This window comes from Zootermopsis nevadensis, unplaced genomic scaffold (assembly GCF_977971745.1).
Source record: "Zootermopsis nevadensis isolate Lab colony 2312 unplaced genomic scaffold, Znev_1.0 Znev_ptg000020l, whole genome shotgun sequence".
NCBI classification, from domain to species: Eukaryota; Metazoa; Arthropoda; class Insecta; order Blattodea; family Termopsidae; genus Zootermopsis; species Zootermopsis nevadensis.
Window position 1 is genome coordinate 14,104,558 of NW_028259152.1, and position 244,438 is coordinate 14,348,995.

Sequence of the window (244,438 nt, forward strand, 5' to 3'; positions counted from 1 at the left end):
GGAGAAAATTGCCATATGAAAATACCTAGTAGACAGAAGTAAAATATTCCCCACACCACAGAAATCATAAGCACACTTGGACTTGTCTTAGTGAAAAAAACATACAGTCAGATTGATCACGTATTTTTAGACAGAAGACTACAATAAATTATACTTGATAACCCATCTTTTATACTGGCTTCCCTCCCAGAATTCCGGTTTTGTTCCAGGGAAGAAACATTGGTTTCTCCGTACATCGCCTCTCATATTCCTTGTACGTGTTCTACAGATCCAAATATTTTTCTCATCGCTTTGCTCTCAAACACTTTCCATCTGTTTTCTTCTCTGGAGTGGGTGATCAAATTCTACACTCACATAACACAAGTAACTTTTTTATATATTTTAATTTATAGGTGTTTAGATACAACGATTGAAGATAAATAATTCAGATTAAAATTGGATTTCTAGTAACCTCTATTTGAATTTCTACAATATTTTGGTTTCCTAGAAACGAGATGGATATCAGTCAGGTTCTCACAACAGTGATTTCTATTTTAAGTGAGATCGTATGTATACATAACAGCTTCTATGTAATCGAGAAGCATTAGGTCTATATGTCAACGTACTCCATCCCCTGACAGTGTTAATCTGATAAACCCGGCTGTCACTTATTACTAATGATCAAATGATCACAAAAGCGACCACTTCGACAAGACTGCCTCTGCTTTCATTATTGGAGTTTGCATCGGAGAACCTGTCGGAGAGTATTATAATTACGTGGCTAGATTAAAACGTGAGTACGTCCATGTATACAGTGAACATAAAACAAGAAAGTAAGAAAAAATGAAGTGATGACAAAACGCGTTTCGTGGTCACGGATCAGCAGGGGATTAACCATGTGTCGTCTGTCCCTTGCCCAGAGTGCTTTGGGAACAGTGGTTTGTACGTAAGAGTAGTGTACAACACAACATCCCTGCATAATGGCTACTGGTAACAGAATGGGAGATAAACAGAACTCGGAGCTCTCTGTGAATAATTCGTAAGGCAAAAAACATAATTCACTGAATTGTTTTTACAGTTGACTGTAATTTCCTCAACCGGTAGTTCGCGGACTCGAGTCGGTCCGTAAATATATTTTAACAAAAACTGGATTAGTGACTACTGAACAACTGGATGTTTCTTTCATTTCTCTTTAGTGATTTAGAATTTTGTTAAAAATTTTCATACATCTCCAATCTCTTCGTACTGACGTGTTTTATGGAGCGATCAGCTTCTTTGTGAGGAAGAGGGTACAGACATTTAGGGGTCGGTCTGCATCAGTATTAAGAAACAGACAGTGGTGAGGCCGTGTTGCAACCCTGGGTCCATAAACAAATCATGTGTCTGAAAAATTAGATTAGTTTATGTTTAAAGATATTGTCCCGAAATTTGCTACGAGAAGTTGAGGATAATCACAAACATCACGGCGTCCGAACAAAATTTCGTAACAGGTAATTTCCAAATATAATTATATAACGAAACTGTTATAAAATGGCTTATGTTTTGAAAAGATACCAACTGAGCGAACAGAAACATTTCATATAGACTTATTCCAGTACTTTCCATATTTCTGAGGAGCTTTGAAGTTTATACCCTTTAACCTTAGTAACACATTAATAAGATCGAAGCAAACTATTCCCATGGTTTTAGTGGCAGAAACTATAATTACTGGTTTGTCTTTCTTGTCCGGATTTCATCGGGATGGGGCAGATCTAGGATAGCGAGATGTTTGTTATACACGTCTTTTCTAGGGTTTCTTGGTTTAAATTACAACATTTCAGGATACTAGACACATTTCTAAAAAACCTAAATACATTTGAATACATTAAATAATCCAATGTTCATGCTAATATATTCTTATTTAAATCATCAATACAGAAACGTAAATATACATCTTGCCATGTTTGCATTTACTAAGCACGTAAAATATTGTATATATAAATTGTCGGAACACTTATAATCTATCATCGTATCAAATTTAACTTGTCTATTTCCAATGGCTATCATGTTTCGTCTTTCATTCTATAAAACTGTGTTTAAAAATTTGCATATTTTTATAAGATCGATCATTATATTACGTCGACTCTAGTGTTATTCCAATGCAACACGTTTGCATGGCCTCCATTATAGTCTTACTATTGACAAAAAATTAAAACGAACATAGACCGGTGATTTCTGGTGATGACATATACAAACTTATATTCACGAATATTCGCCCGTTGGTTTAGACGACAAATATGGGCATACGGGCGAAATAACTGTGTTTTCTTTGTAAAATAAGGAAAGCGGGTTAATAATTTTCTTCACAATACTCTACTAAATTTGAGGCATTTATTGAAGTTAGTAAAACTTGGTAAGTCATTTTACTTGTTTTTGAACCTTACAAAAAAATAACTCGGCAATGTCAGAGTCTTCCTTAACCTCACAAAAGAAACACTTAAGTCATACCGCTTTAAATACAAGTAAAATATTCCGAATCAATAGAAAACCAATTTTTAAAATCACCTTAGAAATAAACGAGCTTTCAAAAGGCAATATCTTAAGAGAAACTTTAAAGAATAATTTTCCATTAACTTTTCTGTCTAGTGTTAAAACAGAAAGGGAAGAAACGAGAATTGAGAACATATTGGAGTAATAAAAATTTTATCGACCGATTTTTCTCGGCTGATTTCTTGCTACTATTCACTTTAAAGGGAGGGTTTCCTACACACGTGGACGAAAGAATGTACTAAAAGAGTTATGGATGGAAAGGAAGTGCAGTTTAGCACCGAAAGCAAGAGCGTCATAAGAAACATAAGTGATACAAAATTTAAAGCTAAATTTAAAAACTAACATCAACACAGAACAGTGACTGCTGTAAAAAACATTGTTTCGTGCAACTGACATTCACTTCTTTTTCTACTTGAATTATATAAGAAAATAACTTGTTATAAACCGAATGACAATACAGTTTCCTGAATTTATCATGCTTTTGATTTCTTTATAATCGTTCGTTCTTTGCACAATACGCACAGCGAGAACGCATTATGGCTGGTCCGTTAGTTTGTCTAATCGATTCAACTTGAGATACACTTGATGGATTTAGATGAAATTTGATGTAGAGGTTGTGCTATTCTGTTTTTTGAATATCATACGAGCGGTGATAAAAATGACTGATGAGGAAAGTCTTGAGGTATACATTGAAGTACTGAGATCTGTTGGCCAAGGTAGGAAATATCGAACGAGGCAAATTTAATACCTTCAAAACCATATTGAAAAGAACGCATGAAGGGATATTATGCGTACTGCGGTAAGGAATAAGCTTTCCGAGCATATTCGTAAATTACTCTCATGAAGGGATAAAGTTCTAAAAATATAATAAATTAATTAATATTATAAGATCGCTGTTTTCTGGATTGTTGGGCAGCGTAGTATGGCACCACGTTTAAGAAGTTCCTGCTGCCTCCATCATCAAAACGGAGTAATCGCCCTGATGATGGTAGCAACAAGGACCTCTGAACAGTTAGTAAACTTCTACCAGCCTACACGTCATAACAACCCAGAAGACAAACTCAAATTTCACAATTAATATTGACATTGGCAATTACATTTATTTCGTCTATTTTTGCTTACAATCTAGAGTCGGACATGAGTCCCTGGTCTTACTATCTGGTTTCTGGCTATATTTAAATTCACCTTATATTACGAGGCGCGTCCTCAAAGTAAGTTTCCCTGGGGCCGTTTACAGAAACAAAACACAATTTCATGGAAATATTTATTGCAACAGATACAGCAAGTGTCCAGCTATTTTTCAACATATTCGCCACCGGAATTGAGACATTTGTCATACCGTGGGACCAACTTTTGAATACCTGTGTCGTAGAAGTCTGCCGCCTGGGATTGGAACCACTCTGTGACAACCATCTCCGCCTCCCTGTCATTCTCAAAACGCTGACGCTGACCGGACAGGAATTTCTTGAGGTGTAGGAAAAGATGGAAATCACTGGGAGCGAGGTCCGGGCTGTAGGGTGAATGATTAAACACCTCCCAGCTGAACTCCTGCAGGAGACTTGCTGTCCGTCGAGCCGTGTGCGGCCTAGCGTTATCACTGACCGCACTTCACAGTCGGCGGGAGCTGGAATAAGAACCTCCATCTTCAACAGCTGCAACGATGCTACTGTGAGAACGCGGGAAGTTCCGTTAGTGCATGCGCCATGCTACGTCATTGCTCTATCACGTACGCACAGTCGCTTCGCGCAATATAAGGTTTGCTAGCTGTGGGACGAGTGGGAAACTTACTTTGAGGACGCGCCTCGTATATAAACTCTAAACAATCTAATTCTATACTCTTTGCTTCTATTTAACGACTATATCCACTCTCTTCCATTCTTGCTACCCTGCTAATTTGTGTCTGATTCATCATCTTAGCTAGCTTTACTCTTTTCTCTTTGTAGTTGCTTAAATATAATCTAATTTTCTGCCAGGTGTCTTTATTTTTACTTGCAACTATTCTAATTCTATTTTATAGGTAAATACTTGCACATGAATCGTCTACAAATTCATCTGCGATTTCTATAAATGAAATAATAAAACATTGAAGAAAATTACAGAGTGAGAATCATAATTTTTCTCTTCGCCTGACACGCTTATGGTAATTTAATTGAAATAAATTCGACAGATGGGCATGCAACGCAAATTTAAATAAAGTTCTTGAAACTCTATAGCAAAAAACTCTCAAAGGACAAGATCATTTAAATATACAGGTGCAGATGGGATCAAAATATTAAAATTAATCTTAGAGAAAATTGGTTCAATAGTATGAACTTTAATCAGTTTGCCAGGAATATGTGCACATTGTAATGGGTCTTTGTGTCCCATAAAATATATGATTTTTTGTCGGAAGAATAGTTACTAACTGCTGAAGAAAAACCATCGTTATAAAATTAGTTACTTAAGTAGTAATTAATAACGTCGCCTCTAATTATTCGGAATTTTCCTCGCTTTTCTAGATTTTAAAATAAAATATTACATTAACATTTGGACAATTCCCTCGTCGCCAGCTTTTTGCTAAAAATCATGACACACGCCAATATTCACGTAAGAGGTCCACAGATTATGGAATATTGGTTTAAATGGTAGATGTGTAGTCTTGTTTGAATTAACTAGTTTCATGTTTTTGCATCACGTATTTATCTAATCAATAACCTGAGTTAATGTCCATCTGAGAAAGTGAAAAGGAACAGATATTTACTTGTTTCACTGTTGTACTTAGTACGTCGGTCGTAGTGACGTGCTATGGAAACAGTTACACCGATAAAAACAAGACAGTTGAATGGCGAGGCTGGAGAACTCTGTAAATATAACAGACCAATCGAATGACGTAAGTGTGTTGTTATAAAAGTAGTGACAAATGATAAAGTAGGCCCTCTATAAAGTACGGCGTGTACATGGAAATTTGAAGAAGACGCCAATATCCATAAAAATTTCAACAGAAGTGCACAAAGGAATACATTCGACGCTATAAAACACTGAAAAGAAAAACTGCTTCAAAAAATGATCGAATTGTGAATAAGTAGACAAATTAAGTAAATTAAGCGAAAAATAAATTCAGAAAGTTATTTTATTACCGAATTTCAAAACTACCAATGATTCTTGTTTATGATGTACCACGTAGTCTGGTAGAAATTTACCGACGTTTCAGAGATGCTGCTCCACAATCAGGCCCCTTATTATGGAATCAGCAAGCACCACTGAAACTTTTGTAAATTCTATCAGACTACACGGTGCAACATTCCGGAAGGCAGTTGTCTTCATACTTCCCGCCGTGAGAACCTCAAATCTCACCTGCTATCATACTTCTAGTCATATTTAAAATAGTGCTCAGAAAAATATTTTCATCAAAGAGGAACGAAATACGAACGCAGTTTATGGCAATTATCGAAGAATAATTTGGTGATTTATAAACATAAAGGATGCCTAGCATTATTAGGTTAGTGTCTTAGTGTTAACGTTATAATGAGCTTGGAGAGGAATACGCTGTCTTTGCAGAATTTTAAGTGGAAAGCGCCTTGGAAAGTTGTGGCTTGTATGGCCATGGAAATTATAATAAAATTCTGACCTGTATTTATGTATCTGTTTAGTGTAATTGATGTCTTAAGATTCCCAGCTTCTATTTTCCTCTTATCAAATCATTATCTCTCCTTCACCCTTCCATCTGCAACTGCATCCTGGTTATTTTATTCTAATAACTCTTGGTTTTCCTCTGTTCCTCCTTCCTGATAACAGCCACTCAAGCATTTGTTTCGGTCATATGTTGTCCGCCATTCTTTGGACGTATTCGTGCTGTATTGATCGTTTTTAATTTAAATTATCCAAAATATAAGTTTGTAAGTCAATCATTCTTTTCTAATTACATGAAAATTGATTTCTCTTACCTTCATGTTCCGGCTAAGCGTCTTAAAACCCATTTCCACTGACTATTTCTTCTTCTTCTTCTTCTTACACTTCTGAACAATACAAAATAATTTAATATTTTTATTACTTTCCTGTGTAATGATAAATTAATCGTAGACACAAGATTTAAATATCACCCAATGCATCAAACTTCTGCGTTATATGTGTTAAAATGTTGAGTTCGATTTTCAAAGCCCTAGTTAATCTATCATTATAAATAGGGCATCATTTTCCAATAACATATTTCTCAGCATTTGATAGAAATTCCCTGCAGTTATAAAACCTATTACTGGACGTTAAATTTCACAAGCTTACTCTTCGTATGACACCGATAAATCTCGTTAATATTTAACCAAATCCATTGAAATCCATAATAACACATGCAAAACTGCGTATCGTTCATCTAAGTAACTGTTTTTAAATAGGTGACTATTTTGAAAGAAATGGTGTTTATTGAACCATGCCTCGTGGCTCGGAGTGGTCTATCTACCCCATCTTCACGATCTTTGGACGATGCAGGCTTCACTGACCTGAAGAGGCAGTGCGGCAGGAGGTCTGTGTGTGTCCCCAGTGCAGGGTGCATAGCCAGAGAGAGAGAGAGAGGACGAAATTCTCAGCCTGTTGAGGTCAAGGGCTAACTTGTGTTTGGTTCGAGTACGCGAAAAGATAGCTGGTCGTGATTTGGTATTTGTTCGATTGTTTGGTCATTTTCTGTAAGTACTATTTTTATTTATTTGTGTACTTAACACATTTTGCATAATTTGGAACGTGCCCTTTTATATTTGTGTCATGTTCTCTGAGCTACATGCTACAGTTAATATCAGTTTTCTCCATTTAATCACAGTAGTGTACATGTTTTAATATTTCCGTGTTATATAATTATTATTTATTCTCTAATTGGTAATATAGGTTATGTACAAATATTTTCTAATTTCTACTTCATCCTCAATTTCTTTCATTTCTTTTTCGCTAGAAACCGATCCGAAAGTTGGTCTACTCTATTACATGGGAATTTAGAATACTTATTCAAGAAGCCGTATGACTTTAAATGGTCGCCCACCGACCTGAAGACGTGTGGTATCACATCACTTTCTCGTAATATATACTGCATAAAATTAATTTCACAGTGCAAAGGCTTTGATTTATGCATTACTCTAAGGTGTGAATCACGAGTTAACACGGTTCAAGGATGGATGTCTATAGGGCCTGAACAAAGCCCAGCAGCCTGGGATATAAGAAGTAAACCTGAGAGGTAAAGTAAAGTTGTAGAGATATTTGATCAATTTTGCAGTTCTATTAATGAGCTATAATTCTAGCATAAAAGACTTCATTCAGCAAACAATTCGACATGCCTGTATTATGGGTGATTCGTTTTGAATTTCCATGTATTTGTGCCAAAAGTAAGGCTCATAACATAGGATAGCGATAGGCGGCCATATTGCAGCAACAAGACGGAAATATAGTTTGAATATTGAAAATGTGGTTGCGGGGTTGCATTATCTGAGAAGAATTTTCCCCAACTTTTAAGAAAACCACAAAGACTTTAGAAGAATAGCTTAACTCTAATAGTAAGTTATAATTATGCGTTATTTAAACAAAGTGCAAAATCGTGTATCATCACCAAATGCAGCCAAAAGATATCGATGAAATTTGGTACTCAAAATATGCGTTTTTAAAATAGTCAGTATCTAGTCGCACGAGGTAGGAAACCGCGAATAACTCATAAAAATGGGAAATAACTGTTTTTTTAAAAATACGTACGTGTAGCCCAAAATGAGAGAACACTGTGTTACAGACCATGCATGAACATTAACTATAAGCACTGCGTACTAATAGCTAGGCTAACACAGCTCATAATGAGGTTAAAAGCAATTTGGCTTTCAGCGTGCGACTATAAATGTTTGCACACCAGCGTCAATTAATTGTTAATTTCTATAATTATATAACATGCCATTGTTTTAAAGACTGTTTCTGTTCCTCAAGATATGTATACAGGGTTATTCATAATTCCCTGACACATTACAAAAAATCGCTAGACTTCAATGGTGCATTGAATGGTAACATAGGACATGCCGATAAAAAGAGAAACTCTCCAAGTTTATTTTACATACCTCATAAATGCTCTATGCGTTCGCCCTTTGTGACGCGGTAGACTTCAAGCCGACAATCCATTTCCGCCCACACCCGCTGCAGCATGTCACTATCGATTTGTGAGATGGCAGCGATGATTCATCTTCGCAGTTCAAGCAGATCCCGTGGCAGAGGCGGTACAAAGACCTGGTCCTTAAGAAGAAATCACATGGTGTCAGGTCAGGTGATCGGGGTGGCCAACGAATCAGCGCATGGTTATTGAGTGTTTATAAGGAATGTAAAATAAACTTGGAGAGTTTCTCTTTTTATTGGCATGTCCTATGTTACCATCCATTGCACCATTGAAGTCTAGCGACGTTTTGTAATGTGTCAGGGAATTATGAATAACCCTGTATATATATATTATCTGGACGTCCAATATCCATTCCCGATGAGATCAGGCTCTCCGGATAATGTCGCTCATTATTTTCCTAAATTCCTCTGGAAAATGTAAAATGAGAGAGAAAATAATAAAATATTAGCAAAAGTATTTGAGGATGATGATGAACGTATCCTGGTATTCTCTACGAAGCCGTGATATAAACTACGAGAAACATCAGTCCGGGTTTATAAACGAAACTCAAGTCATGCAAGACAGGCACAGGTGCGCTAAATATTAAACAGTGCCGTTCGGTGGTTCACGGTTGTGACATTTTTAGTCAAAATGTTTCTTACGGTTACTATAAAAGACAAACCGCTATTTCTGGCATCGTGACTAGCTCACCACGCAAGACTCACACACAGGAAGTCTTGCAGAATCTGTTTACGCCTGCAGTATTATTTAGATAACACACTTTAAAGTCCTGCTAGAAAAGTTGCCGCAGTAACAAGGCGCCGTAACAAGCAGGCTCTAAAGTTTTTCAGTTGAAAGGAATTCCCCCTTAAACGAAACTGGAAAGTCGTAGACATTCCGAAGGCCACTCCAGTTCAGTTCTTGTTTTTCCTGTGATCGATATTAATATTATCTAAGCTTCTATATCACGGTCTCCTCAACCTATTTCCATTCATCATCTTTCAAATTAGTATTTCATATGAACCTCTTGCTTTATTCTTGGGGCATACCGTCCATGGAAGAATCCGTGTTGTACCGCCCCAAAATATGTGGAACGAGTGCACATGTAATCCTCAATTCGTGTTTAACTCCCATCTTTGGGTATTTCTTTTCAGATGTCTGCTGTCTTTGTTATTTCTTCGGAGTGAACATTTAGCATTTTCATATTTTAAACGGATATTAATATTTGTATATTAGTGTGCAATGCCAAAGATTAAAAGACAATTTCTACCCACACACAAGCCAGCAGACATAATCAATGTGAGATTTGAGGTTTTTACTGCGTTGAAGATATCAGTGCTAAATCTTCTGGGTTGTGACGCCATGTGGACTTTTATATGTAGTTATCAACGTTTCGGAAAACATACCTCCTCCATATTGAGACCTGATGATAGAGGTAGTACATTTCTCCGAAACGTTGGTATTAACCTGCAGGTTCGCACAGCGTTGTAACGCAGAAGGCCAATATGGATTTTTTATTTATTTAGTGTTCTGTCTGACGACAGGTCCATATGAACAGGATCCTTCATCCTTTTCTCGGACTGGGACCTGTTCATATACGTTCTTGGCAGATGATCCAGAAGTGGTTTGCCATTGCCTTCTTCTGTGTGTGTGAATGAAGTAATTGTTGGGATGCCACGGAGAAACCGGGGAAGCCCCCGGAGGAAAACTCCGTGTTGCCTAGACCACGGCCTTGCCCAACACAAGTTATAAATTCGGGCACCGCCAGGAATCGAACCCGAGACCCCAGGATTACAAGGCCAGCGTTCTAACCGCTAGACCACCGTGACCTCGTGGATACAGAACAATATTACAGAGGCAGGTCTATTTCTCAATATGTAAATACACAAAAAAGAAATACGATGGTAAGTTTAGGAATGTAAGTTATTTACGTGCATGCATGTAGTACAAATACACACAACAGACACAGTTATTATGTTAAGATGGAAACACGTCGTTAGGACAGTCAAATAAGGGAGACTACATGAGGCTATGTTTTTTTGCTTATCAATTATTAGACGTTTGAATGCTTTGTGGGCCCAAGTTGCTAACTTTGTTCTACTGACAGTTGGTTGTTTATTCATTTAGTTAGTGTATTAGTAACTTAGTTTGTTGATTAGTTACCCAGTCCCTAAAGAAATAAAGTAGTTTGATAGCTAGTTATTTGGTTACTTCCTTATAGACTTAGTCAACAAATTAATTAATTAGCTGACTGTATAACTGTTTAGTTAGTTCTTTTAGTAATTTAATTCATTCTGCTAATTAGTTAATTAATTACACAGTCAGCTAATCAGTCAGCTAGTCGGTTCCGCCAAAACACTCATTAAGTCCCAAAGTGAGGAATTCTAGGTACGGAAATTTTCCTGCTTTTCACAATAAAAAGCGACAAAAGTTCGTGACTGGAATCAATTACATAGGCACAGCTCGATTGTCCTTTAGTACGTAAGTCTATTAAGTGACAAGAGAGCTCAGGGGTTTGATTAAGCAAGAATCACAGCTGACATAACAAGCAGCCAATGGAATGAAACAAATCTGTGTGTGGATGAAAATAGACGTCAAGCTGCAACCAGCACACTAGCTAAGGTAAACTAGTGAGTGTGTACAATAAAAAGTGCCTAAACATATTGTAACTCATCCCATAAGAATTTTCATATTCATATTAAATATTTATTATCATCATTATTGCCTTATACATCTCTCACGCTTCTTGGTTAAATTTATCAACAGTAAAGATAATTTAGCTTTCAACGCAGCTGCATTAATGATATTAAACATTATTGTTAATTACACGCTTCCTTGTTTTGAAACATCAGGGGGAATGACTGAATCTTGGAATCCTCACGCTGAATAAGTTCGGTCTATGGCGCAGACCGATCCAAGTATATTGGTCTGAATCATTCCGATAATGTCGACTGTTCATGTTTGCATACTATAACTTCAAAAATTTATATTCTTTAGGCTAATATTCTGTCCCAAAAACTCAGGTTCTACTAACCCAGGTTAACAAAGAGTTAGTGCGGGAACAGATCAGAGACTTAAGACGCTAAATAGGCAGTGTGTGTTGTAAATCATGATCGAGTTACTTGCTGTTCGCTGTCTGTATAAAGTGCCTGAAACTGGCGCACGATGTGTTTGTCTGACAGGACGTTTAATTTCCGAAATTGGGTCTACTACTCAAATTTACATCAACGTCAGTTAGTCTATTAACAGTTTGTCCTGAATGTTGACAGGTGATTTTGATCTGTTTTGCTTCAATATAATATCATCTATGCATGAAGCTGATATAGAAAATTTCATTTCATTTTAAAATTAAATCACGTAGAATCTATCTTCTAAAGATCGACATTGTCTGTCACTTTTGATTGCATGAGTGCTGTTCTTGCCATGCTTTAAAAAATAAAAATTAATCCTGACGGTGGCAACTCTGGTAACAAGAAATGCATTGCTATGGTGGTGCATATTGTATGGTCTGGCTTAGTCTTCGTTTGCGGGAGTCGAGTCAGGCAGTCGTTTTTCTTTTTCTTTTGGCAGAAATGTGGCTTCAATAGCAGTGAAGATGGTTTCACATTTAATTTATTTAATAATAAAGTTTTGTAAGTTTCGTTTTCAATGTGATTCGCGAAGATAATGCTGTAATCAACTCTGTTACTGTCTACAACAAAAAAGGTTTATTTCCATCAACACTTCCAGATGATATGCTACCCTGTAAGTAATAAAAGTAAAAGTAAAGTTTGTCCCACTATACGCCATGTAGGCGTTTGGGGTGAGTGGAGGTATAGCTCCTCTCTTCCTTGACCTCGGCACTAGACTGGGGTGAGTGGTCAGCATCACGCCCAGGTCGGTTTTACCCCCGGGAAAGGACCCCCGGTACCCATTGTAGAGGAGGCTGGGTGGGCCCCAAAGCCGGTCTGGAAACAGAGGCTAGAGGAAAAATCCTCTGCCTCCGTCGGGGATCGAACCCCGGTCTTCCAGCCCGTAACTCTGTAAGTAATACAAAATGAATTTCATTAAGGCAAATGACTTGTTTCAAGTATTACACTGTGGAGTTCGTTTGTTAGTTTGTTGGTTTATTAGCCAGCTGGTTAGTCAGTCGGTTAGCCAGCCAGTTAATTAGTTGGTTGGTTAGTTAGTCAGTTATGTCACTTTTGTCCCATCCACTACTTTACACTTCCCTAGCGTAAACTGCTATGTTGATGGAAAGAATTGGGAGCAGTCCATAGCTTGGCACAAAAGGTACCAAGATAGGTCCCTAGAGAAGGGGAGACAGAAGGTGAAGGGGTTAACGAAAGAATAGAGGGCAACTCTATAAAGAAACGAGGGTTGAAATGTGTTGTTCTTTTGTTTTCTTGAAATGCTTATTTTATGACTCTTTTTCAAGTGCTTCTTATAGAACAACTCGGGCGGTGTTGTAATGGCTTCAGTTTGAAAAAAAGGAGCCTGATGTGGTTTACGCATGGAAAACTTCATTGAATGTTGTTACACAGGTAATTCTTTTATTCTGGAGTAGTGCGGCTGTACATGTGAGAAGTTTGTTAACGTTTTACACAGAGAATTGTCTCCTGTGTGTGTGTTTTTCCTTTTTATTTCTGTGTAGATACTGTATATTCATTTGCCCTCCGGGCTTAATGAAAACAAATACTACTACTACTATCCACTATTAGGGAAGGAAACCATGTCATTTTGTATGGGCCTACGTATTTCACAAAATAAGTATAAAGTTGTCCCTGTGCCTAAGCACCTCAAAGTGAAGGCGTGTAAGGTGTCTCGGTCCATAAAACCGGCTATCGTGAAATGTTATTCGTAATTTCCCTCTGTCGCTACAGCCAAATGATATAACGCCATTAAACATGCATTTCCAATTCATCATTCAGAATAATCCTACAATTAGATTTTGCATAACCTAAGCAGTTACAAATGTCTTTAAATGAAAACTCACTTCCGTTCTTATTCCGCTTGTCGTCTAAGTTAAATGGAAAATAAATTTATAGTAGCCGTCATAAAAGTGTACGCTTCAAGGCCGCGGAAGCATTTCACCCACCCAGCCCGCCCGCCCGTCCTTACCGCGCGTCTCGAAGTCGCCATACACCGTTTCTAGCTTTGCTACGCTGCAATTTCTTAGCTATCTTTTTCTCAACGTGCTATGATTTTGCAATTTTGTGACAGCTACTATAGCAATATATTAGGCGAGGTGTCTTCCCACTCATAGATATCAGTGCTAGTACATTCAAAGTGATACGTCTTCGCTCTTATTATATTTTGCAGTGTAATTTTCCCGTACAAATGAACACACAAAGAAATAGCTTGCTGTAAAAGCTGCCTGAAACAAAATTCCAGAAACGTGATGCTTTCTTTTCATACAGGTTTACACATAAAATTTTGCACAACACGAAATCTGTACATGAATCCAAGTCACAAGTCAGAAATGCACTCTACTTATATACATCAAGAATTTCACATTTTAAATAGCCTGTCTCTTTTGTTCAGCATTTTCTTTGTACATTTCTTATTTCTTTTCCCTTCACTCATACCTTCTGTCTTTGTATATTACATTTTTAATTAGTATATTGAAGTAGCATTCTAGTACTTACATATATATATATATATATATATATATATATATATATATAGTCAAAGAGGGCTCTATTATTTGGAATTTGTAAGAAGAATGTCCCTTCTGAGACAAATTCTAGGAAGAAGCGTATAAAACAAAGTCACATGTGCGGAAAACAACTGATGTAATTTATTTATGCAAACAATTTTTCATTTACGTCTTCTTGTTTCCTTTTTTTTTCAGTTTTTACGCATTTGTCTACGTGGTTTCAGTGTACCAGCCTCAAATTTACATTAAGCTTCACTCTATATTCCCAAGACCAAAGTAGTTTTAGTTTTTGACTAATTGTAATATAATATCTTTCTAGGATCCAAAAACCAATCATCCGCTTTTGGAAGTGTCATATCTTTCTTCTTCGCTCTTATATTGCCGCAAAAATACCGACTCTACCCAAAAAGAAGAGATGAAACACACAGAAGATTGTTTTCTATAACGAATCTTATGGGTTTCGGTCGTTATCTCCAGAATTCAATGAGAAAAACGTTTCTGGAAGCGATCAGTGTATAAACTAATGGACTTCCTTCAACGTCTGGACCACATGCGAGTGAAATCATCAACAGTTTTCAGTCTGTTCACGCAGCACTGCATTCTGCTGTTATTCGCCTTTGAAAATATTGATAAAGCAATCAAGCTGAGAACCAGCGGCTTTAATCGAAACTACGTGCTTATTATTGTAACGCAGTGTATTTCTTTCTTTTCTGTTTTTGTATTGTAACAAAAACCTAAGAACACGAATAATGTTAACTGTTAAGACTTTAATTAATTTTGCTCTCTCTAGCTTTCTCTGTCTAATCAAAGGAAGGTAAGTCTACTACAAACAAGTATAATAAGGACAGAAATTGTCAACAGCCAGAGCTAAAGTTAAGTAACAACAATTTTTCATCTTATTAATAAAGTTTACTTTATATACTTGCTTTTCTATAAACATCTTTCCAACAAAAAAATATTTAACTAACATAATTAAGCATCTTTCCAGCTTTTAAAGTTAATAACTTAAATAAATTACATTCATATCATATCACGTACATGTTTCCTTCTATATAAATGTTTCTACAAAACGTGTGAATATTTAAAAATATTTTCTTAGAAGTTGCAAAAAGCCTAAATTAATTACGTTCTCCCACTGAATAGTTAATGGCTACTTATCTGCATCGTTTAATAAACAGGAGAAAAAGACGTACAGAATAATAAATCGATTATAAATATCGTAGACTATTTAATGAGGCAGTTTTAACGTGCATTTGGTATCATTAGTATAGACAGAGAATGCAAATACCAGTTGATGTGACATTCATTAAACTTGAGGTACGATATTCTTCATAGCACTTTAACGGTATTTATTCCTAGAGCTTTCAAAGATATATCTTATTATGGCCAGACGCTTTGCCGTGGTACCATTTTCTTCAACGTTCAGATTCTTGTCAATACAAAACTTGCAGCTCGGACAGAGATGAAAATATGAGTGCTGAGAGAAAAATACGTGTTCTGATATTCACTAAAAATTAAATTAAATCCGTGGCGTAACAGCTCCAGAGAGCCAAAGTCGACTAGCTGGCTGCTGGCCTCACGTTCACATGCCTAAGCAGAGGTGAACGATCATCCAACCAGATACAGGATGACGTGTGGTCAGCACGACGAACCCCCAGCCATTGCTAGTTTTCCTGACCGGATTACGCTACCACAATTTCCTCACGATGCTGGGTTGGCACCGGTCCCATACACTGGTCGAAAATCCCCGAGACTCGAACCAGCGCGCATTCCGTATCGCCGGTCCGTAGCATGATGCCTCAGACCGCGCGGCTACTAAAAGATATAATCTCAGTTATTTATAATTTAGACTTCCATGATTACTAAAATGACATTGTATAAATCTTATTCAAGGATAGCGCAAATTTCTAAAATGCACTTATTAGTTAGTTGTTCAGTGTCTGTCTACGTGTATATCCGTGTGTAAGAATTGGAGATAAGCTGAACGGATTTTCATAAAATTTTGTACTGGGGACTTTTATTAAAATGTGTAAAAAAAATCAGTTTTTATTACAACTGGATAATGAAAGCGGACAATTCTCACAAAGACCTACATGTGTTTGGCAGTTTCTAATCCTTTGAAACTACAATTAGTTCCTCCGGCAGACTGCTGAGCCTAACAGAAAAGAAGCAGACAGCTTCATCTCAGGTCTTGAACTTCACACAAGTTGAAGTACTGCTTTTATTGTCCTAGTTAACTTTCTGGTTTTAATGTTAATTTTACAGTTCTTAGCATCTGAATTCCTTACTAGTTATCTTAAAAACAGCGTTACTAATTGCATTGAGGCGATGGAGGTTATAAACAGATGCTGATCATTTGCAATGCAAATTCATAGCACCAAGATGGAAATGGAATATTAGCTCCGAACTCAATAAACAGAGTTACTCTCTTCTTGCATTCACTTCTCTAAGAAATGCTTCACATTTCAGTTCTGCTCTTTACCTCTGTACCCCTTTTGGCGGCAGTAGGTGGTCCCCGGTTCGACACTCGGCCGGAAGTCCGGAAATCCTGACTGAGGCTTTACATAATTTTCCTCAGTCGTAAATTTACATGAGGTCACGACTGGTTCCTTTTATATACTACTCAGTACATTATTCACAGCACCACATTATTTCATCATTTAACGTTATTGTGATGATGATAATTATGACGAAGGATACAGGCGTACAATTTTTTAAAATCCCTTTTCACAGAAAAGCAACACATTTCTAAGAACCAAGGAACAGGAGGTTATAAGCTCGCTTTTCACAGTCGAAACCCGTTTAATAAATAGATACAGTTAACCGACGAACATACAAATGACCGCTATAAATTAAGATTTAATCTCATGTACAGAATAATAGCGTAGTAGTTATCCGATTATATTTCATTTTTGTTCGTGTCTATTTTCTTGCATAATTATTGTTGTTATTTTAATGACTAAATATGCATTGTTTTCAAGGCTCCAAAGAAGGAGCACGAAGGATAAAATATAAACAACAGAAAATATAATCGATCCTCGATTTTGAAAACGCCTGATCGTAAATAAAGTCATATTATAATGACTTCGCTTCACCTATTTGTCATAGTTTGATCCATTCTTCTACGTAGATAATAAACTTTCTATCATAAACTTAACACATTATTTGTTTATATTAGGGCAAAAAACGAATTCTCATTTGAAATAATTGCTACTACTGTATACCACTTACTCCCTCCCAAACGTTATAAAACACCGAGAACTCCAGGTCACCAGTTGTATTTGCGAAGATTAGTCATTACGTCTGGCTGTTTCCATTGCAAAATCATTTGTTTCCATAGTAATTTTTATTGATGATTCTTCTGCCTTTAGCCAATTCCATGAAGCACAGTCCTTCTCGAGAAGGTAACAGTGTTAAAAAACTGCCAGCCTTTTATAGAAACAAAATGTTAATTATCTTGTTCACAAGAGATCAACATTGATCCATATCCAGAGACAGTTTAATCCACTCCAAGCTCACTCACTTTATTCCTTTAAAGGTGAGGTGATATTGTTGCGTCATATTGTGATGATTATAATTGTTTATTTTAACCGTCTAATCACAATAAAATGTTTTATTAAATATTAAAATATTATTACTATAATTAACATTTAATATTTAAAATATTTAAAATATATATTAAAATGATGCTCTTTATATCGAAATGTTCGATTTAAAATTAGAGCATCATCATTTTCACGACATGTTTCGGTTTTCAATGAACCATCTTCAGGTGTATAATCGATATAAGTTTAAATGTAATATTCTAAATGCAATCCTTCGTCAGATGTCCATTAAATATCGGAAAGTTATTCTCTTCTAGATCAATTGTACTTTGTTATCACATTCAATGTTGTTTCGTAAATGTATGTCGCGTATAGCGTGATCTTGCATCTCTTGAAATTTACTGACTAAAGTTTCGTACACATCTCTCACATACCAATGCGTTCTGTAAGTCCCGCCAGTTCATTATCTGTTATTTTATCATTGCATTAATTTTTGTAAAGAGTACAATTATAAAGTTTCTTATTATTCAACCTTCTCCGTTCTTCTGTTATTTCCTTCATCTCTCTTGGGTCCAAAAATCTTCCTCAGCGTTTTGGTTTTACACATTCAAGACAAAATACAGCGTACAGTGTGTAGGCTATAATTTTTACTTAACGCGAGATACACAGCTTCACATACAGCCTATACATAACAACAGGTCAAACTTTAGTTTCGTGCTTTTACTCTGTAGATTTGTAGATAGGGGACAAGAAGGCAAGTAGAATAATAAATGGTAGCGAATTTTAGTTCATCTAAAATGTATTGGCTTGTTTTGTAGTCTTCTCGTGTGTGTTTTGCTGACTTTGTAATAAATTTATTTTCAGCAACTTTAAGCCTGGATTTGCTTTCATTCTTTATTTCCCGGGTGTTACTACCCCGAAGAAGAGTTGGTAGAAACAGTTGTCAGGATATTATATTTATTAATATTTCTTTCTCTCATTACTGTAATAAACATCTAAGATATCGCAATTAAGGATTGTGACCTGTATAACAGTATTTTATGATTTGAGTTACTCACGACGGTAAAAATTTTCTTCTGGGTGGTACCACTGTGTGTCCTAGTAGGGTGATACCAACATTTCGGGAAAAAATTTCCTTTAATTTTCATGGCCTGTTTTTTTGTTTACATAGAAATTTACAGATAAATTTGTTCATGTTCTTAAGCACTACGCCGTGAATACATGAAATGGAGTAAAGTTTAAACTTCAGCTATTCTTAACCTTGATGCTACTCTGAGAATGGCGTCTAGAATCACGCTCCGGCAGCTTTATCTCGGGGAAAGAGAGTCTTGCACATACTGCATAGAAGACTGAAGAAAAGAGAAATATAAATATAAACATAGTTTCTTTCTCGGACTCTTATTTTGAAGACAGAACACAGCTTACAAGTGTTATAAAGCGAAATGTTCTGAAAACTAATGGGATATGAGAAAGAAAAAGTAAATTTGGAATTTAATATATTAAGCAATGAGAGTGGTAGTTGAACAGGTCACTTACTACTTTAAGGTAATAAAATCAATGACCTCGGGACATGAAAATCAGAGGAGAGACAAGAAATATATACAGAATTTTGACTGAAAATGTTGGTAGGCCGAGAAAAAGACGAGAATATAAAACAACGATGATTTCTTGGGGAACGCGATTGTGATGGTGGAAAGTGAAAATAAATAACTCGGGTTGTAACGAATAGCGGAGTTTGGTATTAAGAGTGTGTGACGTTCCTGTTCATCTGCTAAAGGTTAAAACAGTTAATTAGATACGTTCGGTAACAGCTGGCTGCAATATCGACTGGACTGAGTGAATACCCTTAAAGTACGTCAGACGAAAGATGATATGGATCTGGGTACCACAACTGCATTTTATTCTTCTTCATTAGCAGACAGAGCCTGAAGGGTGTGATGCAGTAATAATGAATGGTTAACAAAGGAGACACAAATAACCTACCCTTAGCTTACAATATAGAGGCCAAGTACTTATAACTGCTTGTTATAGGAGGATTATGTTTCTTATTTGGTTATAGCTTTGTGTTTAGTGGAAAGGGCATAACTCAAATGTAATTTGTATTGACTTAAGCCTGTCTTCCCGAGTACTAAAAATACTGAACACTCCCTGCATCATATCCAAGCTGGAAATAAGGCAAGGTTCAGGCTTTGGAACTGGAAGCTGATAGTCGCTCAGATAGTGAATAAATTGCGTGTTTTATAGGTCCCTAAGGCTTGTTATTGTGTACACCGTATCCTAAGCCAATTCAATCCATTTCACCCATTCATACACTTTCTCTATGATCCATTTCTCCCATCTACTCTTTCCTTAGGTTTTCTGACTGAAATTGTGTCTAACATATGATTAGCATTAATACGTATTTTAATATGTTCGTTTATCGACGCTTACATTATTCAATGACTCTTTGTTAATTCCTGCAGTTGTACCGTGTCCAATGAAATGATCGAAAATTATGAATAGGGAAGAATTCTTAAGAAGGTGATTGTGGTCTATACAAGAATTCGCCTTAACATATTGAATAAAACCACGAATACCTTAGTCATGACACCCCGTAAGGCGTTCTACATTTGAATGGGAAACTTCAAGAATAAGCAGGTAGAGTACAAATCTAAAATTTTACCGCTACACCAGCCAACGTGACCATTTGGTTTTTGCAGTTTACTAAAAGAATGGACGAAGTATGATTCTCCAAACTCAATCATATCTTTAAACACAAGCATTCAAATGCGTTCAATAGATGATGAATACAAATTGTGACCCCTTGTCTCTGTCATAGAATTATATATTTCCAACAAAAATATTTCATTAAACATAGCTAAGCCTGCTGGTGAGAGAAACGCACAAGTCTGGCTTAAATAAATTATATTGTGTATATAATTATGATCAGGACATAGGAAATTGAATAATTCTTAGGCTCTATAGAATCAGTCTTCTAGAAATCAGGGTCTTTGTTCTCGAAAGTCACTGCCTTCTAAGGAAATTAGACATAACTTCATCTGTCATGGCCATAAATTGAATATCGCGAGAGCAAATGAAAGCGGAACTACGTCTCTTGTTTTACGCTGACAAGTACAATGTACGTAATGAATGCAGTTTGTCAAACCGAGCTGCAGGAAACGCCTCATAAATCAGACACACGCACACGTAGGCATTCTAATGCGTGAGGACGCCTCGTTCATAAACGTGACTCTACTCTTCAAGTGGTGCAACCATGCTTTCTCTCGCAACGTGTGTAACATTTCTTGTATTTACCATTATTCTACTACATGTGTCGTCGGAATTATTACCATCCAAATGTTAATCGTCCTGATTGAGAATTTGTTTGTTTGTGTGTATTTGTTTTGGCTGTTTCTTTTATTTTTTAGCCTACATTTATTTTGTAATTGGCCTTTGGACTCTTACGTTAGCACGTACATAAATAAGTAATCAAATTATCATTACCATATCACAAATACTGAGGCCAAATTTGAGTCGCTAACTTCAAGCAAATAACAAACAATGAAGATATTTCAAATCAAGGTGTTAAGGAGAATTTCTTGACACATAAATTACAAATCAAAATAAAAGGAGGAAATTAGTGGACAGAGGGACATTGAATTCGCGTTTTCACTACGATAATTAATTAAAGAATATTGAGTTATCAGAAAATACAGCACGCATGGGTGACAAAAGATCACGAAATAACCACCACTGACAGTGACGAGGAAGTTAGAATAATAATATTAAAATTCTGTTATGAAATAAGATTATCGGATAAAAAATTGGATACAACATGTGAAACTATGAAAACAAGTATTTTGGAACACACGGTAAAATAGTCGATAATAGAAGTATGAAACTATGCAGAACATGGCCCCGATAAGCCTACTAATGGAATATATCCAGTGTGGAGTGAACGGTGAAAACTGTGTAGGTTCCTGGAGAGAAGTGATGGTTATGAAAATCAATGCAATATGGTACAAAAGGAAAAGAAACGTGTGATGAATGAAACAAGAAGCGAAAGAGAAGAAGATAGAATATAATAGAAGCAAGGAATCTTGACATTCATATTAATAATATTTCAGTTAAAGTGTCTCTCTGACATAAGGGGAGGTTTCAAAGTTTTATCTAAGACAGAAGAGATATAAGAAGATCCTTTCCTGAATGGCGAAGACAAAACAGACTGTCAATTCTTTCCTAGTCAGATTTCTGCAATGCCATTTACAGTTTTCTGAAGGAGTAACAGTTATGCAACATTTTTATACCTAATAATTCAATTCAATTCATTATTAAAGTGTCTGCCAACAGCGAGGAGCCAATGACAGGCAAACACTGATAATATACATTCAACTCTCGGTTTACGAACGAGTTCCGTTCCAAGACGTTGTTCGTTATGTTTATCTTGCATTCCTGAGCTTTTTAGATATGTATCGTATACGTTAGCAGCCATTTTAAAGTATTAAAACCATGTACTACACATCGAATGGTCTATAAAATATGTTTTATTGTAATATATATGCGCGTTATGGTTTATCGTCTACGATACGTAACGTACGTCACGCGGCGTGGCGTGTAAACCAACGTTATTTACTGGCTAGATTAGTTTCATTAACCAAGAACAGTTCAGTATAATTATCATATAATAATTTTCTGATAATTATTGTAATAAATACATTTTTAAAAATTTATTTATTTAAATCTTACAATTATTTTCACTATTCGTTTGGCATTTCGTTTTATAAGGAACTCTATCTATTGGCGACTTTAAGAAATTTTGAATGAATTGTGACGTTTGTTATAGCGAATGTTCGTAAACCTGCAGTTGCCTGCATATGGCGCGGCAGTTCACTTACCTTTACATTAGTTAATGTCTTTGCCAATAGAGGGCGTAGCACGTCACTTAGCTTTGAAATTTTCAGTGTTTCTACCCGGGTTATAGGATACCCAAGGACGTAAACGGGTCAGAAAATCTTCGCGGGCCCATTAGTTTATACTTTCCCAACAGATGGCGTGGCAATTCACTTATCTTTACATTAGTTCATGTCTTTGTCAATAGAGGGCGGTGTTGGTCACCTAGCTTTGAGATTTTTCGATGTTTCTATCGGGGTTATACGATACCCAAGGAGGTAAACGGGTCAGAAAATCTTAGCGGGCCCATTAGTTTATACCTTCCCAACAGATGGCGCGGCAATTCACTTATCTTTACATTAGTTCATGTCTTTGTCAATAGAGGGCGGTGTTGGTCACCTAGCTTTGAGATTTTTCGATGTTTCTATCGGGGTTATACGATACCCAAGGAGGTAAACGGGTCAGAAAATCTTCGCGGGCCCATTAGTTTATACCTTCCCAACAGATGGCGTGGCAATTCACTTATCTTTACATTAGTTCATGTCTTTGTCAATAGAGGGCGGTGTTGGTCACCTAGCTTTGAGATTTTTCGATGTTTCTATCGGGGTTATACGATACCCAAGGAGGTGAACGGGTCAGAAAATATTCGCGGGCCCATTAGTTTATACCTTCCCAACAGATGGCGTAGCAATTCACTTATCTTTACATTAGTTCATGTTTTTGCCAATAGAGGGCATAGAAGGTCACCTAGCGTTGAGTTTTCTGTTTCTCTATCTGGGTTATAGGATACCCAAGGAGGTAAACGGGTCAGAAAATCTTCGCGGGCACATTAGTTAACACCTTCCCAATAGATGGCGCGGCAATTCACTTCTCTTTACATTAGTTGATGCCCTCACCAATACAGGGTACGGCAAAGTAAAGTAAAGTTTGTCCCACTATGCGCCATGTAGGCATTTGGGGTGAGTGGAGGTATAGCTCCTCTCTTCCTTGACTTCGGCACTACATGGGGGTGAGTGGTCAGCATCACGCCCCGGCCGGCTTTACCCCCGGGAAAAGACCCCGGTACCCATTGTAGAGGAGGCTGGGTGTGCCCCACAGCCGGTCTGGACGCAGAGGCTAGAGGAAAAATCCTCTGCCCTGTACCATCTTACCGCCGCATGGCGCGTCCTTAGGTTGCGGATAGAGGGACGGCCTCCAGGTAAGGAGGTTAGCTGCGAATATACTGAATAAGCAGTGGCGGATAGCGGTCGAGGGGCTGTTCTCCAGCTTGGGGGTTGTGAGTAAGGCTAACAACCTTTCACCTTAAAAAGAGCTTTGTTACGAACACATTAACTGAGCCTCATATGGAGATCGTGTGGACGGATTCCATGTCAACACAGCAGTTTATAACATAAATTAGTTCATAATATTCAGAAACAGCCACTGTTTAATTCGGACCACTGAATCAGAGCAGGTAAAAGTACGTCAGAATAAATGTACGGATCATTGGATCCCGTCCCCGTTGTACACAACATTGGGCACATTCGTAGTCGCGAGACATTCACAGAGGGGGAGTTGGGTAGTAGTCGGCACATTAATCTCTAACAAGTCGGAAAACTCGGAGATGAGAGAAATTTTACGAAGTACATGACAAGAAAATCAGTTCCGGCGAAGACATGTCCAGGCAACCGGCACTAACACTGCCAATAAATCTTAGCATATCATGCTATAAAATCAAATTGATTTCACTGAATATGGTTTTCTATTCATGGAGCCACGAATTCGATTTTTATGTGATGCAAGTAGTCTGAAACAAAGAGATAATTTATAAATTTTGTACTTCAAATTCTATTTATAATGCACTACTAGGACGGTCAAAGAAAACAAAAGGATTGGACTAAATAAGATACATAAGATAATGTTGTGCTTTGATAATGTTAATTTAATAAGTAGAAACAAATATGTCGTAGACAATCACAGGTACCGGAGTCATCTATTTGGGTCCGGATAGCTGAGGTCGGTGTTTCGACTTGCTGGCTGTTTGACTGAGCAAAATTTCCTGTTAAATCTGCTCTGCGCTAGCATAATACGGCTTACCTGAAGAGATTTGATACAAACGTAAAATTTAAATCGCGGTGCAGTTGAATTTCGGGTTGGAGATTCTATCCCTCCCCCGAAATATGAATCGCTCGCTTGTTATAATCTGTTGTATTTCGAACTCAGCGCTCGGGCATTAGCCTGAACAGACTGAGGAAAGCCTCGGAATTTCTTACTCATAATGTTAGATAAAAACACTAATATAGGAAAAGTGCTATATTATTACAGTAGTCATTATTTATTGCTGCTATTTCAAGCATTTATCTTCACTGCAATTCCAACTGATTTATGTGAAAATTAAATATTAAAATAAAATTTTAAGACACGTCTTCCAATATACAGATATTGGCGTACATTATGCCAGTTCACGCCTACAGTATTTAGTAAAGGTATTCTACTTTGTACAGCTCCTCAGAAGGTCTTATTCCTGAGACGCCTTATACATAGTCTTGTTGAGATTCTACAAGCAAATGCAGATGATATTCCTCGTCGAGAGTGAAAGAGCGACTCTTGGTGAGGAATGTCAACGGAGCAGGCAGAGAGAGTGCGCTGAAGGGACCCGGCTCAGGAAGCAGCATGAGCAATGGCTTCGAGGTGAAGTGTGAACCTCTCAGCAAAACGTGAGATGAAGTATGTGGAGAGAAAGGAGAAAAAAGGAACCAATGTTAAAATGAGAAGATATGTGAGATGAATAAAGTCACAGGTCCACACGAAGAGAACGTCATACCACCGGAAATCCTTTCTACATGTTCCAAATAGACCACATGCGCCATCTGTATCTACAGACGTAGAATTTCACTGTACTATACGCATTAAGAATCCTCGTTCGCTCCGTTTTAACTATTTTTATGCTATGAGTGTGGTATCTCATTTAAAAATACTGGCCTTGATACGCTGGATTTATTTGATGGTTGAGTAGATGGGTGACAGAAACGTGTCTCGCCATGTCTCGAGCTGTTACAGTTAAATTTGTCGATTTTAAACAGGAAAAACTTTGTTACTATGTAAACATGACAGAAGAACATTCTATAAAATCAGAATAAAATAGACTGATCCATATGTAATGAACTCCGATCTTGCTACATGTTACCCTAGAATTATAGAAAAATTTTTAAAAAGATTTCAACAAAATTTTCTACAGCTTTCTTTAAGTTTTTCTGCTAGAAACTTAGGCAGCCCGAACTTCCAAACATCTCTCTGCCTTGTAAATGCATTCCATTTCAAAGCGATCGGGAATTATTTGGGTGGCAGAGTGATATAAGAGGTTTGGGAAATGCTTTCGTGGATTTCCATTTAATATTCACTGATAATTACACTAGACATTGACGCTGACCACTCACCACTATCTAGTGACGAGGTTAAGAATGAGTATTAGCTATAAGGTAGTTATAATTAATTACATTTAGTGACTTCGACGCACTTTAATAACTCACGTAAAATAATTACTATGTATATTACACATAAGTGTCTTCAAATCTGTGAACGAATGAAAAATATAATATATAACATGCAAATACGGCACGAGTTCTTAAAAACAGTTGCCATTAAAATGGACCAAATTAGCGAAGTCAAAATGGATTAACAAAATTTAGTATAAAAACAATCATAACAACGAACTTCTTTTAAAAAATGAAGCAGACCAAATTAATGCGTAACATATATACGAATAATCATTTTTGAATCAAATTGGGCTGCTTACTCTTGACATCAAAGTGGGCAGTTGGGGCTGTGTAATGATCATTTTGAAACCGTTCCACATTAATGAGTTCCACAGACTGGTATAATTAATTTGTAGCTTAAGTGCGTCATGTTTGTGTTGAAACCAAATATATATTTATTATCACAGTCTATACACAAACGTATTTAAAATGTTGTTGTTAAAATTTATATAACACTATAACATCTGTAGTATAAAATATTACAATAAGTTATATTATGTTATATTATGGCGCTTTTATCGTAGTATGGTGTTACATTTATTATGGCGCTTATTATTAATTGTACGACATGTTTCGATGTTTTATGACATCATCTTCAGGTTTTATATCGTCATTGTTATCATTTTAAAACTATTATATATTTCGATGCAATGCAATGCATTTATTGAGAGTCACAGATTGTCATTCATCCGCTAGCAGACGTAGGATACATCACACAACACAAAATCTAAAATGAACGTCTAACTACAGACATGCAGAGTATTATGAAGACAGAAATATCTACAAATATACCTATGAATCAATAAATGCATTGCATCGAAATATATAATAGTTTTAAAATGATAAAAACGACGATATAAAACCTGAAGATGATGTCATAAAACATCGAAACATGTCGTACAATTAATAATAAGCGCCATAATAAATGTAACACCATACTACGATAAAAGCGCCATAATATAACATAATATAACTTATTGTAATATTTTATACTACAGATGTTATAGTGTTATATAAATTTTAACAACAACATTTTAAATACGTTTGTGTATAGACTGTGATAATAAATATATATTTGGTATAATTAAATTAATTAATTGTAAATAATTAATACATTTTCAATTCCAATGCGTGAATAACATTTCTTCACATGAAAGTTTTCACGTTTAAAAATTGTCACCCACCCTCCGTGCCCCAAAATGGAAAACCACGACTTTTCGACTATCCGAGGTCTGTTTACTCAACACACAGTAGATATCCTCCATGCATGTAAGGAGGCCGTCTCTATTCGCAGTCTGAGGATTTGCTCTACCGTGGTGACAAAGAACCCACTTGACATAGAATTGTAAACAATGAAACCGTAATTTGCAGCATATGAATTATGAAGAGCCTCGTTAGCAAGATTAATCAAAATCTAGTTTCATAGAATGAGCTTCACCACGTTCGCGGTAATAAAATAATGATTTATATTAATAATCCCGCTCTTTACAACCACCAACGTAAGGAATTAAGAAATGTGTTAATGACAGCGTGACTTAAGCAGAAATCACAAATTGCTCAAAAGACAGGACAGATATTAGTAATGAAACACTAAATACGATAAGAGTCACACAATGACATGCCAATTAAAAGTCATCACTGATGGGAATCGATAGATTTAACATCAAAAGGGAATTAATTAAAAGTGCTAATTCTAATTTCGCCGTCACAGTGGCCTCGCGGTCTGAGGCGTGGGCCTTGTGCCACTTGGTCACTGGGACCATAGGTTCGAATCCCACTCAAGCCATGGATGTTTATCCGCGATTTTCTGTATTGTGCTGTCCTGTGTACAGGTAGAGGGCTATGCAAATATAAAACAATGTAAATACAATTTAGATTATTCGTCTGACCTTCGGGAATGTAGATCTAAATATTACGATAGTAATTTAAAGGTGGGATTTCAGGTTATCATAGTGGCAGATTGTTGAGGTACATTTTAAGCCTACAGTTTCCATAATCTTACACTAGCTATGTTTTGGAATTAGCTGGGGGCCGCTGAACATGACGTATCATTCTAGAAACACGTAAACACTGTAACATTGGTATTTGTTTTAATATGAACATAAGTCAAAGCAAAATGTTTTTTTCTGGAGATTGGGGCAAAGAAATGTTGTTTGTAAATTTTCCTTCGTGTAAAAGACGGATAATTGCCACGCGTAGTTTATATGGATTAGTTCGTCTGGAATGCTAGTGAAGTAGGCGACAGTCAGCTTAGTTACTTCCAACATTAAAACAGCAAAATCTAATTTTCGTACTTCGAACAGGACTTTTAATGGCCTTCGTGTTTTCCAACGTGGATGGCATTACACACCCCTGATATAGAAGTATTCGGCTCGAATACTGGCCGATTATCAGCTATCCTGATGACAAGGACGTTCATTTTTATTCCGACCGAAGAAATGTCCACACTGAAATATGTCAATATCACCTCTCTTCACATCATAACCCATTCACCATTCAAGACCATCTTCGTAAGTCTTTTTAAGCTATAATTACAGATGGGAAGGTGTCGTTAAATAAACAAAGACACAAACAATTTATCAAGCATTGACTTAAGTTCTAAGTGGTCTCAAAATAGCGCCACGTGTACCTAAACCCACGCACATCAAAGTGATGGAATTGGACTCGCTGTAAATATTTCAATGAAAAATGTCGTCTTTTCCAGGAATTCGAGATATAACTGCTTTCCCTTTTCGCTTAACGATACACTTTGACATCAATACCGGCAATAAAAGTTTAAAAGTAAAAGACATTATAAATAAACAAGGAATTTTTAAAGCTGCTTTCTGATGTCACGTCACGCGGATAACGACAGACCTAAATTGTTTTTAAGAAACAAAAGCTATTTAAATAGAATTAAAGTCTATTTTTTTCCAACTTCTTATAATTTTTAGCCTACTTTCCTATCTTAAACAATAAATTTGAGGTAACATCACTATACTATGGGTGTGTGTCCTGCCTCTGAACTTTTGAAGCAATTTACCGATGTTCTTTAAATTTGATATTGGCTTTATCATGCCATTTTATAAGATATATGAAGTGCGTATTCATATCAAAGAGTATGCTGGTGCCACCCCCTCCCCCTGCTTTCAAAGAAGGAAGTAATATAAATGTGTTAAAGCTTGTTAGTATTTCGAATTTAACTAGTTTTAATACTCTGAATATATAATTTCTTATTCTGTATGCAAAAGTTACGTGTTCAACGTAGGTTTATATGCATCAGAGAGGTGGCACTGGATGTCCATTTAAATACAGTACTACTAGAAAAAAGTTCCTGAACGTTACCCTAATGGAGGCTACCAGAACCTTCTTTAATTTCCTTCAATCTTTAATAACATGACATACGCACGAATTTATGACGTGAGAGTGACGCTAGCGACACATAATATAGGGTCCTATAATTTTAAACGGTAACATCCTTAAATATTTCCAAATGTTTAAGCATTTTTTGTAGAATTTAAGGCCACTGCAAGGCATCAGTGTAATATTTTATATACGTTTCAGTCTTATATTAATAACTGAATTATTAATCCTTCATAACAAATTTAAAGTTACATTTGTTTTTTATTAATGATAGTTCATTTGAAATAAAATTATTGTTACTTAGTCATGACATTATTTTCAGGAAAATTAATTTTGATGCATTTTTGTAGTTTATAATATATTAATACACAACTTCTGTGATATACATGCAATTTACATTAGAATAATATAGCATGCAATTCTTTAATCACTGTAAAAACAGAAAATAAGTAAGTATCAATATGTAAGATATGAGATTAAACTTCCAAAAAGTCAAAACAGATTTTATGTGAAAAGAATTGTGCCAAAGAGGGGAAATCGTCCACGATTCAATAGATTTATTATAATTTTCTTTCTGTTGTTTTATTTTTAATAATAATAAAATGTAAATAAATTTTCGTATATAATAAAAGAGAGACTTGCATTCAATTATCAGTTAACAGGCTATTGTAGCATTATTTCCCTGTGACAACAACGTTTCTTTAGTGCAAAGTCAAAATAACCGTCGACGTAATGAGTATAAATAAAAAATAATTTCTGGTTATATAAAGTTTTGGTGAATTTATAGATTTTATCTTCAACATAGTATCAATTTTAATGAGGTACGCGAATTCATAAAGACAGCATTTGTAATATACGTTTTATTCCAAATTAGAGAATATTTTTATTTTATTTTTTTTAGTATGACAGGCCTACGTCTGTACTCGCATATTTTTGGTGCTAAATTGGGGGTGAATTTCAAAATTTGGAAACCATAACTCAGGTCGTACATCAGTCCACGTTCCTCGAAACAGCCAGTTCAGCTGTAAAAAAATTTCTGAGAACATGATTTGTATCTGCTACATTAACTCAACCTGGGAGTCATATAAAGGTTGTCATGGCAACAGTGGACAAAAGAGTTTACAGACATCTATCTGTAATGTGGACACGCGGGGGAATCAGAGGCTCTATGCATGTCCCTAACAACAATACCTGAATGCTGTTCTTATTAAGCTGCTAATTTGATTATGCTACATACCAATGCATGTTCACTAAACCCAGTTCCACCACATCAATGCGTGGCTTGGGACATAGAGTAGTGTGAGGCCTCATGTCGCGTAGCGTTTACTATTATACGAATACATAAACTAATTAAAGTAGTACTTCAGACTTTATCGTACATTATTTACAAAAAATCCATAAAATAAATCTATTATGGATGCATTGTTCCAGTCCATCTGTACGCGTTATCAAATACATAACTATTGAAATGATATGAACGACATTTGGTATGGATGTCTACAATAAACACTATGTGCTGAATTTAATATTGGTCCATACAGGCCCAGCACGACGTCTAATTCACAATTAGCTTAAAGTACATTGTTTTTTAATGGTTCAGTCTTAAAACACTTGAAATATGACATAATATCTCAAATAAAATTTCTCGTTATTTTCTATGTTGAATGCTTAATTAAATAAAATAATAATATTTTGTTTATTTACACTGTAATTTTAACATGATTATCTTAACAGTTACTTATCTGTAATAAATAAATATCAAGGATAATCTGGCACGCAAAATAATAAAAAATGAATTTTAAATTGTATAACCTATTCGACAACAGCTGTCCACTCTTGTTAACCATAATTTGGAAAGCTCGCCCAGAATACAAAAGTAGAAATTTGTTTTATAAAAATGTACCAAAATTTGAGCTAGCAAACAAGTGGTCATCTACTTCCATTGTAAACGGAGTTATTATTAAACTATTATCATTATCATTATGGATTGTATTGATAGACGTCATTTCTTGGTGTAGGCCTAGAGTTGTAATCCAGTGGTTTCATTGCGAAACATTTTACGTTAAAATGCAAACACGCAACTATTATTATTAATTGTATCAGTTTGGCACTGGAAATTACGTGTGACTAGCGGATATGTGCCAAGTTCTTCTCATGTCATAATTCTTTCAAATCATTAAAAAAATCTACGGATTACTGCAACTGGATACTTATCTTTTAATATTATTTGCTATCTCGACTTTATTAACCGTCTTTGTTTAAAATATATAGACTAGCTATTTCTGATGGACCCAAATTAGTAGGTACTTTCCCTCTCCAATGAAGAAGGAAACATAAACAGTTTCCGAAACGTAGTTTCTTTTAAACAACGACGATGGAAAATGTCTAGATATAAAATTCTACTACTGTCAGAACCCTTCAGAATTGAATTGGATATGTATCTGCTTCCTTCAACTTCATTTCATTTTGGCCTTGTAATCCTGGGGTCTCGGGTTCGATTCCCGGCGGTGCCCGAATTTAAAACTTGTGTTGGGCAAGGCCGTGGTCTAGGCAACACGGAGTTTTCCTCCGGGGGCTTCCCCGGTTTCTCCGTGGCATCCCAACAATTACTCCATTCACACACAGAAGAAGGCAATGGCAAACCACTTCTGGATCATCTGCCAAGAACGTATATGAACAGGTCCCAGTCCGAGAAAAGGATGGAAGGATCCTGTTCATATGGACCTGTCGTCAGACAGAACACTAATAATAATAATAATTCTTTATATTGCGCCATTTGTAAATTCACTATATTATTCTGTTCTTGTACTGTTTTTGTACGTGGCTGTATTGGACAGATCGAAATAAACTGACGTTTAACATCATTAATATAATTATTATTGTTCAGATGGAAGTTACTAGATCGGAATCACGTCCAGTAAAAGGCTACGATATCAAAAATGTGAAACTCTCCCGTTCTGCTACCATTATGTTACCTGTAGTAACAGTATTCCCAGCCATTGCGTGTTACTTTACAATTCAATTTCAGTAACGATTCTCAGAAGTTGTTATACCTTTGCTATAATACAAATTCGCTATTATCACCACAACCATTCTCATTATTGTTATTGCTTAATGTTGGCCTCCATTTTGAAACACTTGCACATTCCCGGGTACAAACACCAGAAGTAACATCGCTGGAGAACAGCATGTTATGAAGGATGGTTTTGAATGCGGTTCTCATTTGTTTGGAGGGTGTTATCCTTCCGACAGGATGCCAGGAGATGTGAAATATTATCCGACTCTCTCGTCCCACAAGATGGTGAGTGGCTATAAACGCCCCGCATTTAGGGAACGTGATAAATGACTCGGAGCTCGGAGACAGTCAGTGGTACCTTCAATAGGGAGTCACTGTCCACTGCAAGTCAGGTGATGGGCCTGCTTGCCTTCTTCGCCTTTTCACTAAATTTCAAGAAATCACCAACCTCAAAGCCTCTTTTTCCACCGCCTTCTACACGCCTTTCTCCTTCTACCTTTCTTTTTCTCTACAAGAAACTTCAAGTACAGCTGCTATAATCCCTACGGTCCATTTTAAGCTGTGAAGAGCTACAGAAAGGAGAAGAACGAGTGTACAAAAAGGGGCAGATCCCGGGTAAGACTCCATCCTTGAAGCCTCTCTTCCGTATTAAATGTGATCGGAGAATTCCTCATTCTTTCCAGTCTAACCCACGACCGCCCTGCTTCTAAATCATGATCAATTTATATTTCATGATTATCTTACATTTGATTCGATACCATATAACATCTCTCGTTCGTTCTACTTCATTAAAAAATATTTTTATGTTAAGAACCAAACATTCTCTCAACACTAGATCTGTTTGCAATATATAAGAATTAAAACCAACGAAATACGGAAAACAGCAAAGAACTGTGTAAGCAATGTCCTCGAAGAGTGATCATTCATTTTTGTTCTCTAATTTCTCCATTTAATTTCTTTCATTAAGATATATAATAAAATTCAGGTCAATACACAAAACTTTATTTAGGTGTTAAATTTTAACATTTAAATTTTAAATTTTAACACCTAAATAAAGTTTTGTGTATTGACCTGAATTTTATTATATATCTTAATCAAAAAACACAAACATGACGCATGTAAACCTTAAACTTAATTTCTTTCATTTATTCATTTTGCTGTCAATAAAGTTATTTAGATTAGTCATTACGTAATTAGTTAACTAACGCCATGAGGCACACACCTTGACAGTCAAGATATGCTCTCTCTTTAATAAACCTTTACATGAGAAAATTCGTGTTTAAAACAGCCCCTACTATACCCTATCCAGAACAATATCCACTCCCTAAAAATATATTTCTAAGATCCCTTTCAACATTATTTCAGGATGTCAGAATAAAATTGACAAAAAATAATCCCATAGGTAGCCCAACACATGTTTCTGGTTTGATACATTAAATCGAAACATTTTCCTCACTGCCCTGTTCTTATACACCATAAGAATATGTTTGTCCCTTAGGATGAGAAGCAGGCAGAAGGTGATATTTCCCATAAGCGCGATGTTAGGTTGGGTTAGGTTAGGTTAGGTTAGGTTAGGTTAGGTTAGGTTAGGTTCCCGAACGACAAAAAAATTAGACAAAAAGCAGGAATCAAGTTTTATTGCCTACAACTAAGTATATTTCACAAAATCTTTCTAAAAATACAGACGCAGGCAACTTTGAGACCTCCTTGTTTGTGCTTTCGTTAGCACGTGTTCGATTTTGTTCTGAAGATTTTGGATAAGCGATTTCGCGTTCGGATTACGATCCAAGAGGTTGGTATAAGCTTCGTATAAACGAAATTACATAATGTAAATCTTCTTAAATCTATGACTGGTTGTACCAACTTAAACACCCGTAAAAAAATAAACAAAATTACAGATACTGCATATTTTACCAGTAAGTTTTGTGTATCAAAAGAACTTAAGTCGCTGTTTCATTTCGTAAACAACTCCTTTAAAGTGTAAATGACATACGAGTTTCGCTTCGAATTTCTTACGGGCAATAGGCTATAAAGCGAAGTTTCTTGCTTAACTCAAAGAAGATGATTCGTCTTCCTTTAAATAAAAGAAAGATAAGAAGGTCACGTGAGTTGGGCCATCTGTTACGTGACTTCTCAGTCATTCTCGGAATTCGTCTCTCACCCGCCAGAACCCCCTTCTTTCACTCTATGTATTTTTCTGTACACCTTAGCCCCAGGTCTATTTATAAGATTTTTCTCTCTGTTCTAGGTCCACCTACACAGACCTAAAGTTATCTCGTCTGGTTTAAATTCTCGACTTTCTGCTATCGTCTTATTCAGAGTATCGTCAGATGAACTTCTCTTAAACAGAAGTAAGAGGTTATACAAAAACACTGATGCTGATACAATGACTGGCCATTTTCAATTCATTTCATCTAAACAATGCATAATATCCAGTTCCCACTTCAAAGCAAACATAGCAAGTCTTACATGTGAAATACGTAAGTTTTAATTTTTTAATATTAAATTCTATACAGTTTTCACCACACCAATGTGGTATCCAAACAATATTAATTTGTAGGGATATACAATCTTCAGACTTTGTGTCTCGATAAATTTACTGATCGTCGGTAAATAAGAGAAATTTTGGGTTCTTAATTATAGGAGAAATATAATATAAATATAATTAATATAAATGTCAAATAAAATAGGTCATGGGTATAGTTTGAGGCACACCAGATAATGCAATATAGGAATAAAATACTTTCCTCCTACGATGCGAAGGAAGGAAGATCTGTCTGTTAAATAGCTTTATAATCACTTACAGTAAAATAAGATATAGTCCAGAATTATTAAGCTTATCCAATGACAGAATATAAGGAATTTTGTCAAAAGCTTGGCTATCATCAAAATACGACATGCTCTGCAGGTAGCAACTAAGTCAGTTACCGCAGGTTATAATTAACAAAATCGTGCTTATTTGGGTGTAGCTTATATTTAAAATTAAATAACTGTTATGTGAAATGATTACAAAAATTTTGGAGAGATAATTTCAAGTTACGATAGGTCTATAATTAACAATTAGAGCCCTGTTGTCTTTCCTAATGACTGTAACTTTTCTGACAATAGGATGAGATTGAAAATGTGATGTAAAATGGGAGTGATAATATTTATGATAATAATAACGATAATAATAATAAATAATATATCAAAGGTAATAAAATTAGGCCCATAATTTTGAATTGCAATTAGGTTTATAATTTTCAATTGTAATATGATGATCTCTGTTTTCTTGATATAATCGTCTTGGTAGTTAGTAAGAGCCTAAGTTTTATTTAACGAAAATGCTTTTTTAGCTCTTAATGCAAAGCTGATTTTGCCCCAAAATTCTTTTTCCCCTGAAATCGTTATACGTCCCTTAGCAGAGGTGTGTCAAACGGGTTGTTTGCTCAGATGATTTAAGTAAAAATTAACTGTGTCCGGTGTCGAATTGTTTCCCAGTTTATACTGCCGTGTTTACAGTGGAGGAAATTTTAATTAATTACATAACCATCCATAAGTCACTATGTGCAACGCGAAATGTTGGCAAAGGGATGATATGTGTTACCTTAATATAAATAAAAGTTATGTGTCAATTACCGCTGGAAATTTATAGAACGCCTAGTTAAACTACAGAGCACTGCTCTGCTGTGAAAATTAGCATATCGCTTTCATTTTTCAAACCACTGGTTTGTTGACATGACAGCGTGCTTTACGTATGGTGCTTCATCATCCTCTGTAAATGAATCACGACCCCTTTCAGTTGATTTCGAGTTGTATGAGTTCCTTTCAAGAACCGTAAAAAATTAATTCGTAATGAGACAAGTAGCTCCAATATTTATGTTTCATCTCCAGAATAATTAAACTGATTTCGACTAAATTTAGTATTAGAAGGTATATATAAAAAGTGATCAATAGTATTATAATCTGCGTTTTATCGGTACAGTGTAACCCCTCACAAGAAATTCAATTCCAAATTCATATATCTCCTCATAAACGGTTCAACATACGAAACATTAGCACAAAAATAAAACAACGAACTCATTAAGATCTACAACTTCCACTTAAAATAGATATTTTACGAGAACCAAGCAACTTATTCCTTTGCCTTTTGAAAAAACAGCATCGTATTTTACCAGATTTAGCACTCATTTCTCTCACAATTTTTGAAATAAGACAAAAGACATTAAGAATTCCATTCGTACAGTATATTCATTAAGTCAATATTAGAATGACTGAAGAATGGAAATTAACCAATATTGTATATGCAAAACTCTTGTTTTCATCTCGGAACTAAAAATCACGGAAAGATTTTAATAAAAATTACGACTCATTTATCTATCAATTGTGGCCCTCTGATTTACGACGCTGTATAGTCTTGTAGATGGTTAAAACTGTTTCGAAAGAGGAAATTATCTTCATCTACATATTAGAAATATGTTTTAGACACAACGCACCACAATTTAGAAGACAACATAGTTCACATTTTACCACCATGAATACTTAAAGTCTCACGTATTCATCTAGTCAAATCCATTTCAAATTATGTGTCATACACAATATATGAAGACGAATTTCTTAGATTTTAACGACACTCCTTCGATCGCAGGGACAGTGAATGGGTTTAGATGGAAATGTTATTATAAAGAGAGAACAGAAAAGTATTTTAAAATAAGCATTATTGTCCTATTTAAAGCGTCTAAGCCGGAATTTTGCTGGAAATACTTACACTCAGAAAAAAACCTAAATCCACGATTATGTTAGTCGTAACGGCCAATATTAAAATTTGGCATCCCACAAAGACCTACGGCATTGACACCTTATCATCAAGGACTGGTCTTCAGACTTTACAAACGCATCTAGGTGCCATCCAGGCGTGGAAACATTACTGGAAATAGTTTTACGAAAGATACTCCCGTAATTCCGAAGGTTCCCATGTCACGTAATCCCGCTACTAGACCTTCTTAAACCCAGTCAACACCCCCATATCTACTTTATTATTATTGATTTTAATATGATCATTCCATTAACATCTAGGTCCTTCAAATAGACTCCTTCAGAGTTAAAATTCTCTTTGGAATCCCCCATCATCCTATCATTGAATTATAGGGGCCAAATATAAATTTCATCATACTTCTGCTGCCATCTATTAGTTCGGATCTGTACTTTGTTCTTATCACGCATTTTTATGACATGCAACTTGAAAATGAAAGTTTTTTGAGTTCCTAAGAGTGATATATAAGTTAAGATTTAAATTAAAAGATCATTAAGTCAGAACAGTAGTGCCAGAATATGAGCTACAGACCACAGAAATATATGTGAGAAGCGTTAGGAGATGAGCTCGATAATAGTTATTCGTTCTAACAAGACAGAAACGCCAAGCATACCGTGACAACCCAGTCACTTGCAAACATCGACTGAAGCGCCAAGATTAGTGAAGCGGAGACACCCAACTGCCTCACGCTTTAGTGTGGTTCACATTACGACTTAACGCAATTTCTGTGGCGTTTGTTACGAGTCAAAACTAGTGTAATTCAAGAGAGAGATTCATGATTTGTAAGAGAGATTAAATCAAGGAAGATGAGATAAACAGGACATGTAGCATGCATGGGTGAAAGGATAGAGGCCCCGAGTCTTATGAATAAATTTTTGGTTTATCATTTCGGTTTTATTCGGTGCTTTGACAAAGAAACACATTTTAAGAAAATAAAAATTCACAAACTGACGTAAATTTCGCTTTTTTCTTTTTGTTTCCTTCTGTAAGTAGATTCCTCTACAAAATGTCTAGGAATTCACTGTTTTAGAACAGATTATGAATCAAAATTTGTCAAAAGATATTGTCCATGATAACTGAAGAATTTGATCTACAGAAACGATAAAACTAGGGATGTACAACGCTGAGGAGGAAATATGAGATTAAAGATTGGCTTCCGTCTTAACAGACTGAACATTTGAGCTTTGTATAGTGAAAGTTGCTTGGATAATCAGCTTAGTGATTAGATTAGTTCGTTAGTCAGTCAGTGAGAAAGCTGGCCGATGAATCGGTCATTTGTGATTAATCTTTTCTTTGGTCCGATGGTTGAATGGTTTTTTCGTTGACTTGCTGGCTTGTGACTAGTAGGATGGGTTGAATGATTGCCTGATTGATTGGTTGTCGGTATTGGTCTTCTAGACTGCAACGCCGTGTGGACTTCCTACGTCTTCAAGACATAAGATTGAGGCAGAAGACTTATACCTACATCTTTCCCGATTTTAGAAACCTCAAATCTCGCTACTGGTTGGCTGACTGTTCGGTTCCTTGGATGATTGGATAACTAAGTGTTACACGGCTAGAATCCTAACTTAGATATAGTGTATTGTGACAGTTATTTTCATTAATTTATTGATTCCAGCTAAGATAATGCAGCCTCCTTCTGGGAAATAGACGCATGTAGAAGGAATAAATATATTTTTGCCATGGTATACTTGTTACGAGGCTCGTCCACAAAGTACGTTTCCCTGGGGCCGTTTACAGAAACAAAACACAATTTCATGGAAATATTTATTGCAACAGATACAGCAAGTGTCCAGCTATTTTTCAACATATTCGCCACCGGAATTGAGACATTTGTCATACCGTGGGACCAACTTTTGAATACCTGTGTCGTAGAAGTCTGTCGCCTGGGATTGGAACCACTGTGTGACAACCATCTCCGCCTCTCTGTCATTCTCAAAACGCTGATGCTGACCGGACAGGAATTTCTTGAGGTGTAGGAAAAGATGGAAATCACTGGGAGCGAGGTCCGGGCTGTAGGGTGGATGATTAAACACCTCCCAGCTGAACTCCTGCAGGAGACTTGCTGTCCGTCGAGCCGTGTGCGGCCTAGCGTTATCACTGACCGCACTTCACAGTCGGCGGGAGCTGGAATAAGAACCTCCATCTTAAACAGCTGCAACGATGCTACTGTGAGAACGCGGGAAGTGCCGTTAGTGCATGCGCCATGCTACGTCATTGCTCTATCACATACGCACAGTCGCTTCGCGCAATATAAGGTTTGCTAGCTGTGGGACGAGTGGGAAACCTACTTTCATACGACTGCTCTAAATGCATGAAATTCTGAATAATATGTTCTGAAAATTATTTTAAACCAATATAATCCTTAAATTTTCTTTCCCTCAGCATTCTCTGATACAAATCAATATTGTTCTGGTATTCCGACGTTTTATAGTCTGAGTTACTGACAGCATCTTTTAATAACCGCGAATAAAGAAATGTTCTACTTGTGTGTAATAGTAAAGTATTTTCTTTTTCTAAAAAGGTAAAGAGAGGGTAGGCCTCAAGATTATAATTTGCCCAGGTTCCACCCCTGCCATACAGCAGTCATGTACGAAACTTATGGCTACGTTACATTACAACGGTTTTAATATGATTGTGTATTGCGCGGAAGTCTCTACTGCAGGAGAGAGAGGAGTGCATTTCCATGTCAACTGCCAGAGACGTAGCAGTTCAACAAACATTTCACACAAGGCCTCCTCTTTTTATATACCTCGAAACAGGTACCAACAACATTACCTGCGTGACATTTGCACTGGTATTAAACTACTCACAAGCGTACATCAAGTCCGGCTAAACCAGGAATGTTTAATTCAGGAGATAGAACTTAATTTGGATTAAATTAGCCAACAGCTTGGACCTATCAAGATAAAGACTTAGAACTGGTTCACATGTCAACGCTGTTAACCGGTTTAGACCGACCAACGTTTTGAAAAACGAAAAATAGAAGTCTTCTGTCTGGTACATTGGAACACAGCTGAACCGCTCAGCCAGCTAGTTGAAGCTTAACGTAGAACAGAAGACTTATCATTTATCGTTTTCTAAGTGTTAGCCGTGCCACGGTGGTCTAGCGGTTAGAAGGCTGGCCTTGTAATCCTGGGGTCTCGGGTTCGATTCCCGGCGGTGCCCGAATTTATAACTTGTGTTGGGCAAGGCCGTGGTCTAAGCAACACGGAGTTTTCCTACGGGGGCTTCCCCGGTTTCTCCGTGGCATCCCAACAATTACTCCATTCACACACAGAAGAAGGCAATGGCAAACCACTTCTGGATCATCTGCCAAGAACGTATATGAACAGGTCCCAGTCCGAGAAAAGGATGGAAGGATCCTGTTCATATGGACCTGTCGTCAGACAGAACACTAAATAATAATAAGATGAGGTGGTCTAGCGGTTAGAAGGCTGGCCTTGTAATCCTGGGGTCTCGGGTTCGATTCCCGGCGGTGCCCGAATTTATAACTTGTGTTGGGCAAGGCCGTGGTCTAGACAACACGGAGTTTTCCTACAGGGGCTTCCCCGGTTTCTCCGTGGCATCCCAACAATTACTCCATTCTCACACAGAAGAAGGCAATGGCAAACCACTTCTGGATCATCTGCCAAGAACGTATATGAACAGGTCCCAGTCCGAGAAAAGGCTGGAAGGATCCTGTTCATATGGACCTGTCGGCAGACAGAACACTACAAATAAAAATAAAAATAAGTGTTAGCCGGGCTAACACGGCTGAAATAAACGTTTCGTACATCGATCCTACAGTGCTGAGCAAACATTAGGCACTTGTAAGATACAGAACATCCTATTTTAATTAATTATACTTCCAAGAACCTATGAGAAATGCTTGTGACTTTTACTGAGCTTGAAATTCTTCATTAAATTTTTTTCCGAGGTATACCAATTCTGGCGCATTTAACTTGGATCCTTGCTACTGGGGCCAGTGAGGTTAGAACTGTCGGTGGTAATTGATTTTTGCGTAGGCGTGGTGTCTGGTGAGTAATGACATCATCAAAGATGATTACCCTACGATATTCCTCGGATAACTTGGGATTACTCACATGGGGAATCCCTAGTTAATGAAAGCGACAAAAGTGGGTTCGTTTTGGGATTCCACACGCCGCTACTTCCGCGGGCAGAATTCCATGTCTATCTTTGTGTAAAGCGTCAATTTTATGACGGTTTGAACAAAACTGGAAACTATGGACAGATTGAAGTAATGTCCCAATATAAAATTTAATTAAAACGAATTTAATGGTTCTCTAGTTATTAAAAGCGGGCAGGGTGAAGAACAGACAGATGGACATGGCGATGTCAGTTGGCGCACGTTTTAACTTTTAGGTGCATAAGCGATAAAAATTTCAGAATATTTAAATCAAGAGTTTGTGTTTGATAAGACTTGTTTCGTCTTGTGAAATGAAATGCCAAATAATGAAGACGTATGAGAGTTTTAAGGTATGATTCCTCACGTTCTTAACCTCGGCACTGTATTAAAGTGAGTGACAGCTTCAACACCAGGCCCCTTACGCACGAAGAATAATTCCGCTGAATCAAATGGGTAGAAATCTGTATGGGCCCCAGAGCTTATCGGTATATGGTAGCTTCCTTTTAAAAGCGTTTAAAACAATATGTACAACATTTAATTGTCCACTTTAAATATTGAATATACAAAATATTACTCTCAAAGCTGTTCAGTCTCAGTGCACTTTAATAAATTACTTCACGTCTGTCTTTCCTTTGATAGGGCAAACAAAAAAGCGACGTTTGTTCTATGAATTAGGCAATTTTACAAACCCCGCGCCATGAATTTTTCAGAGCAAGAATCTAATGGTAATTCACCGAAGCTTCGATAATAAACCGCACTGTTTTATATCCACCAAAATAAAATTGTTTGTAAGTAGGCCATCTGGTAAAAATGTAACTTAAAGTTGTAACAAAAGAAGAGTTATAAACATACAAAGAATATTAATTAGCACATAAAGTATGGAATGTTTCCACAATTAATTAATTTCACGGAATAAGTTTCACTTTAAACATCTAACAGTCACTCCTATGGTCAAAGTATTCTCCACCCTTTACGGAACCCGAAAGTTTATTGCAGTGTTCGTCATAATCTAAAAATAGATCCTACCATGAACAGATAAATTCGGTCTATAACGTCACACTTTACTTCTTTAAGAGTTTTTTTTTTAATAATACTACATTTACTCCCAGATCTTCCCTTCGGATTTATTTTCCTAAATTTTGTATGTATTTCTCACTTCTCCATTGGATATTAAGTATCCTGATCACGCCATCTTCTTGATCTGATCACCCTATTGGTTGCAGACGCAATACGTGGTAAAGACCAAAGATTATTATAGTTTCTACTTCTGTGTATGTCATTCTGTCCATCGTCGTGATTCGTTTTATTTCATAGGGTACAATTAATTTTCGCAGAACTTTGTTATCAAACTTGTTCGTACGAGGTGCGATCGGAAAGTTTCAAGACTGTGTCAATAGAGGGCGAACAGGATGTAGTACGAGCTTCTGCCGCTAAGGGGTGCGGCCTACATTCATAGTGAATCAGTATGCCAGCCGGCATCATCGAATTAGCATTTGTTTCTTAGTTACGGGAGTTTTGGTAGTGCATTACACCGACCCTCCTGCGATTTCGGAATGGCGTGTGCATCAAATTTTGCCAAAGACTCGCCAAAACGGCTACGGAAACCTCTGAAATGCTAAAGCAAGCATTTGGGGAGTCCGCAATGGGTCGTGCACAAACTTTTGTGTGGCATTCACGTTTTAAAAATGGCCGAACCTCTGTCGATGATGACGAGCGTTCTGGACGACCATCTTCGAGCACAACCCCCGAAAATGTTACGAAGATTCGGCAGGCCATTCACGAAGATCGACGTCGTACCATCAACGACTTGTGCGACATTGTTGGGATAGGCTATGGGACCTGTCAGCTGATTCTAAAGGAAGAACTCCACATGCGACGCATCGCAGCCAAGTTTGTGCCAAGGCTCCTGTCTGAGGACCAGAAGCAGAATCGACTTCTCGTTTGTCAGGAGCTCAAAGATCTTGCCGGATCGCCGGATTTAGCTCCGTGTGACTTCTTCCTCTTCCGAAAGATGAAAATTCAAGGGAAGGAGATTTGAGACGATAGAAGAGATTCAGGCAGAATCGCAGATGGTGCTTGACAGGCTGACAAAGAAAGATTTCCAGGGATGCTTCCAGGCTTGGCAGCAGCGCTGGGATCGTTGTGTTCACTCCCAGGGGAACTACTTCGAGGGTGATGGATGAATGTAATACCTGAGATAAGTGTACGGGTTTTTATATGCGCAGTCTGGAAACTTTCCGATCGCACCTCGTATGTCCATGTCATAACTTTTAGAACAAAAAAAATTGTTTGCAATTTGTGCATCTGTCCCGAACGTAAAAAATCATATATGGAAATCATTAAAACAACGAAGAAAGTAATTAGTGTATAAATCGTTTTGAAGAGTAGGTGAGAAAAAATCAATTCTTGGCTAAATAATAAATAACAAAGATTTGTATCCGCTCAGTATTCTATGCTTGTTTAATTGTCTAGTGCAATTCTGTGTACTTTGCAGTAACAGTTAATGTTGGTTCTGGTTTTGATGGACTGATATTATGAAGAGATGATACGTTTTAATTTACATATATACATCGTTATTTCGTCAAATTGGCAGACATGTAAAACCGACCAGAGACCGGCTTGAATGCGTTACTCTAAAGTTTACTGATCTAATTTCACGATAGTTTGAGTTGTCGCTAAACGCAGCGCTAGTGCTCATTTGTTTTCGTCATGTGACAGGTCTCCATCTGCATCATCATCGGAGATCACACTTGCCAACAACGCAGATATTCATGAAATAAAAAGCATAGTCAACACAATAGTCTTGTTAATTAACGACCATGGCCCATAACAAACTGTTCCAAGCGTTTCTGTTTTGCATGATGGAAATTAAAAAACGAATGAAACCGTTCGAGAGATAAAAATTGGACGCGAGCATCGATTTTGGAGTAAGGGCATGTACGTTATGGTCATATACAACCCACGTTATCAGCTCTTGCTGAAACTGTGACGAAATGACGTCAGGAGAGTGGAAACATTGTGAAAAACAAAATGGAAGTTGAGGAAGATAATAGTACAGAGAGAGAGAGAGAGCGAAACTGTTGTAATTAGAACTGGGAGAAGTGATGCGATCGGCAACAACAACAGACAACAATAGTCGATTGTTGAGCGATTTATTCATCACAGATCGAGAATAAGTCCAGTTGGAATTTGTTAATAAATATTTCACCACGCAGAATTAAACTGTGATTAGACCTACACTTTTAAAAATTTGTCATTCGTAATGATGGAACATGAACACTGCGACGTGTCACTGTACATAAACAGAACTGTTAAAATAATTCTAGCAATAATTCATATGAAGTCGCCAAATACATTTTTCATGTATTTACATGAATATGTACAAACTGTTTATATCACTCATGCACGGACGGATTCTGTGATTTCGTAAACAGTATAATCTCGGATCCAGGCGTCCGATGAATGAGTTTCAAACTAAAACAAACATGGATACATGGGTTGATCGATTAATAAGTTGATTTTCATGCCGACGTGCCCTACGTTTCAGCATTATATATTATGATGATCAATATTTGACTAGTCCAGATATGTCGGGCACAAGGCTTCCATTTATATCTCATCCTCTTCAAACATTCACTGTCACGAGTGATAGGGTGTTACTCCTGCAGAGTAAGTCTGTTAACATGACCGACCTACTTTGAACCTTCCCATAAAATACAATTCCAAGAAAAACTGACTTTCCAGCATTCTGTGGAAACCAACCCGGAGCTGCTAGTAAAATATTTAAATTATCTAAACATGCTCGTTAAAAATTAATATATAAATATTTAACTAAATGTGCATTTCAACATTTTAAAATAAAACTAAATATTCATCATTCAATGAGAAGGAACTTGGGGCTATTATGAAGGTGTTTGAACAAGAAAATACACAATAAATTAACAGGGTAAAAATAAACTACATGATTATATCCAAGTTTCGAAATAAATATAAGACACGATAATTATTCAGGAAAGATGATCTCATAACTGATTGATTCGCAAGTTACTTAACGATTGTGATTCAACTGCAGAGGTTTTATAGCATGGAACGTAGTAATTAAACTACTATAAATTGTGAGTAGATAATTATTTAGAAGGTATATGTCAGAGACCTATTCCGGTATTCAATGGGGGGAGATTATGAGAAAAACAAGAGATATCTCACAACACAGTCAATAAACACAGCAGGAATTGAAATTCGTTACCTTCGTTTCAGCTGCAAAAACCTCACAAAAACTTGGCGTAGTCGAATTATTAAATGAAACAACAATTATCAAAAACGAATCCAAAACGTCACCATGAGGCATATAAATTTCAGACAAAATTATGACGTGACGTTTTCATCAGTTATTATTAAAATGTGTTTTTATAAAAGTACTGTGCTTCTAAAATTGGAATTAAGAAAGAGTTGAAAAAAAATTACATACCCTCCGCCGAATACTATTAGCGTAGTTGAATGAGAAATGCATATAAAATTTTTGTCAGAGAACCTCAGTGGAGAAAACCTTTTTGGAATAATAATATAAAAGGAGCTTACTCATGCTCACATTATCTTTCTTTCGTATTACCTGATAAGATCTTTAATTACGAGGACACAATCCTTGGACCACTGTTATTTTTATTATACAAGACCACTCTATGATATTATTGCAGCCGGTTAGTTCAGTCTCTTTAGTGACTGACTATTAACTAAACGGGTTCAATCCCCGACACGTGCTCTGCCATGGACCACATACGTCCTGCAGTTTGCAGGTTGCCGTCCGCATACATAAACAGTGAAAGTATCATATCAGAGACGCACAGTGATATTCTGAAAGCCCTTATCACTCAGACTTGCGTCAGTACATTCAGCAGTGTCTACAGTTCAAAAGACTCGTTGAATGAAAGTCTAATGTTGCTGGTTACCTGCACAGCGCGTTATGATAAACAGCCTCTAAAGCTCTTCCTTCATACATAAATCTTTTTTTTAAACAGTGCCCGAAGGGCTGAAACAGGCTTTAAATATTAGACCGCAAGAGAAACTACGTAGGATGTTTGCCTAGCTACAGCATTTCTCCTCTTACGTAATGCTGTAGGTCTGTCTGTCTGTCCTAATATTCAGTCTCATTTAATCCATATTTATTCTTTCCTTTGTCAATCGTGCTTTTAGATATCCTGCAGTACTGACGTAAACATGACCAACTTATGTACGAGGTGCGATCGGAAAGTTTAAAGACTGCGCCTATGAAAACCCGTACACTTATCTCAGGTATTAAATTCATCCATCATCCTCAAAGTTGTTCCCCTGGGAGTGAACACAACGATCCCAGCGCCGCTGCCAAGCCTGGAAGCATCCCTGGAAATCTTTCTTTGTCAGCCTGTCAAGCACCATCTGCGATTCTGCCTGAATCTCTTCTATCGTCTCAAATCTCCTTCCCTTTAGCTGAATTTTCATCTTTGGGAAGAGGAAGAAGTCACACGGCGAATAAGGAGGGTGCGGGATGACGGCCATGGTGTTTGAGGCCAAAAACTGCCGAACTTTGAGGGCGGTGTGCGCTGGCGCGTTGTCATGATGCGTCGCATGTGGAGTTCTTCCTTTAGAATCAGCTGACAGGTCCCATAGCCTATCCCAACAATGTCGCACAAGTCGTTGATGGTACGACGTCGATCTTCGTGAATGGCCTGCCGAATCTTCGTAACATTTTCGGGCGTTGTGCTCGAAGATGGTCGTCCAGAACGCTCGTCATCATCGACAGAGGTTCGGCCATTTTTAAAACGTGAATGCCACACAGAAGTTTGTGCACGACCCATTGCGGACTCCCCAAATGCTTGCTTTAGCATTTCATAGGTTTCCGTAGCCGCCCTCAACTGTTCGTCTGTACGTAAGAAGTTGGGGTCATGAGTACATCACTTATTTCAGTACTGTCTGTTTTTGCCGCATTTCGACGGAGACGGTATATTTCAAAATGAGTGTCACTGATAAAGGTACAACATCGCGAACACTACGTCCGCCAGCAGACGTTGATCCTAAACCATTTCCATTTATTTTCCAATCCTCACAACCTTCTTCCGTTAAATCTTTCTCATTTCTGACCTCTTGTCACTTTCTATGCTATTCTACACATTAAAATAGTAAGTTTAATGCTTCAGACTCCTAACTACAATGCACAGTTTCCATATCTCTCCGACTAGACTAAATTTCATCCACAGTCGAAGTTCTGCGATAATATTAAATCTTATGGACACCATAATTACAATTTCTCTCTCTAAAAATTATTTATCGAGAGGTTACGTCACGCGATCTGGCAGTTTGACGTGAAAACGCAATCCTATTCTTTTTTTAATGCCGGATCAGAATTCGTCGTGAGGTTATGATGACAGAGGACTGTAAATTTAATGTCCGGGCCAATATACGTGTGATGGAAGTAAACGTCAGGACACTGAGTACTGCTTTGGGCTGTCGCAGCAATAACAAATTCATGTCATGTGAACGCTAAATGACAATCATTCGGCAGAGAAGACATCTGTCATCATACCGCACATGTTCGCCCCTGACAGGAGTTGCTATCATCACACCACACTCAGAAAATGCTTAGCGATTTTATTTCGTATGAATTCCAGACAAGTGTAGAAATAAACAGACATGTATACAGTTATGCTTTGTGTATAAAATCGAATGGGAATCATAACTTTGTCTTTCAATGTTGATGCTGTTGTCAGTAGTGGTAGTTGTAGTTTTTGGCTGTTAGTTCGCTGTCTATCATGGGCTCTATCCTGTTGACAAACGCTCGAATAAAAGAATTGCTTTGTAAAGTAGCAAGTGTTTCTCGAATTTAACCTTTACCTTATTTCATCATGAAAACCATTTCAAAAATCTCTTCGATTACCCTGTTTGAATAAATAATATGAATAATTTTTGTTAACACCCTATGCTTTGTTTTTGGTACCAACCCACGAACTTTTTTTTCTTTCTCCCAGTAACGTTCGTGAGTACTTTCAATTTCTCAGCGAGAACCAGCCCAACTTCCGGTTCCTGTGGTGTAGACCTACAGCAAGGGAAGTAGGCGGCAATATTTGCGCATGCTTCAAGTCACATGATAAGATGACTAATTACCCTTGAGTCAACTATGTCATTATCTAGCTCAGTGTAATTGCAACACTTTCATCATGTTCGTTTGTTAAATTATATTACAACTTGATTACACTCTGCGTCTGTCTTCGTAACGGCAAGAGGCAGTGGCGTGAGATGGGTGTTAATTGAGAAACGTCTGAGTACGTTTTGTACTTTAATCCAGCTTTGAATCGTTAAAGCACTGAATTTTTAGTTCTATTCTAAATAAATCGCAGATATTAAACAATTTGTAAATGTTATGTTAACTTCCTCTTCGCTTTTCGATAGGGTGATGTTATATTTGTAAGTGTTCTTACGTCTCTAGCACAGAATTTCAAAATAAACAATAAATGTGAAAGAAGATTTCCGTCGTCTGGGTTGTTGCGTTGTGTAGTCTGGTCGATGTTAACCAACGTTTCAGAGGTCATACTGCCTCCGTCATCAGAGTATGAAGATTTCCGTCTTCTGGGTTGTTGCGCTGTGTAGTCTGGTCGATGTTAACCAACGTTTCAGAGGTCATACTGCCTCCGTCATCAGGGCGATGAGTATGAAGATTTCTGTCTTCTGGGTTGTTGCGTTGTGTAGTCTGGTCGATGTTAACCAACGTTTCAGAGGTCATACTGCCTCCGTCATCAGAGTATGAAGATTTCCGTCTTCTGGGTTGTTGCGCTGTGTAGTCTGGTCGATGTTAACCAACGTTTCAGAGGTCATACTGCCTCCGTCATCAGGGCGATGAGTATGAAGATTTCTGTCTTCTGGGTTGTTGCGCTGTGTAGTCTGGTCGATGTTAACCAACGTTTCAGAGGTCATACTGCCTCCGTCATCAGGGCGATGAGTATGAAGATTTCTGTCTTCTGGGTTGTTGCGTTGTGTAGTCTGGTCGATGTTAACCAACGTTTCAGAGGTCATACTGCCTCCGTCATCAGAGTATGAAGATTTCCGTCTTCTGGGTTGTTGCGCTGTGTAGTCTGGTCGATGTTTACCAACGTTTCAGAGGTCATACTGCCTCCATCATCAGGGCGATGAGTATGAAGATTTCTGTCTTCTGGGTTGTTGCGCTGTGTAGTCTGGTTTATGGCCACCAACGTTTCAGAGGTCATACTGCCTCCATCATCAGGGCGATGGGTATGAAGATTTCTGTCTTCTGGGTTGTTGTGCTGTGTAGTCTGGTCGATGTTAACCAACGTTTCAGAGGTCATACTGCCTCCATCATCAGAGTGATTCATCCTCTGAAACGTTGGTAAACATCGACCAGACTACACAGCGCAACAACCCAGAAGACAGAAATCTTCAAACTCATCGTCCTGATGATGAAGGCAGTATGACCTTTGAAACGTCGGTTAACATCGACCAGACTACACAGCGCAACAATCCAGAAGACTTAAATCTTCATACTCACCGCTGTGAGAACCTCAAGTCTTACAATAAATATGAAACTTTGTTAGTAGCAAAAACACTTGAGCACTGCCACAGTTATCAAAATTAATTTTGAAAAAAGCCAATTCATCCATGTTTTACTCTAAGCAACGGACAAGCTGTATGTAGTTAAATAAAACAAGTGGTTGTCCACGTGTTTCTTTTATCTTTGTAGTTAATCCGTCAAATATGCATGATCACTACGGAGACAATTATAATTCTGTAATAATAACAAATTTAACTGCAGACAGAGGTAGTAAGTAATACTAATATGTTCAACATGGCGTCATTCACAGAGGTAAAGGGATTAAATTTCATATCGGATTAGAAGCCTTCGTCAACAAACCGAAATATAAAATAGTAGGACAGATCATCTGAACCTGTAGATGTAAACTGTGTCTCGTTTACGATCTGCACCCAGAAAGTGGCTGTCTTTTGGGCGCGCCACTGGACTCGAACTGGCCTAAATGAGAAGACGAAAACGATGTAAAACTTACTGGGTGCAATTAATTTTAGTGTAGTCTCTTAGTGCCGGATTCAACAGAAATCCGTTCAATAGTTTTGCAGATGAATCATATAGAAAACTGAACACAGCCTCCCCCTGTGTTCACTTGTACTTTGTGATGAATCCCCATATAAAAGTCTTGTTATTTTTAACCCTTAGAAGCACAAAGTTTGTCTTAATAATACTTAAGTGTTTAGTTCCTACCCCAAAATATACAACGTGTCTTAATTACGAATATGAATTGTTCAAGGCAATTCAGAGAAATGAAACTTACTAATTCTTAAAATCTTACTAAATTCGCAATTCTTTTTTGAAAAAAAAAATATGCAGACTTATTGAACGTTAAAGCAGATCGGGCATGAAGTCACCACACTGTTGTGCTTTTAAAGCTTTGTGGTAAAGTTTAACTTGCAATCTTCACAAACGTTTGTAAGCAGGAAATATTGTGAGCTGCATAAGCAGAATGTGGATAAAACACATTAGCTGTAAGTAAATCTGCAACCAAATAGAACACTTTATCTCTCTCGCCATCTCGTGAGGCTTTGTGCAGCTAGCGTTTTCTTTAATGAAATTTCGGCATGGAGAGTAAGTAACGACGGTGCTCCATTGAATTAACCCTCTTCAAACGACGAATAACAAATATTTGATGAGCATTTAAACAGGGCGTTCTTTTCCTTACCCCTCCCAGTAGCACAAATTGTTTCTGACCTGAGAGAAGTTACAGCGTGGACCCTAAAGACGGTCATGAATAAAGAGAAAGAAAGAAAGATAGAAGGAAGGAAAGAAAGAAGGAAGGAAAGAAAGAAAGAAAGAAGGAAAGAAAGAAAGAAAGAAGGAAAGAAAGAAAGAAGGAAAGAAAGAAAGAAAGAAAGAAAGAAGGAAAGAAAGAAAGAAAGAAAGAAAGAAAGAAGGAAAGAAAGAAAGAAGGAAAGAAGGAAAGAAAGAAGGAAAGAAGGAAAGAAAGAAGGAAGGAAAGAAAGAAAAATAACAAAAGGACGGAAGAAAGACAAAGAAAATAAAGGAACGATGGTTGGATAAATAGCCAACTTATGTCAGTTCAAGTACCGAAATACACGTATGCGTTCTTTGCAAACGCAGAATTATTAATAATATATTGTCACTTGTCTTGCTTAGACAAATTTAGTTTCAAACTTTAAAAATCACGTAGTCGTAAATCATTCTAAATGAAGTAGTTCAAAAACGATACACAGCTGTGGGGTAGCATAATGCACTCTTACGCACGGGGTCGTCTGATCGAATGCTGGTGAAGTCAACTTTCTTTCATTTCATGTAGCCATCGTGTTGTTATCTTACGTCATAAAAAATAATTATTAAACCAAGTTTTTTATTTTCCAAAAACAAAGTTGTGTATTTTCCGAAAATCTTTTATGAGACATCATTGTAATGCAAGCAGCGATAGTGTCGACCCCAACTGACAAGTTTGTTCGTCCATCATGTTCATTATTACCGATTGTAGAAAATTTGCAAAGTATGATTTTAGGATAGCCCTTAGTTGTACAATACCCATACCAAGTTTCACCCAAATCAGTCCAGCAGTTCTCCAGCACATCGTGCAAATAACGCATAAAACGTGAACCTATTGAGCGAAATTACTGCCGGAGAACCTTAATACGATGACTAGGCGACAGAATGAAGGACTGGGGTTCGACTCCCTGCAAGGTCAAGAATTTGTCCCTTCGTTATCCAGTCCAAACCGGATCTGAGGGACAGCCAAGGGCACAGCACATTCTTTACTCAGAGTTTCAGCAGCCTGAGCATGAATCTGACTGCTCATCTCCATCTAGGGCAGAGGTTAAAAATTCGCGGAGCTCTAACTCCGATCTTAAATATGTCATGTCGTACTTAATCAAACACAATGACACATATTTTTAACGCGTTCCTTAATTAAGCTTAGGGACAACTTCGTCTTACTTCAAGTTGATAATCCGGATGTTTATGAAACGGTTAATGTAGTTTCCTTACGAAATGTAACCACTTTCGAAGATGAGTGCAATACAGAACAAGTTGAAACGTAATGTTACTTAGAGGACTTGAAGTCCAATTGAACACCACACAGATTACATTCTGGTATTACAAATAAATATAAAACTGTGTCCAGAATTATAGTGCATTAGTCAAGCTCATATAATATTTGTTCCAACAAGCAAAATACTTGGCATTTGCTTGAAACTGAAAATATATCTCTGCAGCAATGCGTTACGCGTAACAAGTTTAGTCATTTCTCCTTTAACTTTCGCTACCTAATATCTCATAAATAAAACAAGCCACCCTCAGAGCTTGGAGAGACTTACGATAAAATCCACGTGTTACACTCATAACATTTACTACAATTAGGCATCTTGCGTGTCAGCCTACATTCCTTATTTTATTAGTAAAAGTACAGTCAAGATATTACACAGTTGTGTCTTTTCCCCTAAGAACTTTTAAATCGTAAGACTTGAGGTTCTCACAGCGGTGAGTATGAAGATTTCTGTCTTCTGGGTTGTTGCGCTGTGTAGTCTGGTCGATGCTAACCAACGTTTCAGAGGTCATACTGCCTCCGTCATCAGGGCGATGAGTATGAAGATTTCTGTCTTCTGGGTTGTTGCGCTGTGTAGTCTGGTCGATGTTAACCAACGTTTCAGAGGTCATACTGCCTCCATCATCAGGGCGATGAGTATGAAGATTTCTGTCTTCTGGGTTGTGACGCTGTGTAGTCTGGTCGATGTTTACCAACGTTTCAGAGGTCATACTGCCTCCGTCATCAGGGCGATGATTCACGGAAATCTTCAACTTTTAAATCAATTAACGAATATTTATGATACCTGGTATGAATATTATATTATTACAGACCACTTCACCTTCTTATATGTTAATTTCTTATCAACAATAACTCCAGGATTATGATTTTGTACGTAAACCCTGAGTGAGGATAAAGAATAATCCAGCCAGTGTTTCCGAAACCATAAACTTACCTTCGGGTAAGACTTCTCGTATATAAGTAATTCTGTACGATTTCCACACATCCTTGTCTTATTGTATGCCATCAAATACTGTTTACAAAAGGTATAAACCACTTTATTTGCCTTTGTAATAAAAATATTTAGACAGCTAGTCTAAGTGTCATTTGTTAATCTATAAACTTTCTACATAATCCAAAAATATTGCTTCAGAAATTTGTACGTAGTTCGTACGTAAATTATTATTTATTATTTATTATTGACTGCAAATGGGTTTATACCCGGTGGCAGTGGCCTAGAATAAGATACAAAACAATAAGACACAGCAAAACAATGAGATACATCAACACAATGAGACAGAACAAAACAATAAAAAAGGACACAACAAAAAACAATAAGAGCCAACAAAACAATGAGATACATCAACACAATGAGATATTACCTTTGCTTTTATATTCGCTAACCATCTCATCCACCTCGTTCTATTTTCTTCAAATCTATTTTTCTTCCTTTAACCTATCAGTTTCCCTGATTACCTGCCGTTTCCTATTTATCGGCTTCCCCATTTGTCTCTATATTGATGCACCTCCCCTTTCTAGTCTTGCGTCTTCCTGTAATTGCAATGCCATTTCTTATTCATGGTATCTGCAGTGTTCCTTATAAAGATATTGTCTGTGCCCTGTCAGACCAAGTAATCGTCTCACCGTATTATTTCGTATTTTACAGCGTACGAGAATATATCATGAACAGGCATTGTAATAACATCAATCATAAAAGGAAAAATGAACACAAGTGAAATTGCACCTGATAGTGTACGGTTTTGTTGTAAAATACATGACAGCTTTGCCGTTAGTAGCGGGGAACGTGTTCTTGAGAACGCCCACGAACGTTGAAACTACGATGTTTTGAGTTGAGATCTTGCTGGAGAAACTGGATCGAGGAAATTAAAGACACACGAAACATGGTAATCAATATGCGTAATTAATAATTAATAAACATGAAAGCATCAGTGTTGGTGTTTGTTGGGATAGAGTCGACATTCCTGACTGAAAATATCAGGGTCATCGAAGAAAACAGAAAATATGGATGAGAAGATTTCCAGAAAAAGGGTGTGATCATCTCGCATTTGAATTTCAGGCATCTCTCCATGAAACGATCAACTGCAAAGATATTATCGTCGTCATGGTCATTGCCACGAGCACAGAGAATTAAGTAATTACATTCAGTTACGTTATAGGTCGGGATAATATTCTTTCTCGGCCAGTACAGTTCATTTTACATCATTTGTACACATTTCTGTAGAATCCACGTTGCGATATAAATATCTCGAGAGGCATTTTTTGTTGAAATTTTATAAGTACGTTTTGTATGCATTTCAGGTTTCCCAATCGTTCTACATATCCTTTCATAGCTATAAAAATTCATTAAACAAATTTTATACTAAAAATCTGAGATGGTAAAGTTGCGTCATATTGTGATATAATAAATATATATTATTTAAATCTTGTCCGTCTAATCACAATAAATTCTTATTAAATATTAAAATATTACAATAATTAACATTTAAAATATTTAAAATATTAAATAATGTTCTTTATCGAAATATTCGATTATGATGGTCTAATGTAAATCGAATATTTCGATAAAGAACATCATTTAATATTTTAAATATTTTAAATGTTAATTATTGTAATATTTTAATATTTAATAAGAATTTATTGTGATTAGACGGACAAGATTTAAATAATATATACTAAAAATCTGATTTGACATTTTCTGAATGATACTGACCCCGGAATCGTGAGCCACGAATGCAGCCTTCGTCGACCGAATATCCCATTGGGCAGATGTGCCCTAAACCACAAGATCATCATTGTGGTGCTGAGGTTTTAACGCTCGATTTTAAATTAAAAAGTGCATCGCATCATTGTGTCGACCATTTTACCGTATTGCGGGCAACGTACCAGCAGCATAACAATACAACAATAATCTCAATTATGTGTGGGTCGTCAGACAACAGATTTGCGGACTTGTAAACCAACATGGCGAAACAATGGTCCAATTATCAGTGAGTGCTATATCAATGATAGAACAACCATAGTCGCTTCTATTAAAGTAGATAATTAGTTTAGTGCAAAAATGTATTAAGAACATACTCATGGATGTCGCAAACTTTAGAGCAGGGGACTGTAAATCTTTTTTTCGGTGGGGATAAACAAATGGCCCAGTTATAATTCATATATAAATTAATAATAGAAATAAATGTAAGTAAAGCTGTCTCTCTACACGCCATGTAGGCGTTGTGGGGGAGATGTAGTATAGATCCTGCTCATTCTTAACGTCGGTACAAGATGGAAGTTAGTGATCAGCGTTAATAATAAAAAGACAACATTAAATTATAAACATGCAATTTAATGGAAAAAAGTACTTAAATCATGTCTCCGAGGTTAATCATTAATTTATTTCTTCTTAGCTTTCAGCGTTTAAAGATTACACCTTACAACCTGTTCGAATTCTGAAACTACAATCATTAATGTTCACACTGAGTCTGAAATGAGCAACAGCTGTGACATAACGCGGTGGTAGCATGGCTTAAGACCCAGCCGTAAGCATCTTGTTGTAATGACATCGTAAACTAGTGAGCCCTTGAACGAAAAGCAGTAAACCAGGATGATTAAGCAGAAAAGTAAGATATGTCTAGCTACTGTGTGATTATGCCATTAAAACAAATTTGAATTTGAATCTGCTCTTTTTGTCATTTCTATTTCTCCACTGTTTGCCGCCACTCGAAATAATAGACCAAGCTTTCTTAGTCACTACTGATAACCGAGGTTCATTTCTCGGCAGGGGCAAGAATTTTTCTGAAGATGGCTGTTTTGGGTTATAGTGCCGATTACAAGTTTATAGACACACAAAATCATGTTAAGCACGACGTACATATACAGAAGAACTTCGAATACGATATTAAAATACAATAAAATCTGTAAGAAAACATCATTTGAAATCTGATAAACATCTGACTAAAAGTTGCATTTAAGAGATTATATTTAAGTTTATATAATTTATACACCTGAAGATAGTTCATTTGGAACTGAAACATGTCGTGTAAAAAAAGTGATGATCTAATGTAAATCGAACATTTCGATAGAGAACATCATTTAATATATTTTAAATATTTAAATGTTAATTATAGTAATATTTTAATATTTAATAGGAATTTTATTGTGATTAGACTAACAAGATTTAAACAAATATAAGTTTATAGACGTTTCAGAGGTACTTGCTGCCTTCATCAATAGGGCGATGAGGTGAAAACCCTGTTTATAGAGGCAGCAAGTACCGATGAAATTGCGATAAAATTTCATCAGATCACACGGCGCTACAACCCAGAAGACAGTCATCTTCATACACGCGGCCGTGAGAACCTCAAATCCTATTAAGATTTTTCTCTTCGCCATTGTATCCACGTTAGCTATATGCCCGATATCGACAACTATTTCCCCAGGAACAAAGCAGCCGGATCGTTAAGCTGATAACTCTCACTGTGGGAATAATCGTGTCCTGTACGTTACCTCTACACCCCTTATGCAAATTCTCAGCGCGGTGCTTAGCCACCAGAAAAAACAGTAGCAGAATATCTTGCATGCAAACCTCGCTCACTTTAAATTTCATTCTCACTTAATACATGAATTAATTTTTATCAACAGAAATAGCATATTTCTGTAATATACCACAAAATATGTCAGGACATTATATTAAGTGGCGTTAATGACCCTCCCACTTCAAAAGTACAAAGGTTAGGAAACTTCCAACAGCACCACGATCATACCAAATTTTATTAAAATCGACAAACTGGTTCCTAATCAATTCGTGAGTCGTCTAATAAAGGTTCTATGTCCCCATATGTTCAAACCTTCCATACCATGCAGCGACTCGATGTAAAATTACATATCCAAGAACTATTAACACTGAAGGGTAGTATATTTATAGGCCAAACGCATTTCGACTCCAAGGGGTCATCTTCAGTGGCCAGTTTTAATTTTAATAATATTTTAAAATATTTTTATATCCAATAAAACCGTATTGTTTCATAACTATTTAGCAATAGTATATGGCGCGGCAGTTCACTTATCTTTACATTAGTTCATGACCTCGCCAATATATGGCGCGGCAGTTCACTTATCTTTACATTAGTTAATATCTTTGCCAATAGAGGGCGGAGCAGGTCACCTAGCTTTGAGTTTTTCCGATGTTTCTATCCGGGTTACAGGATACCCAAGGAGGTAAACGGGTCAGAAAATTTTCGCGGGCCCATTAGTTTTGTACCTTCCCAACAGATGGCGCGGCAATTCACTTATTTTTACAATAGTTCATGCCCTTGCTAATATATGGCGCGGCAGTTCACTTATCTTTACATTAGTTCATATCTTTGCCAATAGAGGGTGGAGCAGGTCACCCAGCTTTAAGTTCTTCCGATGTTTCTATCCGGGTTACAGGATACCCAAGGAGGTAAACGGGTCAGAAAATTTTCGCGGGCACATTAGTTTTGTACTTTCCCAACAGATGGCGTGGCAATACATTTATTTTTACAATAGTTCATAACCTCGCCAATATATGGCGCGGCAGTTCACTTATCTTTACATTAGTTCATAACCTCACCAATATATGGCGCGGCAGTTCACTTATCTTTATATTAGTTAATATCTTTGCCAATAGAGGGCGGAGCAGGTCACCTAGCTTTGAGTTTTTTTCGATGTTTCTATCCGGGTTACAGGATACCCAAGGAGGTAAACGGTTCAGAAAATTTTCGCGGGCCCATTAGTTTTGTACCTTCCCAACAGATGGCGTGGCAATACATTTATTTTTACAATAGTTCATAACCTCGCCAATATATGGCGCGGCAGTTCACTTATCTTTACATTAGTTCATATCTTTGCCAATAGAGGGCGGAGCAGGTCACCTAGCTTTGAGTTTTTTCGATGTTTCTATCCGGGTTACAGGATACCCAAGGAGGTAAACGGGCCAGAAAATGTTCGCGGGCCCATTAGTTTTGTACCTTCCCAACAGATGGCGTGGCAATTCACTTTTTTTTACAATAGTTTATGCCCTTGCTAATATATGGCGCGGCAGTTCACTTATCTTTATATAAGTTCATGACCTCGCCAATATATGGCGCGGCAGTTCACTTATCTTTATATTAGTTCATGCCCTCACCAATTCTACTCCTACTTGTATGAAAGTTAGAATTGGTATTTCAACTCTATATTTTATGTATTATTCACTGTGTACCACTGACTGGTTGTTAATGAAGATGACCCCTTTGGTTTCGAAAAGCGTTTGGCCTGAAAAAATATACTACTCTTCAGTGTTAATAGTTGTAAATTAAAGTAAAACGTCCCGCTATATGCCTATGCAGGCACTTGAGCGGAGCGGGGGTATAGTTCCTACTCTTTCTTGACCTCGGCACCAGATGGGGGTGAGTGGTCAGCATCACGCCCCGGCCGTGCTTTACCCCCGGGAAATGACCCGGGTACCCATTGTAGAGGAGGCTGGGTTTAATAGTTGTTAGATACGTAATTTTACATTTTTTACATTCTTCCCATATGTTACACAAGTAGTCCGATACGTTCCAATAGGAATGATAAACGGAAAATAATATGAATGAAAGTGATAGTGACCTATTTAAGTAATATTCTAGCATTTTGTGAAGAGACTAAATACAATAATGATAAATGTCAGTTATGGTAACACGTGTTTAAACAGAGATTCGAACCCGAGTCTCTCTGATTATAACAAGTATATTAACCAATGGATTATGACGATTTGTTTGTCACTTGGTTCGAAACGTATCAGCACAGGTAAACACACACACGGTCGTGATATGATAAGACTACATTTCTTAGACAAGAGAGCAGCAAAATAAATAATTTTACCAATTGCACATTTTTACATAACAAAATTCGGCAGTCTCCATGCCACTTTTGAAATAGGTACTTATTTATATTTCATATATTTTTAGTGCAAAGAAAAAGTTCTCTTTACTGCAGTGGATTGCATTTCTGCTCTTTATTAAAGCCGCCATGTTTTTGCCTCTGAAACATGCAGTGTTCCCCTTCTGTGGTATTAACGGGTTTCGAGCCCGTGTCCCCTATTACACAATAGCATGTTACCCGAAGTGCACTGCGATGTTCAACATGATGTAATCCCCATGACAACGTCGTCAACTCATACCAAACAGAGCCACAACATCTATTATTTATATTACATCAGATGTTGCCATAGAAATTGAACAAAAGCTAAAATTGCTTGAGAGTATACGTGCCTATAGGTCTAAGCTGACTTATACATAAAACAACCAAAGGAAAATATTTTAAATTGTGTGCCGTACAGAGTGTCTCGTTATGAGGGTCTCAACTCTTTTATAGCGCAATACCAAACGTATTACCACACGCCATAATCATAAAAGCTAGATTTCAAGTTAAAATATTCCATAACATAACCCTTTAAAGGAAGAAGGAAAATTGATAACGGAACGTAATTTAAATAGTATTTAATATCCGATTTATACATTCCAGAAAACACCGCGAAAAGTCCATTCATTGAAACGTTAACGTACTACGTACATAATCACAACTGCGACCAGAATACATAAGAGAAAATCATTGTAATAAATAACAACGAAACAAATGCAACACGAAGAAAAATTTATCATTATCATTAAGAATTTCCAAATACCTGTGAACGGTGTTCCTTAGTGATAGACCAAATTTCACACCCAAAGCAAAAGTTGCAGTTGTATTTTTGTATATTTTAATATCTACAAATGTTTATTTATTATATTTATATAATAAATAAACATTCGCGAATATTTGCAGTCATTTAGTATAGAATCATTTATAATAATAAATAATAAATAAACATTTGTAGATATTACATGGGAAAACAAATGATTCTATACTAAATGACTGCAAATATTCGCGAACTTAATCTGATTTTACTTATAAATGTAATTTCTACTTGTTACTGTCATTCTCAAATATTTTAAGTCTGTCACATTATCGAAGGATTTATTTATTATCTTTTATTATTCTGAAATTCTTGCTACTGTATGATGTGCAGCGAACGAAACAAAATTGCGGAACACTGTTACAAGGGGGAGTTTTAGTACGCACGCTGTATGTGGAATCATCTCTTCATACACACAACTGAACATGCTATAAGTATAATAGACTTTCATCTCAGAGAGTATTCAATATGGTATCGCATATTCACAAGTTTTGGAGAAAAAAAATCGAGATGCGTGACGTCATCTTGTGATATTGAATAACGATTTCCTGTTGGGACGAAAATAACAGTGAGACAGATGTTCCTCACGCAAAGACAGTTGGGAATATCCGTAATTTCGCATTAGAAGCAATAAGGTCTGTAGTCAAAAGATTGCCCAATTGCAATTAGGCTAATGTCCAGTTTGACGATTTGCGTGTCGAAAGAAATAGAAATGATACTACAACAAAAACAGCTGCTCTTTGTGAAGCAAAGTCGGGTAAGTACTTTCAGGCTTAGTCACCGCCTGACCAGTGTCTAAGCGCCGTGAACTGAAAAAGAGTATCCCGAAAAATGTCTTAGCTATATCAACTACTTCTTTTTCCTTTGGTTTTTTATGGATGGGCTAGAAACCCATGTAATGCTATATGTTCTATTCTTCGTACAATAGTTCAAATTGGATTCGTATAACCTTTTTCCTCTGGGCATTCTGTCTAGATGGTATGTTCACTGCATAAATTAATTTTATCTCTTGTAGTAAATGAACTGGAGAGCTCTTTTTGGGCAGAGCAATGGACCTGTCGTCAGACAGAACACTAAATAATAATTAAATAATAATAAATAATGTGTTCCGAGAGATTTCAGTACGATCACCAGCCTGAAAGCAATTTGTATTAAACGTATTTCAGGTGGTTTAGCTCAGTCAGTGACTGCGAGATTGATGATGTTTTTCTGGGTTTTGGTGTCCTATAGACTCGCCAAAAACCAGAAGAACTTCATAAATATAGTGACTGGCTAGAAACTGGACAACCGAGGATAGATTTCCGGGAGAAGCATAAATTTCGTCTTCGTAACCCTCTCAAGGTCGCATTGCTGAAATATGTCTTGCGCAAGTATGGGATCCAAGGGCTTCTATTGTTGGGTCACAATGCGGCATCGGACACATCAGTGCAAGAACGGCTTAAGACCACTGTTAGAAGGCACTCTTGAGCAGCTATAGCCTGGGAACACTTCAAAGCAAGAATGACCTGAGATGCGACAATTACCTCGGATCGCATTACTGCAACAACGGCCTACGTTATGTGGCGCGAGGAACACATTTGGGATGTCAGCTTACTCAAAAAAGTACACCTTTCTAATTTTGCAATATTTTCATACAACTAAGCCCGTATTTCACATATGATCTTCGTTCGGTTTTCACAATAATTTTTTTTAAATATTTCTTATTTCTCAAATACGTTGTATATGTCACACCCAAACTCACCTATATATATATATATATATATATATATATATATATATATATATATATATATAGTACTTCCTTCTGTTATAATGGCGAGGCAAATAAAAACAGTGGCTATAAACCATTTTTCCTTTCCAATAATCAATGTTAATTAGAGTTCATTTCCTGATATCAGCCTGTCTACGTGCTACCAGCTACTGATTTAACTGAAGTTGAAAGTGTGAAAATCTCTCACAGATTTGTTGTTTGCACACACGCAAGTATCGGTTTCCCCCTTTCCGTCCTGTTTCTAGCCCGGCTGACCACAAACCGTGGCTGCTGGATTATCTCCGGCAAGACAAATTATCCGTGAGAAATTGAGTGAGCTTCATATATCAGAGCCATCACAGTGCAGAGTTAACGCAGCATCCCATGAAAAGAGAACAAAAATACGTCAAATTAAATAACGCGCTGCATAAAAACACTCGTGCGAGTTTCATGTATCGAGTCTCCTGACTAAAGCAATTTAGTTCTGAAATATTGATTTAGGATTGTTTAGAACAGAACGATCCATACGCGTACACAGACACTCCATAAAGCAGGTTACTATAAATGGTGGTTAAAACACTTTAGAAAAAATACTGCCTTCATTTTTTTTTAATTTAAACACCAGCTGACCCAAGACACATAGGAATGACTCTCTTTCATGAAGATTATTTAATTTTATGGTAAGAAAATAAGTTCTCTGCAGTAAATAAACTCATCGAATTGTTTTAAAATTTATCAAATCATTATTCAGTATGCTATAACTTCTGTTGTGTCTGTAATGTGTATTTTATTTATTAAAAGTTAATGCCATAAAAATGAACCTAAAATATTACAAATTAAAAACGTGCCTTAGGTCTTAAACCAGTTGAACATAGATGTCACAAGTTCGAAACCCGCTAGTAACATACAAATCTATGTCCGAGACTAATGTTGACTGATGAAACAAGTCTTGAGCTGCCTCAATAAGCAGCTGGCGAAGCGTTGTTAAATAGACTAATATAAATAAATAAACAAATGTTGGCAAAAGAAGACTTCTATTTTTGGAGTGTTAGTAAGTTGTTCTCGGTTTAACATCTACAGACCTTTGTTACAAAGAGTATTACATTTACCAGCAGATTTTGTAAAATACGTAAAATGGTATTCAATTATAAATAACATGAAATCTACACACATTTATCACTTTTACCAAGTGACTTCGCGTAATCGTCGGTTATAACGTATAATAACCAGAACAGTCCGCTCTAACGTAATCATAAATTCATTAAACTGTCATAATAAATAAGCAATTTCATTACTTAAATGCAGTTTATTAAAAACTGGCGAAGAATTAGCACTTTCGCTAATACATGTTCACGTGTTTTGTCAAAGGTTAAGATTGCCATGACCAGGGGGCCAATACATTTACATTCTGTCTTCACACCTGAAGACCGAAATATAATCAACGTCTAAAACGTTATGATTTTAACAATACAATCGATTACACGATCGATTAAGTCCAGCATCATAATTATTATATAGGCATACCTCGGAGATATTGCGGGTTAGGTTCCAGACCACCGCAATAAAGCGAGTGACACGAATTTTTTCGTTTCCCAGTGCATTTAAAAGTTATGTTTACACTATACTGTAGTCTATTAAGTGTGCAATAGCGTTATGTCTACAAAAACATTGCGAGAATTACCAAAATGTGACACAGAGACACGAAGTGAGCACGTGCTGTTGGAAAAATGACGCCGATAGACTTTCTCGACGCAGGGTTGCCACAAACCTTCAATTCGTAAAAAAACGCGGAGATTAAATTATGGAAATGCTTGCTACTTCTCAGTTCAAAATATTTTGTCTTCCCGTCTGATTTCTAAGAACCTGAAAATTAAAGTATACAAAACAATAATCTTGCCTGTTGTTTTGTATGGGTGCGAAACATGGTCTCTCACTCAGAGGGAGGAACACAGATTGCAGGTGTTTGAGAATCGGGTGTTGAGGAGGATATTTGGGCCTAGGAGAGAAGACGATGGGGCGTGGATAAAACTGCATAATGACGAGCTTAAAAATATGTTCTCCTCCCCCAGTATTGTCGGGGTGATTAAGTCGAGAAGAATGAGATGGACGGGGCATGTAGCGCGCATGGATGGGACAAGAGGTGTGCACTGGGTATTGGTTGGGAAGCCTGAGGGAAAGAGACCGCTGGGAAGACTTAGACGTAGATGGGAGGATAATGTCAGGCGGGATCTATGGGAGATAGGAGTTGAAGGAGACTGGATTTTGTTGGCCCAGGACAGGGTCCGGTAGAGGGCTTTGGTTAATTCGGTGATGAACCATCGGGTTCGGTAAGCCATCTAGTGAGTTAGTTAGTCTACTAATCTTTACGTTAATTCATGTCTTTGACAATAGAGGGCGGAGCAGGTCGCCTAGCTTTATGTTTTTTTCGGTGTTTCTATCCGGGTTATACGATACCCAAGGAGGTAAACGGGTCAGAAAATATTCGCGGGCAAATTAGTTTATACCTTCCCAACAGATGGTGCGGCAATTCACTTATCTTCACATTAGTTCATGTCTTTGTCAATAGAGGGCGGTGCTGGTCACCTAGATTTGAGATTTTTCGGTGTTTCTATCCGGATTATACGATACCCAAGGAGGTAAACGGGTCAGAAAATATTCGCGGGCAAATTAGTTTATACCTTCCCAACAGATGACGCGGCAATTCACTTAATCCTTTCATTGGTTTACGCCGTTACCAATACGTGGCGCGGCAGTTCACTTAACTGTATTAGTTCATGCACTCGTTAATATATGGCGCGGCAGTTCACTTATCTCTACAATAGTTCAAGTCTTCGCCACTACGTGGTGCGGCAATTCACTTATCTTTACAATAGTTCATGCCCTCGGCAACTCTCGGTTTAGAACGAGTTTCGTTCCAAAGCGTTGTTCTTTATACGTTTGTGTTTGTTATGTGTATCTTGCATTCCTGGGCTTTTACGATACGTATCGTATACGTTAGCAGCCATTCTAAAGCATTAAAACCCTGTACTAAATATCGAATTGTCTATACAATACCTTTATTGTTATATATATGAGTTATGTTTTATCGACTACGATACGTAACGTACGCCACACGGCGAGGTATGTAAACCAAAGTTTTTTTACTGGATAGATTAGTTTTATTAACCACGAACAGTTCAGTATAATTATCATATAATAATTTTCTGATAATATTGTAATAAATACATTTTTTAAAAGTTTATTTATGTAAATCTTACAATTATATTCACCATACGTTTGGCATTTCGTTTTGTAAGAAATTTTGAATGCTGAATACACTTTAGCCAGACGCGTTCAATAGTTGATGGAGCTGACACCAGACTGCAGCACCTAACTGATATCAATAACATCACAAATGACTTACTGCCTCAGTTCGCTGGGGGTGACCTGCTGGGGACCATGAGGTGTATACTTGTCGCCCTTGTTAATTTCTGGCTAATCATCCTAGCGCTTTGTTATTGGCACAGAAAATCAAATGATACAGGGATATCCATATATCTAAACATCTTGCCTGTCCCTACTTCCAAATTCCAAAGTGAAAACAAGTATTTCTGGTCCACACCCCTTTCAATATGCCTCCTGATATTTATATTATCCACATAAATGATCTTAATTTCTCCTCCATTTTATGAGCTTCATTGCAAGGAATGAATAAATTTTCATATTTCACAGGCAGACTATGCATATTACCACATACACGGCAAAACCATAATACAAGGATGAATCCTTTGAAAACTGGCAAACTAGTAATATTTATATTCATCATTAAACGAAGAGCAAATTAAAATAAAGAAATACGTTAACATTTAGTTTCGAATTTATCTTCATACGTATTACACAAACCGCTAAGGACCGAAATACAGACTCCTGTCTTAAAGGGTTGCATCCTGTTGTGTGGGTATCAAAACACAAAATGGAAAACATACCTACAATGTGTAACTAATGTGTAATCACTGAAGTTTTAAAACGTGATATAACAAGGTTATCAATAGGTGAGATCAAAGAGCAACAAATATATAAAAAATAAAAAGTAAAGTAAAGATATTATGGCTAGTATATCATTCAAGGCAATGGATAGAATTAGGCAGTAGATGGGTATTTTCTGTTTACGAAATGGCCAGCCTGATATGTAGCCATTGAAGACATTAGTTGTGAAGGGAGAGTTTGTGAAGTAGCAAACATTCAGGAAATATTATAAAGTAAAGTTGTCTGGGATGTGAATTCTGCCCTAGTGTTTACTGGAATGTGTACTGGAAACAATACTGGGGTAAGTGATTACTGAAAATTTTTATTATTTGTAATTTCTTGGCTGAATGATCAATATAAAGGTGAATGTTTTTAACCTAAAATAAGATATGTGTTCATATTGTATAGTGTAAAACCAGACATGTTTGCTGACTATTTGTACTTATGTTTTATGAATTCCAAGGGCATCTCACAAACAGACAATGCCCATATTGAAATTTACATATTTCTACTACGTAATTTCGTCCTTCACCTTGGATGTTATGCTAGATATAACAACGTTATTACACAGACTACACTTTATAGTTTTTATTACTTTTTCTGCACATAACCTAGTTTTTACCATATTTTAACACTTCAACAACAACGCATTAATTACACGTTGTAAGTATGTGTTCATACCACATATTCCGAACAGTGTATTTTAGTTCTAAAAAGTTTGATGTTTAACACAAGAAGGACCAAACCAGAGGTAACGGCATTTTAACGGGATTTGCCACGCGTCTTTTGCCGGCCAGAACCGGTGCATTCGCGAGGAACGTCCTGCAGCTCACGACCGAATTAACTTTCCGCGTGCCGGTTTTATTTTAATGCATCTTGGTACAACCTCCCCAACCCAAGGGACTTAACGATGAGTTATGCTGTGATAACAAAGTCTCGCTTCCTGTCCATGCTGTTATCTAACACAGTTGACTACTTCTTAATTAATTATGGATTATTGACATCGGCATAGGACGTTTTGGGACACTCGCTGAAGTTAACCTTCTGTAATATCTTTTGTTGCATTCCTGAGTTAATTCTCGAGGCGTCTTAGAGTACGCGGATTGTTCCTATACACATTTTGCTTCAATATCCTCCAACTGTAAAAATCACACACACTCAAAACTAGGGCAAATTGCGGTGGCTAATTAACCTTTTTCCATGGAATGTTGTGATGTGTGATCTGTTACTTTTTCCCTTTGGGAATATTCATGTTGCTTCTCTTCTTCGGTGAGGATTTGAAAGAGGGGTTCCAAAATAATATACAGATATCTTTTCATATAATGCACAAATACAATTTATTTTACAGCATTTTACATGAAATAATTAAATGGCTTAAAAAATTATAGTACTTCAAAACACATGAATATGTTAGGACTGAATTCAACAACTTATATCACATACCACACATTAACATATAATTGCTCCTCAAAGTACATCAATCTGAGATAAATGAAGTTTTATTTTCAATTCCAAGACATTTCAGCTTCTTTCCAATCACAGTTCATAACAAACACCCATCAGCCAAAGTCTACACCAGTATCTAGAAGTTCACGCATAGCGATAATTGCTTTTCGAGGCAGGAGGCTTAAACAGAACAAAAAAGTGTCTTTATTACATTCTATTTTGCAATACAATTAAAAGAGAAGAGAAGGATATGGCTTATTTTCCTTTCTTCTTAAGTTATTCAGTCTTTAACAGCTGTGTTATAGGTTATGTTTGTTGCAGCTGAATACCACTAAACAATTAACCTCAAAGTTTAAGTCTGGTCAGTTGGTAACACTGTTTATATGAGATGGGATAGCTCGGTTAGCACGTCTGAATATGGGATTCTATCCCTGGTAGGGGCAAATGATTTTTCTTCTGGATCCGAGGGCCACCAAACTGGTACTCTGGGGTTAAAATATAACCAGTGCATGAAACTGACCACTCATCCCCATCTACTGCTAAGTCAAGAATTAGTAGGAGCTTACCTCCCTACCCCAAAGCATTTCAATATCTTGTAGTGTGACAGGTTTAATTTTAACACTGTTTCTACCACAAGGATTATATGTGGAATGGAATGAACACATGAGCATAAATAAGTTAGAATGGCGAAGACAGTGTTATCCTGGCATTTGCCTTAAGACTTAGGAAAATCACAAAAATATGTGAGTTTTCTCTACCTTCCATTAATTACAATTATTTATGCAAGATATCTATTAAAAAAACACTGATATGTCTGCCTAACCTTAAAGAAAATGTGAATTAATATTAATGGATTTTCTGAGTTGAGTAACCAAGTCCGATGATAAAATGGAGTTTAAGGCTCTACTTCATTAAGTTGCCTGTGTTTGCTTGTAGGCAAATTCCTAGGGTAAGGGATTAGTTCTGATGTGAAGACCATGTTTATAAGTTAAAGTTTCAATGTCTGTATACTTTTTAATAATTATGTTGTATTCCCACAAATACTCATTAAAATTATACACTTGTATATTATTCAACTACGTACTTCTGTGTGGAACTCAAACCGAGAGCAATTGGAAATGGATACTTAAATATGCAGATTGTGATGTTCAAAAGAGAATGTCTAATTGCTGTTTGTCTGTAAAGTAAACATAGTATAGTAATTTTTTGTTAATAAGCAAGCATTAGTCATCAGTATTATCTTTAACATTGTAACTATTATGTGCGCTCTGTTGGGGAGGCTAGAAGTGTGAGGTAAGCGTGCACGTGCACAAGCCATGCAACTGCAGTAGTGGCTGTTCCTTCTACCGTACACTATCCCACTAATTATAAAATAAAAATACATTATATCGGATGAAATTCAGACATTTAAATAAACTCTTCATGCCAGTAATGTACTACAAATTTATTCTTACAAAAAACAGTCGTTCTTCAAGTCTCGGTTTTGTAAATGAAAACATATCCACAGAGAACGTCAGAAATGGAAGTAAAATCTCATAAGGACCAGCTTCACTCTTACATCTCAATTGTTTATAGAAGGTTAAAATGGGCTGGGCATGTAGCACGCATGGGTGGAGGCAAGGGGTGCATACAGAAGTTTAGCAGGGAAGCCTTGTGGAAAACGACCAATGGACAGACCAAGAAGGATAATGTCAAGATAGATTTTTGGGAAGTGGGCTTTGGGGATGTAAATGGTTGGAGTTTGCTCAGGATCGAGTCCAGCGGGGGAGCTTTGGTGGTGTTGGTGTTGAACCCGCAGGTTCTGCTAACAGGGAGTTAGTTTTAATCGCAGAGGGTCTGATCGAACCTGGATTAAATGGAATATTGAACTTGAATGGTTACCGTCAGGTCAGCCCTATTGAAGATACTCCAGACATTGAACAACATACGATATAGTTCAATCATTATTATAATCATTAAGAGAATCAGTCACTAGTTCGTTTTATATTCAATAGGCTAACACAAAGAATGTGTTACAGTGGAAAAAGCTCATTTGCGAGTAGTTCATTGCCAGACCACAAAAACTGAAGGAACATGTTTTACTAATAACACAAACGTGGTATATCACTCTCATCACCACCACTATCATCATCAAAATACCTTAGCACTGTGGTCCAACTTTTTGGGGGACATAATAACGTATTTCAACACAATGTGACTTCTAGACCATGATTCACCATCGATGTCTTACCTTACTACTTTGCCAACATATAGCAGATAGCCGGGAATGCTAACCTCGACGTAGTCTCTTCTCATTGCATCAATTATCTTCCTGGCTGCTGCTACTGGCTCAATTGTCCCAAAGTAACTGGGAATCCTAAAATAAGGAATACAAATTGCTTTAATTTGTATACGACATCCTTTTTCTGGTGAACGCATCATTGAATTAACCCTCTGAGGACAATGATGATAGCAACGAAGATGACTGTCATCTGGGTTGTTGCGCTGTGTAGTCTGGTAGATGTTAACCAACGTTTCAGAGGTCATACTGCCTCCATCATCAGGGCGATGAGTATGAAGATTTCTGTCTTCTGGGTTGTTGCGCTGTGTAGTCTGGTAGATGTCCACCTACAGACTACACAGCGCGACAACCCAGAAGACAGCAATCTTTAAATTTTACACTATTTATTGATATTTATAGTTTCAAAATTATGTGAATTTTCTCTTACCGCATTTCTAAATGCGAAGTTTTAGGTTTCTTAGTAAACAAATACTGATTGCTGTATATCGATAGAAAAATTTATAAACTCTGGATTTGACAATTTACCTTAGTTGCACATTCGTAGACATTTCATTGTCCACGATGAATGGGTAAATATGAACCAGTGTGAGTTTCACGTCTCCACTGGACCTGTAATTCCTCAGTTCCTCATTCAGGGACTCAGCCAGACCTTGGACTGCAAACTGAGTTGCTGAGAGAGGCACCAGATTGCTGATCCCAGCGAGACCTGCGACAGAAGTAAGCATCACTATGTGTCCATGTTTCTTCTGTTGCATACTGGGCAAGAAGGCTTGCAGTATCTGTGAACATATCGGAGTACACACAGCTACAAAACAGTATTTTGTTTATTATGAACTAGCCTAGTGAGAAAAGAATAATCCTGCAATTCCTTGATGGCCACAGTAACTGCCTATTATTTTATGAACTTAAGTAAAGTAAAGCTGTCCCACTACACGCCATGTAGGCGCTTGGGGGGGAGTGGAGGTATAGCTCCTACTCTTTCTTGACCTCGGCACTAGATGGGGATGAGCGGTCAGCATCACGCCCCGGCCGTGATTTACCCCCGGGAAAGGACCCCGGTACCCATTGGACAGGAGGCTGGGTGGGCCCCAGAGCCGGTCTGGACGCAGAGGCTAGAGGAAAAATCCTCTGCCCCCGTTGGGGATCGAACCCCAGTCTATATTATACTGACTGAGCTATCCTGGCTCATATTTTATGAACTTGGCATCACAATTCCAAAAGTGGATTATACATGAGGTGTGTTTCCAGTTGTGAATAATCCACATACGCCAATAAAATTCCCCTAGAACCCTGACAACACCAGTCTGTACTCTTACAAAGAAGTATGGTAAGATAACTGTCCTTAACCTCACATAAAAATGTTGTGACTCTAGACGTTAAACTTACCGAGAAGCGAGAAGACACTTATTATTGAATCATCCAAAATGTTACAAGACAGAAGTCATTCAACTCAGTCTAAAGTGAGACAAGTCATCAGACTTTAAATTTCATTAGAAGATTGCCAAGATACGGTTCAATAAACTCTGTTGGAAGTGTGAGAAGACTCAAGCCTTAAACTCTCTCAGTTATGTGACAGGACACAAACTTACCCAAAAATGTGACATGACGCCAACATCCAAAGTCTTGCAGACGTCAGGGGCAGGATGCCGAGTACGAACACGTGGACTGGGCAGGTTACAGCAGTTTATGATCACAGTCACATTTCCTACATCTTTCTTTACTCTCTGTGCTGTTTTATGCACCTGTAACAATTAATAACTTATTGTGAGGAATAATATTATTGAATCTTTGGGCAAACCTAATCATCAGCGTTTGAAGGAGGAAAAAGGACAAGAATTATAGTTATATATATATTTAAACAGCTCTGATCCTGGATGGATGAAATAAATGTAGACTCAGAAAAATTGTATAAATGCAAACTATTCTTCTGGAATTACTAAGTACAAGGATGATTCAAACTTGACCCAGAAATTACTGCCTCCGTCATCAGGGCGATGACCTCAGAAACGTTGGCTAACATCGACCAGACTACACGGTGCAACAACCCAGAAGACAGAAATCTTCATACTCCTTTATGATTGTAGCAGACCTTTGTTCATGTCCATGTGGATGTATTCTAACAATTTTAAGGTACATTTTGAATATAGGAGTACACAATTATCAAAATGTAGGGGATTAATTAAGAATTTAGGGAAAACATCAAGGACTTTGATTGGCAAACAGGAACAAAGTCAATTCCTATTAGTTTTCATACCTGCCTTGCTGGGTGCATTTTTAAGATTTATTTGAAAGAAATTTGTAGTGCAGTGCTGTTTCAACACAGTTGTACAACTGTTCATCATCCGCAATCACTTTACATAGACTTTCGGAAAACTGTTCTGCTGCTGCATTGTCACAAGATGCAGATTCGCCTTCTATGTCAGACTTGCCGTCTCCAGAGTCACCCGTCAGACACTTCAATTGTCTCATCCCCACTGAATAGTCCGTTAAACTGATCCGCTTCAGCCCTATTTAATTTTCTATGGAATCCACAGACAAATGTAATTGGTTTTCTTCTTTCATCCAAGTGTGTATTGCACTTTCTAAAATTCATTCTTCTTATTATTATTATTTCATCTATTCACCACTTTATAGAGTATTTACATCCATGTACCCGAGACAGACCTTGCCCCTGACGTACACAGCGCAGCAGCTATTTCCGAAATAAATTTTGTTTTAATACGTGCTACAAGTATTATATAGTTTTAGTGTTAGAAATGACTACATATTTTACGACAGCGTCTTTCGATTGATGTATGAAGGTCCTAAAATGGCAGTTTTCTGAAGTTCCCTGATGCGTTCGCCTGGAATGTTGGCCAAATATTTTCTAAGTGACTTGTAGACAGTTCCAGTTGCTCCCATAATTATTGGAATTATTTTTGCTTTCACTCTCCACATTCGCTGCATTTCAATGAGAAGGTCCTTGTATTTCAAGATCTTCTCCGCTTTCTTCTTAATCCCATTCCTGTCACTAGGTTTTGCTATATCAATTAAGAGACAAGTTCCATTTTTGTTTCAGATTATAATATCTGGTTTGTTGTTGTTATTATTATTATTATTCCTGTAGTGCTACAGGCCTTGAAGTTTGACCTTGGCTTCACTTGTGATCGATGTCTATTCTTCTCTATTTAATTATTCCGTTCTCCATCCCTTTGCCCCCTTATACCTCAGATCTGCCTCCAAATCATCCAACCATCTGAGTCGAGGTCTCCGTCTTCTGGAATTCCATGCTCATAAAATAAGGTAGCTTTTGATTTGCCATTTTTAACTCTTTCCATATATTATTGGTAAATATTTCCAATATTTTGGAAGAACTTCTCCTTCTATGGCTCTCCGGTCCGCATTCGGTCCATGGTCTCCTCAATTCTCCTCTTCCGTTCGGTCTTCTGTTAGGTCCGTCTGTTCGAGGCTTTGATCGAGGTTTTGAAACATCTTTCTTTTTACGGTGCAAGGTTGTTAGCCTTGCGACCAACCCCCAACCTGGAGGACCAGGGTGGAAGAACATACTGTCTCCATATTCATTGTGAAAGTAATAAGGAAAACTCAGAAATGATTTGTATATGAAATTGTTGGCAGAGATCAGACTGTGCGGAGAACATTCACTGCTTTTTCAAGGGCCACAGATGCAAAGAAAGGAGAAAAACAGTTAAAGTAAACTTAATTTATAGGGGGCGGTGGTCCCATCTTGAACTCAGTATCCAGCATTTGGAAACTCGTGTTCCATTCCATTATTCTACTAAGTGAAAAAATGTTTTAAATTCATATAAATTAAGCCGGACTGGAGAATAACATATGTTAAAATAATTATAATTTTCGCAGATCGTCTTTTACTGTACCTGGTCCCTTTTGGTTATGTCACATGTGTATGCATATGCTTTGACAGCGCCATATCCCAATGACTCTGCTTTTATCGCAGTTTCTTCGTTACTACCAGCCTGTATGTCCCAACATATGACAGTCGCTCCTAGAATTGAGAACTGTATGGCCAATTCTCGTCCAATACCACAACCTGCCCCTGCAACCTGAAAAAATACAAATCTCACTTATAGAATAATGAATCCTATCACAAAGGGAAAGTTTCTAGATATTTATAATGGTTCTGTATCTGTAGTAATTGCCGTCAGTGTCATACAGCAAATATTAAAATCTTAAATGAAACTGGCTCTTCGAGCAAAAGGGCAAATTCTCCCCCTGCATAGACAAAGTAATAGAGTATCTAACTTAATTACTTACCAGGACAATCTCTCCTCCTACGGACTTCTGATGAGGTGGAAAGAAGACATGGTAAAATGCTTCTAAAGAAGCCTTTATAATGAGGAAGATAAGAGACAGTACATCGTAAATCAGCACCAGGAGTGAATAGACCCGCAGAAGCATGGCTTCCACAGTTCGATCTGCCACACTATAAAACAAAATTATTTGCTCTAAATTTATTACGTACTATTAACATATTAAGTCTTTTGTGCGGACTCAGCTGAAAGATGTGCTTTGGCAACTCAAGTCTCTAAGAAAACTGTTATCTAGAAGTGTATCGGTGACTTATTTTTTAAATTTCTTCACCTACAGTGACAGATAGTTGTATCATTGCCTTATTTATTCATGGATTAACAATTAAGACACCAAATTAAGGTTACCAAAGGGCAAATTTCATATCTACTAAAAAATACATTATATATTTATTACATTACTAGAGGGTGGCAAGTTATATCTGTTCGTAATAAGTATAATTTGGACAATAAGAATTGTTTTTTCGTATCCAGTACACACCATTCAACGTGACGTGCATTGGTGGTTAGCAGGATTCATGACCCATCAGTACATGGGTTCGAGCGGGACCGCGACATTTAACGCTCCTGCTGTGACCCCCCTTTTTGTGAAATGATGATGAAAGTGGAGTAATTGTTGGGATGCTACGGAGAAACCGGGGAAACCCCGGAGGAAAACTCCGTGATGCCTGGACCATCGCCCTGATGACGGAGGCAGTATGACCTCTGAAACGTTGGTTAAGATCGACCAGACTACACAGCGCAACAACCCAGAAGACAGAAATCTTCATACTCATCGCCCTGATGACGGAGGCAGTATGACCTCTGAAACGTTGGTAAACATCGACCAGACTATACAGCGCAACAACCCAGAAGACAGAAATCTTCATACTAATCGCCCTGATGACGGAGGCAGTAGGACCTCTGAAACATTGGTAAACATCGACCAGACTACACAGCGCAACAACCCAGAAGACAGAAATCTTCAGACTCATCGCCCTGATGATGGAGGCAGTATGACCTCTGAAACGTTGGTAAACATCGACCAGACTACACAGCGCAACAACCAAGAAGACAGAAAACTTCATACTCACCGCCGTGAAAACCTCAAATCTTACATATGCACTACTCGTTGACTCCATCACCATGGTGATGGCAGAAAGCACCTCTGGAATGTTGGTAAAATTCTACCATACTACATCGTGCTACAATTCAAAATACAGACATCTTCATACCCGTGGCTGTGGGAAACTCAAGACAGACCTGAACACTTAGAAGTTCAGGACAATGATAATTGTATTATACTAAAAATGATCTAGGTTATAATAACGCTAATTAGATTAAACTTGCTATAGGACAAAGTTGAGGTGTGGGATTTATATTGCTGGTGTTGAACTTCCAAGTTCTAATGCCTACACATTATTTCTCTGGAACAGGGATCAGCAGCTTACATTTATAACGAGAACTGTGAGCTAGCGTAGCTCAGTCAGTATAGTGACTGGGTTCGATCCCCGACGTGGGAAGAGGATTTTTCCTCTAGTCTCTGCATCCAGACCGGTTCTGTCCTTTCCTGGGGCAAGGTCAAGAATGAGTATGAGCTATCCTGCCTCTCCCCTCAAGCGCCTACATGGTGTATAGTGGGACAGCTTTACTTTACTTTTATTGTACCATACAAATCTACCAAAAATATATGAATTTAAATAATTAGATTATAATTTGGTACTTGCATCTCCTACAACAACTGCCTCAGCAGGAAATATCACGAGACAGCAACAAATCAGGAAATTAAAAACTTTAAAATATAAAAGTCCTTACGATTGTTTCGAAATTATCACGGGACCCCAAAATCCTACCGAAGGCACCAAGGTGCCAGCGGACATGTTAATGTCATGGAAGTGGCAGTATGTGGTAATTAATTACACATAAAACATGTCGCTTATTTTAGCCTGCAATTTATGTAACCCGCCAGTTACGAATAAATAGTTTTATCTACAGTTTACGTGATCTATGATTGTTGCTGCGTATAAGGGTTAAGTTGAGATATGACTACTAAGGAGCGATTAAAGACGAGGGTTTAATTCTGAATTTGAATATGAGAAAATGTAGTAGCAAGAAGGCTTCACAACAAAACGCACTCATACATATTTGTCGCTGTACCGATGTCGCCTAATCGCAATTCTTACAGATTTATCATTCATTGACATCTTTCAGCAACATTCAACTCTGTGTAATGTCCATAGTTTAAACAGCATCGTTGATTTATTTAAGAATCTATAACGTACCTGTTAGATATTTAGTTATTATTATTATTATTATTAAGTGTTCTGTCTTACGACAGGTCCATTGCTCTGCCCAAAAAGAGCTCTCCAGTTGTCCCTATTCTCGGCTTCTCGCTTTAATTCCTGGAACGTCATCTTCTTTCCTTGTTTAAGGTCGTCGGTTAGCTGTATCAATCTTCTTCCTAGTCCTCTCTTTCCTTCAACCTGGCCTTCGATGATATCACTCAGTAACCCATTCCTTCTCATAATATGATTTAGTTACTAAATTTAAAATTTACGTGGTGTTTTTGAAGGTCCCACCAGTTCAATGGACAGAAGAAAAGCATCTTCAAGGTTACCCGGTTACTCAGTTGGAATTTAAATGGGTTCAAATAAAGTTCAGGACAAGCTCGGTTCTGTCTAGTAGAGTTGTTCTTTGAAGGCCGTGCCACTTGGCTCACGCGGTTAGTCGCCGACTAATCACCACAAAGGCCCGAGTTAGTGCCTAGGGCAGTCCATGTGAAATTTCCGGTGGACAAACTGGCATTGGGACAGGTTTCTCGTCATATCATTTTTTGGATCATACAATGCGAGAAGGGCAAAAATGTTCAGTTCTCTCTTTTCGTTTGTTCTTCGAATATAAGTCGATACATATCTCTTATGACGAAGAGATACGCTTATGTGGGTGGCACTCTGTTTCAATACGCGGTCTGTGTTTGAACCGGTTACACAGAGGTTTACAACGAAAACGTTAGAGTCGCTAAATCCTTCCCTTGTTCACAACCTAACAGCGAACAAGGGAAGGTTAAAAGCTTTGGGTTCGGATAAAATAAGGAAGAAAGGTGAAAGTAAAATTCTCATCTTTGTCACTGAAAAACTTGGATGGCAGGAGCTGTTTCTTTAATCTTCTTCAGTGAAATGTAGTACACCCTCGATATAACGGATTAATTGAGTGCCGTGTTTTTAAGAACACCGTTAAACAGATTATAAATATGAGCTGGACACCTGTAATGTACAAGGTGCATTACACACTAATGTAAAGAAATAATTTCGCGCGAATAACTTTGTCCTTTGAATATGAAATTCGTTAAATCCACTGTTAACCGTAATGTAAATAAAACAAGTCCATATGACGTATGCGGTCTGGGAAGTCACGTGATGTACTACTATCAGACAGAAAAATGTTGTGCTTGTTCAAATCTGATGTAAACTTCATTGGTAATACTTTATAACACTGGAAGGTCAGTAATAACAAAACAAATACATGAACAACGATACTACGAACAGAGGAATGTAACAAACATTTGTGAAAAATATCTTTGTACTAAGACCAATGTTCGCCATTCAGGAAGACGTGTTACGCAATATTTGCCTACCAAACCGTCTACGTCACAAGTATTTACACAACTCTCGAGTAGTTTGTCTTCAGCCACTGTTTTTATTCACTATTATAACTTCAAACTATCAATGAAACACGTTTGTGACCCTTAAGGTCGATTCACACATAACAACTTGTCAGTTCTGTATCAGCGTCCTCCATTCTCTGATAAGTTCGAAGCATTGATGACTGCGTTTTCTGTTAAGGGACAGACGTATAAGAATTGATAGACGATGTAGTGGTCTCTAAGGGCCCGGTCCTGGGTTCGGGGCTCTTTCAAACTATGGTAAAATACAAAAACAGAACATTTCAAGTTTTTTCGGGGTCATTCTTTTTTTCGAAAAGCAAAGCAATTCGTAGTTGCGTTCATGTTATGCACGTAACACTATCAGGCACGGGAAACAAATCATACCAACATAATTTTCTCGGGAATTTTCGTAGATGCCCCATCTCAGAAACATTTCGAGATAACATCTTAAAAATTTGGCATCCAATATCTTTATACTGTTCCTCAAACGCTTAAATGACGTCAGATGTTCTTAGGGCGTCGTTAGATAATTCATTCAAGTATTACTGGCTATTATACATTTTAAAAAAAAATCTGTCAATGGTAAGATACTCAGTGCACATTGTAAACACATATTTGAAGATAAAATTCTGGATCCGGCCAAACGCTTCTCTTGCAGAATCGGGTGAAATTCTAACACTTTGGCCCGTGACGACCTCTAGGACGATAAACCCCAAGTCACATGGATATTTCAGACAGTCACAATATGCCCTCAATATTTCGCTGGGAATAGTACAGAGTGACTTCTAAAAGTAAGATACCTGTTGTATGAAAGCAGCGATCCCGTCGTTTGGCAGTGTGTTTCGAGAAAGAAAATATAAATTACTTGTAATAAATAAAAATACTTAAATATAGCATTTATTTCTGAAAGTTGCAGAGGTAATGAATTCCGAGTGGTTTTGGCCTTGTGCTGTGGTAGGCTGTTAGGTAGGGACAGGATAAATGCGCCTCTGGACGGGAGCTTTCTGCTACTGGAAGTTAGTTTACTGGTTTCTCCTTATCTAATACTGTATCGTGAATGAAGCTTTGGTTATTGGTTAAACCCAGCAGCTAGAACAAAGTGGTCGTCGCTAATTTGCGAGGATCAAATGGATATACTCCCCTACTACAGAACCGCGATACAGCATTTTCAATTCTGATTACTCTGCTTTATTTAAGATACATGCAACATCACATCCTCTGTTGAAGGCACATCGCAAAGGGACAAAGCTGTATATTGTGTGATGTATGTGGCGGTGTAAAGCCCACGACTAAAACATTTATTTTGCAAAATTTATAAAGTTGAATGGCTTTGTGGCTGCTGTGGTCGTATACTATAAGCACAGCAGGTTCTTCGTCCGTTTTGTGAAATGTTCGAGCCACACTACGAGTATGAAAAACTCTTCATTTATCCATCCATTTGTTGAGCAATTTCTCATTCAGGCCCTCCCATTTCCAGGAAGTGACTTGTTGTTCTTCTTCTTCTTCTGGGATATTTAACATGGGCGGTACGTAGATCCCAGACCCCTCAGGGCACAACAAACAGTCACCTTCCTGCAGATCCGACCTTTCTGTCTAGATGGAACAACGAAAGGTAAAAATGCCTGTTTCGTCCACATTATAATTTATTATACTTTCTCCATATTTGAGTAGAAAATAAGGACTTCTTCCTTATTTAATACCGTTATTATGTTCATACTAGTTGGTTCCGGCTTTCGCAAGTTAATTCCAGGACTTCGTATTTTATTTGCACTGAAGTTATTTTGGATTCCATTCATTTCTGTCATTTAAAAATCCCACTCGCCGGAGCTCAGTTTGTGTCATACCAAAGGATATTTTAGCTAACAGCAAGACACGACCAGCACCTCCTTTCGCCAGGGTCTCCATCAGCAGTGGTTTCCTGTCTAAACGAGCTTTGCACATTTAGCATCGATTAGTCTCTCAGTGTTGTTATCGCGATTATTGCTACAAGGAAATGCACGAGATATGTCGTCGCACTGTCTGGTTTCGAAGCAATGCTGCTCCATGAAGTGGCGTCATTAACCCTTATACGGTTACCGTAACATACCATTTATCAGCATTACAAGACTGTAAATTCTAAATAATATGCACAGTCATGCATTTTAAGAACACAGTTACTCTTACCGTTCAATCTGACATCTTGAAAAATTAGAAGAAAAACGTCTACAATGAAATATTTCTTCACCTGAAAAGGAACATACAACCTGTCCCACCATAACACTCCACACTAGTAGTATGACATTAACGGAGATGTCAGTGGGGCAGAACACGTTCAGTTCAAACCATTTCAAGGAAGATAAGGGTGGCATCACCTCTTCAATGGTGGTGTAAGAGTCTTTAAGGTCGAAGCAAATCCCGCCAAAAAAAAAGTCCCTACAGCTTCAGACTTCTCAAAGAATTACCTGCACCATAGAGTGAGTGAGTCTGGAAACAAGAATTTACTTGAATTTCTAGTCTGATGAATGTTTAGCCTACGGCCGTGGTTCCAAGGCTGCTGTCGCATCCTCTGTGAAGGAGGCTAGCTTCGATCTTGCGAGAAGAAAGCCAAATCCGCGTTCCTGATTGGCCGAAACAATCCGAGCATCGTCCTGAAAACGAAGTCTTCAGAAACGTTCTCAAAGTTACGTGGTTGTAACGATCCCTACGTGACTTAACGTGGATCCCAGTTACGACACGTCGGCGCCTTGGTTAGGGATTGTCAGGTTCAGTGATAATACGATTTTACAAAATTTAAACGTGCTGAAAACAATTAGTGATAATGAGCGTGACCGGTTATATATCGCTTGCAAATTACTGCCACACGTGAACGATACCGATGGTGAAGGTTACTGTTCACGGAGACACTGGGTTTTGCAATCAAGTTTCGAAACTGCGTTTTAGTACACTGTACATATGTGATAACGAAACCACTCAATTCGGTTACTTCCAACGTTTGCGATACGAAACCAGTATTTTTGAAGTTAGGCTAGTGATGAATGATTTTATTTAATTTCGGCCTAGGAGCATTCAGAATTGAGAATTTGCAAAAATCGCGGGTAGAAATTTGATGTGTTCCATCATGACTACGAGTTTCCAGTCTTTTTTTTTTTTCGTACGACAAATGCAATATTTTAAGATAAATTCATGAGAAGGCAGTGGAAGAAGGCAATTTTTATTAGCTCCTTACAGAAAGAGTAAACACTGTCGTGGTTGGTAACATTATTTTTGTTAACTACATACAAAATTTTACCCAGCAATTTTCTCTTAACGTTAACTCCATATGCTGACGAAATTACAAGAGACGTCAGTGTGGGTTTTGATGTAATAGATCAAATACCAATACTATATTCTGCATTTGTCAGATACTGCAGAAGAATTGTAGTAAACAACAGTATAACACCCACCACGTGAGCTATTTATAGATTTAAAGGAAGACTTTAATTATATGAAACGTAATTAACGAATTCGAATTTCTCATTAAAGTATTTAGGCTAATTAAATATATTTGTTTAAATCTTGTCAGTCTAATCACAATAAAATTTCTATTAAATATTAAAATATTACTATAATTAACATTTAAATATTTAAAATATATTAAAATGATGTTCTCTATCGAAATGTTCGAACATTTCGATAGAGAACATCATGTTCGAACATTTCGATAGAGAACATCATGTTAATATATTTTAAATATTTAAATGTTAATTATAGTAATATTTTAATATTTAATAGAAATTTTATTGTGATTAGACTGACAAGATTTAAACAAATATATATTTATCACAATATGACGCAACTTTATCATTTAATTAAATATGTTTGAAGGGAACTCATAGTTAAGATGTATAACATTGTCTCCCTTGAGGGAACCTTCTCTATAAAGGAAAAGATCTAGCTTGGTTATCTAAACGTTCTACAATTATGTTAGTGTTCCCTAGGTGGATTATTTGTTTTTATTTATATTTCTTCATTTATTTTTCTTTGTGTATAAATTTGTTTCGTTTTTGGGGATTCCCTGTAATTGGCTGTATTATTTAATACTGTACATATATAAATTTAATTAATCTCTTTTTGTAATATTTTTCTTTATTATTTCATTATTATTGTATATTTATGAGTGTTTCCTGTTATTGGCTTCTTGCTGTTGGCAAACACGTAAATAAATTAATTGAATTGAATTGTTCTAATGGTCTGAGATCATTTATAGACATAATTTATAGTCAATTTTTGGAATACAACTTTACGTACGTTCATTAAAATCGAAAACTACTGAATCTGAAAAGCACATATCAGCTTCTGATCTGTGACAATATTAATTTCTTGGGCGAAATGGTAAACAAGTTATAATTTTGAGAAAGAAAACACAAAGGGACACTTAAATTCTATCAAAAATGTTGGTCGAGAAATAAACACAGAGAAATATTTGATAGGTTATTTAGCAATAATGCAACTTAGGTAATATTCAGAAATATCAAGAGTAGTAGAATATAAATTGAAATTAAAAGCGATAATTCTGTGACAGTGCAATATTAAACAAATATCCATACTTCAATTATTAAGAATTAAAAGCGATTTAGGCCAAAATTATCGCAAAAGAGGGTTGAACAAAATCAAACTGACATTACAATTAGGTCTACTCCAACAAAATGTGTACAGATATTAAAAAATTAAAGTGAGATAGACTTATAATATTGTATCGATTTTATTAAAATTTCAATTTGTAAATGTGTTTATTTTAAATGTTTGTGGCAACTGGTCGTCTTTTTTCCAGCTGCGTTTGTGGCACTGAATTTTGTTTCTTTTCTGGTGACCATTGTTTTCAGATCCGTTAACCCTACTCATGTAGTTCGAACAAAAATGAATCAAGTAGCAACTGCATTGAAATGTTATAATTACGAATCATACCATAACAACTTATACTTCTTGACAAAATTACCTCAAATGTTTCTTGACAATGGAATTAACCTACGTGATATGCTCTTACACGTACAGAAATACATCTGAATTAAGACAAATCGCTGGGCAACGGCAGTAGACGTCAGTTTATCACACGTTTAACGATGCTACAGACATGAACTTTAGTTTCGGTAACCGACGTAGTTAACATACGTACCGAACAGATGAGAACCAATGGCTGCTGTTGTCTTTTGTCGTCACAGATGATTACGATGAATCACTACTACGCCCAATCCTTCCTTCATCTAACGACCGAATCACTGCCATATTCGTTTGTACAGTACCATTTGCGACCAGCCTGAACTGCGCATGGCAGAGACGAGCAAACGTTTCTGTAGTAACCTTGGAGTTCACTGCGGTCTATCTAGTCGTGCGAGTAACTGTTGAAGTATATTGTCAATAGATGTCGGTAGTTCCGTGCATCTTCATCAGACATAAAGAGCACATTAGGGTCAAAGGTTCAAAAGGCAGGAGTAGCGAAACAAATTACGTTATTTGTCATTGAAACAATGAAACAATAAATAAACCCGTCCTTCATCTAAAATCATGTCCATTCACGATTGACGATTCACATCCATGTCATAAAAATTAAGAATGAATGCAACTTGGCCTCCACTCGTCTATACTTATATGGTGTGCTGCTGTTGATTTTGTAAATTCACCTTCGAGTGACGTCCAACACTTGTTTCAAGTGTTTTACGACTGGATTGCTTTGCGACAATTTGTCAACACATTCCAAACTTTGTTTAAATCGGACAACAATAACGGACACTTATTAAAACCATCTTGCGTCCTTGCGTGCGTGACATACCTAACCAATTATCCCACCCACATAATAACATAGGGGAATCCCCTATGAATGACATCTCCCAAGGAGACAAGCATCAAAAACAACTCATAGAATACGTATTTCAGTATTCATTCTGAATCAAAAGATCAGAGTGGTGCATCCTCGAAGGATAAGTCATAATGCTTGAATTCAGAATGCGTTGCTAACGTAACCCTGAGATGAGGATACTGTATACCGATCCTTGGTGAATATTAGTGTGTAGCACTGGTGGAATTAGGGTAACCACTACAAATTACTCGTGCACTAGTGGGTTTACAGAATTGTAGCAAAATATGATAGAAAAGTTTAAGCCTACTGACGAGCGGACAGGGAACGACTAAAACCAATTATCACTAATGTCGGCAAGAATTGTGATAGCGTAATTCTCACCTGCCCTCAATGAGTCCACTGCTCATCTCCATTTATCTGTGTATTGCACGCCACTGATTCTAGTGCAGCGGTAGTTTAATATCCCGTTATACCTTGCGGTTCAGGAAACCTGGCACTGAAAATATGTTGTCTTTTGGAGGGTCGGTAAATCTATTTTCGAGACGGCACACGCGTCTACCTAAAATGCATATCCAATGCCTAGCTTATATACTGTACCAAGAGCCATTGCACACTCGTTATTAAAAGTGTATATAATATTTTTCATCCAAAGGGCCACATTACCAAACTGCTCCTGTCTGCAGGCCGCAAAATATATATTTAATTAAGAATAACCACTGTTATTATTACTAGAAACATTATAGAACTTTTGTACAGAAAGTCAAAAGAAATTTTTGAAATAATATCTACTACTGCTACTACTAGATGGCTCACCGAACTCGAAGGTTCATCACCGAATTAACAAAAGCCCTCCACCGTACCCTGTCCTGGGCCAACAAAATCCAGTTTCCTTCAATTCCTATCTCCCATAGATCCCGCCTGAGATTATCCTCCCATCTACGTCTAGGTCTCCCCAGCGGCCTCTTACCCTCAGGCTTACCAACCAATACCCGGTGCACACCTCTTGTCCCATCCATGCGCGCTACATGCCCAGCCCATTTCACTGTTCTCGACTTAATCACCTTGACAATACTAGGGGAGGAGTACAGATTTTTAAGCTCGACATTATGCAGTTTTCTCCATGTCCCATCGTCTTCCCTCTTAGGCCCAAATATCCTCCTCAACACCCTGTTCTCAAACACCTGCAATCTGTGTTCCTCCCTCTGAGTGAGAGACCATGTTTCGCACCCATACAAAACAACAGGCAAGATTACTGTTTTGTATACTTTAATTTTCAGGTTCTTAGAAATCAGACGGAAGACAAAATATTTTGAACTGAGAAGTAGCAAGCATTTCCAGAATTTCCTCATGAGTATCATTTTGATTTGTTATTGTTGTTCCCAGATATTTGAACTTTGTCACACTTTCAAAGGATTTATTAGCCACCCTAAGATAATTCTGCCCTCCTGTCTGCTGACGATGAGATACTAACATGTACTTAGTTTTTTCTGAATTTACTTCTAGCCCCACCTGTCTACTAGCCTCTAGTAAAACTTCTGCGTTCCTCGTAGTTGAAGAGAAATTATATCTGGGGGTACGCGAACAAAAAAGGTTGAATACCACTGATCTACATCACTCACTATGGCTTAATGATGATATAAACTTGTATGCTCTTTGCATAAAGTTAAGTGTCTGTTCACTTTCTTATCTCCAAAAGTGGATCCTGCTAAAATTTGGTATTGAGGAATCAATACCAAAGTTATTGGGTGAAATTAATTCTTATATGCTCTCGTCAGTTATTGTAACTCCTACTTTATATGAAAACCACAAATTTATTAAATTTTAAAAAATATTCCTACAAAAATCCTGGAATGAAGACCATATAAAGAAATACTTTTCTTTGAATTATTTTTTATCGTGAATATTTAAGAACAACACAACAACACTGTGGAGTGGCAAATTGTAGTATTGGTAGTGCAATTAGCTTTGCACTAATGTAGTATTTTGTATCGGTTATAAATGAACATCAGGGTAAAGGAAAATCACAAAAACTCTTCGAAAATATGTTTACTTAATTGGACTGTACCTATTCACTCTTGTTATGTATATTTTTTTATGTATTTCATAACATATGTAATTTTTATAACATATTTAATTAGTGTTACTGATGACTAATTATTAATGTATTCTTACTATAAAGTCAAAACACATGTAATGCCTCATCTTACACTGCACTGTGTATCGGGTTGGAGTGTCATTGATCAAAGGGCTATGACACTACGAACACTTCATGTATCATGACTGAAACCATTACTTCACAAATTTCTTAAACTACCCAGAAATAAAACATCATTTTTCCCAGGCATACCTCGTTTTATTGCGCTTCGCAGATATTGCGTTTTTTTAAAACAAATTGAAGCTTTGTGGCAACCCTGCGTCGAGCAAGTCTATCGGCGCCATTTTTCCAACAGCACGTGCTCACTTCGTGTCTCTGTGTCACATTTTGGTAATTATCGCAATGTTTTTCTAGACATAATGCTATTGCACACTTAATAGACTACAGTATAGTGTAAACATAACTTTTAAATGCAATGGGAAACCAAAAAATTCGTGTGACTCGCTTTATTGCGGTGGTCTGGAACCTAACCCGCAATATCTCCGAGGCATGCCTGTATTCTTTATGCTGTAAATATTAGTGAATATGAAATATATCAAATCTACGTGTTAACCAGATTCTCCTTGATCACATCATAAAATAAATTGCTAGCATTATGCTTTAGGCACTGAGACACACAATCAACAAATTGTTTGGCATGCAAAGGCACGGCCAATCTGAATCGTCAGATGAAGTATTTGTTTAAGAAGAACATATACATTACTGTGAAACCCAAACTTTTGCCCACTTGTCCTTTAATTATTGATCATTCCAGCTAGACCTATCATTCCCTCCGTTGACATACTAAAAAGTACATTAAGGATTCTCGGGGTTTCACGTCTTGATTCCATCGTCGACAACTTCGCCCTGGTAAGATGGAGTAATGGGGGTCAGTTGGACATGGAACAGTTCCTGCCAGATGTCCCTCATATCCCAGGGCATTGTCCTATAACAATAAGGAATACAGACAGCAGAAGATGGCTTACTCTGAAAGTGCCGTATTATTTTTGCCGAAATTAAAATCTACATTTATACCAAAAATGTTTTGGCATAAGGAAAGGACATCAGAAGTTCGAAATCTTTGAAGGTTTCAATACTTTCCATGCCCAATTTAAAACCTAAAGGTTACAACGTAAAAAAACTTCTTTTTGAAGAATATAAATTGATCGTATTACTTTTTGAAAACAGCAGACATTGCCAGCAAAATAGTGCATTACAAATTCTATGCGTTGTTAACCATGGGCAAAGCGAAAATTCTTTACAAGTATTTTTTAAGGCTACATGATAAAATACAAACATCTGTTCTTTATGGAATGTGCTGACGTGAGAAAAAAATGTTTGAAAATTTTCAACAGCAATTTGAATAATGGTAAACCAGCCACAATCCATTCTGTGAAGTACAGTAGACATGTGACCAGGTTAGTAAATTTCAAATTTACTAACATTACTTGTTTATATAAAATAATGTCAAAGAATACATGTTGTAAAACTCTTATGAAACACTTTTAACTTCATAAATAGGAAAGATTTACAGAAATTATAGTACAATTCAGACTGTAAAAAATGTCTAAACACACTTTCTTTCATGAAAAGTTGCAAAACTATGGCAGTATGCTTCTTTTATTTATTCTGGCAGCTACAGTGTGCATATCTCAATGATTTGAATGCTGTTATCATATGCTAAGTGATATTACTGAATCGCGTAACACGATTTCCCTTTGAAAAGTTGGTCATACTTATTACTAATTAAGGACTGGCAAATGGTAATCTTTTTTTATTTTGAGCAGAAGTCATCCATTAGTTCATCTGTTATGAATTTCAGAATGCTAGTTGGCACATCAATTTATTCTGAGAAGCAACTGCATTTCCCTGTACAATTTGTATGAACTGACTATTGCACGTAGTAATAATATTTACCCACCAGTGCCTAAATTTCCATGAAATTTTGTATTGTTCAAATTTACCGACTCCACCCATATAGCAGTTATAACAACCCACTGATTGAGGACAAGATGCGTCTTCCATTATTTATTCTAGAGACAAAGTTTCTTTCTTCTAGACTGTGGATATTGCTGTCAATATGTACAGTCTTTTAGCCACAGTCTATCCATGTATTGACACTGTACTTACTGAGCCACACCAGATTATACTAAAGTAAAATGTTTCAAGGCTTTTTTTTGGAATAATGTACCTGATGACACTTTGACAGAAGGGCAGGTCGCGAGGTACAGTGACTATATTCTTGTTGTGCTGCACTGCACTTATAATGTCCCTCGCCGCACGCTGTGGAGACAGCTCTGGAATCCTGCACACAGACAGCCACAGATAAGCCATCATTTTGACTGGGACCGATTTCAGCATGTAATAAAACTATGTTAGACGTCGCTTCCAAATTTTGCTTCTAAAGTACAAGAAATATTTTATATGAATTTATAAATATGATCGTATCATATATAAGAATAATAAATTTCATATGGCCCTGTTATAATGGTTCGTTATTTATAATTATTAAACACATCAATAAGTATAGATATGTAGGATTTGAGGTTATCACAGCGGTGAGTCGGAAGTTTGCTGTCTTCTGGGTTGTTGGAACGTGTAGTCTGGTAGATTTCCACCCACATTACGTACAGATATTAAATTTTACGTTACTAATTTCTTTTCATTGCCATTCATTATGATATAATGTCATTAGAAACATGATTTGTAGTGATATTTTACTGTTTTAAGTATAACGTATGCGTTTCATTTGCTTTACAACTTTTGTTCGAAACCCTTTTTTCGCCCTGATAAATACTTCTAGAGTTACGCTCGAAATCCCCTCAGAAACGCAAATAACCGAAGTCATCGAGCCGTCTCCGTTCATATGATTTGGATCAAAACGGGAATGTTTCGACAAATTTTAGTAGACCTCAGGATTTCTTTTAAGTTTGACATATCGACAGAAGACACGGCAAAGCCAAAGACACGTTTTACGCCTTCCTTCCGATCACTGTATATTCTTCTTAGAGCAGAAAACCCGACGTTAAAAAGGTTGTGGTGTTTTACCTGAAGTTCTTCAGCTCCAGAAGTTCTGATCCTGTGTCGACAAAATACACGTGGGCACAGGTGAGCTTGATGTCGTGATCGTCTAGACATAACTCCTGGGAGAGCGCCTCCATCAGACCTGGAAGTGAGGGATCAAAGGTCACACGCGTAAAAGCCAAAGGCTGTAGTTAGACCTCGACATTTTGTACAGCTGTGCAATGGAAATGAAGGGCATAACTCAAATGACACTAACGAAATTAAAGTTATAAACGAAGTTTCGGAGGCCCAAATGGGGGGCGGGGGCTCTTTCCTAAGGGTTTAAAACTGTTCGGGCACTAAGGTCATCTCATACCTCCACCGAATGTGAACTAGAATATTCGTATGTGAAACTTCACTTTCATGTTTCGCCTTCCTGGTGCGTTGATACGACCAAATTTATCTTCACAAATAAAATAATTCGAAATATTACCCCGTTTTATTGCCTGCCACTTGTTAAAATTTACAATAAAACATGTTAAATATTACGTAAGTTAAATATTGCGTTCGCCAAATTAGGCACCCATACGTTCCTAATTTCGGGAGGTTTAATTATTTAGAATACATTAATAATTATTAATCATCTTTGACTTTTTTTTTTTGCTGTAACACAATTCTGGTTTTGAAGACAGTCTGCGTCTGCCCATTCGTTGCATATGATATATCGTATCCAGTGTTGACCTTCGTAATCATCAGCGCAATGCAGGCATTCTGCATTTGCGCCAATTCTATGCGTTTCCTGTGAGCTGTTGCCTTCGTTCTTAGCTTAGATTTTGGATCCTTTTCCTACGACTTCTGTCTGTAATTTGTATGGGAAACCAAGGGCAGAGGAATGGGAGACTTCCTCGGACAGTGGACAAGTAACACGATAACCACAAGGTTGTCTGCTGTAGGTTTGACACTGGATATGAAAACCGGTGTCCAGCCAGGCACGTAGCAAGCATAAAGTTAAACCAGGAAGTGTGCCATACATTCGTTCCAGTTTCGTATTTCTTTACAGTAAACATCACTAATACCAGAACGAAATCCCCTGCATGAATCATACACAACACAACGGCGATTTGAGCCCCACGTTCAGCTTTTGTTCCAGACCCATGAGTTTTCTGCGTTTATGCTGTAGTACTGTGATGTGTTCATTGCAGTTTAATGATTTAAATGGGAAGTAATGGAACTTATCCATTGCTATCTCAAAATATAGAAAAATTGTAAAACTGCTTTTGGAGTGAAATACTTTGCTCAAGAAACCTCTCGAACGAGAAACCTTGAGGAATACAGACAGTGAGATGAAGAGTCATAAGTGACGAACGTCTTTCTCCGATGTCTCAGCCTAATATGTCCATCATCAGGGTCGAATATACGATTGAAGTCATTGCACTGCGACAGTCACTTATTAATTTTCCCCACGTTGTCTCAAATAATGATAAGATTATACGCTACAACGTTTTAAGATGTTTTGTCTCTAATTTTAAAAGTTAATAAATTTTCAGCACATCTTGGTGAGTACAGGTTTTTTTCCATTCTGAGCTGTGTGTCTTGTAGTGTATCGAGTATTTGAACCCAATTAAACTATGAATAGTGTGTGTAAGTGCCTGAAATGAATAAAGACGATTCAACATAAGTATACTTTTCATATATTAAATCTTGTCCGTCTAATCACAATAAATTATTATTAAATATTAAAATATTACAATAATTAACATTTAAAATATTAAATGATGTTCTTTATCGAAATATTCGATTTACATTAGAAAAATTAAAAATGATGGTCTAATGTAAATCGAATATTTCGATAAAGAACATCATTTAATATTTTAAATGTTAATTATTGTAATATTTTAATATTTAATAATAATTTATTGTGATTAGACGGACAAGATTTAATATATACTTATTATATCACAATATGACGTAACTTTACCATCTTATACTTTTCATGTCAAAAGTTCAGTAGGCACCATAGGCTAACTTGGTTGGACAGGTTCAAACATGTATTTTTTCCTACAAGTAAAACTAAAACGTTTTTATTAAAGCAAAACTCTTTCACTATGAAGAAATTAACATGTACTAAATATAATCTCATGCCTACGCCGAGTAGTTCCATCAGCTGAGTGAGAACAGAGCACGTTCTTTCACCTGGAGTTTTTTTGTGTTTGTTGCGAAGTGGCTTCACCTCTTCGTCTGTAGTCTCCGTACACTTCCTCAACCTGAACGTGTGGTTGTGCTAATCCTGTCTCGCATTCGGGAGGTACCAGGTTCGAATCTTATCCAGAATACCGGTTATACCAAGATCGTCTACAATTTACATTTTCTTTACTCTGTTGAAGCGAACCCTGGAGTAGTCGTTCTAAATATGATATTATCACGAAATTTTAAAGAATTAAAATGCATAATTCACATCCTTCATAACCATTTGACGATGTTGCCAGTGAAGTTAACAATGCTTTGTTAAACACCCAAGGATTACGGGATTCATGTGTGTTGATCGAGCGTGTTTAAATACGTGCAGTAGTCTGACGTAAGTGTTCTTGAGCACTCGAATACTAATAAGTGCGATCGTGTGGCCTACACTTATGTAAATTTGCAGTACCTGTGGCGGCGGAGTAGGGAACCTTGTTGGACGGTGGAGACACACCCGACGCAGATGAGATGGCCACCACATGGCCGTGGTTTCTCTCCACCATGCCAGGCAGGAAGGCTAGCAGAGTCTGGAATCGGAGTCACTCGTGACTAAACCACTCATTTCTTTCTTAGGATACTAAAGACAGCATGTCTAGCAACTGTAATGTAATATTCTTTGAACATACTGATTTTCTGGATAGATCGAAATTGAAAAAGTAAAACTTTTTGCAATTGACAGATACAAATATCGAAAGCATCTCGTCTTCTGACTATACCAACGCTTTGACTCCACGAAATGACGCATCAAGCCTGAAATGAAGATAATATTTTCACCTGAAACTTCGGTAAACTTCTATCAAACGACACGGCGCAACATCCTAAAATACAGTTATCTTCAAACGGAAAAATATACCAGAATGTACGTCTTGATTCTATTTTAATTGCATTTTAATTGGTTCAATTAAAACACCAACCACTCCAATGTTTCATCATGAGACATTGGTAACTGTCCTTGCTTCTAAACAACGAAAACTTCAATGTTTACATCACTTAACGTGATCAGTGACCTTGTTTAGTGAAAGAAGGGCTCGTGTATAAAAATATTATAACAAAACGGAATGTATTTTGAGATGAGACTACTGGTTTGTTTTGCATCTGGCTAAAATAATTTAAACATCCAAGCTCCGCCCACTTTCATCTCTAGTATACACATAACGAGTGGCATGAGACTAAGATTGTTTCTAAGGCAAAACTTTGTGACTAACACAATTAACGAAAACTTTCTGTGACATGTACAGATAAATATACTTTCTGCAACAAAAATCAAGTTCTAAAGCTTTCTAAGTACAAAACCGGAAGTGATGCAAGCATACAACAGTAAGTTAAGGCAGACAAATGTCGGTCGTGTGCTTTTGTGTCAATACACACTCTGAATTCGCACAAATACTCATTTAAACGGCAAAGGTGTACAGTAATCAACCTTGTGTTTCGAAATGTGCACGCGTAACTTATACCAAACTCATTATGATACCCGATAAAGAATGTAAAATTATTGTTATTCTGTAATGCATTCGCAGTTCACTGACTTTGCCGACGAGCAGAAACTAATCATCGGTATTATCAACCAGAATATAACCGTGTTATTTGCATTGCACTGGCATGGCTGAAAGTGCGAATAAAATAGGCCTCTTTTATTTTCCAATATTTGTTGTCATTGGCGTTGTAATTTAACTGGAATTTTAACGCCAGCTGTACGCTTACGTCACTTTCGGTTTCGGAAGAGCTTAATTTTTGGTGCACATTTTACCTAGGCCTACCCCGTGTCACCGTTCTTGACCTAACAACCCTAATGAAATTTGACAAAGGTACAAATTACAGTCGTGGACCACACAGAATTTGTGATTTTATGATTTAACACAAGATATTTTACATTCTTGCTTCAAGAAGTCGATACGATATGTAGTACTGCATTGTCGTCATAGTCTTTTGCATTCTTTTAAAGAACAACTTAAAACAGGTTATATATTATTTTGAAGAAAGTTATATTTTTTGTGTCCTTGAAACTTTTCTCGTGCCAGATTGTCCGACTTCATTTCCAGCTTGACGAATGAGCTGTAGCTAGACGTCTTTATAAATGAGTCTGTATAAATAAACAGCTTACCCAAAAATGCGACAAAAGATTCACGTTGACAGCATCAACAAACACTTCAGGAGCCTGCACGTGGTTTCCCGCGCTGTTCACTAGGATATCTACGCGACTCAGATCCTTTAGCACCTTTTGAGCTAGTTCAGCTACCTGGTGTCTGTCCGTCACATCGCATGTGTATGCATGCGCCGGTCCCCACCCTGTTTGCGAAGTAGTGATGCCAGTCGCTTCTTGACGGCGTCGATGCTAAAGAAAATAGTATTAAGGTACAGGCAAGATTAGTACAGCAGACGCAGAATAACTCCGAATATGAGTGACCCATTCGAGGGAAGGGACGACTGCAAAGCGATGGTACATGGGAGAAATAACCAAATCCTGCCTCGTGCTATCAAATGTGAAATTATTTCGTTCAGGCTATAGAAGTAGCACGTGAGAGTTGTATGCCTGCATTGCTAATGCATTAAAACAGTGGTATTCAAACTGTTTTGTTCGCGTACCCCCAGATATAATTTCTCTTGAACTTTGTACCCCCAAAGTTGTTGATGTATAATTCGAGTTATACATAGTATATAATCTACATCTAAAATAAATTAAATAAATTACATTACTGATTATTGAGTGTTTATCATAAAATTAAATTTTAAATTTTTTAAATTTCACGTACCCCCTAAGATGTCTTCACGTACCCCAGGTTGAATACCGCTTAAATAGACTACAGTTGTGACGTCATCATCACTCCAAGTTGTTTGTCGATACTAATATTGAAGTCACCGTGTTTCAAAAACTACCGTTCTTAAACTACAAGAATAAAGAATACTTTGTTTGACATTCGGTGGGTTAACAATATGGCGAGTCCTCGTGGTCCGAAGTAATTCTGCATTTCTGAAAACATTTGCCACAGGTGTGAGTTCTGGATGGTAATTCGATGGTGCAGTTCAGTAAACAGTGTGAGCTATGTACTAGAGCAGTGGTATTCAACCATTTTTTGTTCGCGTACCCTCAGATATAATTTCTCTTCCAACTTTGTACTCCCAAAGTTGTTGGTGTATAATTCAAGTTATACATAGTAATAAAATAAATTAAATAAATTACATTACTGATTATTCGGTGTTTATCGTAAAATAATATATTTTTTTTTATATCTTAATTGCGTCATGTTTGTGTTTTATTGATACAATAATTTATTTTCCGTCTATACACAAACTTAAAATAATGTTGTTTAAAATTACTTAAAATTATAACATTCTCAGTAGATACTGTATCTTGTTACATTTTGTATTGACAATACAAAATTCTCAGTAGATACTGTATCTTGTTACATTTTGTATTGACAATACAAAATGTAACAAGATACAGTATCTACTGAGAATGTTATAATTTTAAGTAATTTTAAACAACATTATTTTAAGTTTGTGTATAGACGGAAAATAAATTATTGTATATTTTTTTTAAATTTCACGTATCCCTTAAGATGTGTTCGCGTACCCCCAGATATAATTTCTCTTGAACTTTGTACCCCCAAAGTTGGTGTATAATTCAAGTTATACATAGTATATAATCTACATTTAAAATAAATTACATTACTGATTATTCGGTGTTTATCGTAAAATAATATATATATTTTTTTTTAAATTTCACGTATCCCTTAAGATGTCTTCGCGTACCCCCGGGGGTACGCGTACCCCAGGTTGTTTACCACTTCATTAAAGTTCCATTGGTTCACAAAATATCACCGATCGTGTCAAAATTAAAAGGGTAAAATTGTTTTCAGTAAACGTTTTCATTCTCAGACAGGCTCAATGCCGTATTGTTCCCTTTGTCATTTCCATCTCCCTTTCACTCTTACTGCAACGTGGTTCAAGGTCGGAGCTATTTTGCGTCGAGTTTCTAGCCAGGTGTGTGTACCAGGCAGGTCAGCGCTTCGGTAACGATCTAGTGGCTTGTGTACTAAAGAGTTACCACAGTTCTCCGATTCAAGGCCGCGGTAGGTTGGAGCGTAACCCCGGCAAGTTTTTGACGTTTGACGTAAGAAATTACATGATCACAGCTGTATGCTTGAGTCAGCGTATTCTTTGAGATGTTAGTTGTCCAGCTCGCCACCTGCTTTTAAAGAGGCCGAAAGATCATTACTGTTTACACAGGGCCTGACTTTCTTTTATCCTGAGCAAGTTGGTACAGTCCACCTATTCACGCATTTTTTTCTAAAATCCATTTTTTCTTTCCATCCGTGTCAAAGTCTCACAAGCGATTTCTTTCATGTTGGTATTCCAAAAGGAAAAAAAAGCTACTAATTTTTCTAGTCTCCGAAGCGTTCAGTCTGTCCAAAACCATCTCCTAGTCCTTGATTTAGCATACCTTGAATCATCTTACGAAATAATCAAGTTCATTCTGCTCCCTGTTGGGGAGATGTCAAATGGTCTGATCCTCAGCCTACATAATGACCGTTCATGATAATCTTCCTATCTCATTAGACGCTGATATGCAACATCTGAAACTGAAACGAAGTCGTTAAATACTTCCCTATTCAATCTTTAGTCTGTGTCCGTATTTAGTCTGTCGACATCGGCATTATACGTAGTTAAGAAAATTGCACTCATGAAAGAAACAATGTCAGAGATTCAAAATGAAACATCCCCTCGGATTACTAAACATTGTAACCTTCATTGGTTAGCCCTTGGTTTTATTACTTCGTATGATTCGAATTTTGGCCTTAATGTCGGCGATCCAAATTGAAATTTTTCGTGATTTCTCTTAGTTCTTCTAAAATTGCGGGACACATTTCTTAAAGTAGGTTATTTTCATTTATTACGCCCACATATTCCTTTTCTAAACATCAAAATTGTTTTTGCTCCTAGACATCATAAGTCGAGTTTAATTTCGGTTCGTATGGTCCAATTCAACTTCGATGTTTCATTAAGCTGGATACAAAATCACCTACCAATTTTTAACAAGCGTTTTATTGCATAAAAAGCTGACATGTGAATATGAGAAACCTGATCTAAAACTTTCACTTAAAATATTTTCCCATGTGTTGAATGTTAACGAAATAAAGATAAGATGATTCTGATGCTGTGATATTACCTGCAGTGCAGTACGTTGGTAAAAGTATTATCTGTATATGCAATAAAATCATCTTCAGGTAAAGTTACAAATATGTTTTGTTTTACAATCAATAATATTTACGTATTCCCATAGCAGTTAGCAATTACCAGAGCTGAAGATTCACTAATATTCGTTACGAAATTCATAATCATTTTCTTTTCCTGGCGAAACAGTTGTAAAACTGCTGGTAATGGTATCATTTCGTTTTCGTCATTTACTATAGTACTGAATTTCGAAAACTTGTTTAGCATACAAAAGATTGAACAAATAGTATGTTTCTCAGACTACACGGTGCTGCATCCCAGAAGACAGCTATGTCTAAGAAAGTATTAGCCAGTAAGGACCTCTGAAACGTCGGTAAACTTCTACCAGAATACAGTGCGCCACAACCCAGAAAATAGCCAATATTTTAACACAACAGTTACTTCGTTTTTTAAGTAAGATGTCCCTTTTTCGATATCTCCAATATTCATAATTTGTAATTCATTACAAAAAATGGTTCACTATTAAGTTACAATCTAATTGGTTCATTGGACAAAATTTGACAAATTAATTATATAATAATCATAAATAACCAAGTAATTAAAAATTGTATGTTTTTAGTTAACCATATATGCATGAGTGATGTCAATTATCCGCATACAATTTACACTTCGCTTAAAATCTGCGGTTTGGTATGAGCTTTAAGTAATAAAAAACTTATTTACAGAGTGAGTCTAGAGAATGATGTACTTTACTTACGTGTTTTTATTGTAGGAATTTACAACTCGGTAAAAAACATATTTATTTTAAACTGCAAGTTAATTTATTACACAGTCATAAAAATACTCATTGTAATCTGAGTAAACTATCATTTTCAAATTATAAACCTTTAATACATTGATTTATGATGACGTTTAGGCCTAAGAAAGATCAACTACACAACGGGGAGTATTACGAGGTGCGATCAGAAAGTTTCAAGACTGTGTCAATAGAGGGCGAACCGGATGTAGTACGAGCTTCTGCCGCTAGGGGGTGCGGCCTACATTCATAGTGAATCAGTGTGCCAGCCGGCATCATCGAATTAGCATTTGTTTCTTAGTTACGGGCGTTTTGGTAGTGCATTACACCGACCCTCCTGCGATTTCGGAATGGCGTGTGCATCAAATTTTGCCAAACACTCGCCAAAACGGCTACGGAAACCTATGAAATGCTAAAGCAAGCATTTGGGGAGTCCGCAATGGGTCGTGCACAAACTTTTGTGTGGCATTCACGTTTTAAAAATGGCCGAACCTCTGTCGATGATGACGAGCGTTCTGGACGACCATCTTCGAGCACAATGCCCGAAAATGTTACGAAGATTCGGCAGGCTATTCACGAAGATCGACGTCCTACCATCAACGACTTGTGCGACATTGTTGGGATAGGCTATGGGACCTGTCAGCTGATTCTAAAGGAAGAACTCCACATGCGACGCATCCTGTCTGAGGACCAGAAGCAGAATCGACTTCTCGTTTGTCAGGAGCTCAAAGATCTTGCAAGAACCGACCCCAACTTCCTTTCTAAGCTCCGTGTGACTTCTTCCTCTTCCCAAAGATGAAAATTCAGCTAAAGGGAAGGAGATTTGAGACGATAGAAGAGATTCAGGCAGAATCGCAGATGGTGCTTGACAGGCTGACAAAGAAAGATTTCCAGGGATGCTTCCAGGCTTGGCAGCGGCGCTGGGATCGTTGTGTTCACTCCCAGGGGAACTACTTCGAGGGTGATGGATGAATTTAATACCTGAGATAAGTGTACGGGTTTTTATACGCGCAGTTTTGAAACCATCCGATCGCACCTCGTAACTGGACTCATTGGCGGACTTTTATGTTGACGATGATAATCTTCGGTTCCATGAAAACGAGGAATATATTGAACAGCTTTAGTAACGATACTCACCCGAGTATTGATGGCCTTGGCAGTGAACTCGTTACTTTCTTCATCGATGTCCACGCAGATCACCGTACCTCCTTGTTCCCAGAACTCCAATGCCAACTGTCGGCCTATTCCGTTACCTGCCCCAGTAATCTATTGAACAGATTAAATTAAATATCATACACCATATAAGGTCCTTAGTTATCCTCCTTCTTCATTTAAGGCGTTTTCTTGTCCAACGAATGAAAAATATGGCATTTTAAAACGATCTCACGGAGTATAATAAACATGTTCTTTGATACATCCCCATTAAAATTTAATATCTGACCTCAATGCAGTTGTGTAAAGGAGCTGTTCGTCGTTACAGACGGGTTCCCAGTTTGGAAAGTGAAATAATTTCATTATTGATCTTCTGTCACCGGTCACAAACTCGGGACACTGAAAAAATCGTGAATATGTGTCTGTTACGTCTAAAGACTGAAATTCAGCTGTCAAACCGGTTGTAGTCTAGATTAACTAGGTGTCATAGATAATGTTAAGTAATCGACGTTAAAAGACATTTCGGTCTTTATCCGACTAATGTAAAGATTATTCAGTGGTGCATTGCTAATTTCAGACGTGGTCCGTCACTTTTCTCTGCTCATGCGCAGTCCGATCACTCTAGAATGTGGTTGCTGGCGTCGTCTGTATGAGCCGAAATATTATAATTTTACTCGTCCCATCCCGAGGATAATTTGGCTCGACCTAGCCAGACTCAAATGTTTGACTTGAGATTGTTACCAGTAACCCACCTGAACCCGATGACCTTTCATGCCAGCCCGAATAAAGCCCAACATTTTCGAAATCTTTCCTAATCATTGAAACATTAATATAAGTTTATTTTAGTGTATAAATACCAATAAAATCTGAGATTATATGGGCGTTTGACGAGATGAACACATGTCGGATACCAAGTTTGTATGGAATTTCCTCGAACTATTTCTGGGAGGGGGTAAATCCCCGAGAAAATCAAGACGGTGAGATTTGTTTCAGGAGCCCAAAGAGCATAAGTTAAACTCAACTATAAATGAATTTTCTCTGTGAAGAATGGCCCGAGAAAGCCCAAACAATTCTACAGATTGCTGTCATTTGAAATGTGCCCGAACCTTGTACTGAATTGAACATTATCTGTGTTACTACGCCTAAGTCCGTGCAGACCTCGTCAAAACCGAAGGACGTCTGGTCTCTGTTTGAGAGTTATCTAGATTGTGATTAGCATTTCAAAATGTCTTCTGAGAGTAGGGCGACAAGACAAAAGTTCAGTGAAGTGTTTAATATTTTACTTTCAGTGTGATTGGCCACTTATAAGCATGGCGAAATAAATGAGAAAGTGGAAAATGCAAAACAGGAAAATAAGATGTCTCAGAATATGATTGCTTCAAACATAAAATATAAGTATTTGATCCACACGGCTTACGATTTGTTCCAGTAATAAAATATAGGGCTTACCATGAAGGCATACGAAGATTAGCATATGAGGTTGGATTATGATAAGTATCCTTACCAAACTAGGCCGTAAGAATTCTGAAAATTAAACTAAAGAGTTTCTTGAGTAAACACTGGATAGTGTGAGGTTTAGATGGTCAGATAAATTTCGGGCAAAAGTTCCGAAGTAGTGACTGATTCGCCAGTTAGAGAAATTTTGACCGGTGTTACAAATGAGGAAATAATGACTATAAATACAGTTGAAAAAACCGATCTTTACAGACGTGTAAATCGTCTCGTGTGTAGAGTAAAGTCTGATAAGTGAATATGATGACGGTAAAGGTACAATTTGGCTGCACGCGACAGAGACAAGCGACCGAGACAGGCGACAGAGTTACGAGACCGAGACTGGTCGCTTCATGTCTGCTCTCTGTACAATCGTATGAAGTACAATTATGAGCGCGAGACAAAGACAGGCGTCAGAGACAAGGCACAGGAGACCGCTCTCGGACCAGTAGTGTCTCGCGACGGGCTCAGGCAGCACGTGTGTTGTTGAGTAAAATAATGGCAGAAATTAAATTTACTGGTGACCAAGATGAGCAATTGGTAGAATTAGTATCAGAAAACCGACCACTGACCACCGATAGAAAGATCCTTCTTCACGTCTGGTTTTGAATATTGAACTCATAGGTTTTCTTTGTTTCTTTCGCAACAAATAACACAGCAACACATCATCTTCTTTGAGTAACCTTTTTAGAAGCATTTTTGTACTCGTTTTTCACAGAATATGTGCACGTATGTCTCAACAAAACAAAGAAAACAAACACTTTGCCGCATGTCTCGGTCGTCACCTCAAAAGTGTGTGGCGACAAGCCGTCTCTGTCGCCTGCCTCGGTCGCTTGTCTCTGTCGCGTGCAGCCAAATTGTACCTTAAGGCGAATATTATACGCACTTTATGTATAAAAAATATGTTGCCACAAATAGAAAACTGTGTAGAGAATGCTTAAGTGTTCAAGATACAACCTACCTCAGCCAGATATTATCTGCTACGAACATTGGTGACACTTCCAGAGTTCCTGTACTTAACATGGAGCGATAAAGAGTGCATAGTCGAAACGTATTACGTTATTTCTGTTAAAGACGGACAATTTTATAAATTTCCAAGAGATGCAGACTTCTTTCCCATGTGTTTACAAGAAACCAATTCACTGTTTGCCCTGAAAAATTTCTTTCAAATTTGAAGCGTCAACGGATGAAAAATCACTGTGAAATAGTAAATTCAAAGTCGCCTTCTGGAGGCCAAGGTTATAGAAGATGCACATACGAATCAAAATGTGTGTCGATAAGTGCAAAATGAAATCTTCAAGTGTTCTGTGCAACTCTACATCTCATTTCTCTTTATCTTGCACTAATAAATAATTTATTTGAAAAATATAGCTCCCACTGATTCTTGACCTCGGTATCAGATAGGGGTGAGTGGTCTGCTGGTCGCGCTTTAACCCCATGGAAATAACCCCCGGGGCGCACTGGACAGTTGGTTGGGTAGGACCCAGAGCCGGTCTTGACGCATAGGCTAGAAGTAAAACCTCATATTTCTGCCGGGGTTCGAAACCCGATCGTCCAGTCGATAGTTCATTTTCTCACCAAGTGCAAACTGCAAACAACGATTCAGTTTATCTTGAAACAACAAATTGTTTGCTTTGGCCCTTAATAAACTATTTTTTATTCGAATACATATAAACTGATAACTGAAATATTGTTTTCTTTTAGGTAAGATGTGTCGGTTGTTTTTAAACTCGTGGATGTAATAAGTTTCTATGCTTATGTGCAGGAAAATGTGTCAATTGAAATATTCTTCTTTTAAACAGATTTTTTTTAGTAACTTACAGGCTTATAAATGTCATGATTTTCCATTTTATGAGAAGTAATATGTATCAGTTGTATATTGTTAGATTAGAAGTTCTTTTATTTACCTGGTATAATTTTTTAAAGCCACTCCAGTCTGGCATTAGTCAAGACCATCCAGAAAATGTCCTAATTATGCTTGCTGGAAGAACAAGTCTCGCTCGACATATACCAGGATTTATGCCCTGTGCCAAGCTACGAGGGTGAGTCAAATGAAAACCGTAAAACTGAGATAAAAATTCGAAATATCGCGCCATTGTCCTATAAGTTGGCAGACATGTTACCAATGCTATAAAGAGTATCCTATAGGTGGTAGTATAATGCAGACAAACATAACGCCATCACAGTGCCAGTTTGAAGATGGCTGCTCCACTAGTTATATGCACGAAAGGAGAACAACGTTCTGTAATTCGTTTTTTGATCAGTGAAGAATCTTGAAGAATCATCTTCGACCTGCAGTCAGATCAAAGCGACGTGGACTTTTGACTAGAGGTGTCCTTGACATGACAATGCTCGGCCCCACTCTGCCCGTGCAACAGTTGCAACAATCCAAGACTTGCACTTTGAGTGTCTTCCACATCCGCCAAACTCACCAGACCTAGCCCCAAGTGATTACCACATGTTTGGGCCACTCAAAGAGGCGATGGGAGGAAAGAAGTTCCGTTCTGACGAAGAGATACAGCAGGCGGTGCATGAGTGGTTGCGCAGACAACCACAAGAATTTTTTTCTAGAGGAATCCATACACTTCGTAAACGCTGGAGGGCCTGTATTGAACGAAATGTAGACTGTGTAGAAAAATGATATAGTTGTGTACCGCTTTCACTCAATAAATTAAATTTAAAAAAAAATTTACGGTTTTCATTTGACTCACCCTCGTATTAAGTTTGGTTCCTTGATCGCTAGTAACTACTCCTTACAATTCAAAGTGTTCATCCTAATGTAAATTCAACAAATATACGTCTACCACAAAAATTGGACCTTAGAGCGTCACAATTTCACACCTCCACTTTCTATCTCATTTCAATAATATAACGGTATAATCACCCTGAGAAGGAATCTCACCTGCATCCGATAATTTCGTCAAACTTTAATTATTCGTTCTGTAAATTAGCCAGGACAATAAAACACTAAACAGTTCATAAATAACGTGACCGAAAATTAAAAATTACATCGGCAACCGAAGGATTTCTTACACTAGCCCATGTGACACAGCTCAGAACCTGTACAATAAAATCTACTAGAAAATATCATGAGTAGAATTAAGTTAAACTCGGCGGTTGTGATGACATCTAATGGCGAAGCTAATGGATGACAATGAAAACGCATAATGTATTGCTCGGGGTTATTCTGTGGCAACCACCAAGGCCAAGATGGGATTCAGGGGTCACGAACAGACCGTAGGCGTTGACAAATGTTCTTGACTGTGAACTGAACAAATGGTGTGATTCTCATGAAAGATAAACAATTATAAAGCTGATCGTAGCCAACTAACATCAGGTACTTGTACGTGATTTAAGACAACTTTTTCAATATTTGACAGATCTATGTTTACATTGCCTTATGGTTAACAGATTACACCATGAAGGAGGCAGTGTTTCTGTAATGTCAATAGAAAGCCATGCCAAGGACACTGATTACTGGTTTAGGGAATCAAAATAAGTTTATGGTAAGTTGATGCAAATTATTGGGAAACAGTATTTTAGGCATTGATCTTAATCAGCGTGAAATTGTGTTTCGTACGGGTCATCTGTGGCTTAAGTATTTTAAATATGACAGGTTGGCCATTCCAACTGAATAATGATCGAACAAATTCCTTTAAGCGTTCATTTTCTTTTGCACATTATTTTTAAACACTTTTATTAAGCTGAAAATCACGTTTAACACCTTTTCAAAATAATTGTTCTGTATCCCAGTCGACAGCGTTTTCGAAAGCAGACGGGAAGATAACACGGATTCGAAAATATAAATTATTTTCAAAATTGCTTGTTTACGTTCACTGTTAGAGAAAGTTATTTCTTCATCGTCAGTTATATTGGGTTCATCTGCAACTGAATCTGATCTGTTTCTTATTCTTTTTCATGGTCAGGCGTTGCTGAAAATATTTATCTCAGGTTTCAGTTCTGGACAGCAGTTTACGTCGTGCAGTCAAGTCCATAATCAAATGCATTTTCAACTACTATTAGAAATTCTATTAAATTCTTATAATTATGACGTCACAAACACGACAAATTGTTTGCCAGTACCAACGCCTCTAAAATATATTTCCTTTATTCATATACAATATATTACTGTGAATTTGAAAGTTTTTGTTTGCAGCAGTATACAGAATTATTTCTAATTACTTTAATCAAAAAGACACAACCGATAGACATTAAAATAAGGATTAACATCTGGAATTATGTTAGAAGATAGTGTGGAGCCTTGTGTCTATATCGTGGGACCGGACATGGTTCATAGCAAATATTTGGAGAAATTTATTATTTTAATTACACTATTTCTTATATATGGTAAAACATAAAATGCTCACAAGAATATTTGGATCAATTAGAGAATAAACGAGTTGGGGACTTAGAAAACTACACGGCTAGGAACTTCTAAATTTGTGATTTTGCCAGATATCATTATTAGGATAATCAAATCACGGAGGACGACATTGCAAGCAAGCAAAGAGAATTTGAGAAATGCGAATCTTATTTTAATCAAATATCTTAATGGAACGGGTCATTTGATAGACCTAAGAGTCGATGAATTAAATGCGTCTTAAGTAGAATGTATATCACATCAAATTGCTCAGAAGAGGTTCCAGTGGTGAGCATCGTAGAATAAGCCTCGGTTTTTCAGCTTCTCAAGAACGACTCTGTTCCTTGGAGTTGATTATACCGCATACCTTAAAAGCATTCATTTTATTTTCTGAATGGTTGAGATTAAAAATTGTGTGATTATTTCGAGGACAACAGTCAAGAAAGGTCGATTCCACCTTCGTATACTTCAGGGTTGGTGATTACGTGCATTGGCCACTATAACGGAAGCCAATGACCGCCGGAGGTACTTTAACAAGGTTGCCGTGCGAGCACTGATCACGTTGAATACACCTGCCACTAACCCGTTACCGGGCTTTGTCTGCTATATCGCAAGACAGGCGGTAGGAATTGCGACTTATCAATTTCACAGCCTTGTAGCGTCTGGCCTACGCATTCCGTCCAAATGGTAGGAGCGCTGCCGTCAACATAACTTTCGCCTTGCTAGCGATAACAAATTACTGCGACTGCGAAAACCGCATTACAAACATTCCTGCTAGTGTACTGACCGAGACACTGGCACTCTTAAGTAAATGCCTTATTTGGAATCTACTGTACAGGGTGATTCTAAAGGAACTTTACAAATTTGAAAATGTATAGAAATTTAACCAGGAAGCTTACAGAATCGGTTGAGGTGTCATTTTGTAGTAAAACAGACCAAGTTTGACTCACGTTGTGCTGTAGTACCGAATTCTGTCACCGCGAGCGCAAGCGGCAGTGCATTTCAAAATGGCTACTTTCACAGGTGCGGAGCGCGCTCGCTGTGTGCTTTGGTTTGAAGAAACGAAATCTTCGACAATGGTTCAACAGAATTTTCGCACGCAGTATGACAAGGATCCTCCCAGTAGACCTACAATTTACTCTTGGCACAAGAATTTTGTTGAGACTGGTTGTTCTGTTCGCCATGACAAATCTCCAGGTCGCCCGCGTGTTTCTGATGCAGTCGTGGAACTAGTGAGGGAGAGCTTTGTCCGTAGTCCTGCGAAATCAACGCGACGTGCGTCTCGTGAGACTGGCATTTCACAACCGACCGTTTGGCGCGTGTTACGAAAACGTTTGCACTTAAAACCATTCAGATTTGCCATTGTCCAAGAAATTACTGACGAAGATAAAGTGGCTCGTCTGGAATTCTGTGCATCGGATAGGAGAAGACGAAACATTACTGGACTACATAATCTTTAGTGATGAATCGACATTTCATGTCAGTGGTAAGGTGAACATCTGCAACTGCAGGATTTGGGGCAGCGGAAATCCACGTACATCTCTGGAACATGTTCGTGACAGCCCAAAGGTGAATGTGTTTTGTGCCCTTAGCAAAGTTAAAGTGTACGGCCCGTTCTTTTTCCATGAGAGAACCATCAACGATATCGTGTATCTGGATATGCTCGAAAATTTTCTTATACCACAGTTAGAAGAAGATGACCTAGAAGGACGCATTCACTTCCAGAAAGACGGCACACCACCTCACTACCTCACAGAGGTCCGGGATTTCCTCAATAACCGTTTCCAAGGTTGGTGGATTGGTCGAACAGGGCCGATATAGCATGACCACCTCGTTCTCCAGATTTGACACCTCTCGATTTTTTCTTATGGGGTTTCATTAAAGATCGTGTGTTTGTTCCACCCTTACCTGCCAATCTCAAAGCTCGAATCACCGACGCAGTTGCAGAAGTGACACCGGATATGCTGGATCGTGTTTGGCAAGAAATTGATTTCAGGTGGGATGTCTGCCGTATCACCAATGGCAATCCCATCGAACCAAAATGACCGTTTGAGGTTAACATTGATTTGGTTTGCCACAAAATGACACCTCAACCGATTCTGTAAGCCTTCTGAATAAATTTATATACACTTTCAAATTAGTAAAGTCCTTTTAGAATCACCCTGGATAACTTACAGTTGTCTGCAGACAAGGCCGAAACCATGGTATTTAAAGTACAATATCCGATCAGATCCAAGATAGTGATAAATAACACTATCATACAACAAATTAATACATTTATCGATATTGGATGATGAAACAGAAAAATATCTCATACTAACATCAAAATACAGTAGATTCTGGTTAATTGGGCCATCGGTTAATCGGGGCAGTAATTTATTTTGGACAAATCTCAAAGAACAACCCTTTTTAACTCTTTACGTAGAACTTCGCCTAATTGGGGCAGCCGCTTAATTGGACCAAAGTGTTCTATTCCCGATGTGTCCCAGTTAACCACAATCCACTGTACTCCATTTGACATTACTAGCATCGCCGTAAAATTCACCACAAGCAAAAGTTTACAGACTGCATGACCTTATTAAACTGGCTATGCATTTCCTAGTCACCAAGTCTTCAGTGTCAGATAACTAGAGATCGGTACACACCAAGACGACTTCTCCTACTAAGGACTTGGCAGGACGTGACCACACCAGTTGATATGTGGACTTAATAACGACGATGGCATTCTGCAGCACAGAAGAGACTGTTCCCGTGGCCAGTTGTATTATTTGCAGGCATCTAGCTGCAGCTCCACCACTCACTGCTGTCATGGCCACCCTGCAACAGATGTACGTGACGATTATGGACGACTAGCTAAACCACTAACCTATAGGCTAAACTCCTAACGCAGACTCTTTCTTGAAGAGATTACTCACATGGAATAATTACCTCAGCAGTGATAGAAGTCTATTACTGTACCAATTTAAAAGAAAGGCAGTAAAAATTATTGTAGTAATTATCAATGCATATCACTGTTATCAAATTTATATAATTTTTTTTTCCAACATCCTTCTCTCAAAGGAAAGTCCATACGTAGACGAAATTATTGGGGATCATTTCGACGTAATAGGTCAACTACTGATCAGAGTTCCGTATTCGTCAGATACTAGAGAAAAATGGGAGTACAATGAGACAGTACATCAGCTATCCATAGACTTGAAGAAAGCGTATGATTCAGTCACAAGGAAAGTATTGAGTTTGGTATACCCATGACACTATTTAGGTTTATTAAAATGTGATTAAACGTATAGGTTTCCATTTGTCTGACACGTTTCCTATTCAAAATGGTCTAAAGCAGTGGTATTTAACCTGGGGTACGCGAAGACATCTTAGGGGGTACGTGAAATTTAAAAAGTTGTCAGTGGAACCACGGTTCCGGAGAATTTGACGTAAATACGTCTATACGGAAAGGAAGTTTATATATTGACTTTATTCTAAATATTTCCTTCATACATGCTTTACATTTGAGATAAGTTTGATTAAGACATTGCTTATTTAACTTGAATTAGTTACGCTTAAGATGGGTCTGTGGTAGCTGAATGTAATGAAATGTAATGTAAGGTAAAGGTAAGGTAATGTAATGAAATGTTTTATAGGTAATAACAATGCCGAGTAAACAGATGACGTTTCCTAGGTAACAGAAAACTAAGTGTATATTAATGTCTCGTCACCTAAATGCAGGACAAAATCGTTACATAAATACAGCTTTGAAAACGTGACAAAGTTCAGGTATATGGGACAATTCAATTGCACAATGATGAGCTTCATAGGTTGTATTCCTCGCCAAATATAATTATACTGATTAGGTATGATTAAGTATGAGATGGTTAGTGCATGGGAGAGAACGGAAATGTATACAGAGTTTGGTGGGCAAACCATAAAGAAAGAGACCACTAAGAAGACATAGACGAAAGTGGGAAGATAATATTAAAATTTGTCTTTGAGAAAAAGGATGGGGTGGTATGGACTCGATTCATCTCGCTCAGGATAGGACCAGTAACGGGCTCTCGTGAACATTGTAATGAACCTACGGGTTCCATAAAACTGAATATCTTCAGTGGCTGGGCGACTGTTGGTTTCTCAGGAAGGATTCGTCTCCATGGAGTACTTGAGTGAGTAAGAATGCAAATTGGTTTGTAGAGCTAACGAAGAACACAAATATTTTACGTGTTTCAGGACAGTTGAGAATATTTGGACCGAAGAGACGGGAAGGAGTAAATTGTATCATTAGGAGATTTAAATTTGCTAATTATAGCAAAAAATCTTATTAGTATTATCAAAGCAAGGAGGATGTGATTAGCATGCAGCATTTATGGGAAGACATCAAATGCTAATGTTAATTATCTTCAGTACGTAACTTAGTAGTAAGACGTGCGTGTATGGATTACTCTACTTTTTTGTTTGTAAGGAAACTCAAGGCTTGTTTCACCGTGAAATTTATAATTAACAAACAAAATAAGCCCAAGGACAATTCAGAGAGTAACTGAGAGGTGACCTTCCTCTCTCTTTGGCACAGCTATCTTTATGCAAATTTGTCCACTGCTACAAGCTATGCTCTGTCGTCTTATCTAAAACACTTAGGTAAAACTGCTATTATAATAACGTGTGCTACAAGGTGTGCCGGTATCTTCTCATGGCAACGTATATGGAGATAGCAGTTTTCTACGATGCTGCAATGCTTAAGAACCATATTCTAAATATATTTATTCTTCAGTAGTATCCATAAAAGTAAACCTATATATCCTCATCTGCAATAAACTGTACACTGCTTGTGTCGATCGTCTTGCAGGGTGCTGACACCGTGTAGGCTGTATTACCGGCGTTTCGAAGACATTATATCAATATTCAAGTATCTACAGCTACAAATTGCATTTAAATGTGAAAACAGAAATTTTCAGTGCATAATATACCGCATGTGTGCGGTATTTAAAGAAATGAAATTATAAATTCCCATGAAAACAAGGAAACAACGTGATATAATTTCACACAATCCGTATTAAAATGTTTGATGATTGAAATTTAATACAATTCAGCTGAATTAATAAACACAATATCACTGCGACTATAAAAACACCATACAGATGACGTTATGTTGTAACCTGCTTGTACCAGGCCGTCAGTTGTTCTTCAACAGTCGGAGTACAAGGATGTCTTTTTTGCAAGTGCAACGAGTGTTCACTGTCGAACACTACCTGGCATCCTGTTCTTGCATAACTTGCCAGAATGAGCTTAGGGATACATTTCCCGTTTCTCTTGTGCAAACAATCGACCGTTTCCAGGAAAAATAAGCTGTTAACCGAGTTGCATCAAACAGTCAGTCACTATACTGACAGCTATTCCGTCTCCCCAGCGTGAAAATTGCGTTCCTATCCAACTGAAATTATGGGTATACGAGGTACGATCGGAAAGTTTCAAGACTGCGCCTATAAAAACCCGTACACTTATCTCAGGTATTAAATTCATCCATCACCCTCGAAGTAGTTCCCCTGGGAGTGAACACAACGATCCCAGCGCCGCTGCCAAGCCTGGAAGCATCCCTGGAAATCTTTCTTTGTCAACCTGTCAAGCACCATCTGCGATTCTGCCTGAATCTCTTCTATCGTCTCAAATCTCCTTCCCTTTAGCTGAATTTTCATCTTTGGGAAGAGGAAGAAGTCACACGGAGCTAAATCCGGCGATCCGGCAAGATCTTTGAGCTCCTGACAAACGAGAGGTCGATTCTGCTTCTGGTCCTCAGACAGGAGCCTTGGCACAAACTTGGCTGCGATGCGTCGCATGTGGAGTTCTTCCTTTAGAATCAGCTGACAGGTCCCATAGCCTATCCCAACAATGTCGCACAAGTCGTTGATGGTACGACGTCGATCTTCGTGAATGGCCTGCCGAATCTTCGTAACATTTTCGGGCGTTGTGCTCGAAGATGGTCGTCCAGAACGCTCGTCATCATCGACAGAGGTTCGGTCATTTTTAAAACGTGAATGCCACACAAAAGTTTGTGCACGACCCATTGCGGACTCGCCAAATGCTTGCTTCAGCATTTCATAGGTTTCCGTAGCCGTTTTGGCGAGTCTTTGGCAAAATTTGATGCACACGCCATTCCGAAATCGCAGGAGGGTCGGTGTAATGCACTACCAAAACGCCCGTAACTAAGAAACAAATGCTAATTCGATGATGCCGGCTGGCACACTGATTCACTATGAATGTAGGCCGCACCCCCTAGCGGCAGAAGCTCGTACTACATCCGGTTCGCCCACTATTGACACAGTCTTGAAACTTTCCGATCGCACCTCGTATATCGCTTATAGGTCGAAAATTGATACAGCAATTTGCATCTAACACGGCATGCTTATTCCTTGAGACCAAAACGATTTAGAAACTTCTAAATTCCGAAAACTTCTGAGTTAGAGCCCCATTGACTGTGGTTACCATAACACGAGACGATAACCATAGTCAATGGGGCTCTAACTCAGAAGTTTGGTCAACGTTGTTTGTTTCAAAGATAAATTTTAATAAATTATCCGCTTTCATAATCCGGCGGCCCGCGAGCAGATCCAAAATGTACAATTTGGTCTCAGGTCTTGGAATGTTGAAGAGTCAGAAATACTTCCCTCTTGTCTTATGTGCAGCGAAAGGGAAATTATTTCACGGAAATCCAGACAAAGAAAGAGGCCAGACTCAATGTTCGCCACAGCTTTCATCGTCTTCACGACCACTGTAAAAGGAAGGTCATTTGCACCATTCCTTCTGTGAAACGTCATTTCCGACCTACAGGCGTGCTTCATGTATTTCACCGAAGACTCAATACGCTACGTCATTCGTTGCCTTGGGCCCACCGTCATGTGCCTGGTACATTTGTAAGGGAATCCCCGGGATTTTCTTCGCGTTACAGCGAGACGGTAGAACCTCCTAGCTTCGAACAGTGGTTCCCAGACGACATGATACAGGCAGTGGTAAATGATCAGTGGGAATTTCCGAGGATATTGAAAAGGAACAAATAGTCATTTCTAAAAGGTTCAGACGATGGTGTAATGAATTAGTGATTCTAACAGACTCCACAGAGTACGTTCCCTTTCCCGTCACAATAACCGAAGACACAGTTCTCGAAAAGTTGTGTAATTTTATACCATCAGGCGGCGAAGATCAAAATTCAACCATCCAAGGAACAAAGAATGATCAAAAAATTAAATTAAATATTTGCACGTTTAAATACTTTTATTTTCAACCAAATGGACTTTGGGTCCCGCGCGGTCTGAGGGATCATGCCTCGGACCGGTGATACTGAATGCGCGCTGGTTCGAGTCTTCGGGGGAGAAGACATTTTCTCATGAGCTTTCGACCAGTGTATGGGACCGGTGCCAACCCAGCATCGTGAGGAAATTGTGGTAGCGTAATCCGGTCATGAAAACTAGCAATGGCTGGGGGTTCGTCGTGCTGACCACACGTCATCCTATACCTGGTTGGATGATCGTTCACCTCTGCTTAGGCATGTGAACGTGAGGCCAGCAGTCAAGCTAGTCGGCTTTGGCTCTCAGAGGGCTGTTACGCCAAGGATTAAATGGGCTTTGGAGTACATATAAAGAATATTATGCAATATCAGCAAATGAATCTGAATGAGCTCTTAGAAACTACTAGCTCTTATGTAAACATTATCGTTCGTAATGTTCTCCAATCCTGATACAGACCGAAAACGTTTCAAGTTGCCAGAAATCCCTGTGATGTCAGGTAGGTAAAAATGGGAAGAAAATATAATTTATTCATGGGACGAAGTGGTGCTCGCGGTGTTTTTCCTTAAAAGATGTCAACACCGAGAATTCTGCTTCACACAGTTAAATATATGGGATCGGTACCAGTATTTTAATGACAATGTGACTTACTTCAACAAATTCAGGGTGACTGTTTATCCAGAAGCAGACAAAGATTGTTTCAGTTTTTAAGGAAGCTTCTACTCTCCTGTCCCCTGGCTTCACTTCATTGAGTTATTCTTATTAAATGGGTTTTTTCATTCGTTACCATTCCTTGCATCAACGTTTAGAGAAAACTAAACACTAAAATGCTCTGATAGGAGATAACAAATGACCAGCGACACCCAAGAGTAAGGTATTCGTCTTAAGCAAAAATGGAAGTGGAATTAGATAACATAACGAAATATTTGTTTGGTATTCTTCTGTCCCACATTTCTAATCTTTTCTTGAAGCCTCAAGGCTTGTCATTTTAAGAATAGAAGCCAAACGCCCTTGCAAGGAAATATTTCAGTCATTTAAGACAGAAAAATATTATACTAAAATACGCCAATTTACCAATCGAACCTTTGTCTTCAAACACTTTTGTCCAGTCACGTTTCTTGTCTGTAAGAAAAGGAAACAATTCATGGCAAAGTTCAAACACTCGAATCTTGAAACCTTGCATACCGTGCAGTGTATTGACATATAAAATCTTGCGAGAAAGCCAACGAGTTTGATAAGCTGCTAATGCAGAAACCCCATGTCTTCACAGATCAATGAAAGTAAGTGGGAATTTAGGGCACTAACTGTAGCCGATTCTCAAAGGCTAATTTAATTTGCTTTAATTATTTTTGTTTTACTTCGCAATTATTTTCTTTGCGATTTATTTCTTTCATTTTATAAAGTGAGTAAAGTTTGTCCCGAAAAATCCTCCGCCCCCGTCGGGGATCGAACCCTGGACGGCCGGGGTTCTATCCCCGACCGGAGCAGAGTATTTTTCCTCTAGCCTCTGCGTCCAGACCGGCTCTGGGGCCCACCCAGCCTCCTCTACAATGGGTAGCAGGATCCTTTCCCGGGGGTAAAGCCCGCCGGGGCGTGATGCTGACCACTCACCCCCATCTAGTGCCGAGGTCAAGAAAGAGAGGAGCTATACCTCCACTCACCCCAAGTGCCTGTATGGCACGTAGCGGGACAAACTTTCATTTTATATTTTAGAAATTTTAGAAATTCACCAGAAAGTTCAATACACTTTTGTAATTGTGCGTTACCTTTACGCTCAGTCAAATTTGTTTGGCCTATGTGTGAATTCTCACCTTACAGGGAGGAGAGGAAACTGACCTTTCACTTGCGAGAGATTGATGGTTAATAGCTTATCTTGTCATAAATAAATCGTTTTTAAAGTATTCTTGTATTGTGCTCCAGTTGCATTCTCAACTTCCTTTTGTCAGAAGTACGTTTATAACCTTCGTTACGCGTAATATGGCACAAGGAGACATTGCAGTTTCGAAATTTAATATTTCACACATGTCAGAGAAATCTTATATTTTAAATAAAGCTTACGAGGTCAGTTTGCATGGCCTTTCTAAATGTGGAGACAAATGATTAAATCTGTTAACACATTTCTTGGGTTTCTGTTAAGAGTGAGTAACCAGTCAGGAGCTAGGAAATTCGTAGGCGTTTCGTTCTTATGGCTCAAGGGCACGTGGATCTACTAGTGGAACTTCACAACGTACCTACTTCATCGCTGGTTTTTCGAAACGGAAGTATTTAGAAATTCATCAAATTTAAATAAACTTTGCATTGGTGTCAAACAATGTGAGTGAAGAAATCGAGTACAATCGCCATCTATCATTTATTTACGTCTTCAGGTTACACCAACGAGGTCTTAAGGACCTCCCTGAGAGAATGAGAAGTTCATCATCCTGACCTACTGGCTTTCCTATATCAATCCTTTCTTTCTGGTTTTCCGCTGGCGACCAATTCTTAAAAATTCCTTTGCATAAGCCGGTGATAACAATAAACAGCTCGGGAATAAACACCCAATGACGCAACGCAGACTGCAATCAAACTGATACTTTTCCCCCGTCCATATCTTCTGCCATTTCATCAACTCTCGAGTGCTTGTATTCATGACAGGACGTAATTAAATGTACTACTTGCTGACTCACCCAGCAATTAAAAACAGAAGTCTTTCATGCGGGGCATTATTAATTTTTATCCGATGATTAAAGACTTTTTAACTAACTAACTAACTAGATGGCTTACCGAACCCGAAGGTTCATCACCGAATTAACCAAAGCCCTCCACCGGACCCTGTCCTGGGCCAACAAAATCCAGTCTCCTTCGACTCCTATCTCCCATAGATCCCGCCTGAGATTATCCTCCCATCTACGTCTAGGTCTCCCCAGCGGTCTCTTCCCCTCACGCTTCCCAACCAATACCCAGTGCACACCTCTTGTGCCATCCATGCGCGCTACATGCCCTGCCCATCTCATTCTTCTCTATTTAATCACCCTGACAATATTAGGGGAGGAGTACAGATTTTTAAGCTCATCATTATGCAGTTTTCTCCACGCCCCATCATCTCTGCTAGGCCCAAATATCCTCCTCAACACCCGATTCTCAAACACCTGCAATCTGTGTTCCTCCCTCAGAGTGAGAGACCATGTTTCGCACCCATACAAAACAACAGGCAATATTATTGTTTTATAACGCAATATTAAAAAAGTGTATATTATATTTCACAAAACCCCATAATTTAGGTTTGTGAAATAATCAACTTACCGATTTGGAAACAGTTCTGGCACTACTGAAGAAATAAATAACCGGACGCAAACTACGGGATGTGAAACACTGCCGTAGATGCTGTGATGTAACCACACAGTTCTCGCAGGAGAACGAAAGAACAATAACGGAAAATTACTGCGTTCTCTTAATCTGTTCGGGAATGATGCGTGTCTATTTATCTGCCACGAGAAGAATAAGTTCCTCACATGTTGCAGAAGAAAGAGAACTTGTGTCTCCTCCTGCCCGATTTCACGAAACGCGAGATTTTCTCTGCCAGAAAGGAACAGAACTCTGCTTTCAGCCGTAAATATTTCATGTCATGTGGGAAACGAGATACTTCATTGTGGTCTCTAAACGAAAGACCGTGTAGTACGTTCCTCCACACCCAACACTCAAATTCTTCGATTAATTGTACTCTCAGTGTCTTCTTTGTGTCATAGCGAAGACGCAAATCTGTCCGAATTTCCGTGATCCGCTACTTGTTCTAACGCATTCTAGTCATCACTTAACCCCTCTTTTATACAAAGTCGTGACACCACTAAGCAACTCCATAGCTGAGGACAGCAGAAACGTTCGGAGACATTTTCTCCCTTCACCAGTGACCATTCAAAGAGTCTTAAACAAAGCACGTTTGATCACGGTACTTTTTGTGAAACCAACTTCACGTTCTGATAGACCATGTTGTTGTTGTTGTTGTTGTTGTTATTTATTTATCTAAATTATGTTTCAAGGAAGTTATGGCAAAAAATTAGCGAGGTTATGAATGTTTCAAGTCAGTAAATATAGCAAGTCATTAAATTCTAAAGGGTTTTGATGACTGTAGTTTACACTTAAAATTATTCATTGTCAGGACTATTTCCATCGGCTGTTCGTCTATCTAAGGGACCCATAGAGTAGGTACCTCTCACCTGAAGACGAAGACAGAACTAGCCTCCGTGGTTTTAAAGAACAGACGATTGAAAAAGTCCTGACAATGAATGATTTTAAATAGCAACTTATGTTTATTACAAACTGGTCCTTGCTACATCCGTACAAATTCTACATTTACGTTTATAATTAAGGAACGCTGAACTGTTGCATAATGCTACCTTCGCTACTTTTGAAATAGTTTTCAAATGCATCTCTGATGTCACAAGCCTGTTGTGTGACCTATTATTTGATCGTGGTTTGTTTATATTTATTATATGTTTATATTTTGTGGTGTCGACGACGTGATAGTTGGATCGTAAATAACTTCCATATCAACAATAATATTATATAACTATTAAATCAGCTTTATCTGGTTGTTTCAATACACTTATTGTGTAACCTCCATTTGGCTGTAATTATTATTATTATTTAGTGTTCTGTCTGACGACAGGTCCATATGAACAGGAGCCTTCCATCCTTTTCTCGGACTGGGACCTGTTCATATACGTTCTTGGCAGATGATCCAGAAGTGGTTTGCCATTGCCTTCTTCTGTGTGTGAATGGAGTAATTGTTGGGATGCCACGGAGAAACCGAGGAATCCCCCGGAGGAAAACTCCGTGTTGCCCAGACCACGGCCTTGCCCAACACAAGTTATAAATTCGTGCACCGCCGGGAATCGAACCCGAGACCCCAGGATTACAAGGCCAGCGTTCTAACCGCTAGACCACCGTGGCTTATCCTGTAATTATACCGAATACAAATTCTACTGTTCTCCGTGCTCTGGAAAGTCTGTAATTATAAATCTGTTCTTCCCTTGATAATCTCTTTTTGAACATTTCGGCTTTGAATCCCGCTCAGGTCATGAATGTTGTCTATCCGTATGATTTAATGAGTAGACCAGTGTTTTCCAACCTTTCTTTCCGTGAAGGAATCCGAAAAGTATTTTTTTTTACATCTAGTTGAACCCCTACCTATGAAAACGTTTACAGGATAGAAAAGTTTGATAAAGGATAGCGCAATTCTAAATTACTGCCAAGAAACTTAACTTATAAAGAGTTGTTTTTTGTCAGCTTACAGTGTAAAAAAGTGAATCATTTTTCCTGTCCTATTTCGTATTATGTAATCTTTCTTTTTAATATCAAGAAAATAAAATAAAAATAAATCTTACTTCAAAATTTAAATAATGCTCACATCCATAGTCAATATGATGTTTACTTTCAGTGTGACACTTTTGCTTGTAAATTTTTGTAAAAATGTTGAATTCTTGGCCGAATTTTTTACAAACATTCACAGTTCTACCTCGACAGACAACAGACGATTTTTTTATTTACTTTTAACGTTTGTCAGACATGAGAAAGCTTGTTCACAGAGGCAAGAAGTTTAAAACTGAAGTACGATACTGTTTTCTTATTGTAATCAAAAACACGTCAGTGGACACTTTATTGAATTTTATCTTCAAAGTTCAATGACATTGTAGTTCAGTCAGTTCTTCTTCTTGCAGACTGAGTAAATTTTGTGAAAATTCAACAAAAGGGCTGCTAACAATGTCCTCGATATTAGGAAAATTCGCGGTGATTAAAAATTCTTATTTATTTATTCATTCTACGATTTCTCGCGGAACCCTGGTTGGGAAATGCTGGAGCAGACAGAGGTCCTGCAATGGACAGATCCCTATCCAAGGGACGAAGAGGGAAACGGAGAAACATTGCAGACCAAAAAGAACAGTATTAGTGAAAAATCAAGGAAGAGTAGAAGAATAAGAAGAAGGAAATACAAGAATTTCCCTCTCCCTTGTCCTCTAGATTACGAAGGTAAATTCTGAGATAAAAGGCAACTTTATAATTCTAAGACTGTTCAAGGTTCTGAAGGTAGCGACCAACTGAAGGCACACCATTCAACGCAGTAAAGTAAAGTAAAGTTTGTCCCACTATACGCCATGTAGGCGCTTGGGGTGAGTGGAGGTATAGCTCCTCTCTTGATCTCGGCACTAGATGGGGGTGAGTGGTCAGCATCACGCCCCGGCCGGCTTTACCCCCGGGAAAGGACCCCGGTACCCATTGTAGAGGAGGCTGGGTGGGCCCCAGAGCCGGTCTGGACGCAGAGGCTAGAGGAAAAATCCTCTGCCCCCGTCGGGGATCGAACCCCGGTCGTCCAGCCCGTAGCTAGTCACTATACTGACTGAGCTATCCCGGCTCATAGATTACGAAGGTAAATTCTGAAATAAAAGGCAACTTTATAATTCTAAGACTGTTCAAGGTTCTGAAGGTAGCGACCAACTGAAGGCACACCATTCAACGCAGTACAAAATGAAATATAAATAGGAAACAGCAAAATGGCAGCCATGCAATATTCTGTAAGTTACTTCAGTAACGACAACTGATTAGCACTTTATGAACTGCAGAGGTTATTTAGCGCCGACTCTTATAATAAAATGTTTATTTGGTCGGAATATTGTCGTGCAGTGTTAATAACTTCCTATTGTCGAAACTGTCATACAAATTTGCATAATATATATGGACACACTGACAGCTGCGAAGTGCGCAAATATTAGGATCGAACTTAGGTTTTTTTTAATACAAGAATAATTCATTTACCCTTGGAGAAAATGCGTCAGTATGATGACAACAACCGAAAGAACTCAGTAGTTGCAACTCCCGATGTATGTAATCTAATATACTTCAGACATAAGACAGTATCAAGTATTATTCTTATTTATTCCACAATATAATTATAGTCTAAATGTATTTATGGCGATGAATAACATACAGGAAAGTAAGGAGGTGGCTAATTAAGTAGTACCTGGGGGGGGGGGTTACTGGGGACGACCCGTTCTTCAAGTGCCTGAGGACTGCGGGCCCCAACTTTCCGTTGGCTTGATCTATAGACATTCGGCAGGACTCCTTGGACGAGGGATCGGCCCGTTGCAAGGCCTCTACCAGTATACAGGACATTACAACACAGAAAAACGCGGACAAACATCCATGGCTTGAGTGGGATTCGAACCCACGGTCCCAGCGACCAAGCGGCACAAGGCAATTAAGTAGTAGGCTAATTAAGATGGGATGATATGGACTGGATTTATCTGGCTCAGTATAGGGACCACTGTAAAGAACCTTCGAGTTACATAAAATGTTGAGAATTTCTTTAGTGGCTGAGAGACTGTTGGCTTCCCAAAAAGGACTCGGCTCCATGGAGTAAGGCCTCACTAAGTAGGGGCTATGTGTGAATTTGCGTATGCGTGTATATACGTATATGTACGAATTTAATCAAGCACGCATGTAGCTTACGCACGTATTGATGTAAGCATGATCAATGTATGTATTTATGTAAGGGTGTCTGAAGGTCACATGAATTATATTCATAATCGCTATGATTAATGCTGCCCTTAATAATTCGATTTCTGAAGTGAGAATATTCTATTTTATTATACAAATTCCTTCGACATAGTCTTTAGAATTTTAGTTGAGGTTCTTATGTGTATCATAGGTTTATTTACATTTTATTTAATTACGCTTTCAATAGCTCAGTTTATATTTTCTTCTTCTATGGCTCTCCGGTCCGCATTCGGTCCATGGCCTCCTGAATTCTCCTCTTCCATTCGGTCCATTATGTCCGAGGCTTTGATTGTGGTTTCGAAACATCTTCCTTTTTACGGTGCAAGGTTGTTAGCCTTGCGACGAACCGCTAACCTGGAGGACCAAGGTAAATACCTGTCTTCGTCTGACCTCTCCCCCTCGACCAATCTGGCCCTGGAGGCCCTACCAGTAGCTCTTGGGGTCACTGAGATACTCAAGCCCCACCACCACAAGATGCAGGTACCTTTAAGTGGGGCTCAGTTTATATAGCGTAAGATTATGAGATGGTTAATAATGAATCGTAAAGGATACGTAAGGAAGCGGTTAAGGCCAAATTTAAGGTTTATCCTGGCACATGCCTGGAGAGCCCAGGGAAACCACAAAAATGTTGTCTAGTATATCCGATCTCTGGACTCAGATTTGAACCAGGGACTCCAAACACAAAGCTGGAGTACTACCCACTCGAACGTGCCATGCGGTGTTGGGTGCATCGGAGCTCGAACTTTCCAAACAAATCTAAATGCCGCCTCATATTTATACACGCATTAAATTATATTAAATTAAATTAAGTGGACCTAATCGGTACAGACGGGAAGCAACATCACAAAAACAATAATATGTCTACTTCCATCAGATTGATAGCACGTTAGAGTCTGTTACTGATAGACCCTTTAATTTGTCTGATTACAGAGATTGTTAAACGACGGCTCCAAACAGATCAAGTAACGAAGCTGGGTGGTAGGTGGTAGACGTGGCATAGAATCCTGTACGACGACGTATTAGTCCAGCCAAACCTTTGGAATTCCTAACACATGTACGTTTTAGTTACGTAATTTAAATTCCAACCGCAACAAAATTACATAATTTTCAAGTTGTTAAACATTTTAACGTTACTGAGTAGTCACGTACGTACATCCACAGTATTCACTGAAGGCTAATTTATTTCTGTATTAAACAAACACACCGGATATAATGTATTCTGCCACGAGTCAGATGACACGTATCTTGGTGAATTCTGAGACGTACTTACAGGACCATCGCAAGACTACTGTCATTACAACAACATTAATGTCTGACAGGGTTTTGAACCCGCAATTCGACTTACACCACCGGTATCAACAAGAATATCAAACCGGAACGTTGTGGTGGAGTGGTTAGCACCCCCTGCTTCGGGAGATCCTGGAGTCCGGCTAGCCTAACTGAGGTTTTTCGTGGTTTTCCTTAGTCTCTCCAGGCAACTGCCCGAGATAGTAGCTTACATTAGGACACGACAGCAATCTTCAGACTCGCCGTTGTGAAAACCTCAAATCCTACATCTGTCTGTTCATATTTGCATTAAGTTCCCGACACATGCTACGGCGTTATGGTATCAATATCAATAAACCACTTCAAGATATGCTTTCCTACCGCCCAAAGTAATATTGTAGGCTTAAATAAAAGCAATACCAGAAGCCAAAAGTTGTTTGCTCAACATGGAGCAGATCTCAGGACACTCAAACACACTGGCGCACAACAATTTTATATATAAATAAACATACACAAACAAGCAGCTCGCCAATACGTCGACAGACCTCAAAGCACCTCAGGAACCCGTTCTCTGCCCCTTCAAAACCAGAATCCCCCTCCCGCGAACCAACTTTGGCCGAAAATGGTGAAGACGATACACATCGACCACCGAACAGAGAACACCATGGTGCACTCTGGTGGGAAAATAAGTAAGGTAAAGAACACGTGACAAAGAAAAGTGGGGAAGTACAGATTGACAGCGAAGTAAAAGTCACAGTACACGTGTACACATGCACCTGTCATACGAATGTTGTACTACTAACAAAGTGGTACATAAAACCTCGTAATAATCTGACAGATATTCAGTTGCCAATAAATTTACCATTGGTATTGAACTTGAATATTCATTACCATGTTCAAAATATTCCTCCGCATTCCCTACTTTGAGTCAAAGGAATCCAATTTAATACTATCCCATTAAATTATGCACCGTTTACATGTTACATAAAATACGTATTTCAGTATATTGGAACGTAAAGTAAATTAAAGTTTGTCCCACTATACGCCATGTAGGCGCTTGGGGTGAGTGGAGGTATAGCTCCTCTCTTCCTTGACCCCGGCACTAGATGGGGGTGAGTGGTCAGCATCACGCCCCGGCCGGCTTTACCCCCGGGAAAGGACCCCGGTACCCATTGTAGAGGAGGCTGGGTGGGCCCCAGAGCCGGTCTGGACGCAGAGGCTAGAGGAAAAATCCTCTGCCCCCGTCGGGGATCGAACCCCGGTCGTCCAGCCCGTAGCTAACCACTATACTCACTGAGCTATCCCGGCTCATATATTGGAACGTAAGCTATAAATAATATCTCGTATCTTAAAAGTAATTTATTCAGTTCAAGGATATGAGATACACCATACATGAAGAGATGTGTTTCTTTTACGGTATGAATCAGTGCAGCTACACGCAAATGTTGTCGCCACTCCAGTGGACAGGGTTCAGCAACCGGAACGACTTTCACGCCCACCGGTTTCCATCTACCTATGCTTTGATACAACCTTTGCGTCTGAGAGAAACTTGCTGTGTTGTTGGAATGCCTCCCACGTATAGGACAAAGCTTGTAAAACACTGCGCGGATTTTACGTTCAAAAAATAAGGACAACGTTTGTGGTAATTCTCATTATTTGTCACACAAACTATCTTTGTCTACTCTCAAATTCTCATAATTTTCTTATTTCGTAAAATGGAGCAGAGATGGGTGTTATGCCTCTCCCCCAGCCACATGCAACGTTTATCTCTCACTCAAGACTTGAGTTAACTAGTTTAGAGGCTTAAAATAAAACAGTGCATTTGAAAATTTACAATGCAACTTTTATTGCTTTAATAGATACGAATTTATTAGCTGCATCGTTAAAATTAATGGCTTTGTATCATCGTAATCACTGTTAGAGATGTCGAAAGGGTTTCGAAGTCAGTTTTTCGCAGAAATATATTCCCCAGAAAGGAATTTACTGACTGCTAGAGGTCGCGCGAGTAGTGGTGGCTCCTAAATGCGCGATGTGTAAGCCGAGAGAGGGGAGTTCAGTAGTAGTGGGGGACCGCAGTTGAAGCTGTGGAAAACCCACTACCACACAATACTCTTTATTCAAGTATATGGGGAAAACACGAAATAATAGAAACGAGCTGCATGAAGGAATAAGAACAACTTTGGAAATGATTGATGCTGTTTATTTCGAAAACTGTTAGCTCTGTCCACTTCCAAAGCACTGAATAATGATTTTTGCAGTTGTTTTGTACGGATGTGAAACGTGGTCTTTTACTTCAGTCGAAGAATATAAATTACAAAATTTTGACAAACTTGTTCTCAGATAAATTGTTGGTTCTAAGAAAAATTAAAATACTAAGAAGTTCGGAGAATATTAAGAAAGATGTCAGGGAAATAAGTTATGAAGACAAAAGGTGGATGGAACTGGCTCAGGATTGTGTCCAGTGGCGGACTTCGGTATTCGCGGCAGATAATCATTGGGTTCTGCTACTAAATTGTGGTCTAGCGGTTAGAACGCTGGCCTTGTAATCCTGGGGTCTCGGGTTCGATTCCCGGCGGTGCCCGAATTTATAACTTGTGTTGGGCAAGGCCGTGGTCTAGGCAACACGGAGTTTTCCTCCGGGGGCTTCCCCGGTTTCTCCGTGGCATCCCAACAATTACTCCATTCACACACAGAAGAAGGCAATGGCAAACCACTTCTGGATCATCTGCCAAGAACGTATATGAACAGGTCCCAGTCCGAGGAAAGGATGGAAGGATCCTGTTCATATGGACCTGTCGTCAGACAGAACACTAAATAAATTAATTAATTAATTTGATTATGTTTTTTTTGAATCGTACTTAATTCAACTCTAATAAGAAATATTTACACAGGAATTCATAGAACATAAACAGCAGTACGATCAATACACTTGTTTGGGAAAGATGAAGAAATATTATATTTATATGAAGTTGATGTTAGTGAATGCACTCTTTCTGCAATTATTTTTCACCCAAAATTGATGCTGCTCCAACTTGAAATTCTGTTCTATCACTTTACTAACGGTACATGAATTCTGCTGTTTAAGACATTCTGTAGATTCATCGAAAAGTCACACAACCCATTCCTGACGCAAGTTCTATTTATCAAAAAATTTATTGAATTGAAATTAGAACACGAAAACAATGTTGTGTTACGTGTTTGAAATGTCCCCCGCGTACATGAAACTGTCACGTAATGTAAAACTTCTTTTGTAGGACCATAGAATTTTTTATAAATGTGTTATCGTCTGCTTTGTGCTATAATTAGTGGACTGGCACTAACCAGAATAAAACTTTTCCGACGACTAGATGCTTATACTAAACATAATGAAAGCCGTTACGTACGTCGTTATGTGTACTTTGTGCAAGAAACGAACCAATTGAACATAGGGCCAGTAATTTGCAGGACCGTTGTGTTTGGTGTCATTGACACATTTTTCTTAAAATATGTTCGCACTTTCAGTCTAGGTTTATCAGTGCCAGTACATAACCATACTATAATTGTCTTATAAATTATAGTTGATTACATCTATTAATTATCTCATTTCTTGGATGCCTGGGAATGAAAAAGGGCATATGTCACAAAAACAAAACTTTTGGTTAAGAATAAAAAATTGTTTATAAAGTTTAAGAGCGTTAAAAGATCGAGAAACATTCATTTTTAAACTGAAATTAGCAAGGCTGACACGTGTTTGTTTTATTAACATGGCGTTTTTATCTGCTGATAGCCCAAATGACGTAATTGTAGTCTTTAACATTTTTCCTGTAAACGAGATTTAGAGGAAAGAGATGTCTAGGATTATTTTACAAAGTTTTACATTATTTATTAAAATTACTATCATTCCAGTCCATTTTTTTAAGCCCAATATGTTATTCGTCCTGATTCTCTTTCTTATTTTCTCCCATACAACAATAGAAGTCCAAAAGTCTTCATGATCGTGACCTATTTGATGCCCTCCATTTTGATTCAGCATATGCCATGAGGAAGTCCTTTTTATTTTGTAGGTCAGGTTATTTATATGGGACTCTAGAAATAAGCTCTAAGTGTTCTCCTGGTATTTGAGAGCTGCAGCAACACATATAATGACGTGAAATAGAGAAATTGACTATCTACGCACTACAAAGGCTTTTACCGTAAGTGTGTACTAACATGCTGTCCTCTTTTATGATTTTGGATACTTGTTTATAGGCCTAATATGTGCTGTGGTTGTTGCTGAAGACTTCCCTTTCTGTGTGTTTGCTCAATAAATCTGTTACATATAACCTTCTGGTTTTTACACACTATTTATTTTGTATAAATTTTAGGAAGTTCAATTCCCTTGGCACAGGACTGTCTGAACACACATATCCAGAGCTGGGAAAAATAAATTTTGAATCATAAGAATTTTGCAGTTTCCGGTTAATAATAACAGTTCAAGACTCAACCACCAGAATACAAGTATACGTATTAAAACAGCACATGTGACTTCCTCAAACAATTTTTAAAACGACAGGGAATTCTAAGAGGCTGTTGTTGTACGATATATGTGTTTTCATACAGATTCATTGGTCTATATCTAAAGAACAGTGTTCTATAAAAACAGCCATTTTGGAAGAACACTGACATGTGCCCTTTTTATTCCCACGCATTCAACTTATTTTCTCTCTCTTCTGAATAATACGACTTTCTCCATTCCATAAATAGGACTTACTATCAATATTATTACATGCCATACTGAGGGTAAAATAACCTACAATCGTTACGTCAGTTGTTCTGGTATTCAGGTTATGAAATGCAAAAATCCACACAGCAAAGCGAATGAAAGTGTTCTGAGTTTTGAATCATACAAACAGGAAGAGAAAGGCGCTCTTTAATTAGAACTACAAAAGAATAAGTTCTTTATTATTTTGCGCCTGTCATAATTTTCAGGCCTGTTTTCAGTTTGTGCTTATCTGTTGTTGGTAATTAAGGAAGCATAGTAATTTGCTAAATATTTATTATTATTATTATTATTTGGTGTTCTGTCTGACGACAGGTCCATATGAACAGGATCCTTCCATCCTTTTCTCGGACTGGGACCTGTTCATATACGTTCTTGGCAGATGATCCAGAAGTGGTTTGCCATTGCCTTCTTCTGTGTGTGAATGGAGTAATTGTTGGGATGCCACGGAGGAAAACTCCGTGTTGCCTAGACCACGGCCTTGCCCAACACAAGTTATAAATTCGGGCACCGCCGGGAATCGAACCCGAGACCTCAGGATTACAAGGCCAGCGTTATATTTACAATATCGAAAATACTTGAAAAACTTAATAAGACGTAAAATTTAATAATGTTTATCGAATTCTTATGCCTGAAACTGTTTTTGGAAAATTTCAAGAAAATTATAGTTGCACTTTATATAAACAACTGGCGACATTGGATCAACACGGAACAGAATGTAACTTACAGAATAACCATCACGGAAGATTCTATATGTCTGTTTAGTATTTTGGAGAAGAAATGTGTTGATGGAACTACGGTCTCCCGCTGTGCCTTTACTTCTATTGCCTCCCTCATAAGCCTTAATTTCGAAAGAGGGGACTACAAAAGCCCTCACTCACGATAACAGCAGAATTCTGATCTTGTTAATGCTGAAACTAAATGTACACTTTTATTCAGGATATTCATTAATTGTCTGAGCCAGTCGACATACGAGGCGCGTCCCAAAAGTAAGTTTCCCACTCGTCCCACAGCTAGCAAACCTTATATTGAGCGAAGCGACTGTGCGTACGTGATAGAGCAATGACGTAGCATGGCGCATGCACTAACGGTACTTCCCGCGTTCTCACAGTAGCATCGTTGCAGCAGGTTCTTATTCCAGCTCCCGCCGACTGTGAAGTGCGGTCAGTGATAACGCTAGGCCGCACACGGCTCGACGGACAGCAAGTCTCCTGTAGGAGTTCAGCTGGGAGGTGTTTAATCATTCACCCTACAGCCCGGACCTCGCTCCCAGTGATTTCCATCTTTTCCTACACCTCAAGAAATTCCTGTCCGGTCAGCGTCAGCGTTTTGAGAATGACAGAGAGGCGGAGATGGTTGTCACACAGTGGTTCCAATCCCAGGCGGCAGACTTCTACGACACAGGTATTCAAAAGTTGGTCCCACGGTATGACCAATGTCTCAATTCCGGTGGCGAATATGTTGAAAAATAGCTGGACACTTGCTGTATCTGTTGCAATAAATATTTCCATGAAATTGTGTTTTGTTTCTGTAAACGGCCCCAGGGAAACTTACTTTTGGGACGCGCCTCGTATAAACTGTTTCCTTGTTTGTGTAACAACTTTTCATGAGCTGCATCGTTTATAAAACCTAAAGTGGCGGGATGATTTAGATAAAGCGGAAGGAATCCGATGTTGCGTATTTCAGGTACTGCCTCAGAAATTCTCTGGAAGAACTATGAGAAAATATCACAGACTTCAGTTAAGATTCTAATATATACCAGAATACCTGAGACCTCCTGAATACTAAGCAGGGATGCTAACCACTAAAACACAGTGCTAGAACGAATTTTGACTACTAAAAAAATGTGTTAAAATGTATAAATTACATAATATTCTGCAAGCAGCACAATAAAGGTTCCGTGCCATCTGGTCCATCTTAACAGAAGAATGTTTGAACCTCCGAGAGGAGAAAACACGAATGTAGAAATAATCATGAAATAAGCAGTTTCATAATGAATCTCTTGTTATAGCACACAGATTATATTTTATCACGATATTATTTTCAGCAAACATTTTTCTCAAACATTAATTTGTTTTAGGAAAACCTGACGACTTGTTTCGACGTTTAATAATGTCTTCCTCCGAAACTGCTAAACAAAAATAGTGCTTTAACTTTTAATTCATATAAACATTTTCAAATGGAACTATTTATGTTTCGATTTTGAACAATTGTACTGACTGTTTCATTTCTGATGATGTATCATATTCTAATAATTTATTTTATACGTATGCAGTACATAAGTTATTCGTGAAGTCTCACCAAAGTTATAAAAGTATATTTTGTAATATATGATTATTTAGTAATTGTTAATTCTGAAGATTGCTGTCTTCCGGGTTGTTGCGCCGTGTGGTCCGTCTGAAACGTCGGTAAACATCTACCAGACTACACGGCGCGACAACCCAGAAGACAGCAATCTTCAGACTCACCGTTGAGAAAACCTTGTGTTAAAATTTCAATTGCCCGATTCCCTTAGGAATTTGTAAAAGAAAACTTCTCCGTATCATTTTATTGCATTTTAACTCAACGCAATTTTCTTGTTATTATATTGTTTTAAATTTTATTATTGTTAATTATCTGAATTACATTCTAAGGTATTATTAGCTATTGAATTATGTAAAATCATGTGTATATATATATTATTCTCACTTCCTGGTGTGATTTTAACGTGTCTCCAGCCTCTGCTGTGTCGTGGATACTTTCCATTTATTTTTGTAATCCATCAGTGCGCAATTCCACGCTCATTTTGGCAATCTTTACCACAAGGAACTAACTCCACCTGACCAACGGAGGCGTTCCGCCCCGTTTCTCCTCTACGCAACCATTAAGGCAGTGGTAAGGTTTCCGCTTTGTTGACGTTACATGTCAGTAATGAAGCGAGAAAGGATGACGGGTAATAGCAATAACAACAAAAAACGAGTACGAAACATATTTGGCCGACGCAGTGGCCACGAGGTCTGAGGCAATGACCTCGTGCGCCTGACTGCTGTGACCGTGGGTTCGAGTCACGTTCAAGGCATGGATGTTTGTCCGCGTCCCTTCTTCCAGTCTGGTGGGTAAAGACTGACCACGGAAGGCAAGGCGAAGCCACCGTGGTACTTTCGCAAGAAAACCCGGAAGGGGTTACGACGGTCAAGCTGAACATATACGATAAAAAAACATATTTGAAACGTTCAGCTGGTTGAAACCATAATCGACAAAGGATACAGGTTATCAGTTGTGTCCGCCTACAAATAGCACGACTGACAAGACATTAGAATGGATGTTAAAGGATCAGGGTATAAAGATGAGAATTGGTATTCAACTGGTTCAGAGTAGGGTACAGAGCCGGGTTTTATGAGCACGGTAATGAATCTTCGGGTCGCATGAGAACCTCTCACGTCTTCACTAAGTGACTCTTAGCTTCTAAAGGATTCAGATTTGTGAACTGATTAGATAGTCAATAAGTAAAAGTAACGTGAATATCCAGAAGTGAGAGAGATTAAAGGCTATGAGATCCTTTGGGGAACAAATATCGGTCAAATGGAAAAATTACAGCCACCTTGAAGTCACCGCCGATGTTTCTCATGCTAAAAGGGTAACCTTACCCTGGACTTCTGCGATTCACGGCATATCAGATTTTTCCGTGCTTTGTTCAAACTCCATGCTTCCAAGCACTGATTACAAGAAGTTTCAAAGAACCCACATACTGTTAGTTCAAGAGGTTGCAATTTCTACTTGAGATATCTTCAGTTTATGTAGGATTTGAGGTTTTCAGGGCGGTGAGTCTGAAGATGGCTGTCTTCTGGGTACATCATCGCAGCATGGACCTCTGAAACGTAAACCTCTACCAGTCTACAAGGCGCAACAGCCCAGAAGACAGCCATCTTCAGTTTACATGCGTCTGATAATATGCAAGAAGGATGACGCTTCCATCCTTAGAGGCTGTGGCACGGGTGACAAAATGGCGTAAAATGTGGGAAAAATGTACGTATATCAGATTTGTTGTTCTCAGAGGAAACTCAAGATGTTGGTCTGTGCCCTGTTTCTTTCTACGAGGACTGGGCGCTTTTAGCTAGTTTTGCAAGTTCTGAAGTTAAACAGATCTGCTCCTGCGTCTTCTTATATTGCTTTCTTATTGGAAGGATATTTTTATTTTTGAAGTTGTATACCCATTTATGATACTCCCCATATCTCCGTCTTAATGTTGTTGTACAAATACGTATTGTTTCTAATTATCTTTCTATTTTTTGTAGTTTGTCGTTTGTTTCTTGTCTTAATTATGTAATCGGCCTTCGAAAATCACTCACAGCACACACATAAGAAATTTAATGACGTCTTAAACTTCATTATTTAAGCCTTCAGGTCCCCTCCGTCTACGCAAGTTCTTGATCAAGTCAGCTAATCTCATTAGCATTTTCAGCCTGCGTTGTCCTCATGAGGGGTCCGCAGTGGCCGCGCGGTCTGAGGCGTGGGCCGCTTGGTCGCTGGGACCGTGGGTTCGAATCCCACTCAAGCCATGGATGTTTGTCATCGTTTTTCTGTGTTGTGCTGTCCTGTGTACAGGTAGAGGCCTTGCGTTGGGCCGATCCCTCGTCCAAGGAGTCCTACCGAATGTCTATAGATCAAGCCAACGGAAAGTTGGGGCCCGCAGTCCTCAGGCACTTGGAGAACGGGTCGTTCCCAGTATCCCCAGTTGTCCTCATGTCAGGTAACCATACTGACATTCAGCAAATTTTGATAACAGGGATTGACATCTTTAGGCATATCATGCAGGAAGATTTCTGTCTTCTGGGTTGTTGCGCTGTGTAGTCTGGTGGATGTTAACCAACGTTTCAGAGGTCATACTGCCTCCGTCATCAGGGCGGTGAGTATGAAGATTTATGTCTTCTGGGTTGTTGCGCTGTGTAGTCTGGTCGATGTTAACCAACGTTTCAGAGGTCATACTGCCTCCGTCATCAGGGCGGTGAGTATGAAGATTTCTGTCTTCTGGATTGTTGCGCTGTGTAGTCTGGTCGATGTTAACCAACGTTTCAGAGGTCATACTGCCTCCATCATCAGGGCGATGAGTATGAAGATTTCTGTCTTCTGGGTTGTTGCGCTGTGTAGTCTGGTCGATGTTAACCAACGTTTCAGAGGTCATACTGCCTCCGTCATCAGGGCGATGAGTATGAAGATTTCTGTCTTCTGGATTGTTGCGCTGTGTAGTCTGGTCGATGTTAACCAACGTTTCAGAGGTCATACTGCCTCCATCATCAGGGCGATGAGTATGAAGATTTCTGTCTTCTGGGTTGTTGCGCTGTGTAGTCTGGTGGATGTTAACCAACGTTTCAGAGGTCATACTGCCTCCGTCATCAGGGCGGTGAGTATGAAGATTTATGTCTTCTGGGTTGTTGCGCTGTGTAGTCTGGTCGATGTTAACCAACGTTTCAGAGGTCATACTGCCTCCGTCATCAGGGCGATGAGTATGAAGATTTCTGTCTTCTGGATTGTTGCGCTGTGTAGTCTGGTCGATGTTAACCAACGTTTCAGAGGTCATACTGCCTCCATCATCAGGGCGATGAGTATGAAGATTTCTGTCTTCTGGGTTGTTGCGCTGTGTAGTCTGGTCGATGTTTACCAACGTTTCAGAGGTCATACTGCCTCCATCATCAGGGCGATGAGTATGAAGATTTCTGTCTTCTGGGTTGTTGCGCTGTGTAGTCTGGTCGATGTTTACCAACGTTTCAGAGGTCATACTGCCTCCATCATCAGGGCGATGAGTATGAAGATTTCTGTCTTCTGGGTTGTTGCACTGTGTAGTCTGGTCGATGTTTACCAACGTTTCAGAGGTCATACTGCCTCCATCATCAGGCGATGAGTATGAATATTTCTGTCTTCTGGGTTGTTGCGCTGTGTAGTCTGGTGGATGTTAACCAACGTTTCAGAGGTCATACTGCCTCCGTCATCAGGGCGGTGAGTATGAAGATTTATGTCTTCTGGGTTGTTGCGCTGTGTAGTCTGGTCGATGTTAACCAACGTTTCAGAGGTCATACTGCCTCCGTCATCAGGGCGATGAGTATGAAGATTTCTGTCTTCTGGATTGTTGCGCTGTGTAGTCTGGTCGATGTTAACCAACGTTTCAGAGGTCATACTGCCTCCATCATCAGGGCGATGAGTATGAAGATTTCTGTCTTCTGGGTTGTTGTGCTGTGTAGTCTGGTAGATGTTTACCAACGTTTCAGAGGTCATACTGCCTCCATCATCAGGGCGATGAGTATGAAGATTTCTGTCTTCTGGGTTGTTGCGCTGTGTAGTCTGGTCGATGTTTACCAACGTTTCAGAGGTCATACTGCCTCCATCATCAGGGCGATGAGTATGAAGATTTCTGTCTTCTGGGTTGTTGTGCTGTGTAGTCTGGTAGATGTTTACCAACGTTTCAGAGGTCATACTGCCTCCATCATCAGGGCGATGAGTATGAAGATTTCTGTCTTCTGGGTTGTTGTGCTGTGTAGTCTGGTAGATGTTTACCAACGTTTCAGAGGTCATACTGCCTCCATCATCAGGGCGATGAGTATGAAGATTTCTGTCTTCTGGGTTGTTGTGCTGTGTAGTCTGGTAGATGTTTACCAACGTTTCAGAGGTCATACTGCCTCCATCATCAGGGCGATGAGTATGAAGATTTCTGTCTTCTGGGTTGTTGTGCTGTGTAGTCAGGTCGATGTTTACCAACGTTTCAGAGGTCATACTGCCTCCGTCATCAGGGCGATGAGTATGAAGATTTCTGTCTTCTGGGTTGTTGTGCTGTGTAGTCTGGTCGATGTTTACCAACGTTTCAGAGGTCATACTGCCTCCATCATCAGGGCGATGAGTATGAAGATTTCTGTCTTCTGGGTTGTTGTGCTGTGTAGTCTGGTAGATGTTTACCAACGTTTCAGAGGTCATACTGCCTCCATCATCAGGGCGATGAGTATGAAGATTTCTGTCTTCTGGGTTGTTGTGCTGTGTAGTCTGGTAGATGTTTACCAACGTTTCAGAGGTCATACTGCCTCCATCATCAGGGCGATGAGTATGAAGATTTCTGTCTTCTGGGTTGTTGTGCTGTGTAGTCAGGTCGATGTTTACCAACGTTTCAGAGGTCATACTGCCTCCGTCATCAGGGCGATGAGTATGAAGATTTCTGTCTTCTGGGTTGTTGTGCTGTGTAGTCTGGTCGATGTTTACCAACGTTTCAGAGGTCATACTGCCTCCATCATCAGGGCGATGAGTATGAAGATTTCTGTCTTCTGGGTTGTTGTGCTGTGTAGTCTGGTAGATGTTTACCAACGTTTCAGAGGTCATACTGCCTCCATCATCAGGGCGATGAGTATGAAGATTTCTGTCTTCTGGGTTGTTGTGCTGTGTAGTCTGGTAGATGTTTACCAACGTTTCAGAGGTCATACTGCCTCCATCATTAGGGCGATGAGTATGAAGATTTCTGTCTTCTGGGTTGTTGTGCTGTGTAGTCTGGTAGATGTTTACCAACGTTTCAGAGGTCATACTGCCTCCATCATCAGGGCGATGAGTATGAAGATTTCTGTCTTCTGGGTTGTTGTGCTGTGTAGTCTGGTAGATGTTTACCAACGTTTCAGAGGTCATACTGCCTCCATCATCAGGGCGATGAGTATGAAGATTTCTGTCTTCTGGGTTGTTGTGCTGTGTAGTCAGGTCGATGTTTACCAACGTTTCAGAGGTCATACTGCCTCCGTCATCAGGGCGATGAGTATGAAGATTTCTGTCTTCTGGGTTGTTGTGCTGTGTAGTCTGGTCGATGTTTACCAACGTTTCAGAGGTCATACTGCCTCCATCATCAGGGCGATGAGTATGAAGATTTCTGTCTTCTGGGTTGTTGTGCTGTGTAGTCTGGTAGATGTTTACCAACGTTTCAGAGGTCATACTGCCTCCATCATCAGGGCGATGAGTATGAAGGTTTCTGTCTTCTGGGTTGTTGTGCTGTGTAGTCTGGTAGATGTTTACCAACGTTTCAGAGGTCATACTGCCTCCATCATCAGGGCGATGAGTATGAAGATTTCTGTCTTCTGGGTTGTTGTGCTGTGTAGTCTGGTAGATGTTTACCAACGTTTCAGAGGTCATACTGCCTCCATCATCAGGGCGATGAGTATGAAGATTTCTGTCTTCTGGGTTGTTGTGCTGTGTAGTCTGGTAGATGTTTACCAACGTTTCAGAGGTCATACTGCCTCCATCATCAGGGCGATGAGTATGAAGATTTCTGTCTTCTGGGTTGTTGTGCTGTGTAGTCAGGTCGATGTTTACCAACGTTTCAGAGGTCATACTGCCTCCGTCATCAGGGCGATGAGTATGAAGATTTCTGTCTTCTGGGTTGTTGTGCTGTGTAGTCTGGTCGATGTTTACCAACGTTTCAGAGGTCATACTGCCTCCATCATCAGGGCGATGAGTATGAAGATTTCTGTCTTCTGGGTTGTTGTGCTGTGTAGTCTGGTAGATGTTTACCAACGTTTCAGAGGTCATACTGCCTCCATCATCAGGGCGATGAGTATGAAGATTTCTGTCTTCTGGGTTGTTGTGCTGTGTAGTCTGGTAGATGTTTACCAACGTTTCAGAGGTCATACTGCCTCCATCATCAGGGCGATGAGTATGAAGATTTCTGTCTTCTGGGTTGTTGTGCTGTGTAGTCTGGTAGATGTTTACCAACGTTTCAGAGGTCATACTGCCTCCATCATCAGGGCGATGAGTATGAAGATTTCTGTCTTCTGGGTTGTTGTGCTGTGTAGTCTGGTAGATGTTTACCAACGTTTCAGAGGTCATACTGCCTCCATCATCAGGGCGATGAGTATGAAGATTTCTGTCTTCTGGGTTGTTGTGCTGTGTAGTCTGGTAGATGTTTACCAACGTTTCAGAGGTCATACTGCCTCCGTCATCAGGGCGATGAAGATTTCTGTCTTCTGGGTTGTTGCGCTGTGTAGTCTGGTCGATGTTTACCAACGTTTCAGAGGTCATACTGCCTCCGTCATCAGGGCGATGAAGATTTCTGTCTTCTGGGTTGTTGCGCTGTGTAGTCTGGTAGATGTTTACCAACGTTTCAGAGGTCATACTGCCTCCGTCATCAGGGCGATGAAGATTTCTGTCTTCTGGGTTGTTGCGCTGTGTAGTCAGGTCGATGTTTACCAACGTTTCAGAGGTCATACTGCCTCCGTCATCAGGGCGATGAGTATGAAGATTTCTGTCTTCTGGGTTGTTGTGCTGTGTAGTCTGGTCGATGTTTACCAACGTTTCAGAGGTCATACTGCCTCCATCATCAGGGCGATGAGTATGAAGATTTCTGTCTTCTGGGTTGTTGTGCTGTGTAGTCTGGTCGATGTTTACCAACGTTTCAGAGGTCATACTGCCTCCATCATCAGGGCGATGAGTATGAAGATTTCTGTCTTCTGGGTTGTTGTGCTGTGTAGTCTGGTAGATGTTTACCAACGTTTCAGAGGTCATACTGCCTCCATCATCAGGGCGATGAGTATGAAGATTTCTGTCTTCTGGGTTGTTGTGCTGTGTAGTCTGGTAGATGTTTACCAACGTTTCAGAGGTCATACTGCCTCCATCATCAGGGCGATGAGTATGAAGATTTCTGTCTTCTGGGTTGTTGTGCTGTGTAGTCTGGTAGATGTTTACCAACGTTTCAGAGGTCATACTGCCTCCGTCATCAGGGCGATGAAGATTTCTGTCTTCTGGGTTGTTGCGCTGTGTAGTCTGGTCGATGTTTACCAACGTTTCAGAGGTCATACTGCCTCCATCATCAGGGCGATGAGTATGAAGATTTCTGTCTTCTGGGTTGTTGTGCTGTGTAGTCTGGTAGATGTTTACCAACGTTTCAGAGGTCATACTGCCTCCGTCATCAGGGCGATGAAGATTTCTGTCTTCTGGGTTGTTGCGCTGTGTAGTCTGGTCGATGTTTACCAACGTTTCAGAGGTCATACTGCCTCCGTCATCAGGGCGATGCATCAGTTTGCACAGCGGAACAACCCAGAAGACAGAAATCTTCATATTCACCGCTGTGAAAACCTCAAATCATGCATATCACACAGGCTTTCCATAGTTAAAAGTAACACTTCCGCATGAAAAAATCTTCTTGTTCGCTAAGTCCACCGTTGTGGATTTCATTCATAACCCTGGAAAAAGTGGCCTCTTCAATGGTCATAAGTCGACAATATGTGTTCAGGCTTTTTATCGACACTGCATTTCCGTATCCTTTGTGTTTTGTCACAGCGGGGCACGCCGACCATTCGTGGCTCATCGCCAAGTACAACGGTATTTTGCAAGGAAGTCTGCGGTCGTTTTCTGCTTCTAGGGACGAAGAGGTACGTTCTTTCTTATAAGCCATATTTCACTTGCACAAACTCGATTTTGTGCAATATTTTATAGCTTTGGTAAAATATATTTTCATAATTTTTTAAAATGTCTTCAAATGACTCCAGGTTGTCGTTAATATGGATTTATATACTCATATATTTCGCTATTAAGGTGTTTGGAAGTGGTAACGTGTTCAATAATCTGATTATTTGTAATTATTCCACACTCTACCTTTTATTTTCAGAGAGATTTATACGAATAGGCAGGACAAACTTACAGCATATTACGCATGAGCAAACCAATAAATTCTTATAATATTTTGGTTGGAGACTTTCATGCAATGTAATTACTTGAAACACGAAGACAGGACAATATCAAAATGTATCTTACATTGAGAAAGTGAGTTAACATGTTACCGAATTCAGGATAAACTAGAAACTGATACATTTTGGTAATGGAGATGGAAAGATTTCTTGTCGAGTTATGTTTGTGTGCGTGCATATATATATATATATATATATATATATATATATATATATATATATATATGCGCGCCCCTGCATGTTGTAAGTATAAAATACTTCGGTATTAGCTTTCTTATCTTCTCACAGTCTTAAATATTCAATACATATAACTTTTTACAAGAATTTGCTGTGAATTGTATGCGGTATGTTATCACCTTTATAACTCACAGTTTTCTACCGATAATAAAGCCAATATGCCATTCTTGCGTACTTATCAATTTAGAGTGTCGCTAGCTCTACCTAAGGTAGGTCTTCTAATGGGAGACATATCCGAGAAATATTGATCTTAGCGATTAGGCCCATAAAATTTGTAAAACAAAAACACGAATAGGGTGACCACGAATAATCTGTTTTTAATGTTTGGATTTGATGGCGATAAATAATGAACCTTTGAAACTAGGCACAGAAAATAGAGTGCGTAGCTGTGGCATTTACAATCCCCAGCCCGGGGGCCGGATGCCCCCCCCCCCCCAATCATTGTTTATCCGACCCGCGTAAATATTTACTGCTTTTAAAATCATTTAATTCACTGCTGAAATAAATTTGGTGCGTACAATATTAAGGTATTTTGTGTTTTTAACACTGACAAACAAATATTTTTAGTTAATCATTCCACAAGCATCGATTTCAAATTCAATTCTTTCTACTACTGTTAATGACTTAATATCAAAAAGTATATCCGGCCAGGGGCTAACCTGGTGTAGATAGATGATTAATTTAAATTATATTCTCAGTCTACATACAACGATATCTATTACATGACTCTTACGGGTTGTTTCGGCAAATTTTGCTGGTAGACTGGGAATAATATAAAAGTTCAAACTGAACCACAGCATGGCGATGAAGTACGAATTAATCATAAGCTGGTTTAGAAACAAGACGGGAAATGATGTAGCAGTAAAATATCACATTAGGGCAGCATCATTAACTGCAGATCAAAACGTTACATAACAACTCAGAGCCTTACAAAATAAATAAAATAAAAATATATTAACGAAAGATCAGGAAGAAATAACGATTACAACACCAGAGACAGACAAACATCGTATTAAAAAATACCTACCACACGCAAAACATTTTTAATGATCTCAAACGCCGTCATATTTTCTACATTTTCCCATTTCTTGTTATAATTTTTTATAATAATGTATCAATATACATACAGGTTGATTCAACGTTCTCTTTCATGTATTTGAGGTTATGTTATGCGGCCATAAACATATAAAAACGCAAATATACATTTACCCGGAAACGTCGATATTTTTACTTACAAACCTTTAAACTGACACTTTACAAATTACTTGGTCAGTAGAGGCCATGCAGAAGCGTAAACAAGTCAACCCTTGATGGATATCTTCTGGGTTGTAGCGCCCTGTAGTCTGGTAAAAGTTTACTGACGATTCTAAAGTTATAACACAGAATAAAGGCATCTTCATATTCGCAGCAATGAGAACATGAAACACGTGTCAACATTTGGCGTGGCTGTCTTCAGTAAGCAGGTAGTCAAAAGTATCCTTTTTTTTCATAGCAATTGCCTGGCGGTTACCCAATTACACGAAGAAAGTAATTCCAACATAACCACCGCTGCTGGACATTAATGTGACTCGAGAAATTGAATTACTGTTAAGTAATTTGCTACGTAATAACTCCACTCTTGATGTCGTGCACCATTGTAACGTCTCAGCTTTGTTGTAGAGGCCTTTGACGCTTTAAAAACACGGGTATTACACAATGTAAAACCATATCTGATAAGGAAATATAATACGAACACTACAAATTTGCAAATGCCCTAGTTAAGAGGTGTTGTTAAAAATGATTACTAGGTGTCCGGTTGAGTGACTTCAACGACAGAATCGTCCTTCTTCAGTTAACTTTCACGCACTTTCTTGATTCATGTAGTTCACTTAGCAGGCTATAATGTGAAACAACTCTTCTCCACTTGCATATTAAAATTGAGGGACAAATGACCTTGGAACATACGTTTTTCCTTCCTTCTTTGTAGGACAGTAAGCATCCGGTACACGAAATCTAATGAACCACATCTGATGTGGAACACTGCCAACAGAGACAAGTACCGTACTGACAAGGATTTTTTCAACCCAGAATCTCTGCGTCTTACGTAGAAACTTGAAGTAAGTGTATCTCAAAATGGTGACGTTTCCAGGCCAACGTGTATTTGCATCTTTGCTTCTGTGTTATCATACAACGTTCGTTGTGTGTTCGAAATATAGGTCCTAATGATGGAGGCAGCATTTACCTCTGAAACATCTGTAAACGTCTACCAGACTACAAGACGCAACAACCCAGAAGACAGAAATCTTCATACTCTTCGCCCTGATGATGGAGGCAGTATGACCTCCGAAACGTTGGTAAACATCGACCAGACTACACAGCGCAACAACCCAGAAGACAGAAATCTTCATACTCACCGCCCTGATGACGGAGGCAGTATGACCTCCGAAACGTTGGTAAACATCGACCAGACTACACAGCGCAACAACCCAGAAGACAGAAATCTTCATACTCTTCGCCCTGATGATGGAGGCAGTATGACCTCCGAAACGTTGGTAAACATCGACCAGACTACACAGCGCAACAACCCAGAAGACAGAAATCTTCATACTCACAGCTGTGAAAGTCTAAAATCTTAAATAGGAAGGCTTGTTCTCACCTTTAACATGAAGATTTGTAAATGGCGGCCGATTCAACAACCACATTCGGAACAACACAACACACGACAAGATGTTAAATGGAGAATTCAAAGAGAAATATGCTTCACACAAGAGATCGCTTTCCATCTGACCTTGCAATGGAATTCACAAAATGGGTTTTCAAGTTCGCAATTCAAGTGGCCTTTGCCGTGACTACACACGTAAATAAGGCACAAGGGCAGAATATCAGTAGCTGAAACGTATTTAACCGAACCTGTTATTGCATGCATCGAACTTTTCACGGTGAACGTGTAAAATAAAAACAAATTAAAGAATGTTATTATGGAAAGTTGTTTACCTCGAAGTACTGTAATTATGCTACATAAGAAAAAAGTGTAAAACTTGGCGTGTCAGAGATATAATTATATTTATTTTGCGTACGAATTTGTTATCATTTAATACAGCATTGGAAATTGTAAGAAGCAAAAGAAAGTGCGAGTTCTCAAATAAATTAATATAAATAAAACCAAGAAAATTCACAGTCCACACATTTTCAGTGATTTTTTTTAGTTTCGGACTGAGATAGAATTTGAACCAGTTACTTAAGCATTCGAACCCAGAATTCGAATGCCCATAATCATGCATATCATAGGCGACAAAGTTTTAGGAAGATACGAGAACAACCGTGGACCCCCCCTCCCCCACAAACCTCACTTCCGAAGTATTTGTTATATGAACCTAGCATAGCGATAATATTAAAATGCTTATCACTTATCAGAAGCTTAACTTTGTTTTTGTCCCCTCGATTGCACAATAAATACTTCAGTGTCCAACCACTTTCTTTTTTTTCCTTCCTCTGTAACTACGTGAACATGCGTTTAGATTCTGTTCCGCTTGGTCGCTGGGACCGTGGGTTCGAATCCCACTCAAGCCATGATGTCCTGTGTACAGGTAGAGGCCTCGCGACGGGCCGATCCCTCGTCCAAGGAGTCCTACCAACTGTCTAATAGATCAAAGCCAACGTAAAGTTGGGACCCGCAGATGCTCAAGGCACTTGAAGAACGGGTCTTCTAAGTATCGTAGGTAAGTATTATGTTGCACTAAGCACATTAGTTAACTCACTCTCTTAACCATGAATCAAGGTTATCTGCTGCTGAACATTTGACTACGCCCTCTCATTCCTGTATTTCTGTTAACGCTACATACGTAACTACATGGAATGAGAAATACAAAATCCTTGACTGATTTAATGAATACTTAAAGTTACATTCATACCCGCTCATTCACTCAATGGTACAGGAAATTCTTTTAAAAGTCTATTGAACACTCGGCTTGTCAAAGAAAAGCCCACTTTCTATATGAAACCCGAAGGTTCATCACCGTGTTCACAAAAGCCCGCCAACGGACCATATCCTGAGCCAGCTGCATCCAGTTCGATCCATTGATTCCTATCTCCGTAAGGTCCATCTTAACGTTGTCCTCCCACGTACGCCTTCGTCTTCCCAGCGGTCATATCCCTTTAGGCCTCCAAACTAATACCCTGCAAACAACCCTCCCCTATGCGTGCCGCATGTCCGGCCCACCCCATCCTCGTCGATTTAATCACCCTAAGAATATCAAGTGAGGAGTAAAGTCCGTGAAACTCATAATTATGCAATTTTCTCCGTGACCCGTCTCCCTCCATTTTAGGTCCAAATATCTTTTTCCACACTGTTCTCAAAGACCCTCAAACTATGTTCCTCTCTCAAAGTGACGGACCACGTTTCGCACCCATACAGCACAACTGGCAAAATTACTCGTCTATTTATTTTAATCTTTAGTTTTTTCTTTATATGAGACGGGAGGACACAAGATTTTGGGCTCAATGAAAGCAATCATTCCCTGAATTTTTTTTTTTGATTTTGATGTCGTCATGAATGTCATTCCGATCTGTTAGTGTCGTCTTCAAGTACTTTAATGTTGTCACATTTTCGAACGATTCATTAGTTATCCTCTTGTTCTGGACCTGTCCTGAATTCTGATACCTACACATGATCATATACTTTGTCTTTTCTGTGTTTATTTCTAGACCAAATTCCCTACTAGCCCTTAAGAGTGTTTCTGTGTTCATTTTTATAGTATTTATATTCTTTTTCCCACCAATTGAATATTATCAGCATAGACCAAAACCTGATGTGTTCCATTCAATTCCAAACCTCCCTGATTTTCGTAAATTTCCCTGATGGCATATTCTACTTCGTGAGCGGAAAGTGTTAAAGGAGCTGAAATTCATGTGTGCTCAATGTGGGGACAATGCATTAACACGACGGAGTGTGTTTGAGTGTATAGACAGGTTTCACAAGCGTAACTACGCTCTAAACGTCCGTCCACGACAACAGGAGACGACATGATTCCCACGGACAGAATAATAAGAAAAAGGGACATTTCATAAGCACTAGACATCATTGAACAGCGCCTCTCGTCTGCTGGAGCGTTACAGCAACGAACACAACAGTTTTTTGAATCGCATTATCACTGGCGATGAAACTTGGACATAACCTAACCCAACCACAAGCAAACGTTAAGGGCGGTATCACACTAGGATGCCAACGGGAGGCCATGGCGCAGCTGCCAGCATCTCGGCCAAACTCAATGCATTAATTTAGTAGTCATATATCGCACCTGGCATCCGTCTGGCAGCGCTTCCAACTTGGCATCGCTGCCGACCAAGATGCCAAGTTCAAATGCTACTGGCATCGCTGCCACGGCCAAAGCCAAATCAACATCACATGACAGTCTGGCCAGTCCATTGACGTCCGTGCGTTAATGTGCTTGTGTGTATTTCTGTTTCTTCCAAACATGGATAATTTCGACACCGAAAGATTGATAATTGAAATTCAGTCCCGACATTAACTATTCATCTGCTATTGAATACGCAAACCGGGACTTGAAAAAAAGAAACTGGGAAGAACTTGTGGAAATATTTGGAGGAGATTTATTTACAGTAGAAAAGAAAGAATTAGCTAAGAAGTGTTTCTATCATTTCGTGATCTCATAATGTTGATCCATCTGTTCGCTCGACTGGCGTCGAAAGCTGGCAGCTTGTCTGGCGTCTTTTTCTGGCAGCTGGACGCCATGGCATCGCTGTTGGTGTCGCTGCCATGGCATCCTAGTGCGATACCGCCCTAAGAGTGCAATGGAAACATCTACCATTAAATTCAAGACTCAGCCATCAACCATGAAGTTAATGCTGAGTGTTGTTTGACTACCAAGGTCTTATCATTGAACATTTCCAGGAACGTGGAACCACAGTAAAAAGTGCAAGGTTTTCCGACATGTTACGAAATGAAATGAGATCAGCCTTTCGCTCAAAACGCCGAGGGAAGTTATCGGAAGTTATTCTCTCCTTGCACGACAATGCTCGACCTCACAATGCCGCCCATATTATGGAAACCATACAGGAGCTGAAGTCTCGACCGTCCAACATACAGTTTGGACTTTGCACCTTCGGATTTCAATCCGTTTGGACCCCTAAAGGCTACTCGACTCGTCGATTTGCTGATATGAAGAGACGAAGGTAGTGGTGGGTGGCTGGCTTCGTACTCAGCGCAAACAATTATTTTAATGGCATTAGAAAGCTTGTAGGCCGCTGGACAAAGTGTGTTGAATCACCCTCGTACATCCTCTAGTTCAGTGGTATTCAACCTGGGGTACGCGAAGACATCTTAGGGGGTACGTGAAATTTAAAAAAAAATTATTTTACGATAAACACTGAATAATCAGTAATGTAATTTATTTAATTTATTTTAAATGTATATTATATACTATGTATAACTTGAATTATAGACCAACAACTTTGGGGGTACAAAGTTGAAGAGAAATTATATCTGGGGGTACGCGAACAAAAAAGTTTGAATACCACTGCTCTTGATAACAATTAGTTAGGCAGAAGATTCTGACCTTAATGACGCCAGGGTTCCCCGAAATTTGATTTCTAATCCTTAAAACTTTAGATAAGAAGCAGATAAGCAGAAGATTCTGGCTGGAATGATGCCAAGAGTTCCTCGAATTTAGCTTTCTTAGTATAATTTCACTGTGTCATGTTTTCGGATAATTTATTAGTTATGTGTCGTGTAACTAACAAATCAACCAAGGCAGACAGTGCCCCTTTTGAATTATACCCTCTCATTTCCCTTGCAAATGAGGAAAAGCGCGGAAAACCTCAGGAAAAGTAGCATTGTATTTGGAGACTGTTTCGCTGACTTGGTCTCGCTTTAGGGACAGCCTCGGCTGGCCGTTTGAGGATCAGTGCCATCTGTCGTTAGGATATATGAATATAGGCATACCTCGGATATATTGCGAGTTCGGTTCCAGACAACCGCAATAAAGCGAGTCACGAATTTTTTGGTTTCCCAGTGCATTTAAAAGTTATATTTACATTATACTGTAGTCTATTAAGTGTGCAATAGCATTATGTCTAGAAAAAACATTGCGAGAATTACCAAAATGTGACCCAGAGACACGAAGTGAGCACGTGCTGTTGGAAAAATGGCCCCGATAGAGTTTCTCGACGCAGGGTTGCCACAAAGCTTAAATTTGTAAAAAAACGCGATATCTTCGAAGCGCAATAAAACGAGGTATGTCTGTATATACAGCACTCCTTTGCTAAGCGCAGTTGTTAGTAATAATCATCAAAGCCTATGCACCGTTAATAGTTTAGAAATAACATTACACGAAAATCATGCATTGTGTCATAATGGACAAACAGCAGTGGGAATATTAAAGTTAGATAACTGTTTTCGTATATTATTTCTGATCTGCTTCCAGGAAAAATGGTCTGTCGGTGTGGAAGCAACTGTTTCCGTATTTGTAGGCCTACATAAGAAAACGTATAACTCATTTTCTCCGGCTGGCAAAACAGGTTGCAACCAGCGATTTTTTGAGGGGTTACTGTACCTAGTTTCTTAGAGACCATTCTTATTGGCGTCTAATAAATAGAGCTTGTGTGTTACTTTATGATCGTATTTGGTGCAAATAAGTGGCTCGGATAACTAAGCAACAAAGTATGGTAACTGATTCATCTACAGATCATTTAAGGTTTATTATCGCTAATTCTGTCCACAATACCGAATCCCATTTTCAAAACATTCGCTTTACTAAGATTTCTGTTCAAGAGGTTTCCTCACCAAATCTGTAGTCTGCGTGCGTTTCTTGATATTCCAAACCAGGTCATAATGATCGTACTACAAGTCAGGAAATTTCTGTCTGTGTCCTAACACTCTGTTCCCACGGAACTTTCTTTTGTACTCAACTCCGAGGTACAGCCTTCTGTCTGGTGGGTGTCGGAGACCTTTCATATGTGGTAAAATTACTATTATTTATTTAGTGTTCTGTCTGACGACAGGTCCATATGAACAGGATCCTTTCATCCTTTTCTCGGACTGGGACCTGTTCAGATGATCCAGAAGTGGTTTGCCATTGCCTTCTTCTGTGTGTGAATGGAGTAATTGTTGGGATGCCACGGAGAAACCGGGGAAGCCTCCGTGTTGCCTAGACCACGGCCTTGCCCAACACAAATTATAAATTCGGGCACCGCCGGGAATCGAACCCGAGACCCCCAGGATTACAAGGCCAGCATCCATCAAATGACGAATTAAGTCTGCAGAAATCCCCACGCATATGCGTGGCGTGATATTCAAATTCATGCATACATTTTTTTACAATAACATGTATATGATACAATTTTGACAAAATCCAGGAAGACTGATATTAGTTTACTAATAATTAAGCAACATTTCGTGGAATTTCAGAAGGATGGATATAACAGTTCATTTGATGCGATATTCCGGACTCACCTGTCACACGTTGTTCTCCTGGTTGTGACCACTTGCCCGCAGAACCCAACCTTGTCCGCCTAGCTCCTAGCAGCGAACTAACACGGACTCCGTCCTGTAGTTACTGCCGGATCTACCAACCAGTCACCTTCACTTTCAGATGTGTAAGTCACATAGTAAAGAAAATGGATTAACTTTAGGAAGTCCTTGAGTCCAGCAGGAAACAGTAATGGAACAATTGTGTAATCATTCCGCCTTCTTTGCTGTCTCTCTGTCCTTTATTTTGTTGCAAAACGAGTGTATTGCTGAAAGGTAATCCCACTACCTACATCACACTGTAAAGAAGGAAATTATCTTTCCCTCTACTCCGCTAAATAATTAGCATAAACAAATTTTTATGTAGGATTTGAGGTTTTCACGGCGGTGGGTCGGAAGATGTTTGTCTTCTGGGTTGTTTCTCCGTGATGATGGAGGCAGCCTCTCAGTGAATCCGTTACAGAAGTAAATATATGTATACTAATGATCTTTATTCCAAGACAGCCAAGTGTTGGGTCAGAAATGATTCCCTTACCTTAGGACTTACCGTCAGTTTGCTTCATACGATTTAAAATAAAATGTCAAAATCTTCTATGTAAATGTCCTATTTTATTTACCATAGATTGAAAACTGATACTGTGATTTACGTACATTTCATGATTACTTTTTTTGTTAAAATGCCCAGTAATTTATTTGCTCGATGTAGATGTCGGTTCCTTGAAGCACGAGGAAGGTAAACACTAAAGAAATGTTTTGTAAAACTGCCCAGTTCCAGAAATAACTTGATTTGAAAATTTTAACTGTCACACTTTTGTTTATTAGCACTCCTATCATGGTATAAAGTATTTGATACCAGCATCTAATATAAGCCATAAAAGTATAATATTAAAATGTATAATGGCTTCCAAAACCGTCTGTGTCATTTCATTTTAAAGTCTCAACGATCGGAAAGTAATTCTCTGACCCTGATTTAAATTCTTACAATTGCGGATAAAATGTCAGATACCTATATTGAAAGTACAAGTCACAATAACTCAAATTCTGAACCGACATTTTAAGCCTTTTTAAACCAGTTGGAAATAAAATAAATAGGTCTAAATAAACGACAACTGAAAACAGTAAGGACACAGTACTAAACCGCTCAACCGACTTTAGTTTTAATTAATTAATTTTGTGTATTTAATCTTATCTGTTTATTAGGTTATATGTATTTTATATCAATCTACATTTTTTAAAGTTAAACAATTATGTTCATGACATTTCGTTTTATAAGGAACTCTATCTATTGGCGAATTTAAGAAATTGTTAATTTGTGACGTTCGTTATAGCGAATGTTCGTAAATTGAGCGTTCGTAAACCTAGTTGCCTGCATATGGCGCGGCAGTTTATGTATCTTTATATTAGTTCATGCCCTCGCCAATATATGGCGCGGCAGTTCTTTACGTTAGTTCATGTCTTTACCAATAGAGGGCGGAGCAGGTCACCTAGCTTTGAGTTTTCGATGATTCTATCCAGGTTATACGATACCCAAGAAGGTAAACGGGTCAGAAAAAGTTCGCGGCAATTCACTTATCTTTTCATTAGTTCATGCCCTCGCCAATATGTTAAAACCGAATTAACAGTCAGGTTTCACGCGCAGCTGCTCCTCCCATCTATTACGAACAAATGAAATTATCTTTGTCAGCAGGAACTGTCGCGCCGAAGCAACGTGTCGGCGAGAATACGTACTTCACAGGCAAGTCACGATCTCCCGCTGGCTAATTTTCGTAATCAAAACGTGAAAAAAATGCTGCTATAGAAATTAATTTATGCTCAACTTCACCCAGTAACTGATTTTAGTAATAAAACTTGCTATGCTGCAGTTCTATTGTACTGTATGAGGTTTCCCCCCTCTCTTCCTCCTTGTGTGAGTTTGAAACTGACATTTATACATTTTCAAACCCGCTGAAGTACATATGCGAACGTTTTGGTCCAATAAGATGTGTTAATTATAGGGGAGAATGGGTAAATGGCGGTCACTTAAGAGAAAAGCTCTATGAAACGAAAAGTGTACGCAAAGTTGAAACTTTATATAATAGTCTGTAAATATGTAGTATAAAATACGTTGAACGTAACAAAAATTCTGTAGGAAATTATAACTGAAGACGTAGCTTTGACCGGTATTCAAGTTGTCACAGAAGTAAATAAGATAATAAGTGAATAAAATGTGTTTCCTTAGTAAGTAATAGTCATATATCTTAGTTTACAAAATGTGTACACGTCTAAATCATTTGAACGTACAAAGTCTAACGGAATGTTAAGATAGAAGTCTTCAATAACCTTTTTCATTTTGTATTTATTCTTCTCAAACACAGATCACAAAGATAACCATCCGTAAATTCCCAGCCACTGCGTTCTGCATGTGCCCAGATACCACAGCCTATGAATCTATATCAGAGTTCTCCGTCTTTCCAAAAATTTTCATAAATTAAACATACGAGGCGCGTCCCAAAAGTAAGTTTCCCACTCGTCCCACAGCTAGCAAACCTTATATTGAGCGAAGCGACTGTGCGTACGTGATAGAGCAATGACGTAGCATGGCGCATGCACTAACGGCACTTCCAGCGTTCTCACAGTAGCATCGTTGCAGCTGTTGAAGATGGAGATTCTTATTCCAGCTCCCGCCGACTGTGAAGTGCGGTCAGTGATAACGCTAGGCCGCACACGGCTCGACGGACAGCAAGTCTCCTGCAGGAGTTCAGCTGGGAGGTGTTTAATCATTGACCCTACAGCCCGGACCTCGCTCCCAGTGATTTCCATCTTTTCCTACACCTCAAGAAATTCCTGTCCGGTCAGCGTCAGCGTTTTGAGAATGACAGAGAGGCGGAGATGGTTGTCACACAGTGGTTCCAATCCCAGGCGGCAGACTTCTACGACACAGGTATTCAAAAGTTGGTCCCACGGTATGACCAATGTCTCAATTCCGGTGGCGAATATGTTGAAAAATAGCTGGACACTTGCTGTATCTGTTGCAATAAATATTCCCATGAAATTGTGTTTTGTTTCTGTAAACGGCCCCAGGGAAACTTACTTTAAGGACGAGCCTCGTATTTCACAATCTCTTTCTATGTCATCCTCTTCATTTTCGTCAAGAATATTTTGATCGTTTATGTCGGTGTCCTCTTCTGATGAAATCAAGTCCAGCTGTTTCTTCAGATTCTTCCTACAGCGTTTCTTTCTCTCATTGAGGCTTGTTTCCTTATTCTGCCTTTTATTTGGAAATATTTCTGTTTGTCTACTTCTTAGTTGTTCGGTGAAGATATTCAAATATATTCTTCGTACAACGCTTTGATAGTTTCCGGTACGTAATCTTAATGTTTAAAGTTTTGTTCCTTCCGAATAAGAAATTATGGCTTCTTTATTAGACATGATTTTAAAACTTGACAACTGGGTGTCGTAGCTGAGCGGTTAGCACTCCTGTTTCGTATTCGGGTAGTCTCAGGTTTAAATTTCGACCCGGAGACCATCTGTCGTGGTTATCCTCAACTCCTCCAGACAAAAGCCGGGCTAGAATCTATGCCGCTTACGACCACTTAGTTCCATATCTTTTTCCAATTAATCACCTTTCCATTTGAAGCTATATATTTCAGCTACAGAGAGCGTAATTAAATAAACAAATGTAATCAGTTGTTACCGCCAGGTTTGATAACTACGTCTTGTAGGGATGTCCACAAATACTTATTAATTATATTTGTATCTGTCCTCTCTAGAGACGTAGGCATTCTAAGTGAATTTTCCCAAATGAGATTTGTCTGCATGTTCCATTTCTGAGATTCTAATGACATTTATTGTGGGAGATCTGCACCAAGGTTGCTTCAGATTTGTCAAGATGAGAATATAAATAAATTAATCATGTCCTAATGATGTGGTCATATGTTTGAAGTAAAAATTATAGAAATTTTCTCCAACTGGAAATATCTTCACCCCAATTCTGAACTGCACAGCCACAAAGTAAAGTTAAGGAATGGTTGAAACTAATTTGATGGGAGAAACATGAAACAGGCAGGCCACTAGCCGTGCTTCACCATGAGCATACGAGGTGCGATCGGAAAGTTTCAAGACTGCGCGTATAAAAACCCGTACACTTATCTCAGGTATTAAATTCATCCATCACCCTCGAAGTAGTTCCCCTGGGAGTGAACACAACGATCCCAGCGCCGCTGCCAAGCCTGGAAGCATCCCTGGAAATCTTTCTTTGTCAGCCTGTCAAGCACCATCTGCGATTCTGCCTGAATCTCTTGCCAAAGACTCGCCAAAACGGCTACGGAAACCTATGAAATGCTAAAGCAAGCATTTGGGGAGTCCGCAATGGGTCGTGCACAAACTTTTGTGTGGCATTCACGTTTTAAAAATGGCCGAACCTCTGTCGATGATGACGAGCGTTCTGGACGACCATCTTCGAGCACAACGCCCAAAAATGTTACGAAGATTCGGCAGGCCATTCACGAAGATCGACGTCGTACCATCAACGACTTGTGCGACATTGTTGGGATAGGCTATGGGACCTGTCAGCTGATTCTAAAGGAAGAACTCCACATGCGACGCATCATGACAACGCGCCAGCGCACACCGCCCTCAAAGTTCGCCAGTTTTTGGCCTCAAACACCATGGCCGTCATCCCGCACCCTCCTTATTCGCCGTGTGACTTCTTCCTCTTCCCAAAGATGAAAATGCAGCTAAAGGGAAGGAGATTTGAGACGATAGAAGAGATTCAGGCAGAATCGCAGATGGTGCTTGACAGGCTGACGAAGAAAGATTTCCAGGGATGCTTCCAGGCTTGGCAGCGGCGCTGGGATCGCTGTGTTCATTCCCAGGGGAACTACTTCGAGGGTGATGGATGAATTTAATACCTGTGATAAGTGTACGGGTTTTTATAGGCGCAGTCTTGAGACTTTCCGATCGCACCTCGTACACACAATCTGAGAGAGGGTCTTCTACAAGAAATCAAAACTGGTCCAGCATGAGGGTCACAGGGTAAGTTGGGAAGAAGCTAAAATTTTGGAAATTGAGATTAAGAGCATGTATACGAAATACGAGGAAGCAGCCCATATGGCGTGTTTAACAAAACCCATCAGCCAGATTATTTTGGAAATTTATCTGGTTTGGATCCACATTATTAATTAGGTAGGAAATTATCAACTCTCAAGGATGGTCAGTTTTTACTAAACTGGCTCTTCTAGATATTTGTATTGCTGTTTCAGGACTGTATTCATAGGCCACTGATGGCACAGATACAGATGTGATAGAAGAGGTAATATTTCACATCCCTCTTACGCGCTCATGGATGGAGTGGTTTGGATTTGGTTTAATGTATTTCAGTTTCCTTTTCCATGTTTGCCTTAGTCTAGGCAGCCACAATCCTTATAATTATTTTTGTTAACCCTTTGAATATCAGCCGGCCGGTCCGTCGGCCGAAGCAGTAGTTGCTAAGCTACAGTCAGCCGATCCGTCGTTACCTACTAAATCTGTTGTTTTAATTACATACAAGGCTTCCAGATGGAAACACAACGCTGCATCAGATAGTTTATACCTTAGTTCATATTTTCCTCAACTGATCGCTCCTGTAGGCCAACAAAAAATATTTTATATAAACAAATTAAATTCAATTAGCTAACAAGTGGACCGCGTGGAGTATTACAATTATTGTTTGTGGTTTTTGATGTATTGTTTGCTAAAATAAGTGTTTAGCATTGTAATTGTGTTTTTAGTTGAAGTTTATATAGTGCGTGTGATATTTTTTCGTTTTCTTTAGTTTATTGTATATAGATTGTTTTTTTAAGATCTCACTTCGGCAATTACTTGTCCAAGTTCAAGAATGGATGACGCCGATATTTTGGATTATTTAGATACTATAGATGGTGATAGTGACATTATTCCGGAAAGTGAGTTTGGGAGTACTAAATGTGATGACACTGCTCCAGAAACAACAGGCCCAACTGCTGACACTATATCCGATACTGAAGGTACGTGTACATTGGCTTACAAAAAGTGTTATATTTCAGGACCAAACACCAAACGCATATCAAATTATGCAGAAATAAATGTTCATTCTTGCAGGATGAGTAATGAAGAAGGGAAAAAAATATGTTTTACCTCCTGAAAATGACATTTTTTAATATTATTTTTCAATATTTGAATTTTTTTTGTAAGTTTGGTATAACGTTAGAATTTACGAGATTTTTTCTAATCTAAAGTATTTAGTGTATGAGTTTGATTTTATTCATGTGTATGTGTGTGAAATTCTTCTTTGTTGAAATTTTACATTTTAACCTGTAAATACGTGAAAATTGGCCTGGGTGTTTAGAACAGAACAGTGCAAATAGGCTTTGGGACTAAGAGGGTTAATCTTATCGTTATCTCCCACTGACATAACCTGACCTCAGGTGCTTCACTAATGCTCTGACCTAGTTCGTCCAGCGATTGAGGTTAGCTCGTTCTAAAGGACCCGACAGAGGTGCCCTTCACCCTGCTCACGACACCTGAAGACAAGAACAGATCCTGTCCTGGAGTCAATATCATTAAATATACACAAACTGAGCACATATTTAATAGAAATTGAAAGATTTATGTTGGGTACATACTTTCATTTAACTATAATTTTCTGACTTTGAAGATCATTCAGTCCAAGTGTAGAGAAATTTTAGAAAGTCTAGATAAATGTCTTCATTTTAGTTTCTTGGTAAATAATGAATACATAAAATAAAACTGAAGTCACAATGAAATATACAAACATAATACTAACAAACACTTTCAGCAATTTATGCATAAAATATTTTTATTTTCATGTCAGTGCTTAAAATTATGTAATTCTGAAGGCACATATGATGGGAAACAGGGCATTAAGAAAAATAACACATTTAAATGAACAGTTTGCATTCCTGATTTCTATAACTGAATCCTGAAGTTAAACTACAGATGTTAATTGCAAAACACACATTTGCTGGTAGAAAATGGCACACATTGAATACCCAAATTGGGAAACTGTGTCCTTATCCTAAAAAAAATATTACAGACTCACTATTCTTTCATGTTCAGAGGGTTTTTAATCCATAATTGATCAAAACACACGCCAATTTGATTTGAGATTTTTGTGGTTTCCATTACTTCCTCCTGGCAATGTCCTTAAAATACACCACAGTCACTTCCTTCCAAATCCTTTTCCATTCACCAGTCAAAGTTATTTAAACATACAATTTTATACTATTATATTATATGTTACTTGAAAAAATGTTTAGTCATGAAATTTCAGGTGATTGTATAAGGTAGTTACAAACGAATTAGCATTGTAATTCTGCAGAGAACTGGTTACTGTGTAAAGAACACTTGTGTTAATAACATCATACTGCTTAGTATGATTCTTTATTACTGTTGAGTCAACAGTAATAAAGTAATCATCATTATAAGAACCAACAAACTTGTTTATCCTTATCTCCTGCAATATAAATGGATACACACAAGAGTTGCGTTGGTCCTATTCTAGTGACGAACATTCTGTACTAACTGCTGCTTATGTGAACTTAATTACACACTTCATTTTGTGTCTAACACCTTGTGCACCTACAATTTTCTGTTAATTAAATTAAATTGCATTATACTGAAACATTATATTTTATTTAGAAGAGTATCTCATAATTCAAAATTAAATACTAAGGATGGGATTCAAATAAAAATTTATACAAGCTATAATATGAACTGAAATGTGAACTAGCATGTGAAAGAAATATAGAGATCACATAGTTGGACAGTGTCATTTAATAGTTTCTTTCAGAACCAGATTTTGGTCATTACTGCAAACTCTGGCTGTAAGAAAAAGCAACTTTTAATAATGATGAACATGTCAATGACTCTTTTGGTGAAATCATACATACCAAATTATTTTTGAAAATTACTTCATCCCTAATCAAAGCTCCATTCTGTTTTGGGTAAGAATAATATAATTATTTGCAGCTATAAAATTGTGTACGTATCAAAGAACGATTCAAAATCATCACCACATTTTGATAAAACTTACACAGAACATACTTTTGTTTTTGCATTATTTGCGTGTGATGTTAAAATCAGTATAGATTCTTAGTAATGATTTCTTACGAGGAACAGCCAATTTTAAATGAACAGACATATTTCTTAACAGAATCATCATTTTACAGAAAATGCTAGCTAGGAATGATACAGAATTTGCAGATAAGATTTATTACTGAGTAAATAATCATGAATTAAAAAATGTTCTTAGCTGTCAGAGTAAGGTGGAACTAAACTTTTGACTAAGAAATTTTGGTAAGATTTTCTTTGAGAAAAATATGCGACTACATGTTGTTCTCAAACTCAAGTGAGATAAACTTGTAGCCACAAAAAGATTACCTACGTTGAACTGTAACAGTTTGTCTGCCTTTTTCTACTTATCTCTACCATTGCATTAAAATCAACTACAAAATATTTCAAACATTGTATATACATACATATTGACTGAATGAATGAAGTAAAGACATTTTAATAAACTAAATCATTATTTACATTAGCATTGACACTTGATGAATTAGCAAATCAAATGCAGGTATTTAAAATGACCACCATTAGCTACATCACACAATTGAAAGTCGTGAGCAACTGACTGACAAGTGGCCACCAAAGTTGCTGCTGTGTGTACAAATTTTTGGGAATCCTTCATATATTTACAGATAACTTCAGTACTTCAAAGCACAAAGACTGTAAAACTGCAATGCAATTTCACACAAGTTGTACTGTTTTATGTGTGTATTATGCTTGAAATTCTCTATACTATTAGAAAGCATATCATAATAAAAGTACATTTTCAAGAAGCACAGAGTTCACTTTATAAAATAGAATATTAAACTTTATTTTACTTCAATTAATTTCATAACTAGGTGCATGTTACTTCATAATCAACATATCCATAATTGACACTGTAAAGTGTTAGTTATTTATTTTATTAATATCTATAGGAATTCTTTCTACAGTCGACTTAAAACGCCATTAAAAATATGGGCAAAGTCTTTTATAAAGTTAATTACGCACAAGCAATAGATCAAATCTGTATATTTATGGTATATTGCAATTATTAACCAATATCTCTTCCCAAAGTGCATTGTCATTCATCTTCACATGCTCATTATAAACTAAGATGCAAGTATTTCAAAACATTTCAATTATATATGTTCTAAAAGGAAACATTAAAGGCATTTCAAGAATACAAATTACGTTTCCAACAAATCACATGCTTATTATGACAAAATACCTACAAAACTGTTCCCTTCTAATCTGAAATTCCCCTTTATAAATGGCGACAATTTCTTAGTAAATTTTGTTTCCTTTGTCTTTTATATAATATTTAATTGTGCTCCAATGCTTTGTTATTATTAAAACATCAGGTTGTGTCAGAGTCCACACCACTGTCTATGAAGTCCTTCAGGTGTTGTGCTGCTTTTAAGGGGAGAAGTCTGGAAAATTAAATAAATAATTTCATATCAATGATATTACTTATCCTTCTACACAACTTTATTTAATGGGGCATATGAAGGTTGTGCTAAAATATGAATTAATGATAGTTTAAACTAACTGAACCCTATAGTGAGTAATGGAAAATAAATAATGCTTACAATATTTTCCTCTGGAATCCTGTTCCAATGTGGACATGTGAAAGACAAGAAATAAACTGGTGAGGATAGTACTAGGATGGATGTTATGGAATAGTCTGCAAGGAACGTCACTTTCAGTGGGCAAACCAATCAGAGAGGTGCTGTATTGCCTAGTTAAAGAAATATGATGGCTTACTTTGAGGTTATGTCAATACCATTTGCGCTTACTTTGAGGTTATGTCAATACCATTTGCGCTCAACAAGGTATACATGATTCAAATCAAATAATAGATTAGACAAGAAATCAGTATATTTTTTAATGTGCTGGACCAAATTTCATGTTTCTAGTCACAGCTTTTGGTATGCTACTTCCATTTAAATCAAACCATGCCTTTTTTTGTGTTTCAAAATGTTTCCCTTTCAATCTGACAGCTAAAGAAATGGTACTTGTGCTTGGTAAAATGGTATTAAATTTGTAGGTTCCTCTTTCAGGAAGAAACTGGTTCAGGGACCATGTTACTTAGTGATGTTTTGTTTGCTATACGTTACTTATCTCTCAATTACCGTAATGCATAGAGCAGTGCAGAAGAGGCTTCGACCTCCATTCGTCTAGCTCACTTAACATTCATTTTATCAATGACAAGTCTAAACAAGTGATCTGAATTTCAGGTGACCAGTCTTCATATATAAAATAAAGTTTTTTTGTGTTTTTAGGTGTGGCAATGTGGAAAATTTTATATTATGGGTCAGTATTCTTTTGGTGCAAAGATTGTGCCATTGTACATTTGAAAAAAAAAGAAACAAAAGTTTGTTTTTAAAATTCTACACCAAGATGGTACATCAGACATGTCCTTAAACAAGCAGAGTACAAGCAACGGTGCTGGTGGTTGTAGTTATGACAAAATATCAACGTATGTTTTACAAGCCATTATTATATATTCTATACATGTATTTGCATGTATTCTGAGTTCTATTGTTCATAATATACATGCAAACCTCATTATTCTGCTAGATTTATGTCGACTTCAGACTGCATTCTCACACAGGCAGCAGTCGCAGAGAATCTGTGCGTTTCACGTCCTTTAGAAGTAAACGGCCGGGTGATCAGAGGGGTGGGAGTGGTAGCGAAGCAGGTACTGTACATACATGAGCATCATATTCCAATGGCAGTACTTTGTAACTCGCTGTCTCAGTTCCTGAATCAGTAATTCCTTTGGTGTACATGGTTTGTTTGTTTGTTTGTCTTCTACCCACAAGCTAGTGACTAATGCAAATTGGTCTCGTGTACTGTACATACAAGTGAAACTTCATAGTTACTCATAATTGGCCATGAAACATACAATATTAACTTTTATTATTCGTAATCGCTAGAATTTACTGTTTGAAATTCTAGTACACCATCATCAACAACAAAAAAACTGGAATAAACAGAATCACGAAATGTTTGGTGGAAACTCTAATGGGAAAAGACCACATAAGAAAAACAGGACTAAATGGGAAGATAAATTTTCATTTAATTCTTGGGAGAAATCAGTTATGAAGATGTGACGTGGACTGAACTGACTCCGGATGACATGCAATGGTGGTCTTTCTTGGTGAATTTGATACAATCTGATAAACTGTGCCACGTTGTTTGTTGCATATATTAAAAGTCGATGCCTCTGACATAGTTTCTTCACTTCCCTCCCATTCAGACTGATCCAGACTGTTTGATCCACTAGAAAAATTGGTATTTCATTTTTGAAAAGGCAGCTAGGCCATAATTGTCTGAAATTCCAACAGAATCCCTGTATAAATTAATTCACTTGCAAGAGATTGATTTACCTCAACACACTGTTCAGATGCAGAAGTATACCCGGGATCGACACTTCGCTGTAATTTCGTCTCTGGGCGGTGATGATTGCCTTTGCTGCCTTCTTGGCTGGTACGAAATTTAGCAGGAAAGGGAACCTGAAAACAAATTTGGAAGAGTCTATTTTTTCACACATGCTGTAACCGTGATGAATCTCCATTTAATATGCGAACTTGAGATATAATAAGACACAGAACCAATAAAACAGTAGGAACAAGAAAATTGGAGCATACATTTAAATTCCACATTCTGTGCAACAAAAACAAAAGTGCATATAATCTTCTAATTCTGAAATCAAAAGTAATGCATCATTATTCCAATCTCCTCATATTTGTCCACGTGACTTTTCTCCACCTTCCATTAATTACAATTATTCATAACACCTTCAAGCAAAGTTACAAATATTTATGCCTAATTTAAAGAAAAAAATAAATTAATATTAATTATACATTTCTAAGACTTGTGACCAAGTCCCATAGAAAAAAAGTGCTTTTCTTGGCTTTCCATATTCTCTGGCCGACAAGTCAATAGGGAAGGAGGCAAGTGTTGATGCAAATATTACATTTGCAGGTCTGAATCCTGATTTCAGGACATGATATTTTAAGTCCACAAAGTCCCTTCGGGGTTTTGAGAAATTGTGGGGCAAACAAATTGAACAATGTCCAGGTCCAGCGATCTCACAGGCCATGAAACAGGGCCACCGGGGACAATGGATCTATTTCATATCGCAGATTTTCTGCAAGTGACCTTAGTTTTATTTCATATGCAGGAAGCTTTAAAAAATCATTATGACGCACCGTGACAGAAAAATACAGAGAAATGTTCAGAAAGTGACAGTTTTTTTTTAAAATTCCTCACAAATAAGGTTTATTCAATTTTCAAAACTTCATCCAAAAAGCAACAATCTTTAAAAATTACTCACGAGCCAACTTTATTGATAATTCCTTAACTTCACACAATGAAAACTATAAAATTTGGACGCGTACTCAAGGCTGAAGTGTGGGTTTTACATAATTGCTGGTAACATGAAAGGCCATGAAGAAGTAATTATATTGAAGTGATAATTTTTGGACTTGAAGTTGTCATCAACAAGAAATGTCACTATTTCAGCACAGATTATGGTCACCTCCTCGTTGGTAAACTGTTTATTTTAAAGAAACAGGTACCATCACCAGTAAAAGTCTATGCTCGTACCTTGTATATGGCTTTTTGCACAGCCCTGTATCAACGATGAAGGGGAAGATAGAAGTAAACTTGACTTCTATCTGTCGGGCGTCTTCCCGCAGTTCTTCATTCAGCGCATCCATGAGGCCCCTCACAGCATATTTTGATGCACAGTAAGGCACCAAATTGCGGAGACCCATCACTCCAGCCATGGATGAGAGAGCGACTACATGGCCTCGGTTGTTTTGGATCATGCTCGGAAGGAACGCCTCCAGCATCTGCAAGGCGATAATAGAGAAGATGATGATGATTCTTCAATTCAATTCTTTATTATTAGTGCTCTGTATCAACCGCCAGAAAGCCAATTACAGAGATGATCACATGAACACGATAAAAATATAAAAGGTAAAACTAGCAGAATATAAAATACATTAATACGGAGGACGTTAATACACAAGAGGATTTCAACTAAATATATTAGCATATTTGTAAAAATAATTTAAATCAATTAAGTAAAATATACTATTATAGGATGTGAAGAAGTGTGACAATTTTCGTCTCGAATATGTCCAAGTCCCTGCAGACAACATTTTTGATCAAAGGGCTAAAACTGAACATAGAAAAATCTCTCAGATTCCGAGCAGGGATGCGGAGACCGACAGCTTCCAGAAGGGAAGGACAGCATTTAAAACCGCGGTAAACCTGCGCAAGGAACAGTGCATCACTGCAATGCCTTCTCTTACGCAGGGTCTGGAGTTTTAAATAATATAAAGCAGTGGTATTCAACCTGGGGTACGCGAAGACATCTTAGGGGGTTCGCGAAATTTAAAAAAAATATATATTATTTTATGATAAACACTGAATAATCAGTAATGTAATTTATTTAATTTATTTTAGATGTAGATTATATATTATGTATAACTTGAATTATACACCAACAACTTTGGGGGTACAGAGTTGAAGAGAAATTATATCTGGGGGTACGCGAACAAAAATAGGTTGAATACCACTGCTCTAAAGCATTAAAATAGCTGTAAGGCACTTGGGGGAGGAAATGATAGTAGCAGACGGCTGCAAACTTCTGCTGGATACGTTCCAGTTTGTTGGCATCAGTAATAGTTCTAATAGTGAAAGAATACTTGTAACCAGATAAGTGCTGTTTCTCTACAAAGCAAAATGAGTGACTGAACTTGAAACCTTGCAGAGTACCAACTGGGAATAAACCACTCAATATGACTCGTCTCACGTGTACCGAGTTTTCCGCTCGGAAACTAGGTTTCTGAATACAGCACCAGTTGATTTTCATTTTCATTTGTTCCAACGAATAAAATTACAACTTTGTCGAAAAATATCTCAACTTACCAGACTGTTTAAAAAAGAATTTAAATATACCAGCAAATCCACAATCTTCCAGTATGCTTTATTTAATAACTCAACATCATCTTCACCTATCAGTCTCACCATTCTGTTCTGAATGAACTTTCCTCATCTGTTGTTCAGAGTATAGCGACGTAATTCTTAATTTCTTTTAACTGATGCAACCAACTCATTTGGTAGACGACTATTTGACTTAAATTGTCAAGTGTGGTTAATTCTTTTCTGTCTATTTCTGGCAATCATAATGACGCACACTTCTCACCAGTGGTCACAGACAAGGCAAATGACAAAATGTTTGACTCCAGCAGAAGAGGAATCTCTGAGGCTTCTGTCTGACTCTGCTATTTTATTCAGTACAAGAGAACTTGAGCAGGGCGAATACATTCTGTAACTTTATTTCCACACCGTATCCAAAGTAATAAATACGTGTAATTCATTTAGACAGAAACTAAAGATTCATTCACAACTAATCTTTAAATTAAATTTAAATTTAATTTAAATCAATTAAATTTAAATCAGCGAGAATTTCTGGAGCTTTGATTTGAACCATGATTTTAATTAAAATTCATTTTTTTTTTCAAAGGGAATGGTTAATGGAAGGGAACTGCTAAAAACTCACCCAGAAATGTGCAAGAACATTGATGTCAAATATCTTGCGTATCTCCTGATGGTTGTGCTGTAACAATGGATGGCAGGGCATGATGCCAGCATTGTTTACCAAAATGGTAACATCGCCTACTTCTTCTTTAACCTTCAGAGCCAACGCCAAAACGGAATCTCTGTCCGCCACATCACATCTGTAACACAGTACCATCAGCTGTCATGTCAGAATGGAGGAAATTACCTGCGAGGAGAAAAAACATACAAATGGACTCACACTAATGTTTATAGATTCCATTTTTCAAAAAGGATAAACGTGCATAGCAGTGGTTTAGCGTGAATTTTTCAAAAGTGTAAGTAAGGAAGAGGGGGGGAGTCGTAACAATTTTTGCAACTGAGTAAAAATATTACACTTCATTGTCCATTATGCACAATCACAAAGGCACACGCGCGTAACAAAAGTTGTGCAATGAAAGTCGCGAGAAATGTAATGTACACGGTAGAGGAAACCTTGTTACACCGCTGGGCAGACCCAACTTTTTTACCTGATTGTTATGCTACATCCCGGTTGCAGAATGAGTCATGCGCGCTTAGGAAATCAAGTTGTCATTAGTTATCCGATGTTCCTAATGCAGTAAATCTTATTAACAGTCTTGTCTTTCTGAGAAGCGCGCAAGGGAGTGTACATTTTTACTGAAATAAAGTTCACCATTGAACATCGTGTGTTCATTATCGAAACATACACATGGGTAAAAAAATTACAGAAAATGTATCCGAAAGTTTCGTCATAAATATGCAACCTCACCAGTTTCCATAAAGTCATCGGTATTTAAGCTCATGAAAAAGTGGACGGCCAGGGATACAGAGGCAATCGAAGAGAAATATTGGAACTGAAGAAAAGTTCAGGTTGTACAGATCAGTCCTCGAAAGTCGCCAAGACGCTTGACAGGAAACCGTTGTTTCGCTGCGATCCATTTACACAGCCACAAAATTAATTAAATTTCGCCCATATAAAACACGAGTTGAAACAAACAGATCTTGCAGCAAGAATTCGTTTTCGTAATTGGCTGATGCAAAAATGTGCATGGTGGAATCGTGGATCCACAACTTTTGTTCATGACCGATGAAGCATGGTTTAAAGTTAGTGGCCGAGTCAATGCACAAAATGGAAGAACATGAGGGCGATGACAGTCCTCACGTCATACAAGTATCATTACATCGCGAAAAGGTGGCGGATGGCGTGCTCTAAGTCCGCGGCAAATCATTTTTCCACGAAATCGCGAACTCTGGCTGATACGTCAAGGACATACTTAAACCCTTCTTCAATCGGCTGACTGCTGAAGAAATACACCATGGATATTTTCAGCAAGATTGCTCTACAGCACATATTGGTAATGCAGCCGTGGTCGCAATACGGGAGGTCTTTGAAGACCAGAATATTCAGCAGAGAGGAATGTGGCCTCCCAGATCCCCCGAACTCAGTTTTTGCTATTTTTATCCTTGGGGAAATATAAATGGTAACGTTTACAAGAATAATCCTCGCAGTACCGAAGCTCCGCAGAATGAAATAACACGCGTAGAAAACAGGTTCTATTGGCGTGGATGAACTTCAGAAAGTGACGGAGCACGTTTAGTCACAGCCGGTTATGGGGAAATCACTCGGTTTTACATATGAATAATGCATGTCTAACCGTGCTTTGACGTGATGATATCAGAATTTGGCAGAATATTTTAAAAAATAAGCAGAAGTTTTCCAAAATCTTGTTCTCTACCCAAATTATCAACTTTTGACATCACCTTCACAACCACAGGTTAAAAGGATCATCGTATCAGCTTCGCCCTCTCAGCTAAACGGACGTGGGGAATTCCGCCAACCGGAAAACCACGTGGAAAAGCCTCTTTGACTACGTCATCACTCAGCGAAAGATACACCACACGTTTCGTCCACGCCTACATAATTCTCCCCAGATATTCTAACATGGGTGATGAATTGATGGTTGAGAAAAATCGTGAGGTGTTCCACTCTGGTGGCCAAAGCAGGAACTACCGAAGTTCGAATTTATTTATAATAGTTACTATGGTAATAATGGTTCGTACTGATGAAAGCAGAGAAAGAGCCGAAGCGTTGGTGCGTGATAAAATTATTTGGTTTCGCTGGATCAAGTTAGCTTAGATCATGGGACTGTCGTGTCTGACTGTACGCCTGAAGTGGGGAGTCTAGTATCCATGGTCCTCTGCGGATGCTTATCACTAACCTTACGTTTCCTAAACTCAAACAATCTGGATAAGCTGATTTGAAATTTTGTATGGAGATGGTGCCACTAAAGACGTGCGATTCTGATAAAGTCCCCAATGGCAAAACCGAAACACAAAATCTTGACATTTTTAACGTTTGCACATGCGAAATTTTCGACTTTTAGAAGGTTTTGAATTTGAAGAATAGGAAAATTTTCAAATCTTGTAAACTATGATAGATTTTTAATTTTTACAAATTTTAATTATGTTAAATTTTAAACTTTGTTTCTCAGAGCTGATAAATTTTTGAAAATGTTGAAATTTTGCAATTTGGAATATTGGATTTAGGATTAGTTTTGGTGGGTGAGGTTAGGACAGGCGTAGGTTATGTTAGGCTAGGTTTGTGTAGCTTAAGACAGGTTAGGTTAGGATATCTTAGATTATGTTGCGTTAGGTTAGGTTTGGTTGTTCATAGTTTCTGTTAAAAAATGTTGGGTTATGTTAAATGTTGGGAAATGAAGCTTAAATCTGGGGCTAGAAGTAAATTCAGAAAAAACTAAGTACATGTTAGAATCTCGTCAGTAGAATTATCTTAGGGTGGCTAATAAATCCTTTGAAAGTGTTACAAAGTTCAAATAATTGGGAACAACAATAACAAATCAAAATGACACTCATGAGGAAGTTAGGAGGAGTGTAAATTCTGGAAATGCTTGCTACTTCTCAGTTCAAAATATTTTGTCTTCCCGTCTGATTTCTAAGAACCTAAAGATTAAAACACACAAAACAATAATTCTGCCTGTTGTTTTGTATGGGTGCGAAACATGGTTTTCACTCAGAGGGAGGAACACAGATGGCAGGTGTTTGAGAATAGGGTGTGGAGGAGGATATTTGGGCCTAAGAGAGAAGACGATGGGGCATGGAGAAAACTGCATAATGATGAGCTTAAAAATCTGTACTCTTCCCTCAGTATTGTGAAGGTGATTAAGTCGATAAGAATGAGATGGGCGGGCATGTAGCGCGCATGGATGGAATAAGAGTTGTGCACCAGGTATTGGTTGGTAAGCCTGAGGGTAAGAGGCCGCTGGGGAGACCTAGACGTAGATGGGAGGATAATCTCAGGCGGGATCTACAGGAGATAGGAGTTGGGGGAGAATGAATTTTGTTGGCCCAGGACAGGTCGGTGATGGATGGACCTTCAGGTTCCCTAAGCCATCTAGTTAGTGCACCAAGAATGTGGGCAGACGAAAGTATATCAGTGTACCTCAAATGAAGAGGTGGTGCTGCATAGATCTGATTCAGGCGTCTCAGCGGCAAGCAACGTTTTCTGTGGCTATGAATAATAAATTAAAACCGTACATACTTGTATCCGTAGGCCTTGCAGCCAATCTTCCTTAGCTCCTGGACTGTCTCATCATTCTGTTCCTGATTTATGTCCCAACACACTACAATTGCACCGAGCGAAGCGTACTGGTGTGCCAGCTCCTTCCCGATACCATGTCCGGTTCCCGTTACCTGTGTCAACATATATGTATCAATGTATATGGAGCCATTCATAGACAATTGCATTGCTGAGGGAAACAAAAAGTTCTGGTATTCACTATGACGCCACGGCGGTCTAGGTTAGAACGCTGGCCTTGTAATCCTGGGGTCTCGGGTTCGATTCCCGGCGGTGCCCGAATTTATAACTTGTGCTGGGCAAGGCCGTGGTCTAGGTATCACGGAGTTTTCCTCCGGGGGCTTCCCCGGTTTCTCCGTGGCATCCCAACAATTACTCCATTCACACACAGAAGAAGGCAATGGCAAACCACTTCTGGATCATCTGCCAAGAACGTGTATGAACAGGTCCCAGTCCGAGAAAAGGATGGAAGGATCCTGTTCATATGGACCTGTCGTCAGACAGAACACTAAATAAAAAAATAAAAATTCACTATGACTCAAACTTTTTCTCCAAATATTCTTCAGTCTACACGGCATTCACCAAATTCGAGGAGTGCTTTCTGGCAAGCAGTTCAGGCTGGTTTGCCTTCGCGTCTGATACCTGGAAACGTGAAGATTACAATATACAAAACTATGGATTTACCTGCTATCTTGTATGGCTGTGAAACTTGTTAACACCAAGGGAAACACAGATTGCTAAAGCTTGAGAAAGGAGTGTCTTAGGATAAAATCAGGACCAGACGCGGGCGAGGAAACTGCATTAAAACCTCGCAAGAAGACGTCCAGAATCCCCGAGGTTCGACTACGGATCTAATTCGTCTCCACAAAAACTCTTAGTTTCTGGATATCGAATAAAGCCTTTCAAGGGCTAACATAATAATTAATGCTTTGTTTCAGCAGCTGGTACACTTTAAGGAACAAGAAAGCATATAAAATTTGTGCTTTGTATCAAATAAGACTGTTTGTCAGGTTCGAACACGGAATTTTAAATCAGAATTCCCGTGAACAAGAAATCGCATGAAGATAAAAGAAATATTTTGTTTCACTCATAATTTTAACCTCGTCAATGCATCATAGACAGTACAGTGAAAATGTGAATGGTTGGCTATTTCTGTTTGCTCGTGAATACTTTACGAATATCTGCACATTCTCTTTCGAATATCATAATCTACATATTTCGGTATCCAGTTCCAAATGATCTTGCTCAACACCGAAATTTTGAAACGTCTGTTGAATAACATACATCTATACTGTTTAAATAAGCATTTGTGTGAATGAAGGACGGATGCAGACCAGGACCTGTAACACGTTTAACTTTCCTATCAACGCAAGTCTATTAGTGAATAAGTTTGTCCAAGCGATGTATAACCTTCACTTTCGATTTGCTGTGGGAGTTGGTCACACGTTTCGGAAAAGTCATTAACATTATTTTGTGTTTTTCTTCAAGTTCGGTAGACATTTCACTTCCGGTTTCGGACAGAAAAATTTAAGAGCTTGATTTTTTCTTGAACAGTGTGAAAACTTTGTAATTTTGCTATGTGGACGTTGCTTCTTTGCATTATGAATGGCGTACTACATGCCGATGTGATACAAGCGTGCCAGGTTGTAATTACATTTTCATAAGTTCTTTTATTCAATTGTGTTAGTTGGCAGTACTACCAACATTACTGTTGCTCCAGATTCCCTTTCAAGTGGTTAAATTAGCATATTAGAATATGTGGTATGATACTCATTTAAAGAATGTTAATTTTGTAACGTTTTAAATACGCAATTTTTCTTGGAATCTACATTTAACTCTCTATGGAAAAATTTTAATAAATTTATAGTACCACTTGTGAATCCGTATTTATGTTTTTATTCTAAAATATTCGCCATATATAGATTTCTGGTAATTATGTCTACTTGTTTCGTATGCGTTCCTTAAATCTAGTTTTGATATAACGACCTGTCTCCTCGATGCAAAATTTCTCGTAATTTTGATTTTATACGCCGCTATTATCAATCACATTTGTCCTTTTGATACACAGTAAAATGTGTGGCAGATTTTGTTTTCTAGAAGTTTTAAAATACTTCAGCCAAATTTCTTGGAATTCATTAACCATCGTTCTTTTGCCAGGAAGTTCGATTTATTTCAAAATAATTCAATTTTGTGATCCTAACTTCCAAAATATCTTCTGTTTTTTCATCTCGTTGAAGAGCATACTTTTAATTAAATTTATAATTTTATTGTTAGGTAAACAAATCAGGCGTATTGTCGTCATACCACCGTAACGTCAGCAGATGTCCTTTTCACAAGTTCAACGAGTGTTCACTGTCGAACACTATCTGGCATCTCGTTCTTACTGAACGTGCCAGCCGGATTGAGTTTACGGATACATTTTCCGATCATCCTGTGCGAAAGAAACAAGACAAAACTCGTCCGGTGAATAGTTTCAGTTACACAGGAGCTATTTGCGGGTTGAATCAAACGTGGAAGAGTGAATTCATACATCGCTGAACGTGGTGGGAGATGCCAACACTTATTAAAACATTGTATTTTGTTTTATGGTTTCAATGTAATTTATCTAACGAAAACAGTATGGTTATGAGACTTCTGCATCATTCTGTAAATTCGAGCTGACGCGATCTAGCAAGCGTTGCGTTGACTTTTTGGTTGGTTGGCTAGTTTGATGGTACTAGCGGTGAGTGCCATTTGGAAAGACCTGTGTAGATGTGGATATGGCAATAAATGTCATTTAGAAACAAATAAACTGAAAAGCGTGAAGGGTAACCAATAGAGAACAATTTTATTTATTCAGTGTTCTGTCTGACGACAGGTCCATATGAACAGGATCCTTCCATCCTTTTCTCGGACTGGGACCTGTTCATATACGTTCTTGGCAGATGATCCAGAAGTGGTTTGCCATTGCCTTCTTCTGTGTGTGAATGGAGTAATTGTTGGGATGCCACGGAGGAAAACTCCGTGTTGCCTAGAGAACAATTATATCAAGTTTTATTATTTCAGTTGCTTCAAGTTTAGTTACGAAGCATAATTAATGTAATAGTGTGTTTAATAAATACAGACATACCTCGGAGATATTGTGGTTTCGGTTCCAGACCACCGCAATAAAGCGAGTCACACGAATTTTTTGGTTTCCCAGTGCGTATAAAAGTTATGTTTACACTATACTGTAGTCTATTAAGTGTGCAATAGCATTATGTCTACAAAAACATTGCGAGAATTACCAAAATGTGACACAGAGACACGAAGTGAGCACGTGCTGTTGGAAAAATGGCCCCGATAGACTTTCTCGACGCAGGGTTGCCACAAAGCTTCAATTTGAAAAAAAAAAAAACCCGCAATATCTTCGAAGCGCAATAAAACGAGGTATGCCTGTACATCTGTTGCTGTGACGAACCCACTTGTAATCAGTGGTTATCAACACAAGTATAAGGTATTTTATAACCCTTTTCGTTTTACTGTGCATTATAATGTGTTGTTGGTATTATACGTGCTTGGAAAATTTAAATTGTCAATATTTGTTGTATTATTTTAACTATATTGTGAGTGGGCGCACCTCAGCGATTGAATTCTCATTTAAATTAGTAGAGTTTATTTATGCAGTTGCATTACAGCATTAAACTGCGGTACTCCTTAATGACTTACGTTACTTCTTTTTAAAGCAGTCCATAACAGCTGATTTTAGGTCTTCAACTGTTGCTACGCGGAGTTGAAAAATGTTCTCTTTCACACTGCCCCAAAGCGAATCGTCACATGTTTTTAAGTTTGGACATCCACGTCCAGTCCATTGACCAATGAATTTGTCGTCAGGATATTTATTCTCTAACTGGGTGACCATAATGTGCTGGTGCATCATCTTGTTGAAGGATATCTGTTGCCTCGAGGCCTCTCTTACGCAGTTGTGAAGCATGTTCACATAAACAGTGTGATTGACACTTGTATCGAAAAAAATATGGCACTATCATATGATCTTCTGAAATTCCTGCCTGTGTCATGCCATGAGGTGCTAAATTTCCTCATAAAATGAGGATTTTTTTTGCACCAAAAATAAACATTCTTGGATCGATTAAGGTACATAGGGACTTTGTGGCCACTCCGTAGGTATCTAAACCACTCTTGAACTTGTATCTTAAGATTTTATATGAGAACTTCAGTTTCTATAACTAGATTTGGACTCTTTGATGCTAAATTACATTGTGTTATTGTTTGGTATTTTAAAATATTTACTTCTGGAAGCTCTGCCATCGTTCATTAACACTCTACAAAAGGACTGTAACGGATTCATAAAGCTGTACCTAAATGGAGTGCATCGATGAATTTTCCACATCTAACCCTGTCAAACTGCCCCTCTTTGATTTATCACCCACGGTCTGTTGCACAGCCCATGGTCTATTGCTGGTGGGTCATGAACAAAGCCACTTTATCACCGTCACCTAAGCCATTAGACCCTATTCGCTACCAACGCCCCGTGAAGTTTTCATCTGAACAACCCTCATACTTTATTATCCATGTCTTCTCTGAGAATTTCTACTGGAATTCACGTCCATTTATTTATTTTCGATACAAATCCGTTGTTATTCAACTATAGGTATCACACTGCAGAATTGGAACTCATATTTATTTGTGACGAGAAGAATTTTGAACAGTTTTGTTATTAATTAGATTTTCCGCTTCAGTTTATGTTGTGATGTGCGATATCTCTTTGCACCATGCGCCGGTTTCGACACAAAGATACTGTTCGTTCTTAGTTTCACGTAAAATGCAGCTGGTTTGAACCCGATTTAACGGAGGTAGATTCGTGCCACAACTCCCAATGCAGATGGAAATAGCAAGATTCAACGAAATGCCTTCAGCAGGTTCGGAGATTAATGACAATCTCCACATTGTGCTTTCAGTCCGTGCTGTCCTTAGAAACATCGTTTAAGGATTTTAAGATTTCTGTCTTCTGGGTTGTTGCGCTATTTAGATTCATCGCCCTGATGATGGAGGCAGTATGACCTCTGAAACTTTGGTTAACATCGACCAGACTACACAGCTCAACAACCCAGAAGACAGAAATCTTCATACTCATCGCCCTGATGACGGAGGCAGTATGACCTCTGAAACTTTGGTTAACATCGACCAGACTACACAGCGCAACAACCCAGAAGACAGAAATCTTCATACTCATCGCCCTGATGACGGAGGCAGTATGACCTCTGAAACTTTGGTTAACATCGACCAGACTACACAGCGCAACAACCCAGAAGACAGAAATCTTCATACTCATCGCCCTGATGACGGAGGCAGTATGACCTCTGAAACTTTGGTTAACATCGACCAGACTACACATCGCAACAACCCAGAAAACAGAAATCTTCATACTCATCGCCCTGATGACGGAGGCAGTATGACCTCTGTAACGTTGGTAAACATCGACCAGACTACACAGCGCAAGAACCCAGAAGACAGAAATCTTCATACTCACCGCCCTGATGATGGAGGCAGTATGACCTCTGAAACTTTGGTTAACATCGACCAGACTACACATCGCAACAACCCAGAAAACAGAAATCTTCATACTCATCGCCCTGATGACGGCGGCAGTATGACCTCTGTAACGTTGGTAAACATCGACCAGACTACACAGCGCAAGAACCCAGAAGACAGAAATCTTCATACTCACAGCCCTGATGATGGAGGCAGTATGACCTCTGAAACTTTGGTTAACATCGACCAGACTACACATCGCAACAACCCAGAAAACAGAAATCTTCATACTCATCGCCCTGATGACGGAGGCAGTATGACCTCTGTAACGTTGGTAAACATCGACCAGACTACACAGCGCAAGAACCCAGAAGACAGAAATCTTCATACTCACAGCCCTGATGATGGAGGCAGTATGACCTCTGAAACTTTGGTTAACATCGACCAGACTACACAGCGCAACAACCCAGAAGACAGAAATCTTCATACTCATCGCCCTGATGATGGAGGCAGTATGACCTCTGTAACGTTGGTAAACATCGACCAGACTACACAGCGCAAGAACCCAGAAGACAGAAATCTTCATACTCACCGCCCTGATGATGGAGGCAGTATGACCTCTGAAACTTTGGTTAACATCGACCAAACTACACAGCGCAACAACCCAGAAGACAGAAATCTTCATACTCATCGCCCTGATGATGGAGGCAGTATGACCTCTGAAACGTTGGTTAACATCGACCAGACTACACAGCGCAACAATCCAGAAGACGGAAATCTTCATACTCATCGCCCTGATGATGGAGGCAGTATGACCTCTGAAACGTTGGTTAACATCGACCAAACTACACAGCGCAACAACCCAGAAGACAGAAATCTTCATACTCATCGCCCTGATGACGGAGGCAGTATGACCTCTGAAACGTTGGTAAACATCGACCAGACTTCACATCGCAACAACCCAGAAGACAGAAATCTTCATACTCATCGCCCTGATGATAGAGGCAGTATGACCTCTGAAACGTTGGTTAACATCGACCAGACTACACAGCGCAACAACCCAGAAGACAGAAATCTTCATACTCATCGCCCTGATGACGGAGGCAGTATGACCTCTGTAACGTTGGTAAACATCGACCAGACTACACAGCGCAAGAACCCAGAAGACAGAAATCTTCATACTCACAGCCCTGATGATGGAGGCAGTATGACCTCTGAAACTTTGGTTAACATCGACCAGACTACACATCGCAACAACCCAGAAAACAGAAATCTTCATACTCATCGCCCTGATGACGGAGGCAGTATGACCTCTGTAACGTTGGTAAACATCGACCAGACTACACAGCGCAAGAACCCAGAAGACAGAAATCTTCATACTCACAGCCCTGATGATGGAGGCAGTATGACCTCTGAAACTTTGGTTAACATCGACCAGACTACACAGCGCAACAACCCAGAAGACAGAAATCTTCATACTCATCGCCCTGATGATGGAGGCAGTATGACCTCTGTAACGTTGGTAAACATCGACCAGACTACACAGCGCAAGAACCCAGAAGACAGAAATCTTCATACTCACCGCCCTGATGATGGAGGCAGTATGACCTCTGAAACTTTGGTTAACATCGACCAAACTACACAGCGCAACAACCCAGAAGACAGAAATCTTCATACTCATCGCCCTGATGATGGAGGCAGTATGACCTCTGAAACGTTGGTTAACATCGACCAGACTACACAGCGCAACAATCCAGAAGACGGAAATCTTCATACTCATCGCCCTGATGATGGAGGCAGTATGACCTCTGAAACGTTGGTTAACATCGACCAAACTACACAGCGCAACAACCCAGAAGACAGAAATCTTCATACTCATCGCCCTGATGACGGAGGCAGTATGACCTCTGAAACGTTGGTAAACATCGACCAGACTTCACATCGCAACAACCCAGAAGACAGAAATCTTCATACTCATCGCCCTGATGATAGAGGCAGTATGACCTCTGAAACGTTGGTTAACATCGACCAGACTACACAGCGCAACAACCCAGAAGACAGAAATCTTCATACTCATCGCCCTGATGACAGAGGCAGTATGACCTCTGAAACTTTGGTTAACATCGACCAGACTACACAGCGCAACAACCCAGAAGACAGAAATCTTCATACTCATCGCCCTGATGACAGAGGCAGTATGACCTCTGAAACTTTGGTTAACATCGACCAGACTTCACATCGCAACAACCCAGAAGACAGTAATGTTCATACTCACCGCTGTGAAAACCTCAAATCATACATTTAAGGATTTGTTGTTTAGGACACTCACCAGAACAATTTCGTTGACTACTGACTTTTCGGCGCCGCCTGTGAAGGTCTGGAAGATGGACTCCAGAATAGCAAAAATCACCTTGACAATGAGACTAAGGAGGTCAAGCAGAAGAATGGTGATAGAGTAAACCTTAAGGAACATGCTGCCTCCGCTGTCGAGGTTGTTCCTGCAACAAACAACAATATACATACAGCAACTATTAGATAATCATAACAAAAGTCACTCTAAACAACAGATAATTTTTTGGAAGTTAATTTTAAGGACGAGAGGGTAGCTTTAGTTCAAGATCTTTAATTATGGTGATAAGCCAAGGACTACTGTCAAGGTATACGTGGAGCTTAGCCGTCACTTCCCCTATACACCTACACGTTATGGTGTACAGCGCGAGATTTTTTAATCCTAATTTCATTATGTCATAATGGAAGATGCGTTTAAGACATTACGTCCGTGTGATGTTCCACCAAATAACTTTGAATTCCAATTTGGATTCCAATAACACAGAGGTTCCCAAACTTTTATACCTTGCGCCCCCCTTAAAACATTTCATAAATCTCACGCCCCCCTTCCAGAACAAGTGCAAGCAAACAGATTTGACATAAAATTTAGCTATGAGCACACATTTTTTATAATTTTGTATATATTATTCAATGCATTTAATTTAAAAAAAACTGTAATAAAATATACGCTCGCTTTGTACCTGGATTAGTGGGATGGGTGTGGTTGCTTCTGTGAACATAACTTATCATACCGAGGGTGGAGTTTTGAAATGACCGCTCTAAGGTCGTTTTCCAGGTTCATCGTAGAACGATACTTTGTTTTGATGGCTGCCACTGCTGAACTGCCTCAACGAAGCGAAGGATGTTAAAAATGTTTCTCCATATTTCGTTAAAAAAAGTTTTTCATGCAGACAACAGGCCCCCCAAGAGAACTACTCCCCCCAGGGGGGCGCACCCCACACTTTGGGAACCTTTGCAATAAAACATGATGTGAACATCATACCACTTTCTTTTCCTTAAAAATACACATAATTAATAATTTCCTATAATCAATAATGCCGACTTGGAAGCCGTCCATCAACTTCCGAAGTAGGGGTCATTAATTTACAGTAGCTTCGAAAAATACAGGAAATTTTTGAAAATACTCTCCAGTTTCAGTTGAATTTTCTTACCGAACTATGTGGTGTATCGAGTTCAATAGTATTGTAGAATATGTCGCAGAAGACAAAAATAATCCTCACACAACTTAACAACTTCAACTAGAAATTTTGGCAGTCGCGATCAGCGTCAGTGAAGAAACTCCACTTGCAGCTGTGCGAAATTTGCGACGTCGTCTGTGGATAGCCTTGGAAGCCAATGGTGTATATAATGAAAATATTGTTGTAAGATTTGAGGTTTTCACAGCGGTGAGTATGAAGATTTCCGTCTTCTGGGTTGTTGCGCTGTGTAGTCTGGTCGATGTTAACCAACGTTTCAGAGGTCATACTGCCTCCATCATCAGGGCGATGAGTATGAAGATTTCTGTCTTCTGGGTTGTTGCGCCGTGTAGTCTGGTCGATGTTAACCAACGTTTCAGAGGTCATACTGCCTCCATCATCAGGGCGATGAGTATGAAGATTTCTGTCTTCTGGGCTGTTGCGCTGTGTAGTGTGGTCGATGTTAACCAACGTTTCAGAGGTCATACTGCCTCCATCATCAGGGCGATGAGTATGAAGATTTCTGTCTTCTGGGTTCTTGCGCTGTGTAGTCTGGTCATGTTAACCAACGTTTCAGAGGTCATACTGCCTCCATCATCAGGGCGGTGAGTATGAAGATTTCTGTCTTCTGGGTTGTTGCGCTGTGTAGGTAAATTCTGGTTTACCATTTTCGATAGATACATTTTGATTTCCTCATTGCCATCTGAAAAATGACATTCCCTATAATTCGGGTCACTAGACCAAATTACACACCGAGCAGAATGCGACCAACCAGCCAAAAAAAGATAGTCTTGCACATGCGCAAGATACCTAGTCAAGACCATTTCTGCATGCGTTACGCGTGCAGGAAATTGTAAACAACACACGTAATCCGTAATTGGGACTATTGCTTTCGCTTACGAGACTGAACTGTACACGTCGAAGTAGCCGGCATTTTATAATATTGGCAGTTGTCCAACAGAGTTCTCCAGTGTCGTCACCTGAGACATTTCCAGCTCTTTCCATCAGCAGCCAATATGACAGAAGTCCACAGCTTACACGATGTGTGTGCAAGGGTTGGCTGTCACATTCTGACCACTGGCTACTAGCCTGAGGGGAGACAGAAACTACTGCTCTGAGGGCGCGTCAGCTGATAATACCCTCTACAATATCACAAATTGGTGTCATTTCCTACTGAATCCTACGAAACAAAAATTAAATCTTGATCTGAATGTACGTAGTTGGTCGATGACAAGGTCCGTTAACAAGTTTTCCTTGTCAACGTGTGGACCATCGGATACAACGGGTTATTTCTTGAGGTCCACAAAGAACTTATCCAGTATACGAAGTTATTTTGGTTGTCTTTCTAGAAGCGTGTAAGCTTGTTGGACTAAAATACCATTTCATCACTTGAGACGATAACATTTATAGACGTTTCGGAGGTAGTTTATGCCTCCTTCTTCACGGCCGAATTAAATAGGCCACATTCAGACAAAAACCCTCGAACACTTCATGATCTGAACGCTGCAAAAATGCAGTCAGTTCCTCCGAAACGTCAGCCGTCTTGTGCAGGTGCAACATCTTGAATAGATCTCCTCCAGGATCATACTGATGTGTTCCTCCACAGTGAAGCTCGCACCGTCTGCACGTCGCATAGAAATGGGCCCCATTAAACCAAAAGCAAGTTGCCTATACTCGTTTGAGTTTGATTTAACGAGCGGAAGACTGAATAAGGTGAGCAATATCACCAACTTCCTTAAGGTACAGCATCATCTGCAAGCGAGACTTAATCCAAATTGTTCTCGTCAACTAACCTCATGGAGTGAGGTCCTTATTGTGAACCTGAGTTGCTGAGATAACCAAGAAATCCCACGCTTGTAACCCGATTACATCGTTGACAAGAACTCCCATTGGACCTAATCATGAGTCAGTTGAATCCAGTCCACAACCTCTAACTCCATAGTTATAAGATCTAACATCCACCGCGTTATCATACGACGGACGCCTACACATTACAAGTGCTGTCTTCCCTTTAAGTCGTAGAACTACAATTTGTTACGCATTTCTCATGCTCCACACCTGTTTTAGCCCGCGCATCTCATCCACATTGATTTGAGCAGTAAAAAGTATGAAGCTCCACAGTGTGTAATTTTCTTCAGTTAATTTACTCATTTCCTCTTAGGCGCATTTATTCTGTTTAGGACCCAGTCCTCAAACACCGTCAAAGTATGCTATTTCTTCAACTGGACAGCAGAAACTTGAAACCCGTTCAAAACAACGGGAAAAAATTTGAATCTTCACTTTTTACCGTCGTTTCCAAAGACCCTGTTAAAAGGCCCAGTTTCAGGGAGACATAATATCACCCCATCGCAGAACACCCGTTTCCGGTAGTGGTCGTATTATTATTTTTTATTATTATTTATTATTAACTGCAAATGGGTTTTTACCCTGTGGCAGTGATGCTACAATAATACAGAACAAAACAATAAGACAAAAAACATAAGACACAACAAAAACAATGAGACACAACAAAACATAAGACAAAAACAATGAGACACAACAAAACAATGAGACAGAACAAAACATAAGACACAACAAAACAACACACATCACGACATTTCTGAAGGTCAAGGTCTGTATTTAAGTTAACCGTTTGAAGTCGAAGCTCGTAATACTGAAGAATTGAATTCCTACCTCCACTCACACACATCGCGTCTCCATTGCAAAGATGAAGTGGTTAATGCGGTTTAGGGAAATAATCGCATTTTATTCTGATAATCGACCGAAACTCATAAATACTTTTTAAGCAAATGTTGAAGCAGATGGAAGGTATAGTTAGTTTTGCTTTAAATAACTAATAAATACAACAAGACGGAATGGTGGGTTGAAGGAGGGGTTAAGTGCCCATTTAACGTATTGAAATCAATAGAGACAAGAATAAGAATTTAGATTAATTCATTTCATAACCTGGTTACTTATTTCCCCAATGTTCATTTTAATCTTGGTGCATCTACTTCTAGGTCTTCCCTGCTTTCCTTTAAATTATACTACTACCCCTCATCTTTGGTACTCCCTAATTTATGAATAACATCTGTACATGAGTACAATGTACGAAGCTGTACGAATCCTCATACTTCTTCACCTTAGGTTCAAATATTCTACTGAGGAAATAGTTATCAAACACCAGTCTGCGTTCTTCCAATATAAAACAGATAAAATTATACTTCTGTACATTACAGTCTTTACGTCTTTACACAGGACACGGGAAGACAAAATATTCTGAACTGATGGTAGCAACCATTCTCTGAATCAAATCTCTTCTTAATGTATTCGTGAATGCAATTTTAATCTGTTACTGCCTTTCCCAAGTACCTGAAATGTGACATACTTTCGAAGGGTTTGTTACCTACATTTAAACAATTCTAAAGTTCAGTAAAAAAAAACAGAATAATAGCTACACCAACGCGTTCGGACCTAAAACCTGGGAATTAAGAAACGAGTGCGATAAATTACAAGAAGCTCAACATAAGAAATTTCTCAGAAAACCTGTGGGCGCCTCAGGAAGGGACCATTTCCAGAAGAAATGAGGGAACAATTGTCAGAAAATTATTTTGTAAAATGCAGACTGCAATGGAGAAAGGATGGACGGCTCACGAGTTCAAACATTATGAAAACAGAAATAGATGGAAATTTGAAGACAAAAGAAATGACCGGTTTTAAACCTCCGAAGAAGTTAAGTTTTCTATATAGAAGATGAAGGGGGGGAATGCTCAGATAATGCCAGAAGTAAAACAACATAGTGTGCCAGTCCAGGTCCGTGGTTCAATTCCCGAACGGACTGAAACTTGAGATGAGGGGTAAACCAGGCTTTGGCATATTAATCTGGTTTATATGAACGAAGGAGGTGTGATTAGATGATACTTGATACACCTCACTTCATTAAAATTTGAGTGATTTTATTAATTTTTGGCTTTGTCCAATGTATCACATTGGGAAAGAGAGTGGCGCCATCCTGGCGTGTGAAAGTCTCTTCCCCCGACATTCGGTCTAGTGACCGTTGGTTTGGGGCGCCCTAGTAGGTGTGAAGTGACGATTGCCAGATGACCGCTGCTCCACTACGACTCGGACCAATGAAATTTGAATGTGGCTGTTCGGCACGTTTCCGACGTCATAAGTGACTTTTTGGGGGACGAATCGGATTGTCATATTCAATTCAAAATTCAAAAACAGTTACGTTGCAGGAATATAAAAAGCGAGGTTGCGTTGGGGCTCGCTCTCTAAAAAGTTCGGTTCTTCAAGGCAAGCAGACAGTTTCTCCTCGATTCATTAAATTTCAAGATCAAAATACAACAGCCGAATCATCGCGCTGCCCAAAAATCAGAATAACTTATTGAAAGGAAATAAAAGGTGAAACGTCTCCAAGGTGACTTCGGTGTGGTCTGCAGTTGATCATCCCCACAGATTTCACGTCCTTGGCGCACGGCCGCTCCAACTATCACAGTCCCCGTATAATCCCTGAGAGTCGGACAATCTTGCTCGCCGACAAACCCTAACACCAATTATTATTCCTTATATCCTTCCGCTTTGTATCAAGCTGTAACCGCAAGCAAACCGGGCACGCTACTGGGTTTGATCCCGGGGCAACCAGAGTAAAAAGAAGAACAGTCAGCGGAAGGGCGGTTGCAATAGACACCCAAAACAAATTCTTGACTACCGACTCGTCGTAAGACGAAGACCTGGACAACCATTAATGACACTACTAGTCGGTTACGATCTTGAGTAAGGAACAGGCTATTTATGAGCCTAAATTCATAACTAGAAGAAAGGTTCGTTGCCTGGTGCTGCTGAATTTGTCAGCCCCTACTTCGAAACGGAATATACGTAACTTCAGTTACAGCTTTCCACCGGTACTACACCTACAGAGTCCACTCTTCTAAAACTAGTAAGCTGCTTAAGACATATTCCAATGTGTATATAAATTAGCAGTCATATCGATAAGTATCGAAATCTTAAAGAGAAACACGTGAAGACGACCAGCTAAGGTCAAAACATCAGTGGATTATTAATAACGTAACGAAATATAATAACTTTAATTTGGAATAGCGAATCTTATGGTTTAGAATAATTATACCAATTCTTAGTTCATAAAATGTTATTGGCTTTGAGACAGGTAAGTTGATATCATTGCTTTTATTGAGCGATATTTGTATCGGAAAAGATTATTAGCGCTTCGCGGTAAGTCATGAAGGTCCAGCCGGAAGCCAGGAAGTGAGTGTTGCGTTCAACTTTATCAGTGAACGCACTATATTTGAAGGCGGGAACAAAACCAAAATTCGTCTCTAGAGACTGAGGAAGCCTGATTGGCCCGAAAGATGTAGTCGATGTGTTCAGATCAGTAATTCGTAAGCTGTCGTGTCAGTTTGCGCGGGGCTTCATGCAATTTCCACTTGTTATAAAAGTTACAATAAATGTTATGTGCTTTTAAGAACATCTCGTCAACATACCTGCAACACTCTATTCAGTGGTGCCAATGTTCTGTTCATCTCACAAGTTTTCACAGTATATGTGGCCTCTAATGACGTGTAGTTCAGATAAATGGACCACCTACGTCAAATTAAATATAAACTTCCCAATCAAAAAGAATGCACTGCCCTTAAAGTTCGTAGGTAATAATTGTAACTAGAATGTCTCATGCAAAAAACCGTTATCATCGTAAGCTTATGGCCAATTTTAAAAGACGAGTATTGACAGAAGGAAAGTTGGAGTATCCTGTTAATTGAAAAGCAAACAATATGTGCTAGGCAAAGCCAGTCAGTCTACCGTAAATTCAAGGCTGTCAAAACCACGACTTCAGGTCTACAGTCCCATTATTTTATGGTGGCCTCTGAATTAGCGGTTGCCCAGGTTGGTCGAGTCCACAGTCTCTAACCTCTCAATTAGCGAGGGTCAGTATCTTAGAGCATAAAGCATAGGCTTTTATTTGCCGCCTGTCCTTGGCGAATTAAAAAGCAAAATTGTACACAAACACAAGTCCAGTAGTGCAAAAGGAGATCTACACTAAATCTGAAGGCTTGTGACAACGGTGTATTGTTAAAACAACGAATTTTCTCCACATTGCCTTGATTTTGTGTTGAAAGATACCAAGATTTCTGTCTTCTGGGTTGTTGCGCTGTGTAGTCTGGTAGATGTTAACCAACGTTTCAGAGGTCATACTGCCTCCATCATCAGGGCGATGAGTATGAAGATTTCTGTCTTCTGGGTTGTTGCGCTGTGTAGTCTGGTCGATGTTAACCAACGTTTCAGAGGGCATACTGCCTCAATCATCAGGGCCATTCTTAGTATGGAGATTTCTGTCTTCTGGGTTGTTGCGCTGTGTTGTCTGGTCGATGTTAACTAACGTTTCAGAGGTCATACTGCCTCTGTCATCAGGGCGATGAGTATGAAGATTCTTGTCTTCTGGGTTGTTGCGCCGTGTAGTCTGGTAGCTGGTGGAGGCAGTAAGGACCTCTTAAACGTCGGTAAACTTCTACCAGACTACACGGCGCAACAACCCAGAAGACAGCAATATTCAGACTCAATATCGTGAAAACCTCAAATCTTACAAAAGATACGATGTTTGGAGACTGGAATCTGTCTCTGTTGTAAAGTAAAAAACATATTTCTTTGGGCCCAATCGACAGGGACTAGCTGAATGACATAAAAGCAGGGAAATTAACCTGATGATGGACACAATGGACCGAAATATGTAAGGTGTCTATTACGAGTAGTTTAAATTGATATCAATACCAATGGTCTATTTTAAAATAAAACAACATATTTGTAAAAAGATGTAGACTTCTCTGCTGAACGGGTTAACCTGTGACGACATAAACTGCAATAAATCATGCGGACCTCCTGGTGGGTTTCGAATTGGGTGGTGGCACAGAGGGGAAAGGAGAATTGCACGTTTCACAAATGTCTTCTTTTCTAGTACTTTCTCTCCCTGTTAGCAGCGGTGCGTATCATCTTTCACCTGTGTGGAGATTGAGTCCTCCTTCCCTCCCCCCACGGGGGGGGGGGGCAGTAGCCACAACTTAACTCTTGGGTTTGGATACGATCCTTATATGATGAAAATTTATCTGATTTTGTAGAAATTAAAGGGGAAAAATGTTTTCAGTTGTACTTATTATGCCGAACCTCCCCCACCAAAGCAATCTAATGAACATCCTAATGGATTTTGTTGGTCGCTGCATTTTTTTTTCCATTTTCGAGTCACAATATCAAGATTTCTAATTCGTGAATGCTCGCTTTTAGTAATGCATGTAATTGTGGGAGTCTGGTCAGTGAAAACATGACTTTTGACCATTGCGAAAGGCGCCAGACGTCAGTCCTGTCTGGATACTGCGACCTTAACGTTGGTTGGGTGTCTGATTGGTGGTTTCATCTCGAGAGGTTGCATTGGACAGGGTCGGGTGTCTTTTTCCTCTATGCATGCGACGAGAAAGTAGGTCTTTATGCAAAGCACCAGTTGTTATTAGCCGATTTCAACCAAAATTGGAACATGTCAACAAGGATTAGTAAAAATTCCCAAACAAGAAATTTAATAAAGTCTTTTCAGCTGTTCGAGAGTTCTTACATGTCACCGACGGACGGTCAAACAGAAATGGCAAAGTATTACTGCTTAACTCTCTTCTTATTTCATCAGCTCAGAGGTCGGCAGCTAGCGGTACACGGGCCGTGTGTGGCCCTCACATCTTTGTGCGACCCTTCACATAATTTGGAAAATAACCAATGCAATGGTGTAACTGTATTAGATTTCAAACCGCGCTTTTCGTTGTAAGAAATTTCGAATTGACTCAACACATACAAGAGCAACACTTCTCCTAAGCAAACACTTGCTATGCAGAATCTTTTGGTCATTGAACCGTTCTTAATTTGCAGTAGCTTCGACTGGGTTCCGCACACAGAAAATTCCACAATGAATACAACTCACATTGCGAGACTCAGACTTCATATTATTTCAAAGCACGCATCTCGATTAATAAATTAATTGTAAATATTGTTTTTAAATCACCACTCAACTATCGTACTGCAAGAGATTGTATGTAAGACTTGAGGTTCTCACAGCGGTGAGTATGAAGATTTCCGTCTTCTGGGTTGTTGCGCTGTGTAGTCTGGTAGATGTTTACCAACGTTTCGGAGGTCATACTGCCTCCGTCATCAGGGCGATGAGTATGAAGATTTCTGTCTTCTGGGTTGTTGCGCTGTGTAATCTGGTCGATGTTTACCAACGTTTCGGAGGTCATACTGCCTCCGTCATCAGGGCGATGAGTATGAAGATTTCTGTCTTCTGGGTTGTTGCGCTGTGTAGTCTGGTAGATGTTTACCAACGTTTCGGAGGTCATACTGCCTCCGTCATCGCCCTGATGACGGAGGCAGTATGACCTCTGAAACGTTGGTTAACATCGACCAGACTACACAGCGCAACAACCCAAAAGACGGAAATCTTCAAGAGATTGTATTGTCGGTAGAACCAAAAATAATGTGTTCAGTAAAAATCTTTACTTACCACAAATAATCCTCGATAAAATTCTTCTTCTTGGTTCCACAAGCTTCTGTAGCTCTGATTTTATTTTGTTTGCATACTCATAATACCACTGAAATCACTGCGCAAATAAACGACTGTGTAGGAAGCCGTGGACCTGTAAACACACAGCCAAGCGCTGGATCACTTTCACACGGGTTCTGGTTTCATGACTACGCAACCACCAAGCAGAGACTACAGCCGCAACTGAAAGTAGGACTTCTTCTTCTCTTTTTGCCTTATTTCCTTCATAACTTGTGATGCTGACCAAGAAATGACTTTCTACCTTCACTACAATCAAGCTGTCTGTCTCCTTTCTCTCTTTCACAGGCTGAGGAAAACAGCTGTTATTAGATCGATTTATTCAAACATCGATAGGCGTTTGCAAAGTAATCCAGTAATTTACCACGCAGGTATACATATAAAATTCCTCTTCATAAATATACGAAGTCTAATTGAAGTAACGATAGAAATTCCTTAGAGGTAAGATTTTAAAAGAAACTTTCCAGAGTTCCCCTCCTTTTTTTTTTTTGCAGACGTTTACAGCGTAGAGACAGTAGCAAATACAAAACAATGTATAAAACATCAGCTAGCGCGCGACAAAGGAACGTAATGGTTACCCAGCAGCCCTGTGGATGGGAAAAGAGATTGTTCTCGAAACGTTGGCAGAAGATATGGTGAATTCGCCTTTCAGCCACCTTACGCGGCTCGTAGCCCGAGAATATTTCATAAATTTGATTACCGTTGTCTCAGACACAACACATTATCTAAGTTTACATGAGTAAACTGAAATGTTTCTGAGGATAGAATTAATTATATCAAATTTACATAAATTCATGTGATATATATTTACTTTTCTTGTAAAGTAACATCTTGTTTGCTCAAGTTAAACCAACATCCATTTACGGGTATCATTAACTAACTAACTAGATGGCTTACGGAAGTCGAAGGTCCATCACCGAATTAACAAAAGCTCTTCACCGGACCCTGTCCTGGGCCAACAAAATCCAGTTTCCTTCAACTCCTATCTCCCATAGATCCCGCCTGGCATTATCCTCCCATCTACGTCTAGGTCTCTCCAGCGGTCTCTTCCCCTCAGGTTTCCCAATCAATACTCCGTGCACACCTCTTGTCCCATCCATGCGCGCTACATGCCCAGCCAATCTCATTCTTCTCGACTTAATCACCCTGACAATATTGGGGCAGGAATACAGATTTTTAAGCTCGTCATTATGCAGTTTTCTCCATGCCCCATCGTCTTCCCTCTTAGGCCCAAATATCCTCCTCAACACCCTGTTCTCAAACACCTGCAATCTGTGTTCTTCCCTCAGAGTGAGATACCATGTTTCGCACCCATACAAAACAACAGGCGAGATTATTGTTTTGTATACTTTAATTTTCAGGTTCTTAGAAATCAGATGGGAAGACAAAATATTTTTAACTGATCTTAGTTAATTTTTTCGTAACGATGCTTTTTTACGGTGAAAGGTTGTTAGCCTTACGCCCAACCCCCAACCTGGAGGACCAGGGTATCACTCTTAGACTAGCACATCGCCTTATATATATATATATATATATATATATCTAGGTTTGGTTAAATAAACGAAGAATAAGTCACTAACAACACAGGCGAAGAATATGCAATTACGTGAGCCGGAGTTTCCGTGGGGCTACAAACCTGTTATTTTCACCGAAGACAAAAAAACCGACTAATTACACTACAACCCATGCTGTATTTATCAACTAACAGCGCACGAAACGTTATTCAATGTTACGTTTTCTTGGAAACGCCAGCAGCTATGCATCAAGGTCAGTTAACATGGAGGATGAAATACGCGCAGAACGTATTTTTATGTCCATCGGGGAAGCAAAAACTGATTCTATATGATCTGAAGCTTTCGCGGCAACTAAATATAAGAATTTCGTATCGTAACCGCGTCGCGTACAGGTCTAGGACAGGGTGGATGGTACGCGTAAGAAGTTGGAGACAAAATTCGAGACGAACCGAACCTCGTACAGTCGCGAACATTCTAGCGTTCTATATTTTCCATCAGTCGTATGTTTCGCACTCCACAACAATGTGTTCTGTTCATTTTTATTTTTAGTGTTCTGTCTGACGACAGGTCCATATGAACAGGATCCTTCCATCCTTCTCTCGGATTGGGACCTGTTCATATACGTTCTTGGCAGATGATCCAGAAGTGGTCTGCCATTGCCTTCTTCTGTGTGTGAATGCCACGAAGAAACCGGGAAAGAAGCCCCCGGAGGAAAACTCCGTGTTGCCTAGACAACGGCCTTGCCCAACACAAGTTATAAATTCGGGCACCGCCGGAAATCGAACCCGGGACCCCAGGATTACAAGACCAGCGTTCTAACCGCTGGACCACCGTGGCCATCATTTATTTACTTAGTGTTCTGTCTGACGACAGGTCCATATGAACAGGATCCTTCCATCCTTTTCTCGGACTGGGACCTGTTCATATACGTTCTTGGCAGATGATCCAGAAGTGGTTTGCCATTGCCTTCTTCTGTGTGTGAGTGGAGTAATTGTTGGGATGCCACGGAGGAAAACTCCGTGTTGCCTAGACCACGGCCTTGCCCAACACAAGTTATAAATTCGGGCACCGCCGGGAATCGAACCCGAGACCCGCAGGATTACAAGGCCAGCGTTCTAACCGCTAAACCAAAAAACAGCAAATCACTTATTCAGTCAACTCCATCGCACCGCGCTGAGTTTAAGAATAGCCGACTGATTTGACCAGTAGCTACTAGCGGGGAGAGCTGCATAGTGGCTCTCGCTTGAAAGGGTCCAATGCATTTTGCTGGGATTTCTATTCCCAGCAGTCGCTTCATCTCACGTGAGCCGCTCACATGAGCCACGTGTGAAAGGGCCCTTATACTTTCGAACACACAAAAGAAATGTTTCATAAAACGGGATAATAGTCTCTTCGGTTAATAGTTACGAATGATTAGAAATTCACGGTCATAAATGAAACATGTATATCCCTGCAACTAATACAAAAAATGTATATTCTTATTTCAATTCGTTGATATGCCTAAGGGAAACGAGACCGACAAAATTCCAGCAGAAGTCGATGGACATGTCGTAATTTATGGCATGTAAAAGAACGTACGAGGGTCGCTTATTAAGTAATGCCCCACATTTTTTTCCTCAGAACATATTTATTCAAGTTGGCTCAAATTTAGTGACAATATAAATCAATGTTTCCTTTACACATACTATTTTTCCACATAGTCCCCATCAACTTGTACGGTTTTACGCCAGCGTGGAACAAGTGCATGCATGCCTTGCCGGTACCAGCTCTTGTCCTGTGCAAGTAGCCATGTCCTCACTGCTTGAATTACGCTCTCGTCATCTTCAAACCTTGTTCCGCGGATAGCATCTTTAAGTGGCCCAAAGAGATGGAGTCGGAGGGTGGATGGGGCAGCACCGTCCAACCCAATTTGGTGATTTCTTCCCGGGTTCTCGGACTTGTGTGAGGGCGTGCATTGTCGTGCAGGAGCAAAATTTCTGCTGGATGCTTGTGAGGCCGAACTCGTCGGACACGCTTCTTGAGGGTTTCAGGGTCCTGATGTACGCGTTTGAATTGATGGTCGCACCTCTTGGCATCACATCCACAAGAATGACCCCATCACTGTCCCAAAAGACAGTCATCATGACTTTTCCGGCGGAGGGAGTTGTCTTGAATTTCTTCTTTCTCGGTGATTGAGGATGATGCCACTCCATTGACTGCCTTTTTGTCTCCGGCTCAAAGTGGTGTATCCAGGTTTCGTCACCTGTAATGATCCCTCAGCATCAAAACACTCCAACAATTCAGAAGAAATTGTTTTCCTTTGAATCCTGTGGTCTGCTGTGAGACTTCGTGGAACCCATCTTGCGCACACCTTCGAATATGCAAGAGCCCGGATAATTGCAATTACACTTCCATTGCTGACTGAAAGCTGTTGGGCCAATTGTCGAGTTGTGACGCGCCGATCCTCACGAATAATGGCATCCGCGCGGTTCAACATGTCTGGAGTGGTGGCTGTGGCAGGACGCCCAGAGCGCGGCAGATCACGGAACTCGGTTTCTTCACTTCCTGAAGCTTTAACTCTCTTAGCCCAGCGACCAACGGTGCTCCTATCGACTGCACAGCTTCCATACACAGCACACAAACGTTTATGAATGTTCACCACAGTTTCTTTTTAAGCAAAAAAGAATTCAATTACAGCTCGTTGCTTGTAACGAGAGTCGTTCACAGACGCCATTTTAACAGTTCACTACAGCTCCGCCATCGGTTGGATTCATTTGAAACTCCGTACACGAACGCGAGAAACATCAAATATCAAGCATGTAAAAGTACACTTTTCTATCTTCATTATTAACTGAGAAAAAAAATGTGGGGCATTATTTAATGAGCGACCCTCTTCTGGGTTATTGCGCCGTGTAGTCTGGTAGATTTCCACCAACGTTTCAGAGGTCGTATTGCCTCCATCATCAGGGTCACCTTACGAGCATGAACGAGATGTTTCGTAAGCAAAAAATTCAGCGGAAGTTTCTCTACTACGTTTCTCCTCATTCTCTACTAGATGGCTCTAGCCGACAATTCAGAATTGAGTAGGAATTGTGTAGATGGAGTGGGCTGGTCACTCACTACTCACAAATGCACACTTCAAAGACTAAGAAACCTCCGAAAGGAGGCGGCGACCCACAGGAAGAAGCGATGTGAGGCAATTGTGTGCCTATAAACTGAATGTTCATTTTGATTGTTGTTTGTAATTGTCTAATCACAATAAAATATTTTATTAAATATTAAAATATTAAAATATTATTACTATAATTAACATTTAATATTTAAATATTTAAAATATATTAAAATGATGCTCTTTCTATCGAAATGTTCGATTTACAATTAGAGCATTATCATTTTCACGACATGTTTCGGTTTTCAATGAACCATCTTCAGGTGTATAATCGATATAAATTTAAATGTAATATTCTAAATGCAATCCTTCGTCAGATGTCCATTAAATATCGGAAAGTTATCCTCTTCTAGATCAGTTGTACTTTGTTATCACATTCAATGTTGTTTCGTAAATGTATGTGGCGTATAGCGTGATCTTGCGTGGGTGAAATGTTTGTAGTGGTTTTTTTATAATCGCCCTGTAAATTAAATAATAATTTTATAAAGACTAAATGAATATTATTTTGATTTTAATATGTTGGATGATGTATACCATCAACGACAGCAAAGAAAATTATGCCAAAACGAGAGTTTAACTTGAAATGATGGACACGAAAGAAACGTGAGGTCGAACTAAGCGCACAGAAAACATCATGTTCCTCCGCACGTTCGAGATATAATAATTAAAATTACATAACCCACGGCATCGTGTTTTGCGTCGAGTAGCCAGTCACGAAACAAGAAACTGTAAGTTTGTTTTTTTCAGCAACATTAATCAAGTGACTGCGATATATGAGTTATCTTGCGTAATACTTTGACTGCCATGGTCATATCATTTATACACTAGTGATGAGTTATACTGCTCTTCTGTGAACACAGGTTTGACTGTGATTGCTCACTCTCAATCACAGTGATCTTACGCAGTGAAACAGTGATCGAGATGCAAGCATGCATTTAACATTCTGTCACGGCTGTGATTTACCTCATCGCTCCATTGGTAACACTGACTGTGCTGTCTGTTGCTGCTCTGTTTACGTGTGATTACAGTACAGCTGATGTTACGAATACTAAAATTACAGAAATTAACATGTCGAAAATTCAGAATGTGTAAGTTGTATTTGAAATAATGGTTATTTAAAAGGTAAAATAAAATTACTTTATTACAAGAATATTGTATTTAATACTTTGTATCTAAAATGAAAGTTTACAGTTAGGTTAGGTGTACGCCTAACTTTATTTAAACTAATATTCTTTTCAAAATATAACATTTCCTATACAATATTGTATGTTGCAAGCAATCAGCCATTTTGGAAACTGAACACAAGGTAAATACATTAGAATTGTATAATAATATTATTTAAAGATAGCAGTACCGGTAGGCCTATAGCAACTTGTATAGTCAAATGCATTATTATTATGCTCCATGTATGATGATATGGACAATATAATTTATTTAATATACATTATAAAACAATCAAGTTTTAAATTAAACAAAATGTATAGAAATCGTTTATTTAATATTTACAGACAGTAGAACTGAGCTGTCAAAATACTGTAGTGTCCCGTTTTCTCACTAGGATGCGCTAGGATGCATAAGAAATTAAGAATCACTGTGATCACTGTTTAGTGAGCACTTCAACCACTGCAGTGATCGTGATTTTCTGATCACAGTGACAAAATCACAGGTCACTGTTTATCGCTCATCACTATTATACACAGCCATTCAAGAATAATGCGACAGGCCTCACGCGTAACACGAAACAGCAGACGATCAGCGTTTAGAAGCTTGGAGAACCGCAATATGAATCCAGATGCTGAAGGATAAAGTTAAAGTGAGTTTTAGACACACACCTTGCGAATTGAACCGAAGAAGCCCACTGGCGGGTTCACGTGTCAGTGTTGTGTTAGGGCATTTTCCTAGAACAACGATGAATTTTCTAATGAGTCAACACGTAATTCGGTCTGAGTCAGGACCCACCATTTCACTCCGGATGCATTAACAGTATAACTAATATACCTCGGCTGTCCATCGAAAACCGAGGACACAACACACGTTGATTCAACACCGCCATAGGCGGAGTTCGCCCTAACATCTTCCACCAGATCTTGAGATTAAGACCGACACGATATGTGGTCCATCAGAAGACAGCCTTATTACTACATCGGCAGCTTACCAAACATTTTAACAATACGTTTTATATACCATTTTATCGTCGATAGTACGATTTTTAAAAATGTAGTGGTTCAATTAAGATTCAAGTTATCCCTGAAGATGGCCGAATAAGGTCGAAACATCACGTTTATAATACAAGTACTGTATTATTAAAGGAACAAGCAGTATCGAGAATAGGATCATTGTTCTGGACTGCATATAGACTAATTAAAAACACTGTAGTTGTGTTGCTGGCTGGTTATTGACAACACTACAGTCCGCAGACCAGGAGAAAATCCCTGCTAGGAATGCGATATACGCGCATGCGCAAGATTTTGCGGTGAGTGACGACCCATCCTAAAAGCATTCGTTCCACAACCACTGAATGTACAACAGACGACAGGCTTTCATGTGTTTTAATGGGGATAGCTTTAAGATTACCTCACAGTGGCACAGCGATTTAATCTAGAATATTATCACAACACTCACAGAACACATTAGAAGTGCGCTCACTACACGCTACTCTTAACTGCTTGATGTTTTCAGTCTGTGTGTAGTAGCGTAAAACTCTGACGTATCACGCGTCCCACCAATAGCAGCCCTCTAGTTCAGCTGTTAAGCAACATTCCCCCCGCACCACACCAGAAACGACTTCCACCAGCAGGATTTTTCTCGTGATCTGTGGACAGTACTTTGCATTTCAATATGATGTCATTACTTATGGTTCATCAACCGCTCACAATACCGAATCACTGTCTTTGGCCGAAGCACAAGGTGACGCATGGCTTAGAGGGGGCATTTAAGAAATATTACCCGCATTTTAGACCTTCACTAGAGAGGGCTGTGTGCTAACCATCCCACTTTATCGGAAGCTTTTAATTTCTTTGTTTAATTTCCTCTCTTTTCTTAATTTTTCATTTCGTTGTCCTTCATTTATATTGTTTCTTACCAAACGTCGCGGCCGAGTAGTTATCACTTCTGCTTCGCATTCGGGGAGGCCCCGGAAAAACATAGTTTGAACAAAATTTTAACGAAATAGATTGTCCCTAGCAACTGAATGTTTTAAAATGTTTTTTTTGTGAATATAACCAGACTTTTCACAATTGAGTTTTGTGAAATCCGAATATTCAGTGCTGTTCGAAACAGACCGTTTCTGGACCACATCCTGAGCCAGTTGAAACAAGTCCAAATATCCAAAGCCTATTTGTTCGTGTAAATCTACGCCTTGTCTCCCAGTGGTCTCTTACCTTCATGTTTTCGATTAAAATCCCTTATATCCACCATGCGTGCTACATGATCCGTTCACATCCTTTCTTGATTTTATCACCCCAATAATATTTGTAGAACATTACAAATTATAAAACTTCTCGTTACGTTATTGCTGTTCTTATTATTATTATTATTAATTTTATTCTTATTGTTAATCAATTGTTTCGTTGGTCCACAAACAGCTAAAAACTTCTGGTTTTTGGCAGTCATAATTCGACTGCTTGCAGACGAGGTGAAACTAACGTAATGACTGTTCAACATGCAACATGTCTCAAGAACGTGGGTTCGATACATACTAGACCCCATATTTGTATTAATTAACATAATTAATCAGACCGAATGCCAACCTCATTGTTTATTATGCTTATTCTGACGTTTTATCAACTTAACTGGTTATAAAACATCGAATAGAACGTTGATTTTGCCCACTAGTTTCCAAATATTCTTTTGCTGTGAACTGTACTTACGGATGAATTCTGTCCCAGATTTGGCTTTAGCGGTAGAGTCATACAGTTTGTCGTTTAAATTTACTTTACATGATCTTACTTCTGTCATTCTTGCCTTTCTTTCTTTCTTCGTCCATCATTGCCATTTTCATCCATTATAGTTCTTTCACATGTCCGAGATGAAGTCATCTCTCAGCAGAATCCGAACGTGATTGTTTGGATGAGATATTATTACTACTATCTGCACTGTGGCGGTGCTGATAAGTAAACATTTACTTTGCACAAATTTCTGTTATTAGACTTCTTTAAATAAAATGTCGTACTGAAAACCGTTACTTAAATGTGTAGACAAACAGCAATTTTGTCATAATGTGACTACCTCAGCCTGTACACCAGTTTCGACTATCCAAATTTAGTTTCATATGAAGTTTTCTGGTATGTTGCGCCGTGTAATCTAGTAAACGTTTGCCGATGTTTCAGAGATGCTTACAGCCTCCATCCTCATAACCTTGATAAACAAGGAGTCCCTGAAATGTCAACAAACTTGTATCAAGACATCACGTCGCAATATCCTAGTAGACTGCTATTTTGAAGAAGTTGTTTTTCACATCGAGGATTAAGGCCGGAGTAACGACACTTCCCAAGTGCTCAAAAGAAATTAATACGAGTGCACATAAGTGAAACTCTTTAATCAGAACGTTCAGAATCTAAACACGACTTTACTGAAATGTGTAGCGACGGTAATTGTGTAATGGAAAGTTACTGCAGAAAGCGCGATCATACATACCGATCTCTTTGAATGAGCAACATCTACTTGAGTTTCGAGGCCAAGGAAGCAGACCTTAACGTTCTTCGGTCTCACGCTCTGGCTACATCGAAGAAATAATCTACATAAAAGGGCCCAAGACGAGTTTAGCACTTGAAGGTCAGAGGAACGAACTCAGAAGCTCGGTCCTTAATCGGTCACTTTACATAATAACCCGACATTTTAACACCCGTAGAGGCGATTCTGGAAGAGCTGAACTCTGGTTGTGGGGTGGACGATCAGTATTAAGTTCTTGGCACAGGCAAGGATTTCTACGAAATCCCCCCTCCGGTCTATTATATGCCTTTCTGGTACCGTACATTGGACCAGGATCAACTTAACTTTTTAATATTTTCCGTCAAATCACAATTTTTAATAAGATAATAAAATATAAAACATTTAAAATATCATTTCACGTTCCGCATCGAATGATCGATTTACTATTTATTTACTTCCATCATTTTGTTTTCTATATTACTCCATATTTATTAATATTTTTCTTTAAATCATTGCTTTACATACTAATATTGAACATCAGATGAACCACGCCATATACAAAACAATTACCTTCATTCTAATATATAAGAGTAATCTGATAAGAACATCTTCAATAAACTGCATAACATTGTAAAGGACTGTAATTCGAGTTTTAAATTTACCAATCTAATTTATACCTGAGGACGGTTAAATATAACCGAAACATGTCGTAGAAAACGTTCCAATTTGTAAATCGATCATTCGATGCGGAACGTGAAATGATATTTTAAATATTTTATATTTTATTATCTTATTAAAAATTGTGATTTGACGGAAAATATTAAAATATTAACCTAATTCACAATATGACGCAAATATACTACCTTATTAACGTTTCCGTCATAAATGTCTACTGTAATAATACTTAAGTTAATTTCCGAAGGTCGCTTTTCTAGATGGTTCTTCACTGTTTATAGGTCGCGAGAGTAGTCGTGGCTCCTAAATGCGCGATGTGTAAGCCGAGAGAGGGGAGTTTATTAGTAGTGGGGGTCGCACAGTCTCAGCTGCGGTGACGCACCGAACTAAACACAGCTAGAGCTACAACCCAACTGAAGCTGACACCCCTCTAGCGCGTGCTTCGGACGGGTCCATCTCATACGACCAAAATCAGTCCTTTGCGCATGTGACACCACTTCTCGCGCGACCTCTAACTAAATAAACAAAAATATTAAGTACTTTCGAACCAGGCGTACAATGAGCATAGTCCTCTTAGGAATGTCACTGACTGGTGATAATTTAAAAGACAGACAGACAGACAGACTGCATTTAGAGTCGATTCATACGTTCGTTTGTTTACCTTCAGTCAGGATCAGACACACACATCAATGATCAGCTGTCTGATAAGAAATGGCCCAAGATTATCTTCGCAGTTGTAGCGTCTGGCTTCCCTGGGCAGTGGCAATTTTTTTTTTTTTTTTTTGGGGGGGGGGAAGTGTGAAGTGCCCACGGACAGGAGAATGTCCGAGAAAGTTGTTCAAACATTGTTAAAGAACTTTCGATCATTCACAACTAAGCAAATTTTATATACAAGTTACACCGAAGTATACAACATTAACCAAGGTCGTGGTGAAGCCAACCCTCTAAGGGGTGCAAAACCTGGTCCTCCAGGTTGGGGGTTGGGCGTGGGGCTGACTACACTACTTCCTCGTAAAAATTATTAAATTGAGAAGCCTTTAAAAGATAGAGCCGGACGGAAAAACCTTCTACAACCGAGCAAGAAAATTTGAATGGATCTAGAGTGATAAGTTTTGGTAACCGACATCGAATGAACATTGGAGAAACGCTGTTCCCACACAAAGACATTCAAAGGGGACATGGAGGACTCCAGATGGAGGAAAAGTGGATCAAACAGACCACGTTGTAATCGTAAGCACCAGTCAGGCCTTCTGTTTCAGAGGGGAAAACGCAGACACTGGCCACTACCTGGTAGTAGCAAGGATCTGAAGCAGGATATCCAATAACGAAAAACTCGCAATGCCAAGAAGATGGATGATGTGAGAAGGTTAAAGGAGGAGGAAGTAAGTCAGAAATATAGAAAGAAGAAAGGACAGCACCCACCAGGGGTGTCAGGAAAGTTGGAATGCTATAGAGGAAGCAGTTTTGCAAGCAGCAGATGAAATTTTGGAAGACAAGATGCCAAAGATCGAGCATGTGATGAGGTCACAGTAAGAAAGAGTTAAGCTTATCAAAAAATGGCCCAGAAGCCGTTCACGCGAGGGGCAGTCGAAGACTACAGGGAAATGAGAAGAAGAGAGAGGAAAACACATAGGAGGAAGATAACGGCATAAGAGCTGGAATAACTGAAAGAGCTGGAGGGCCTTGACTTTAAGGGAGAAAGTAGGAAAATCGATGGACTCGTAAATGAAATAAGGAAAGGGTACAAGCCACGGGTGCAGTTACGCAGAGACAAAGGATGTACTTTAAGCAATTTGTAGCACATTACTATTTATTTAAATGTACGAATATCATGTAATATAACGTATTTTTATTTTATAATTAGCGGGATGGTGTACGATAGAAGGAACAGCCACTATCGCAGTTGCATGGCTTGTGCACGTGGTACTGTGCTGTCCAAAGAAAAGTTAACAGATGTCGGTGTTTCAACGGTGGTTTCTTGAATTTTAATTTGTGTTTTTCATCAGAATGGATAATTTTGATTCTGCCAAACGAACACCGCGCGCGTTTAGCAAATATTTCAAGTAAAATGCTTCACTCTTATACCTAGAACTATTCGTGTACTACGTTAAGCAGCCTCAAGGAATAGGCCTGACAATCAATGCCCAGAAAACATCGTTTGAAATGGCGAGTGTTTGAAAGAGTACGTGCATTTAAAAACCTCGGATCAGTACTGACAGAGGACAACATTTCTGAAGAGGTGAAACACAGAATAAATGTGGAAAATAGGAGTTATTTTGGTCTGAGATTGCAGCACATAAAACAAGAGACAAAAATTAAACTCTACAAACAGCTTATAAGACCCATCCTAACTTCTGGTTGTGAAAGTTGGGCCTTTAACAAAGGGAACCAAAACCTACTTGGAGGCTTTAAGAGAAAAATCCTTAGAAGAACCTACGGCCCCACCCACGAGAATGGTTGTTGGAGAGCAAGATATGAATTATATCGTAATGTAGATGTGATGAAAGAAATTAAATTGGCAAGGCCGAGGTGTCTGGGTCATCTCTACAGGATGCCACATAACTCAGCAAGCAAAAAGCTGACATTCACCACACCAGATGGTAGACGGAAGTTAAGGAGACCTTCATTAAGGTGGCTTGACCGCATAGAGCAGGACTTTAAGAGTTTGGGCATAAGAAGTTGGAGACGGAAGGCGTCGGATAGGTAGCACCAAGGACTGTAGCTCCAACTGAAGAAGAATAAGAAGAAAATAAGATACGAAGAGAAATAATTAAAGTACGAATAACTTCGCACATTGTGTTCTAACATCAAGGAATTTTTGGCACAAAATTTGATACTGATACAAGTTAGTTGCTCAGAAAAAAATGCCATTGCAATTAACACAGCCGAGACGCTCAAATAAAATGACACCTGAACAAGATAGAAATTTGAGAACCCCTCGGCAATGGATAGAGTTTTGCGTCATTCGACGGTAATCGCCACTTCAATGTCCTCGCTAGTATTAAAAAGAAAACACCAAGTTGCCCCCGAGCATAAGTTTGCCGATCCCAGCTGCAGACATGTGGACTGAGGATTAGGTCATCGTGAGGTCACCAGCCTATACATAACACAGTTCAGACAGTTTCGTAAGATGTCTATGATCATTAGTTCCAACAAGGATCTTTTAACTTTGAACTGTGAATTAGCATGACAGGAAACGTGAACTCTTCAGAGAACACAAAGGTTAGTAACGTTTTTCTTAAGCCTCATCCATTGGATGTGATGTAAAATAGTTCAAAAGGCCACCAACAGATAGCAACGTGAATAGCTCGTATAATCATACACGGCAACAGAGACGATTACGTCAATAGTCGTCGCAAAGCATAATGGGTAATGACCCCATCGCGAAAGATCATCCACCAACCTCTCGACTCTGAACATCCGTCCTATTCAAGTTATTAATTGTATGAATTTTAAACTGCGAGTTTGAAGCGACTTCCAATGGAATACCGTTCATACCAACGTTTCTTCAAAATATTTGAAGCCATATTATACGGCAGAACGTGCAGTTCGTACAGTTCACAGATCAGGAGAAAAGCCCTGCTAGGAATTTGATATACGCGCATGCGCAAGATTTCGCGGTGAGTGACGACCCATCCTAAAAGCATTCGTTCCACAACCACTGAACGGACAACAGACAACAATCTTTCACGTGTTTTAATGGGTACAGCTTTAAGATTACCTCACAGTGGCACAGAGATTTAATCTAGAATATTATCACAGAACATATTAGAGGTGCACTCACTACACGCTACTCTTAACTGCTTGATGTTTTCAGTCTGTATAGTAGCGTAAAACTCTGACGTATCACACTTCCCACCAATAGCAGCCCTCTAGTCCAGCTGATAAGTAAATTCCCCCCGCACCGCACCAGAAACGACTTCCCCCAGCAGGGTTTTTCTCGTGATCTGTGGACAGTATGACCACTTATGTACAATCTCGGACAAAAGGCACGAGACACAGACAGTCAGAAGGTACCGATAAATTATTCTTCGCTTGAGCTAAAGCACAAAAAGATATTAAAATGTATAAAGGATCGTTTCCTTTCCAGTACTCGAACGTCGATAGCGGAGGTATTTTACCGACCCCTGTTCTGGTGGAAAGTTTGCCCACTGATCTACTTCGCCGGCTGCCATGACTCCGTCTTACTGAACAGATTTCTTTGTTGTAAAACGCGGGACACTGGTTATCCCGAATGGCATTTCTAGTCGTTTGGCCTATGTTGACTATGCTGAGTCCTGTTACATGTCTTCTGTCATTACCACTACGTTACCGCCCTTAACGGTAAATATATTGTGTTGTTGTAGTTCTTTGATCATGGAGCTAATAGTCACGTCTTGTTATAAATAGATATAAAGTACGAAAATAAATTATTTCCACTGTCCTGGCAATTCTTATATATTCCAAATATAATTAATAAGTTTGTGATCATCAGAACATGACATACCGTGTGAACCATTTATGTAGGAACGTTATCAGTACCTAGTGATTTATACATTTTCAATATAACTCAGAACTTATTTCCACTAAACAATGTTAATCGCATACACAACAGCTAATTAATTCTCCAAGTTAGTTCTAGGGTGAAATCGCTGCTTAAATTAATTTATGGCTCTGAATAAATTTTTAATGTTTCGTTCTTACTGTCTGTTTGAAAGTTATTCATTTTATCTTCAGGATAATCCGTTTCTTTGTTGCCTTAGGACATTACAGACGTTTTGAAGAAATGTTTAACCTAAAACGGTGGTGATAAGAACCTTCTAAGCATTGTGAACCATCTACAAGACTGCAGTCGACCTCTTCACCAATGTTAGAACTTTAAATCTCAGTTAGTCTTTATTTGTTCCCAAAATTTCTACTTGTTTCGTTCACAATACTTAATTAGTTTGGCTTGGTTTCAAGGTAATCACCGAATTTATAATCTTTTCCTTTATCTGATAATTTTTAACATTCTTCGACGACCTATTGTTTATGCTGCTGTAACTGCTGTCCACAGACCACGAGAAAAGCCCTGCGGGGGGAATGTTACTTATCAGCTGGACAAGAGGGCTGCTATTGGTGGGAAGTGTGATACGTCAGAGTTTTACGCTACTACACACAGACTGAAAACATCAAGCCGTTAAGAGTAGCGTCTAGTGAGCGCACCTCTAATGTGTTCTGTGGGTGTTGCGATAATATTCTAGATTAAACCACTGTGCCACTGTGAGGTAATCTTAAAGCTGTACAAATTAGAACACATGAAAGCCTGTCGTCTGTTGTTCGTTCAGTGCTTGTGGAACGAATGCTTTTAGGATGGGTCGTCACTCACCGCGAAATCTTGCGCATGCGCGTATATCAAATTCCTAGCAGGGATTTTCTCCAGGTATGTAGACTGCAGTAATGATTGTGGCTAATACATTACGTTCAAAGTTAGAAACATTTAACAGATAAACAAAACACTGAGATCCATATATAAGTGACAAGAGTGACAAACAACTAAAGTGTTAAGATTACACATTTGTGATATCTCAAAGATAAAAATTCTACAGAGAAACAGAAGCACAGGCCAATACGATTACATAACAGGCTGAACGAGAGCTCGTTAATAGTCGCTGCATGTGCAAATAAAGCGTCTGAATTCACAATGTCGCGGCAGACCGATTGAGTAATACCAACCTTAACATAGATAATTCCACCAACTTTCAGTTCAGCCGTATGACGTAAGTAAATATGGGTGTTACTAACGTAGTGAACATTATAAACGTTGGGAAATTTATGCATGACAGTGGGTTAATGGTATTTAATTGCAAGTGGCAAGGCCTGCAACTGAAATAAATAAAAATACCAGTGTTGTATAAAAAGTTTCTGCGTCACTGAAAACTAGCTAATAAAAGTCTGAGACGTCATTGTATTGGGGAACGGCGACCCCACTCTGACGTCCTGTTCGTGCATACGTAGTTTTTTCGTGATTTATGTCGTAAACATGCTATTTTACATAATACATTTTTAAAATTAAATTATTTGGTTATTCCGTCAAATCACAATGTATTTAAAATAAGATAATTAAAATAATTAAAATATCATTCTGTGTTCCATATCGAATAATCGATTTACAATTGGAACATTAATGTTTCTTTGAATCATTTACTTCACAGACCGATGTAAACATCAAAAGCATCACTTCAAACAATAAAGTTGATCCATTATATGAAAATATCTGGACACGACCTCCAAAAAACTACACTACGAAAAATTGTAAAAAATTGTAATTGAGTTTTAAATTTAATATAATTTTACACCTGATGATGGTTTAATAAAACCGAAACATGTTGTAACTGTTCCAATTGTAAATCGATTATTCGATATGGAACACAGAATGATATTTTAATTATTTTAATTATCTTATTTTAAATACATTGTGATTTGACGGAATAACCAAATAATTTAATTTTAATTTTATAAGTCACAATATGACGCAACTACACTATCTTATGAATAATAAATTTTTGTCTCATCTCATTTCTTTGATTCCACTACGATTAAGAAAGAATGAAAGTTTTTATTTTAACATTTGCAAACGAACTTACGGTCAGTGCACTATTCACAATTCTCAATAAGTTTGTTGTAATTTTCATTTATTTCTGTATCCTCACATCTCAAGATACGCGAAGTTCTTTATTTAAGTACCTGGATTCCTGAGACGTAACGAAATTGAGGGAATATAACAGGAAGAAAGAAAATGGAAACGAAAAGAGAGGAAAATAAAGAAATTTAAAGGGCAAATAGTGGGGGAAAATAAGAGAAAAATTGGCACTAATTGCTCGTTGCTTCTTGCGGCCAGGATATGAGATACGTTCAGATAAAACGACCACAACAGGACGTTCTACGCATTTCCTATTCCTACTCGATCTGGCCTGAGCTGTCTGAAACAAACTTCAAAGCTTTCCTATTAATATTTTGTTATCGGTCTCAGAAGCTGTGATTACGAATTTGTTATTGACCTGTATTTTTCCGGGTTTACAGCCACAGAGGAATGGTAAGAAAGCTAAAGTGACTACACACACATTACTAGTCAGATATATGGTGAATATTTTTAACTTTCTTTTGTTCATAAACGTTCCGTTGTGTTTATTAATCCCTAATATTATTATAGTAGACGTCATAAAACTGCATGCTTCAAGGCCACAGAAAGTCTTCGCCCTCCGCCATCCCTTACGTGAGGCTCTTATTCAAGTGCTCTGCGTTGCTAGCTTTGCAACGCTGCGAGTTCTGAATCGTCTTCTCTCGCTGTGCGCTCCACTGTTTGTGTTGCAACGTTGTACAATTTTGCTGTGAACTGGCCGATTTTTATTAAAATTGGTACGAATATTACGTCAGCGCCTTACACACGTGCCGTCTGCTTTCCTGCCATCAAAGATTGATTTTTGTGGAGACGTCTGAGGTATAAGCGGTCACAATGAAACGGATCTTTGCAGAAAACACAGAAGAAAGTGCATGTAAACATGGATCTTTGGATGCTTCGTCTTTTGAGTTTTGATCTTTTTCATTTTGGAAGGAGAAGGGTAACAAATGAAATGTACCCCGTCTACAGGAATATGTTTAATAAAAAAATCGCTCATTCCAATGTTATAGATCCCTTATACGAAAACAAAGGATCACAAAAAATGTTCAAAGTGTTGTTCTTGAGCTCCAGCGTCTCATTACGGATTATCAGAAAATTAGAAATTAACTAGCGTCCGTCTTTACCATCTTCTGTAATTCCGCCACACCAGTAACAGTTGAATGTTGCTGGCATGGCATATACTTTGCGTTTTATCGTCCTCCTTCCAAATAAACTGAGTCATAACTCAAATAATAAGCGTCCAAAGATTCGTATTAACACATATTCAAAACATATGTAATATTTTTATAGTGAGTAAAACAACATGCAGTCGACGTTAAATATACACCCGTCTCAGCTACTGGCTCGTTGTTATAAAGTAATTAACTACCAGAAACAGGTACATGAAGTTTGATATCAAAATAGAACACCGAAACTCATAATTTTTTGTGTAAAAGAAATTTTTGACTGTTTGAAACGTTGAGGTTACATCCGAAAATTTAAACGCGTCACAATTACAATCTCGTCTATTATATTACGCACACAAATAGTTCACAAAATGTATAATTATTATTTATAACTTTTATTAAATTATAGCATTTGCTCTCCAGTTCATAAAGAGAACTTATTTTTAGTTCATACCTGAAACTCTTCTTCTGCTTCAAATTATGAACGGGCGAACCAGAAGATTGCAGAGAATACTGAAGATACTCTAAGGTATCTGGCGGACGTCGGGTGTTATAAGTCGGTATGATACGGCTATAGAACTTTAAGCGCCTAGAGACGTAAGGTGACAACCATCAACTTCTCAAATGTGTTAACCGCGAAGCAACGTTCGGAGGCTTTGTGCTAATATGTTGAATTAACACTGGTACAGTTTCAAGCTCCAAGTTCAACTTTTTGTTCGCCTGTCTCATACTGAAGTCAACAACTGACAATTTGTAGTTTTATTATTCCGACATAAAAGGTCTGTGTAGGCCACCTGTTTCGGGGGATCCTCCAATTGACCTTCCATTCCTCTACCTGCTGGCTTGATTGACGTTTTTTTTTTGTGGTTCTCTGTAATCCCAATCTAAGACTAAACAGTAAACGACCCCCGCCTTTCTAATACATACGTGTTCAGTATCCAAAACATCAACATTTCAACTTTCAACATGCCAAGAGTTCTTCTTGTAAGCTAAATCGATGTCACCATCAAGCAGTTATTTTTTTAAAAAAAACTTTTAAAAAACTTTCAGTAGAAAAATTAAGGTCTCCACCTTTCATAATACAAGTTTCATTACAGCGTTCATAAGAATCAGCCACTAGACTCTATCCTAAGCTAGACAAATCAAGGCCATTTATTTAACAGTTTAAATTAATTATTCGGTTTTGTCCGTCTAATCACAATTATATTTAAACTTTACAAATAAGATAATTAAAATATCATTTTATGTTCCACATCGAATAATCGAGTTACATTTGGAACATTTTTACAACATGTTTCGGTTTCATCGATCCATCTTCAGGTGTAAAATTATATCAACAAACTTAAAACTCAATTACAATTTCTGTTGTGTAGCTTTTTGGTGATGTTCATATCCAGATTATTTTCACATATTGGAGCGAATGTATTGTTTTGAAGTGAAATGCTTTTGATGTTCTACATTGGCCAAAGATGAGGGTGTAGACACGTTGATGTGTCTGGAGGTGTCTAGAAGTATTAACGTATCCGAACAGGCATGGTTCAATACTCAGTTAAGGCACATTCTGTAAATAACACAAATTATCAAGCACCCAACTGTGCAACGTCTTGCAATCTCGTTTTTTCCTCTCCCTATTGGGTGTGCATTTACACCGATGACAAAGCATGTCGGTCACTGAAGCCCTTTCAAAGTACTACCACAAGCACAGCACTGGAGGTAAGAGCAGTTAGAAGCACCATCTATTACGACGAAGAAATGCTATGCGTTGCTTATATTTTGATCTAGCCAGTAGTATTGCGGCCAGTGATAAGAGCCCTCTGTATCTGGCGACCATAATCTTCCAAATTAACCCCTGAAACCTAAAAGGATTGCGTTGATGCTCGTCTTATCAAAGTGTAAACAACTGTTGAACTTTTCAATGTTCATTAACTGAAAACTTCGACTCAAAAGTTAGATCCATCCATCCGTCGTAAATAAACGAGTGTGGGCTGGACCAATATGACTGCCTCTTGTAAACCACCTTAATGAACCTCCGGTATATATTGACTGCATTAACTATCAGCTTCTCAAGAAACTAGGACGTACTGCTTCTGTTATGTTACTCGTGAATGAACATCTCATTTACAGGATTCAGCCGCCTATTTACACCGACATGCAAAATTTTTCTCCTGCAGAAGCGCACAGAAGATATAGTTGCTGTTAAGGCAAGATACGTTGAAACAGTTAAGAACAAAACACTTGAATTACACGTCGGTTATAGGTCGCCGAATTTCATATCGAAAATACAAATATTACTGAGCTCTTTGTAAAACACAAATTGTCACAGGCCTTATTACCTTTAAAAAAATTTCAAATGTTAAATGACTATTTTTAAGGAAACCGCGTATAATCACGTATATTATTTATTATTTATTTAGTGTTCTGTCTGACGACAGGTCCATATGAACAGGATCCTTCCATCCTTTTCTCGGACTGGGACCTGTTCATATACGTTCTTGGCAGATGATCCAGAAGTGGTTTGCCATTGCCTTCTTCTGTGTGTGAATGGAGTAATTGTTGGGATGCCACGGAGAAACCGGGGAAGCCCCCGGAGGAAAACTCCGTGATGCCTAGACCACGGCCTTGCCCAACACGAGTTATAAATCTGAGCACCACCGGGAATTGAACCCGGGACCCCAGGATTACAAGGCCAGCGTTCTAACCGATAGACCACCGTGGCGGTAATCACGTATAACATATTATTAATTACATATTGCGGACCGACAGCGTTCAAAACCACAGGAGCAATTTTATTTGTTGGGGCGGGGGAGAGAATCCTTCTGTTTCGTATGTGAAAACTGCCTAAACTCTCGAGTGGATTAGGTTTTTAAGGTCCTCACTTTTACTGTGTCCTCAGAATGGACCTCGAGGCTCTAATTTAGTCGGATGAATATGTGACCACAAAAGCGAAATGATACGCACATGGCAATGAAGGCAAACTTTGCACTCATTTCAGGCTTTAGAAAGGGCATTGAAAGAATGTTTTTCTTCAAAACAGCGGGGGGAAATACCACAGCCTGTGGATCTTGTCTCAGTTTGCGCTCGATGGACTGGACTAGCAACGTTTCCTCTGCACGACGCCATGGTATTTTCCAATTCAGATATGTGAGTGTCTACTTTCTGGTTTGGTGAACTCGACGATAACTGGCCCTTTGACCTGTGGGTCAGTCGGAGTCAGACGATGAATGCGATAACATTGACTCTCGGCTTTTGAACCATACCAACTACCATAGTCGTCTTTTGTATGATCTGTTGTTTTGCAGTGGCGTTTTAAACTCACAGCTCAATATTTTGTTTCAATTATTCTAATGCGTGCGGGTTTGTTTGTTTGTTTGTTTGTTTGTTTGTTTGTTTGTTTGTTTGTTTGTTTGTTTGTTTGTTTGTTTGTTTGTTTGTTTGTTTGTTTGTTTGTTTGTTTGTTTGTTTGTTTGTTTGTTTGTTTGTTTGTTTGTTTGTTTGTTTGTTTGTTTGTTTGTTTGTTTGTTTGTTTGTTTGTTTGTTTGTTTGTTTGTTTGTTTGTTTGTTTGTTTGTTTGTTTGTTTGTTTGTTTGTTTGTTTTTTTTTTTTTTTTTTTTTTTTTTTTTTTTTTTTTTTTTTTTTTTTTTTTTTTTGGGTACGTTCTCCTTCAAAGACAAATCCGGTTGCGACAGATCCCGGGATCGAGGAGGTCACAATTTAGAGAATTAATGCACGAACCAAAATTAGTCGCCCAACATCTGCAATGCGGAATTTATGATGTGTCTTGGCCACATCTTGCCGAAACCAGAAGTCCTGTACGTCAATTTAAAAGAAAAGAATATTAAATTCATAATCAATATCTAGTAAGGTTCAGCTGTTATATTTCACTGAATAAAATGAGGCCAATTGCTATCAGTCGAGAGACATCACACCATATTATGACTAATAAGGGGTGTATTAATATATCCACTTCGGTGGAACCATACTTCGTCACGAAAGCAAACCTTATTTTACAGAAATGTGTGCGTTACTTCTGATACCTTCGGCATAGGTGTTGTTCCCATCGGCGAACGCGCTACATAGGACCAGTTCCGTTTCGCAGCTGCCATGAGGATGAGAGCAGAGATGACTCTCGAAACGTTGGTGGAGGAAATGGTTCGTTCACCATTCAGCCACCTGACGCGGCTTCTTACCCGAGGGTGTTTCATCAACTTCGGTCGCCGCGAAAGCTTCACATTATACATAGATGTTGTAAGTTTCTCGGGTTCGATTCCCGGAGGTGCCCGAATTTATAACTTGTGTTGGGCAAGGCCGTGGTCTAGGCAACACGGAGTTTTCCTCCGGGGGCTTCCCCGGTTTCTCCGTGGCATCCCAACAATTACTCCATTCACACACAGAAGAAGGCAATGGCAAACCACTTCTGGATCATCTGCCAAGAACGTATATGAACAGGTCCCAGTCCGAGAAAAGGATGGAAGGATCCTGTTCATATGGACCTGTCGTCAGACAGAACACTAATAATAATAATAAAAATAAGTTGTAAGTTTATGACACTGAAACGTGGTTATCTTTAATTTAATTTAGATCAATTTTAAACAGGAGTACAGTAGCGAACTACCGCCTTGAATGTTTACTACAAACTGCTTCCTGTGAAACAAGTCACGTTAGTACTTCTAAAAATGTAACAATTCTAGCTGAAACGTGAATTTTGTGAGACGGTTGGTTCTTTTACCAGCGAGATTCCTGATTGGTAGACTAATTTAAATTAAGTCAAAATTTTCTTCCCCTGGTGGCCTGTTTTCTACTCCTGAGGTCATACTAAGTGACTGGGGTTGTGGTGTGAAGCCTTGTCTTGTACGCCAATTTTTGCATGAATTCAATTAATTTCGATCCGACGTCCTCGGGGTAAAATACTGTAATGGTTTATAAAAAGTGCATATTTTCAAGACATTTTGAACTTTCTGAGTGCATATGTTCTCGGATTACCAGCTGAGTGACAAAAGACCAATTCTGCTTCCCATGTCGGAGGTCTAAGGCTGCGGTCACACTGCAAGCGTATTCGCGCGAATAAATTGTCGGGCGTTATCGAGCGAGTTCGGGCGAACTTATAGTGGTAGTACTGCAAGCGACATCGCGCGAACGTTTGTGGCGCGAGCCTTCAGTATGAAAATGGAGCTAGAGAAAGAGAAGCGTTTGCTTAAGTTTTTAGTAGCTGGAAGGAACGCACGACGATGTTGGATGAATGATATTTACCAAAACAGAAGTGAATGTGAATTCCACACAAGTTTTGATAAATTGCTTTCATGACTATTACAGGATGTCGTTGAATACATACCAGTACATATTAAATGCTACTGAGGAAACAATAAAAAAGCAGAGTATTTTCCGAAACTGTATTTCACCATCAGAACGCTGCTGAATTCTTTGATAGATGAAAATTTCCTAATTGTGTGGGCTACATTGATAGGAAACATACCAGTTTGAAACGTCCAGAAAAATCGGGGACGCAGTTTTATAATTACAAACAATTTTTTCCATTGTTTTGCAAGCTCTTTGTGACGCAAACTATAAATTTGTGTGTGTTAATATAGGCTGGCACGGAAAACAGAGTGATGGAGGAACCTTCGCTGCATCAAGTTTTTACATACCCCTCGAAAATGGATCATTGAAATTGCCACAAAATGCAAATCTTCCTCATGTTTTATTAGGTGATGACGCGTATCCTTTAAAGACTTATCTGATGAAACCATATTCAAAAAGAGATTTATCAAGGAAAGAACACATGTATAATTACAGACTCTCCAGAGCACGGAGTGCCTTCGGTATAATTGCAGCCAATTACTCTGAACCAGATAAAGCTGATTTAATCGTAAAGTGCATATTCTTGTTACATAATATTATTATTGAGAAGGAAAGTATTTATGATCCATCTATTACATCGTCGACACCACAAAATCAATCACTATCAAATAATAGGTCAGCACAACAGGCTTGTGACATCAGAGATGCATTTAAAAAGTATTTTAGCAGTAGTGAAGGTAGCATTATCCAACAGTTCAACGTTCCCTAATTATCTGCCCCACACGCTATCCACTACTTCAACAAACATAAATGTAGAATTTGTACTGGTGTAGCAAGGAAGAGTTTGTAATAAACTTAAATTGCAATATTTAGTCACTAATTTTTTGCCATAATTTCCTTGAAACCTCTCTGTTGCGATAAGTTTTCATTTTTTGGTCCCACAAAGCCTTCTCATTGAACACAAGATGAATTAATATTTCAGTATCCATCTATTCGCGCGAATGGAAACAAACATGTTTGAACGACGAGCGATGTCGAGCGATACGCGCGATAACTTCGCTTGCAGTGTGACCGGTTACAGGCCTTGTAACGTGTTTGGTAGTTCGCCCGAACTCGCCCGATAACGCCCGACCGTCAGTTCGCGCGAATACGCTTGCAGTGTGACCGCAGCCTAAGACTGAATTCGACCTCAGACCTGTCGATTGCAGTTCCGTGATGTGTTAGTATATGATATGTACACGATATGGATAAAGTTCTGACATTGTTATAGCTTATGTACACTTCCGTAGGGCAATCCACTATCTAATAAAGTTTAAGTTCGACGGATATTGTTCAAATAATCGTCGCTTAGCACCGAAAATCGGCCAAAACGGTTTCTGTCATGTACGGTTCCAGCATCATTGAAACGGTTAAACAGACGAGATATTGTCGATTTGGCACAGAGGAATTGAGAATTGTATCCCCCAAATCCATTACGACAAGTTAAGTAAAAAAGAGACACCAGGCAGTGATAGACAATGAACATTATTTGCTCTTGTGAAGAATAAATCTTGAGATTGTTTGAAGACAACTGACAGAGTGGCTCGAGCAGGTTATAAAACATGCTGTGACCTGCGTGGGTTCTTGTACAGTCACAGCAATACTGTTATAAACCCAACGAACTGTACTGAATTGAAACCACTAACAAATATTTAGTATGGGTTGCATGAATTTTCGATCATTCTATATATTGCGTGATTAAACTATTGATGAGATTCACAAGACGTATAAGGGATAATCTAATACAGATGTTTAGTAGACCGAAGCATAGGTGGGAGAACAGAATTAATTGAATATCAGAGAAATAAACATGGAAAATGTTATTCGTACCAGAATAGTTTCCACACGCATTCTTTTGCAAATTTTTATTTCTAAATTTGCATAGCCCTTGGAAATTGATTTGTGGTAATAGTCAACAGTTGTATGTAGGCCTTCAAAGTAACCTACTTTACTCCATATTTACCAAACTTAACCTTACCCTTACAACACAACCTAACCCAACTTATGCTAGCATAGCATAACATACTCCAACTTAATTTAAGCTAGTGTAATTCAACCCAGCCTAACCCAATCCAATCTAATACATCTAACCTTACCCAACTACCTAATCTAGCCAAATCTCGCCTGACCTGGTACAGCCTGTCCTAAGCGAACGGAAACTAAACTTTCGTTTCCGTCGATGTAAACATAGCAAGAAAAGCCAACCAGTGCACGAAAGAAAAAACGTAACAGATGAATCACGAGCACAGACGGCCTAACGGACACATAAATATGACGAGCTAAATATGCGTTCATTCCATGCACTTCGTACAGACAGGCAGACACGACCAGCCCACAATTGGATCTCGCTGCTACGGATGCACAACAATCGATATGAAATAATAAAGTAAAAAAACGATATTATGTGGAAAACGATTTTAATTTCATGTACAAACAGCTGCTGAAATTATCCGTACGATGTTTTAAAATGACACCGGTAGGGACTGCAGGTTAGAAGTTTGTTGGAAGAATCTCTGAAGTTTAATGCAAGGGGGCATACGGAAAGTCGGTTATCCTAAAGTCAATAAAAGTGCATTAATACTTTAGTATGTCAGATGTGAATAACCCGAACCTTCTGACGTAGTGCAATTCAACACTCGACCGTGACACACTTTAAGTTAAATCTTGATCTTGTGCTTAAAAGTGCAGCTATTCCATATATGTGCTGGAATCACTTTACACAGATATCCCAAAATTATGTAAACACATTCAATTAATAAATTAAAAATATTTTAATAAACTAAACCAACATATGTCAGTATTGGCGCTAACTGAATTAGCAAATTCAGCGTAGGTGTTGAAAATTACCATTTGCTTCGCGGTAAGAAAATGACTAACAATCGGCCACCATTATGTGTATACATGAAGATTTCTGTCTTCTGGGTTGTTGCGCTGTGTAGTCTGGTCGATGTTTACCAACGTTTCAGAGGTCATACTGCCTCCGTCATCAGGGCGATGATTATGAAGATGTCTGTCTTCTGGGTTGTTGCGCTGTGTAGTCTGGTCGATGTTTACCAACGTTTCAGAGGTCATACTGCCTCCATCATCAGGGCGATGAGTATGAAGATTTCTGTCTTCTGGGTTGTTGCGCTGTGTAGTCTGGTCGATGTTTACCAACGTTTCAGAGGTCATATTGCCTCCGTCATCAGGGCGATGAGTATGAAGATTTCTGTCTTCTGGGTTGTTGCGCTGTGTAGTCTGGTCGATGTTAACCAACGTTTCAGAGGTCATACTGCCTCCATCATCAGGGCGATGAGTATGAAGATTTCTGTCTTCTGGGTTGTTGCGCTGTGTAGTCTGGTCGATGTTTACCAACGTTTCAGAGGTCATATTGCCTCCGTCATCAGGGCGATGAGTATGAAGATTTCTGTCTTCTGGGTTTTTGCGATGTGTAGTCTGGTCGATGTTTACCAACGTTTCAGAGGTCATACTGCCTCCGTCATCAGGGCGGTGAGTATGAAGATTTCTGTCTTCAGGGTTGTTGAGTTGTGTAGTCTGGTCGATGTTTACCAACGTTTCAGAGGTCATACTGCTTCCGTCATCAGAGTTATTCATCCTCTGAAACGTTGGTTAACATCGACCAGACTACACAACTCAACAACCCTGAAGACAGAAATCTTCATACTCACCGCTGTTAAAACCTCAAATCTTGACAATATGGAAGCACGTTATCCTTTTAAACATTCAAATCCCAGTGACTGAGCAGATTAATGAACAGGAAGCAATTTCCCTATTGGCTGGAACCCACATATAATTTAACTTACGTAATATAATATTAATGATATCATCGGGACACACTGATCCCTGAATACCATCCGATTAATGAAGCTCATCCACTGGGGGTCCACTGACTGAGGGACACTAGTGTATGCGTAGAACATGTTCCGTGTCAGTCTGTCCACTTGAGAGAACGTCTACAATTAATAACTTGCACCCTGGAATTTATTACAAGCTTTTCTGGCCTTCGAAAATGAAATGATCGTTTTTCTTGCAACGCCTGGCACGGCGTGGGAAGATCCGGTCCTCTGGGTCAGGCCGATTAGTTATGAACGTAACGGTCCTCTTCTACGTCCAAGATACCTTAGCGGTAAAAACTTGCCAACTAACCCGTTGAAGGAACTCAAAGATACAAAATCCGCTAATACCAAAAGCAACTTTTAGACTGTTATTTTTATTCGTTTCCATCCTTATGAAACCTTTGCCCTGAGTTCATTCTAAACGTATCTTACACGTAATCGGGATGTATTCAGTTCTATTTTCATTATATTTTGAAATTTAATTTCATATATGATACGGATTTTTAAACCCAATTCTACAAACAAAACATCATGGATTTATAGGCACTTAGCAGTGGTATTAGTTATGTAATGTCGAAGGACATAATAACAGATATCTAAATACAATGTCCGTGACATATTTTAACAATATTAACAGTCCGGAATAACTACAAAAATAAGAATGGAGCAATTTTTAAAATGTACAGATACAAAATTATGTGATGATAAAATTGAATATAAAATACGTGCCATCATTAAGAATTAGAGGAAAAAACTTCATGCATAAAATGACATCAGACACGTAAACAACATAAAGTATGGTGTACTCTGAGAACAAGTCAATAAAACATCTAAACAAGGTCAGGAAAAATACTGGGATAATAAAGATAATGTATTTAAAAAAACACAACACTTTATTTGTTAATATTAATGAAACGAATGTCACATAATCTAAAAATAAGTATGTTTTCATAGAGCCTATCAATTACGATGAGATTAATAAAATAATAAGCTTCAAAACCGTTTGTCTTTAGGAAAGCTGTAATAAACAACAGACTAAATACAGGACTTTTCAAACATGCGTAAGAAATTGTAAAGCCAAGGCTTGTCAAACTACATAGCAAATAGCAGACGAGTCTAAATCAGTCGTAACCATTCTGTGTTTTAAAAATGGTATCAGAAATTGTTTTTTTAACAACCGCTGAGAGACAAGTTTACGGAATTAGGATTATAAAATATATGCAAAGTAATAACTAGACGAAGATTTCTGTCTTCAGGGTTGTTGCGTGATGAATTCATCGCCTTGATGACGGAGGCAGTATGACCTCTGAAACGTTGGTAAACATCGACCAGACTACACAGCGCAACAACCCAGAAGACGGAAATCTTCAGACTCATCGCCCTGATGATGGAGGCAGTATGACCTCTGAAACGTTGGTAAACATCGACCAGACTACACAGCGCAACAACCCAGAAGACGGAAATCTTCATACTCATCTCCCTGATGACGGAGGCAGTATGACCTCTTAAACGTTGGTTAACATCGACCAGACTACACAGCGCAACAACCCAGAAGACAGAAATCTTCATCGCCCCAATGACGGAGGTAGTATGACCTCTGAAACGTTGGTAAACATCGACCAGACTACACAGCGCAACAACCCAGAAGACGGAAATCTTCATACTCATCGCCCTGATGATGGAGGCAGTATGACCTCTGAAACGTTGGTTAACATCGACCAGACTACACAGCGCAACAACCCAGAAGACGGAAATCTTCAGACTCATCGCCCTGATGATGGAGGCAGTATGACCTCTGAAACGTTGGTAAACATCGACCAGACTACACAGCGCAACAACCCAGAAGACATAAATCTTCATACTCATCGCCCTGATGATGGAGGCAGTATGACCTCTGAAACGTTGGTTAACATCGACCAGACTACACAGCGCAACAACCCAGAAGACAGAAATCTTCATACTCATCGCCCTGATGACGGAGGCAGTATGACCTCTGAAACGTTGGTAAACATCGACCAGACTACACATCGCAAAAACCCAGAAGACAGAAATCTTCATACTCACCGCCGTGAAAACCTCAAATCATACATAATAACTAGACTCTTGAAAAGAATTAGAAATACACTACTGCAAGAGGAACAACTTGGTTTAGAACAGATACCATAATCTTCTCTGGCGCCACCAATGCAAAATATTTAATAATATAATAATTCGCGCAGCACGTACTGAATAACATTAAAATAGAATAAATTCAACAGTACTTTACTCAGCGAGGAGAATGGGCCTGCATATTTTAGACTAAGTGATTAATCCTATTGTGGATTATTGATGCAGAATCTCGTAACATATTTTCAAGTTAAAAGGCGGTCACGGTCTTTTAATTGCTGAAAAAGTTTCTCAATGGCCAGTTTTGAGAGATCCACATATTCGTTTAGGATATGAATCCAAAAAAATCAGCAAAACGCTTCAAACTGAATTTTTAACGAAAGTATCGCAAGCAAGTTCTATTCGGGATTTTCGTGATTCCATAAAAGTTGACATATCTTCTCACCGTCTTTAACTGCAAATGGATTTCGTATCCATTCGAGTTGAGAAAGACTAAACTTTCTCTCAGATTTAGTGAGGTGGGTCTGAACTCGAGGTTTTAATTTTTTTTAAATTCATAATAATTTTCTTTCAAAATTTTTTATCCAAATTCACAAATAGTTCCGTGCTATCACAAGGGTTTTCCGAAAGTATAATGTTTTTGTAAATTTCGAGGTTTGTCACAACGGTGAAAAATATCTGCATCCGAACCATGAAGAGAGGTGTTTCGTCCGTTAAACTCACAAACAAATACGATAAATAGGATAGAAGAGCAAGCCACTTCTTTTCCAAACAGTGGTGATAAATCTGATAATCAGATACCTGTAGAAACACGCGTACTTCTCTTTTGAAGTCAACTAGTTTTAGAATCTAGTTAAGAACCTCTCAGTAACCTCCTTATCTTCGAATGTAAAAAAAGGTGATTTGCGATCTGACGCATTTTCTGGCACAATACTACAAAAAGACGAACGTTCAGAGGGAAATGTGTCAAGAAGATGTTGCTCAGGGCTACATGATACTATATAGCGTCTCTGTAATAACGCAATATATAAAGTTCAAGTAAGAAACAAATAGCCTTACTTAAGGTAAGAAATCTTGATTCTGTCATCCCAAAACTGCTACTTCATCCGCACAGTTGTTGTCACAATGTGATTAATTACTATCTTCTGAAGTGATATGCCTTGATAATATCAGCCTTGAACACGTAACGTTTTGCAATCTTCGTCACAACAAAATTTTCATGAACTTTTTTTTCCAAATCAGTCTATAAGGGTTTGAGATAAACCTAATATTGTAGAACCGTCGATTTAAAGTGCAAATATTGGAGTACACTTAATCCCAGATATCAGTGGCTCAATTTGTCGCTGTATTATTAAGGAGAAAAGGGAGTTCTTATGTGTTTGACCACACATTGTAATGGCTGCCGTTAGCAGAAATATCTCTCCAGTGCTATGAAGTATTTTTAGCACTTAAATGATGTTTTTATTAAGTTAACTCTTTCTTCAGTTCTAGCAATTTGTGTTCAAAGATTTTTTGTATTGAGATATCGTTTGCGAGATCTTCACATTGTGATCTTTTTCCTCCGTTAAAGAGTTAAGAAGCAAAACTGAATGTCAGGGGACCTGGCACGTTCTCAAACTCCTTTTATTTTTATAGCAGGACAGTGCATCAAATCCTATAATATGAAATTAGTCTGTGAAACAAACCTTCTGTGTGTTAAGGGAGAGAGCATTCTTCACAACAGTTGATCAGAGTCTGTCTCCTTTGTTAATATTAATTTTGGTCGCTGCGTCCTTCAGTCTGAACAGTCGTTAGGTTCAGGGCAGTGAGCTTGAACCTAACACTTATGAAAAATTGTTGCTGTGTCATGTGGAAGCTGAGACCTCAAGGTTCAAAGTTCCCACCGGGCACAAAATTAGGGCGCTATTATCGTAATCGGAGGGAACGAGGAAAGTCAGATAAACAAAGGACAGCCTGCATCTGAGACCTCCTTTCGAAAGTTTAAAATGGAATGGAGAAAAATTATTTATAACCCTGCAATTCACCCGCTCTTCAAACACTATCCTTCACAAGGGAGTCCAGAACGCTGGCCTTGTAATCCTGGGGTCCCGGGTTCAATTCCCGGTGGTGCTCAGATTTATAACTCGTGTTGGGCAAGGCCATGGTCTAGGCATCACGGAGTTTTCCTCCGGGGGCTTCCCCGGTTTCTCCGTGGCATCCCAACAATTACTCCATTCACACACATAAGAAGGCAATGGCAAACCACTTCTGGATCATCTGCCAAGAACGTATATATGTATGAGCAGGTCCCTGACAACCTGAAGAGGTTGGAAGGATCCTGTTCATAATATATGGACCTGTCGTCAGACAGAACACTACAAATAAAAAAAAACATTAACTACTGTATCAGAAACATTAATAACGACAACATCCTTTATACTTACTTAACGAGTTTTCAGTAGCTAACACTAACAACGAATAGGAAAGGATGTGGAAGAAAGAGGTAGGGACTGTGTAAAACCAAGAAAAACCTAAGTCAGGATAGTCGGTTTCCGGGCCGAGATTTGAACCTGGGACCTCCAAAAACGAATCAATAGTGCTAACCACTCGACCACGACGCTTGGTCAAAACCATATTGAAACAATTCCATCAAGCACGTAGTGAATCTGTCAATGAATGTGATCCACCTAACACAACGAAGACATAAATCCTTCTTGTGCTTAGAGCACACTGATTTATGACATTTCAGAAGTTCGATTTTACTCTTCTATCCCTCGGGAAGCCTGAGGGGAAGAGACCTCCGGGGAGACCTAGACGTAGATGGGAGGATAATGTCAGGCGGGATCTATGGGAGATAGGAATTGAAGGAGACTGGATTTTGTTGGTCCAGGACAGGGTCCGGTGGAGGGCTTTGGTTACTTCGGTGATGAACCTTCGGGTTCGGCAAGCCATCTAGTTAGTTAGTTATCCCTTTCCCAAAAGGTTTCGCTCTGATTAAATGTATAATAACACACCAATTGTCAAAGCCAGTTTTCACTGAAATAAAGAGATGGATGTTTTTTTTTCAAGTTTCTTCATTAACTCACTAACTTTTTGTCGACGTGCATGGTAGACAGCAGCACGACACTTTCCCCTTCTTGGAAATAAAAGACACAATAGTCGTCCTTGAACACAAACTGCGATGAAAGTGCTTTTTTATGACAATACCTTGAATAACTATTCTCCTTTGCAGCCTGGAATACTAATAGCGCTATTTTTTGCAGCAAAATGCCCGCGACGAACAGATTTTCCGACGTTCCCGAAGCCGTCTCACTCGTTCCGCCACGGACATGGCGGTACTGATCGACGGCTGATTAGACGCCCTTTCCGATGAGATGCGTTGCTTGTAATTCCTCTGGGCTTTTCGGTGAGTATGGGCCGACATCAGAAATTTTAAATTTTTCACGACTTATTTTTGATTTGTCACCAACAAATATTTTACAAAAGCTCACTTTTTGTGGCTTAAATCGACAGATCTAGACGAGATCTTTCGTTTGGCATCAAAATCAGCGCGCTAGCACATCGGAGTCGCGAGATATACTGCCCGGAAATTTTCGCCCATGCCCAAAATAGCCGCCAGTCGCCGCGGGCCCCCACCCGCGCCTCGCGCATGCGCGGCGCCAACTCAAGGTCATGCTCGCATCGTAGTCGTATACCCGATCGAACGAGACCACATTTATTTCAATCGTGTTATAGTGTCGGAATGGATCACCCTGCAAACGTTACATCGCCGTTTCCGTCCTGGTTCCCCATATGTCGGTCTGATTTTAAAGACGTTTTCACGTCAAAAAATACACAAGACGACAACTGTCTTCTGGGATTGTTGCGACATATAGTCCAGCATCTGGCCGATTACAGATTTTGCAAACATTTCTGAAACACTGTTAAAACTTCTACCAGACTACACGACTTACCAACCCACGAAACAGTAATATTCGTATCCGCCACTGTCAGAACCTGATATCTCACCAATACGACACAAGTTAACGTGGTAACAGCATACATGAGATTGTGACCACGGGGTTACACGCTTGCAAACGCTGGATAAAACAAACCAGGCTGATTTTTTTCAAAATCATATGCGATGGAGAGCAGTTAACTGTATATAGGAGTATAGTAGTTATGTTAACATTCATATTTTCATGCGAAAATGTGTCATAAACTTCAACTGATTACTTTTATCTCCGAGACGCTTATCAGTGAATGTTGATTAAACAATGGCGGTTGACAAACAATGACGTTCTAAATGCGGCGAGACTGGGAACTTAACTTACGAGTTTATCACCGTTGATAGTGCATTGTAAATATATTAGATCCAAAGTTCTGCACCACGTGCCTCAGTTCAAACATAAGATTAAAGGACTAAAACACTTACCGAACACAATTTGCTCCTATAGTGGACCCGGTGGACGAGCCGTTAGAATTGGAACTCAGCACCATGGAGACAGCAGCCCTGGCCGACCAACAGTGTTCCGGGTTGAAGTCTGAAAAGAGAACCGGACATTACAAACGGACCGTTCCCACGAAAATCAAGTCATTGGCCTATGGCCGCGGTCATTCAAAATCTCGTTGCGGTCGACTGTTTAAACTTTTAAAACCTGATGGTAACTATATGTACCACATTATCTGATTATCATTAATTCTACATTTTTCCCCACAGAATGTATTTATAGGTTTCGTGAAATTCTGAGAGTCAACAACAGTGACACATTCTAAAAAGCATTAACCATCTGTTCTTTGTAACAGAGACGTATTTGATTTTCTTTGAGGTAGGGACTGAATTTTTAAGTATTATCATGCGTTCTTTGCGTGATGTGCATGAATTGAATGCATAAGGGATGGTCCTGTCTGTCCGTCCGTCTATCGGCATGACTCAACTCCAGAAACGCTGGAAGGATTGGATGAAACTTGGTACGGAAGTAGCCACTGGGGTTACCTTAAGATTGTACTTCACAATTTGCTACTATAAGTAACACTAACAAACTTGTAAGGTCGGATCGACACTAACGCCACTTTAATAGTGCCATACAGTGATAGATTTTTGGAAAATACAAAACTTTAGAAAAAGAATTCTAGATAACAACATGGCGGCTACGTGAAAAAGAATTTCACCAGGATTCAATTATGCAACCCACTGCGCCTTGTGACGTACTATTACGGAACACAAAGATACGAAGACACGTGGTTTATATAATTTAAAACTAAGTTTGTTCAAGTAAGATAAATAACGTAATCTTTTATCAACTATTCAACAATTGCAAAGAAGATAGATACGTATTCCAGTACGAAGAACGTCTTTGCAGTCTTGTTTAATGGTCTTTGGCCTAAGATGGAAAGACAACGGGGACCTTACTGGGAGTGCTCACATCCCAAAGCAATTTCTTTACTTTTCTCTACCGTAATGTCTCTCGACTTTCTCTTTCCAGCTCTCTTATTTTTCGGTTTCTAAAGGTTAATTAACGACGTCATATCAACTGCAGCACACTGTTAGATGAGAGGAGTACATAAGAGGTGCGATCGGAAAGTTTACAGACTGTCAATAGAGGGCGAACCGGATGTAGTACGAGCTTCTGCCGCTAGGGGGTGCGGCCTACATTCATAGTGAATCAGTGTGCCAGCCGGCATCATCGAATTAGCATTTGTTTCTTAGTTACGGGCGTTTCGGTAGTGCATTACACCGACCCTCCTGCGATTTCGGAATGGCGTGTGCATAAAATTTTGCCAAAACGGCTACGGAAACCTATGAAATGCTAAAGCAAGCATTTGGGGAGTCCGCAATGGGTCGTGCACAAGAAACAGAGAGAATGCAGGAAGGGCAGTGGCCCATTTCAAGGCGAGCAAAATCACGAAAAATACAATAGACTAAATCCGTTATAAGTTTCAAACTTTGGACATCCAAAATACGAAGTAGGAATGCTAACCATTCGTTACTGGGTTTTGTTAACTGCTTACTCAGCCTCGTACGCATTTTTATGTCGATGGTCGTTTCAAAATTATCGTCATGAGATCAGCTACTTAAATGAACAAGAGTGGAGATAGAACATGTTCTGCTTATCTAACTGACCATCATACTCATTTATTTCAGACAAAATTTTACAGTTAGAATGTAAGGATCCTTTCAAAACTGATAAAAGTGTGCTTTGCTTTAAAGCAATTTTATTCTTAGATAAGGAAACGTAACATATGTTTTAACTACATATCTAATGTTTGCATTTTATATATTTGTATTATATTTTATAATTTAAACATCAAGAGATAAACCTCACACAGTACAATTATAAAACCTTAGGTGTCACCTAAATATGGTCTAGATTAGTTCTAAACACAACAATAATTTTGTGAAGAAAACAGCAAGACATTAGAATAAGCTGTGTAGACAATTTTTAATTGCATAATCAAGTATTTAGATATATTTTAAAAGAATAACAAGTTTAAAATCAAATTTGCATATCTAAATGAGGTTAATATTTTGTGACGCACTGTAAAATTTATATCATGATCCTGTTTTGTGAAAATTCATAAAGGACTTGCTTATAAGCTATACTCAGTAAGCACGCAAGCATGGCAACTGTTGAGTAACTAATAATATTCTTAATATCAATAAATTCCTCTCTGTATGGAATAATAAACCTAATGGTTAATCATTTCCTTGGACACCTGCCAAAACTATTAACTTCAATGTCATTGGCGTAATCGATGAATTTTCTCGGACTAGGACCTGTTCATATACGTTCTTGGCAGATGATCCAGAAGTGGTTTGCCATTGCCTTCTTCTGTGTGTGAATGGAGTAATTGTTGGGATGCCACGGAGAAACCGGGGAAGCCCCCGGAGGAAAACTCCGTGTTTCCTAGACCACGGCCTGTGGTAGATGAATGTAATGTAAAGTAATGTATTTTAATGTAATGTAATTAAATGTAATGTAACGTTTCCTAGGTAGCAATAATGCCGAGTAAACAGACGACGTTTCCTAGGTAACATTATAATGAAGTTACACTCTTTCGTTCCCCTTTTTTGCCGAATGACCCTTCCTTATAGACGTATTTACGTCAAAAAATTTAGTTACAACATTATAAGAGAAGTGCTCTCTTGTTAGATCTAGGCATAGAAGTAAGAATGTTATTATAAAAACGGTATGAAACATCGGGATCTATAACAGCAACTGTCAGATTCTCACGGTAGACGCTGCTTCGTCCTAAGTAAGTTAATTTCGTGACATTCTTGGTTTGCATAACACAACCACATTCAGATATAACCGGAAGAAACATTTTTTATTTTGTATTATTTTTATGTGAGAAAAATGGAAGGAATTTTTCGAAAAATCTATAGGCAATTTCGTATTAAGGTAAGTACTTAATTCGGAAAAAGTGGTAAGGCGCTTTCGTAAATTAAGAAATCTATAATTTTATAGGTTAAAACTAAATTATAATTCGTAGAGCTAGTTTCTGAAAACATTGTTTTGAACTAACTTAAAGTAAACATCGGGCAGCTATTCCCAAATTTCTATAAAAGTTGGAATTTTTCCTACTAGACCCCTTTGGTTGGTTGGTTGGTTGGTTGGCCCAATATATGTACAGGCAACTCTCGGTTTACGAACATTTGCTATAACAAACGTCACAATTCATTCAAAATTTCTTAAAGTCGCCAATAGATAGTTCCTTATAAAACGAAATGTCAAACGAATAGTGAACATAATTGTAAGATTTAAATAAATAAACTTTTAAAAAAATATTTATTATAATAATTATCAGAAAATTATTATACTGAACTGTTCTTGGTTAATAAAACTAATCTATCCAGTAAGAAAACCTTGGTTTACATGCCACGCCTCGTACAATGTTTTCTCGTGGGAAAGAAATCGGAAATTCCCCCTATTATAATATAATATGATAATCACTTGCTTGCGATGTTTAGTACGTGGTTTTATTGCTTTAATATGGCTGCTAACATAAACAACACATATCTTAAACGCTCAGGAATGCAAGATACACGTAACGAACAACGTCTTGGAACGAAACTCGTTCGTAAACCAAGAGTTGCCTGTATTATACGGTTGAAGACAATCAGAAGTTAGTTATCACTATGGCCGACGGTAATGCTAGTGTTTCAATCCAGGGAATATTTGACTCTTGGCAATTTTGTTGCTGTGAGTCAGAAAAAGGTTTACGTCTATTCAGTAACTGCATCTTTTATATACTTCTTTCTTAATAATTCTGTGAAATGGCTTGCATACGTGCGAGGCGTAACTGCGATCCATAGAGGTGTTTGCTGCCTGCATCCTCATCGCACTGACAAGAAAGCACCTCTGAAACGTTGGTAAACTCTTGCCATACTACAAGGCCACATTTTAATGGAGAAAAACAGGTTTATGGTGCTGTGAACACGGTACTGAGATTATTTGAACCTGAAGGGATAAAATGGCAGGAGGAAACAGAATACTGCACATTGAGGACATTTATACAGAATGGAAAGTGAAATGATAATTCATAATATGGTGGATGGCCACATCCATGACGAGCAGGATATCGATGGCCACAAAGAGCCCTGACAGAAACCCCTTCGACTTCTACCCTGAAAGAAAATTGTAACTCCCCCGAAAAAAACAGCCTCAATAATGCAAATGACGACTTCGAGTATTCAAATGTGTGCTGAAGTTACTGAAGAAGTGTGCCGCCCGTGTTTCGAAGTAAAAACGACAGAAGGCTGGTCATACTGAGCATGAATCCATGAAGGGTAAATCTTCTGTTCTCTTTATTCATACGAGTATATATAACAAGCTTTTATTTAAATTTTCAATCGGGTATCATCTAGTGCGCCACATTGTAATTTGTATTCTCTCATATATACACATATGAGATGGGCGGGGCATGTAGCGCGCATGGATGGGGCAAGAGGTGTGCACCGGGTATTGGTTGGGAAGCCTGAGGGGAAGAGACCGCTGGGGAGACCTAGACGTAGATGGGAGGATAATCTCAGGCGGGATCTACAGGAGATAGGAGTTGAAGGAAACTGGATTTTGTTGGCCCAGGACAGGGTCCGGTGGAGGGCTTTGGTTAATTCGGTGATGAACCTTTGGGTTCGGTAAGCCATCTAGTTAGTTATATACACATACATAAAAAATGTTACAGTAGTATTTGCTACTTATTACCCCTTAAATCCCCGGTCCTTGCTAGGATTTTCGGAAGTTCAAACTGCTAACCGCAAAGAAAATAGTATCCAGTGGTTCTACTGCTTTGCACATCTTAATCAACACCGCCAGTCTATGATATTTCGTCTTGCTACAGGGGATTTCAGACTGAACCTACGTCACACTAAACCAGTTTCTTCGAGCTGGGACAAATATGTTCATGAAAGACTCGGGTTACAACACGATTCATTTGACGCGAAAGCTTCGCTATATACATCTCGGGAAAATACATGTTGCCTTACGAAAAATTTCGCCCCTGGCATGAGTTACGTTCTTATCAAAGCTGTCGACATCAGTTTTTCGTCTTTTGCTACATTATCGTTTTTAGTGGTTACCTTAACGTATCTTCTGGCAGAAAGTGAGGAGGAGTTTACCTTCTTCGCATCCTTGTACGATGCTACTAACATTTTCTTCTTTGTCGTACATAGAATGCTTTGTTATCCTTGAAGGTCATGCAACTTCAGATTATCCTATTTCGGTCACTGAAGAAACTGGAACAAACTATTTTCGTAACCACCAACACAAATGGAAGCTGAATAGTTTGGGAGCAATTTCACAGAGACTGAACATAAGTAAAAGTCAGCGAATACTGAACCATGCAGTAAGATAGGGAATGTTATGAGAAAGTTGGTAGCACCGGCCAGCGCCTGCGTGTTCCGTTCTCACACGCTATCGATCCACGCAGCAACCCCAGACCCTACACGCAGCACGACAGTTGCTGAATAAATAAACAAGATGTCATCCTCTGATACTTACTGTATATACAAAAATTCTCCCCCTCCCCCGCCATCCCAAAAAAGATGGCGTGCATAGTAAACAAGAAACAGTACTACCACAACTGCTGTTATTCCATTTACTGCTGTTTAAAAACGGAACCCATTAATAAATCTCAACATTTCTGAATGCTATCCACACGTTGATAGATTAATTTTACCAGCACAGAAGCAATTTTGATTTCTCAGAACAGAATTTCTAGCAATTAATTAACCAAAATGAATAATCCACTTCCATGTGAAAGCAAAGGAATTACTATCACTTCCAGTTTAGTCCGTTTTAATGTTTTTTATGTTCTTTCGTCATAGTTACTGCAACTTTTTTAACTAACGAAAATATCTCGCAGCTAATGATGAAAGTGGGAATTGATGTTTCCTAATATATGACTCCATAAATTAAATTAAAGTATTATGTTTAACTGTTTAACACATTCTGTTGCATTCATTACTCACTCTTATCTTCACAGCAAGTTCAAAGAACATAATAGAAACTGCGTACTACAAAGCCGTTTTCGACACGATGTAAAATCAAGTAAATGGAAATAAATTCCTAAAATATATGAACGTTCAAATCCAGTTTTATTACGTCTATCGTTTCGCTTCGTCGTCGGGACGGACAGAAAATATGGCGAAATGAGAAACACCCTCTTGGCTTCAGCGGAAGAGACAGACGCCGTGGATAAGAGTGACTGAATAAAAAAGGAATCACACTGGTAATCCAGTATAATCTGCGCAAGAACTTTTTTTTTAAAAAAAAATTGTAAGCACATTTCCATTAATTACTTAGCTTTAAGATTTAAGGCTGTAATCGACAGACTTCGACCGTCGATGCCTATCGGACTTACTAGTAACTTTTACAAGCTTACGAAAGTCTGAGCATATAGTACAATATTTGTCAGATATTGTTCTTATAACAACAAAAATGTAATTTTATGAGTGAATAATTAGATTCAGAGCATCAGAATATCAGTATAGAAACTCAGCATTCTAAACAACGTAAGAGGAATAGCTTGATTTAAATAATTCAAGTTCCATTAACCAAAAACAATCATTAATCAATAACAATAGCTGAAGATGAAAATACAGAACGTCGTGCGTGGTCCAGTGGTTGGCGCTCAACAGGTCCCGGGCTGTAATCGTAATACGGAAAGCGGTTATCCTCACTGAAGTACTTCCAGCCAGGTTCTGTAATACGACGTTAAAATTGGCAACGACCGCTTCATTCCACTTTAATCATCCTGCCATTTGAAGCCACATTAGATAACTAACTCACTCCCTAGTATCAGAACCCACAGGTTCAACACCGACAACACCAAAGCCCACCACCGGCCACGATCCAGAGCCAATTGCATCCATTTGCCATCCTCACAGCCCACCTCCCTAAGATCCATCTTGATTTTATCCTTCCCATCTCCTTCTTGGTCTGCCCAGTGGTCGTTTTCCAGAAGGATTCCCTACCAAAATCCTGCATGCACCTCTAGCCTCCCCCCCCCATGCATTCTACATGTCCAGTCCATCTGAGTCTCCTAGATTTCACTATCCTCACTATGCTAGGTGACCGGTACAATTCACGTAATTCCTGGTTCACGCTACATAAGATATTAAATTATAGATAGTTACATAACCGAAAAGCATTAAATCGATCAAGGAAGTAAAGAGGAAATGAAGGAACGGGATTTCGTGCGTGACGTAAACGTTACGACAGCGAAATATGACGTAACAAATTAGGCCGCAGGTAGTTAGATGGAAGATGCGTGCAGTGAACCTCAAGAGATCGACTTCTGACTTTGAAACAACTGCGCGACTTAACACGCACGAAAAAGTGGATTTGCAAACTGCAAATATTTGTTCTCTTAATACGTTTGTTCCTTGTAAAGAAATAGCACACGCTGAACGACATAATTATCATTTACGGACGAAATATTTAATGTCAATATGGGAGTTAGACAAGGAGATGCTCTCTCAACAATGCTCTTTAACCTGACGCTGGAAGCATCTATTCGGAAACTTGAGATCTCAGGACACATGGGCACAAAATCAATACAAGAGAGTGCATATGCAGAAGATATAGCTATTATTAGCGGGAATAAAGCTGCACTGGAAGAAACAGTATTAAAATTGATAGAAGAAACACAATTAAGAGGACAAAAATAAATGAATTGAAAACAAAATATATGAAAGTTACAAGAGCAGCAAGAAATGTCACAAATAAATTGAGAATAGGACATTATAATTTTGAACATGTGCAAAATTTTAATTACCTGGGTTCACAGATTAATACTATAAATTCAGTAACTAATGAAATTAAAGCACGTATTGTGAATGGTAATAGATGTTATTATGCCTATCAGAATTTAATGAAGTCTGAAATACTGGGGAGGGAACTTAAATTGATAATCTATAAAGTTCTGATAAGACCAGTACTAGTCACATATGGATGTGAAGCCTGGACATTAACTAGCTTTGACGAGCAACGACTTAGAATATTTGAACGCAAAATATTACGGAAAATCTATGGTCCAATACAGAATAGTGATGGCTCCTGGAGAATTAGGATGAATCATGAACTAGATTGTATCATACAGGGAGCAGATATTGTGAGGCTGGTCAAAAGCAAAAGATTAGCCTGGCTTGGCCATGTTGCAAGGATGGAAGGAAACAGGGTAACTAGAAGAGTGATGGAATGGAGACCGATGGGAAGAAGGATGAGAGGGAGACCACGGAAACGATGGATAGACGACGTGGAGGAGGATGTGAGGACGATGGGAGTAAGGGGATGAAGAAGAATTGTGAATGATAGGACAGAATGGAAAAAATTCATCGAACAAGCTAAGACCCACACAGGGTTATAACGCTATAAGAAGAAGAAGAAGAAGAAGGACGAAATAATTACGCTCGATGACGGAACTGGTATACCGCACGGAAAATCGAATTCCTCTCTCAGCCTCATGCAACAGTAATCTCTGTGAGACAGGCAAATAGAAAGAGAAAGGGGGTTTCGGGGGTTTCAGAATTACGAATTTCAAACAGCAGCCTCTGCAGACATTTTGTAAGATTCATTGAACGGGCAGAATCGATTCACCGCGAGTCCTCTACCTACACAGAACAGAACAGAGAAACGCTGACACAAATCTGTGCTTCGAGAGGGACTCTATCTCGATACACCGGTGCTCGAGAAGTCATTAAACTTAGAAGGCACTGTGAATGGCAGGCCTGAAGCGATTCACTCCAACTTTGTAAGCTGCTAAGCTTCTATTCCTATCCTTTCAATTAAGTTCTTACATTTTCTTATGGATTCTTTGTATGGTCTTCGATTTGCTTTCCATTCTTTCTGTCGATCTGTGAACGTTTCTTGCACTTTAAAAGGCGGTATTGCCACCGAATAGACTTTATAGCAATGAATATGGGGAGATTTAAAAAGTACACACAACACACGGAGATCAATAACAAAGTTAATATTCCGTATTATAATGCGGTGACGCCACGGTGGTCTAGCGGATAGAACGCTGGCCTTGTAATCCTGGGGTCTCGGGTTCGATTCCCGGCGGTGCCTGAATTTATAACTTGTGTTGGGCAAGGCCGTGGTCTAGGCAACACGGAGTTTTCCTCCGGGGGCTTCCCCGGTTTCTCCGTGGCATCCCAACAATTACTCCATTCACACACAGAAGAAGGCAATGGCAAACCACTTCTGGAACATCTGCCAAGAACGTATATGAACAGGTCCCAGTCCGAGAAAAGGATGGAAGGATCCTGTTCATATGGACCTGTCGTCAGACAGAACACTAAATAATAATAAAAAAAATTATAATGCGAATGCATCTTTTTTGGACAACCTGTATGCGGATTATGTAGGCCAATATGTTTCCGACGCTGCTGTTGAATTGTACAGAAAGATTCAATATTTCCATTCACAAATTTTAGAATGTAATGTTGTAAGACCAGAAGTAAGTAAAAATGTAAGCAGTCTCTGTTTTGTTATACAGAGCGGAAACGTGCTGCAAAGTTCTTGGGACAGTAAAGACCACGCATTTACATGAATATTTCCACCCTTAATGTATTTGCCTTTTGTATAGAGGTATTAAAGGGTATGTATTGTTCCGTAATGATTGGTTGGGCGGTTACTAAACTATACCATGTGATTTCGACATAAACACTGTGATTTAACATTGTTCGGGAAACTGAATTACTGTTACGTCCCTAAGTAATTACCGTTCTGCAGTCACGTACCAGTGTAACGCCTTCATTTTGCAGTACAAGACTTTTACCCCTACGTTTCAGAAGTACTTACTACCTCCATCATCAGGGCGTCGAGTAAGTATCGCGCGAGGAATCGGTTTGACCTTACACTTTTCCATCTTTCATACCGTTCTTCCACTTTTGGCATCTTTCTGTCTTCATTTTCTCGTGATCTCTCCCCTACATAACCCAGCTGCACCGGACTTTCGTCCTCCTTCTGGCTTGGCTGAGGTCCGCCCTTGCTCTATCCGATGACTAACCTCTTCACAATTTCGTTCAGAGATTGTCTGACTGGTTCCAAGTTGAATAGACTGTGGCAAAACACGCGGGACTCGGTCTGAAGTCTGGCGCCTCCAGCAGACGATAACCATCAGTTGAAGGACTGGAGAAACGAACGTGAACCAGTCGTTATAAACAACGACAAAGAAAGTTACGCGAGCTCGACTCTTTAACCCCTTACATAAGCTCTCTCAAATTCCGAGAAAACGGAAACCGGAGACGACAACCACTGGGTTTAATTTGAGCCGGAAGTTATTGAGATAGTTTATCAGGCGATGCGTGCCGAAATTGACCAGTCCCTCACAGGTCCTACAGATTATCGGGGGAATTAAGTCCCCAGGTCCGAACGACATTCAGGAAAAGGCCATGAGACATCTTCCAAAGCATGTGTTAACCTTCCTCAAGAATCTGTTTAACGCAGTGCTCCACAGGCAGAACACCACAACAGCATCGAAATATGTTCATTTAGTATCCATACTGAAGCCGGAAAAGGACCCCACGCATCCTGCTTACAGCCAACGGACTCGTACGTCTACATGACAGTCTTGGCAATCACTTCGAAGATACTTCTCACAAGGTCCTCCGAGAAGTGATCGAGATGGGCACTGCTGTGTGACGAGGAGTTCGGTTTGGATAAACGAGTCAGTGCAAACTCTAACCTGTGGCGACTCACCAGCTCTTTTCCTTGATGCAGTTAAAGCTTTCGATACCATCTAGGTCAAGGGTCTCTTATACATGATATAAGCATCACATTATCCCCCTCCCACGTCGCTGTGCCTGAGGGGGAACCTCGATAGGCAGACGACCAAATTGCCTCGTATGATCATTCCCCACCATTAGCAACAGACACTAGTCTGAATATGTCAAGGCCCTCAGCCAAGACCAAGTCCCGTTAAAGAATATTCCAAAGTTGCGAGTTGAAAGGCACAGTTAATCAGTTCCAGCTACGCGTTCCGTAGGAAGGAATAAGTTAAAATACAAAAAGATAAGTCCTAAGGTTGCGAATGACTCCGCCCTCAGCTTTTGGTTGGTTGACTCCAGCTTACTAATCGCCCTAGCAAGCAACTGAAACGTCGATATACCTCCAACAGACTACTCGGTGCGACAGACCAGAGGACAGTGATCTTCATACTCGCCGCCGTGACATCAAATCTAATTCTGATCAAAAAGTTTCCAACAGGGAATCTCTCAGCACATACTACGTATGGACTTCAAGTGGAAAATTCTGAGGATATCTTTAATCAGAAGTGAAATACACAAACGCACATGGGGACGGAACCGTCTCCATTTTGAGATACCTACGAAGCTCTAGTTAGCAACGTCAGAAGCCTAAAATGCTATATTTTACTGCCCGAGATCCAACACTGTTAATACCAGTGGCCACCACGTGTACACGATCCTGAGAAAGTTCATCCACCGCACATCCTCACAATCGAACTCCCGAACATCCGTCTTAATACATTTTAATTTACGAGGTGCGATCGGAAAGTTTCAAGACTGTGTCAATAGAGGGCGAACCGGATGTAGTACGAGCTTCTGCCTTTATGGGGTGCGGCCTTCATTCATAGTGAATCAGTGTGCCAGCCGGCATCATCGAATTAGCATTTGTTTCTTAGTTACGGGCGTTTTGGCAGTGCATTACACCGACCCTTCTGCGATTTCGGAATGGCGGATTTTCATGAACAAATCAAATTTTGCCAAAGACTCGCCAAAACGGCTACGGAAACCTATGAAATGCTAAAGCAAGCATTTAGGGAGTCCGCAATGGGTCGTGCACAAACTTTTGTGTGGCATTCACGTTTTAAAAATGGCCGAACCTCTGTCGATGATGACGAGCGTTCTGGACGACCATCTTCGAGCACAACGCCCGAAAATGTTACGAAGATTCGGCAGGCCATTCACGAAGATCGACGTCGTACCATCAACGACTTGTGCGACATTGTTGAGATAGGCTATGGGACCTGTCAGCTGATTCTAAAGGAAGAACTCCACATGCGACGCATCATGACAACGCGCCAGCGCACACCGCCCTCAAAGTTCGGCAGTTTTTGGCCTCAAACACCATGGCCGTCATCCCGCACCCTCCTTATTCGCCGTGTGACTTCTTCCTCTTCCCAAAGATGAAAATTCAGGTAAAGGGAAGGAGATTTGAGACGATAGAAGAGATTCAGGCAGAATCGCAGATAGTGCTTGACAGGCTGACAAAGAAAGATTTCCAGGGATGCTTCCAGGCTTGGCAGCGGCGCTGGGATCGTTGTGTTCACTCCCAGGGGAACTACTTCGAGGGTGATGGATGAATTTAATACCTGAGATAAGTGTACGGGTTTTTATAGGCGCAGACTAGAAACTTTCCGATCGCACCTCGTATTTTAATCCATTGTGTCTGGTTCTTCCTTAGAACGCACGGGACACACTCATTGGGATTAACTCGTTCAAGCATATTCAAATTAGATATAACAGGAGACAGAAACAGAAGAAGCTAAGATCACGGCGTTTTAAAGAAACCAAGACAAAGATTTATATCCGAAAGCTTAAACTAATAGCGATGTATTCTCATTAACATCTAGAATATGTCCACCTAGGAGATTTCCCCATTGAAACTATGTATGCATTTCTTGTATATCCAGTCTCAGCCACTTACTCAGCCTATTGTGGTCTGCTAAATTTCACTTTTCAAACATTCACTTCAACTTTCCATGTAAGAGTATAGCACGTCACTCAGATCCAAGGTATTATTTCTACCGTCTCAAAACAAAGAATCAATGTTCAACTGTTATTACGATGACATGACGTCATGTCAGAAGACACGCAGATAGGTTCTGCATGGAGGTTGTCTACAATCACAGGAGGAAATCGTCCTTAAACTTACGTACGAACCACTGGCGTAAACAAATAATATACGACGTGACAGGCAGTTTCATTTGTAATCATATCAAACTGTCTGGTTACTTCCAAGCGCACAGCAACGAAATTTAGGGTAGAGTACCTGCTGGGTGTATCGTAAAGAAAAAAGAATTAACAACATGATGGATAAAATAAATAATAAGAATCTTGATAATTTAAAAGTTCTGCTAAATATTATTGGGAGATTAAACCGGACTGAACACGTGGCACGAACTGGGGAGATGACAAATGTATATTATTATTATTATTATTTAGTGTTCTGTCTGACGACAGGTCCTTATGAACAGGATCCTTCCATCCTTTTCTCGGACTGGGACCTGTTCATATACGTTCTTGGCAGATGATCCAGAAGTGGTTTGCCATTGCCTTCTTCTGTGTGTGAATGGAGTAATTGTTGGGATGGCACAGAGAAACCGGGGAAGCCCCCGGAGGAAAACTCCGTGTTGCCTAGACCACGGCCTTGCCCAACACAAGTTATAAATTCGGGCACCGCCGGGAATCGAACCCGAGACCCCAGGATTACAAGGCCAGCGTTCTAACCGCTAGACCACCTCATCTTATTATTATTTAGTGTTCTGTCTGACGACAGGTCCATGTGAACAGGATCCTTCCATCCTTTTCTCGGACTGGGACCTGTTCATATACGTTCTTGGCAGATGATCCAGAAGTGGTTTGCCATTGCCTTCTTCTGTGTGTGAATGGAGAAATTGTTGGGATGGCACAGAGAAACCGGGGAAGCCCCCGGAGGAAAACTCCGTGTTGCCTAGACCACGGCCTTGCCCAACACAAGTTATAAATTCGGGCACCGCCGGGAATCGAACCCGAGACCCCAGGATTACAAGGCCAGCGTTCTAACAGCTAGACTTCCGTGCAGATGGAGGGATGACATTTAAACAGGTTTTCAAAAGCTAGTGTGTGAAAATGTGGATTTCATTTGTAACCGTCCACTGATCGTAACCCCGTGGAGCTGTAGTCATCTCAGGAAGGGTGTTCGGCTACCTCTCCTCCCGAGGGCTATGTGGGTATCTCAAGGTGCATGGTACTGGGTCCTAGCTCGTCGGTAGGTGGGCTCTTATCTCGGGTCATGTTAACGGCCCGGTTCGCATCAGCCAATGCTAACTCGGGATTGAAGTTTTGAGGAAGTCACCACTATTTATTGACCCTCGTTTATTAATTAAGTTATAGAAGTAAAATAAAATGATCAGTCAATCAATAACTTGCGTGCCTTTGGCATCTTCGCTATCGAGACTCCAACCAAGTCTGGTATAACATTAATTTCCTTTGGCGTAAGGGTCCGGGTTTTGGTGTGAAATACCACCCCTTTCTGATGAAAGACAGAGACTTCTTACAGCACCGCACACCTAAATGCAACTCTTTGTCTGTGATAAACAGAATCCAGCTAGAGCAGGGTAATTTAGAATCTAGATCGAAGATTAAGTAAATCCCTAAATATGTTATTCAACTCACGTAGCGTAAAGGCTACTTTTAGCACTTGGAACGTAAGTCCACCTCCGTTCCAAGCAAATGGTGCTAAAATTTCAAGTATTTTTAATACAATAAACGTTTTGAGATGTGTGAAATACAAAACTGTTAATAAGCTAATATAAATAACAGATATATATATTTATTTTTACAGTCCATACACAAACGTTGAAGTTTATTGATGTTGTTAAGATTATATAATATTAAAACATTTTGTTGTATAAAATAAATCTGGTCCAGATACAGATTGTCTTCACCAGCCATCAGACGCACGTTACTCCGCACAACACATCTTGATAAATAAAACGTCTGACTACAAACAAACAACTCACCATGAAAATAGAAAACTACAAACAAACCACAGATCATTATAATACATTGCATTAAAATATCTAATAATTTTAAAATATTGTAAAATTGATAAAAAAACTTGAAGATGACGGTATTACCCGTCGAAACATGTCGTTTTTAATAAATAAAAAGCGCTAAATAATATAATGTAAAATCGTATTTACGATTAAGAGCGCCAAATATAATATTTTATACAACAAAATGTTTTAATATTATATAATCTTAACAACATCAATAAACTTCAACGTTTGTGTATGGACTGTAAAAATAAATATATTTAATCAAACACAAACATGACGCATATAAGATACAAAAAAAAATAACAGAATTAATTCTCTAAAACTAAACTAATATCGGAAGAGCGGTTACACATTGAGTTGGCTTGGGGTCATGGTCCAGTGAAGGGCTTTTGTGAACACGGTAATGAACTTCTGGTCCCATAATTTACAGCTCTTGACAAACTAAGCGATTTTGTAAGGATGACCCTGCTTCATGGAGTCAATGAATCAATCACAAAGACCAAAACTGTGCATCTGGGCATGTCTCCGTCCGAACTCCAGAAATCATTACAGCTCTGGTGCGTCTTCTCTGCTCTCAGTCGATAAGGATAAGGTCGATGTGGATGACCGCGGATCATGTAAAGAAAAGCGGAAGTGGTCTAAACACTACCACTGTTCTTCATATGTTTATTTACTTAGGCGCAGACGTGACAAGCATGTCCCACTTGTAGTTAAAGAAAGCGCACGTCGGCAGAACAAAGGTCTTGTCACTTACATATCAACAAACACATGTACAACAAGACCCACGTCTTTGTAATAGTATCAGTCACAATGCAGAGACAAATCCGTCTGCACGTAAATCTGGTTTCGATTAAATTTTGTACGGAGAATACTTTCTGATATTCGAAGTCGTTGGTGGTTGGTCCATGTTACGTAAATTACCGTATTCACAACAGCCAGCAAGAAACGGCCATATCCTGGGCCAGCTGAATCCAGTCCAGGCCCTATTTCTCTAAAATCCATTTTCCTTATTTTAATTTTACCCTCGAATCTACGCCTAGGTCTCCTCCCTGATAATTTCCCAACATAACGAAGCCCGTAGTTGTCATGACTCGCCAATACCATTCTACTTCATTTAACAATCCGAACTATAACAGATGAATATTCCTCCGCTGTAGGGTAATTTCATGTTTTAAAGGTTCAAATATTCTCCTCATATCCACAAACTACGCGCTTCGTTTGTCGTGATGTCTTGTCAAATGACCTTGTTGGTAACATATTTTATCACTGAAACCGTGTTACCTCAGTCACTAAATAAACGTTCGAGGTTCGTTCCCTGAACGTAACGCCTGAGGAATATTTTATGGCTTAACCTTGTGACCTTTCCTTTGTATCACCCTGTTCTTATACCTAACCTATTTCCCGTCAGAGTTCGCCCAGGTCTTCTCAAGTTTTGCTATGTGATACGAGAATATCCTATAATATTACATGTCCTGGACACTCCTTTTGTTGTAAGTTGGACAGGTTCGTGCACTTAGCTTCGATGTTTTTCAGGGAAACTTTTTCAGTTGCATATTTTGTTATTTTCAATTTCTGACTGATGAATGCCTCCTCTCTGGAGGATTATCTTATGGACATTGAACCCATCATTGGAATGCATTGCAAGTGTTTAACTATTCTTTTGCTGAACCCTTAACTGGACTACAGTTTTGCAGAAGACACAGTTTTAACTCCATCACTACTGTGCTTGAATTTGAGTTCAGACTGGGGAAGCGAGAATTGGTGGAATTAACTTTAGAAAATGTTATTGAGGCTGGGGTATAATGTGCAATGCATGGGAGTGGGCTTCAAAAGATTATTATTATTAATACTATTGTCATTAATTCTTAATTCAAGTAGTTAGTGTATGTAAGTAAATAGATTATATTGTCATTAGACCACAACCTGATTTTTCTCTTTCCTATATCTTGGACACCTCTGTAAGTTGGACACATTTTCGTGGAACCCCAAATGTCCAACTTAGAGATGTTTTACTGTACCTGAAAACTCTCTTATTAATGACGCCAAATGAGACTCTTATGAAGTGCCCCCGCCAAAGTCGTTTTCGTCGGAATTAAATGAGTCTCTACTCCCTCAGTACCCTCAGTGGGGAATTTCGTCGTGCTACGTGCCAATATTGTTACACTGGCACCTAAAACTGTAAAACTCTCATGAAAGTGATAAAGCTGTATGCAGTGCGTGGAGGTACGTCAGTCTGTTCGTCCAGACCTCGAATCAGCATCTTTTACAAAATGTTACTCATCGTGCTATAAGAGTCTCCTATTCTTGTGTTATTTGCGCTTATCTAAGTATCAAAATAACATGGTAAGGAGAACAAAATCGATGTATTGTAGAGGAGACTCAAAATTTAAAAATCTGGCATGTAAGGTTCAGTAAAGATCAGTCTTGAAAAAATCCTACATCAATTAAAAAAAATTGACAGTGGAACCACGGTTCCGGAGAATTTGACGTAAATACGTCTCTGTGTTTAAATTATATTTACGTCTCTGTAGTCTCTGTAGTGGTCTAGCGGTTAGAACGCTGGCCTTGTAATCCTGGGGTCTCGGGTTCGATTCCCGGCGGTCCCCGAATTTATAACTTGTGTTGGGCAAGGCCGTGGTCTAGGCAACACGGAGATTTCCTCCGGGGCTTCCCCAGTTTCTCCGTGGCATCCCAACAATTACTCCATTCACACACAGAAGAAGGCAATGGCAAACCACTTCTGGATCATCTGCCAAGAACGTATATGAACAGGTCCCAGTCCGAGAAAAGGACGGAAGGATCCTGTTCATATGGACCTGTCGTCAGACAGAACACTAAATAATAAAAATAATAATGTAATGAAATGTAATGTAATGTTATCTTCAATGTCATCCATCTTGTTACGAAAGTACGGCAGTAATATAACACAACAATGGCGAGTAAACAGATGATGTTTCCTAGGTAACATAACAATGCACACAAGCTGACCATTGTTGTCAGTCCATATTTACACATTATTGATATGGATCTTACACATTATCCTAGGTAACAACAATGCCGAGTAAACACGACGTTCCTTAGGTAACCATTGTTGTCGATTTGTTGATACGGATCTTACACATTTTCGTTACACATTTTCCTTTCACTTTTTTGCCGAATGACCCATCCGTATAGACGAATTTACGTCAAAAGGCTTTGGACACACATACCGAAAAATAAACCTTTCGTTGAAATAACTGCATCAGACCACCTAAGCTACTTCTTTACAACTTGTGACATGTATTTGTTTGTCCTTTGACCTAAGGTAGGAAGAATGTAAATAACATGATTAGCACCTTCCCGCCTGGTTCGTGCGGGAAACTCTCTCCTCCAAGTCTGTATGTCTTTGAGTTTCAGTATCGCTCGAATGTCCTAGCAAAGGTCAGATTACCATCATCACGTCATACATCTTCAAACAGTTGTCAGAGACATTTAAGGGAACAAATTTATTAGTTAAAAAAGGACGATCAGCATCTTACATTTCAACACCAGAACTCTGAACCTTTATCACATCTTTAGGACGTTTGAGGAGATTAATGGAACATATAATACACGTGGGAAGGCGAGAAATGCAATCGATATCTCAGTGATAGAAACCACGGCGTAAGCCTTTATGACACCATTAAACAGCTCTACATAAATCGGTGATAAGAGTGCAGACTGCATACAGGCTCAGGGTAAGGTAACGAGGTAGTTTCTTGTCAATCTTAGGAATTGCTAGTCGGATACCTAACAATACCACTAAATAAATAATCACCTACCTGCAAAAAGAAAGCCACTTACATTTAATTTAAAAAAGAACACATTTCTGACTTTTATTTGTAGTGTTCTGTCTGACGACAGGTCCATATGAACAGGATCCTTCCATCCTTTTCTCGGACTGGGACCTGTTCATATACGTTCTTGGCAGATGTTCCAGAAGTGGTTTGCCATTGCCTTCTTCTGTGTGTGAATGGAGTAATTGTTGGGATGCCACGGAGAAACCGGGGAAGCCCCCGGAGGAAAACTCCGTGTTGCCTAGACCACGGCCTTGCCCAACACAAGTTATAAATTCGGGCACCGCCGGGAATCGAACCCGAGACCCCAGGATTACAAGGCCAGCGTTCTAACCGCTAGACCACCGTGGCTACTACAGTTCTGACTAGCCTCTATTATTAGGACGACCAAATCAAGGAGTCTGATGAGGAACGCATTGCGAAGTTCTGGGCAGAAATTCGTAAGAGAAGAGAGAGTTGTCGTTAACAAGTACAATACATTCCGGTTAATCTGGGCAGCCGTTTATTTGGGAGAAATCGAGAAAATAACCGGAATTTGTTCCGCTTAGTTGGGACGCCGTGCCGTTTAATCGGGACAGTGAATGTTGGATGGCGCGCTTGTGGCGTGTGGCGTGGAGGAGTCAGTGAATCATCGCCGATTCACTCAGTAACGAACATGTGCGTATTCAGACAGTGTAGCAATAAGCAGCGAGACTTCGCTCGCTGTGGTTTTAAGCATCCAGGCATGGAGATGCCAGAAACGACCGATAGTGAAAATGACGCCATTTTGGAAATGCAACACGTCAGAAACTACGAAAAGTTTGCATGCATCGACAACAGTTTTCAATGTTACTAAGAAAATGAAGATTATAGGACGCAATTGTTGAAGAAATTGCAGCAAAACACCAAAAGACATCAGAAGACCAGGAAGGTGATGAGGACGACACACCCGAGCTTGAGCGAGTGACTAACCGTTGCTGGATTACGATCCTACTTCATGCAGGAAGGCGATGAAGGCAGTTCCATATCTGCACCAGATACCTGCGCTGATTTTGTTCAGTTGCAGCCAATCAGGAGAACACGGCAGGGCACACTCGATAAATTCCTCCAACATCATTAACTGTTAAGAACTACATACATGCGTGTTTGATACATTAAATTGAAATTGTTTTTAACGTAAATATTTTTCTCTGATCTGTACCATTTGTTCCAGAATTCATTAACAGTATGTTGCTCAATAAATCATCTCAATAAACGGGAGTTTGCCTTTTGTTTTAAACATTTTTAACTTTTTACGTGAAACTTCGCATAATTGGGGCAGCCGCTTAATTGGGTCAAAGTTTTCTAGTCCCGATGTGTCCCAATTAACCAGAATCCACTGTATTTGAAGTCTGGCATATTTCTAAAGAATTTATAAATTCTAATGACAAGATTTTAAAGAAGATCTTCTCTTATGTTGGTACCATGCAAACTTTTAAGACAAGTTAGTTCTTCGACCACGTCAAAACATTCTGTTATGCCTCGATTAGCGATTGATGCTACAGCGATGTCCCTTGTATCACTAATCTCATCAGTGCTATAGAGAAACTTTAAAATTATTTTGCTTTGTATCTAAGTTGATTAAGAAGTATCTTTAATTCGTCGAATCTTTGTTGCACGACACAAATTTTCAGTTTCCGTTTCAGGATAAATCTCATCGTAACACCTAATTACGGGGCCCAGATACAGCCAATGCTGTAAGTATTTACTAAGACGTTAAGGCTTTGACCGGGATGTTCTTTTGTTAAATCTTATGTGGTACCGCCTGATTCGACTTCTAATGGTTAAGTGAAGTGTTTTCTTCGCGGTACGGTCTGGATTCGTAAATATTATGAAGACAAGCTTCGGCTTCAAAGGGTTAACCAGCTGATTTTCGTAAAGGTGAGGTGTAGTGTTTTCTTCGCGGTACGGACTGAATTCATAAATAATATTCAGACGATCTTCGGCTTCAAAGGGTTAAAGAGGGTACATCAATACGTGCTGTGGGCCATAGGTTGTGATCCCACTGTTATCTACAATCTCAGTGTTAAGAATATAACTGCCACGTTGATAGTTTTCATCGTGTCCAGAGGCAAGAAAAACTTCTGTGTTGGGCAGTGTCTAAAAGCGATTGAGCTAAACGGATTTATATGGCCTAATCCATGAATCCCGGTGTCATAATGCAATCCACGTCTCCTCTTCCCCGACATCATTCGTCCTTCATCACAAGCACTCCCAGCTGTGTTCCAGTGAATTGAATGGACACTATGCATGCAAAATGACGTATGAATATTCTTTACATTCTGCGCGTGTATCATCGGATAACAGCTGATGATTGCTTCATAACACTGGAAAATTTGATTCGAAGGCTGTCGTGGCCTATTTGAAGTGCTATCAAGGTTATGGATGTACTTACAGGCAGGTTAAACTTTAAGACATTCTACCACATATGTATGACGAATGTGTCGAGAATATGATAATGATCGGCGAGTGTAGCACGTTCTAACGTACGGTCGGGGACTGTCTAGAAATACTGCGCCGGAGGAAATCCACGGAAAGCCTAAATAAATGTGGCCAATGTCGGTGTATCCTGTGAATGCTCACATTTAATACAATGGACCGAATCTCGTGATCAAATGCATAACACCGCTGCTTCGTATTTGGGAGGTTTCGGGTTCAAATCTCGGCCCGGAGACAGGCTATCCTGACTTTTTCGTAGATTTCCTCATTCCCTCCAGGCAAATATCTGAGATTCACGAATGATTCGGTTAAGAATATTAACGAAAGTATATAAGATAACCGGGATCAGACACAAATACTTTATACGCGGATATAACAGAAAATTTGCATGTACAATGAAAAAGCACGGTTGAAATGTCTAAAAAAAAAATTAAAATTAACCACATTCTACAAATAAAAGTTCATATTCTTAATCTATTTATAGCAGATTTTTTATTAATTCAGTTGTGACTTCGCTAAGATTTTTCAACTGGGTTCATTTTAAGGAATGTTATAATAATGTGTATGATAATTATTTAATTTTGGTGGATTATTAATATATTCTATGAGCTCAGGTAGACTGAAGGCGACTTATCGACAGCGGGACCTTCTGAATTCGAAGCAAGAGGTTCAGCTACTAACTGTTCGTTGCAATAATGTATTACACAGAATTCACGAAGATAACACATAAGATTTTCTATCCAGTAGTCTGCGATACTGATAAATACATCACTTGAACAAGCGATTCTATTACATAATATTGACAAAAAAAAAACAAGTTAGTTCCGTGACGAATAAGAAACGGTACCTGTAAACTTCGTTCTTGACGAATCATTGCATTCGATAAGTGAAGTCTCAAAGTCTTGTGGAAAAGTTTTGTGAACGGTCATTTCATGGAGTGGATGTTGACTGAACACAGTTACAGTGAATTGATTTTTATGAAATTTTACACTTAAAGGTATCCATAGGACTTTGCATTAACCAGAATTTTCATCGTACAAAAACTTGGCATGGTATAAAGTAAACACAGCTTTAAATTATTTTTTTCAGAGTAGTTATGTCAGGCGCTGTGGTCCTCTAAGTCACGACCTCTTTTAACAGAATGTTTCTGAACATTTTTCAACATTAGCTATAAGACTCCTTGGTCGAGCTCCAACACAACTCAAGACACATATCCATGTCTTCGAGTGAGTTCCGAACCCATTAACCCAATACAGACATACCTCGTTTTATTTCGCTTCGCAGATATTGCGTTTTTTTACGAATTGAAGGTTTGTGGCAACCCTGCGTCGAGCAAATCTATCAGCGCCATTTTTCCAACAGCACGTGCTCACTTCGTGTCTGTGTCACATTTTGGTAATTCTCGCAATGTTTTTGTAGACATAATGCTATTGCACACTTAATAGACTACAATATAGTGTAAACATAACTTTTATACGCACTGGGAAACAAAAAAATTAGTGTGACTCGCTTTATTGCGGCGGTCTGGAACCTAACCCGCAATATCTCCGAGGTATGCCTGTATTCGAGCGGCCAAGACAGTGACTGTACACGGCTAAACTGCTTTTATATTAGGAGATTATTAGTTCCGTAGCGTTGCATTTGTATCTGCAGGAGATAAACGTCAGTACATGTTGGAAATGCTTGAAGGGAAGATGTATCCTCCCTTCATGCTTCTATGATGAAGACGAAATATAAAGTCGACATTAGTTTAAAAAGCTTGTCGGCGGAATTACCTGCTTATATCGTGGGGCCTGATGGAGAGGCACACCAGACAAAGGTTCTGACGTCACTGACCGATATCCTCGGGACCAGACACACCACGCTCAACAGTCTACCGCACAGCTGCAACAAGGAAGCTAGACTGAACTTGCTTCTACCAACCTCCCTGACTCTCTCCTTCCAGTGGGAGTAATTTCGCAACTAGCTTTGCTAGATTACAGTGCAGATGCCAACAAACAAAACCAACCTACTGTAGACCATGCTGGATCAACTCTGAGTGACACTTGCGTGCTATTCCGTGCTTTTAATACTGATGCTAGTGAATACTGGTTTGGAAGGGGCGTGGCCCATTCTCCACACTCGTGGAATCCTTAAAACAAAGTTATCTCCAACCCTCCCCCTACCCAGTCGCTTAACGACGATGTCAGATGGGATTATTAATGAATGATTAATTGGAAAAAATATGGACGGAAGTGATCGTGGACAAATTTAACGTAATATCCCGGCACCTGCCTACTGTCCACAGACCAGGAGAAAATTCATGCGAGGGGAAGTCGTTTCTAGGGCGGTGCAAGGGTGATGTTTACTACCAAGTGGGCTAGAGGGCTGCTATTGGTGGGAAGTGTGATACGTCAGAGTTTAAGGCTACTATACACAGACTGAAAACATCAAGCAGTTAAGAGTAGCGTCTAGTGAGCGCACTTTTAATGTGTTCTGCGGGTGTTGCGATAATATTCTAGATTAAATCACTGTGCCACTGTGAGGTAATCTTAAAGCTGTACCCATTAAAACACATGAAAGATTGTTGTCTGTTGTGCGTTCAGTGATTGTGGAACGAATGCTTTTAGGATGGGTCGTCACTCACCGCGAAATCTTGCGCATGCGCGAATATCGAATTCCTAGTAGGCATTTCCTCCTGGTCTGCGGACTGTATGACCAGCCTCGTGCCCGAGATTTGAACCCGGGAACTCTCAAATATGAAACAGAAGCGTTAACCAGTCAGCTGCAACATTATTTCGTATGACACTCCATGAAATTCAATTTATTTTGTTTGGATCAGAACTAGGACTTTCGCTTTGTAACACGTGAGAAATTTGTTGTATTTTTTTTATTGTGTTCAAGAACGAAAAATATGGAAAGCGGGAGGGGGTAACGTTAAACGAGATGTAGCAACAGCGCTTAAGACTTGAGATTATCACTTGAGTGTCTGTATCATGTGGATATGTTCTTGCACGTTTTATCATAGGCTGAATCTTAACATCGCACACTGCTATTTGCGTGGTGGTAGTAGTCAATTTTTTTTGAAGTTAAAGGAAATAAATGAACTAAACATTTAAATTAAATTCGGGGGAAAAGATATATTAGTTTACATTTCTGATAAAGCGTACAAAAAATTAACTCACAAAAATTTAAAAAAACAAAACAAACAAAAAACAGGCAGTCTTGTGATACAAAGAATTTAGCGTTACACCATTCGGTTGCGTATTTATTACAAAATAGTTTTCTTTATTTATTTAAGGATACAGGTATTGCTGCACGATGCTTTTTTTCGGCGGTGGAAAATACCGAAAATATTGAAAACTGCTCTAATTTCTTTTTAAAATTTAGATCATAAATTTTAATTGATGTCAACGAAACACTATTAAATACAGCTAAAATTTTGTTTTTCACCTGAACTTTACATTATAAAATGTATTTTCTCTCGCGGTCCCCTCCTCGTAACCCCATGGGACATGGTGCCTAGTTTGTGAATCAGTGGGTTTTGTAACCTGAATTATGTGAATTCTATACCGTTTTCGATTTTGTAATGAAGCTAAAACATATAACGAAATGTGGCCCATTCACAAAAGTTAGAAAATTATTATTTTTAGGAGAAATAAACTTTTTATAAAGGTAAATTTCCGTCTCCACACAATTCTATGTACATTCATATATTCGTACTCTCATTTACTAGATGTCTTCATGTTATTAACTGGGTGACATATTTCTGACACATATCTCCATCTTGAAGCCCGAACTATGATCGTAAACTACGCTGTTTGAAAGAACAACTTATTGTAAACAGTAAAATGTCAAATATATAAAATATCGAAACCCATACATTGTAATTATGTTATTTACAGTATGTTGTGTTTTGGGCAGAAACAATTACTTATATGAATTTCCAATTAAAAGTTAAGGAAGGAGACAAATGAAGGACGATGAATGTGCCAATTGACCCACCCAATTGGTACATTCACCGCCCTGATGACGGAGGCAGTATGACCTCTGAAACGTTGGTTAACATCGACCAGACTACACAGCGCAACAACCCAGAAGACAGAAATCTTCATACTCATCGCCCTGATGATGGAGGCAGTATGACCTCTGAAACGTTGGTAAACATCGACCAGACTAAACAGCGCAACAACCCAGAAGACAGAAATCTTCATACTCATCGCCCTGATGATGGAGGCAGTATGACCTCTGAAACGTTGGTAAACATCGACCAGACTACACAGCGCAACAACCCAGAAGACAGAAATCTTCATACTCATCGCCCTGATGACGGAGGCAGTATGACCTCTGAAACGTTGGTTAACATCGACCAGACTACACAGCGCAACAACCCAGAAGACAGAAATCTTCATACTCATCGCCCTGATGATGGAGGCAGTATGACCTCTGAAACGTTGGTAAACATCGACCAGACTAAACAGCGCAACAACCCAGAAGACAGAAATCTTCATACTCATCGCCCTGATGATGGAGGCAGTATGACCTCTGAAACGTTGGTAAACATTGACCAGACTACACAGCGCAACAACCCAGAAGACAGAAATCTTCATACTCATCGCCCTGATGACGGAGGCAGTATGACCTCTGAAACGTTGGTTAACATCGACCAGACTACAAAGAGCAACAACCCAGAAGACGGAAATCTTCATACACATCGCCCTGATGACGGAGGCAGTATGACCTCTGAAACGTTGGTGAACATTGACCAGACTACACAGCGCAACAACCCAGAAGACAGAAATCTTCATACTCATCGCCCTGATGACGGAGGCAGTATGACCTCTGAAACGTTGGTTAACATCGACCAGACTACAAAGAGCAACAACCCAGAAGACAGAAATCTTCATACTTATCGCCCTGATGATGGAGGCAGTGTGACCTCTGAAACGTTGGTAAACATCGACCAGACTACACAGCGCAACAACCCAGAAGACAGAAATCTTCATACTCATCGCCCTGATGATGGAGGCAGTATGACCTCTGAAACGTTGGTTAACATCGACCAGACTACACAGCGCAACAACCCAGAAGACAGAAATCTTCATACTCATCGCCCTGATGACGGAGGCAGTATGACCTCTGAAACGTTGGTTAACATCGACCAGACTACAAAGAGCAACAACCCAGAAGACGGAAATCTTTATACTCACCGCTGTGAAAACCTCAAATCTTACACGGTAATTAACAGTCTTATAAGGGCGAGGAATATCTTGACCAGCTAAGCGATACTTACCTTTGCACAGAAGATCCTATGCCGAACAATTGATTATCTAATTAAGCAGATGTGCATATGTGTTGATACCCACAGGTGTTCCACAAAACCAACGTCGACGTAATTACGAGAATATTGGTATCACATTGAATCTGGCAATCAATGTTCTGCAGGCCAAACCTTAAGTTTCAACGCGGCTAATTCCAAATGCCTCCATCGGATAGGATTCAAAGCCAGTCCCTTATATTCCAATTCTCACACCAAATTTTCGTAAGATCCGTTTTATTATACTCATCTAATTTGAAGTGTTTCGGCCAAAATTCTGTGTAAGATAAGTCTTGTCCGTCCCTGAAGAATACTCTTGTCTTTATTAAACACGTACACATTTCCATGTGTAGATAATACACGGATAGGTAAGATTAGGGTTCACATGGCCACGAATATGAAGATGACTGTCTTCAGGGAACAACCAATCAAAAATTTATGGCGGAGTCACCGGCGTCTGGTCAGCATGTGGTATAGATCAGAATAGGCAGGTGATCTGAGCTAAGTGCACTACAGACTGTTAGATACACCGGTGAGACGATGTACTTGACATCTACAGGATGTCAGGGGCAGCGATGTGTGTGTGTGTAAGGAGCTGTGGTTGGGAAGTCCGGTCAATAGATCAAGCAAGAGTTTCTGTTTGCGTATTCCTACATAAACGCAGGAGTGAACCCCTTTCTGTACGCCGGGGTAGTGGCCGGGCGACCTGTTATAGGAGAGACCACTGGAGTGGATTCCTCTGCACCGCTACCTACTAAATATGGGGCCTCTCACGAGAACAAAGGATGGAGGTACAAGAAGGCGTCCCGCGGAACTCCCCCGTGTCTCAAGTCGCCAGAGGAGGACGTCAGGGTGGAAACCACTGTTGGCGGATACTTTGTTCGCAGTGGAGCCGGTGGATTTATGGTTGCCCGCTGAGGCTCGGGGAGCAGAGTTGGTTTGGCGCCCGCTGGACTGGCCATTTAGCCTCGGCGGTTGCCTTGGCGTGCTTTTGCTTTAGACTGGAGAATATATTTTGGTATCTAATCACCAGTCATATATAAAAATAAGATTTGTAGCTTAGATGCGTCATGTTTGTGTTGAACTAAGTATGTATTTATTATTCCAGTCCAGCCATTAAACACAACAAAGATCACTCAGCATACGCAAAACATATATTAAACACTGGACATGCATCTTTTTTTACTATAAAAATTTGTGATTCCTCGTTGTCATCAATAAATTACGTCATCAACAATGTCAACAGATATTTGTTTACTCGGCATTGTTGTGGAACACAACAATGCCGAGTACAACACAACAATATAGAGTAAACAAATAACGCTTCACAACAAAGAAATCAAAAATTATCAACCCAGTCGCATTATCACTGCTCCAGAAGCAGCACATCGCATTCTTGAATATTGACTGACAGTCGGCCTAAAACATCAGAAAAGTGAAAGAAGAAATTATCAAGTATTTGAAGTACCAACTCTAACAACTCCTACAAGGTAAACTGATACTCATTCGATATATTACGATTACGAAAGTATCATGAAAACTGACTTTTGATCGATTTTAAGACGAAGATTTGCAGCGGTGGGGCTGGACGTAAGTAGTTGACTGAACAAGAAATGTTGGTCTCTGAACAGCGACGTAAAGAACTACATCAGACCTATTTAAGAAATAAGGAAAAGCGAAAGAAGACTTACATTGATAAACGTAGAAGAACCTATTCAATAAGAACAGAAGGAAAAAAAAGCAGACGAAGATTTGTAAGGGTGGGGTTGAACGTAGATAGATGACTGACCAATAACAATTGGCCTCTGAACAGCGATGTAAAGAACTAAAACAACAGACCTATTTAAGAAATAAAGAAAAGCGAAAGGAGATTTACATTGATAAACGCAGAAAAACTTATTCAACAAAAACAGAAGAGCAGAAGAAAACAAACGAAGACTTGCAAGGGTGGGATTGGAAGTAGATAGTTGACTAACCATGAACAGGTGGCCTCTGAAAAGCGATGTAAAGAACTAAGACATCAGATCTATTTAACAAATAAGGATAAGCGAAAGAAGACTTACATTGTTAAACGAGACCATATTAACAACACACGTAGAAAAACAGACGAAGATTTGCTAGGGTGTTGTTGGACGTAGAAAGTTGACTAACCAAGAACAGTTGACCTCTGAAAAGCGACGTAAAGAACTAATCCATCAGACCTATTTAACAAATAAAGAAAGACGAAGGAAGAGTTACATTGATAAACTTAGAAAAACGTATACAACAAGAACAGAAGAGAAAAGGAAAAAACTGACGAAGATTAGCAATGGAGTTGCTGGACGTAGAATGTTGAACTGATCAAGAACAGATGGCCTCTGAACAGCGACGTAAAGAACTAAAACATCAAAACTATTCAACAGAAAACAGAAGAGAAAAAAAAAGAAGATTTGCAAGGGTGAGGCTGGACGTACATAGTTGACTAACCAAGAACTGTTGGCCTCTGATCAGCGACGTAAAGAACTAATCCATCAGACCTATTTAACAAATAAAGAAAGACGAAGGGAGAGTTACATTGATAAATATAGAAAAACGTATACAACAAGAACAGAAGAGAAAAGGAAAAAACAGACGAAGATTAGCAATGGTGTTGCTGGACGTAGAAAGTTAACTGATCAAGAACAAATGGCCTCTGAACAGCGACGTAAAGACCTAAAACATCAGAACTATTCAACAAAAAACAGAAGAGAAAAAAAGAAGACTTGCAAGGGTGGGGTTGGACGTAGATAGTTGACTAACCAAGAACTGTTGGCCTCTGATCAGCGACGTAAAGAACTAATCCATCAGACCTATTTAACAAATAAAGTTAAACGAAGGGAGAGTTACATTGATAAATATAGAAAAACGTATACAACAATAACAGAAGAGAAAAAGAAAGAAAAAGAAAAAAACAGACGAAGATTAGCAATGGAGTTGCTGGACGTAGAATGTTGACTGATCAAGAACAGATGGCCTCTGAACAGCGACGTAAAGAACTAAAACATCAGAACTATTCAACAAAAAACAGAAGAGGAAATAAAAAAGAAGACTTGCAAGGGTGGGGTTGGACGTAGAAAGTTGACTAACCAAGAACTGTTGGCCTCTGATCAGCGACGTATAGAAGTAAAATATCAGATTACAGGAAGCGCTTCGAAAGGATTAGTAGTCGTTGTCGTCAAAAAATGACGTCATCAACAATATAACCTTATATTTGTTTATACACGGGGGTTAGTTTAGCGTCTTACTCAAGATTTTAAAAAGCAAAAAACCCACTTCGGGGGGTTGGTCAAGTGTTTAAACCCCCCATGGGGTGGTTAGTTTAGTTTCTTACTCAGGGGTTAAAACACTTGAATGAGACACTAAACTAACTCCCCTTCGGGACTAACCAAGGTTGGTTGCGTTTTACAAACTTGACACACACCCCCCTAGGAGCTCCGAAAGGAGCGCCCTGCTCTAGTACAATAAAATCGAACAAACAATGGACATTATAAAAATAGTACATAATAAACGACATAGAGATACAATTGAAAAATATTACATACAACGTACACATAAACAAAATATCGCACTAAACGATAACAACATACACCTAAACAATCCCATCTTCAATACAATACAGTTTATTGACCCAACCCCGTAAAAAAACTTTCTCCCTAATATACAACCAGCATTCAACACACATACCCAGTCATTGATTGTCATCACCCGATAGCAGATGTAAGACACACCACACATCACAAATTTGGTATGTTTCTTATATTTTTACATGTATATGTTTCTTTGTGTTTATTTTCTATGTCAATTTCCAAACTCATTTCATAATAGTAATTAGACGTTAATTTCACAGAAAATGAACATCTGACCATAGACATGCAGAACATTACGAAGACTGAAAAACCTACAAAAGAAAATCTACAAAACAAATCAATACATCAATAAATGGTTGCATTAAAATAAAATATATAATAGTTTTAAAGATATAAAAAACGATAAAAACCTGAAGATGATGCAATAATAGCATCGAAACATGTCGTTAATAATAATAAGCGCTGAATAAATGTAACATCATAATACGATAAAAAGCGCTATAATTTTAACAACAACATTTTAAAATTAAGTTTGTGTATAGACTGGAATAATAAATACATACTTATAAAAGTAAGATGCTTATTTCTTCTTATTTACACTCTCGATTTTCCATGTTAATGATGTTTATAACCAGTACTTGATTTATTGGCGAATTCCTTATGTGGAATGACATATACACGTGCAGCCATGGTCACCAATGGGGAAGTCCAATCTCCGAGGGAAAAAAGAGAGAGAGAGAGAGAGAGAGAGAGGTGAAAATGTGAAAATCGGAGGAAGAAAAACTGATTTGTTTCCTTGACACAACTTATTTATTCATTATAAATTTAGTCCTTCAAAACGAACAACCAAGCCGGAACCGTGTGATTTTCTCAGGTTTCCAAAATCCCACATCGCTTTGAAATGGTCTAATTTTCAATTACCTGAAGACATTTAGTGTAATGTTATTATATTAAATCCAGGATCATACAGGCCTATTGCGAATGGAAATAACTAAGACCCATGTGTTTTGTCCTTCATTAGACATTTTTACTTCTCATACCTGGTCTCTTAAAGT

At 38.8% G+C, this 244,438-nt stretch overlaps 3 protein-coding genes and 1 long non-coding RNA gene across 8 annotated transcripts; 1 reads left to right on the forward strand and 3 right to left on the reverse strand.

Moving 5' to 3' along the window:
• Positions 1-6,971: 6,971 nt before the first annotated feature.
• LOC110836287 (uncharacterized) lies at positions 6,972-10,195 on the forward strand. The gene is made up of 3 exons (XR_002545229.2): positions 6,972-7,163; positions 7,424-7,702; positions 10,138-10,195. It is a non-coding gene; the product is annotated as an uncharacterized LOC110836287 (long non-coding RNA).
• A 57,107-nt stretch (positions 10,196-67,302) lies between these two features.
• Positions 67,303-83,011, reverse strand: LOC110836285 (epidermal retinol dehydrogenase 2). Its single transcript, XM_022077350.2, has 7 exons — positions 82,819-83,011; positions 73,992-74,160; positions 73,595-73,780; positions 71,309-71,461; positions 70,245-70,498; positions 69,669-69,794; positions 67,303-67,618 (listed from the first exon to the last, which is right to left on the reverse strand). The coding sequence occupies exons 2-7, from the start codon at positions 74,133-74,135 to the stop codon at positions 67,552-67,554; spliced, it is 930 nt and encodes a 309-aa protein (XP_021933042.1). The 5' UTR covers positions 74,136-74,160; positions 82,819-83,011; the 3' UTR covers positions 67,303-67,551.
• Positions 83,012-85,527: 2,516 nt separating this feature from the next.
• Positions 85,528-144,161, reverse strand: LOC110836284 (epidermal retinol dehydrogenase 2). Of its 2 annotated transcripts, none has more exons than XM_022077348.2 (8): positions 144,004-144,161; positions 106,491-106,662; positions 97,980-98,108; positions 92,976-93,206; positions 91,284-91,401; positions 88,682-88,799; positions 87,825-87,938; positions 85,528-86,579 (listed from the first exon to the last, which is right to left on the reverse strand). In XM_022077348.2, exons 2-8 carry the CDS (start codon positions 106,653-106,655, stop codon positions 86,468-86,470), a joined length of 987 nt encoding a protein of 328 aa, XP_021933040.1. In that variant the 5' UTR covers positions 106,656-106,662; positions 144,004-144,161; the 3' UTR covers positions 85,528-86,467. The 2 variants fall into 2 exon arrangements, with proteins under 2 accessions (XP_021933040.1, XP_021933041.1); XM_022077349.2 differs by lacking the exon at positions 144,004-144,161 and adding an exon at positions 138,190-138,322.
• Positions 144,162-150,814: 6,653 nt separating this feature from the next.
• On the reverse strand, positions 150,815-236,606 carry Ldsdh1 (Lipid droplet subset dehydrogenase 1). 4 transcript variants are annotated; one of them, XM_022077357.2, is made up of 9 exons: positions 236,491-236,606; positions 236,258-236,366; positions 213,356-213,464; positions 170,115-170,283; positions 162,239-162,390; positions 158,663-158,840; positions 156,697-156,944; positions 155,475-155,600; positions 150,815-153,512 (listed from the first exon to the last, which is right to left on the reverse strand). In XM_022077357.2, exons 3-9 carry the CDS (start codon positions 213,418-213,420, stop codon positions 153,440-153,442), a joined length of 1,011 nt encoding a protein of 336 aa, XP_021933049.1. In that variant the 5' UTR covers positions 213,421-213,464; positions 236,258-236,366; positions 236,491-236,606; the 3' UTR covers positions 150,815-153,439. The 4 variants fall into 4 exon arrangements, with proteins under 4 accessions (XP_021933049.1, XP_021933050.1, XP_021933047.1 ...); XM_022077358.2 differs by having other exon boundaries at positions 236,495-236,576; XM_022077355.2 differs by lacking the exons at positions 236,258-236,366; positions 236,491-236,606 and adding an exon at positions 218,540-218,606.
• Between the last annotated feature and the right edge of the window lie 7,832 nt (positions 236,607-244,438).

Bases quoted from the DNA above. Each gene is read 5' to 3' on its own strand.
- LOC110836285 (XM_022077350.2), bottom strand. From the start codon at position 74,135: ATGCTTCTGCGGGTCTATTCACTCCTGGTGCTGATTTACGATGTACTG. The intron at 71,462-73,594 runs GTACAGTAAAAG...TAATTGTTACAG, and splicing joins ACATAACCAAAAGGGACCAG to GTGCATAAAACAGCACAGAG. The intron at 67,619-69,668 runs GTAAGACATCGA...GTTCTGTTTAAG, and splicing joins TATGTTGGCAAAGTAGTAAG to CCTCCTGCCTCGAAAAGCAA.
- LOC110836284 (XM_022077348.2), bottom strand. From the start codon at position 106,655: ATGACAGCAGTGAGTGGTGGAGCTGCAGCTAGATGCCTGCAAATAATA. The intron at 87,939-88,681 runs GTAAAACACCAC...GTCTGTGTGCAG, and splicing joins CTGGAGCTGAAGAACTTCAG to GATTCCAGAGCTGTCTCCAC. The intron at 86,580-87,824 runs GTACATTATTCC...TTATTGTTATAG, and splicing joins TTCTGTCAAAGTGTCATCAG to GACAATGCCCTGGGATATGA.
- Ldsdh1 (XM_022077355.2), bottom strand. From the start codon at position 218,591: ATGTACGACAAAGAAGAAAATGTTAGTAGCATCGTACAAGGATGCGAA. The intron at 213,465-218,539 runs GTAAACTCCTCC...TTCTCTTTTCAG, and splicing joins CGTACAAGGATGCGAAGAAG to ACTTCAACCCGGAACACTGT. The intron at 156,945-158,662 runs GTGAGTTTTTAG...ATCGCCTTGCAG, and splicing joins ATGTTCTTGCACATTTCTGG to ATGCTGGAGGCGTTCCTTCC.